This window comes from Phymastichus coffea, unplaced genomic scaffold (assembly GCF_024137745.1).
Source record: "Phymastichus coffea isolate CEN01 unplaced genomic scaffold, Cenicafe_Pcof_1.1 PCOF00031, whole genome shotgun sequence".
NCBI lineage: Eukaryota > Metazoa > Arthropoda > Insecta > Hymenoptera > Eulophidae > Phymastichus > Phymastichus coffea.
In genome coordinates, this window is record NW_026706842.1 from 3,282 (window position 1) to 290,686 (window position 287,405).

At 41.5% G+C, this 287,405-nt stretch overlaps 16 protein-coding genes and 1 long non-coding RNA gene across 50 annotated transcripts in view; 8 read left to right on the top strand and 9 right to left on the bottom strand.

The window, feature by feature from the left end:
* The first annotated feature begins 15,462 nt into the window (after window positions 1–15,462).
* LOC131663084 (integrator complex subunit 12-like) lies at window positions 15,463–19,832 on the top strand. 4 transcript variants are annotated; one of them, XM_058933175.1, is made up of 4 exons: window positions 15,463–15,594; window positions 17,351–17,505; window positions 17,975–18,483; window positions 19,476–19,832. In XM_058933175.1, exons 3-4 carry the CDS (start codon window positions 18,061–18,063, stop codon window positions 19,647–19,649), a joined length of 597 nt encoding a protein of 198 aa, XP_058789158.1. In that variant the 5' UTR covers window positions 15,463–15,594; window positions 17,351–17,505; window positions 17,975–18,060; the 3' UTR covers window positions 19,650–19,832. The 4 variants fall into 4 exon arrangements, with proteins under 4 accessions (XP_058789158.1, XP_058789157.1, XP_058789160.1 ...); XM_058933174.1 differs by having other exon boundaries at window positions 18,041–18,483; window positions 19,476–19,831; XM_058933177.1 differs by having other exon boundaries at window positions 15,464–15,594; window positions 17,286–17,505; window positions 18,041–18,483; window positions 19,476–19,831.
* Window positions 19,833–19,884: 52 nt separating this feature from the next.
* On the bottom strand, window positions 19,885–26,003 carry LOC131663082 (post-GPI attachment to proteins factor 2-like). Its single transcript, XM_058933173.1, has 5 exons — window positions 25,628–26,003; window positions 23,207–23,541; window positions 22,851–23,118; window positions 22,574–22,771; window positions 19,885–22,470 (listed from the first exon to the last, which is right to left on the bottom strand). Exons 2-5 carry the CDS (start codon window positions 23,369–23,371, stop codon window positions 22,337–22,339), a joined length of 765 nt encoding a protein of 254 aa, XP_058789156.1. The 5' UTR covers window positions 23,372–23,541; window positions 25,628–26,003; the 3' UTR covers window positions 19,885–22,336.
* Window positions 26,004–26,752: 749 nt separating this feature from the next.
* On the top strand, window positions 26,753–148,099 carry LOC131663141 (uncharacterized). Of its 15 annotated transcripts, XR_009301828.1 has the most exons (29): window positions 38,867–40,307; window positions 65,150–65,377; window positions 77,847–77,895; window positions 84,431–84,722; window positions 85,945–86,155; window positions 87,625–88,505; window positions 88,852–89,077; window positions 89,410–89,688; window positions 90,074–90,377; window positions 91,877–92,222; window positions 123,327–123,717; window positions 124,294–124,442; window positions 125,801–125,922; window positions 131,917–132,093; window positions 134,296–134,388; window positions 136,008–136,259; window positions 137,229–137,309; window positions 137,718–137,870; window positions 138,332–138,352; window positions 139,160–139,430; window positions 139,749–140,195; window positions 141,295–141,438; window positions 141,543–141,733; window positions 141,828–142,058; window positions 144,011–144,193; window positions 144,267–144,372; window positions 144,443–144,577; window positions 145,144–145,219; window positions 145,528–145,647. XR_009301828.1 is itself a non-coding variant. In XM_058933293.1 (28 exons), the coding sequence occupies exons 1-28, from the start codon at window positions 40,075–40,077 to the stop codon at window positions 145,638–145,640; spliced, it is 6,309 nt and encodes a 2,102-aa protein (XP_058789276.1). In that variant the 5' UTR covers window positions 38,867–40,074; the 3' UTR covers window positions 145,641–148,099. The 15 variants fall into 15 exon arrangements, 13 of the variants coding, with proteins under 13 accessions (XP_058789271.1, XP_058789276.1, XP_058789278.1 ...); XM_058933293.1 differs by lacking the exon at window positions 145,144–145,219 and having other exon boundaries at window positions 145,528–148,099; XM_058933295.1 differs by lacking the exon at window positions 145,144–145,219 and having other exon boundaries at window positions 144,267–144,360; window positions 144,446–144,577; window positions 145,528–148,099.
* Window positions 143,990–148,216, bottom strand: LOC131663144 (uncharacterized). Its single transcript, XR_009301830.1, has 3 exons — window positions 148,093–148,216; window positions 145,066–145,182; window positions 143,990–144,109 (listed from the first exon to the last, which is right to left on the bottom strand). It is a non-coding gene; the product is annotated as an uncharacterized LOC131663144 (long non-coding RNA).
* Window positions 148,217–152,320: 4,104 nt separating this feature from the next.
* On the top strand, window positions 152,321–160,109 carry LOC131663143 (endochitinase). Of its 3 annotated transcripts, none has more exons than XM_058933301.1 (10): window positions 152,321–152,345; window positions 156,268–156,350; window positions 156,641–156,976; window positions 157,154–157,376; window positions 157,446–157,569; window positions 157,631–157,828; window positions 157,911–157,992; window positions 158,589–158,800; window positions 158,892–159,137; window positions 159,640–160,109. In XM_058933301.1, exons 2-10 carry the CDS (start codon window positions 156,278–156,280, stop codon window positions 159,757–159,759), a joined length of 1,614 nt encoding a protein of 537 aa, XP_058789284.1. In that variant the 5' UTR covers window positions 152,321–152,345; window positions 156,268–156,277; the 3' UTR covers window positions 159,760–160,109. The 3 variants fall into 3 exon arrangements, with proteins under 3 accessions (XP_058789284.1, XP_058789285.1, XP_058789283.1); XM_058933302.1 differs by lacking the exon at window positions 152,321–152,345 and adding an exon at window positions 155,914–155,932; XM_058933300.1 differs by lacking the exon at window positions 152,321–152,345 and adding an exon at window positions 156,072–156,190.
* Window positions 160,110–162,273: 2,164 nt separating this feature from the next.
* On the top strand, window positions 162,274–167,345 carry LOC131663130 (uncharacterized). The gene is made up of 6 exons (XM_058933257.1): window positions 162,274–162,574; window positions 163,525–163,797; window positions 164,221–164,462; window positions 164,638–164,853; window positions 164,928–165,112; window positions 165,190–167,345. The coding sequence occupies exons 2-6, from the start codon at window positions 163,571–163,573 to the stop codon at window positions 165,586–165,588; spliced, it is 1,269 nt and encodes a 422-aa protein (XP_058789240.1). The 5' UTR covers window positions 162,274–162,574; window positions 163,525–163,570; the 3' UTR covers window positions 165,589–167,345.
* Window positions 167,346–173,745: 6,400 nt separating this feature from the next.
* LOC131663062 (branched-chain-amino-acid aminotransferase, cytosolic) lies at window positions 173,746–180,341 on the top strand. Its single transcript, XM_058933139.1, has 7 exons — window positions 173,746–174,307; window positions 175,397–175,504; window positions 175,577–175,786; window positions 176,141–176,371; window positions 178,087–178,396; window positions 178,477–178,631; window positions 179,132–180,341. The coding sequence occupies exons 1-7, from the start codon at window positions 174,287–174,289 to the stop codon at window positions 179,318–179,320; spliced, it is 1,224 nt and encodes a 407-aa protein (XP_058789122.1). The 5' UTR covers window positions 173,746–174,286; the 3' UTR covers window positions 179,321–180,341.
* Window positions 180,342–180,941: 600 nt separating this feature from the next.
* LOC131663245 (dihydrolipoyllysine-residue acetyltransferase component of pyruvate dehydrogenase complex, mitochondrial-like) lies at window positions 180,942–185,056 on the top strand. The gene is made up of 11 exons (XM_058933537.1): window positions 180,942–181,298; window positions 181,738–181,919; window positions 182,015–182,199; window positions 182,274–182,657; window positions 182,756–182,907; window positions 182,989–183,140; window positions 183,225–183,401; window positions 183,473–183,657; window positions 183,856–183,956; window positions 184,034–184,224; window positions 184,461–185,056. Exons 1-10 carry the CDS (start codon window positions 181,172–181,174, stop codon window positions 184,201–184,203), a joined length of 1,815 nt encoding a protein of 604 aa, XP_058789520.1. The 5' UTR covers window positions 180,942–181,171; the 3' UTR covers window positions 184,204–184,224; window positions 184,461–185,056.
* Window positions 185,057–185,194: 138 nt separating this feature from the next.
* LOC131663246 (serine/threonine-protein kinase PAK 1) lies at window positions 185,195–188,124 on the bottom strand. The gene is made up of 2 exons (XM_058933538.1): window positions 187,945–188,124; window positions 185,195–187,799 (listed from the first exon to the last, which is right to left on the bottom strand). Exon 2 carries the CDS (start codon window positions 187,456–187,458, stop codon window positions 185,902–185,904), a length of 1,557 nt encoding a protein of 518 aa, XP_058789521.1. The 5' UTR covers window positions 187,459–187,799; window positions 187,945–188,124; the 3' UTR covers window positions 185,195–185,901.
* A 262-nt stretch (window positions 188,125–188,386) lies between these two features.
* On the bottom strand, window positions 188,387–197,748 carry LOC131663133 (proton-coupled zinc antiporter SLC30A1). 6 transcript variants are annotated; one of them, XM_058933265.1, is made up of 8 exons: window positions 197,180–197,748; window positions 192,656–192,984; window positions 191,661–191,771; window positions 191,275–191,573; window positions 190,186–190,424; window positions 189,925–190,103; window positions 189,741–189,827; window positions 188,387–189,666 (listed from the first exon to the last, which is right to left on the bottom strand). In XM_058933265.1, exons 2-8 carry the CDS (start codon window positions 192,842–192,844, stop codon window positions 189,265–189,267), a joined length of 1,506 nt encoding a protein of 501 aa, XP_058789248.1. In that variant the 5' UTR covers window positions 192,845–192,984; window positions 197,180–197,748; the 3' UTR covers window positions 188,387–189,264. The 6 variants fall into 6 exon arrangements, with proteins under 6 accessions (XP_058789248.1, XP_058789247.1, XP_058789246.1 ...); XM_058933264.1 differs by having other exon boundaries at window positions 192,656–192,987; XM_058933263.1 differs by lacking the exon at window positions 197,180–197,748 and adding an exon at window positions 194,372–194,435 and having other exon boundaries at window positions 192,656–192,987.
* A 1,754-nt stretch (window positions 197,749–199,502) lies between these two features.
* LOC131663110 (protein SPT2 homolog) lies at window positions 199,503–204,273 on the top strand. Of its 2 annotated transcripts, none has more exons than XM_058933214.1 (7): window positions 199,503–199,590; window positions 199,666–200,522; window positions 200,591–200,720; window positions 201,417–201,574; window positions 201,652–202,753; window positions 202,824–203,042; window positions 203,109–204,273. In XM_058933214.1, exons 2-7 carry the CDS (start codon window positions 200,322–200,324, stop codon window positions 203,195–203,197), a joined length of 1,899 nt encoding a protein of 632 aa, XP_058789197.1. In that variant the 5' UTR covers window positions 199,503–199,590; window positions 199,666–200,321; the 3' UTR covers window positions 203,198–204,273. The 2 variants fall into 2 exon arrangements, with proteins under 2 accessions (XP_058789197.1, XP_058789198.1); XM_058933215.1 differs by having other exon boundaries at window positions 199,504–199,830; window positions 200,048–200,522.
* Window positions 204,274–214,511: 10,238 nt separating this feature from the next.
* Window positions 214,512–219,495, bottom strand: LOC131663097 (glutamate receptor ionotropic, kainate 2). Of its 2 annotated transcripts, XM_058933192.1 has the most exons (9): window positions 219,383–219,495; window positions 219,136–219,315; window positions 218,474–218,700; window positions 217,347–217,456; window positions 217,066–217,259; window positions 216,079–216,181; window positions 215,813–216,005; window positions 215,496–215,690; window positions 214,512–215,421 (listed from the first exon to the last, which is right to left on the bottom strand). In XM_058933192.1, the coding sequence occupies exons 1-9, from the start codon at window positions 219,434–219,436 to the stop codon at window positions 215,139–215,141; spliced, it is 1,539 nt and encodes a 512-aa protein (XP_058789175.1). In that variant the 5' UTR covers window positions 219,437–219,495; the 3' UTR covers window positions 214,512–215,138. The 2 variants fall into 2 exon arrangements, with proteins under 2 accessions (XP_058789175.1, XP_058789176.1); XM_058933193.1 differs by lacking the exon at window positions 214,512–215,421 and having other exon boundaries at window positions 215,569–215,690; window positions 215,848–216,005.
* A 9,943-nt stretch (window positions 219,496–229,438) lies between these two features.
* On the bottom strand, window positions 229,439–248,070 carry LOC131663238 (LIRP-like). 6 transcript variants are annotated; one of them, XM_058933517.1, is made up of 3 exons: window positions 247,902–248,070; window positions 231,623–231,830; window positions 229,439–231,053 (listed from the first exon to the last, which is right to left on the bottom strand). In XM_058933517.1, exons 2-3 carry the CDS (start codon window positions 231,828–231,830, stop codon window positions 230,860–230,862), a joined length of 402 nt encoding a protein of 133 aa, XP_058789500.1. In that variant the 5' UTR covers window positions 247,902–248,070; the 3' UTR covers window positions 229,439–230,859. The 6 variants fall into 6 exon arrangements, with proteins under 6 accessions (XP_058789500.1, XP_058789502.1, XP_058789505.1 ...); XM_058933519.1 differs by lacking the exon at window positions 247,902–248,070 and adding an exon at window positions 242,510–242,670; XM_058933522.1 differs by lacking the exon at window positions 247,902–248,070 and adding an exon at window positions 239,296–239,319.
* On the top strand, window positions 236,923–261,637 carry LOC131663236 (NADH dehydrogenase [ubiquinone] 1 alpha subcomplex subunit 9, mitochondrial). Its single transcript, XM_058933512.1, has 8 exons — window positions 236,923–237,043; window positions 259,498–259,632; window positions 259,791–259,996; window positions 260,203–260,496; window positions 260,588–260,754; window positions 260,819–260,950; window positions 261,028–261,217; window positions 261,295–261,637. Exons 2-8 carry the CDS (start codon window positions 259,593–259,595, stop codon window positions 261,484–261,486), a joined length of 1,221 nt encoding a protein of 406 aa, XP_058789495.1. The 5' UTR covers window positions 236,923–237,043; window positions 259,498–259,592; the 3' UTR covers window positions 261,487–261,637.
* On the bottom strand, window positions 249,995–259,001 carry LOC131663235 (protein O-mannosyl-transferase Tmtc3-like). Its single transcript, XM_058933511.1, has 14 exons — window positions 258,450–259,001; window positions 256,326–256,462; window positions 255,272–255,353; window positions 255,076–255,175; window positions 254,845–254,960; window positions 254,577–254,749; window positions 254,248–254,503; window positions 254,022–254,170; window positions 253,643–253,952; window positions 253,065–253,355; window positions 252,762–252,944; window positions 252,270–252,554; window positions 250,800–251,196; window positions 249,995–250,432 (listed from the first exon to the last, which is right to left on the bottom strand). The coding sequence occupies exons 1-14, from the start codon at window positions 258,639–258,641 to the stop codon at window positions 250,215–250,217; spliced, it is 2,889 nt and encodes a 962-aa protein (XP_058789494.1). The 5' UTR covers window positions 258,642–259,001; the 3' UTR covers window positions 249,995–250,214.
* Window positions 261,638–261,806: 169 nt separating the features above from the next.
* On the bottom strand, window positions 261,807–273,270 carry LOC131663237 (leucine-rich repeat-containing protein 70-like). Of its 2 annotated transcripts, none has more exons than XM_058933514.1 (4): window positions 273,117–273,270; window positions 269,910–270,044; window positions 267,160–267,638; window positions 261,807–265,770 (listed from the first exon to the last, which is right to left on the bottom strand). In XM_058933514.1, the coding sequence occupies exons 1-4, from the start codon at window positions 273,132–273,134 to the stop codon at window positions 265,260–265,262; spliced, it is 1,143 nt and encodes a 380-aa protein (XP_058789497.1). In that variant the 5' UTR covers window positions 273,135–273,270; the 3' UTR covers window positions 261,807–265,259. The 2 variants fall into 2 exon arrangements, with proteins under 2 accessions (XP_058789497.1, XP_058789496.1); XM_058933513.1 differs by having other exon boundaries at window positions 267,088–267,638.
* A 12,178-nt stretch (window positions 273,271–285,448) lies between these two features.
* Window positions 285,449–287,405, bottom strand: part of LOC131663248 (protein tramtrack, beta isoform-like) — a 39,866-nt gene continuing 37,909 nt past the window's right edge. For both annotated transcript variants that reach the window (XM_058933539.1, XM_058933540.1), the window contains exon 4: window positions 285,449–287,405. This exon is cut by the window's right edge and continues 749 nt beyond it. The gene's annotated coding sequence lies outside the window, so the exon portion shown is untranslated.

The following is a 287,405-nucleotide window of genomic DNA, read 5'->3' on the forward strand; positions in this document are numbered from 1 at the left end:
ACGCGCGCTTGCGCTCGTAAAGCAAATAAGAAGCCGAGGCAGAGGGCGCGACGGAAATAAAGTCGCAGTCTCTCTCTCGCTCTCGGCCCGGCGAGCTTTGCGGATTCCAAGAGGGCCTATATTTGCGTGGCATAAGCGTCGCTCGCGCTCGGGCGTGCGCCAACGGAGAGAAAGAGCTCTTAATGAGCCTAGCGCAGCGCGGCACGATCGGAACTCCAATCGCGAACGAAAGCAATGTGTCCTGCCGCGCTCTCTCGCTTCTTTTCATCGGCCTCGCGAGCCTCGACGGCTTTAGCACGGCCGGCAGCGGCAGCGTCGGCAGAGTGCTTTTATTAATAGACGCGTGATTAACGGATTAGCTTGGGCTTGATGCGCGCGGTCGAGCTGGCGTGATTTACAGTCGGCCGGCGCGCGCGCGCGCGAGAGAGAGAGAGCAGAGAGAGAGACGCGCTGCTCTTGCAGTCTCCTGCTCGACTAACCGTTGCTGCCTGCAGGCCTGCCATTCGTCGCGGATATTTTGCGGCAGCCACCGACGACGCTCCACGCACTCGCCGAAAGCCAAGGCGAACGCCGCGCACGGGCGGCTCGCGCCGAAGGTGAGGCGACGACACGTCGGCAGCGTGGGAAACGGACGATCGCGACTTGGCAACGGGCGAGCGAACCGAACGCAACAAGGATCGGCCAGCCCCACCCACGTCGGGCCACGAGACTTTGAAAAGCTCCGCGCGCGAGCCTTATCGTGAGAATTGGCAAAAGCCACACACGCGGCGGTTGGCAGCGCCGCTCGGACTTTATCTCGAGCGCGCATCTCGCGCACTAAATCCATCAAGGGCGTGCCGCGTGGGGCTGTTGGGCGCGCGACAATCGCGGCGAGGGCTCGCGCGCAAAAGAGCCAGCCAGGAGCGAACGGCGGACGAGCGCAACGAGGCGCGCTCCTTTCCGTCCAATCTCGAGCCAATAATTCCCGAGGGCGCGCGCAGCATAAATCTCGGCCGGCAATTCCAGGCGGCTGCGTGGGCGCGCGCCGATAATCGACCAAACGCGCCGCATCATAACGGACGCAAATTTAGCGCGGGGGCCGCGCAAGAAATTTCGCCCCTTTTGTGTGACGCGTGACAAACGAGGGCGCTCGGAATTTTCCTCCCGCCCTCCCGGCCCCTCGCCCGGCGAAAACTTTGGCGGCAACTGCCGCGTGAACTTGGATAAGCCCTCGCTCGTGAAAAGCTCGCGGTCTCGTCTCTTATCGCTTTCTTTGCGAGTCGTGGGCACACCTGCGAAACAAACGGCGCGCGCGGCGCGCGCGGCGCGGCTACCGGTAAATCATCGCGAGCACGCGGGAGAGAGAAAAACCGGCGCGGAAACTTATCGCCGGTCGATCGCGCGCCTCGTGCGTCGAGCCTCCACCACTACTCTCCTTTTCAGCTAAAGCGCCGATTACATTTACGTAACGCCGTCTGCTGCCCCGGCACACGCGCGCTCGCCAGATATCGGCTGGCCGCAGAGCACAATTATTTTTCGATAAAGCCGATGCGCGCGCGATCGTCGCAACTTTCTTTGTCCTCTCTGGACGTGCATCGATCGCGAGAGATGCGCGTTATCCGTATCGACGCCGCGCTACCTTTTTATCGACCACGGACAGACTGAAAATTAAAGGGAATTTACGACTGCTAAATCATTCATTTTCGCCGATGGCTTCTTTTTTTCATCATACTCGACGATACGCTCGTTCGATTGATTAGTTGGATTAATCCTTGCCGGCTTATTGACCTTATCGCCACTCCGATAAGTCGCGTTCGCTTGCGCGCGCTTACGCCGGCTATTACCATGTTTATCAATTATTAATTGTCTCGTGGACTGATTATCTTTGGCGTTCTGAGAAATTAAAAAAAGAAAAAGAAATGCGATTAAAAAAGCAATCGCTGATATCTTAATAACATAGCTCGGAGATCGCGTGTCGAATTGAACATTCGTTTCGTCCAGATGCTCAAACGCGACGGTGAAAAGAGCGCTAGCGAGACGGAGCCCGCGGTAGATGTCGACGGCGAAAACCAAACTAGCGAGCAGCTGACGATCACAGCCTGCACTTGTGAGCGAGCGCTAATTCCGCGATGCACGTAGAACGAGAGCGAGAGCGAAATTTTCCAGAGCGCAAAGCTCATAGAGTCAATAATAACGCGCGCACGGACGAGCAGCCAAATCTCTGTCGGCGGCGTGCGTCACGAGGCAACGAAGAAAGGCTCTGATCGGCGATTGAGCGCGTGCCGCTCGCCGAGTGTTATATAGAGCACGCGGGTTAGGAACATCTGTTGCGCGAAAAAGTCACGCGCGCCGCGCTGCCGAACGTGAGATTTTTGGCCAGACGCAATCGACTCGCGTGACACTTTCTCTCTCTCTTCTTCGCCTTGTTCCGCACCTGTGCGCCGAGAGGCACGCGCACTCGGCAAAGGGACGCAATATAAGAGGCAGGCCAAACTCACTCCAGAAATAATGCACGGTATCCATCCAAGTCGTGGTGGGCCGGGGTCGACTGCCGATCGAATAGCCAGTCCCTTCGACGACGATGCTCACTCGCGCACCTCTGCCTCGCGAGCAAGCACCCTTCTCCCTCTTTCGTCCGGATGACAAGCGAATCCGCTGTTTCTCGGTCACAACTAGGCCCCGATCACTTGGCGCACTGAGTGCACTTGCTTGTCAGTTGATATTATCCGCAGCCGTGCATGGCTGCTCAACGATCGCGAGAGGCGCAACACTAACACCACAACAACAACAACAGCAGCAGCAGCAGCAGCAGCAGCAGCAACAGCAGCAACTCAACAATTAAACTTGGCCAACAGCAGCAAATAAACAACACCGCACGTAACAACGGCAACACACGGAAATCCGCACAAACTCACTCCCTCGTTCGTCGGCTGATCGTGCGAGAGTGCGTGTATTCGTGTGTTATTAAATGCGGACGAGAGTGAGAAACGACGACGGCGACAACGACGGCAACGACGGCGAACGGCAGCGGCAGTCGGAAGTGCGGCTGCACACGAGAGCGCGCCGAGTTCTGAGCGCGCGAGCCAGCGAGCGAGCGAGCAAGCGAGCGAACGAGCGCGAGAGAGAGAATCGAGTCTCTACTCGAAGGCTAGCAGCCGCCGTCGACGTCGAGGAGGGCGCGACGGCGCAGTAGCGCCGGTGGAGGCGGCGACGCTGCTCTTTCTCTCTCACTCGCATGTGTATACGTGCGCGCCTTCTTTGCCGTCGTGCGGCTTGGCAAATGCTGCCGATGATGATGATGGCAGTGGTGGTGGGAGCACAACTCGAGCCACCGGCCGGTTTTTTGCTGCTGCGCTTTCTCTCTCTCTCTCTCTCTCTCTCTCTCTCTCTCTCTCTCTCTCTCTCTCTCTCCTCTCTCTCTCTCTCTCTCTCTCTCTCTCTCTCTCTGCAACTATATCCTTTTGTTTGCCGCTCGCACGATCGCGTGGCTCCTGGCGGTTTTCTCTGTTTGCCGATTGATCATGCCAACTCGCGAATTGCTTGTTGCTTCCTTTATCTTTCTCTTTTTTCTTCGTCGTCGTTTTTCGCGATTATTATACATTAATACATACACGCACGCACTTTCTAGGTCAGCTGCTGCTGATACGTTTCGGTTTTTTATGTCATCTTTTTCTTATGCTCTTTTTTTTAACCATTCTATTACGCTTGACTGACTCACGCGACAGTTTTATGAGAGAATATAGGTACTAGTTAGAGTGAAGTTGCGACTTGGATGGAAAAAGATGAGAGCACTCGATGAAATTTTGCTCGTAAAATTAAAGCATCACTTTCCACGACCATTAATCACAATATCAAATAATTGTTCTAACGTGTCGAAAACATAAACGTACCAACTTTAGTAAATGCTTAACTAGGATTTTTCTAAATCTAAGTAATTTTCATATGTAGTTTTCCTATGGAGTAGTAGAAGTATATAGTAAGCAACGGAAACTGATAAGTCTACTGGATCCGGATGAATTGCAAGAAACAATCATTGTCGGAATGTAATGCAAATAGAATCCCCGCGTACGTACGCGTAGCAGTTTATATACACACATACATACATACATACATACACACACACACACACACACACACATATATATATATATATATATATACATATATATATATTCCAAACGGCTTAAACCTATAACCAATAAAAAATGAATTAAGTAGTTTGAGCCAATACATTGGTTTTAAAAAAGAAACGTGAATGAATCACTCGTAACAAGCAATTCTCGAACGTTCTCTCCTTGCTTCGACTCTCGAAAATAACCCTCGTGCGGAATATAAACACGGCTAAAAAGTCATCGTACCAAGCAAGACACGGCGAAGTCAAGAGGTCACGCTCTTTCCGCCTCTCTGTTTCGGAAGAAAAAAATCCACCTGTTAAAAAACGAGGTCTAGCATCAGTAGCACCACAAAGACACACGTTACAGTCGTCACGGCGTCGCCAGCTGAAACAGCAGCAAACGGCGGCGGAGCTTCAACCTGTTCCTCGACTCTCTTTGGTGTGTATCTGTCTGTCCCCCTTCGCGCTCCTCCTCTCCTCGCGCTCTTTCCACTCGCAAGCGCAACATCTCGCTCGCACCAATTACGTCTCTGGGGGCCTCGACGCGATCAGCTCCCCGGGACGCGAGTCTCTCGCTTTGCACACAAACACGGCCGGGCGTACACACATACTAGGCGCTGGTTTGCCGCCACGAGAATGAGCGAGCGAGAGAGACAGAGTGAGAACCGCTGTCGCGCGAGAAAATAAAAGCGCGCGGCGGTGCAGAATTGGCCGTCGGGCGTCGGCGCCTAGAGTGCTTGCTCTCTCATTCGCACGCGAGTTGTTGCGATTCTCGGAAGAAAGAGCAAAAAATAAAAAAAAAACAGAAAATACAAACACGAGGAGAGTATCAGAGGCAGGTGTACTTACCACAGGTCGAAAGCTGAGGTATATGGGGGGCCTCGGAGTGCCGCTGTTCGTGATCGCGAGCAGCTAGCTCAGCTGCAGGCTGTTCCAACTCGCGGCGAGCGACATACACTGCTGCTGCTACTCTTCTTTACTCCACCGGTATCAGTTGCACACTCTCTGCTCCGCAGATCGCCACGACAACGACGTCAAGGAGCACGGGGCTCACGGGGCTCGAGCAATAGCAGCAGCACACACTTGCACGATTCCGCGACGACGACGAAGACGACGAGGTCTTCCCCGCGACGATCACGACGGTCACGACAGAGAGCGGCACGCACAGACAGCAGTGAAACAGAAAAGCGCGAGTACGCGACGGACAGAGATAGAGATAGGCGGAGATACACAGAGAGAGAGACAGAGAGAGTTGCCTGGCTGCGCTCTGTTTTTGGTATGCCAGGAATGGCACAAAGAATCTGGACAACGCACACGCCTGCTGCGCAGCCCGGTCTGCGCACACGCTGCTCGCTCCGTGCTGCTGACACCGCTCGCTCGCTCGCGCCGCCACCGCCAAACCGACCGAGAGAGAGGAGAACTGGCTGCCGAACGCTCGCGAGCACGCGCGGAAACACACGATACCGGCGAAGGGCTTCGCCCCACCACCTCCTCTCTCTCTCTCTCTCTCCTCTCGGCTTCGTGTGTACACCGCGAGCGGAGAGCCGCTTTTACGTGTATCCCGTTCTCACTCGCACTGCCTACGAGCGCGCGCTTGATTTTCTACCTATATAGGTGAGCCCGAGTTCTGCTCTCCGATTTAACCGTCCGCTGTTTCTTTCCTTTTCCTCTCTCTCTCTCTCTCTCGCGCGCGCTCTCTCTGCTCCAAACGCGAACCAGAGAGCAAAAGAGAGAAAACCAACCGAGCTACACGTATACATATACACACAACTAGAGAATTATAACCGTACGTCTATTTCGCGATATCCAATATATTTTCAACTTAACTTTATTTCCATGTACCTACTCCACACCTCCTTTTGTGTTCATTTCACTAAAGAACGAACAGTATATACCCATGAGTGATATTGATATTTATCAAAAATGCATTTTTACTTCGAAAACTTTAAACAGGAGTTGAAGTAAATACTGAAGTTAAAATTTGTTTTCGCTTCAAAAAAAATAATAACATTTGTGTACTGGAACACAGGGATTTGTAATTTCAATTTTAATTTTAAAAAATGGAACAGAGAATATAGCATATTGAAATGAATTTTGGAGCAAATAAAATTTATTTTTAAAATAAGAAGAATTTTAAGTCTGCCAAAGATGAAAAAAAAAAGTTTATTTACGATACATAAATTTAAACTGCACTGAAAACCTTCGATTCATTTTCCTCAATTGCCAAAACGGCATAGGAAAATTCTCGATATAGTAAAAATTTGATTCGTTTTTAAATGAATTCATTACGTAGATTCAGATATATACACTACAAAAGCAAAATCAATGCGACAGAGTGCACTGATGCGTCGGGCAAAGAGACTTTGGAGTGTTTCCCACGAGGTAGGAAAATATAAAAAGCAACGTATTTTAAATAAATTAATCCAGTGGAAAAAAAATAGAACGAGAGAGAGAGAGAGAGAGAGAGAGAGAGAGAGAGAGAGAGAAAGGTGAGCAGAGCAACAGAACCGATAGATTAAAACAAATAAAATTGATGCGAGGAAGGAAAAATGAAAGCAATTAGCGGAAAAGAAGCAGATTGATAGCGCGAGCCTTTTGAAATATATAGGGAAAGAAGAAGAGGCGGCGGAGAGCGTCTGCGAGAGAGCTCGCCGGGAGAAAAGTAAAGAGTAAAAAAAGACAAGGTAGCAGGCGGTGGCGTCGGCGAGCGAGAAGAGGAGGCAGGCAGGCAGGCAGCGAGACGGCAAAACAAGAAGAGTAAAGAAGCAGCACACGAGAGAAAGAGCGATGAGACGCGGACGACGAAGAGCAAACGGAGAGCGCGCGTAGGCTGCACGCAACCGATTATGAGAGGCAGAGGAGAGGGAAAGATGCTGCCTCTTCGAGCATCTCGCCCCCCTCCCCACCCACCCCCCTGTCCCACGTTCACACAGATATCTACGCGTACGTGCATGCACACCTGGCCGATATATCATTGCACGTGTGTACCTCTACCTCGATTCGTTAGCCGTTCGCCGAGCGGCGCTCGAGCTTGCGCTCGAAAAGCTGGTGTGCTGAACGCTCCGCTAGGGTGCGCTTTGCACCAGCCGCCAGATCAATTTGAAATCTTTTTCATGCTCGTCGTTGTCGTCGATCAGCCAGCGTGAATTCGAGTGCAATGATGCAACGTTACCTCGCTTTTTACGAATAATAACACAGAAAATGTTTCGGACCAGATTGTCTGAAATGCGTCAATTGCAGAATTTCTAATAAAAGCTCTTCTATTTTTACATGTTACTACTGATCTTGGTGAAACGTAAAATTGAGTATTTTGCTTGTGTTGCTCTTAACTTTATAAAATAATGAAAATACAATCGTTAATTGAGTGAATAGATGTGACAAAAACGAAGTTGCTTCAATCATGGAAAACAAAGCAATTTATTTGATGGCTTTGGTCAGCTAGGAGCTGCCGACCATTTCTGATTTGCTCGGCGAAAATAGAAGAATCCATCGTAAATTCTAAAAACAATTGATTTGCTTGGCAAAAAATAAGGCGTGACGAACTTCATTCGCATGACCTTTATTCTTTAACCCGATAAAGGAAACCCCCAATGAAAAGAAGGAATTTGATTGTCAGCTCATCAGCGATCGACACGTCAGCCACAAAAGAAAGTACAGCAGCGTGCAATTTCATTAATCGCAACCCTCAACTCATGCAACCCACTTAATCGAGTCTGAATGCAGTGGCTCCGCACCGCGCGCGATCTCTATACACTTGAAAGACGAGTAGGAAAAAAGAGCATTCAAAGAGCAACGAGAAAAAAAAGGGAGAAGAAAAGAAAAGCATCGGAAGGTAAACAAAGACGGGCGCTTAAGGGGTTGCTCGCTGGATATGTACAAGCTAAGTCCTTTGTGGCACCTGTCAGCGAGTGGCCTTGGGCAACCTGCTGCCGTCGGTATACACGTCCGAAAATCTCTTTGAATGCAAAGCTACACGAGGAGGAATACGGGGGTCGATAGAGTTAAAGAGGTCGAGTCGGCGACAAACCGCGAGTCGAATCAGATTACTCGGCTTTGGGCTAAACTTTGCCGGCGCTGCCTGCTGCCACTGCTGCTGTTCGATGTGCTTTATGCATGCTACACGCCACTCGCTTGTCGCATTCAAGCATTCGAGATTCACTCTATGATCCTATTTTTCGTTTTGTTTTTTTTTTTACCTAACGCGCATCGTAACGCGTGACGTACGGTTTGCGTCATTTTTTTCGAAGCTACCGGAACCATTATCACAGTCCTTGCAAACAGTTTTCTTTTAATGCCCCGTTTAAACCGAATCTAACTTTTTTTATTCAATCTCATCTACTTTACTTTCACTCCTAGCCGCAACTGAATTGCGAGTCCATGAAAAGAGCGAAGAAAGAATCTTCGCTCTTCTTCCACAGAAACTAAAACTCGAAGAAAAAGGTTTCATATTGAATCGGAACAGATTGGTTTTCACGGATAAAAGGGTCAACGGTGGGAAGGGCCAACGTCGTTGCGGTTGAATTAGTACCGAAGCCTATTGGACATGAAGCCTTTTCCGTGTGCAGAAAAGTAGAAATGTAGTTCTAGAGTAATCCTCAGGTGCGAAAGTCGAAGAGACGGTCGAGAAATTTTCGAAAAAGGCTCGAATTGTCGACGAAACTCAATAAAGTGATAGAGTTGTATTAAAAAAATATATGACATTGAGATAAAAACAAGAGCCACGATAATTTAATCCGTGTCGATGACAACAAGATTCATCGAAAGCCAGTTATTTCCATTTTTGAGTAATTGTAAAGCTCGATTGAAAAAAAAAGAAAGCGAGAAAGAGAGAGAGAGAGAGAGAGAGAGAGAGAGAGAGGGAGAGAGAGAAAATCAGGGCAAAGCTTCAGCCAGTTCGTTTTTGTCTTTGATCGGAAGCAGAGACCAATGTGAACTCCAAAATCCAATTACCCGTGCGCGCAAAGAGCTTTGTATCTTGCGCAGCGCGCGAGTTGTTAGACTAATTGCAATTTCGAATGCGCGCTCGAGTGCATTGCTGTACGATAGTCGAGTTTATCGGTTTACATCAAAACGATTGGTAACACAGGGCTCGCACACGATCGGCTCAACGATACAATGGGTTATATGGCTTCATAAAAGCTCATTCATTACTTCAACTATGTTTGAATGCTAAAGCTGCTTTGGCAGTCGTTTTGGCTTTTTTGTCAGCCTGGTAGCGGACTTCTCAAATATTTATTTCTGAGAGGTGGAAAAGCTCAAATTTTAAATATCACACTCATTTAAAAATTCCTCTGCCTTTTCACGACTTTTATTTCACACGAAATTAGATACTTGACCGTTGTCAGTACAATTCACGATATAGTAAATTAGTGTAGGTATTTCTAATTGTACTGAAACTTTTTTTTAAATGGGAAAAAATCGTGAAATACACAATTGTGATTGTTCAATTGAAAAGGATTATTTTCACGCGTCATCCATGCGCATCATTCAAATTATTTATCAATTAATTTTTACTCAACAAATTTAAGCACATAAGCAGTGCATAATCTAAGATTGTCTTGCGAATCGAACGATGATTCTAGATCGTCGGCGAATAATGCCGGTATACTAAATAAAACATCAACTCGCAGGCGATAAATTAAAGACAAAGGTGAGATTGCGATTTGTCGAAAAAGAATAGAAGCCGAACAATGAAGGCAAACGAATTGGCCGTTGCATCATGGGTTTTAAATATCGAGGAAGCGCGACGATCGCAAAGGCAAATGAGCCACTCCGCGGACAATAAAAAGCAGGCGCGCGCGAGCGATAATTGCGCTCCGCTCGCGGACTCTTTCACTCGCATATTGTTCGTTTGCCCGCGCGGGCAAGTTTCCTCTGCTCTCCTATTCAACGCTCTCCGTCTCGTCGGCCTGGCGCGAATTATACAACGAGGCATTTCGCTTAGCATTCAATGCGCGGCTCGCATATACCGGGAAGCGCATGCATAAAATCAGGTTCATCGACACGACGCGCACTGCTCGGGGCCGCCCGTGACGTTACGACAGCTTGCACGAAAAATCTCGATCGGCCTCGTTTTTCCTTCTTCTCCCATTATGTCGTGCTGCGCGACCTTATGCATCCGATTAAACAGCCGAATCGACGAGACGAAAATATCCGAATACGAATTGAGAGTGTGAAAGAAATATGGATTGGGTGTGTGTGTGTGTGCGCGCGCAGCTTACAGTCTAGCGCGACACAAAGGCTCTTGGCGTGTTGCGCGAATCGTTTCAATTGAATCGATCACCGACGAAATTGAAACGAAACGCTCTCTCCTCTCTCTCTCTCTCTCTCTCTCTGGCTCTGTATAGACTTTGCACTATTACGCTTGCCAATGTACTCTCGCGGTTATTCTAGTTTTGCCATGCTGACCCTTCGAATGTACCAATTTTAACTATTTTGCGCGAGCTTGCATACCACATAGTTTCATGTTTTTGCATCGTCGCTTTTATTTCCCATTTCTGACTAATACTATATCAGATTCTGTACGTAAATCGTTTGATTTTTGTTAGCACGAGAAAGCAAGTTCTTCGTTCATATATTCCAACAATTGTTTTGAACGACTTCAATTTCGTATATACAATGAGCACAGAACAATGAACGTAGCGCGCTTGGGAAAAGGTAAACGACGAGGCGACAAAGAGAAGAAAATACGAACAAGCTCGTCCGCCTCACCCTCCGTCCTCCTCTCTCGCTAGTCGAAGAAAGCTCGTTTGAAGCTCGAGATTCCTAGAACTCGCAAGATTCACTGCAGCGAGTGCGCGCGCGTCGGTATTGAAATATCGCGCCCCGGGAACGTTTGAAAATTCTTGCTCGGCGCGCGGCGAAGACGAATAACTAAGAGATAAAAAGAGCGCGCTCGCGCGCGTGATGGGGGGGGGGGGGGATGAGTTGGTACAGCGGAAAAAAAGGAGGAGAGAAAAGTGCGAGAATGCCGAAGGTGAGGTCGAAAGATTTTCCTCACCTGGAATGTCTTAAGGAGGATCGCAGCCTGACACATTTTCATCGGATTCTTTCGGTGCCCCGGTACGATGAGAATTTCACGGAATCCCGGATCTGCGCCGATCCACCCTCCGGCAAGATATTATTACATATTTAAGGTATTATGAATTCGCCAGCTTCCTCTTAATGTACTCTTTCCGGCCGCTTTTCTTTCTTCCTCGATCCTCCGCACCTCCGAGCTTTTCAATGAACTGCAAGAATTCATTTATCCCGTAAAATGTGACGTGCGCTCATGCAATATCGACATTTCAATGAATTAACTGAACGCACAATATCGAATGGACAATCGACATTTTTGATTGCCGCCGCACCTGCGTTACAAACGAATGGTCACTTCAGCCGCTGCAATTCATTGACGTTGTCGTTTCTAGAAAACAAGACTCGGCGAAAAATAATGTTGCTTGTACATATGGAATAACGAATTGTACACATGGAATTCCAAAGTAATAATCAAAGCGAAACATCCGAGACACTGATGCGGCATAGCACATACACCAAGAGACAAAGTTCGCTCCCCGCCGCGCCAGTCGTGTCTCGCGTGTCATCGCAAGCTACATAGATTGGAGAACGCCTGAGCTTGCAATCTCGAGCTGTCCTTTGAGACACACGGGGAGAAGGAGAGAGTCGGCGCGTCAACACGTGCGGACATAGAAATGGATAGCCGTCGTCGGCGCGGAAAGACGCGAATCGCGCATATCGAGGATGCGAGCGAGTCTTACTCATGGGTGAGATTCCACGGGCAGAGGCGGCATACCGAAAGATGACTAGCGATTGGTCCACTTTCGGGACGTACGTACGTACCGTTGCCGTTGCTGACGCTCGCGTCGTCGCCGTGCGTTAGTCGGATCGGAGCACGCGCGCGCGCGTGTGTGTGTGTGGGTCGACAGGATCGCGCACTGCCTCGTGCATTCTCCAACCGTATTTCCCCGCGGATCGCCCGGATAACTCATCGATTCCAGCGATATGCGTCGTCGCCGCTTCTACGGCGCTCTCTCTCCCTCCCTCTCTATCGGATGGCGGCCGGTCGCTTGTCGCATTTTTGCATTTCACGTCGCATCGATCTGATTGAGATAAAGCACATCCTGTAAATAAGTACGCATCTAGACGTTTAGTTGTCGGGAAGCTCCGATTCTAATTAATGTTTCGGATACACTCGTTTTAATGCTGTTCAGCTCAGTTGAAAAAACAATTGTGATCGAGCCCTTTCTTCGCTCTCTGCACGGCTCTAGTCCATAAAAATCATTTCCGCATAGATGAATCGAAGTGCAACATAGTTTTAATCCCCCTATTTTCGCTTATTATTCAAATCAATCCGCAAAATACGTCAATTTGCATTAATACTTTCATACGTTATTCGTCGATGATTAAACTCTGACGCTGACTGCTACGTACAATTAACGATCAACGGGGAATATTTTTGAAACTATCACGTTGTTAAAGAAAAGAAAATATTTTGAAAATGTTGTGAAATATCGTGTGGAAACTAGCGTGAAAAAGTAATTAAATAAATTGTTAGCCATTCGTGCTGAAAGTCTAACGTAGTCCAAATATCCATCACGTTTGGACCATCTATAGTCATTTGATAATATAATACATGCCTAAATGATAATACTTATTCCAAATTTGGATTAAATATTTATTTAAAACTTTGTCAAACTAAGATTTATTTATTTATTACTAGTTATCGCCTTTCTACAAAGTTGTAAATTTTAAAAATGTTATAAGTCTAAATATTAAAGATCTTAATCATAACAAACTTTGAAATAAAAAATTTTTATTTTTTACAACTGATAGCAAATTTTATCAATGATTTACAGTTTTGTATTATATTTCTTTAATTTGTAGAAAAGGTTCGAGCAAAAACAACCCTTGACTATCTTATGAATCTATTCATGTATTAGTTCTAATAATCCTTTCTTAAAAAAGTCCTATATAAAAAAAGTGATAGCCTGGAAAGTAAAGGTAGTTTATTCGTGATCTGATTGGCTAAAAGTTATCTCATGCTCAGCTATCATCTGATAGTATATGAATTGTGTATGCTCATGAAAGATTACTACAGATTTTTGTAGACGATTTAAAATTCGAAAACTGTATCAGTATAGTTGACATGAGTTCGATATGAATTGATCGATTTAACCATTCTAATATCAAAATAAAAATCGACTGATACCTCAATAAAGAAATTAATTAAATTTTGCTCCGTGAGAAAGTTTCGAATAAACAGAGTAGGCAATAAAAGATATAAATTGATAGATTGATACATGTACAATAAAATATTGTATATTGATTTAAGCTCTATTCAGTTACGTAAAATATTAGAAAATATTTTTGAGAATGCAGAATTACAGTCGTAAACGTCTATCCAAGTCCGTTATTTACATCGTGAATGAACCGTTTTTAGAAAATTGTAATGTTTTTAGAACTTAAACTATATTTTTTATTGTGTTTTTTAAACCTTTTAGTAATTTTTCAACACATTACTTCGAATGATAAAAACAAATTTTATTGCTAAAATTCTTAAATTGTGCGTGTGAACGTAACTTCATATTTATTTACCAATAAATTATATCGTCAACTATATCTCATATAAAATCATAAGAATATTAATTGCATGTTGAATGTTTGAGTTTTAAATTTTGTCGATAAATGTTTTGATCGATATTCATGCACTGAGTGGGAAAAAAAGACGAAGAAAATTAGCGCGACGCACGCTAGATATCAGTATATTATGGTAAAATCATGATGGCAAGGAGATAATACAAATAAATAATGACAATATTGAATAAGAATATGGAATCGTTCCAAGTTAAATAGTGGCGAAATTTTATTAACATTGAATCATAAACGAGTTTTACAAAGTTTGGTAAACATTTTTTTAAACTCGCTACTTGGGACTATTATATTTGTGACTGTTAATATTTTGACAAAATATGGAATTGTCAAACTCCTAGCGATGAGATAATGGAACTGACTAGAAGATGTATATTACATGGTCGCAGATTATTAAAAGTACTTTTAAAAAGTTGCAATTATTAGTTGTGATTGAAGCTCACGAAAGCCCATCTTTCAAAAACATGGAACTTTGAACATAAGAACATTCATAACTCGTCGGCAAAAAATTGAAGCAAGACAATGATCGAAATACCATTACTGAAAATGAGATAGATCAGCTAGACTTATGAATTTCATCTCTGTATTTACAATACTTTCTCAATAATTATTTGTGTGTATAAAGTGTTATGGTCCTATACCATATGCAACAGCTTGTAAAAGTGGACTTCAATTCAACATTCTGTTAGATTGCTCTTCAAGTACACAATATATTTATATGATAAAACCGAGTTGGAACAGTATATTTTTGACTGGAGAAACTTATGAGCCAGATGTGAAAAATGTAAGCGTCTTTATCAAAACCTCAAATTCTTACGTGTTTAAATTTAAATGTTTCAAGTGTACAAATGTATGTCACCCATAAGAAATACATTGTCACTGAATTCAAATGTTTCTAAGTGTTTAAAATTGGTGACAAAGTATTTCTTATGGACGACGTCATATTAAACGTTTAAATTTAAACCTATGGGTTTACCGTGATGTAGCTGAGTAGTTTATTTTTCAGAAAGCCGTTGAAGGGATATAAAATACCAAAATATCAAAAGGAAAACAATGTTGGAAAGCGTACCGAAGCAACTGGATTTCGAAACAAGAGCGACGAATGCGCTACGCTTATTTAGGTGTACTATAAATGATCGGAATCATTCTTATACTTTTTGAATGGGATAGGTGTTAGATCGGATCACCAACTACTCAAGATTGAAAGGGCCAGTTAGCATTTATATTGCTCGACAAAAACCAAAAGAAGATGAAAACATTTGGTTTTAATTGTTTAATATCTCCATTTATACGCTATGCGAGTAGCCTCACTTTCTCTCTCTCTCTCTCTCTCTCTCTCTCTCTCTCTCTTGTGGAGCGGCAAGACGTGCCTCGAGAAGGATTAGGGTTTATGACCGCGGTTGATCAGAGTGGGGCCCGAAACCTGCCGTATTATGCCGTTGCCGTGTAGCATTGACACAATTTGAACTGCGGCTGTACCGCACTGCGTGATGTAGATGGCATGTTTACAGCGCCGTATCTTCATCCAGCCTAAGTGGGTCCGACGGCCCAATTATCGGAAAGTTGCCTCCCTCTCCCTTGACGACAAGGGAGGAGCGAGAGATTTCGAGTTAGGCAAGGCGAGCGAGGACAGTCAGTTCATGTTCGACAACAGCTCAGTTCGAGCCCTCTGACACGCCAATCAACAGTGAGTTGATCTACGGTCACCAGCCAGTCTGTACGTTCGAATGCTTTGCGCGCGCACGAATCTTCGGACACAGCCTCACAGCCGCTGTCGCGGAAGTCGTTCTAGTGCACCTTCCGGGAGTCCACCTTCTTGCGGCTACAGTGCCTCTCGTCTTAAGAGAACATGGGTAATTCTTGGCTATTTCGATTGACGTAACCCTTAGGTTATGGATTTTTTTTGATTTGGCACAATTGTTGTACACATAAAAGTGAGATTTTTCCCACATTTTGAAGACGATACATTAATTATATCAAAAGTTATTAACATTTAAAGAAAAATGATAAAAAATTTTCAAACGGCTGTATTTTAAAAACTAATAAAGATATCGAAGTCGGATTTTTTTGAAAATACTTATAATGCCTTGAAATTTCGAAATAATTACAACAATAAACAATAAAAATTTTTTTTCGAAAGTTATTAACTTTTTGTTTAAACAATTGCTAATATCTCAAACAGTATATATTTTTTTAATTCTTGCTCCTGCGTGTTCCTGAGGATTTTTGCTATCGAAATCGATGATAACATTCAAGGCCCGACATATCGGAAGGTATAGCCCTAATTAGAAGAAATCGCCTCAGCGTAAGACCACGAAGACGTCCCGCTGTCGTTGCGACGTACACCGAGGCATCTTCTTTTGATTATGGCTACCCTTCCGATATGCCGGGCTCTTGAATTTTATGATTGATTTCGATAGCAAAAATCCTCAGGAACACGCAGGAGCAAGAATTTTTCAAAAAAAATATACTTTTTGAGATATTAGCAATTGTTTAAACAAAAAGTTAATAACTTTTGAAAAAAAATTTTTATTGTTTATTATTGTAATTACTTCGAAATTTTAAGGCATTATAAGTATTTTCAAAAAAATCCGACTTCGATATCTTTATTAGTTTTTAAAATATAGCCGTTTGAAAATTTTTTATCATTTTTCTTTAATTGTTAATAACTTTTCATATAATTAATGTATCGTCTTCAAAATTTGGGAAAAATCTCACTTTTATGTGTACAACAATTGTGCCAAATTAAAAAAAATCCGTAACCTAAGTGTTACAAGTCAATCGAAATACCCACGTAAGTAAGTTAACTTCGCTCTCGCAAGGTTACCGGAGCCAAATCGATTAATACTTATTAATTGTCGTTGAGCTAACTGACATCGACTTTTTCTCTACGTACAACTAGGGTTTTTATATGCGTTTTGCTCTTTCATAAATTAATTAACCTTCACTTTATAAACACAAATCGCGGTTTTACAGTTTTATGTATTTAAATTTGAAAAAGCCTCCTTCCCGAAAGTTTTCGAGAACAACCTTGACTTTGGAGTTTGTTCAAAAGAACCCTTTGTTATTTAGAGCTATAAACATTAATTTTCAAATCCGATATTATTTCTATTCAATCTACTAAGACTTGAAACTTTTTGCGCAAGTTCGTATAACATTTGAACATAATAAACTGGTCATGCACGACAGCCATATATCAAAGTTACAATCAGGTAAAATAATTAACAACATACCATCGAACATAAGATAAATTGCATAAAATCCACAAATTGCCCGAAGCAGCGTGACCCGAAAAAAAAAACGACGCGAGATCTAAAAGATATGTCAGCTCATTTCCCTCGACACGCGGCGATGAAAAGTTTTTTTGCCGATGCCATCTTGAAAAACAAACTAAATGGTGCATCGATAGCCAGTCTATAACACCGCGCTCCGACATCAGGCAATGTCAAGCGAACTTCAGTTGGCACGCGAGTTGCGTTAGTGTGGCTCAAGTTGCTTGCGCCAAATTCAGAGATAGCGCGAGTCGCATTGAAAACGATCGTAGCCCGCAGGCGGCAGGAGGGAATCCTCTCTCGGTCTAATGCGAAGGTAATTTATTTACCGCCAAAGCGGCAGTAAGCAGCAGCAGCAGCATCTGGACCGGACGCGAGCAGCTCGTTACCCTCAGGCAGCAGGAGGATCTTGGAGAGCTTCCGCGTCTACGCCAGGCGCGCATATAATATCGCGTCCGCTGATTTACGAGGCCACGTTGACAAGACCGTTAAGTAAGATCCCCCCACCTCCTCCTTGGCGCGTATCGCAACAACATCAGACTTTTCTAATCGACCGCCGTCGGCGAATATATGCGTGTCTTTTCGCCCACTTGATTAGTCCTGAGACTCGACTGCAGCGATCATGCACTTTTCTCTCTCGCTCTCTTATAATTATATCTACGCGAACGCAGCGCAGGATTTATTTTCCTTGCCGTTCCGCATTTGCTGCACTTTCATAAGCTCTACACTCTTGTCTGTTTGCTTGCATTCGTATTTATAGACAAAGGTTATGGTACTGATTCACCTCAAATAAGATTGTTTTGTCAAGGTCTTTTATTAGATTTCCACTTTCATTTTTATCGATACATTTTTCATGAGACTTTCAAGATCGGTTTTTATAAATCTACGCGATCCGGCATTAAGATAGACTTCCTATTAGTTTGTGTTCTGAAAAACATTAATTGGTCTCTGTTGGATGCAGTTTAGCAATTTTATTGCATATCGCAACGAGCAAAAATGATGTCAACGAAACATCTATTTGCGACAGGGCGTTGAGGGACACGAATAATGGAGCGCGATCCACCCATAGTGGAAAGTAAAAAGGCCACGAAAGCGGAGCATGAGAAGAGTCTCAGCAAAGAATTCATCCGAGCGTTGAGCTTGCTCTACTCCCCTGAAGCCAACAGCGCAGAAGAGCTTCGGCTGATGCTGGAAATTGAAATCGCCAAACAAAAAAAACTGAAGCAGACGAAATTACGAAAGTATCAGCAGCGACTCAAACGACGAAAAGCATGCGCCGCCGACATTGTGGGCAGCGAGCACTTGACGGCCGAAAAAAGCTCGAGACCGCAGACAAAACAGACGATCGCCGACAAAAAAGCACAAGTCATTGCTAATCTGGAGCCCGCTGCTGAAGACTTTGCAAACAAGGACGACATACCGATAATTTCTATACCCGACGAGGATCAGAATGACGAGGCAGTTTGTAAGGTTAGTGGGCGACACGTTTACTTTCCGTTGAACCACATCCAATTATTTTATTTAATAATTGGTAATTTCAACTGATCTCGCTCATTTCATGTATGACCACTGTCGAGAAACCATAGCGTAGAAATCATTGCGCAAATGTGGCAACTTTTGAAAACGCAAATCTACGTAGTGTAAATGACGAAAGAAACCATGAGCTCGGTCGAACCCGGGATAACTCGAACCTATAACGAGCTCGCAGCTTTAGCCAAGTCGGGCATTTATGCTCGAAACTTTGTGTACTCTCCAAATAAAAATAGAAGATTCCCACCCTCTACAAAATCTTTTTAAGTAAATAAGTTTAAAGTGCATTAAAATTTTAAATGGATGTAACTTTGAAATCAAAAATTTGTCTTAGAGAATTATACAAGCTATGGATTTTTTCCCGACTTTGTCGATGAAGGCAATTCTGCTTTTGAAGGAAATAAGAAAATAAGCTAGGAATTGCCGATTGTTTTCATAGCAACAAAAAATTGTCCGAGGAAAAAATAGAGAATTTTGAACTATCTTGAATTTAGCGCATCGAAGCTGACATAAATAGTTTACATCGGTTCGTATATGGCCGTAAACGGCAAAGGGAAAACTATTTGACGGGTAGTTTAGTGTTGCCACAGCTTTGTTAGACGGCTGCGCATTTAGAAACTCCTGTTCCTAAAGTTGTGTCAACTGTAGTTGCAATTACTGGACAGTAGCTTTATCCCACTGAAGTTATAATATAAACACAACTTCATAATTGGTGGCTAGTGAATACCTTCATTTACTGCATATATCGTAAACTACAAATATAACTTTGTATTTCACGAAATGTAAATATTAGTCGTACAATTACAATACCCGAAAAACAAATACTGGTCGAGCTTGAATTTACAATTGTGATTTGTAGCTCGTATTTTTCTGATTTTCTAGCAATTGGTTTCTAATCGCATTGTTAAGCTTTTATAAATTTTAATTTACAGGTATGTAATGTGCCAGGATTCGGTCCACTTACGCTTACACAATGCAATGCTTGCGAAAAATATTACCATCAACTTTGCCATCAACCACCAATCGTAGATGCTTGCCTTCAAGAATTTCATTCATTGTGGCATTGTGAAGAATGTAAAAACAATAAGATTACCAAAGTTAGATAAAATAAAAAACTATTAATTCAAGAGCTGCGTCACTGAAGTAATGTATGAAAGTTCATATCGGAAGAATTTTGATTTTTGGGTTATTTTATTTTAGATTATATAATGCGAGTGCTATTTTCAACAGCACACAGAATAGAGTTGCTTCTAAAAAAATTAACAAATGACATGAGTGGATTTATTAGGGATGAATGAAATAAACCAAACCTAATAATTAACAATCACACATTTTATTTTTTATCATTAAATCAGTTGTCCATTGTATTCATGTACTGAAAAGTGAGTGTCAACCTACAGTCAGATAAACTGAAAAACAACCATAGGACGAACTTTGTACCTATATTTTTTTTAAACTCCTGGAAGATCAATTACCGCAATCATTTCAAGTTTTAACGCATTCATAATGATTGTACTAACAAATCAATGATTCATTTTTCACACACTGCACAACGATTAGGAAATTATTCCTCCGATCTTTACAATTACTTTTTTTACACTTCATACACTATGCATTTGTGACTAAATTTTACAAAAGAAAAACGAATTTAAAAAATTGGTAAAATTTGAGAGCTGAACTTCGTTAAACGTGTATTCGTTAATTGGCCACGCGAAAAAAATTTTCGCTAAGAGAAAAATGGAAGCGTGCGAAAAAACTTTCTGTACTTTTTTTTAATAAGATTAGAAGTTTCGGAATGAGATTAATACTTCATCTTTAGTTGTTTCTATAAGCTGTAAATGTTGAAAGTTTTAACAAATGATCACTACAGTTTAATTTCTTAATCCTATAAGTTTAATATAAACAATGATATTGTAGAAAATTGTAAGCATCACATCTAAAAAATGCACACTCTATGAAAAAGTTCCAAGTATTGCTTGAAAAGACATTTTCAAATAAATTATCTAAAATCTAATTTGTAATATGGAAGCTACTTAGTATATAAAATTAAAAAACAAGTGGCATCAGTTCGCTTGACGTTATGTTTTTCACAACATTGATACAGCAAGTTTTATTATTCAATTAAGCGAATTGAAAATTGATTTTTATTTTATCCTTTACTACTAAAAGTCAAGCCAACAAATCAATAATTATTCTATTGATATTTATATTTTTACTGTGGAAAACAAATTATGCGTTTCTTTTTTCAATGCATCACTTGGCACCTGTTCTATATGCAACGAATTAATGTATCTGTCTAAGGTTAACTACAGCTTGATTCGGAATGAACCTATATATAATATCTTTACATTGATCAATTGACATAAAATAAATGTTTTTTTGATGATTCTCAATAGAATTCAATAGCATGACGAATAAGGATTTTAATATTTTACTAATATATTGTCATTAGGAAATAACAAAAAAATAATTTACATACCTTTCAAATCTCCAAAATATATTGTTATGATATTGCAATCAGAAATAGACATTATCTTGAACGTAATGTAATAAATCTTATTTCGTCTTAATAATATTTAATTATTTTTAGAATTCATTTTGAGAGCCATTAACATATAAAACGTAACTGCTAAAGTTATAATTCAGAGTTTGATAGTTTTTATAAAAAATAGATGCTTTTTATGAATGATATTTTATATATAAAAATGTGCAAAAAGGATTTCGCCAATTACAAGTGCCTTGAGATTTACAATTCACATCAAGCTTATTAAAATGTAAAATGATTGATCATTGACCTGTAATTATACATATAATACAATGTCTATACATACAACGATAATTCGTACCGAACTCTATAAAATGTTTTCAAAAATATATAAGCTTTAAAAAAGTACCGGCAAACTTTTAAAGGTTTTGATTGTATCTATTTGACGCAAAAACTTTTCAAGAGCTCCACACACCTCTAGAACATAGTTTCCTTATTAATAACAAAACGAATATTTGTTGTGATACTACTAAAAAAAATGATCGATGTACAATTTGGAATTTAAGTTAAAATAACTGAACTATTGTGGTAACAGAATTCATGAAAAATATAAAATTATATATCTTTTAGCAGTTTGTACAAAAAGTTATCCAGAAGCGAAAAAGTTATTGATATCTTATTGACTTCAATAATTTTATGCATTTATTATAACATAAAGTTATATGTGCGCCAGTGTAATGCTTTTTCATTCATTTATAACTTACGTTTAATTACTTTGATATGAAGGACAGTTATTTGAATTGTATTGGTTAGTAAATGAAATGTATGCATAGATTATCTAGAAAATTCTGAGATCTTTTAGTCAAAGCCTTTAATCGAACTTGTTCTAAATAGTTTTTTTATGAAATGAAACAAGTAGATAAAAGTTCTAGCGACTAGATATATTGATTGGACTAGAAACCTTATAGTTTAATTTCATTTCACTTTTCTCAGCCGTATTTTAGATTTTACGTAATACAAACCGAAAATGCTAACAAAATGAGTAACGGAACATTCAACTTATTCATTATGATTCGCTACTTACAATACAATGTTTTATAATCCACTAATAATGCTACAAATTACTGCTATCAATAACAGCAAAAATCACACTGGCGGTATCCGCTGCAAATTGAAATATTATCATTTAATACCTAAATTTTAAGTACTATTATTTATTTCAAAATTTTTATCGTGTTTTTTGCAGCAGATTTCCAGATACAGTGAAACGCATTTTAAAATTTATGACAAATCTCATTTCTCTAAATCTCAATCCACTTTCAATAAATGTAAACCATTTCCCACAACTAGCTGATCCACAGGAAAATCCAGGATGACAGTAGCATGGAATGCCATGTTGGCTGATGCTATGACATACTCACAAAGAGAAAACCAACTAAATGCTGTGAAAATAATGTTATTTCATTAATTGATTGTTGCTCAATTGAGCTACTATTTGTTGCTTAATTGAAAATCTAGATAAGTAACTAGATAAATATAACTTGCCCAGATCATGACATAATAATCTATGCTTTAGGAAAAAAATTATAAGGCCAACTGTACTGATTATACTCGTTGTGAAAAGAGCTTGTTTGTACTGCAGACTTTGTGCATTTGGTGTAACTAAGCGACCCAATCTTACTGCTACCAGCATATGTAGGAGAGAACTTATCATGAACACTATAAAGGTCTTTTCGTGCACAGCTGAAAAAAAGAATCATATTTAAATTGTGTAAAAAAAAGTAGAACTTATACTACTTGAAGTATAAAAATAAAAATGTACCATAATTTTCCTTATTAGAAATATATGTAACACCACAGAGGGCAGCCACTTCAGCAATGTTTAGCCAATAACAAATGTTTAAAAGTTTAAAACCATGCGATCTTTTAGGCACATTCTCAAAAGTCTTGAGAATTTTGTAGTAAAATGAGTAGTAAACACTGGCAATAAGAAGACGTGGTCCAATGTGCAGAGCTACACTCACACGCCACAAATAACGTTGAGGTGATACTCCAGTAATAGCTGATATTGACGGAAGAACATTATAGACCTGCAAATAAAATAGTTGCATTTCAACTTGACTGCTTTCCATTTAAAATTAATGTTTTTTAAGATTTCTGATGAGATAGAAATTTTACCCGACAGTGCGTTTCATGGATGTCATCTTGTTGGTATATGTAAGCTGTTACAAAACAGAATAACAGAGTAACAAGAGGTATCGACACTGTGATAACACACAACTTTCGAAATGGGACCATCAAATATATAGAACTTTGGCTGCTCGCAATATTATTGACCTCCATAATGCAGTCCTCTTATGGAACTCAGCAACCAGTTATACAGGAACTTAAGTTATCACCCAATAAGCAAGACATGAAACCATGACTGGCTAATCAAGAGGTAAAACTTTTGCATTTTAATCTCATCTCTTAGATACTTGTCTCAATAATTGATGCCTTCATATTGAAAATACCTTAAATCAAAATTACATTTATATTAATCTACTGATTACACCTACCATTATAGATTTATTATACAGAAAAGATATGTAGGGCTATCCATTATACTATCAATAAGTAAATTTAGCAATTTATTTTGTCTAACTACATATCACTATCAGTAGCTTTGTCAGCCACTTCATATTGTGCAATCTATATAACTTTTTATCTTTTATTATGAAAGCAATAGCTTTATCATCAATGTAATATTGCAAATCTTGAGTTGACAGCAGAGTTATAGCTCACATAATCAGTAATAAAAGAATGTGATTTACATTGCATGGTGTCAAGAGGTTACCAAACCTATTGTAAGCAAAGTGTATTTAGATAATATGAATTGCTGAACATATTTAAATAAGTAATTAAAAATCAATAATGAGAGCAATTCCTTGAGTAATAATACAAAAATACCTAAGAGATTACTCTCATAATTGATTTTTTTATTACTTATTTGGAAAACAGAGTGAAATAAATTTTAGACTGAGAATATTTATTAATATAGCAAGGAATGGCCCTCCACATATATATAAAGATAGTAAGCTTAGATTAAGATTCAGGTGATAATTTATGGTCTTATACACATTAATAAAAATAATTATGCAAAAGTAATATACATTTTATTTGAAAATATTTTATTTGTTAATTAATGGATTCATTTTATTTCATAAACACAGTAATGTCCATAAAAGCAAAACGTTAAATTTTATGAATCTAAGAACATTTTATAATAATTTACAGATTTTATCTGAACAAAAAAGTAAATCCACTAATAATAAATGAAGACTACTCTAAATTTTTAAAAGAATCTAGAATTGTGAAAAAATTTTAATAATCTACAATGTAATTTGAGTATTATTTCAAAGTTGCCTGGCTAATAAGTAGTAAACCTTTATTGTATTGTTGAACAATGGAAAATAGTGAATTATAAAAGTTGAAGTAAACAGAAAGTATGTAAAATAAAAAAGAAGAAAAAACCTTGAAACATAAATTTATTTCTTAAAAGATAAATATGAATTAGTAAAAAGTAGGCTGTGTGCTATTATTCTTAATGTGAATATTTTTCCTTATTTTCAGATGTGGTTCGTTTATCTTGATTAGATGCTGTAGGGGATTATTAGGCTAATCAAATTTAACCCATATTAAAGCTAGTTATACAGTAATTTTGGACATCGTATAATTAGCTTAGCCATGCAGAAGATATTTTAATACATTTGGCTTTATAAACCAGTGATTTGTGTCACCTTTTTTGAAGGTAAAATCTTTCAAGAATATGCTTCAATTTTGTTTCAACTTTTGGATTTAAAATTAACTAGTTCCCTCAATGAGAATAGTAGTATTGCCTAATTATATTTCCCAGCTTTATCTGGCTATTGCTGGTTGTTTAATCAGCTGATATTTTAGATTGCATAATGTATAAGATAAATACATTATACGCCTACTTTTATGCAATCAAGCTCGACATTTACCACAAGTAAAACTTTAAGTTCTAAATATCTTCCAAGCAGATTTTTCATATCTAATTCAAATTACACAAGAGAAATAGAATTTTCTTGGACACTGATGATAGCTATTAATAACAAAACTTAGAGCCAAGGTGTACTAGGGAAACGCGAAACTTCTCTAAATAGTGTTAATTCTGTTAACTCAATACACATCGTCAAGTAATCGCTATATAGGTATGTATCAAATTTACGACTATATCCGTGAGAAGTCCGAATAGAAAAAGAACGAAAATGCTTGTTGTTTGATGAATAAACTTGGCAGATAAAGTCAACGCCGTCTTAATTTTTAAACTTGTATTTAATGATTGAATAATTGATAAACATATAACACGTGAAATTTTGTGCGCAATGCTAAAGTGATATATGTAGTATACTATCAAGTAGCGAAGGCAGTCACTGGGACGAATCAACTTTGTGAAGAAGCGAAAAATTAGATCACTGCTGCGCTGGTGTGCGAGCTATTCGACGATATAAGATCAAAGCCGCCAGCTAATTTTTTTCCCTTGTACTCATGCATTTTTACTTGTAGAACAGAGCTACTGGTTCGTGTCACACTTACTTGTCAGGCAAAGACTATTGTGGTGTGAATTTCCATGTTTGGTGGCAGTTGAAATATACAAAAGCTCTCTCCACCTTCAAAATGGATAAAAGCGCAGGGGAAAAAGAGTCAGATTTTTTCCGTCGGTATCTCACGACAACAAACTACGCCAGATAACGTTTACTAGATAGAGGTTCACTGTTTAGAATTATGCTTGATCAGATTTTCACAAAGCACGGTGTTGTATATTTCTTTATACGGATGCAGGGTTGACCCCCGATCCAACCAAGTATTTCAATAAGATTGGAACAACAATGGCTATGCAAGTGCGGTAGCGCACACTGCACAGAAGCCGAGCGATTCCTATAAGACTAGGGGCAGACTGATTGGAGCGCTGTTAGCGGTGAAAAATGGGGGCTTGGATCGCCGTCGGTAATGCGGTTGCTAGTTTCGAAATATTATGGATCTTTTGAAGTGCTACGATTTTATTTTAGTTTTCATAATATCATAAAACTTAACTCAAGAACTATCATTTTTATTCGACTAACACATTTTTTAAGTGAAATCAATTGACTGTGCGATAAATTAAAGAGAATAAAATAATATTATTCACTACATAAGGCATCAGCTCTCATGTATGGCCTAGAAATGAACTAGGTTTTTACACGTTAAAAATACATTGCAATTTAGAATATGCAATATTAACTAGTTATATAACTCTTTTTTACATCTTATTCTACAAACTCAGTTTTAACATTTTTTAAAATTATATTCACTTTTTAATTCTATTTTGTTATTTTACATTCTTATATATTCTTAAAAACCTTTTTCCTTTTTTCGTTTTACATTTTTACATTTTTACTTTTTATGTTAACTTTTATATTTTATTTGACATTTTTACATTTTTACCTTTGTACAATTTTTTATCAGTTCTTGTGATTAGTTTACAACTGTGTAATGTGTTATTACGGTAAAGTCTGATTCCAAATAGAATTGTTTTGAAAGAACCCAAACCAAAACAAATAAACAAACGCACATTGTAACTCATTGATAGCTTGCGTCCTCTCTTCCACTTCCACGATTTGTTCAGGTTCAGACGTTCATTCACCGCGCCCATGCAACCCGCCCAGCGCCACCCTGCACAGTGCTGCCCTCAAATGGACGTTCAAAATACTTTTTTCCCATTCAAAAAGCAAATATCGTAAAATGATCTTGTTTGTTTAGGATTCTTTTATACCCAATTCCAACAGAATTAGCCTAGCAGAGATAAAACTCAAACTCTAGTTCATTCATAAAACTCTGTCACAATGTAGAATCTCTTGAAAATTAATAATTGTTATACACAGGCTGAGAGCCTCGTAAAGATGCAGAGATTGCAGCAGTATGAGAGTTGGTCCGTGAGAAAAGATCAGCGCTCCCTGTTGGGGTAGGTAGAGTGAGAGAAAATAGCTCGTCGTAAAATGTTAAAGAGCGGCAAGGTCGATGCGTGTACGCACATTGTTTTGTCGAGGCGCGGAGCGCAAGCAACCTGTTGCTGCGTGCATAGCCCAAGCAAACGCGCGACTGGATGCTGCTTTCCATCATGGCCGACCGATTTACCTGGGCTGTGTGCGCGAGCAAAGAGCAGTGACGCGTCGATCCTCTGCAGCTGCGTTTCTCCCCTTCTCTGTCTGTCTCTGTTCTCTCATTCTTTTCCCTCCATTTGTGCACGCACTGCTATTTTATTCTTACGGTTTTTGCACGCCTGCCTGTCTTCGTAGTTGCGCGTGATTTTTCAATTAGTTGAGTGAATCGCCGCTTCTAAGAGTCTTTCTCACGTTATCAGATACGGTCAAAACAAGTCATCGTCTTCCCTACAGATCTTGTACGCGTGTGTGCGTGCGCGTCCTCCAGTTATTCCAATTTCTCTTTCTCTCTCTCGCTCTCGTTCATTTCTGCCCTGACTCTCCTTTATCCGGTAGGCGCAGAAACCTACCTTTCTCTCTCTCTCTCTCTTTTTCTCTGTCGTGCGGGTCCGTGGCCGGCGGCAGCGTGCTCTCCTCTCTCGGTCCGTGCGGCTGCGGTGTGTTCTGCGAGGCGGGCAAGCGGCATCAGTCTCTTTCCCCTCGTCGAGCTCGACGAACCTGTTGCCTGTGCAGGCGCGTGCAGAGAGATCCCGAGCGGCAGGTGTATATATCTGTGTGCGTGCGTGCTGCTGCTACTGCTTTTATCTTTGGAATTTGACGCGACGAGCGCGCGTCTTGATGATGATGATGATGCTGCTGCTGGCGCTTGCCGAGTCGAGCGTTGCCATGACGATTTGACGCGGAACGCACGCGCGCGCGCGCGAGTGATGTTCGAAGTGTGCGGGTGCAGTTGATTTTGCATGTTTGTGGAGAGAAAGCTTCAGGCTGCAGTGATATTACCGAGCAGCGTACGAGTCAACAACAACAACAGCAGCGAAGGCCACGTACCGAAGAGGTGAGTGTTATATTTGCACGCGGAGAGAAAATTCCTTTGCTAGTCCCTCTCGGTGATCCTTTTCTTTCGAGTGTACAGTTATAGTCCGTGACTGTGCGCGCTCACTCGTGTAAGTGTACCTTGGTACGTGTACTTTGAGACACCTGGTCGATCGCCCAGATCTCTCTCTCTCTCTCTCTCTCTCTCTCTCTCTCTCTCTCTCTCTCTCTCTCTCTCTCTCTCTCTCTCTCTCTCGCTCGCTCGCTCGCTCTCTCTCTCTCTTTCTCGCTCTCTCCATCTGCTGCGGCTCTTTCTTTTAACACATTATACACCTCTTGCCAAGGCTTTTATCTCTAATCTATCGATGGAATATGAGAACTCGGAGCGCGCGCGAAGCAGGAAGTGAAAGTATATATGCACAAAACATGGCTGTATCACTAAATTGCTAAATTTTTGGGCTCTTTTGTGCATAGCTTTATATTATTTTAAATGGGCTCTGATGCAACAATCTGCATTCTCGTGTTTGAAATGAATTACTCCATTCCGTTCTGTTTTTCATATTCACACACAAATTAATATTTGATATAAGGGTAATTTGCCTGATTGTATGAACTGATGGCGATCAAATCGGTAATATGATATACGACTACACAACGTTTTTGCAAACTAACAAGTTGTGACATAATGAGATATCAAGTTTTGCGATACAGAAAGCTGTATTATCTATTGATTTGCGATACAAAAGAAGGTAGACATGACAAGATAATGTCTTGCTGATAATGAAAGAATAAAATCGTCCCCATAAGTTATATTTCACGAACAAGTATATACTATACGCTAATCTCGTAAATCGACTGAAAGGTCAATGGCGCGTAAAAAAGCTCGATTCTTGGTGGAAGCGGTCTTTGCAAATCTATATTTCCTAGCGCGGAGAGATGACTCACGAATCTCACGATAAATTCTTATGGAAATAAAAATAGTTAAAGTAAATCGCAAAAGAAAGCAGCGTTATATAATTGTTCAAGCTTCTTCCCGAGCTTTTTTTGCAGGCGTATGTACAGTAAGATCATTAAATCTACGTCTATCCGTCAAGAATTTTACATAATTTATCCATGTTTTTCGCCAACAAAAATATACTTGGACGTAACGGCTTGAAATTGAAAGCTGCGTGGAGGCGATGTATCGACCGAATCGGTTACATCTAAATTTTCGCCGATGACAGACAGCTTGAAAGAGAGAAAGAAAGAGAGAGCGAATGAGAGACAATGTAATCGTGAAATTGCGCAGCTATGCGAAGATACTACGACGTTACGTAATCTCCTCTGCACGAGGAGTAAATAATAAGACGGCGCGGCAAAGCAGACTTTTCCCATCGATTGCAAACGAAATAAACAAGCTCCCGTGGCCCGAAAAAAAATTCGTACGTGCAAAGCAACTTGGGGGAGAAAAAATCGTGAAAACTAATAACAATTTATCAGAGGCGACCGACTCCATTGTTTACAAGGCACTCGGTGTATACAGAGAACTGCGCACGCGAGTAATTTCTCTTTCCATACCAATTTCGCATGGAGCCCAGTCGAAGGACATAGGCGAGAGAAGAGAGTCGATGCGCATCGGTCGGTCGGATGAATATTCAAGTGGTCTACGCCGCGCGCGGCACCGATGCACTGAGATGTATATCTGTTATACCAAGCGCGTGGGTATATAACGTTCGCGATCCTCTCTCTCTCTCTCTCTCTCTCTCTGCACGTGATCAACCTGACAAAAATGCCTCGCACACGCCTGTGACGGCGTATACGCTCGGGATTATTTCTCTCTGCGCGCACATTCCCCGGGCTGTTTTTCACTTGGCGAATAGTCCTGTTTTTGCGCGCGTCTGGCGCTTGCCGCTGCGTTGTCTGCTCCAGTTTTCTTATTTATTTGTCGCTTTCCTCGGCCGAAATGCGCCGACCTTCGACATCTCTTCGCGTGCTCTTCGGAATACTTGGTGATCGTCAAGGCCGCAGACGGAGAGTTCAGTTTCCCGCGAGTATCTTTTACGAAATGGATGGCGCTGAGACTTGGCGACTCGCACGTTGCGGGAAACAGTTGCGGCGGCACGTAAATCGGCGCGCTCTTCGAAGTCCGCGTCCAGCGCGGACACACGCATGCTCGGCCGACTTTTTTTTTGTCGCTCCGATTCGGGAAACGACCCCGCCCACGCGCAGATTAGCCAACGTCGCGCGCTCGCCGCGTGGCGACTCCGGCCTGATTTTGAAAAGTGACAAGCGTCACGATATACCGTGGCGGCTCGTGCGCTCGCGGCAGAGGGCGTCGTTCGTAAACGTGCACCTACAGAGTTTCACGCCAGTCAAGGCTGTAACGAAGGAAAAGGAAGAACCACCTTCAAACGAATGGAAATATATGAGTCATAGGAGAAAATGACGGAGACTCACTGGCCTGTGAAGCGCACTGTTGTTTTGTCGCGCCGCGTCTCTCCTCCTTTCTCGTGGGGACACGACTATATAAGAAGCTTTTAACAGTATGCATGGCTAACCCCGAGAAAGGTATATCGTGCGGCCGTCGCCTGTTTTATATAGCAGCGTGGGCGGATTTCTCGCATTCCATTGGGGCCATGAATAATTCGGCGAAAGCATTATAACGAGCCAACCAAAAAATTATATGCTTCCATATCGTCAGCTTCGCCTCTTTGTTGCTTGCCTGTCATGCGCATTTTTTACGAGTCGCACGATTCCGATTCAACTTCTACCTATGTCGACGTCTCCCCTTTCCTTTCTTACAACGCAGATTTTCACCTATCGATGCTTTATTGTCGTGGCCGATTGTTTCACGCTGATCGTTCGGCGAAGCGTCATTTGCGTGTGTTTTCTATTTCAAATTATTTTGAAAGATTGACGTCTGCTGAACTCGATTGAGCTTCTCATCACAGCGAGCAAACGGAAATTACGTTTTTTTTTTTTCAATGGCGATTCTGTACGTTTCGCGAGGGTATGCGTAATTATCGAGATAATTGCGACTCGACGCGCTCGATGTTTGTCGAATCACGACCACGATTGTTTCGAACAAAAATCGGCTCCCGGAAGTTTGGCGAGTAATCGATTTTTTGTCCCGCGTACTTATATAGGAAAAATACATTTTGACGTAGCAGGAGAGCTCTGATATAAAAAAGGAACAATGTTAAAATCTGAAACAAGCATTAGTTTTGCGTTATTAGACATTTTAATTGGAAAAGGTTGATTGAGATGACGGTTAGCTGGGAATTTTCGATGACACAATCGGATGAAAAAGAAATAACGAAAGCTCCGATCAATGAAATAATCTGGTGTACGTCGACAGGCTTGGCATATAAAGAGGATCAGGAAAGAGAGAGAGAGAGAGAGAGAGAGAGGAGAGAGAGAGAGAGCGAGAGAGAGAGAGAGAGCAGAGAGAGAGAGAGAGAGAGAGACAGAGAGAGAGAGAGAGAGAGAGAGAGAAGAGAGAGAGAGAGAGAGAGAGAGAGAGAAGAGAGAGAGAGAGATGAAGAGAGAGAGAGAGAGAGAGAGAGAGAGAGAGAGAGAGAGAGAATGAGAGAGAGACAGAGAGAGAGAGAGAGAGAGAGAGAGAGAGAGAGAGAGAGAGAAAGAGACGCGGTAGAACGGAACGCGAAAACTAGAAGCGAGCAAAACTTCATTGGGTCACACAGATCGTTCATGCTCGATAGAGTTCTCTCTCTCTCTCTCTCTCTCAGTCGAATTCCATAGCCGTTCACCGCTGTAAAAGTCACACACAAGCGGAGTCTCGACTATGAGCGAACGTGTGTGTATGTGTGTGCACAGGCAATCGATTATTACCGATGGCCCTGGGTAATCGGCACACGTAGCTGACGGTGATCAGTCGACGTTTGCTGCTGCAGCTTCCTCGAGTTCGAGCGCCACTGCCAGTGGCTCTCAATGGCTTGTGCCGGAGCAAACGGTAGCAGAGGTGAGTGGCCGCTCTCTCCTTGGAATGTTTCTACGCTGCGTTCGCTCTCGGTACGCGCGGCTCTCCTTCCATGTGTGCATGCGTTATATGCGTGAGATATCTTCGCTCTGTTCATCTCCTCTTCTTCTTTTCTCTATCAGCTAATCCTCTTTTGACCAGTCGTCGACGTTCTTTTTACACCTCGAGCGAGCCAATTGTTTCCAATAGATTTTCTGACGAGTGTGCATCGTTCTCCTTCGGCGACACTCTATATCGGAAAGCGAATACTATACAGATCTGAAGGATGCGACCGATCATTTTTTGTTCCCAAGTGACGACCAAGTCAATTAATTATTAGTTAGTAGTCGAATAATATTGCGATTACGTATCGTTCTTTTCCTCCACACATCCGCGAGCTAGGACATTTTTGTCGTACTTTTTTCTTTCGTTTTGCAATGTTGTGTACTTTTCGATCGTTATGTACAGTCCAATACGATACAACTCTACAAAATGCCCAATAGGTATCGTAAGAGATAGAGCGAAAAATCGTGCCTTCTTAGGATGCTCCGATAGTAATACACTATCCTCTGACCTCTCTTGTACGAAATAAAGCCATGACTGAGCATCACAGTGGTGGTTACATAACCACGGGGAAAGCGTTAGCGTCCTAAGTTTCCAATCCTTGCGCTGGCTTCTAAAACACGAAAAACAAATTAAAGCCTATACAGAGCTACACCTACTTCGTTTCATAAAGCAGGCGGATCCCCGCTGAGAAAAGGCAAAAAATAATCGGCAACCACCTGCCTGAGCGTGAGTTATACAAGCTCCCATTATCCGCAATTACAAAACTTGCGATTCCCTCTGTCGTCGCGCTGCGCGCAACCGATTATTGCCTCTCGACGTTGGTGGTCCATGCTGATCCTTGTGCACACGTGCCATTAGCTTTAGCCCCCCCCCCCCTCATCGCCATTTTCCTTTGCCAGCAGCAATTCGATACGTGATGTCTTTTGTATCCGCGAGTTGATATTCCCTCGGAGACCTTGTTCGACAATCAAATCGAGAGGACATATTATTCCCATGGGTGTGTGCGTAAACGTCCTGATGGAATTTTCGCGGCATTGTTGCCTATACGCACACAACGACGAGACGTTAAACGAGGGGAACTTCGCACGGCAATTATTCGGGATAGTTTATTAGAATTGATCTTGGTTGTCGATGCAGCGCAATTGCCGTCCGCCAGTTTTTCTCGGTTCTCGAAGGCGCAGACAGGAAATCAGCGTGGTAGAAGGAGGGAAGGATGCCTCTCTGTCAAAGCCGTGTCGAGGTTCCGTAGTCGTGATGTAAAGCGAGAAAGCCAAGCGCGCTGGTTGCACGAGATCGTCGCGTCCGACATCCGCGGCGCGAATCACAGCGCCGACTAACATCCACTGCAGGAGTGCAATCCGTCATAATTCGCGCCTTGTGCGCACAGCTTCGACGGAAAAAGGTGATGAAGATAAAAGCACGCACGCGCAGAAAAAGACTTTCGCTCTCCTCCCTCTCTCTCTCTCTCTCTCTCTGTTTTTTTTTCTCACGACGTAATGACGGCAATACATCGACTAGCACCGGGCAGCTACAGTCGTCTTTTTATTCTTCCCTGGCAGAGTGAAGCTTTTCCCTTCTCGAATTGTATAAGCAAGCGAGCAGTTCTCTCTGTTTCGCGAGAAACACGCATTGTGTAAACAGCCTAACTTTTTCCAACGCCCGCTGCCAAGGTCTTATCGCGTGTGTTAACTTTTGCTTGCACTCTTGCGTCGACGCTGGCTCTTTTTGCGAGGGGATTGGGGGGGGGGGGGAGATAAGTGCGTGATTTTTACGCTCTCGGGGCATTTTTAATTAGAAAAGCGTGTACGTGCAATGCGACTCACCTTCCCGTGCCAGAAACAAAAAATCGTAAGTATATTTTTTTTAGAGAAAGCAGCTTGAATTGCCTCGGTAAATCAGGCTTTATCGTCCGTGATAAATTTTAGACAGTATAACGTTTTATGGTAATTTTATTTTTCAAATAAAACGCCGTGCCCAAGATACTGGAATTAAACCTCTTCATGTCGCGTATATAAGTATCTCGGTCAACAAGGTGTAATGCCAGAATTCACTAGGGCGCTGACATAATACAGCTCCGCTATGTAACTAATTTCCTTGTGCTTGCTAGTCGAGCCGCATTGTACGAATAAGCTATCGAAACTGTTGAGTCGAAAATGGGGCATTGGAAAGAGGACGCTAAAAGCCAAGATACTTGTATTTATGAAACGAAGTAGCTTCCGCGAAAAGATCCTTGCCTCTCGAATACAGGGAGTTCCCTTGCCGACGAATCCGGATGCGCGACGACGGAAGTGAAGGATCGTTAGAAGGAAGGCTTCACGCTCGGTTGCAAAGCCAATAAAAGAAGGCAAAAAACAGTTGCGAGGAGCTCCGCAGCGCGAAGTAGACCCGAAGGACGAGTCGCAACCTCGAGAGGCTCATCCGTCGTCCATGCGCTTGTGCACCAGTCTATTTCGAGCGCCCGGGTGGTCCCGTGATTGCATACTCGCGCTGTACTCTCCTGCTCTTCATCGTCTTTTTTTTCTCTTTCTGCTCGCGAGCTTTTGTACTTTTGCTTTCGTTTTCATGACGCTAAACGACAGATGTGTGCTGCGTCACTGCCACCACAGGCATTTGTCTGCCGATTGGTCTTGCGATTGTTTTCTCGCTCTAAAAATTTAATATTTATTTGCGTGCGAAGGACAGTGAACGGATCGTCAATTGAAAATCAAATGTCGATCAATTTCGTTATGGAAGCGATTATCTGTTAATTGGATTTTCTCAATGGACAACTTGCTCTTGTCAATCGTAGTTTGAAAAAATTGAATTACTAGTGTGTCGAGTACTTCGCTAATAGTTAGCAAATGATGTATACTTGTTATCTCCTTTTACACTTTGATCCGAGCCAACGAATGGAAAAAAAAAGAAGTTAGACAATTTCTGGGCGCGTTCTTTTTGCCTTTCTCCAAATTTGCGTATCGGATTTATGACCATACACACTTTTTCTATTTTACACGCTACAAGATACAATTTTCATTGTTCGCTTCTCGACGCGTGAGTAGTACAAAAGAAAGTGCACTTGCCGCATGCAAAAACCGCAAAGCGGAAAGTTCTTCAAAAAAAATCCGAAAAAACCGGTTTCTCATCCCGACATTAAATGAATATTTTTTGTTGGTTTGTTCATGCAAACGCAAACGCCCGTGCGATTTGACTATTTCGTGACGTTCGTTGTCCAATGTCACTATTTTATGTCATTTATGCACTATGTTATTTATGAAATTAACTGTGACTTCTTTGCAAATGCTCATTCACGCGTGAATCGTCGCTCCATCCATAGAAAATATTTCTCGAGCGATCTCCTTACTTCCATCACTTAAATATGAGAAATCGTCAGGAAGTGCTTTGAGGCAGCATCATTTTTGTTGTACGACCCGCGACATCCGTTGGAAGTTTATTTTGCAGTTTCGAGTCCAACGAAGATCCGCAAACATTTCCGCAAGCAGTCGCAAAATCAAGCGTCGATTGCACTCGCAACCGGAATAAATTACATTTCGAAGATATCCCCCCTCCACCTGTCTCGAGTGTAAATACGCGTGACAGCTCTGCGTTCGCATCGGTGGCGCGGAGCGTAAGCCGCTTTTTTCGCGCGCACTATTTGTTCACTTATTTATTTATTAATTTTTTTCATTTGCGAGAGCAGGTTGTGCAGCGCCAGGACGTATTATGAATGTGGAATGCCACGCGGCGCGCGAATCCTTTCGAGACCTTCGGGCGGTCTTTTGCAAGTACCCCGAAACCATCCATCAACGTGACTAGATCTCTCGCGTCGTGTACGTATATACCATTTCGCACTGTTTGCGAGTCACGTTTTTCTTTTGCGTCGACAAAGTTGTTTGCGAGCGAAATGAAAAATAAAAAGGAAAAAAAAATTGCAATGCAAACAGCGTGCTCGTGGAAATTGTCGGGTTTACGACATCTCTCCCGCGGGTGGTATTTCAATATCCAACGTGGACAGCGCAAATATTATTTCATTGGTTTTCAAGGTATATATATATATATATCTCCCCGGTTTTTCATGGAACTTGCGTAGATATTGCGACACGCTCATTGAGTGATAATTAGAGCAATTAAAAAATAACAACAACAACAAGTATTGCCACGCAAAAGTGTGCTTAAAGCGCAATTCATTTGTCAAGATAGCCGGATGGCATCAGTTGTGATAAGCTCGTTAGAAGCGCGAGCCTCAGTCGTCACCGGGCGTACGAAGAAGCAACGCAGCAACGGCAAGTTTTCCGAAGGCGCGCTGTGTATACGTATGCGCGGTCGCGCGAACAGCAGAGAGAAACGAGAGGAGAGAGACGCCGGGCGCCGCCGGCACGACATCCGCCGTCGCGTTTCCGGCGACGCGGAGATGAAAGAGGAAAAAGAAAAAGAGAACACGAAGGCTCAAAGTCGCTCATAATCGCTCGAAGAAGCGAAGTGAACCGGCGCGTCGGGGCGGGAAAAAAAAAAACAAACTCGGCGCGCGCACTCTCGCGCATTATAAATATAAATTGAGGCGAATTAATGCAGCGCGGCTAATTTTAGCGCTTTGCGCGCGCTAACTAACGAGCTCCTGCCGTGCGAGCTACATTGTACGCACGAGAATGTGGCTGCGATTACAGATTATCCTTAGCGGGGGCGGTTCGGAGCTGAACTAAGTGGAAAATTTGCTAAAAGGGCATCTTGATTATTGAACGAGTGACTCGAAAGTGTTGCGAGCGAGGCTATTGGCTTGTTTCACATAAGAATCTTATCGGCCTCGAATGATCGCACACAAGCTTTGGCACTGTTTGAGCATCAATGGTGTACCTACCGAGAAGTGTCTTGGATGTCCTCGTCGAAATGTACATCGCGTTACGTAGCCAATACGAAGTGTTGCGACGAAAGTTGAAGAGCTGAAAATAGTTACGGAAGTAAGGTACTTTACGAAGAACATCGGCCATATATTTGATGAAGGAACGCTTTGTGACGGGCTTTATCCTATTAAGATAGGGAATATCTGAGTAACGCACACAAGATAAGGGAGAGACGAGCGATGGTACGCCCACCCTTTGAACGGAAATAAAGCGGGCATTTTTTACGACTTTCTCCACGGCGTTTGTCCAAATATAGAGACTTCATAAGCGAAGCCGGCCGTTTGAGAAACATCGTTTGGCGCGAGTGCGCACGAGCGAATAAAAAGGCGTCAGCATGGGAAGGCCGCTCACCGTGCTTGCCGCGCGACAGGTACAAATCAGGTCTTACTCTCCCTGTCATTACCTAATGAAACTAATGAAAATTCGATCGATATCCGCGAGAACTCGTTCAATTACGCTACAACGGGAAAAACAGCCTCGGTCGAGATCGTGATGCCGGCTATTGCTTGATCCATGGGAAAATGACCGGAGCAGATGCCTTCTTCCTTCATTGCCATTTCTACGCATTCGCTTCCGTAGCTGGGAATCTCGTACGAGTCCACGTAGTCTCCCTGTCTCCTGTCTATACAGCGAGTCGACTCGTACAAATAAATAAACAAAAGAGCCTCGCCGTCGCTGCTCACTACCTACCGGTGATAAAGGCCTGCCGCCGTCGACGCTGATAAGCCGCGACGAGCGTCATCGACGCCTGTAAATAAAAGGGGAAGCATATGCTGGCTGTCGACTATACGCGTTTATCGTGTGCTCGTTTGTTCGTGTAGTCTGCTGCGTGAAACTCGATTCTATGGGCAATTATTGTTTAATTATCGCTTGCCGTACTTTTATGTTAAATTTTAGTACTCGATGAATTTTATCGTGCAGAATCGAAGAGCTTCAAAAGTGAATTTATTCACGTTTACATACGCATAGTTGCACTATACTTGCTCGCTAATAAAGTAGCTGGCTGATTAAAATTATTAACCGTATACATTCTTGTAAGGATATTTAGCAAAAGTTACATGAATCTCACTGTTTCACGAAAGTTGTGGTAATACTAAGGTTTTTGAAGCAGTACAAAGTAGTGTAATAGAGTATAGATATCATAATAAATTTCTAGGGATTAGGAAAATATGAAAAAATCGGAATGCCTTGTTGACTTTGTTTGTAAATCAACGCTTCATTGGAACACAAATATTCAAAGACTAATATTAATTTGTTTGCAACGAATTCGAAACGACATATTTAATAACGCGATTTCTAAGAAGCAAAAAAGTTTAATACTGCGCCTTGAATATTCACTTTGCCACGAGGATGAGGTCACATTACGATAAATGTCTACTCGTGCAAAATATACGATCCCGTCTCGACTTGAAAACTTGCGATGCTCGCTACTTGTGCCTCGAAAGAAAATAAACTTTCTGATCAATGGCTGCAGTGCAATTAATAAATTGCCACGCCACATACCAAATTGAACTCTCTCCGGCGTGACATTTTCACGTATCAAACAGACGATGGCGACGAAACGATATCGAAGTGTTATCGGTCGCATTGCGATTGCGAACCTTCGCGAAACACCGGTTTCGCAAAACGAACACGGAGACGTAGCGCCGCGACGACAATTCCTAAAAGAGGTATCGACGACCTCTGAGAGAGAATTTGTGTGACGTCGTCGTTAGGAATGACCATCAAGAAGAAAAGGAAAAAGTCGTCCGCTATGGAAGAATCGATGAAGACCGGATTCTGAGTCAGAGAAACGAGACTCGAGCGCTACGGAGCGTTACGGCGCGCTACGGAGCGCTACGGAGCGCTCGGGCGGCAGGCAGCTCTCTGCCTCTAACGCGCCGTGGGGCTTTTTACTCGTCTGCCGCGCCAGTCGTCGAGAGCATGTGTTGCGCTGCGCAGCGCACGCATCAGTAGCCTCTCAGCAGTACTCGCACGCGCAGCGGGCGTTCGCGCAAAAATTGGCCGGTAGCTCGGCTGGCGAAAGCGACGATATTCGCCGATCGGTTGGCAAGGCGGGAACAACCTACGTGTACCGCTCCGAGCGATCTGCCTGTCGCTGGACAGTTTGTGCGCTTGTGCTCGTGGCCAATTACTTGCAATTAGAGTGAATCGTTACCGACACCTTCTCCTTTTCCCGGAACAAGCAGAAGGAACGAGGCGCGAGCGCTGATGCAATTCACTGACTCGTCACTTGCTTAGCGCTTTGTACAGCGTAGCAAAAGCTGTCGATCGCCTAGCAAAATAAAGAGCCGCGAACGCTCGCTGCTATTTAAAAAAATATGACAACCAAGCGGATTCCTGATGGGGCAATTTTTCTTCGTTGCCGGACGTCATCGCGTCGAGCAACAGCTCGACGGTGTAGAGTGGCGGGAGGGAGAATGTAATCGCTGGCAACACTCTGCGATCTGGCAGCGAGTGTGTGCCGCTACTGTTCGCGCGTAGGAAGAAAGGGAGGAGGTCGCATGTACAGTTCAGCGGAAACGATGAAAGAGTATACACACGTGCGGAAAAAAGAGAGTGAAAAGTGAGAGGCTCGCGCCTCGCCTCGAATATCCCCCGCGCAGCTGCACCCGACGTTGCTTTTTTTACATGGTGCTATAAGCATTCAAGGCCACGTATACGCGTATATACCATCGTCCAAAACTACGGCGCACGCCGTCAGTGCCAAGGGGACGACGAAGAGACGCTCGGCTTGTGTAATGTTTTACGAGCACGGGATCGCGATGCGAGTTTCGACGTGTGTGCGTGTGTGTCCGCGTGTGAAGTGATTCGATTTTAGTGCCTCGCTCGTGATGCGACTTCCAAGGACGGCCTTATCGACGACGACTACTTCCACGGCTCGAGGCGCAATTTCAGTTTCGACGACGCAGCAGCAGCGCGCGCGCGCCATTTCAAAGCAGCTCCGAAAATAAACGGCGACGAGCAGCGAAGGTGGCGATCCGTCGAGAGACGCTAATCCTGCGACGACAACGGGGAATAGAAACACAGCAGATATCTCCGACCAATTCGTCGGGCTGTCCGCGCGCGAGCGGCAATGTGGGGGCCGTAGGTCGCCCGCGGTCGCGCCAAGTAGTCGTGGGAAAGAGGACCATGCCGTTGGCCAAGTGCTGTGGAGTCGCCGATGCCTGCGCAGGTAATAAGCCCGAAGCGGCTTATCAGCCGTTGCACCAGCAACTAACGCTACCGCCGCCGACCAGGACCATGGCTTACTACGGCTCCAGCAGTCTTCGAATGTCAAGGGAGGGTCATCCTCGTACGCCGCGCGACCACGTGCGAAAATTGAGTGCCAGATACGATGTCGTCAGACCGGCTGGCAGGGAAAGGTGCTTGCGACTTGCTTATTTTATTTTATTTTTGTTTCTTTCTTTCTCCACGATGGATGGCTTCTTCTTTTTTTTTTTTTTTTTTGAGCAGAGAAACCTTGTTGTTGGAACAGTATACAGACTACCTTTCGAGATTGCTTACGCGATTTTTTCATAAAATATTTTACGGTTGTTGATCTTTGGAATAGCTATTTTTAACAATAAAGATTTTTTTGTTATGGAAGCAATTTTTCGTTTTTATTTTGATTTCATTTTACCCGTCGCTACTTAAAAAAGTTTTCTTTCTAGTTTACGTATAACAATTTGCACAATGAATACGCGTATAAGTTTTTCTTAATACACTCGTCACCGTTTTCATTGAGCAATCACTCAAGGCTTCAGCATTCCTTTAATTATTGAAACTTTTGCTATTTACTTTTTTAAGGCATTCTACGGCTGTAAATCTCTCAAAGTCAGTCAACTATATCAGTGCGCCATATTTCTTTGCGATCTATGATATTTTACGTTTATTGAATGTTGACATACATTTCAAAATAGATTCGAGTTTCTGCGTACAGATGCATCATCTTTTAGTTGCGATTTGACCTTATTCGCTTTACATGTATATTTTATAGCGTTTAAAGTAAGAAGCAATCGATTTCCGATGTAAAGGTTACGGAAATATAACTCGAGTGTAGGATTTACTGTAGTGTAGTAGTTTATGCAAAGAGACTACATGAAATGTACCAAATGATTGCACATGAATATTCAGGAAATTTTCATGGAAACATTGTTTTTCTTTTTTTCAGGTGAGTCGTCGGACCGACGAATTGAATCGTCATTATTTTGTCGGCGTAAAAAGTAGCAGATAGATGGTAAGAATTTCGATGAGCTTACGGTTAAACGTCCGCGAGATACGTTAACAGGCTGGCAAAAGGATAGAATAAGTAGAAATGACTAAAACCACAGGTACACGTGTACTCGCGAGCGCTTGCGCGCGCGGCCACAGCAAAGAAACACCAAATGCGAATGCAGTTTTCGTGCAAGTGCACTTGCAACCCACAACTCGTTAATCGGACTAAGCGCCCTTCCACCCTGTTTCTCCTTGTAATTACCATTTCTGATGCCTGGGAAGCTTTAATCGCACTCGGGCGGCGGGCAAATTACGGTTGCTGTCACTATATTCGAGGAAGGCGAGCTGAACCGGGCCAACAGAAAGAATAAAAGGAAACGTTCGAGAACAGCCAGCAGTCTGTTTGACCAGCTGCCACTCGCGGTCTTTGTTTTTCTCTTTTTTCATTCGATGGGCTATTTATTCAGAACTCTGCGTCCGCTCAATTACGTCTTCAAAGTTGAGGCGTAAACTATTACGGTCAATGGAGCTTTTTCACTCTCCGCACTTGAGATGTATAGTCCCAAAGGGTAACTCGGTACATTGGCGAAACTGTTTTTCAGCTGGTCGCTTTCATTGCAAACTCAGCTTTTAAATCAGCTTCCAAGTGGCTATTCCGGCCTTTTAATTAATTGGAAATTTGACGCGTACACGCGGAAGCCTTCACGAGTACGCACTTTGTCGTGCGTTTTTACTTTTTAGCGGTTTCAGTTGACAGATCAAAGGAAGCTTCAATACATTAATTCACCGTTGAGCGTTATACGCCGAGACAGTGTTGAGCAACTTGCCTAATAAATAACTAACGTGACGTTCGTTCTGATTCAATCAAAACTTTAGCACGCATATTTTTCGAATAATGCAATCATCCGCACGAGAAACTCCGCGTGACTTTCTCTTCGGCGATTCCTCCATTAATGAGCCTCGTGCGCGCACTGCTCATCTTGAATTAACAAGCAATCGGTATAATCGCACGCTAATTATTATTCAAATCGCAAATGCATAATCCATTTCCATTACTCACTGCGACTCCGTCGTAAGCTTAACCTTTGTCGCGCAGGTTAAATCCTCGCCAGCATAGTTTGACCCGCATATAAAACGTCACTGCGGAATCGGAAACCAACGGCAATATAACTAATAGCCGTGTGAAGCACAAGGAAAAGTTGGAAAATGATTAGCTAGTATTTAACGAGCGGAGCTTGATCGATAGAATCTTCGACGTGATTTCCAACAGCCACATCCTGCTGTTAAAAAGACAAGAGCGAAGAGAAAGGTGAAAAATGTCGCTAGTTCGGTGAACTTGCAAAAGAGAGAGAGAGAGAGAGAGAGAGAGAGAGAGAGAGAGTGGAGAATCTGGCCGCTCTTAAAATTCCGTGTTCCTTAGCGTTAAAAGCGAAATTGAACTTTCCGCACATTAGCAAGCTCGTAAGCGTTGGCTCCGTACTTTCTCCCAATTGATTCGTTAGAATCCACAATTGGAATTGAACCTTATCATCGCACGGCCAGAGTCGTCAGTCCAATTACCGCGTTCGCTCTGATAATCGTCCATCATTAATTCACATTGACTGGCAGTAACAAAAGCCACTCTCGTCGAACAGCCCGACGGGAATGCGCAAGGATAGCAGTTTGGTTCGCGTACACCCGAGGAAGGGAGACTGCACGGATGACCGCAATTTTTTTCGGCGCCACCGACGTCACTTTGACAATCGTTTACCTCTCCCGGGGGAGCGCAAATAATTGCACGACAACCGTGCGCCCAAATCGAGGCTATACGCGTGCGGAGCTCTGTTTACCGTGTTTCACCGTCCGGATTCCATCGTGTGGGACGCTTTAAAAATCAACTTTCGTTATTTGACCCGACGCAACGGCGCACTTGACTTCCACCAGCTGTCTAGCAAGGCTCGATAAAAGCCCGGAAATCGCCTGGAACCTTCCCAATTTAGGCTCTAACTAGGTTTCCCTACTGAGCCAACATCATTATTTCCGGATGAACCTCTGAACGGCTAACCGAATTGGTCCAATTAAAATTAACGAATATTTGCATGTTAAGCGCCCTCGCCGGGGCCGAGCAGCCAAATAAAATGCGATCAGCTTGCGAACACGCGGAGTTTGAGATCGAGGATGAATTTCCGCCGGCGAAAAGAGAAAGAGTGCGCACATGCGCAAAAGCTGCACTCCGCTCGAGCTGCTTCTTCGCTGCGAGTCGTCGGCCGACGCGACCTTCAGTTGCGGCGAGACTGCCGCATCGCGAATTTCGAGGAGCGATTATACGAACCGTGCTGCATACGTCCTGTTCCAAAGTTCAAGCCCAAGATTTGCTGACCACGAACCGTGAACATTTAGTTTAACATTAGAAATCGTCGGCAAACGCGTGAGAGTTGCCGTGGAACGCTAGCATACGATGACGATGCCACTGAAGAGCTTCAATTCCACGTCAATTGGATTTTAATCTTTTATGCATGAATTCGTGGTAAACTATGTAACTATACAATCATGATAATTACAACTAGTTTGAATTTATTACAAATTCTGAAAGTACGGGAATAAATTTAGTTTATGCATGATCTCACTTCGTGAAATTCTTTTCCTTATTACAATACTGTGAAAGGCATTTTCATTTCGGCCGTGAAACGAGTATACGATTTTTTTTTTAATAATTAATAGTATGTTCAAAATTGTAAAAGATCATTTTCAACAGGCCTACGATTAAATTCGTGATTGCACATTTGATTCATCTGCGACAGCATATTATTGGCTGATCCAACGAAAAAAAGAAAGATAAAGAATGAACCTTTTCGGCTTGTAAGTTGTCATTACGGCAAAGTAACGAGCGTCTGCTCTACTTGAATCGCGCGACTCGAGATACCCAATGACCCTCAGAGCCCATGAATAATTACAATATAATAATGGCCTCCTTCCCGTCGCGGTCGCCGGCAACAAGGAAGTATCCCGCTACACGAGAGGCGCACATGGTGCAATCCCGTGCGCGCGAACGGTGAAAGTGAAAAAATAATTGCTGCGGCAGTAGCGTGCGACTTTGCATCTCCCACGCGCGCGCAACCGACGTATCCGGGCCTTCGCTCGTACATCCACCGATCGCTCGCTAAACAATTAATCCGCGCGCGCGCTATCGGGTTACACCTGCGCGTGTGAGATTTTCTTTTTCTTTTTTTCGTCGTTTTGTTCTTTTCGCGCGAATTTTGATGATGATCGCACCTTTCTGTGGCAATTCAGACGCGAGACGTCGTGAAGTTGCAAATTAAGTAGTTTTAGTGTGATGGCGATCCAGACAGTACTACAAGTAATTAACTGTAGTGTGCGACTGGATCGTATGTTTCAATTTTTGGGAAAATTTCAGTGGTCGAGAAATCGACGTGTTTTAGAAATTTCGTAAAATAATTTTGAATTGAATAGTGACTACGTCTCACAAAACAAGGAAAGTAAACCAATAAACCGTGTTCTAAAATGTAACTGCGTGAAAAGTCTTCTCATTTTCATTTTCTGATTTCTATTGTTTCCGTCTCAACTTGTAAGTCTAATTGAGAAAGTTTTTGACAACCGTCACGTCAAGAAAAGTCTGAAGCTGACTTCGTGTCATAAATATCAGAACGAGCGTTCTATAACAGTACAAAGTTGGGTGAACTATAAGATAAGTCACTTGCAAGACCACATCATTAATTCTAATGGCTCGTCTGATGGCTAGAAAACATTGATAACGATTAAAACTTTCAATACTTTTAAGATAATTACTTTTCTTGGTCTCGCCTCGCGCTGATCACTAATATGTTGATAAAGACGCGCCAAGTTATGGAAAAGAGCATAAATAATTCATGTCCTTTTCCATTCGAGTACTCACATTAATTATATCCGAAAGCCTCAAACTTTGTCCAATTATCGCTTCGACAACCCCCCTCCCCGTCGGAGTTTGAGAGATTACATTATTATCCAACTGTGTCGATTCAAAAGCGATTGAACTTGCGTTATCGGGTTTCTAACAATCGTCAACGCTTTCCAAAGACAACTTGAAAAACAGTTAGAGTGCAGAAAGCAAAGGAAAAATATTATGATTGCGGAAAAATTATTGCTTTCTCTTAGATCAATCATTTATTTGATTATCGAAAGGAACCGATGACTTCTAATAAATTACCGTCTTATTGCCACACAAAGGTATATTATAGCAATAATAAGACGTATGAAAAGGTATTACGAAAAGCCGAAAGCAGACGACGTATCAATAAAATTAAAAAAATCAAATGCTGGCATGAATGTTCAAGAGAGTAACTGTATATTACTTTCATCAAAAAAAGGCTGAAATTTACGTAAGAGAATTCAATCTTCTCTTATGAAGGTGAAAAAGCTGAAAGGCAATCGATCCTTTCCAATCTGATTAGTATATCCTTTCAGACGAGCGACGCCATGGATTTAAGGCATTATTGAATTACATTGAACCTATCGCGATGTTCAGATTCTAGCGTTGTATTTGCATTTTTTTTGTCAAGCAAAAAAATTCAGTGTGTTTAATTAATATTCTTAGGCAAAAATTTGAATCTCATCTGAAGTTCTGAAGAACGAACAAGATTGTAACTCCAACAACGTACAGTTCTGTATATAGCTCGATTCTTGATACAATTGCGTTCAAAAGTGTCCAGCTAAAGAGAATTTTATGTTTTAATAATGTATGAAGAATGCAAAGTGAAGATAAAAATATACCTTCGTAAAGTACTTTTATTATACTATCAAACCATATGATTCAAACACTTATTTTTATTGACAAAATTTGATATCTAAATTAACATATTTTGCTTATTCATAAGTATCCAGCCAAACACTGAGTAAATACAATTCGCTTCTCATTCTTAACGTTATCGGTCGCAAAGGTATGTAAGCACTGGGACTGTGTTTCTGTTATACTCTGTAATTAGTATCAATCAGTAAACATACCAAAACGCACGTCTTTAGACGTCCAAAAAGTCGTGATTAAATTATACAACGAAGGAAAAGTTTCACGTAAAATAGCTAAAGATTTTGGCAATAGAAAAATGGACTGTGAACGATATCATAAATAAATTCAAGAATACTCACACTCTACAAAATACAAAATATCCTTGGAGACAAAGAAAAACCATTAATTGTGCTGATAAAGTGATTAAAAGAAAGGATATTGCAGATGTGAAAAAGAATGTTGCCATCATTGCACGAGAATACACAAAAAAAATTTAACAGACATAAGTCAAAGTACTGTTTCATGCAAACTGAGAGTAGTGAGATTTCTTGGGCTTGGTGGTGTGGAAAAGCCATTCATTATTCAGAAAAATAAGAAAACCAAATTAGAATTTACAAAAGCACATCCAAGCCGAACTGTTGAGAACTGAAAAAAGGTGCTGTTTTCAGACGAAATTGAAATTAATTTGTTTGGAAATGATGGTACAAGGCATATACGGTGACCAGAAGATAGTAGATATGATGTCCGATATCAAATACTGACACACGGTGAAACACGGTAGACGTAGTATTATGCTAGAGGGGTGCATTTTCTTGGAAAGACATAGGTCTAATATTTAAAATAGAAGAACTCTATGAACAACGCCATGTACAGGAATTTTATATCGCAGCAAATGCCACTTTATACTCGTCATAACATGCCAAGAGGATGAATATTCCAGCAGGATAATGATCCAAAGCATCGATCACAGCTCCTTCAGCAAGTCTTTATCAAGAACAAAATTCGAGTTTTCAAGTGGCCAAGTTGTCCGGAATTGAATCCCATAAAACATTCATAGCATAAGATGAAATTACAATTAGGGACTCAAAAGTATGCTAATAATGACATGTCTGTGAAATATTAATGAGTATATTACATTTAACACTATTGTCAGTTTTTTTTCCTGTTATTATATTTTTTCTACGTATAAGTACCAAATTCGTAGTTGGCCAGATAGCTATAAAAAAGGAAAAATTATTATTTTCGAATTACAATTTTGTTAATAGTTAAAATAAATATTTGGATCACATCGTTTGATAGTACAATAAAAGTACTTTACGAAAGTATATTTGTGTTTCCACTTTGCATTCTTTATACGTACATTATTAAAACATAAAATTATCTTTGGCCAGATACTTTCGCACGTAGTTATACGAGGAATTTGAGGCTCTACTTTGCAATCAAGATGTAAAATGGATCATTCGGGAATCGCGACGCGCGAAACAAGGTTCAAGGTCCGCATAGGATCCGCTGGTGGATAAAAATGTCCCAATTACGCGATTACATCTGCTTAATTTGGTTCATGAGCGGCTAAATTCACACGATTGTTACTCATGAGGTATTCATGTGGCGTTTGAATAACAGATTGCCGATTTTTGGTTTTCTTCATTAAAGATTTTATTATGCAGATGGAATTATTGCCGTTTATGATATTGTGATTCGTTCAAAAGTTTTCATTTGTATTTTGTTTTATAAAATTTGATAAAGTTCTGATATTGCTTTTCTACTTTAGAATGAAAATTTTTCAAGAGGAAAATGACATTGACAAATATTTCCTATTAAATTTTCACGTTAAAAAGTACGAAGAATCTGCACATTGAGCTTCTATATTGAGAATTGAAGTCGACGAACGATCGATTTGAGGCAGGATCAGAAAATAATTCTCTAAAGAGACTCAACAGTGTGTTAAGTTTTATGCTTCTTTCCCTACTTTACTTTGTATAACGTTCACGTTAACGACCTAGTTATTATTCCATTGTTGTTTCGCGAAAAAGTTGAGTCAGCTTTCTTTTCGAGTATTTTAAATTGAAGCAAATAAGTGTTTCCAGCTCTGAAATATATCAAATAGTTAGATCAGCTTTCAAAGCAGAATAGTAAAGTTGTCTACCGATTATTAATTTACCTATAAAACGATGCACGCTAACGAATTGCAATCATCCACATATATATTTTCACACGAAGCGATAAATATTCGAGATAATATGCAAATTTATAATCGTTTTATGCGTACATACAATGAATGTAAACGTTAAATAAAATGCACGCATTTCGGAAGCCTACTATGCGCGACAATAAAACTAGGTTAAATAATAAATTAAGCTAAGAAAGCAAAGAAACAGGCAGGCGAAATTGAATGCGTGAAAAGCAGCAGAAATATTTCGAGGTTAATAAGGAGTAGGTACTAGGATGGAATGAAAGAGAACTCGCTGAGACTTTCCTATGTCCGAGATAAAGCGAAAAAAAGCCAGTTCCTGCATGTCCCTTGTGCCTTGCTTTTGTGCCCGATGGAAGGCGCGCGCGCGTGAAATGGCCGTGAGCCAGTTGAAAATTTGCACGGCGGTTCGTTTCCGTAAACGCTTTCCTCCGGTGAAAAGGAACGAAAGCGAGAGCGGCGAGGGACGAAGGAACAAAATACGAGTAGTCGTCGCAGTGCGCACAGCTACGGATGTGTATATTAGCTGGATTATTTTTGAAGCGTACGCGCGCGTCCCGTGTCTTTCAGCTGCTTCAACGGCGACAGGGATAGTTGGTCCTGCGCGTCTCACGCATGCTCTCGCCTATTTATACACACTTTCACTTTATTTTATTTTCGAATCGGAGGACATGTCATCCGTACGTGTCGATTGTTTGCTCATTTAATAGTCGCAAGTCGCTTCGGCCAAGTATTTGACGTCCGCCAAGTGAAAAGACTGGGGACAGAATTGATTGTGCAAGAGTCATCCGAACGGGACTGCAGAAACCAATAATCGGATTTCTAATTTCGCGATGCACCAGCGGCTGAGTGAAAAACTTTCTACCGACTAGCGACCAATTGAATAAAAGTTTCCTTAATCACGGCCTACCGCCAAGCTCCGCGAGCATCTTATTTTTTCCGCTTGCTTTGCTCCTATTCTCGCAACTTCTATTCGCTTTCGCAAACGATGAGATTGACGCGAAAGGTTAGCAAGTCGCTCGAACGAGAACAAAAAAAAAAGTTAGTTGAATAATAATGTCGCAACGATGCACTCCGACGGCTGACCTTGCGTCACCTTAACCCACGAAGCAAAGTTGCACTCGGACTCGGGGAGGTGTGTACGCGGAATAGCGGGGCCCCGGTGGAATAGCGCTGTGCCAGTGGCCTTCTTACGCGCGTTTAACCGGGCGACTTTCCTCTTGATCTTTGCATCTGCATTAAGAAAAGAAGAAAAAGCCCCTCGGGAGGTGCGCGCGCGCGCGAACAAGGTGTACTTGCCCTCGAAAGCGAGCGCGCGCGGCCTTTTTTCCCCGCGAGCGTTTGTTCGCGCTTTGGGCTGCGAGCCGCAGCCGCGGAAAACGACGATTGACTCGCTTGGAAATTCATGAGCTCGGCCACTCATCTTTCATTAGACGGCGCGCGCGCACCCCCCCGAGAGAGCCTGGCGCACGGAGAACTGCGCTCTCGCGCGCCCGGTTTTACATTATTTATAGACGCCGTGCCAGCGGCGTCTTCGCGGCGCGGCGAGTTTTGTTTCGTTCGCGCGAGATAGTGTACAAGTAGAGAGAAGTGTGCGGTCTTTTGGCAATTTATTTACTTTCTATTTCGCGCGGGCGCGAATGCGCGACGAAGAGCGGGGCAGCAGCAGTTCTAATTGTTTTTGCGCGGAGAAGAAATGGTTTTACTTCGCGAATGGTTAATGGTGCATTTTATCGATCGCCAATTCTGTTCGTCGATGTAGCTTCTAATAACACTGAGCTCTCGAAATCAATGCCTCGGCGTTTCCTCATTTCTCCGAAAATGCAATAAATTGACCATAGGAAATCCGTCCAAGTATTTTTTTTCTCTGTTTGAAATACTCATAAAATCATCAAGCGAAATAGCGAAATGTAATTTGGAACAGTTGTTTTCGAATGTGGCATTGCTTTCTACGAAATGTACATTTATTCTGTCAAATTACGCTTTCTCATGTGGGAACTTTTTCATTTCGCGAGTCCCTTAGTGACACGGACAGTTTAATTTCCCGAGCTGCTCGCACCCAGAACGAAATTTCTAGTGTACGCGGAAATATTTGCTGGAACGCAACCTTACAACACTATTTTTTGACTAGCTCCAGCGCGAGGGTTTCTTTTTCCGGAATAGTACTGCTTCGTCAGCTTACCCGTAATGTATTGGGAAACGACAGGAAATCAACGTGTACAAAAGTGCCAACTGATTTTTCTTTTTGCTTTTACAAAAACGCCGAAAGCCACGCTTAAAGCTTCCGCTGTACAAAGCCATACGTAATGAAGATTTCGTAATCCGATTTTCACTCGCGATTGTGATGTCTTGATACGGATTGGAAGCTGCTTACGACCAAGAATAACCCATTTGCGGAATACTATATTCTACGAGGATTGTTTTTTCGTTAAAAAGAGGAAAAATATAATTCTCCGTTGATCTACTTCATCAGTTAAACAAGACGTTAAAAGAGCTTTAGTACGTACGTTTCATTTATGGTAAAAAGGTTGAGTTGCTCGAATGCATTTGAATATCAAGTATGCATAGAGTACAATAATTTACATATATGATTGTAGTCAGAAAAAGTATGCTTAAAAATTTGGGCGAAAAAATAGAAAGAGAGGAAATTATATCAAGGGAAGTACATCTTTGCAATTGGAATAAAAATGAAAAGCCTTTGCTAGGGAAAAAGTCAAATTATAGAGATGGGCGAAAAAATGGCGCGAGATTAAAGGAAAAGGCTAACTTAAGTCTCTTAACGAAAGGAAATGAACAAACTTACGGGATTTCCTCTTGCGAGCTGCAGTTTACACTCGAATGAAGAAAAAATCTTTAAAATTTTAGACATGCAATTAAGAAGTCGGAACTTAGCGAATTCACGGTTTTCATAAAGATTACCTCTAAAATGCACGTCTGTGCAAGGAAATTCATGGTTTCCGGACAACGATGACTTAATCTGTATGTGACCAAGTTAAAATGAATGATGATTCGAGGAAGACGGTCGAAATGTCGGCGAAGGAAGACCACTCTATTCGCACGAACTGGCCACTCCTTAATTACATGGCGAGTCCCACAAGCTCGTTCATACCAATTAAGCGTTGCACATTACTCGTCCGTCCTCTGAACGTGTTGAGCATTGACAATAAAAGAAGCAGCTTTGCATACGCACAAAAGCATCGTTTAATCGGCCAATAAAAGGTATAAGCGACAATTTGATCTCCGTTGGAGTTTCGATGAAATAGCGCATCCGACCTCTACGCGCGAAGCCTGACGATAGGCGAGCATGGCGGAATTCGAGTACCATGGCTTTGAAGCCCTATACTCTTATAATACGTTCACGAGCGGATAGCTTCTTCTACCCTAGGGGGGTTTGCGGCTTGTTGAGCGAATTGTCGGTTGCTGACTCTTGTGCGATCGTGAGCTCGACGTGAAAATCCGACATGGGAGTTCCCCTTCTCTCTCTCTCTCTCTCTCTCTCTCTTCTGTTTAATCCTTGTTGATGACATTTTTGTAAAAAGTTGTCTGAATTAACATTCAGAAGAATGGGAATTTCGTTTTTAACGTTTTGTTTTAGCAGAACATTGTGAAAGTTCAAAGTGACATGGGCACATTCGAACAAAAGAGTTTTAGATCGTATTTGTACTTTTTTGGGTGTTACGAATGTTTAAGGTTTCTCGTTTGAAGTTATTTTCAAATATTAAAAGATCGCGAATTTATAAGAGGCACTAAATTATAAAAATGAATGTTGTAAGTTTAATATCGAAGAAAAACAGTCGAAACACGTTACAGTAATGAAGTTGCACTCCATAATTACGATCAAATAAACGAAAGTACTTTTATGACAATCGGAGCAGGAGCAGTGCGTGTAGTAACTAAAATATTTGGTCGATTGCCACTTGTCGCGAATCAGCTATCGAAAATCGAGTTGTCGTAAGGCTCGGCGATCGTCGGCCTCGGTAAATCCTGCCGAGCACGATGAATTCTGGATCAACTCAATGCAAATGGAATGTCCGTCGATCGGAAAGCAAGTGCATAGGAAAGGAAGGCGCCAGGTAACGAGAAACAAAGGCAGATATTGCCGCGAAGGCAACTCTAACGGTGCACGAAATAATAGGTTTGCCGACGACGACGACGACGACAACGACGAGGTCGCGCTCTGGCAAGATTCATCGAGATTCCGCTCATCTAGCGAAGCATTGTCGCGTAACTAATAGCAATAACTGCGATTCCGAGTGGCAGACGGCACTTTTCACGAGCGAGAGCGCCAAGTGGCACCATTGTGCAGCGTGACAATTTGTTTTTAGAGCGGCAAATTGCCAGGACTCATGCGAAGACGATAAGCGAGTTATATTCAACAATCCCTTCTTCTTCACTTCTATATTGGATTATCCTTTCGACTTGATCCCTGGAGGGCAGGCCATCTTTAAGTCCTATAGAAGCATTCCCGGCATCGATGCGATCGAACGATAATCAATTCACTTCTTATATACGCTCGCAGATTTATTATTTCTCTCCTTTCCTATTACCATTGCAATATAGTCAATAATGTAGCTCCATAGTTATCCACAGTTTTATATGTTTCGGGTGAGTTCAAATGATGAACAGAGTCGTACGCTGGTGCTCTATGTAATTAATGCAAATGTATGCGAAATCAAGCTTTTGGTCATATACAAATTGCTCCACTCTTAATTTTTGACGTAGACATTTAAATAAAAAAAATACAGCTGTGAACAGCTAACAACGAAAATGAATAAACTCTCGGTTAATTAATCTGCTTTGCAATTAATTATGTAAATTATTAATAACATCATCCAGTAGTGTCTTTAAATTGTCTATCGTATAAAAAACTTAGTAATGCAGTAATTTCCAGAAGCATCCCCTCAAGACGAATAAATAGTATATCATTCGAAGCTAGGGGTGCGCGATGAACTATCAATGTACACAGTAAGTTGCACGTCAATTAAGTTGTAAAAGTTACTCGATAAAAGTTGCCGCGAGAAAAGTATTTATTGACTCGTTCGAATCCGTATGAAGAAGTCACTTGAATTCAATAATTAATTGATGAAAATAAATAACCAGCTACTTGATTTGAGTAACGATTACTGAAAATGACTGAAAATCAAATTACGTAGGAGTAGACTCACTCAGTAGCGCAGTAGTGCTAAAGAAAAGTAGAGGGTAAAGAAAGAAAGAAAGAAAGACCATGAAAAACTGTAAAACTTTGACTGTGCGCAGGATGCCAATAACGTCCGGTTTGTATAACTGATGACATCGGCAAATATTTGTAGCATGTCCTGCAATATAACGCGCTAACGCATTTGCCACGAGTAAATTGACCGAGCGAGAGCGACTGGTAATTATTCGGTGGTGAATCGGACCTTTCCGCTGCCATAACGGAAATGGCCAAATATCCGAGCGGATATTGCGTGCATAAATTGAGGTCGTACAAAAGATCCACGAAGAAAGCCCCTCAGCGAGATAATTTATTAGCCTTTAAAAGCCCCTCACTATGATTAAACGTCACCATCATAAATGCCACGCGAGCTTTTGTTAACGTGCGCAGCACGCATACGTCATTGGCTCTCTTGGGGATGTTTTATTCCGCGCCTAATTGCAACTCCTCGCGAATTGATATCTCATTCGAAACGACGCGCACGGATGCGCGTGAAATTCCATTCCTTTTTTTCGTCATTATTAAAAACGCGAGATGATTTACACCGAATCGCGATTGGCGGCTTTATTAGCTACTGTGGCCGCGTGTCAAATTGGCGAGGACGATGACTTCGGAGGGTCTCGTGGCATTGAAAAGAGAGCGAGAGAGAGAGAGAGAGAGATGGCACGATCAGAGTGTTGCGATATTAAATTGTCCTGGCAACTTGCCAAGCCTCGCAAGCCTCTCTCTCGTGTAATTATCCTTTGCTTCCCCGCCCCATCCTCGCTTTTTTCTTGTCGTTTGTCGCGCGCTGCCTCCCTTTTTGGAATCTCGTGCAGCAGAAGATTCATTGGCCCAAAGAAACCCTCACCCTTTCGTGCGCGCGCTCTAACGGTCTCTCTCTCTCTCTCTCTCTCTCTCTTTCAACATGGAAACTGCGTCTTGCGGAGCGCGTGGAGGAGAAAAATGAAAATAAAGACAGCGGGCGCAATGATACAAAGGATACGAGATTTCTGTAAGCCGGCTAATTGGCGCTTTAGCTAATTAACAGCCGAACTCGCGCCGCCCCCGGACTTTCGTGCGCAAGCACGCCGATTACACCATCCAATTAGCGGCATTTTATCCGGATCTATATTCCAAAACAATGGACTCTCGTCAATTCTGCTAGATAAATTTCGTATCTTGGATGATTTATGGATTGACGCGGCTTTGCCACGCTAAGTCGTCACATCAACATCGACGTTAACTGTGAGTTACGATTGACCGACTCCTCTGTATAACTGCACCATCGATCACTGATCGTCTCAAACAATTTGCTTTACTGTCGTTACACGAATCTTTCAATTCTCGCGTGCCTCGGATCTTGCTCAGCATTTGTGCTTCGCAAACAGTTTAATTTATGCGCCGAACGCATTAGGAAGTCCAAACTGTCTATACCGCAACAGCGCAGCGGCAGTAGTCTTAATCTTATAGCGTGTAACGAGCATTCGACATTTGACTCGTCGTCTTTGGTACCTCATGCTAATTGCAGATCAGTCGCTTTCTCGGCGGCGAGATTTGCAAGTCACCTCGGCAATTCGCAAACTGGGACAATGCTGTCCTAGTGTCTCCGCGATGCGCGTGGGGTCTTCGTAAGTTTCCCTCTCTCCCTCTCTCGCTCGTTGTTTGCTTTCGAAGGAGGGCGAAGAAAAATCGTTCGATCGACTGGATAAATATATTTCGGGGCGGACCGGTGAAAAGCATCTCGCGTGAAGATCAAAAGCGCCTCGCTCGACAGGAGATACGGCACTGGCATCAATTTCAAGCCCATTTCCTAATAGCTTCTCGAGCAGAGCGGTCGATGTAACGTATAAGAGAGTCTTGGCCGCTCGTCGACTCGTCGCGTATATACCTATGCTTGATCCCCCGCCGCAGCCCTCGCTCCATCGCTTGCACCTTCGGCCAAGCGTTCAGACCGAGAGCTTGCAGCGGGGATATAGCTATATCGTACTATCGCTGCCGCACCGTCCGCTGCATACGTAATGCGCGGAAATACATTCGTCTTGGGCTGCGGCTCCGAGTTCTCGTGTCGGCAAGAGGCAGAACGAGACCTCCTTGCGTAGGAACCGTGCGAGTCTTTGCCAGGTAGAGAGAGAGAGAGAGAGGAGAATCGCTGAGAGAGGATCGAGGCAAATGAAGGGGAAAGAGAGAGAGAGAGAGAGAGAGAGGAACGGCCATTGGGAATGCGCAACGGAATTGAGCGCCTAGCCGCTGTAAACCTGCAGCGCCTTACTTCCAATAAAGACATTCATTCTTCTCATCACTACCGGAATAAGTCGGCTGCTTCGAGATTTCATTAAATCATTGTCAGAGCGCGTGACGTACAACGTCCTTTCTTTATTCGCCTTTTGATGACAGCTCCACGTTGTTCGCGTATTCTTAGCCATTACGGATCCAAATAGAGCCAAAAAAGAAAGATCGATGGTAGCGACGGGCAAAGAGCCACAGGGATTTTTTAAGAGCTCGAAGCTCACATTTTTAAACATTTTTTCAACTGCATTTAAAGGCAATTCAAGAGAAATAATGGCGCAGGCCTATCATTTCTGCAATGCGGGTTAGCCAATGCCACAAGGATCAAGAGCATGCCGAAAACAGTCCGAAGACAGAGAATGGATGGTATATAAAATGCAGAGAAATGGAAGCAAGGGAAAGATAGTCATGAAAGGCAGCGAGCGCGACGAGAAAATCTTTAATGGACAAAGTTTATGCCTTCAATAAATTTTCTCGAGGCTCAAGTTCGGCGGGAACGTTCCCTAGACAGAGCCGAGCGCAGAGAAAAAGCAGCAGGGGCCGCGAGAAAGAGCAAAAAGATATGGCGTAATTGTTGAAGCGCTCGCAAGCGACGAAATACACGTAAAAGTAGCCGTCGAGCGCAAGGCCAATAAATAATAATTCGGACGAATGGCTTTCAGCCAAAGAGACTACACTGTTCCGTAGATTGCTTGCACTTGCCGGACCTCGGGAATTCAATTTCGCGCTGATACGAGCCCCTCTGTGCGTCCGCCGCCGTCGCCGCGGGGGCCTATCGTGCCGTCGACGCGAAGCGCCTTCCAGAGATTATCCTTAGCTCACGAGAGCTTTTATTATGATTTAATAAATCTCCAGTGCCGCTCGGCGCCTGCGGAAGAGAGTTACACTTATCGCCGTCAAACGGGAAAATCATGAATTTCGTATGCGATACTCCAACTGATATTCTTTTCAAAGTGGATTTACCTTTGACGAAGGCGGAACTTTCTCTGACGGGGCAAAATTTCGCCCGCGGCGAGCGATAATCTAACGATCTGCGCGTGCGAGAAAAATTACCATGGTGAGGGCGAAGATTTTTCAATTTCAAATGCACGCAGTAAATTTCCCGCGCAACATTCTTCATGCGCGCCAGGGAGGAAAGTATTCCGGAGCCCCCTTCGCGAATTTTCGCAACTTCTCTCTCTCTCTCTCTCTCTCTCTCTCTGGCACTATGTGTATCTCGTAATCGGCTTTTCCTACGAGAGATAAGCTCTCCCCCCGTACCTCCCTCGCCCTCGCTATCAATCGACGGTGCGCCTTTTGCTTATGTGCCTTTTCGCCGTAGCGACTAGGATGCGCCGCTCTTCTATACTTCTTTTCCAGCACTTTATCTCGAAAGCCTTCTCTTCGTAGAGTTTAGGAACAAAGGAGGCTTTTAACGATGGCAAAACAAAGAAACTTTACCCTCATGTGCGATTTACAACATTTTTTGCAGCTCCCTCCACTCCCCATGACGCATGCTACCAGGTGACAAAAATAATTCTTCGACAAAGTTTCGGAGAGAAAAAAAAGAAGCACCTAACTGCGCTTGTTTTTATGTTCGCGCTATGCCGATCGAAAGTTTCTCATCTCGCGCTTATATAAGTTTCATGTCTGCCGCGCGAGCATCGGAAATTCTCTTGCGCGTGTATGTGTATATTGCCGTACGCGATTTTTCCTCAAAGGCTTCTCTTTCCCTCCTCGGAGAGCAGTCATGTAAAACACTTTTCTAAAACTTGGCTTCTGCACAGCAAAATGAATGAATCCATCCCCGTAGCCTCTTTTGAGACTTTGAAATGTGGAGGAAAAAAAAGGGAGCCGATTTAACTTTTTAATTAGGTTCCCGCGAGTTCGCGTCAAAAAATATTACATCGCGCTAGAAGCGGCCCGAGCCGACCGACGTTATCTCGATGCTTTCGAAGCCGAGAGGAGCCGATTGATTCTCAGCCACGAGTCAAAGAAGAATGAGCGACGATAAAAATTTTCTCGGGGGCAGGGATCGTCGGTGAAAAAAATTGCGCGCGCGTCAAAGCAAATCCCTTTTGCGTGCGCGCGAACACGCGAAGACGAACTCTTGCCACTTTTCATCGAGGCGTATATCAGGCCACCTGTTCAGCTCGTAAATCAAGGCTTGATAATGGGGCGCGTGAAAAACCGTTTTCTCCATATTTTCTCTCCAACTCTTTCGCTTTTGCCGTGCACACATCTATACATCCGATTATTTTACGCGTTTCGCCCAGCCGCCCCCCTGTACCAACTTTACGAGCTCACTGCTTCACCCCCTTTTACGTTCAATTTGTTCCTTTAGTGCAAATGTACTCTTTATGGGACTACGGAGAATATTGCAGTGTTTGCATTGTCCGTTATTTTGGCCGTGTCTCGGGGTAGCTCTGTTTCTCAGCAGTTTTCATCACATCCATTTTGTCAAAGGCACATTAATTTCTCGCTTCTCCGGGTTCGCATAGACGAACAACGACGAACAACGCCAGTCTCGTATTTTTCTCTTCTTTCGTAACGCGATGGGCGACAAGGCAATCTCGTTAAATTAGAATGGATATTACCATCCGAATCACTTACAAGTTTTTTTTTATTTTTTCTTCTCGTGAATATTTATGCCCGTACTCCAAGGCAACGCTACCATATGAGAATAATTGATTATAATGTTGCAAAGCATCGATGACGACAACGAAGAGGAAACTTGATTTAATGACGTGGCTCTATGCAGAATGATCATCATCGAAAAAAAAGGCGCCCGAGACTCCAATCATAACGACGTTCGTGTGTATGCCCACTCGACATCTTTTCTACCAAGAAGTGTACATGCATTCTCAGCTGCTTCGTAATTAAAACAAGGTGCTAATGACCGCATCACTCGTGCGAACACATCGCCATCAGCCGCACATCTTTCAGATCTTGCACATTTTTTTTCATCGCTAGATATTATGCCAAGCTCTTCTAGGAATTAGAAAAATCCCGAGTGTCAAATTGTTTCTGTGAGTCATACGATGTCGTCGTGTGAAAGGGTGTACTTGTTAATGTTCAAAATGGAAGTTATCAAGTACAAATTAAAAAGAGAAAAACAATACCCTCGTCTTGTCTCCACAAAACTTTGGCATCGTCTAAAGTTTAGCCCGTAACAGCAAGCCAACGAAAGTCCGGGTTGTCTCAAAAACATTTCCCTTAATCCTTTGCAAACCCGTCCGCATTACGAGTATGTTCCCAGAGCTGTAATGCAGAGTTGGCGGGCGTATATATAAGTATCGCTGATAAGGCGTGACGCATAATGGGATGTGCTTGGCAGAATTAAAAGACGAATAAAGAGAGTCGCATGTGCAAGTTAAAAGGCGGACAAGGGCCTGGCATAATCTTCAATTACTTGCGTCGTCAGGACTGCTGCTTTTGCCGCAGTGCTCTCTCGGCTCGTCGCCTTAATAAGAGGAGCATCTCCAGTTTTAAGAGGCTTTAAGCTTTCTGTCTCCCCTCCCTCTGTCCCTCTCTCTCTCTCTCTCTCTCTCTCTCTCTCTCGCGTGTAGCACACTAGCCCGCTGACTCAGTTTTTTTTTCAAGCTTACGAGCAAAAATTTGTCAAGCTTTCTGCACTCGCGCTTGTTTGTGTACGAATCTCGTTACCCGCGCGATCCGGCTTTCGATTAATTTATTCAAACGAATTCTCGCTGCAGTCTGAAAATATATGTAACATTACTTCGTTCGTACGACTGCACGTAAAAATCGAACTGGCCTATTCTCACGCTCGGCGTTTTCGTCACCATACACGTACACGTGCGCGGCGATGCCTCGGTAGATTTCCTGCATACCGTTGATTCTTTCGCAAAGCCAGCGACAAAATTACTACCCTTTTTCTCACGGTTACGTCTCCCTCTTGCTCCACCATTTTTCTCCTCCTCTCCTTCATTCTCTAGCTCGTTTAAAGTTCTCTCTTCGCCGTGTCAACTGGGGAATATGCTGTACATAGTTTCTAAACGAAAAGTGCATTTTTAACTTTTATACGCCAGCGAACTTTTCAAAACGGATCGAAAAGTTTTTAATAGAAAGCTCTCTAATCTCGTCAAGAGACTTTCGTTTCTTTCTAATTACATAAGGGGGGGAGCCAGCGTTTTTTCTTCTTTTGACAAACGATATGTAAATGCCCACGAGGCGCGAAGTTTGACAAAAAACAAAGGCGAAGGAAACGGTCGACGCGAGGAAAAAGGGAGAAAAGAAGAAACCAACACTTGTATCGATAAGATAAATGTGAGATTAGAAGCGGCAACTAATGACAGAGCGAGCGCGCGCGATCGTTGAAAATTAAAGAGACGAATACGTCGGGGCCGTCCTAAACAACTTGAAAGAAGAAAGAAACGACACAACGGCACATGTATGGGTATTGAGCGTCGACCAAAGCCGCGCGTACGCTCGACGGCGTCCCACGGACCTTTTGTGCGTCTGTTGCCTCTCTCTTTTCCGGCTTTGGCGGGGAAAAGAGAGCGAGAAGAGGCTTCGTTCGGCCAAACTCCCCGGGCCCTTCGACTTTCCGAGAAAAGCTCCTCTCCCACGACAGCGCGCGTCACGTGTGTGTTTCAGGATTCGTTTTCGTTGCCCAACCACTTTCCCCACGCCGAGATCAACTTATTAAACCGTTCGGTTTCACGTTCAAAAGCAACTTTTATAAGCGCAAACTTTGGACGCAGGCTGAAACGAAAATTTCAAAAATTTCTCTCCCAGGTTAACGAATTGAGGTCTCGGCGAACGCGAAAATCGAAGAATAGGCGAGTAAAAGAGACATTGTTTTCGGGGGCTAGGGGCTACTGGCGACACGAGGGATTTACGACGATTCGTCCCGTAGGGACGGGCAAATGCACGTCTCGGGTGCACCTACCTGAACGTCGCAGATCCCAAAATGTTTAAGAGAGGGCTCGAAGCGCAGTAGCTGTCCTCTATATACCGTGAGCATCAGAATTAGCTAGTCGAACAACTTGGACAACCTAGCTTCTTTGCTAAAGACTATCTCTCGGCCATCAAACTCATTAATTCGACCAAACTATTCCTCTTCGATTTTGATTATCGATAACTTCTGGACTCGATGTAACCATCGAGAAATAACGTGAAATAACTGTGTCGAGAAGTACTGCAGCATTTATTAGCCAGCATAAAAATGCGACACCGAGGGACGTCGTTGAGAAGGACTTTCCACAAAATAAATAGACACTCGAAAAAAAAAAAAAAAAGTCGTGGGGCACGTTGTATTGTGTACCTGGGCCCTCTCTTTCTCCGCTCACCTGTTCTCCCTCGCAGTGTCAAGCATCAGGTGCGTCCTGCGCAAAGTCCCTTCCGCCCCCTCCCCCTCCGCGCCTCTCGGGAGTATGCACTCGGCTTAGACACGCCACACCGGTGTGCGTCGGAAACGAGGCTAACGGCTACACAAATCGCGTTCAATTCAAATGTAATGCGCTCCCTCATCGGAACAGGGCTCTCCTACGGCGATGATTACCAAATATGACGATTCAGGATTTCGGATAAAATTGAATCGCCACAGTGGGGCGGGCATTTCTTTTTCGCCTCGCGATCTCCAGAGTCAGATTAGAAGCTTGCTGGAGGAATGGCATAGGGATGCCGCAACGCTACGTGACCGTTAACATTAGGCGCACGCACGTAGGATACCCATTCAATGGCAGAGATATAGCGCTGATTGTGGAATATTCATTGTGCCCTGAAAAATTAAATAATACCGCCGGGGATATGCAGGAAGGATAAGCGCAGCCGTGTCTTTTTTTTCCTTTCTCACGGCGTCGCGAGCTCGAGCCAGGGCTCTGAGCGAACACGCCGGTCGACGAATCGTCGGAGCGCGCTTTAAATTGCTCGACGGCCCGACGCGACGACGACGCGCCGCGAGAAGCGATCCATCGACGAATGGAGAAGGCGGTAGCCACTTATCAAAGCTAGGCGCGCGCCACGCGTGCGTTTTATAGACTGTGCGCGCGTCCGAAAAAAAGGAAGGCTCGTTGGAGGACAGAGAGAGAGAGAGGATTTCCCGGCTTTGGCGTGGCCATGCCAGTTGGCTGGTCGGTCGCCGCGTGGTGGGGCACGAAGCCGCCGCGGCGCGCTCGCCGCGCTGCTTCTCTCGTTCCTCAGTCGCCGCGGGAACACGCGATCGCCCGGACGAGTCCTCGGCGCAGCTCGCCTCGAGCTTTTTTCCGTTGTGCGCTGCGCGCGTGCTCTCGTCGCTTCTCTGGCGTGCGCCACGGATAATATGTGACGGATCGCTGGCCCTCGCGAGGGAGATGGTCAGTTTCAAGAGCAACAATGTGCCGAGGTATCTGACGATATTTGTTGCGGATGCTATTGAATAGCAATGGTGCATTCGAGGGGAATGTGAGTTCCGTGAATGTTTGTAATATCGGATTATTCTGCACTGCCAGCAGCGATCGAGCGACTTTAGCTCTACTCGTACCCCGTCAGCCGCGAGTCCGCGTTGCGTAACACTGCATCGTATTCAATTTTGAGTCGTCCACCTGCTTCGCGAACAACTTCACTGCTGATCGGCGCTCCCACTGCAAGCGTTCACTGCGACAATTCCACTATGATCAGCCCGATCGGGTAGTTTTCCAGCTGAAATAACAGACAAATTAGCGGCGCTCCCCATTGGCACAGCTGCGAGCGCGCAACGACCAATTCGCGAGTCTCTCGACGCGCGAGCGGCTCCGTTCGGGCGGACTACAGAGCAGCGAGAAGAGAGGAACGCGACCGAGGTCGAAATTAGCCCGCAGAGTGCGCGCGGTGGCGCGTAATCGGAGGCAAAACGAGGCCCGAAATCGGCGAGCAAAACAACTGGGCGGCACACCGCCGTCGGCTATTCCGCGCGACACAAGCCAGAAGCCAACACGTGTCCAACTTCCTCTTCTGTGCGCGCGGACACGGTGCCGCCGCGGCTAATGCCCTCCGCGACCTTTTGCTCCACGAGTGCAATGATGCGCCTCTCCCTCGCTTCTTTTCTCGCGGGGATGCCCCTTTGTCAAACGCTATTGTCGGCTGGAGAGCGGCGCGCCTGTCTTTTTTTCTCTCTTCGCCCTGGCGCGTTCACGGCCAAGAACAACCAAGCCACGAGGATATAATTAATCAGACCGGCGGAGGAGGGGAGCGGGATCCTCTTGTTTCCCGACAGATTTCGCGCAAGAAATAAAAATTTCAATGCTTTACGAGGTTCGCGACACGTGTTCGTGCTCAGCGTGAAATTTCCATTCAGTTGGAGCGCGCGCGCGCGCGTAAACATGTAAGTGTCGCGCTCGCGGGCCGCTTATACGCTACTCCAAACGATTTCAACGATCTACGAGATTAAAATTAAAACGCATCGCTTTGTTTTAATACGCGCGGCTGAATACGTTTGAAAAAACTGAAATGAGCAGGCCGGCTGCTCGTCAAAGCGCGGTTGCGTACGCTTCGCTTTCGTTTCGCTACGCGTCCAGCGAGCCGCGCGTTCCGCGTGGATTTTCGTAGTTTTTTTTTTTCTTTTTTCTAGAACTCGACGTTCGCGTCTTCGCGAGGCGCCGAGGCCTTCGACGGACCTTGCGGTTCATCGCAATTATCGCGTCGAATCGTAACGGGACAATCGCTCGGACGCGCCGAACCCAAGCTTGATGATTACATTGACCAAATGATCGGCAAGTCGAGAGAGACTGGTGCAATCCGTCGTCGACGCCTGTGTTCCCCGTATAAACAATCGGACGCGGGAGAGCGCGGCTCGCGTGACACGGTGAACGCGCTCAAGGCCGTGGGACGCCGGAAGCGCGGCGCTCGCCCAAGCACGTCCGATTCCGCGTGTCCGTTAAAAGCGTAGAGGCAAGCGATAGGGCGCTTCGATCCCGGTGCATTGTCGGCTCGCCCTCGGGCATAACCGACGCGCGTGGTCCTTCCTCTCCCTTGCCCTGGTGAATGACCGTTATCGCGGCCTCGCGATTGAGACGTCGCCGCGCGGCGCGATAAGTCCATTGTTTACCGACGGCCAATCTTAAATTTTACGCTTGCCTCGTTTGTGGAAACACCATTGGCGCGCTTATCTATCGGCGCGACTGCTCGGATTAATGGCATTTTACGCGCCGAGCGAAAGCAGCCGGCGTAGATACGGCAGCGCGGTCGGATCTCCCGTCGTCGCGCTCGACGGATCGATAGGCCGCGGCGCGTCGACGGAAGTCGCTCGGTCCCGTCGAAAGCCATCGCGTCAGGCCTACGACGGGTCGCGCGCGGCTTTTCCTCCGCGTACCGCCGCGCCGGTGGATCACTCGACTAGCGGCCGCGCGTACAGCGCACGCGAGAGGAGCAATTTTCATTTGGCCGTCCGATGTGCGTGGTGCGCCGCTGCCACCGCCGCCGACTGCTGCACGCGCGCCAGAGTTCATCGCACCCTGCGCTTGGGCTCGCGGCCTTTGTTGTCCTTCTAGTCCTTTACTGGGCTTGCCGTTTTTCCGCCGTGCGGGCCGCTTAGCATCTCGTTAATTACGGATCCTCCTTTTTCTTTTGGCCGCGGGGCTCCAATCACGTGGAAACGAGGCGCGCATGCTAACGAGACGCACCGATTCACTTCGCCCGCCGCCCCGCACGCCGCCATCAATTTCTAACGATGCGATCGCAAGGAATCCAGTTGGTTTTCCGCTTTGCGAGGAGAGACCGGACGCGCTTCATTTCCATTTCTTTTCTCTCGCTTGTCCGGAACCTTCATTTATTTTTCATTCGAACGAGCAGTTCTGGCTTTTCAAACGCCGTCATTCTCATGTTAATTAACGAGCCGACGCTCGGTGGCCTATTATAAGAATTCGTCTGATTTCTTCGAGTGCATTGAAGTTGCGCGGTATTGCCTGTCCAGTCTTATCCTGCGTTTCTCTTCTTTTGCCTATCAAATATCCTTGACACCCATTCAAGTTGCAACCGTGGGTTTTTTTGAGGAAGGAGCAATCGATCCTTTGACGAGACCGCGAAGCATTGGACTTGAGCGCGCTAGGAGGCGTTACGCGTTCGACGAGCTCGTAAAAATAATGCCAAGTGCAAAAAGGCGCGACGGACGCGAGAGAAAAACGAAGGAAAAAGGCGTTTTTCATGGCAGCTGCAAGACCGGAAGGTCGTACACTCCCCCTAGCTCTAGGTGATAATTGCCGGACGGCAGGTGATGAGGCATGGAAAAAGAGCGTCTATCCGAGTTTTAAGGGGAGAGAGCGAGGCTGTCGATCGGGTTCACCGACGGAGCGAGTTTGCTTGCGTGATGAAATTACCAGGAGGCCAAAAAAGCCAAATTTTTTCTTTCGATTCTTTCCCTCTAATTACATGCTGTCTTACAATCTGACTGCAAGAGCTCGCCTACGTTCTATAGCTCAACTACGAGCCGTAATAAAGTTAGATGCATATAGCAATATCTTCCTATCAGAAATGAAAAATCTTCAACGACCTTTGACAATGTTAAAAATCAATGCTTTCCCGTATGATCGAACAGACCGCCGCAGGATAGGCATTCATATACTTTGCTACTTGTACTAATCCCCTTTGAGCGTGAGAACAAAGGAACGATATAAATAACGTGCGCTGTGTTTTGATTTTCCAGCGAGCAGCTGCAGTCGCATCGCCATCTGCCGGTGAGCCTGCGCAACTCAGTGCAGTTCAGCACTCAGCAGCACCAGCAGACGCAGCACCAGCAGCAGCAGCAGCAGCAGCAGCAGCAGCACAATCACCCCCACAGACATGAACCGGCGGTGGTCTTGTGCTATTGCCAGCCACCCCCGACCATCAACAACTGCCAGACTGTGTCGCGCGGCTGCGCCCTGCATCCACGGTCAGTAAAGTCGCTGCCCTCTCTTACCGCCCCCTTGGTTTCGTTTCCCGCTGGATAACGCGGGAGCCGTGCCAATGACGAGCTTTCAATTGCCAGCTTTGCTCGACGATAAAACCAGACGCGGTGCGATTTATCAAATTCATTCGCGCGCGCAGAGTAGCCAGCAAAGTAGTGCGCATCCGTTTTCACGATCGGATGCACCCAAATGATAGGCGCCGCTCCAGCAACGGAACAATTCAATATACTTTCGGATGTATTCGTAGCGGCGAGAACAAAGCTGCAAACTCATTTTATCGCGGGTTCAATTACTTCGCGAGCAGCAAAATTAACTAATAACCACGCAGAGTTTGTGCAAAGCCAGCTAAAGATGGCCGAAAAAACGTTTCTCCTTTTTTTTTTGCTCCCCTTTCCATTTCCTCCAAAAATAACTTGGTAATTACTTACGCTGAGCATAGTGCTGTCTCAATTTCCGTTATTGCTTTGCAGCGCACTGCAGGCCCACCGCCGCCTCAAATAAACTGCAGAAAGAATGTACGGCTAGCAATTTTCAATAGCCGAGTGCTGCTGGTTTGCCGCCGCGGTTCGCTCGTGGAAGCCACGTGACAGGGGGCAGGGGAAACGCGCGAGCAGCGCAATTTGCACGCGACCGAGGGCGAATTTTAACACCCATCTCTGCTTTTCTTCGTCTTCTCCCCCCCCCCCCCCCCCCCCCCCCCCACGTACAGTGCTGGCACACGCTATGTCGAATTCCTCGCGCCCCTTTCATCTGACTCATAAACTGCTATACTTTAAAAACTTGACTGTTTCTTCCTGGACAAGGGATATAAAATTAAAGAAGTACGTAACTCCATATTAAGTGTCTAATGAAATCTCGATTCCGCGAGCGAGGGAGAGTATCGTATTATTTTCCTAGCTGTCGGCGGACTTTAGCCAGCCGAGGAGACCCAGGTATAAAGTGATTAATAGTGCGGCTATTTCATCGTCTCGAGGATTTGCACTTCTCTCACTCTGCTTTTTCTCGTTAACTCCGTGAGTTTTTCATTCCCTAACCTAACCCCTTCTCCCCTCTTTCGACTTATCCGATTATCTTCTTTCGGTTTTTTTTATCTCGGAATTTTATCACTTCTCTCGAGATATAGATTCGCAGAAAGAAATTCAGTCTGGCATTAAGGGAATGCTAATCAAGCTTCAACAGTGTCTAATTAACAGCCAGAGTTCATATAGTTTGGAAAAAATCCTCTTTCAGTTCGTAAATTTCAACACTCTCGAAGCATGTCTGCCAGTAACAACAAGAAACTTCAGAACCGGAACGCAATTAGGCTACGTATACGCCAACTTTCGTCAAACTTTGGCTGCCATGTGGAGAGATAGGAAGAAAGAATAAAAAAAAAAGAAAAAATTAAAGCCAGACACTGCACATAATCAGAGAGTAGTTGCCGAGCGCAGTTTGCTCTTAATCAGCCACGCGCGCGGTTAACTTTTCGTTTCCTTTCGCATCGACAATCGTCGGCTGAAAATAAAACGGGGCTTACTTTCCGCTTACGTTCCCTCATAGTTCCAAAATGCCACCGAGCGTGACGCGTCACTTTTCATCGCAATATATAGAAGACATCCGGACAACGTGGATACCTAAGGATTATTCTGCGATGATTTCGTTTAAACAATTCAAATTCTGACGAAGGATTATTTTTTTTCTTGAAGAATTATATCCAAATATGTCTTCTGAAAATTTTATAATGTCGAAAATTCACTCTCAGAGCCTTCAATCAGAAGTCAACTTTCGGATTTTCAAAAAATGCTGGGCAATGCGTCGGTAACTTCTTTCGGATGCATGCGAACAAAATTCTGACGACTGAGTCTTTTTCCTCTTTCAAAAATCTATCGGTAATCCTCGCTTAAATTTGTTCAATATGAATAATCACGTTGTTAGAGCCGATTAATAAAAGAAAAAATATGGATTTCGAAAAAATTTTTTTTTCGATCAAATTGCTATTTGAATTATAAGAAAAATAGATTATGCACTAATAAATGAACACATATATTGAAAATATAATACTGTTTATTTTTCAAATTCAATGTTGTTTCAAAAAATTAAACGTCTGTTTAATTATAAATGGATAGTAATTTCAATTAAGAAAAGTATAGTAGGTGTTGTGTAAAATACTTGTAATTGAGATCAGATTAAGTTAACTTATCAGTTTGATTATCAATAATTGCTTAAAAAACTAACTCTTTATCAATTGGTACACGCGATTAGATACCCATAAAAGCTTGTTAAAGCGTTTAAATGTGCATCACAATCGAAATTATTAGAAAAAAGATTTGAAACCGCTCTTCAGCTACCATCCTCTCTCTCTCTCTCTTTCTCTCTCTCTCTCTCTCTCTCTCTCTCTCTCTCTCTCTCTCTCTCTCTCTCTCTCTCTCTCTCTCTATGTACGCTGACGTCAACTTGCGGATATTTCTCGTAGCTTAGTGATATGATTATACTCCACTAATCATTCAAAAATAAGTTTAAAACTACAGCTAAATGTATATTAATTTATGTATTTAATTCACTTAAATTGAGATTGAAACAATATTGATATTTTCTAACATTTTATATTAAAGTGAGTAGAGTTGATAGAAATGAAAATCTAATAAGTATTTTAGAAAGCTCAAAACGCGTATTAAACGATGGTACGATTAGATTTTGTCGATACTATATATGTTTATATATATATCTGGTTAGAGAATCCAGAGTCGGTGCACTACTACTAATGCTGCTGCTGCTGGTCCCAGCCCTATAAATAACTCGCTCGCTAGCCATAGATCCTTTAACCCGGACTTCCTTCCAGGCCTGTAAAGCCCTGTTTAAGCCATGTAAAAACCTTGGCCCACGAGAGTTAGGGGGTCGCCGTGCCTGCTGCTGCACCCAGAGAAAAAGAGCCGAGAGCTTACTCCTTACTTACGATCTAGACGACAGATATTGGGAGCGACTTTTGTCCAGTTCTAAATGCATCCGTGCTCGTTTATTAGGTTTTTTAGAGGATGCCCTACCAGGGTTTTTCGTAAATAATTGCTGACTTGTGCGATGCAGTAACTGTTGGAGCAATGAAACTTTATTGAAATATATTTCGAGGAGAATGACGCGCAAGGATTTGACCAATTTACGATGACAAAAAGGTGTAGGAAATGTTGCTTACTCGAAAGCTTTGCGAAGCGTTCGATCTGCGCCAGATTCATCGTACAGTACGCTTTGAACTCGGCAAGTTTCACTGTCACGTTGATACGCCAATAGTTGGCTGAAATTGTGTATCTTGCCGCGGCGTCGTGTAACCAACTTGCCGATGCGCGTGCGAAACTTGGGAACGCACAATATTAGGAGGCTATCCGTTAGTGCGCGATGCAACCGCGTCAAATCGTCGGGCAGCAAGCGAGGATCGATGCCGCGGTGTTTACCAGAGCCTTTATTAACGCGGTGCGGGGATCGGTCTCGCCGTTAACCAAACAGCTTCGGATAAATCAGGAGCGCAACTGCCCAAGGGAGTCCGGACGCTTGCCCGTATTTCACCACGGATAAAACGTTACGTGTAATGTCGCCGCGACAGCCACGAGGCTAATTTTTTAATTATACGTAAGCTGGAAGCCAGTACTATGCACTTTGCACTAGGAATTTCCACATTACGCGCGAAATAAGAGTTTCTTATTGCGCGATACGCGTGATGAGATCGTTCGCCTGAAAATGCAAGTTTATGCTGTTAATAATAAGCCCTCGTTTTCATCGAATCCTCATTCTACACAATCGTATTCTCAGCAACGGCAAAGCGCATAAGGTCGACTTGCGTATACGCGGAGAGCGAAAATTATTGAGCCTCAGCAAATACTAAATCCTGCGTAATGCTGACCGGCAAACTTGAGCTTTTGGGCATGACAGCTTAACGTATACGCACGCGGCTACAACCTCGTCTCCCCCCCCCCCCCCCTTTCCTATCCGCAATTTTTCATTTTGTTCGTCCTTCACGGTATACACTCGTACGGCTGGTTGTAATCTATACGGATGCTGTTTCGCAAGCGTGACGAGTTTCGCTTCAGACTTTAATTAAGCTGCTATCGATGTATACTGAGAACTTCAAGCCCCAGACGACTAGACGCGTTATTTCCGAGTACCTCTACGAAGTAGCAGGTAGAGGTGACCTCCACCATCAAATAGCGTTAGGCTTATGGATAATGACTTAATATTGATTAATGAGTTTATAAACAGAGTAACAATTGTATCGCGATTTTTAGATCTTGAAATAGTAATAATAACAATTTTGTAACGATATAGGATCCAAATTTAAGCAACACTTGATGTAACAAAAATACCAAAGTTTCTAACACAATTTAACTCGGTGACTCAACACCATTCTTTTGAATATTCATTCTTTAGTTAGGCGCTGCTTAAGAAACCTCCAAGACTCGATATCTGCCAAATTTAACGAGATAGTGAACGGCTGGGAATAAAAATAAATTGACGGATAGGTCACTGTAGGAAACTAGAGCATTGTCCTGAAAAGAGAAAGAAAAAAAAACAGGAGCACCGGATTGCACCGCGTCAATGTAATTTAACTCGCGGGTGCGAACTTCCCGCCCTGACCCTCGAGAAAATAAGAAATTAACTGAGAGATAGATGTTGCTAAATGTGGGTCGTGGAGAAATCTCGCGGGTAACAAATTGCGCTGGCGAACGGAGCGCAGCGAAGCAGGCAAAATAAAAGAGAGGAGTCGAAGTTGGAAGCACACCAAATGTAAAAGCTTCTTAGCCCTGCGCGTATGGTGACCTCCTTCTCTCCGCGTTGGATATGCCGGGTTTCCTCGTTTTTCCTGATTTTCTCCTCGGTGGTTGTAAACTCGCGACGCGCGCGCCGGCTCAGCTGGACTTGCCTCTCGGCTTTCCTTTTCCTTCGCCCGTGAAAAATCGAAGCCACCGAGGGTGCGGTAGGATGAAGAAATAGACTCAACAGGCAACGAGCGGATGTTTCTTTCTCACCTTTTTACGAAAACAAATCCGCAGCCGTATCTGTCAGATGAGACGTTCCGTTTGCAGATCAAATAATTTGAAATATTATTTCTACGCGTCGAGATTGACGTTCCTTCGTCTGGACACTTGACCCACTCTTCCAGCTTCTGCCAAAGCCCTGATGGCGATAATCAGAAGAGCTTTTGTGGTTCGGTCGCCGCGTTAAAAATTTGCTTCGTGAGATTCTTAGCGACTCGAGGTTTTTGCGCACCAAGCGCGAGTGCTAGAATCAATTTTCGGAGCGCGCAATACACAAGGCCATTGCGTGTGCGTCGGCTTCGAGCCCTGCCACATTAGCATCGGGGGAGAGAGATGGAACTCGTGGCGGGCAAACGGTCGTCGGCGCGCGAACGCACGCGAGGAAGATAAAAACAGCGAGCGCACCGCGAGCGTTTTGGAAAATCAACGCTCGTCGTGCGAGAGAACCGGTTAACGAGCTTCGTCGACAGCCGGTCGACACTTTTGCTCCGACAACGTTTTTTCCGGCAATATCTTTTCCGCTTGCCCTGTTACTCCCTCGTTCTCCACCGCCTGCTACCCCTTAGCCGGCGTGTGCGTGTTCGTCGTCGTCGTTGTCGTCGTCGTTGCATCACCGTTGCGGGAATGGATGGAGATGGAAAGGCACAGCCAAATTAGAGGGGGGATTTATGGACGGAAAGTCACTTGAAATTGTTTTTCCGCGGATCGATCGCTCCTGGGCACGATGAACGCGCAATGCTTTCAAACGCAAGCTTGTGCGTGTTCGTTGTTTTTCGAAAAAGGAAGCAGTATTATTATAAATGAAATGGTTATGTTTTACGTAAGACAAACGGTAAATGACACTCGCTGTCAGGGAATGCTTCGTATTATAATTTCTTTTGTCGACTTGATGCGGCCGACAGCGAGACGCTACGTAACAGTTAAAAAGCCTCTGCGGGACAGTGAAAAAAACAATAAAGCTTTTGTTGAATTGTACCAACGAACGTTATTACCATTGAGTTTCCCGAATAAATGATGTATGCTCAGCGGTGGTGCCTCGCGCGGGACAATGGCTTGATAACTAACCCAGTAAATTAAATAAAATGAAAAGGCGTTTATCTAGCACACATCGCGAGACAGTCTTTACACAGGCGCATTCTCAAGAAAATAAGTCGGGACGCGGCGCGAATGAACATAACGGCCTGGTTTCTTTATTTTAGCCGCGAGTTGAAAAGGGGAAACGAGCAAAAATTACATAGACTTACAATGGGGATTTGCCTCGTAGCAGCGGGGCAAAAAATACAGGAAGGAAGCGGCGAAAAAATATGCGAATAATAGGTGCAACGCGGATGGGAGAGAAGGGGGAAAAAAGGCAGCTAGTACAGTGCGGCGCAGCTCGGCCTCTGAAGGGGCCGCTTTGGCGGTGCACGCGTTGCGCATTTGGCTTATGAGCTCGTGTGGTAATTGCTCGTTCATGTCATTGCAATACGAAGATCCTCCCTGAACGAAAGAAGTCTACGAGCCGATCTGCAAATCAGTCCGAACGGAAGGATCGGGCACGTACAACACATAGAAGATGGGCGGGCGAAGGAGCGGCGGGGGAGCCGAGCGGAGAAAGAGAGAGCGAGGCGCTTGCACGAGGGGGCGCGCGCTTGCAGAGAGTCCGGGAGCTTGCCGGGCGGCAGACGTTCCGCTAGCAGCAGTCGATTCCCCGCCGTGCTCCAGGCTAGCCAACGCCAAGCTAGCGTCCAAGTACATTCCACGTGCTGCTCTGCGTGTGGGTGTTTGTTACGCCCGGCGTCATCGACCCGAACGCGCGGCCGCTTCCTCGTTTCGTGTATATATATACATACACACACACACACACACACACACACGCACACACAATACGTTCTCGCAGTGCATCGGTATATTCTCTTTCGCTCGATCGACGTCCCACCGTAATTGCGCTCTTATCCTCGTAGATAATGCAGCGTTCGCTACGGGTGTTTGTCTTAGTGCATGGGACAAGCGGCAATCGATACGTATAGCTCTCCGGTGTAAAAATACGCCAAGTACTGCGACTTGTCCGCATTGATTATCGAGATTTTCACGCAAAGTAGCTATAAGTTTATGCATACGTTCAGAAAACAGATAGGATCCGCTGCGACCGTCGCACAACTTTTCAGTCCGCGTGCAAAAAAGAACAAGTTGTTTCATTTGATTAGCGCTTCCAAAAGCGGCTTTAGTTTGCCCAGTAGTGCGGAATTCAATGTTTCAGAAATGTAACGTGGAAATTTGGCAGATCCAATTGTGCCGCCTGCGCCCAATTCAGTTATAATCTCCGGGCCAAGAAAAGATCAAACGCTATCCAGCTGGAGCGAACGACGAGCAGATTTCGCCGCAGTCACGACGTAATTCTCGAGTGAAAACTTTGAATCTACTGTCCGCGCGAGACACGTATGTCATTTTTCACCTTGAGGGAACCGCGAGAAACCACGTCGACCGAAGAAGCACTCGGACGTCGGGGATAAGTCAAGCGAAGACGACGTTGAACTGGATTAGTCGCGCGAAATACTTTGACGTTATGTAGAATTTGCGCGGCGAGGTGAATCGCAAGGAAAAAGTTATTGCGCGTACGGCCGGCAGCGATCAATGCCGATGCTTTTTCGGCTGCTGTATAAGGCAACAATTCTAATTAGTTTCGCGACCCCCCGCAGCGGATTAGAGTCTCTCCATATTTTTTTTCCAGAGATAGCATTTCGCGCAGAGGATATAGGTTTCATTGTCGAACGGGAAAATTCGTTTATCACTGCACGTGCGAATAAATTGAAACGAAAAGTGCGATAGCCAACCACACGGCGGTAGACGGCAATAACGTGCTTTCCAATTAGACCGAGGGCAAAAATTTTTTTTCCCCGGCGCTCGTTATTCAAGCATTTGACGCGTCGCATCACGGCATTCGCATGCGCCGATGTTTACGCGCGGCCGCGCACGCACGCACGACGGCCAGGGGGACCGAAATTTCCTGCGCTCGCGAAATGCCTTTCGCCACTGCGTGTGTTCGCGCACCCGTAAGCCGCGCTCGATTATCTCTCTTCTTTTTGTTTTGCCGTCCGGAATATAACGACTATTCGGACGTTGATCGAGCAAAAACAAAAAGACAAAAAAAAAAAGAAAAATTGACGAACGCTGTTTACGTGTTCGCAGAAGCTGTCGCAGTGAAAATGACAAGTTCGATCCCGTTATTAACTCGTGCACATGACATATGGATGCCGACAGTTTGTGTAAAATGAATCAACCGCGCGATCGCGCGTTTGCTTGCACAAACGTTGAATAATTCAGCGAGTGATTGGCCCATTGATCGATTATGAAAACGTCAGTGCCGCGAGCACAATGAGAATAGCAGTGACGGACGTCGGAGAGCGAGACTGAAATAAAAGTGCGCGTGTGATAATTTAATGATAACATTGAAAGAGCCGGTGGCGGGTAGGAGCCGCCGCGGAGCAATCGGCACGAAATAGAGGCAAGAAAGGGAAGGAAGGGATTGTGAGCCGCTGCTACTGGCGCATTGATCGCTCGTGCCTGCGCTCGCCGCTCTCTGGTGGACTGTAATTTTCGGCCGGTCGCGAATTTCCAAGGCGTTTGTTTCGCTGCGAACGCGCCACAAATGTGCTCGATAGCCGGCCGCACTGCTGCTGCTGCCTCCTCTACCATGTTCACCTGCTTGTGGAACTTCCTCGACTGGTGAGATCATGCACGGGTCCTCTTTTTCTTTGGGTTCTATTCGTGTAAGGGTACCTTTTATGCTTGACATTGCAAATATTTCATAAGCGTGACTATCTACACAATTGTGAGAGTGCAGCTGCGTGTCGATTTGTTTATTTGCTTTTCTTTCTTTCTTTTTTTTTCACATATAAAATAAATAAAATTGTATTTGAGTTGATAGGGGTTGCCTATGAAATTTGTATATTTGCATCGCAGAGTTAAAAATTATAGCAGTTTGAACAAACCTTTTATCAGGCATAGAATCCGAGTAACTCGATGCAAAATTTTCTCAAAAAGCGAATGTTATATGCAGCTTGCAAAATTTTTAAAATAAATTGCAAAAACATTTCTGGAAAAGCGAGTGCAACTTGCAGTTTGAAATATCTACGCAAATGAAAACAAAAGAGCTCGTGAAATTCCAAACAGCTTCTACAAAAATAATCCAACCCACGAAAATCTATAAAAAGCTTTTCTGAAGAAGGGATATTCATTTCGCAGCTTGTAAAATTTACTCAAATGAAAGAAAAGACAGCTGATGATAAGCCCGAACATTTTTCAAAAGAAAAAAATCTCACTCTGGAATCATAAAAGTCTGATCAGAAAAGCTTAGCGTGGATGAACATCGAACAATACGTATATGCTACAACTATATATACATAGTATGGGTGCAGTCGATGCTCGCGAAGCCTATAAAAGCTGCTAGATATCCTCATACCCCGTGATCTGCCCAGCGAAAAGCTTTTAAGCAGACCGTAATTTTTTTTTTCGCCGCGTGTGCAAAAAGAGAAAAAGAAAAAATGCACGGTCGCACTGAAGACGTGGAGTGCGAAGGAAGGGAGAGCGGCTCATTTTTACTGCTGGGGAGTAAAAAATTAAAGGCTTAACTCCGCTAGCAAATGAACAGTGGCGCTGAATTTCTATGCTCCGTTTATAAGTTGCGGCGCGTGTTTATTGTACCGACTGTTGAAGGGAAGTAAATTGCTCTACAGGATTGATTTCCATGCTTTACACTACATTCAAATGGTTGCAGTCAACAAAATCTCACGAGTGCCTCATTTCAGAGGATTTTCGTATAACTTTCAGTCGAAAGAATTGAAATGCCACGATAATTGCTGTCGATGAAAGGTGCATCCGAACGATGTTTAAAGCCGGCAAACGGGAAGCAAGGGGGTATAGGAAGGAAGCCGAGCGATGTTTAAACCGCGGAAAAGCTATTAGTCTTGAGAAGCTCGTCGACCCTAATACCATAATTAGCTTTCTTCATTCTGCAGACACATGCACACACGCATACTTCATCGCTTGCGTCGCGTTCATTAACCGAGGCGCTGAAGGCATAATACAGTTCTCTCTCGCTCGCTCGCGCCCAGCACACACATCGAGATAACGAGCGCAAACCACTTTGTGCTCTACATTTCACTCGCGCGCCATTAGAGAGGAGCAGCTCTTTAACGGTCGTCGACCAAACCTAACCCCCTGCAAGTGTCGTGCCATCAAGAGCCTTTCAGTTTTTTTCTTTGTTTTTTTCTTTATCATCGCTCTTTCCGCGTTCGATTGCGCGATTTTTCGGATACGACTGATGTGTCAAAACCGGCTACCACTCTCTGGAAATCGAAAAGTGATAAGGCAAATGTCGGTCACGCGCCCCCTTTCAGAAGCTTTTCAAAAGAGTTGCCAGAAGCATTGATGCTGATTTTCATTATCTGTGCGCGTTGCGTTTGATGTATCGGTGCGCGCGTGCATATTTTCAAAAGACCATTCAATACCACAGTACCTTTTTGCGTAGCTACCATTGACTGCGCCGGGATACCTGTCTGACCATGCCTGCAGATCGACTACTGAAGACGAGAATTATTTTCGTTTAAAGAACGCAACGCTGTCATTTGTCGCGCACCTGATGGAAACGCCACTTGTTATTACGTTCGATCCGACAGCCGTCGACGTTTTGGCTCCCTTCAAACTTTTCGATTCGTGACGTTTTCGGGCAGGCGACATCGCGCGTCGGTCGGCTTTTACATATAAAAATAATAACTATTGTTCGATCAAAGATGCTTACTATATTGGATATTTGAAAATCGAATCATAGCAATGACAAAGAAACAAAGTGAGAAACGAGCTCTTCGCTGATCTATTATCCAATCAAATATACCACTGCGATTTTTTTTAATTACATCTATAACGGTGGAAGCAAAAGCGCGTCCCGTTGTGGCTGATACTCGAGGTAATTCATTAGGCGGATGAATGATCGCGGCTCCCTAAGCGCAGCCCCACGCGCCGACCATTAAGCGCATATATCAGCCGGAAAGAACGCTTTTATCTCGCGAGCAAAAAATAACACACGCTAACTTATAGATTACGGAAAATCCGTTCGGCTGAGTTACGTAACTGCAAATCCGTTTTTAACGCTATATTTGTCGCAGTCGTCAATGGAAATGAGACGTTTAATATTTTACTCTATAACGGTTCGCGCACAACTCAGATGCTGACTACTCGTATTTTCATGTTTTTGAATAATTTATTGAGTTAAATTGAGTTATTATTTATACTCGATGAACTTTAATTTCAATAAGCAGGTCTTGCTAGGTGAAATTGATATTCAACTTTATGAACGGACCAATGAAAAAGGGAAATCTTATCCTGCCAATATTCCAAATTTTATTTCGAGCGTCTTAAAAGAGGCGTCTTCGAGCTCTCGTTCCCATTGTTCACTGATAACCAGGTCGATTCGTTCGGCTCCAAACTCCTCTCGAGCACGCAGCAAAGATCGTGGCAGCGCTGAAAAAACAAACAGACAAAAAAAATCAACTTTTATCCGAGAGGATTCCGAATCCCGGGCTTTGATCAAGCTGACTGCCAAGCGAAATCGAACTCTCTTTTCTGTTAGCCGATATTTCTCTCTATATACGTATATACTTAAGAGTACAAGTTAGTTGGCGTCAGCGGCAAGTTTAGCGCTCCGCGCTCCCGTAAAATCTATGCAAATTAACTGCCTGTCGCTCGGCTCCTTATTTTCTTCATTTTCTTATTCCGCTACGCGGCACGTAGCTCGTCTTCGCTCTTTGCGAGCTGACGCGTCCGTCGTTGCCCCGGCATCCCGACATTAGCAATTTTATGGGTCTTTGCGGAAGCACTCCGACACGACGTGGATGTACCTGTAGGTCGGCTGCTTCTCGTCAAATTTAATTTTTAATCTTGTTTCGCGGATAGTCGTAAAAATCCGCGTCAACGCGATTTGGATTGCGAGAAAAGGCAGGCCTCTTTGAGTCGCAATCCACAAGTTCGATCACTCGAGATTCCACTAGCTTGATCGTAAGATGCTTGTTAGAACGGAAGTGAGAGATGCGACGTGACCACTCGCGTTTATTTTCAATATCCGCTCTCTCTCTCTCTCTCTCTCTAAAGAATCTCTAGAGAGAGAGAGAGAGAGAGAGAGAGCAAGCAAGAGGCATATCTAGGATATTTGTCTCCTTACACAAGCTGCGATGTGCTTGGTATTTGCGCGCACAAGTCTGACTCCACCCGGGGAGGTCGCTGCTTGTCTTCGGAGAGCAACAACTGCTACGATTTATTTGCTCTGGGTGTCGAGCAAATATTTACTTTTGGCGCCAGGCCTTTCAAAGCTCGTCTGGTTCCTTTGTCGTTCTTTCGAGATATATTTCATTCGATATATTACGGTAGGCGGTGTGTTTGATGTGCAAGTGATCAAGTATTTTGTCGTTTGTTATTGCAGGCTTGACCAGCCGGTGACCAATTCAACCTCTTCAATGGACAGTAAAAAGGTAAGTTCATACTTTGGCAAAATATGACTTTTGCTAATTATTACGCACCGAATGATCGATTCGAAAACACTCCGGTAACACCAGGAGCGTAAGCTCGCGCACATCGAGAATCGGGCGCGAGGTGCATGACACGTATTGCAGACACTTTGTGCTCCGGGATCCCCGAAGGATGATTTTCGCGCAGGGACATCGAGAACAGAGCCACGCCCGCACGCGCCAAGAGATGTTATCGAGACAAGGTGGTGAAACGAGTGCTGTTCCATCCCGAACCCCGACGTGTCTCTTTTGTTTTTCGACTCCTTTCTTCCTTAGCCGCGAAAGACGCGCGCGCGTGTGTCAGTCCAGGTGTAACTGGGTCGCGTGCTTTTTCGCCTTTCTCTCGGCCGCCTGAATATTTTAAAGGCTCTTTCTCTCTTTCGCTCGCACTTGAGTGAATGCGCGCTTTCTTACTCCGAGAAAAATGCATCAGGGAATACGTCGGTATAGCGCTGCATCTTTTTTATTAGCAAATTTAAAGCGGCTTTTGCGCTCGTGTACCCACGGGATTACGTTGAGATTCGCTCGCGCGCGTGTACACAAACGGATCCGCGTCCGATCGAAATGAAAATTCTCGTATATCAAATCGGAGCGCGTGGATTATTTATTTGTTGGCGTACGATCGAAATCCGATTTATTTGAAACTCAATGTCAATTGCAATGGCGCCGACGCGTTGGGCAAACGCGCGCGTCCGAGAGCAGGTTAGGCATGGTGTAGTGCTTGAATTACAAGGGCAGTTCGTCGTGTCCCAGGAGATCTATACTCCAGGACAGTTACAAGTGCGCGCGAGATTGCGCGCTAATGCGATTCCTCGCGGTGGCAAGAGAGTATGCGGCAGCAGAGGATTTCGGCCCAGCTGCTGGCGCCGCGGCATGCGAAATTAGTTGGCCGTCTCTTGCAACTTGCACGTAATTCTCAGCTCTCTCTCTCTCTCTTTCTCTCTGTCTGCGAGAGCCAACTATTACTTGTTTTGCAGAGACAAGTCGTCCTGCATTTGTCGTGGTGGCGTCCAGAGGACCTCGTGACTGTTTTTCTCTTTCAATTGAACAATGCAGTCTTGCGTGAGCTCGTTTTGACGCTTTAGCTCCAACGTCGAATGAATAAAACATTCGGTTTGGAGGATCGCGCGGATGGCTTTTTGGAAGATTGGGCGTTGGCTGTGAGTGCAGTCAACAGGATGGTACATGACATACGATATAGCTAAAATTTGATTCGGCCGTAAGGATATGACATGAATTTTTAGTTAATGTAAATGCTAGATCGGCATTTTATTTAAAAAAGGAAAGCGTCCTTGAGAACAAACTGAGAACAAACAAAGCCTAGCTTCAATCAAGTAAAAGTTATAAAAGCGTTCTTATAATACGTTAAAAGCGTGTTAGTTAAATTAAAAAAGAAAAATGTTTGTTTTCCGCGATATCATAGCAAGGTGTCGCGTAATTTTCTGCCATTATCGAGCTATGCAAACTACCAGCCGCGTTTCGCTCGAGATTAACTGTTAAGATATAGTGAACTTTGAGTTTTTGGCTTGAATACTATATAAAAGAGAAATAGACAGAAAGAGCCCTCGGAGCAAAGAAAAGAAAAAAAGAAAAAGATTAAGACGGAGTAATCCCAGCGCGGATATTGCGCGCGGCGCGGCGGTGGGGCAAACTCGCTACCGAACTAAGAAGGATCTTGCATAATTCCGGACGGGTATTATGTTTCGAGTTGCGGAAGAGAGATTCGCGAGTTCGTTCGCCCGACTCTCTCGACAGCCTGCTGCTGAGCTTGCCTTGGTACTTTTTTAATATCGCCAACTCCGACCATCCTCACCGCTTGTGCATTCTAATTGTTCGGCAATTTGGCGACGCCACGCCACTTCTTCGCGGACGAGTGCCGCTCGTGACGGATTCAATTGAAGAGAGTGGCGATGGGAAAATCAAGGAAACGAATTGGCCGAGTATTAGCAATGAAAAAATTCCGGTTGGCACAAAGTTTCATGACGTTTTCGGTATATTCCAAAGTCTATTGTTCTCAACTTTTCTCCGAATAATTAAGTTTGGAAGTTGGGAAGAAACGTTTTCTAAGAAACGTACTGCTGCGAATGAAATGTTAATGTCACTTCGAACAGAGTACAGGTTGAGGATATTCTTAAATTTTTCATGGTCAACCTGCGAGCAAACAAATCTCACTTGCACTCCGTAGCAATGCTGAAGCATTTTAATAAATCAAATGATCTTTGTTTTCAAGTAGCTATCATTCTCCTTTTCCATTTGCATACCTTAGAGCTTCACCGCACAGAAATAAACGAGTCTTTATTCACGACAAACTTCAAGGCAAACTGTTTTTCAGAAAATACATTTGTGCTTGCGAAAAGCTCTCAAGGCAGAGTTTCAGGATCAAAGTCGAATATTCTCGTTTAACATGGAAACAAGGTTCTGTCGTTATGCTTGTAAGAGCTTCAAGTAGGTACGTTATGTTTCATTTGTCGGTCGTTAATACTGACGAAAAACAACTGTCCTTCGCTTGAAGTAAATACTTTAATAACTATATAGACGTTAATCGAAGAACAGGACACACGGCGGCAATAATCCGGATAATTATTGGATGGATCGACGCTCAATAGAACGTATTCACGCTCGGGGAGAATTTGGTGACAACAACATTGCCGACGAGAGACGCTTGCGCTTGTCGCGTGGCACACAAACCGGCGCTGTCTGCTTGCACCACTAGCCCGTAGCCAATTGATGTGCGCGGACCAGCCGCGACGACGGCTCGCTTCGCGTAAACAATATCCACGAGAAGAATAGCAGCGGCAACTGTGCTGATCGGTCAGCTTCGTGTCCAAATGATTTATGACTGTTAATCGCCGTACGTCGGATTGACAGTTTTCTAAAAGAAAACAAGAGATAGCCGTGCGCAGCTGCTGACACGCGCTGCCGGCAATTTGACCCATTTACGCCGTCGTGTCCTCTTCCAAATACATATAGCGACCAGCGAGCCGAGCGTCGCTTCTCGAAGATAGCGCTCGCGTAAACGCACGTACGCGGATGATACTCGCGGCACGTATAATCATACTTATGCAGGTGTGCGGAGCGCCCGGCACGGCCGAGTCGTCGAGGATTGAGGAGGCGATAGGAGGATGGGAGAGGAGCCGGACTCTGTCCATCGATATTCCGCGAACAATGGCACGAGCGGCGCTACGTGCACATACAGCCGTCGGGCGCGGTCCGAACGTCGCTGCTCTCTGCTCCCTCGCCGGGATAATTAACGAGCTGTTTTATGGGACTGACCTATCGGTATTAGATGATCTTTGCAGCTGTTCGTTTTTAAAGTTGTCAATTAAACGGGAATTCATTAACTCCTCGTTAGACGGCAAGCACGCGGCGGCTTATTGAAAGAATTCATCCACGCGAGCCACGCGCAAAGAGCTTGTTGGTCTGTAATTAGTCCGAGAGAGAGGATCGTCGCCTTTTCCCTTTTGAAAGCTTTTTTGAGAGCTGAGCTCCGTTTATTTTTTCAGCGGAACGCGCGCATCATTAATTAAGAGTCGCGCGCGCGCGATTATTTCTTTTCATCCAAGAGCTTTTAAGCTTGCACATATCATGCTCGGTCAAGGGAGTGTAAGCTTGACGCGATACCAATGAGAGAGGAATTTCTGGCTCGAGATCAAATGAAAAGACAATCGCGACAGCTACCGGTGCACTTTCCAAATTCACGTGTTTCGCTGACGTTTCACGACTTTGATGAATCATGAACATTACGGTATCGATGTCGATCGAGCTAATTGCATTAACTGTCAAGAATTTTACGTAAATGGCTCGCTGGCTTCCCGTCACGAGGTACTTATCTCGACGCTAGCGTGCTACGACACGCCGACCGGCCCGTCGCCCAGGGCTGTTGTCGCTGCGCTTAGACCACGGCGATACACGATGGATCCTTGGTTACGACGCCTCTTTGTCAAAAGTCCACTAGCCGTCGATCAGTTTTTGCGATGACTCGGCATCAAAACGGTCCGAGGAGCGACGATAGCACAGCAACGAAGACAGTACGATTGTTGTGCCTTCGGCTGCCGACTGGCCTATCCTGCATACCAATTTATTTCGAAACTCTCGTATCTGCCAATGGACTACATACACACGAACGCGGACGCGGCGTCACGGATTCAAAATGCTAACTTCTCCACGTTGTACGAGAAATTTAAAAAAGGTGTTTCGGCGGCGCGGCAACTTTGATGTTTATGAACGCGGGAAAAAGCAGGACCAATTTTTTTTTTGTTCGTCGAAAATGTCGAGAGCGCGGAAATCCGTGAGTGTGTCAATCCGCTCTTAGACCCGATTCTCCGAACCGCGAAACCGCAGCTGACAGTCAACGACCCTATATGCCTGCAAAAGCTTCGCTCGCAAGCTCTCCCCCCCCCTTCTTTTCTTTGCTTCGGAGCTGCTTTTAGAGAGGGTTCATTACTGTGTGTGACGTGTAGCGGGATGTCGTTACGTGCTTTCAGTTGACGTACGATGCGGCAGCATTGATTTTTCAGACCGAGAGGTTTGTCGAACCCTTGTCGCCGTAATTCCATTATCGTGCTCTGCATCCGGCAACAGGCGCGATTCGCGAATTCACGCCCAACTGCAAAGACGTCAAGGGGTCAACTATCTTGAGCGCGCGTTCATCGTGAATTTTACCACCTTGAATTTGTGGCTTTCGCCCCGCACAAATTCACGTCACGGCGTCCATAGCATCCTTTGCAACTGCGCTCAAAGCCTTTTATTGCCAGATTAATTTTGCTTATCAAGCGCAATCTCGGAAAGCTTGCTGCACCGCGCCGCTAGCAATTGATTCAGTCGGAGATTTAATCACCATTGCCGTGACTAGCGACGATTTATCAGATGCGCTTGTCAGGCGGTTTTTCCTTTCTAGCCGAAAATTTTCGACGAAAATCTCGCAAGCGCTCCCGTTTGGTTTTAATTCTCGCGCGTGCTCTCGAAGGCTCGCTGCTTTTTATCGCGACTCTCATTGCTATCGTGAACGTTTCCGGCAGGGTTATAAATTCAGCGTCGCGGCCGAGGGCACATCAACTTTCGAAGCGACGCAAGCACAGTTCTGGCGGCGACGGCTCAAGCGACTTTGCAGTGTTAACGGGCGAACAGCGGAACGTCACAGTATGCGGCGTGCGTGCACGCGTATATATCCTACACCCACGGCGATCGCGCGCACCTCCGCCGCCGGTGCATTGATGTAGATGAACAGCCAAGAGAGAGAGAGAGAGAGAGAGAGAGAGAGCGACGTTATAGCCATCGCGGTAGAATATCGATTTTGCAATAGACGAGCCCCCCCACGACCCATGCGGTTTCTACGCTGCACACGGCTGACCCATTATGAGTGAAGAAAACGTCTGGAGAGCGAGAGAAAGAGAGAGAGAGAGAGAATGTTTTAACGAGACCGATAGAGAAAATGATTTATTAGGGGTGTGGCGCAATTCTTTTCTTTCTCATGGCGAGTGAGAAATTGACGTGTCGATTTTTAGGTGTTTAATGACTTCTGGGAAGCACGATCGAACACAGGATTCTATAGTTTCAGCAAGCGCGTTGTTATTTTTTTTATCTCGATTTTTCGCTGTGCACGCTGCTGTATCTCGATATCCATTGCAACACTGCAGAGGAACGCGAATATATTAAAGTCGATCGATAAGTCACGAAGTATAACGAGGGGTATACAATCGATCATTGGATGTTCTTTGATCGGTCGCCGTTAATCGATTCGTATCCATCAATATTCAATTGCGCTGCTGCCTCAAGTGTTTATTGAGAGCAATGCGAATATTATGTAGCTGTGGGCCGCGGGACGATTATATCGAGTCGCTAATGTTTCAGCGAGGTAATTAATTAAAATGCACATGGGTATTCTTTTGTTTCCTCCAAGTAACGGAAATAACAAGAAAATTGGAAAAGTCATCGATTCGTGGAATCGATGAGAGGTGGATTTGTAAAAGTTGATGTAAAAGTTGAGTCCCATACTTGTCGGCTCTCGCTTGTTTTCACTGGCGATGTACGACAGCTGCGCACGGGCAACACCGAGGGCTTTTATTATTAAGAGCACGCGTCCTCTAATTCATCCTCTAGTCAGCTTCGAGCACCGCGAGAATTTAATATAAATCGATCGTGCGCGTGTACCAAAAGTGGAACGCGAGAGCGAGATCCGTCACTTGCCCGCGCCCCGTTGTTTACAACGATAAACGTGTTCCTGCATTTTTTGCAGCTACGCATGCAGTTTGTCAGTTTCTTGGCTGTAGTTCAATCTGTTGAGGTTTATGAGGTCGCGGGCAAGAGTTGATAATCTATGTTCTAGAGCGAAACTGCTTAGCTAGCCGACCGAGAAAATAATTACTTGGCGTCTCCCTCGAGGCTGAAAGGGATCCCCCCTTTCCGCAACCTCCGTCACCTGTCAATTTTTAGCCGAGACGCCATGCGATCGACATAACGATTTTTCCATTAGCAAGCTCAGACTCATCCATCGTTGCAGATTGTCCAAATGTCGGGGCCGATAACGACAACGGCGGCCCCGCAGCAGCCGCAACACCAGCAAGTGTCGCAGCAACCAGCGGCGAAAACTAAAGAGTCGGGAACCCCATCGATATCGGGGGTTCGACGACGCAGCGCCCCGACTCAAGGCTTGAGATCGCCCGCAGCCAAGAGGCCCGTGTCCGCACCCGTTGCCCTTCAAGGATGGCTGCACAAGCAAGGCTCCGAAGGACTTATGCTCTGGAAGAAACGATGGTTCGTTCTGTCCGAGTACTGCCTCTTCTACTACAAAGGTTGGTTTCGTTTTGGTTTTGGTTCCATCGACAGCACGCCGCGTGCAAGAGCCGTGCGAATGACAACTTGGATCAATTTTTTCGAATACATCCCGGTCGCCAAGCTTCGGCATCGTGTCCCTTTTGTTTATGTTCGCACGAGTGATTTTATCCTGCGTTCTTTCAAAAGATATCGTACTGGGATAGCGAAGCGTATAGTTGATTGAAAGTCGCCACTTTGACGCTCAATTCGAAAGATCGCAAGAGCCTTGTATCCAGCTCACGGTAGACGCTACCAACCCAACCTCGAAAGTACGCTACGCGTTAAAGGTATATAAAAGGCTGAAAGAGGGAGCGAGCCGCGGCATTAAAGGAAAATCAAGCTGCGCGGGAATTTAAATTAAGAGAGAGAAAGCGCAGAAGGATGCTGCGAAGGTATAAGGCAGGGGATTCACCTATGGAGAAACGAGTTTGGCGAGTAGTGCGCACAGGCGCGCACTCACGTGCGAATTCCACGCACGCACTTTTCTACCCTTGACTTGTCGCGCGCCCGCGCACCCTCGCATTACTCGCATTCTGACGCGAGAGGCCTTTTCGCGACTTTGATCGAGATGAAAAAATACGGCGGTCGAACGAGGCCTCTTTCTCTTTTTTTTACTCGGCGAATGTCGCCGCGACAACTTTCTTTGCGGCAGCCCTTTTGCGCCACTTGGCGGGATTCCGTCGGAATTGTTCCGCGCGCGAGCGGGAAAAACGAAGGCGACGCGAAGCACCGTGGCGCAGTTTTAACCTAGGCACTCGCGCGCGTCGGCGTCTCGACATTTGTCGGGATAGTCGCGCGTCGACGCGTAGCCGAGCCAAAGCATCGTCTCCTTCGGCACATCCGCTTATTGGCGTTAAAGAGGTACGGAGTGTGCTCGATGAGCGGCGCTTTCGACGCTGATTAGAGGGCGAGCAGCCGATCGCACTCCACTCGAGAAGCCATCGGTGGTGCTTTCGAAGCACGCCGTCTTTGCGGCTCGATAAGCGCGTCGGCCCGCGGACTCGGTGCTAAAACGAGCACCGATTCGCCTCGGTGATCGAACTCTCGCGCAGTTTGCCGGACAAACACGCGGTCGGCAGTGCCGACTGCTGCCGCGCACCATTTGTATCTGGACGAAGCGACGCTCGACGACAAGGGACGCCTGCAAGCGACTCGGGGGCCGATCGAGAGCTAATTTGTCTCGTGCCTGTCCGTTCGCAGGTCCGGAGGAGGAGAAGCTTCTGGGCTCGATCCTGCTCCCGTCGTACCGCATCACGGTGTGCAGGCCCGAGGACAAGATCAACAAGAAGTTCGCCTTCAAAGCCGAGCACGCCAACATGCGGACGTACCACTTTGCCGCCGACACTCGCGAGGCTATGAACCAGTGGGTGAACGCCTTGACGCTCGCCTCGCTATTGCAGGACCCCAATCCGTGAGTACACGCCGCTCGTTCGACTGCGTCGACGAGTTTTCTTGCGGAAAATCATTCGACTCGCTGGCCTGCTGCCCTGGGCGTCGCCGATGCGAACGTCATCGAACGGCTTTCAGCGACTCGCAAACGCGCAGCGAGTCGCGCGTCGATGGAGATTAACGCGTTTCGCGCGGAGTCGCGCGATCAGCGAAATTCGGAGGCGCGCGCCAGTCGCTCGCTCGCAACGCTATCGGCGGCGCAAAGCCGTCGCGCGCATTCGCGTCGCGGACACTGCAACGTCGGCTCGAAACGTTATTACTTCGGTTGAATTTTACGCCGAGCCCGTGACTGCCGGAGAGTTCTCGTGATCGTTTACCGAAGTGCACGCGTAATTTACAGACGGTGAGAGACCGATCGCGCTTTTACGCACGCGTACGGCAAATTTCTTTCGTTGTTTTTTTCGCCCGACCAATCGATACGGCAAAACCAAGCGACGATACAGACTTACTTTTAACCGCGACAGCCGGTCCTTTTCATTTAACCGAAGCAGCAGTAAGACCCGAACGCCTGCTAATTTTTTAAATATCGTGAAACACAGCGAGCTAAATATTGGGATGAGCGCGTAAAACCGCATAATTTTTACTTATTTCAGCTTCCGGTCCGTTTCTTCGCTTGTTTCCCCTTTATCACTTGGCCTCTAGTCTTCTCTCTAAAGTTACTTCCGGCATTTGCGTACGCGACAGCTCGCCAGCGCGAACTATATATTCATTTAAACCGTCGAAATGTATTTGGACGCTGTGCGGGGCGCGCAACTTTGTAATCCAAGTGCAACTGTACCAACTCGTTAGTTAGTTAGTTTTGATCCTCCAGGAGCGGCCGGAAAAAAAATTTTTTTTTTTTTTCAATTAAAGCCCTCCTGGGATCTCGGATTTATACCGGTGCAAGTCCGATGCTCGAACTAATCAATTAATAAGACCGCGCATCGACGAGTTCGTGCGCGCGTTTCAACTTATTCATGAAAATACGGGGGAAAAGTTGTAGCAGCGAACTGCCTGCAAATTGAATTTTGAAATACTTGTAAATCACGGTTTGCAAAGTTGCGAGTCTAGTTCCTGCGCGGCGCCGCCGGGAGACAACGAAATAATACAGATGGATTTGATTCGATTTCCTTGTACCGAGAAATATTTTCATCTGCTGGTCAATTTATCCGATCGACAGTCTCTAACCGGAAGTTCGTCGAGATAAAGTGTATTGTAAAAGAATGAGTTGCAGAAAAAATGTAATTGTGAATTATCGTTAAAAAAACGATGACGTTGATGACGTTACCGAATCCAGCTCCAGACCTAAATAACATTTGTTTGACGTCCAATTATAAACCGTTATTCGAGATATCTAAATAGCTGAGATTTTGAAAAAGACCGACAGATATTGTTATCCTTGAGTGTATTTAAGTTGAATAAGAAGTTCTAAAGATTGTATTTTCTGAACAGGGGAGGAGGAGAAATAGTGCTAGCAGGAGAAGGCGAAAACGGCGAACGAAGCGCACGACCGAGCGTCTCGTCGATCTCGTCGACGATGAACCAGAGCGCGGACGACAGCGACTCGGGTTTCCACGGTTTCCAATCGCGCGACGAGCCATCGAACAACAACTCCAGCCCGAACAGCGTGAACACAGGCTCGTTTCCCGGCAGCAGCGGCAACAGCAACAACAACAACGGCAACAACAATGACACACAGCCGCAGCCCATGGTCAACGGCTGGATGCAGCACCACCAGCAACATCAGCAGCCGCAGCCGCAACAGCAACAACCGTACAACCCGCAACAACAACCGGTCTTCTACCCACAACGACCGCGCAACTACGGCCAGCCGGTTTACGCCAATGCGCCGCCCAAACCGCGAAGGATGAGCGACAATCCTTCGCCGTCGCCGGACGGGCGCTTGTCGAGCAAGAGTCCTCTGTCGATGGAGTACGTGGACGCGAGAACGCCGAATCCCGTTTACGGCGTGCAACGACTCACGTCCGCGCAGCAGCAGAATCTCCGCACCGACAAATCGGGCCTGAACTACGGATTCGCGCAGCCGTCCGAAAGACGAACTCCCGACACTTACGGCAGGAGTAGCGCCAAGCCAAACGCCAGAAGGCAGGTGAACGGGGCCGACTACGAGGATGTCTACGCCGCACCACCGCCGCAATTGTATCAGAGGCCAGCCGGTCCAGTCGGCTACACGAAAGGATCCGCGCCCACGCCAATTACCGTTCCCGTATATGCGCAGCAGCAGCAGCAGCAGCAACAGCCGCCACCGCCGCCAACAGCGGCAGCACAGGTGCACCCGCAGTACTACGTCGTTACGGGGCCTGTGACTAATGGTACGTTCAACGGCACGTTTTATAGCCGCTTATTTGTCTTGCGATGGGAGGCTTAATCCGTTATGAAAGCGCTTAGCAGCTGCTCTACTCCCCCCCCTCTCTCTCTCTGAATGTACGGATTTAACGATGAGTAAACGGAGTGATTTTGCAAGAGAATTAGATTCTTCCGTGAATGTTGGTAAAACGGTTCTTGTCGACCAACAGAATTTTGTTCTGTTTCACCTCGAAACTTATTCTTTATCAAGAGTTTAATTATAAAGTACGATTGCACCACGGGTAGCTTTTTACTTTTTTTTAATCCACTGTTGTGCAATACTAAGTAGATATGTTTATATTTTCGTTGCAGCTGTAACGGTGATGAGGCAACAGCAACAGCCGAAGTCACAGCAACCGCCAAGGCCCCACAGCGCTGACTTTTTAGAATACGAGGCGACTCGGAGTCCACAAACGCTCACGCAGCCTGGCAATATACCCAACCAGACGAGATGTCCGCAGCGACCAAAATCTAGTCTGGATATCATTAATCCGTCGGACGTTGCCGTTGGTGACAATTACTTCTACTCGGAAGAGAGGTAGATTTTCAAAGGATGCACTTTTTTAGATTATTAAAAAGCCCTGCATTTGTGACGCCACGTCGATTAATTTATCGTCCCTACTACGAATGTAATTTAATTAATTTTCTTGCACATTTTCGACGTCGCAGTAGCAAAGTATTCTCTGCGCAAAAGCAGCGATCGTTACGTCGAGCTTACGATAAAACCAATGTTTAGACGGTAAAATGAATCATTGGTGAAATCCAAAATTACGTGATAAAGTAAACACGTGACATCGACAGTCTTCGAAGCGATAAGACACGAATAGTTGAACGTGATAAGGCATAAGCAACATGTTTCCGTGTACACAGGTATGCTGCTCAAATGCGCCAGAGCGCCGTCTATTTCCATCAAGCGCCACCTCATCTTCAGCAAACTCAGCCTTCGCAGCAGCAACACCAGCAACAACTGCAACAGCAACAGCAACTAAGAAACCCGTCACTCTCGAGGGCTACCACGCCATCCAAATCGTCTGTGTCGCGCGATACCGAATCCGGCATCGGTACGCTCTCGGAAATGTCCTGCACATCCGTACGAAGATCGCAAAGGGAACATCCGCATCAGCCTCACTCGTTGCAGAGGCACACCGAGTAAGCTTTCTATATTTTTTTAGAGAGTTTCGCAAATTATATTGGATCCGAATACAATCGCAAAATTTTTCAAACTAACAAGAAATTATCTATCAGTTTGTTAAAATCTATAACAACAACTTATAACGTATCAAATACAACTGGAAGTGGATTCAACGGCTTATTTTAATCTGATCGTATGAAGCTATCAATCATAAAAATGAATAATACGACGATATATTAAGAAACTCAATGACTCATTGTTTTTTCCGTATATACTGTCACATTCTACGGCAACAGATAATTTGTCGCAAACCGAGCATTTTTATCACTACAAATTATCGAAAGTATCGTCAACACGTTAATTTGTTGGCCTAAATCGAGACATCGAATTGTCGCTTCGCAGGCGAACGACAGCAAGCGAAGCGGCCCACATACGACGCTCGCTGCGCGAATCTCGTAATCCAGCGCTGATTCACGGCGGCGGTGATCAGTCGCCGGGCCGATCACTTTCGCGCGAATGCCAGCGCCGTTGGCCCGAGCAACAGCAGCAGCAACAGCAGCAACAGTTCGCCAGGTCTGCCAGTGCTCGGTTACCACGTAATCGGCCGATCATCGATTACGACGACGACGACGACGAGGACGACGATGATTACGCTGAGAAATCATCTGGACAAGATTCGCGAGACGGCGAGCGCAAGATTCAACAGGTGAGCAGCAGCTTTTCGTAATGAGTAACACGGAAGTGAGCATCGTTGTTTGTTTTTCGATTGCGTTTCTTTATTTTTTGCTTCGTTGACGAGCTTATTCGTGCGAATGCGGTTCCGGAAACGAGGTGATTTTTATATAACGCGCTAGTTTTTTGGGGTCGGTGGGGGCAGTGTTTGAAAATGTCGTTATTGTCAGGCTGAGAAATTGTTGTACATTCGCGTCAGCAGCGTCTTCATTTTGAGAATTTATTTCGAAACTGCACGGAAAGAAAAATGTCAACCGAAAAATATTTACCGTAAACGTATGCTTTGTCAGTGGCGACAAAGAGCTAAGAAAAGATCGTGATCGATAGACACGTCGACGTACTCTTAGCTCTGCTTAAGAGAAAGGAGATGGCTCAAACGGAGAGGCAGCGGTGTGCGTTGATGGAGCACCGCGACATTCTTAGCCGTGCAAACGCGTTTCCTGGCCGCAGCAGCGTGTCAGTGGAAAACCCGCCGAGGGCACGCACGAGCGTGTGCGTGGCATGGACGCGCGCGCTCGCCAAGAAAAACTCCGGTCGTCGCTGCTGGCCTTTCGGCATGAATCACACGCTCGCTCGCTCGCTCGCTCGCTCAACAAGTGCAGTGTCTTCGCGGCGTTGGTCGCGCGCGCACCTACAATACCTGCTCACGGCGACACCGTCGGCTTTCACCTCCGCTCGCACGAACGCCAGCCTCTTACACACGTGACTCATCGCTATTTCGACGCTCACCAGCGACGGCGGCAAACATGTCTCGTCCTCGGCGCTGCTTCGTTTGTCTCATCTGAGACAGAACCTTTGTGCGCGAGCGCACCTCAAGCGCGTTTGTCATGCTCCGGAAAAAAGTCGAACGATGGGTGAGAGAGAATGAGGATACGCTCGCTTAACATCGATGTTGGACGTCTTAGGGACTCCGACTTTACTTGCGCGCGTGACTCCAAGTGCTCTTTACTTTACGTCGAACCTTGTTGATAACGAATACCCATTCGTCTGTTATCGCTACTAGATGCAGTTAGTTTTTGTTAAAGGCCAAATGAAGATTATTAAACCAACAACCGATGAGTGCTTTTCTATATCAATTTGATTAATTTACCTGAAAATGACGCTACGAGTCGATAAATATACGAAAATTTGCAACCCCCGATACGTAATACACCAATGCAATCGTCCATTTTTGATTACTTGCTTTACTTATTCGCTGATCTAACAAGTGCATCATCGATAACACTGTCGAATGTTTATGCGTCTCTGCGTACACATTTTGATTTTCAAACAACTTGATGAATTCGTTCGGGAGTGGCCGTTTTAAAGCTGTTTACGTTCAGTTTGGTCCGATGAAATATTGAAAAAATTCTGTGTCGGTTAACCGCAGCGCCGATTTGTCTTTGCTTTTGTTCGGTCTGCCGAGATAAATATAGAACCGAGGGAAACATCATCAGGAGAAAGGCGACGAATGTGACGCGCGTATATTTTCAGCGCGAGGAGTCGATGAAGCGGCTGCTGGAGTGGAAGCAGCGCATGCTGCAGTCGCCGTTGACCCGCAAGCCCACGGCCGGCGCGTCGTCGAGCTCCTCGTCTCAGCGCACCAGCCAGCAGCAGCAGCACAATGCCGAGCTGGCCAACTGCTACAAGCAGCAGGCACTCCTCGAGTTGGCCGCTCACGAAGCGGCCCTCGCCGAGCAAGTCCATCGGCATCGCAGACGCGAGGACGCTCATCACCGGCCCCACCATCCGCGCAGCAAGAGCACCGACGCCCGCAGGACCGGCAGCAGTGGCGTCGCCGCTCTGCCGCGTTACAACAGCTACAGCAGCGACGACGAAGGTAGGCACAGCGAATCGCCCGAGCTCGTCATCTGACACGCTAACCTCGCGCGCGATCCCGTCGGCTTCTCTTTCGGCTCTCGCGCTATTCGTTTGCCCTGCGCGCCAGATTTTACTATCCGCCGTTAACAGCTACTCTCGCCTCCAGCACTGTTTCGCGTTAACAAAGCTTCCCCGTGTGTGCGTCGTACGACTCTTTATTTACCATGGGATCCCTGATGGTTCACACGATTTTCTGTATATTAACATTATACTTCATTGATTTCCATTAATTTAGAACTAATCATAATACAAAACACGCATGCTCTTGCCAAAGCAACACGACAATTGATCTTTTACGTACGAATCTTGTTTTCTCATAGACTAAGATAGACGACTAATGAACAATATTGTGAATTTGAGAAAGTCTCTCTTCCGTAGGCCAGGTACTTAAGGTAAACCAAGTACGTGTCCTCCCGTCTGAATTTATTCGACTAATACTAATAGCTATAACATTAGTGTGGCATCTGTAAATTGCGCCCCATTAACCGTCCAAAAAATCGGCTGACTAACCGAGGGCAAGGCGGTAAGAGAGATGTGCGACTGTGTAAATAAATGTGAAAGAGAACGTTGATGGCCACCGCGACGTCGCAAAAAGGTGCACCTGACAAGTGTGTTTGTGTTATAACGTGATGTCTGTCGTGGCGCAAATAAGTGTGTGCGAGATGCAGCGCAACAAAGCGAAACGTGAAATAATAAGTGCTGGGCGTCGAGGGGATTCTCTTGCGCCTCTGTTATTGCTGGCCTGGGCTCTGGGCTTTCTGGTGACTGGAAACATGTATTTATTAACACTTTGGTACTTAACAGTGTAACTTATCGTACTTAACAGAAATTCCGCTTTTATCCCATCCGCTTTAGTCTCTCAATCTTAAGCTCCCATTAAGTTTCCTTCAAATTAAATAGTATTCTGTTTTATGCCATTACTGCTTCGTACTTCTCTCAAACACTCTTTCGTTATTTAATCTTTGCCGAGTCTTTCTTTAACAAAACTTGTAAAAAGATTCGATTCATTTTCTATCGGACATTTCCCGAGGTAGTGAACAATTATTTTCACGCAATTCCGAGAAAACAAACAAGTCCAAGGTTGCACTTTTCTTTTCGATCTCGGTATCAAAACTTAGTTCGAAACGAGACGAAATTCTTGCTTTTGCATGACGCACGTCTGTCTGGAGAGGAACTAATAAAACCGCCAAGTCGTTTTCTTCCAAACACACGCGCGTCCGCGCCTTGCTTATTGTTACGGTATACTAATTGCGATGTGCCTCACGTGTGTAACAACGTGAGGGACGAAAAAATTCATTACACTCTCATGTTTTCCTCTCTCTCTCTCTCTCTCTCTCTCTCTCTCTCTCTCTCTCTCTCTCTCTCTCTCTCTCTCTCTCTCTATCTGCTTTCTTTCTTCTTCTTTGTCTTGATCCCTCTTTTACTCTGTGGCTTGTGGTCTTTCACACATTTAATCCTTGCGTCGCAGGGGTTTCACTTTTAATGGTATACTCTTCGCCTGTACAAACAGGTTGTTACCCCTCCAACGAGACCTTGAAGTTTGGAAGTAATAAAATAAAAGCAAAAATACGTTTGACCACACTGTCGATAATATAAAGTTACACCGCGTATACATATGTATATTCTCTTTTTTGCTGGATTTCGCTGAGAGTCAGAGTGCGAATTCTTTTGAAACGTCTCACCACTGAATAATAATATTCAGTTTGCATATCTGTTTTTTATCGTTATATTAAATTGATACAGGGAAACCTCAAGGTCTCATTTATCCCTCTGCACGTATACCTTTGAAAACAAGACAAAGAACATGATGTGAAAAGTACTAAAGTGTAACTAAAAACATGTCTCTCTGTTTGCCAAAACTCGGAATCTTCCAGAGCTGAGTGATGTGAGGCGGAAGCGTACGCGCAGACCGACGGGCAGGAGTCCGCGGAGTTTCGAGAAGGAGCCACTTCCAGCAGCAACCTTACCGCCCGCAGGCATCCTCAAGCAGCGAAGCGATTTCGAAGCTCACGGTTACGAGGAGATGAGCTTTCCACGACCTGCTTCCAAGATGGAAGTCAAACCAACAATTCAAGCGCAGCCGAAAAGCACAGCGCCGAAGAAACCCTCGGGAATCTTGAAGACTCCCGGAGTGTACGCGACGAATCATCCAAGTACGAGAAACGAGGCCGGCAGGCTGAGCACGCTGGCCGGCTACATACCTAGGGAAACGTGGCCGGTACAGAAAAACGTGCAATGGGACTCGGTGAAAGACGACGAGCAGGAGGAGGAGGAATGGGAGGAGAACATCGACGAGAGCAAAGTTATCAAGGAGTTCTCTTATCAATACATCAAGCAAGAGGAACCGAAAGACGAACCGAAAACTAACGACCAAGTGAATTTGGTGCAGAGTAGAATCAGATCGTTCGAGACCAGCAATCCAAGTCCCGAGAAGGAAGCAACGATCATGCAAGAGCCCTTAAAGGTTTCTCTACCTCAGCCCGCTCCCGAAGCCTATGTCTCTCGCATTGCCGACTCGCCGAGGAAGGCGACGGCCACCGTGATTCGCGAGTTCGCTCTGGGCGACCCGAAAGGTAGCAAGACCAGTAGCGAAGAGCAAAAGGAGGAGCTCGAGGATGAAATCGTAAAGCCCTCGGCCGACAGAAATAAGTCGGTGAAAGATCTGTTGGCGGACTTTGAGCGCAAGTCGCAACAGGTGCATCGGCAGGAGCAAGAGAAGCAGCAGCAGTCGAAGCCAGCGCAGCGCGCCGTTTTCAGCGACACGGAAACGTTGCTCTATGAGACAGGCAGCGATCGAGACGAGGACACCCGCATCGTGCCCAAATACAAGGAACAAGACAAGAGCCAGAGTAACATCGACAAGTCCATCGAGGACTCGGTTAATCCAGCTTTCGCGAGGCTCAGCGTTGCCGAGTCACTGGTCACCCACGGAGATAGGCTCTCCGGCGATAGCGACAACGCCAGTCCCACGAGAACCGAAGATCCGAACGTGGAGGAGCATTACTTGCCAATGACCCCGAGGAAGTCCATTCTCGACCCAAGCGCCGACGAGAGACCCATGCCTAAGATGATGGAAAGTCTGTTTGCCGGCTTGAGAGAGGAGAGTTCTTACGTGGAAATGACGCAGAATGGTTTGACAAGGTCGCTCCTGGCGCCGGAAAATTCCGATTACTCGACCCTCGAGAATCAGCACTATGAATTCGTGTGCGTGTCTGACAATAAAATGGAGCCCGTGTACATGGAAGTCAGTCAACTGGCTGACAAGGAAGAGAACAGTCAGGCACTGATGAGGAGTACCACTGCCAACAACAATAACAACAACAACAACGAGGCTGCAGGAGAACCACCGCTGCTCAACTCTCGAGGCGACCTACCCGATATCCTCACTGCATTGAAGTCCGACAGTTCGGATGCAGACGACGAATCTTCCAAAGATCTTGATTCGATTGATGCACCGCGGCACCCACGCTTCAGTTTGTCCGACACTTTCAGGCCTGCATCGTATTACTTAGGCACCAGTCAAACTCTCATAGCTGAGTTACACGACTCGTCGGACAGCGAGCTCGTCTCTCCGCCACCGATACCCACGTCGCCACCACCACTGGACGACCTAGACTCGTTGGAAATGCACGACTCACTAGAAATAAAGAAGCCTGACGCCCAGACTCGCGATTCGCCGAAGACTTGGAACAAGCCTGCTGCTCAGGTGGAAGTACGTCGCTCACCTCTGAGCTTCCACGACAGTCGAATGTCACTGGACAGCAGCGACTCGGTCGAGCTGCGCTCTCACGACGATCAAGCGGTCAGGCAGTTAAAACGACGCCCGGTTAGCGACGACATGTGCGAAGTACTCGACAGTTTGGACGAGTTAGAGTCACTTGGTAGTCGATTTGACGGTGCCAGCATCGACTTGGATCAGTATCTCGAAGAATTGCAAGCGCGAGACGCGTTCAACGTCGAGATGTATGCCAAGGATCTCAGCTACAACAGCATCTACGGGCTCAATGAAAACTTGCTCAACGTCGCCGACAAATTGCAAAAATCAGCCTACGCCGAGACGAATAAAGCTGCGGGAATGGTGGTCAACGAAACAACGTCGAGTAGAACTTCCCTCGATCAGCCGTATCGGTACGGATCGAAGAGTAAAACAAGCTCCGCCAGCAGCTTGCCATCGATGCGAGTGAGCGAGATACCACCGACGGCAAATCACCAGCACTCGCAGTCGTTTACCGGCGACGCTCACTACGAAAATATATCCAGGTTCTCGCCGGCGATCGCGACTACAAGATCCGATATCGAGATAGCTCACCATCATCACGAGCACGGTTATAGAATGCCGAAGAGCGTGTCTTCTCCGCTCGCCAATACCGTGGCCACGCACAGTCGAGACTCGAGTTACTCGTTCGTCTCTGGCACCGCCTCGGTAGCCAACTACTCGGCACAGAGGCCAGCGAGTGCTCAGTCGTCGCTAGTGCATTCGCCGGTCGTCGCTACGGAGCAGCCGACGAGTACATACATCGAGCAGCGAACGCAGCAGCAGCAGCCACAGTATCACTCGAGGTCCGCCAGTCAAGATTCCGCGCGTTACTCACTCTCGCCCAATCACCGATCATCCTCGAGTCAAGACTCCAGCCAGTATCCAGTTTCAACGTCTGCTGTTGCACGTGCCAATCCTCAGAGCGACCAGAGCGGCGCCCCTTACTATTACTCGGATCTCCCAGCGGCCAATACAATATCGATCGAAACTCGTCCCGAGCATCATCATCAACACGCGAGGCCGATAATTGCACACACCTCGCGACTGCCGCAGTTGAACAACCAGCGCGGTGATACTGCTGCCCTGAACAAGCGCAACGACATCGGGAGAATGGTTAATCCGATCGCTCGACAAATGCCAAGGCAGATTCAGGTGGACGACATCGACGAAGCGAGAAAGATTGCCGCCGAGTTGAGGAAAACGACGTGCCAGTTGCTGGCCGAGGACAAGGCAGGACTAGTCGACCGAAGAAATTTCTACGAAGCGGACACGTTGAGGAGGGTCAAGTCGACCGAGCCATTTGTCGAGCCTGCACCGATCACGCCGAACGACCTCGCCGCGCGAAACCTATACCCCCATGGGTTGAGAGACAAGTCGGGTAGCCAAACGCAGCTTCAGTCGGACAACGCGTCGGGCGGCGAGTTTGCCAGCACTGCGACCACTTCTCACAGGAGATCGAGGTCGCTGGAAGGTTTGCTCGACGACGCCGGTCTCCAAACTCTGGTGGAACAGAGAAATCGAGCAAACAGACAACAAGCCGTGGTGGCCGCACAGCAAGCTCGACCGCAGCAGGAGCCGCCGATCGTTAATTCCGAACCCGCGGCAAACGCGACCAATGAGTCGAACAATGCTTTCGGAGGCGAGGATCCCTGGGAGCAAGATAGCCTGTGGCGCGAGAGCCTCAGAAGGGTGAGCCTGCGCCACGCGAGGTCGCTCGACAACCTCGACAGTCCGTCGAGCAGTCCAAGAACCACACCGACGACCGAGTCGTGTCGCGCCCGAACGAAGATAACTCGCGGAGTGACGTACGTGAACGACAGCGTGGCGAACTCGGCGGAGAGGCCGAGGGTAAAGCGGCGCAGTGACGAGACGACGATGAGCAACGGCACCATCGCGCCAAGCGACGGCAACGGTAAGGACGGCTCGGCGATGAGAGCGCAAGACAACGAGGACGACGCCTACGAGAGCTTGGCTATGGACCGCATAGGTGCGGGCGGCTACATCTGGGACCCGGAGAACGAGGCGTACCGTAAGCCCGAGCATTTTTTAGCGGAAGGCAACCCTGCCCCGGCAGCGGCAGCGACGGCAGTGGCGGCAGCAACGGCGACAAGCAGCAACAGCTTCGAGCTGGATCGCGAGAAGCTGCGCCAGTGGGATCTGCTGTCGAGCGCCTGCTTGCTGCAGGAGCAGCCGGGGCGAGGGTTGCCAGCTACTACAGCTGCGGCGCCGCCGGTGGCATCACTCGCAACAGCTTCGTCAGCAGCAGCTACAGGCTGCGCGAGCGCCGTAGGCGCTTCACACAGGGCAAAGACGATGACGACGACGCAGCAGCAGCAGCAGCCGCCGCCGCCGCCGCAGCCGCTGGAAGCCAAGCTCGCGCGCGCTAGCAATGGCCCAGGTGAGTGGCTCTACCACTGCGCTACTACTGGTGCTGGCCTCGCGTACAGGAAGTGAGAGATTCGGCAGACGCCCAGATACAAAGAACGTCCAACGTCTTTCCGACTGTGCATATCGCTATTCCGCGCTGCTGCGGCATTGCTTCTTCTTACCCACCTCTCGATCCTCCTTCCTGGGCCAAAGGTTGGCTTTTGTTTTTCGACGCCCACAAGAAGACACACAGCTATAAGAGAGACACTACCAAAGTACCTGCCAGCGAATCGGAGCTTTCGTTGCCTTTATTCTTCTCTTCTTCTAGTTAGTACGTACTCTCGAACAGTTTTTGTGCACGCATGTGTGCGGACGTGTGATCATTGTTTGTAAATAATTAAGCAGTAATGAGACGTTCGTTATCTCATTGAAACGTATTCTATTGATACTTATGTACGCGGAAAGCAATATAATACTCGTCCAAGCACGAATATTAAATGTGTATAATTAATTTTTTGATATACTAACATTTATTAGGTCCTAGAAATTGATTTAATTTTTCATTCGTTTAGTTTACAATTTAAATTAAAGTGCTGTGTGGTTATGAAAAAAACTGTTGTACGACTCGTCATATAATCTCGCGCACAAACAACCTTCTGTACCAGTTCGTCATTTGATGATTTGTTTACGGCGATTAATACGACCAATCTACTAACAAGGCTATAAACGTTTCTGTTTTATCTTTTTTGTTATTACAGATAACGCGTATTTTCCAACTTGCAACGAGTCTGTTATTTTATATACAATATCTTGAATAATGTCTCTCATTCTATTCCTTCCTAAATTTAATATCCCGTAGTTGTTACTCCTCTTTATCGCTTTTTCTGTATCTGTTCATTTATAACAATTGCCGACATAAATAAAATAAACAAAAGAAAACAGTGTTGCGAGTTGGAAAGACGATGATGATCTGAGTATCGTATATTGGTGTGATCGTATGTGTGCGTGAAGCGTAAATCTACGAGATTTCTCTCGTAACTGTATTTAATAGATGAAATTATTGACAGAGAAAATCTCACAATAGTTATCCCACTTGTACAACAAAAAAAAACCAGTTAGTTCTATTAGTTACAGCAAATTAAAATCATGCCTTGCTTATTACAAACAGTTATAAAAAGCGCCAGCAAGCCAATAATTATAATTACACGAGAACAGATTTTTTCTGTGTTTACTTTTGCCTAACGACGACTGATTACATCAAGATGCAAGCGGAAGCAATAAAGCTCTTTTCCGGTGAGGCGAGCGCGGTTACTACACGCACCACCTTGAAGAATTTTAAACTGACTGACACGCGGCAAAGCGATAACAATTGAATCCCCGTCTACTTTATTTAATCGTACTGATAATGGAAAACCACGCGCAATAACCGTCAGATGGTTTAGACATTTGAAAAGCCGAAAAGCGTAGTGCGATTTCTCCTTGGCGGTTCAATGGTTTTGTGCCTTGACTGTTACTGAATCGTTCTGTGGACAAAATCGATTTATAAAAGCATTTATTAGAATGGAAAGTTTGAAGACACAAATTATGTGTATTCAACATTTCATGAGATGCTGTTATTGTACTTATGATTATGTGTAACATTGGTAAGAAAGCAGTTATTTTATATTTAAATTTATAAAAGAAAAGTATACGAGTAGAGGAGACTTATAGAAATATACCTATGTTAGAACTGAAACGAGGATATAAAATTTATCGAGTTATCGTTTATGGAAGTTTGTTGGAATGATGTTGTACCGAAATAGTTTTGCAATGATTAAATTTGCTTTTTGTACAGTTTGACATGTAGAGATTGTATAGTAGTATCAGTTCCTAATTTAATGCACTCTAAACTAGACTAGACAATACGTACTTTCTTGCACTTTGCGTCCTCTCTTATTTCTTATCTTAACACTGTCGAACAAAACTGTATGAAGATATAAACAAGATTCTGTACTTGATGCATTGCTCGTACTGCAAAAATAATTTTTTTTATATTGTACATAGAAAACAGTATTAATTTGTTACTTAATTTAAACGCAATTATTCTTTTCGTTTAGTCTCGCGATTCGGAGGCTACGATGATACTACATAAAAAATTTTTTGTTGAGAGCATAAATTTTAATGCGCCATTTAAAAAATGAATAGTTTATCAGAAGTAATCGGTAACCTATTCGAAAAATAGCAACCCTCGTCTAACAAATATTGGCGCATGAAAATTTTGTTTCTCGACCTTTCAACTGTGAATATACGTTTATATAAAAAATTTCAGATTAGTACTTAAACACGAAAAAGAAAAAACATGTATGAAAAAAACCCTGTGACTGTATTGTAAGACAATACATAAACGAAAATTTTCTAATGGAAAAAAACCACGTTATATTTTATTTTCCTTATGTTGCTCATTGCTTTCACTGCACAAGAAGCCTCATTTGCACAATTGATCAATCGCACATCCAAAACGACATCCTAACGAAAAACAACGAGAAGTCATCAAAGAGGAGACGGGCGCAACGTAACACTATCGTCTTGTGCCTGAAGGCATTGCGCGGTACCGCAAGGCACACGTGCGCGCACTCGTAAAACGAAAGAGAAGAGAAAGAAAATGTGTTGGGCGCGTTATCACGCGACATGCTCAGCAAACACGTCGGCTTTATCATCTTTCTCCGGTTCTTGATCGAGACCGCCCATCTCTCGCTCGAAATACCTAGTTTCCCCTGCCGAAAGAAGATACGCGGGATCCGGTATTATGACATTATAGCGTCTCACGGGCAGTCCGGGGCGAGATGCATCGGTACGTGTTTACTATCGCGAAAACCAGTTCTCGCCCACGAGTGGCTCGCTCGACCGTTTTTTCCGCGTCGCTGCGTGTTCGTTTACCTCCCGAGAGCTGCATATTAGAGCCTCCGTGCCGCGAGGAAAAACGCTCAGACCCGGCGGCTCCGTTTTAACGGCCGCGAGCGCTTGTCGCGCCAAATTACACGAGCGTCATTTGGAACACAGATACGCGCAGATGCGGCCCGGTTATCTTTCGTAATCTCGATACCGCAAATAGGATTAATCGCGGACGCGAAAATAGCGAAGGAAGAGCCGATCGACTTTTGGTTTGACGAAACTGTGTCGCGATAAATCTAGTTATTCACCGAGAACCAATGGATTATTCATTCTATACCGCAAATAACTTTGCAGAATGATCTGGAAAATTACTCAGCGAGCTCTTGCAATCAAATAATAGTCGTATTTCGCTTCGCGCGCGGTGCGCCCGCACGTTAGACCGCAGATATAACCTTTTCCGAGGAACATTAAATAATAGATGTCGCCTACTTGCTTACATCGCCGGTATCCACGCCAATAACTAGCGTCAGCTTGCGTAACATTTTAATCAACTCGTCGAGAAGAAAAAAAGCGGACGTATAGCGCGCGCGACTTGATAATCCACATCGCTCTAAAGCTGCGAATTCATTGGCATTACGCGGTGTAGAGCGAGCGATTGAATATTTATGGAACTAAAAGAAATGGTAATTGCGCGTGCATCCCTTCTGTTCGCTATCTCTCTCTCTCTCTCGCGCGCGCACACTTTCATTATAGCCGCGAAATGAATTTTTACGCGAGTTCAACGGCACAGCGGGCGCAGGCGCATCCAGACGCAGACGGACACGCTCGCAGACCATCTCCCGGGCCGCGCGCGTACGCGTGCACGGCAGCAGCGGATACTAGGTCGCCGACGTGCGGCGAACCGCTTCGATCGCCAGCCCGTCGCGCCGCGCAAAGAGCATCGACACTTTGCCGGAAGGACAGCTGTTGCCAGCACGCGCACGCCACTTCCCTTGGCGCGGCGGAATACGACGCTGCTTCTGCCCGGTTACGACTCGGAGTGTGCAGTCAGGACCGGTCCAGCCGCGCGACACCTACAGTTTCGCGAAGCGAGCCTGCTGCGAAAGAGAAAGTCGAGGATATCTGTAATGGCAACGCGGACACCGGCGGGCCGATCCGGAGTGCGTTAATCGATCGCGAAAGCCAAACAGGCATTCGTCGACGCTGCACGCTGCTACGCGAATCGACTTCCTTACTGCCCGCGTCGGCTCGCGTATAAGCCAATCGACGCTCGCGCGCAAATCAGTCGGGATGGGAAAGGACGTTTGATCGTCACGGCTGCGCCGGTATAGCGTCTGCTACTTTGATGCTCCGGTGCGATTGATCGACGGCGACGGAGAGTCACTCGACTTGCCCGGGTCGAGCGGCGGCAATTCGCTGTGAGTTTGTTCGATCGAGCTTGTGGTCTTGCAGCACAGAACTCGTAAACGACTTACGATTCGCTCGGGAATGACGAACCGAAGTTAGGCTGCCGAGCGCAGCATTCGTTGGCTGTCCACCGAGTACGACGAAAGCCGCTTTCAGGGCCAAGATAAGCCTATCAATCAGTTAATACAATCACCGCTAACAGCGAACGACCTATTTCACCTTGGCGCACGCTGCGCCTTGTTAATTATGCAAAGATCGCGATGAATAATAGCGAGGATCGAAGCACTCGGATGACGAAGAACGCGAACGAAGGAAATTGAATAAAGTCACTTGCAGTTAAGGGAACGTCCAGTTAGCAACCAAACTAACCGAAATAACCTTTCACCTTTCAACCTAGAAAACGAAAATAGCAAGTTTAATAAAAAAGCTGTCTCCACGGTGACAAAGAGCACGCCGAGATGAATAACCTTTGGAGCCGCCGGGAAAAATGTACGTCCGCGCAGACAGATATTTCCCAAGGAATTTGAATGTGAACGGGGGACGCCGAGCACCGATACCAAAGAACGATAGTGCCAAGCGCAGTGGCGGAGAACTGGAATACCTTCGATTGCGATTAACAAAAGCTCTCTCGAGCGAGTTGCGAGCGAGAAGTCGCTCGCGCCGAGGGATCCCCGCGCGAATCGGGAGAGGAGGGAAAGGAGCCGAGCGCGAGCTGGATGAAATAGGCTCGTCGCGAAGTCGCGGCGCCCTTCCACGAGCGCGCACGTGACCGTTCGACGAGCAGGGTGCGAATCGGTGCAGCTAACGAGCGCGCGCGCGCGCGCGCACAAGCTCGATATCGCCGCTCGGCAAAGCGCTGAAAGGGATAGAGGGGGACGAGAAAAAAACGCAGCCTTTGCCTCTCGAGGAGCGCCAGCGGGCTGGCGCGCGCCTGCGGAGCTGGCAACGTCGCCAACGTCTGCGGGGCGACAGTGCACGCGGACCGAGCGAGCGAGCGAGAGAGAGAGAGAGAGAGAGAGAGCGAGAGAGCGAGCGCGCGCGAGCACGGCGTCACGGAGAAGAGAAAGAGAGGCGCGCCAGTCACCCGGTGGCTCTCGCCGCTCGTGCATGCGCCGCTCTCCTTCTGCACCGCCGGGTCGTCTGCAGTCTGCCGCCGCGGCGACGGACCACGTCGGCGCAAGGCGCGAGGCCGATCGCTGCTGTGCGCGAGTGAAGCACGTGCGCCGCGCGCCCGTCGCGCGCAATCGCGGGACCCGAGGGAACGCGCCGCCGTTATGGCTGGTCGTCTGCTGCGAGCACGCTCCGCTGGCCGATCGGGCTGTCGGCAAGCTCTGCGCGCCAGCGACTAGCGGGACGCCCGTCCGACGAGCGACGAGGCCGCACGCGCACCGACGCAAGGATCAACGGACGACGATGGGTGGCAAAGTCGGTCTCATTTGCGGCAGCTGCTGGTCCACCAAGTACAGTACGTATAGCGACGACGACTTGTGGATTCGGACGACCTGATTCCCCGCGCACTCGGAATTATTTTCGGCGGGACCCGACACTGACTTTGCGCTCTCGCTCCCGTTCGTGCGAATTTCGATCGCTGTCGATTGCCCTGTGCTTGCTCGCACCGCAGCGAGATGGGCTCGACTCGAAGATTTCGCGATTTGAGAATGTTCGTTTTCCAGGATCGCCATTGTTACCGCAAGCTCCCACGACGAAAGTCCAGAGTGTCTTTTTCTTTCTAAAACCGTTACGCTAGTATAGTCTTCAAGGCCGGGGAAACTAATTTCGTGAAGTAAGAAAGAGGGACGTCACCCGCGGTACGATGCTGTAAAGCGTTCCGCGTCGCAGCACACACAGCAAACATAATACCTATCTCGCGAGAGAGTCAATACGAAGAGATGCGCGGTCGACGATTTGCTTGCCGGTAAAACCGCCAGACGAGCGCTTTGATCTTCCTTGGACTTTTTCCGCAGACAATTGATTCTTTTGTCTACAGAACGACTTTCTACAGTTTTTCTATGTACGCCAAATAAATTGCGTTGTCGAAGTGTACTCTCGTGGAAAAAGAGGTTTACTCCCCGCCGATCTTTTTTGCGTCTCAAGCTGTCAAAAGTGAAACTGAGTAATTTCACTCCGAGTCATTACAGGCTCGCTTCTTTCCAACTCGACTCGCGCACGAGATTGTTACGGTTGATCTTGTGTCCGATTAAAACATCCTGACGTCAGGCTATCTCCTGCTTTGCATCCGACGCGTCGCCGAAAGAAGGGCAAGAAAACAAAAAATAATAAAGCGCTAAACATAAAAGAGTCGTAAATGCCACACACGCGTACGAAGGAATTCGTACGGTAGGAAAAGCCGATTTGGAAAGGAAAAAGCGTTTACACCTGTCCGCGGAGCGAGGGAGAAGGATGCGACGCGAGAGTGTACACGGCAGTCCCTCTTTCTCTCGCTCCGGCAAGAGATACCGTTGCGGAGCGGCGGCGGCGGCGGCGGCCCACGTGCTCGCGCTACGCTCTCCGCGCGCCTCGCCAGAGACGCTTTAACCTCGTCTCCGTTGCAGCGCGAGAGAGGAGGCTGCGTTTCTTCGACCTCCTTAGCGGCGACGCGCCGATATCTTTCGCTCGCGCGAGAGTAGCCCGAGCGCGACCGAGAAAAAAGCGCTGTTGATTCACGGGCGCGTGCACGCGCGCTGGCTTACTTCCACGTTTTTTCTTTGTTTTCGGGGCATGCCCCGAAATCACATCCTCGTGTACTTTCTCGGTGGGACGATTTCGTTGGCCCTGGCGCGTCGGCCAATTTGTCACTGCTCTCGCCCTGGGCATTTCATTCATCCGGCTTTGACGCTCGTTCTGAAGAAAAGTGGGACGCGCATTGCGATTACACCGTCAAATCTCCGAAGCCCACCGTGGGCGCAGCCGTTCACGCGACCGTCTACTCTGCAATGATCGATATGTTGTAACGGAACGATATATTTGCGCTCGACGCGCTTACACTGATAATAAGACGTGATTCCATGGAAGACGTAATCCCACGGAAAAAAAGGGGAGTTTGAAGGTCTATGCGCTTTCGAATGCACGATCGCACCTATAGAAAGATTGGCAAGAAAAAACAAACTCTTATAGCATGCCACGTGTGTACCGTAAGAACAGCCGACAGTGGCTATAGTATCAGCGTATCTCTCTAATAAAATATTGAATCGCCGCGAGTAGTGAAATCGATTACGAATAGAGCAGTGCGGCATAACTGCTCGAGCAAAGTGTCTATCTGCAGCCCATCTCCTCTCCCTCTCTCTCTCTCTCTCTCTCTCTCTCTCTCTCTCTCTCATGCCTACAATAGCAATTTCGACACGAAGTCTCCATAAAACACTGCATTCCGCGCCAAGCGACAAGTGGCACAAAAGAATCGCCGCGATGCAATCGTCCTCTGTTCTCGACACTGCAATGGTTTCATCAGTATCCCTTTCTACTGTTTCTATAGACGTATATTTATACGTACACGAGAGAAAGATCGATTAATCCGCTGAATTTCAGAGGACGATCAAGGACACCACTCGCAAGGCCGCAATCCAAAAACTACATTGGCTTTCGCGCGCGTCGAATCGAGTCGCTCACAAGCGTAGTAATTAATTAATTTGCTCGCCGATGTCTCGCCGTGCGCGCGTTACACCGACGCGAGTACGCGGCTTGCTCCACTCATAATGCGCGGCGCCGCCGCCGCGCGTCCATTATAACAGTATCTAATCACGCTGGCGGCTTTTTTTCTCTCTCTCTTTCTCCTTTCCTTTCTTTTTTCAGAGCTTTCGCGAAAATTGTTACGCGCCGCGGCAATCTGCGTTGAAAATTCGTATACATTATTGCGCGAGGGGAGAAAACAATGGAGCGAGCCGAAGTTGCATATACTACGCGCACCGCGGTTAGAAAGCACGTGCTATATAAATACATATTATACATTTTTTTCATGCGATTTTCATATAATCATACGCTTGGTAACTAGTGTCTTATGGAGCTAGAAACACTACGAGACAAACGAGCCTTGGCTTTGTACTTTTTTTTTTTTTATAACGTGGGTCGTATAATTGGTACTCAAGTAGATACTAATGCCGAAGTTAATTCCATCGGCAACCGCACGTATATCCATTCGGTACTCGCGCTCGTCAACTTCACGACTCGCAGCATCTCCAGCCGGCCATTTAGAAATTAATTTGGCGGACGAGTGTCCAATCGTATCCGAAAGCATTTTAATTGGCGAGTCGCTACTGCGCTGCTTATCCACGCGCGACCCAAACAAATTGAAAAAAATCTCGCCAAAATAAAAGCCGATCGTCGCCGGTCCGTTAGAATCCGCCGTCTTAATCGAAAAACTAGACTGTGAGAGACAAAAAGTTGACGAGCTTAAGTAGGATTTATATCGAGAACTGTTTCGCACAAACGAGTTGGCGATGGTCGCACCTCTAATCAGCCGGGAATGAACGCGCGCGAAGAGAGGCGAGCTTGCGCAAAAACATTGCGAAAGAACAACTTTGAGGACAAATCGCTTGGACTGCTTGCAATTTGCGTTTCGGCGACATCGGAATTACTCTGCAGCGACGATCGCGTTGGCGAGAGTCAACGCGGAAGGCGAATAAAAATTCCTCCGGTCGAGCTTCGCGAACTTGGTCGATTTCCGTAACGAAAGATCTCGCGAGAGAGGAGCGGAGAAAGAGAGAAGAGTCAACCGCGCGCGCGCGCGGAGAGGAAACGTCTCGAGAGGTCGTCGATCGCTGCGCGTCGCGTCGTTTCTGCGAAACCGTCCGCGCGGGCTCGCGCGCGCGTGTGTGCCTTTTCGATTCTTTTCTTCTCTCTCTCTCTCTCTCTCTCTCTCTCTCTCTTTCTGCCGGCTGGAGCCGTAACTGGACTCGCGTAATATAACGTGTCTCGGCGAGTGAAAGAGAAAGAAACATGTACATGGGATTTGCTGCGGTTTCATATGTGCGACGCGCGTCTTCTTTTGCATAAGAGCCTTCGAGCCTCTCGCTGCCTGCCTGTCAGCGTTGATTATTAATTCGTATTTATCGCTTCGTTTAGGCTCATTGTACGGCGACGTAATGGATTTCACGCTCTGGGATGTACAGTCACTTTCGAACGATACCGCACGTCAAGGATTTACAGCTTCTAGGGAAACTTGTTTTTGCGGATGGTCTATATAAACGTTTATTTATTTAGCTACGTTTTCGATTCGACGGTGGAAAGGCAACGTCGGACATTGGATACCGATAGTTCGGCAATGTTCTCCTTGATAAGTGTGCACGGAGTGTATTTTGCCGTGACAAGTGACGAATGAACGATGTAAAACAGGAAATAGATCGTCCAATGGAATGCACGCGGCATCGCCCCGTCGAGTTTTCTTAAAAGCGGCTACTATCGGAAAATCGATATGAAGCCTCGACTCTCGAAGCACGAGTGGTTGAGCTTCATCTGAGATTCCACTCCCCCGGATATGACGCTGATATTTCAACCGTACTTTGATTCTCGAAACAACAGAAAATAGGTTGTATGCGAGCGGAATCGATAATGAACTATAGCTTCGCGCCGTTTCGATAAAGCCGATTTATTGCAAATACTTCCGTTAAAATCTATCCGCTTTTGTTAGGCAGCAATTCGCAATGCTCTCCAATTATCTCCACTGCACAGGATTCGCGAAAAATGCAGCATCGCGTGGCATTGCGACGAATATTTACCGAAAAGCACCAAGTCAAAGACCTTGTTAGCGATCGAGGAATGAAACGAGTCGTCGTGAAAGAAAATATCCGAGAGAGAGAGATCGACTGGTTGTACGGCTGATCGAGGAAAAGGGGGTCGTCGATGGAGCGACTCTCTAAGTCACTGGACTACTAATAGTACCGTTAGGCGGCGACGGCATTTCGCCGCTGCCGTTGCTGCTGCATGGCAGTCGATATAATCCATTGCGTACGCGTGAGTTTTCGCGAACTTTCGCGATGGAATAGAAGAAAAAAGCGAGGCGAGCGCGCCGTTGTTATTAGAACGCAATCTCGCTTTCGCGTCGCGATTACCAATTCTCTCTCAGATTTTCTGGGAAAATGGGTTTCGTTGCGCGTCGCGTTTGTCCCTATTGTGAGCCTTCTTCTTTTTCGCGTGACGCACTCGTGCCGTAATCGAGGATTGGATAACGAGAAAGTTTCGCGAGATCAAGCTGAGAAAATTGGCAGGTTTCAATTTACGGTTTAACAGAATATTTAAGCGCTATTGGCGCTTTCTCGGTGATAAATTATAATGGTATTTTATATCGGGGAACTCAAGTTTTTTTTCAGAGTATATCTGCCAGACGGGTAGGAAGAAAGTATCGCGGGAGGATGCGGATGAATTATGAAATGACTAGAAACTTATAGATTTCCCACGATCGAATAACGCTCATGCTGGCTACAGATGAGAAAGAGCTTTTGCGTTTTACGAGCCGAAATGAAATATATGTTTTGCTCTACAGCGGAGAAGCACGGTTTTTGGGCAAATATCGGTCTTTCTTCCGTATTAACCCCGAGGCTCCGACCAGTCATGTTCAATTTCAATTCCAAAGGTAAATTCAAGTCTGCCGCGATTACAGGCTCTAATGACAAACTAATAGACATTATTTCCTAGTAGCTCACTTGAAAATCTCCGAGCATCGTTCTGCACATCCAAGTGCCATTGTAAAGCGCACCACTTTAGAGCTTTGAAACAATCCGGAAGCGCCTCTTGAAACTACATAACCCCTCCCCTCCGCACCGTAATAAACCAAGAAAGCTGAAATGTGGCAAAGAAAAGGCTCCGCCTGGGGAATTTTCAGGCACAAAATTGTTGGCGCGCCAGCTGCACTTGCAATTAACTAGTTTTCGGATTCCACAAGCCAGACAGACGGAACAATTAGAGACAAGTATGCGCTAAGCAGCGCTTGACGATTCCTATCGTTCACCCCAACTTTTCGACAACTTCGAGCTTGTTTTTCTTTTTCCAATTAAACGCGCGCTTCCAAAAGTCTGTAAGCACAAGCTAGCATCGTTAAAGCCCGCAAACGCTCGTAAATTTTTCCGATTCAGTGCCGAGTGTAGGACAGGTGCGATGGCGCGTGTGATTGGTGTGGCCTCGCGCCCACCGTCGAGTCATTGATTGCAGCCGACAAGCTTCTGTCCTCCAACGAAAATACAAAAAAAAAAAAGGAATACTTTCGTATGGAAAACCTTCTGCGATGCGAGCGCGCGCGGAGGCCTCTCAATTGTCGTTATATATGGATCGAAAAATTGGAGCTCGGCGAGCGGAAACCAAGTTTCGCTTGGATGCTGCGATCAAAGGCTAAGCGCTCGATCGTAAGTTTTCTAATTAAAGGAAGCGATGGATGTAATCGCGCGAGGCGCAGATATTGGATAAGATCTGGTCTCTTCGTTCGGGCAACTCCCGCGCGAGTTCCGCCGCGAGTTATCGATTTCGCTATTTCGCGATGAAGCTTCAACGCGGAGTAAACGCGCTGCTCGTGCGGGAGAATTACTTTCGTTTAATGCTTAATTCCGGCTCTCGCGAACGAGCTACACGGGGGCGTGCTTAGCAATGTTCCTCGGTCGTTTTGCTCATCTCCGCTTCGGTTCGTCGGTACGCGAATTTATCCGAGTTTAAAAGGTCCCTGCGCGTTGGCTAATTGCACGGGCGTCTACGTCGTTTCCACCGAGTCGATTTAGCATTGCAGGGCGCAAACGACGAGCTCGGATTGAACGGCACATCGGAATAAAGTTGCATTCTTCAGCGTCGTGGCACAGTCTGAACTGATTTGACCCCGCGAGGCGTGTATATCGATTGAAAAGCTTATAAACTCTCGTCGCAGCGGCGGCAGCGACGGCGGCGTCCCGGAAATAAAAAATAAGTCGGCGAATCGCAGGCACTTTTGCGTGTCAGCTGCCAAATGGAGCGGCTATACTTATACCAAAGCGAATATTCGCGCGCCGCACATATTTCAATTTCACGTTCGCGCTCTGATTTTCGTTTTGCCGCCGCTGGTTTTCTGCTTTGTCTCGGGCGCCAATTGAAACGTTTTTGTTATTGAAACGAGCTTCCGAGACGTTTAGTGGACTATTGGGTCGGCTATTCTCGGCGTTTTGGGGAAACGCTCGCCGAGTTCGACTTTTGCCGGCTGATTGCAACTACAGTGACGTGCGTTTTACGAGTTGAACGCGCTCATCTGCGTAGCTTAGTAATAGGCGAGGGGATATATTCTAAGATATCAAACTTTATAGATCATCAAATTTTATTATTGCTCGCGCGAATTTCCTCTCCAATTGCTTGCCACTTATCGTTACTCTTCAAAGTGTAACATGAAAGGAGTTTTCTCTTGAAACGCTGCCGCGATTTACGCAACTTTTTTCTCCGAAAAATCCGAAGCGTAATCGTCTTTTCAGTTTTGATATTTCGCCACCTCGTCATTTTGTAATCGATCCCGAAGTGCACGCGCCGCGCGCGTTCAATTTTTAATGATGCATTACTCAACAAAGTTTCAAGTTTCCTCGCGATTGGTATAAAAGCTCCAAATGATGAATTCGCCGAGAGAAGGAATTCTCAATGAATCGAAATTTCTATGAACGTTTAGCCCACCGTATGCGCGAAGATGCAAAGGCATGATATACGTATAGAGCTTCTAAAAGTGTAGGAACGCTCGGGAGCTTGATAAATCCATCAACATCACTTTCACATTACGTACTTGGCGTATGCCTTTTTTTCCCAGGCTTCTCGTAACATTAATTCCCACCTCCCACACTTGTCGCGCACAGCGCGGCGACCCCAATAGTCGTGGTTTAATTAAACGTTCGCTCATCGTCCTTTCCGCTCACGAAAATTAGGTGGTTCCTGCCGGCTAACTCATAATACATGCGTGAAACGAGTCAACGTTCTCCCCCTTCCCATTCGCGACCGATGGTCGACGGATTCTCAGATCCTCCCTTCGGGCTTGTCGTCAGCCATTGCCGCTTTCTTTTCGTCCGTGTATGCGTAACCGCGGCGCAAGTGGACGTTCGAGATTTATGCGCGCTTGCGATTCGACCGACACACAACGTTGCCGTTCTTTCATACGCCGTGGTCTGCATTACTATCCATTGCACGTTCATAATCAGCATGAGCTGCATAAAGCTTTCTCATTTGTAACAATAAACGCAAGGCCTTCCGTAGCATGACAATATGTAATTACGTTATTCCAGTTGGACACACACTGCAGGACAGACCGATTAATAATGATATTTTCATCCAATAATGGTAATAATTGCACGCTTGTCGTGATTCTCGCCGGCAAAAGGAAAAAAGAGACTGCGACTCGAATGAAATCGCAGAGCACGCGTTCTAGCGTCCCTGCGCGCTTCAAGTGGGCGTCAATTGGAAAATTGGGCGAATAAAGCGGCAGTGGCGATTGTTAATTCTCGACCCCTCCAGCGAGTGTAAAATGCATAATCAACATTAACGCGGAACGGTGAGTGGGTCGACATAATACAAGTGCCTGACCCAGACAGGCGGACAGAACGCAATCGGCGATTGTCTTTGTTGGTAGCGCGCCAAATATTCCGCGGATGTATACTTTCGAATTCCGCGCGAGAGCACGCGCGCTTAGGTATCCTGACTGGCTGTATAATGAATTCAGCGTGTAATGTTCAGTGCGAGGCCCTTACATATGCACCAAGCAGTCCTCTCGCGTTACTGTCCCCTCACTTTCTCGCGGTTTTTAGTCAACCCGGAAAACCGGACTATCCGCAAGTTGTTGTTTTTTGTCTCCAAGAAAGTTGCTTGGACACCTGCTAGCATATAGCTGTGACACTACCACTGCCTATAACCGTGGCACGCGGCATATCCTGTGTTTTCTTTTTTTTTTTTTTTAATAATTCCACCGAGGTTTCAGCACCTGAATACAGTTTGAGAGCAGATCAAGCTCTTCGTTCATAGCGACCTGTTGTACAAGAATCGATGTATACACGCGAGATAATGTAAATTTTCATCGCTTCTTTCCAATGAGAAGTTCTGGGCTTACGAAAAATCAATTATGTCGAATACAAAGGCTACTATAGGGGTCACGTTCCATTATTATCATTCCCTTTATTCCGTAAAACGTCAATACTTATATAGGCTGCTGTCTTACGCGCGCTCTGTGCACTGTCAATCCAATTCGCAGCCTAACCACTCTTCGGTGCAAACATCGAAGCAGGTCAAAGCTAGGAGCGCCGTCGTCCCATTGTAAGGCACAAATCCCTGGGCGTCGTCGGTAACTTTCTCGACGACACGAGCGTCTCGTGAAACCGCGTGAGACGAGCCGATGATGCGCGGTCGGACCCTCCTATCCGTGCGGCTAAAACCTCTTGGTCGCGCGCGCGCGATTAGATAACTTTTTTTTCTCCAGTCATTCCAGCAGCGCGTACGCGCGGCTGAGATTTTTCTTCGAGCCTCTGTGCCGATTGAATTGTCATTTGGCCAGGCGCGACGTCCGCGTGCGAGCTCCCGAAACTTTGATCGACGGATCGCATATCCACTACGTCTATCGCTTATTTATTTGGTTCTTTCTTTCGTTAGAGAAGATCGATGGCCGAAACTCTCCGTGGAAAAATAGCATAAATAAATAAATAAATAAAGAGCTCGCGCTCGACTGTCGATTGGTTTTTACTTGGCGCGCAATGCTGTCGAGCGTCGAATGCGTCGCTCCAGCGACGGGTCACGAAACGTAAGCTGCTCCGCGAGAAAATAATAGAGGAACGTTACGGGAACGCGCGAGACTCGGACGAAAAGATCTCTGGAATTAAGAGATTGGGGCTTGCTCGACTTCCTGAAAGTCCGAGCGCTGTGCAATTAAAGTCGTCTAACCCAACTGGAGCGAGTGCCAGTTTCCTTCGCCTACCTTTAGCACCCAGCTGCTAATCGCACGAGGCGCGCGGCCTTGCGCAACCGCTGCTCTCTTGTATGCACACCGAGACAGTCGATCCACTGGACTCGTACGTACGCGTACGACGGAGTCTCGCGGGTAAGACAATTAGCTTGCCCCCGCCAGTGCCGAATTGGCGTATCTCGAGTGACGCATACGCGGGCGAGCTTCCGCTCTCACGCGCCTACTTGGTAAGCCCTCCGGTGTCATTGTTTTCCCCGTCGCGCAATTCGTGCAATTTGCGAAACGACGCGTTTCTGCAGCCAGTGTACGTCCAGTAGTCGAGCGCGCTTCCGGTGCGCAAAGCTGCCCCGGCCGTATCCAGTGGCCGACCGCGCGCCGCGCCTGCTCGCATGCCGACCAGCGCGTTATTTTCAGCGGCAACTCTTGTCCACGGCTATCGTCGGCGGGCGCGCGCTTTTCTGTGTTCCCGGGCTTTTCCGGCGGAAGATCGGTCTGCAGGCTCGGGTCGGTCGACCGTGGATTCCACGGCCGAGAGAGTATTTGCCAAGTTCAAAGCTGCTTTATGGGTCCAGAGTCGATTTCGGTTCTGCACTGTTGGCTCGGCCACGCGCGCGTCTAATTTTTGCGAATTTACGCGCGCGCTGAGCTTCAAACCCGTCCTTCCCATATGGTTCGGGTGCACTCGCGCGGAATCGGTGCGCGTTCTCCGTGAAGCGAAAAGATCAAGGCACCGCGTTGCTGTCGATCCAATGATGACGACGATCGTAGGTCGATGAACTTGTCGTAGATCGCAGACTCGAGTCAGGAGTAAGCTATGATAAAGAGGTGCATTCGACAATTACCGCAATCGATTCACAATGACCGTTCATTCGAAAACCAACTGACCGATTCGAACAGTAGCGAGAAGTACAGAAATATTTCAGACCGAGTCGATAACCATATTTAAAGATACGGCTGGCGCGCGCGGAACTCTTCTCAAGGAAATCAAATGATTATACTCCCATAATGATTATTTGCCAAGCCCCTCGCTTCCTTCATTACCTCATCGGAGATACGCATATTTCTACGAGCGTTCGAGATACACTCCGTGATTGATCGTTCGAGGCGGAAAACAAAACCAGTTTCTGAAAATACTCTTTTCCCCATCAGAGCATCAGGTCTTGTTCCGAAAACAAATCATCGTGTTTACGCAAACAAAGGCCACGGCTCCCAGAATCTAATCGTACGCATTGCGCAGAGAGGGAGAGAGAGAGAGAGAAAGAAAACGGTCGCAACGCGGAGAAACAAAAGACCGATTCGAGAGGAAAAGAAGAAAAAAAAAAGCGAGCGAGGAGAAGCGGGATTTGAACAAATTGCGTCCCTGGAAAAGAAAGCCGCGGAGCTCGGGAACAATGGTCGGCCTAAAGCGAGAGGAGAACTTCATCGGCGTCGATCTGCGCGTTTGTTTCGGAGCAGCTCGACGCGGCCGGCAAAACGGTCGAGGCTACCGAATAGCTGAAATCGCTCGCCGCGGGATGCTCGCGTGCAATCGTCCCGAGGCTGATGCTCGCCAACGCTGATGTATTTGAAACTACCGGCTTTTTTCAACTATCTCTCTGAACGTTTTGAATTATTCAAAGCGACGCCGCGGCGACCATGTGACGCGCGCTAAAGATCGGTGGACGCGCTAGGTGTGTTTTTGAAATAAAAGAAAAACAAAAAAACAAAAGGTTGGCGCTCTCTGTGGAATCGATGAGTGGTGGTCAGCTGCGACATGAAAAAGTGCGAGCGTACGTGCCGCGCGTGATTCACTCTCCGGAGAAAAATGGTTGTATCGCTGCGATTTCAGCTTCTCCCCTGCACCGCGCCTGTGGACTTGTGGACTTGAAATCGTAGTTTCGATCAACTTTCGAAAGGGAAAGAAAAAGCTCGATTATCCGCGCGTAGACGAAATAGCTCGAATTGGACGATTCAGTTGGACAAGTCCGTAATCGCGGCGACGATTTCAGTGACCGACGCCGAAGACTCGTCTGCATTCTGGTTTGTTTTGACGGCTTGCACGTGCGTTTGTTTACGACTGCGCTTCGCTATACAAGCATCGTTACGTCGCAACGGTCATCCGTTTCTGTTTGCGTTCAACGAATCATGGCAAATACATATTTAGCTCGCAAGGCTAGGGTATGGTGCTAGTTCTATGCAAGAAAAAGTAATAAATAAATACATAAAATATCTCATCTAAATGAACATCCAACCTATAGCCATCGATAAAAGAAAGAGTATGTGCACATCAGGAGGCAAGCAAATAATCTATATCTAAAAATAAAACTTTCATGGACACACACACAGATAGGCCGTCGCAAGATAGAGAAAAAAAGAGAAAAGACGCAGGGAAACATGCTCTCATAATGGAATTCTGGCGCGCTCGGTCAGGTCGATCATGAAGGAGGGGCGATGCGTCTCGCGCCTTGACCATCTATGCGCGCGCGCGTGTGTGTCTCGATCAAAGGCAGTCGCGAGAGTCCGCGGCGTCTATTTTTCACGCCCGATGCAGATGCGTCCTCGCCAGCGTCCGCTGTGCATTCGGCCGATTAGCTCGCTTCCGGCTCTTTCACGCGTGTCCCGCTCGCGCATCTACGTCGAGCCCTTTGACGAGGCCGTTGGCGCGACGGGCACGCGTGCGCATCACGGACAAACGGCTACTCGCCTCTTCTTATATCCCTTCGCCTGTTCTGTAACACTTTGCCTTTCGCTCTCGCACGCGACGCGACGCGACGCGCAGTTTACTGGACCGCGCGATCGTCGCACTCTCGTGATCTACGTTCCGAATCGACGAGCAGCCCGTGCGAGTCTACTCCGCGATCAAATTTGTAATCAATCTCGAAATCCACTCTGCTGGGTGGCCTTAGAGCCGCGCGAGGACGGCCTACGATGCGTCGATCTGGCAAACGTCGAAATTAAATTGAGGCTGCGAATAACGATGACTAAGTAGGAACGGCAGAACAAGCGACGATTAGAGCCGCGCTAACGAAGCGTGTAACCATTTGATTAATGACGAAGAGGTTGGAGCTGACGAATCAGCGCGCATGCGAGAATCCTTCGCGTTCGCTTTATTTGTTTTTTTTTTTATCCTTGCGGCTCTAGTACGTCCTACCGGAATTTCCATGTAGCGGCAGCGTCGTTAGCAAAAAGATTGCGAGAGACGGGGGACGATTTGAAAAGACGGAAACTCGTCGAGTCGTTACTCCTTTCTCGGCCTCGGATTGCTGCTCCGCGAGTTATGAAATGGCGCGTGCGCTGCTGTACACGTTGCCGACCTAGCTGATGGCCTCTTTTCTCTCTCTTCCTCACTTTTCTCGCCGTTGTTCAATTGCTATGCACCTTCCGGGTGTGAATTTTGCTGTTGCCTTTTCTCCTCTCTCTCTCTCTTACTCTCTTGCTTTCCTCGCGTAAGGAAGAACGGCTCTTCTGTTTTTACAGGTTCACTCTCGAAACTATTTCGAAAAACCAACAGTCGCACGTAGGAAAAAATATCCACACCGCGTAGAGTAGTAAAAGTGAAGACGCTGAACAATAATCGGATAGATGCATCGGGAACTCTAAAGTCGCATGGCGCAGCTTTGCTTAATCTGTATTTTCAGAATAAGCCAGCTCGCAAGAGCCGAGCAATTTACGTGTTTCCAAAGGAAGAGAGATTAAGAAAAAATCTCGATAAACAAAGCAGACAAGGTATGCGGGTCTGCTCGGTATTAGAAGTCGCGCGGGCACTCGGTTTTGACGGCGTGGCGTACGAGGTTGTAGGCTAATCGCCGGGGCATCGCACAACGGCTGTCGCTACAAGGGAGGCGAAACCAACTCGGCCGCTGGCCGAGCAGCACCACCCGCTGATGGCGTCGCCTACTCTCTCCTACTCTCTTCCTCTGCGCTTCCTCGTAATTTATGCGAGACAACGTCGCGTGTGCCAGAGCAAAAAGCTCACACGAGATGCATCTAAGGTCTTGGTATGACGCACGACGAAGCGCATCCTTTTGCACTTACTTACAGCGAGGGTCTTTGACGCCGGGAGTCAGGCGTTTGGCCGCGGGCAGAAATTGCCGCAGTGATGATTCACGCCGGGAACGCGCGATCGACAATTCGTAATACCGCGCGCGCGCGACCATCGGACGGGTCCTTCGATCGGGATTCGCACTCGAGGCCGATTTCACCTCGGATCGCCGATGCCGAACGAAACTAGATCGCCGAGAATCCAATTCCAGATAAAAGAAATGAATTACGGCGCAATTAAGTGGATGAACGAGGCGCATCGGATGCCGCGACGCTCGCGACGCGCGGCCAAACAAAACGGAACGAAAGTCCCGCTAATGACACAGCGCTAATCGCGCAGACGTACTTCTCCCGGTATCTCCCGCGTACGCGAGCGATTCAGTTCTATTTTTCGTTTTTTCTTTCCGACTGACCCACGGCAACGGCGGCGGCGCACCTGCGGCACATACCGCGCCGAAGCTTATAATTGGCGCACGCTTGGCTAAGTCGGTCACCACGCGGATACCTCTGGCCGACAATTACGCTTGCACACGCGGACACGTGCGATTTAAGATTCTAATGGAATTATGCGCTCGGAGCCGCAGTCCCTCTCGCCTGCCCTGCCATTGATTTCCGCAGGAGCGGACGATCACTGTAGCCGACGTCTGTGCTCTTCCTCGTGCTTTGGAAAGTTTTAGCATTCTATCGGGAAATCCGAAGGCCGATTGCCGTTTCCCGGTGCGATGCGTGCTTCGATCTTCCTCTCACATTCGGAATGTCCGATTGTTCGCAAAAAGTAACCGCGTGCGAAGCGTAAAACCAGTTTGTTTCAGCTTCATTTCCAGTAGGCGAGAGGAAGTGTGCATGCTGCTCCGAGACTAGGGCCACACCCATGCGCCGGATGTAATTGCGGAGTCGAATTCGCGCGCGTACAACGCGCAAAAAGAAGGCAAATTATAAGTAAACGCTACTCGCACGGGCTGATGTTTTTCTTTTCTTTGCAAAAGCACTTCCCACTTCGCGAGTTACGCGTCAATCAAGAGAAATCTCGCACTCACTTTAAATTCAATTTGAATCCCGTCGCTCTCATGGATAATTCAATCTAGACACGCGCACAGACGAAAAATGAAAGAGCGAGAAAGGGAGAGAGAGAAGACAAAAAGACGGCTCTCGATTTAATTTCCCGTTCGCGATAATCTCGTTCTCCTCGCGCGAGCGCGCGACAAATGAAAGCCCCGAATCACGATGAAAGCTCATTCATAATCCTTGGCACTCGAACAAACGGCCGCATTCATCCAAGTCGATCTCGCGGCTATCGAACAATCGGTCGGATTCAGGCGCCGCCGCTCGCTTGCTCTCTCGCTTCTGTAAAGAAAAAAAAACAAAGAGGCTCTGAACCGCTTTCAATCGCGCCGGCGGATGGGCGTAAGTCGCATTTGCATAGAGGATATTTCTTCGGCTGCTCCGAAGAATTGTCATGAGAAAGCCGCAATCGCGTTGTCGCTGCACTGTCGCCGGATATACTTTAAGCAATGAATCGCGCAGGTGGCAACTGCTTCGCACCGGGACGACGAGGGGCCTCTTGCGCGACTTGGAGAATTTCACTGTTGGCCAGACCGACGAATTGATTTTTCAATATTTTACAATTGCTTTGTGCATCACATTTAATTGTGTCGCACGATTACCTCCTTTTTGTTGCGATTTACAAACCGTAATCAAAAGAAAAACTGTTATTAATTGGATTATTAGCTACGTTGCTACTTTTCCACTCTAAATTGCTAAGATTGAAATTAATTTAACCTTATATGTCGAACAATGAGGTTATATACTATAAACGTCGTTGATTCGTACGAACGAGGCTTATTTGTGCCGATGATTTTACAGCTATACATGTACTAATTAATTGTATTAGAGTATTCGCGAAAAAACCAGTTCTCAATGCTCAACGATTTCACAAAAGTTAAAATTTCGTGAAAAAGTTCAATGCAGTGCAGAAATTTCTCCTCGCACGAAGCTCAAAACCCAATGAATCGGCAAAACTTTTAATAAGCTAAATAGGTAGGAAAAAAAGTCGTGTAGCAAACGATAAACAAGGCACAATGTGTGGAAGAAAAATTATGTCGCGTGACTTTGTAACAATAAAAATGCGAGTTGAGCGTCGAAACCACGCGCGAAAGTTTGATTAAAGGCTCAAACTTTAGGAGGTAGATAGGTGCCCAGCCGCCATAATATTCCGTTCGAGGTGCCGTGGGAAATCCGAAAATTTCCAATTACCCGTGTGCGACGTCGCTTTAGGCTTAACTTGTAGATCCTGGCAGCAATTTACGTTAACGAGAGCTGTTGAATTTTTCGAAAAAACATTGCATTGCTCGTGCACACTAATCGGTTCGCGAGCGAGGATTATACTTTTTTTCTGTGAAAGCGGCATTCGACTTGAACATTTAAAATTTTGCACGGTGATAGATTAATACTTTTTTTAATAAAATACTTTTTGTTGCCGTTTTTTCTTGTTTTACATATGAAAATCTATAAATACAGCCAAGTTAATTTGCCTTGTAAACTGCACTAATGCTCATCTCGAAAAATCGTTACAATTTGGATACAATTGTCGTTAATGAAATGAAAGATCTACGCGAGCAGTTGAATTTCCTCTGAAATTAATGAGAATGAGGAGGGGTTAAGAGGATCGTAAAAACTCGTTAGGTTAGTATGAAAATAGAAAGAAAAAGAGAGCATAATGGAAGGTAAGGACGCTCGATATTCGCGGCGCAGGCGACGTCCGAAACTCGCGGCTTTGAATTAAACGATTCGCGCGGATTTTGCGATTCGAGGAGCTATTGCCCGCGTTGCAATTAACAGCTGGACGCCGGAGAAAATGATTTCGCCCGTGCCCTCCCCAAGGGAAGAAAACGACCTTCAATCCGCAGTCCCGGGGATATTACTGCGCTCGTTCGTTCGTTCGTTCTTGCGCCGGGCAAGTCTTTTCGAATTTAGAGTGAGCTTTTTTTTCCGAAGCTCGCAGTCGTGCCGCGGTGCGTTTGCGTCGCGAGCATTTGATTTATGTGCGAACGCCGATCGATTCATTTTCAAGAGCTGAAAGATAGATCGTGTGCTTTGTCATTTGTCAAATGGAAAGATGCGTAGGTATAGCCATTGTTGAGTTCTGTTGAAGCAATACGCACAGCCATTTCTTCCCACAAACTCTTGTACCTCGCTACTCATCGCACCTAATGAGTTCAAAGCCCTCGATTCTTCAAAACTCATTTGCGCCCCTTCCCGCGCAACGAAAAAAGGCCATTTAATTGTGTTGAAATTCACGTAATCCTCGAGATTATTAAGCGAGCATTAAGTAGCACGAGCGCGCTGACACAAGAATGTTGGGCCGGGGTCTCCGGTATAATTATCGTGCATCTCGCAGCAGATATTAATTTTGCGCACGTGTGCGAGTGAGAGGGCGCTTTAGTAGTAATACCGTATCTATGCAAATGTACTTAGAGGACGGTACCACTACATAGCCGCGGTTGCATCTGCAAAGCATCTACCTCGAATTAGTTTAGCGGGCCAATGTACTGCGGTTGCACTCGATCCAATTTTCTCTCATATGTTTTATCACTTTTGTAACAGCGCGTGTATACACGTGCTCGTATATAGCCTCGTAATACTCCATATTGCTGTGTAATTTCTCGAAAGCCTTTTGACGCGCAACGCAAATATATCGAAGAGCAAGACAAACTGTGCTCGCGGCAGGCTCCGGCACTTTCATTAAGCCGCAACATGGGCGAAAGAAGAACATCGTCAAAGCGATTGTAATGCTCATTTTGCCCTTTCACCGAGCAACCTACTGCCACATCGATTAGCGAAATTGCGAGCTTTCGGATGATCTACCTATCGGCCGCAATATTCGTCATGTATGCTTAGCCGCGAGCGGCGTGTATGTACACTGCATAATTAACGGGAAAGCCATCGAGCAATTAAGCTCATTTACGGTGGCCAATCGCTCAAGATTATAACGATTTAATCTCGCTTCGTAAAATTACGAGTCGCTCCTTGTAAACTTCTTCAAATTTGTACGATTAGATCGTTGGAACAACGATTAATTGCTGGCCAATGTACCAATATACCGAGCGATCGTGGTGCGCAGGGTGAGGTGTTCCGCTGGGATGTAATCGATATGCAAACGCCCAACTCGACACGGAAACTCACTTATGGTAAAGAAATGCGGCGATGCGCTTCCGGAACGGAACACAAATGCATTGCGATCGCGACGGCGGCGGCGTCGGCGCGCGCAGGTGAAAAATGGCATTGCGCTGTGACTTCTCTTCTTTTTTTTTTCTTTTTTGCGCCTTTACCTTCCGACTTCCGTCGCATCTGAAATGATATATGGTTCGCATTGAATATGCAGAAGAATAATACAATCGATACCTTTCTAATAAAGTTTAACTGACACGAATAGACGAAAAGCAGCATCAACCGCGATGCCATTTGAAATTCACGAGATTAGGCTTATCGCTATAGCAGCAAACGCGAGGGATCCGGGACCTTGTTCTCGACGCCATTTCACACGTGGTGATTTTTTTTCTACTCTGCGCTCGACAAGAAAAGCTCGGATTTCTTTAAGCTCACCGACCAATTGTTACGGCGATTTTGCACGCCGTGCTCCGTCGTGTCGCAAGCTATAGGATTTCGTTCGAGAACTGTTATTTGGATTACTGCAAGTTCTGCTTTGGTGAATTGAATTTTTGAGGTTTGAAGTAAACAATTGTAGAAATGAAAAGAGATGATAAACCTGTGCTCGGTAAGCGTGAAAGAAGAGGTTAGGAATCTTGGAAAAGGATAGAGAGAGAGAGAGTAAATTTCATAGCGTTTTATTGCATGGCATTATCAGAAAGACGGGAAACCTCCATCAGCGGAGATCCGCGCGTTTCCCTTTGTCGAGAGCTCGGGCACACTTAATTTCTGCTATTTCTTATTGTTGTCTTACGAGCTCCATTATAAAATAATAATAGAAGTGGCAAAACTGAAAGAATTACAGTTAAGGCAGAGTGCATTTGCCTTGCAATTTATAATAGAAAGCTACTTGGCGCACATAATATAGAGAAAAACAAAGGAAAGACAAGCGCTAAACTTCCAATAACAGCTTCCTCGCTCCGCGCAGCGCCGATTTACAATTTCTCTCGTTGCTTCGCCGTTTCCGTATTGCGCGGTTTGCGGTTCTCGATGCTCGACCGCGCTAAATAATACACGTCGAACGCGCGCCGATGGACGTTCAAGATATCGCCCGAGCAAAAATATGTGCAGCCCCCTTTTACTACTTCTTAGCAATATACACCTCTTTGCGCGCCGTTTACGTCGCGCTCGACATTCCTCGATAACTGCGCCCGCGTCGGCCATTCGACTCTTACGCTTTCCACCGATGGACGATTCGGAATTAACTGCGAAGCGTTCCGATGTCGAAAATGGGAATTCCAATCTTTCGCTCAGCCTCGCTTCCGGAACGGCCCGGTGACAAAAGCAGCCTGCGTATTTCAAATGTTATTCCGACAAAATTTCGCGTTTCGATGCACGCTCTACCTGCTGAATAAGCCTCCTTTTAGCTCCATTCCGATCGCCGTACGACAGGCACTGCTTCCCGATGCGAAGGTCCACCGTGATACGCCCAGCAACTCGAACCAACGGATGCGCGCTTCGAAAAAAACAAATCTCTAAGCCAAATGCTGCGCGTGCGCGCGAGAGTCCCAAAGGCGTTCCTGGTAAAAAGAGCTGTGCTAATCGTTGCGCTGTGCTTTTGTGTGTTGCAGCTTCGGGCTCGGGCTCGGTGATCGGCCGGGATCCGCTACCGCCGCGCGCGGTCAGCACTTCGCAGTTGGCTCGCCAGCAGCAGCAGCAGCAGCAGCAGCAGCACCCGCAGCAGCCGGCAGTCGTGCAGCAAACGACCAATTCAACCAGTCAGTTCGCATCGTCGTCAACGCTTCCGCGATCCACTGCAGGTGGCGGTGGTAATGGCATAGTCAACCAGCAGCAGCAGCATCATCATCATCAGCAGCTGCTGCAGAGGAATGGCACGCTCCCGGTGCATCAGCAACCGGCTCTTAGTTCGGCATCGATGATGTCGGTGCTTGGCGCGGAGAACGCAGAGTCCGACTACGCCACGCACATCTTGAAGGCGGCCAGTAGTGGCGACGTCAGGATGTGAGTGCTTCGTTACTTGTGATCGGCGTACGCGGATATATTCGTTACGATCGCCGTGAGTAACGACTTCGCGCCGCGAATGCACGCTGAAATTAACGTTTCTCGCGGCCCCGAATTCCGACGCGAAATACGACGCGACGATTCCAGTAGATAGCACGTGGACCAGCAAGCACGGAGTAATTTTGCACGCGGTCGCGCGTATTCGGCCGGCTCCGGTGCGCGACAGCGAGCTCTCGAGGCTTCGCTTCTCTACATCGGCGCCAATGGCCTGGCAATGCCCGATGGCGGAGGCTTTGCGCGTTCGCGTCACCGCGATCTTTCGGGACACGCCGAGCGCGCCTGTACATTCGCCCTCTTTCGCCCGACTGACTCGTCGAGCGGTACGCGCAACAATACACGAGTGTCGTCGCGAGGCTTCCCGGATTCAAAATCACGTCATACGGACGGCCCACCCGAAGCTACATCTGCTTTTATCTTTTTATTGCCGGCTCTATCTGAAATGGCTCCATTGATATCGTCCAACTGATAAGGTCCAACAAACTTTTGTCTGTATTTTCGTGCGTTGCGTGCTCGCAGGCTCAACAGCGACTTGAGAGATCCAAGAATAGCATCGCCGATCTCTGGTCAACGTCTCGTCAGCCCGACCAACCACTTAAGAGTCATTTCGCCGGCCGACCACAGGGTTTCCAGTCCAAGCGATAGCGAGAGACACGCGCACAGTCAGAGTGAGTATACAATGTTGATTCCAGCGGTTGATCGAGCGAAGTGCGTTTGGAATGAATCGCAACAACATTCGCCAAAGGGTATATCAAAACAAAAAAAAACGCGTCACTTCATTATACCTATGATAAAGCACTCGAGGGATGGTTGGTGATAATATAATCTCGTAAGCCGGATCTCGAGTGGGAGATATTTATTTGACGAGGTACTTTGAAAACAATGGGGGAGACTGGCTTGCGTGCAGAGAAGGGTAAAGTATAGTGCGATGCCATCTAAATGTAATTACTGATTAACCGGTGGCACGCGCGTATTGGCAATCTATCGTAATTTACGGTTTCAGTCGACGAACTAGTGGATTCGTTATGGGGCGATTTGCTCGTTCAAATATCTGCGTACGTTTGTCAAGTGCGCACTCAGCGTATGCCGCAAATCATTATGCTCGACGTAACTGAACGCTTGCGTCGATTTAGCATGCATGCATGTTTTTTTTTTTTAATTTGCCCGTGTAGTAGATTCATTTCTGCCCTGTGAACGGCTATTTTCACTGCAAATATTGATTAGCCAAGAATATTTAATGAAGGCTTAATGTAGCTCGATTCAGTGAAAATTATCGAAGTAGAAGAAAAGGAGCGCCGTTGAAGATTTAAGCCTCGAGTGTTTCGGAGGAAAGTTTTCGCGTGAGATATAGAAAAGTCCCGAGGCGCGCAGACAAGATATGAAAGCGTCCATCGAGAAGTGGAATGAGCGTGCAAAGAAGAAAGAAAAGGGAAAACGTTGGTAGTTCGATCGTAGCGGTGGCAGTGACGAGTGACTGAGGTGGGGGGGGGGGGTCGAAAGTGGTCCGAAAAGCCAGCGGTACAGGGTTGACGGAGCAAGTGCAGAAGCTCATAAAGTCGTCGCTCAGAAATGCCAATGAATAATTCACGGGGAGAGCGGTGGCTCGAGCTCCTTCTGCCGCTGACTCCCGTGCGCTGATTGAAACCGCGCCGCGACGGACATATTTCTCTTGCTGTCGGATCTGCGCACCCGTGAACGTGCACGCGAGTTGTTTTTCTCGGGGAGCTCGCTAACCACTTTATCATTCATTGCTGTTGTTTCGACCCCGCAGTATTGACGGAAGTGTATCTCCGTTGTTGATGTACTATCTTTATCTCGGTTTTTACGGAAATATCGCTGCACCGAAATATGCTGCTACTGTCGTACTTTTAGAATTACCGAGGGCACGTCGAAAACAGTTTTTAAACGTCTAAGAGCCAAGCGATAACCCAATAACCCAGCGACATTACAGAAAGCTACGCTGGCGTTGCGATCCAAACACTCGACCTTGAACGAGCTAAAGGTATACGAATTGTGAAAATTGCAGGCGACCGAGGCATGTCAAGTCCGATGGGGCGCGGCGAGCCAGAGTACGGCAGCAACCCGACGCTGAGGCAGATCCAGCGTGGCGGCAGATCACGCCAGTCCGAAGAGCTTTTGCACAAGAGGGTAAGTCCGCATGATGTGCCTTCGCGAGAAGCGCTACAAGAGTTTACTCGCCAAATTGTTTGCAGAGGCGCTACGCGCAGCTGCTTTTTGTATTGGCAATCTATCGTACAGCCTTATGGTCTTCATCGCGCGGATGTTTCATAAGTTTGCGCCCCCCCCCCCCCCCCACACACACACACACATACACGTGCTGTCGGAGCGTTCTGCCGATGCATTACTTCATTGTTTGCGTGTACTACATTGATTATTAGCCATCGACGGAAGTCGTTCAATACGATGCGTCATCCCTTTATTAATGAGAATTTTATGAGAGAGCAAAAAACTCGGCCGGCGGTAAAAGTGCGCCCTTATCGACGGCGAGTCTCGACCTCTCGACCGGTTTCCAGCTTTGACTGTCGTGCTCTTCAGCTCTTGCTCCTTAAGAATAGAATAACAAGCCGAGTAAGAGAGAGAGAGAGAGAGAGAGAGAGAGAGAGAGAGAGAGAGAACACAGAGAGAACCGGGCGACAGTGAAGAAAAATAAAATTCCGACCAAGAGCAAGAAAAAGGAATACGAGGCAAAGTAGATAAGACTGAAACTCCATCCGACGAGCTCAGCAGCGGTCAGCGTTGGGCTGGTTGCCAGCTTGCAAAAGATATTTATTCTAGAGCTTCTTCGTCGCTTTTGTTTTCTCCGCCTCTTTTTATTTATTTTTTTTTTTATTTCAAAGGGGCCGCCTGCAATGCTGGTATTTCGCGAGAAGCTCCCATAACGATCGAATTCTGCAAGTTTCAGGCAACGAATTCGGAATATCGACGGGAGGTGGCGCGCAGTCGAGCCTCCCTTCTTTTCGCGGAAACTTGCGCGGCGGTGTTGTACGCTCGCGCCGGCTCGTAGAAAACTAGTTGGACCGTGCGTGCACGGCCTTGCCTTCTCGAGCTGCGACTTCTCCCTCGTAAAGCCCTGAGTCCGCCGCCGCCGCCGCCGCCGCTGCTCCGAGAGGTGTGTCGTTATTTCGACTTCGCAAGATCGTGTGCACGTGGCGCGGCTCGCGTGCTCGTCACGCGGTAAAAGGAGAGAAACTCATTGGCGGCGGCCTTGGTGCTTGTTTCGAAGGAAGGGCCTCCCCCATATACAATGCTTTGGCTTGAACGGATGGTCAGCTCTTTCTCTCTCTTTCCGTGCGCGCGTGCGTGTGCGCGTGTCGTAGTCCATAGCCGTAACTACGGCCTGTTCGCGCCCCTGCGGCAAATTGATATGGCGACGCCGTCGTCACGGTCTTCGTTTGTTTTCGGCAGGCTTTTTTTTTTCGAGTGTCCTAAATTTCGTTGTAAATTTACGATCGTCGTGCGCCTAGATTAACCTACAGAGAATCGGACGCAAACGAGGCGAAAATACATCGCCGGGCTTGTTTCGTATCACCAACGGATCGAAGCGTAACAACTTATTCAGAACGCCACGAATCGATCGGCTACGTAGAATGCGCGATCAACAGGTCGACGTAGTTGCACCCTCGTACTTTTTACGGTTCCATGATCTTTGCTCTGGATCGATCGAAATCATTCTATATTCGTAGCGCGTTCGCCGTTCCCCTTTTATTTTTTACTTCTACGCGAAACTTCTCCGCTGAAATCGCCTCATTCCAAAGTGGACGCTTACGTCGCCCATGCTCCTGTTTCGCATGACGATCGCGCGAGATGACGGCTTACCAACCGTACATTCCGAACACACTCTATAGACGATTTTGTAAGGCAGACTCGCGGTAGGACAAACCTGCAAATGAGCGAAGCTGAAAACGCTCCAGGAAACGGTTTAGCCGACGTGCGCGCGACAAATAAGCTCCCGCCTGTCAAGCCGAGCGCGATATCTCGCAGAGGGAGCGAGCGAAGCAAAGAAAAAGCAGTAAAATTGAGTAATTGCACGGTGGACACTCGATCGCGGTAATCGATCGTTTGGCTTTATAAACCGCTATCCACGCACGTGCCCTTTGCTCTAGCTGGCAACGGTATAATCAACTTTTTCATTTGCGCAAAGCCAGGTCGTAGCCGCAGCAGTAGCAGCGGCGGCGGCGGCAAAAATCATATCGAGCGCGTGCGCGCATATCCGCATGTATTTTGAGCTCGGCGCTCATTCGATTACTGCTTAGCCATAGAGAGTGCGAAACACCGTTATGTGTTTTTTTTTTGTCCTATTACGTATCATTAGACATACGCGCGCGATAAGGTGTATATGTTGCGTGACCGCAGTTCCGCTCTCGAGCGACCGTTTCGTGTTATTCTCCCCTTTATGCAAATCGGAATACACGCTCGGTGGACGATGACGACGACGACGATGATGCTCGGCGAAAGCGACAACCGCAAAAGAAAAGACCAACGATCGACGATGGGCGCGTCGATCCAATGTTATCGGGCAAAAATAAAGAATAAACGGGAGAAGCGAACTGTGTATAACGGGCGCGCGCGTCGTCGCGGGGAGGACAAAAACGTATAAAACGATATGCGGGCAGCTCTGCTCTCGCAAGTGGAAGAAGGATGACGGGACAAAGGCGCGACGAGAACAACAGGAGATACGAAGAGCGCGCGACGAAGCTCGACGGGCCTCTTTCCGCGCGTAGCCACGATTCCGACTGCCCTTGGTTGCCCAGCGCCGACGACTTTCGTGCGAAAATTCGGTATTTTTCTCGGTTGGAGAATTCTCGCGAGCGAATCTGGTTGCGAGTTGGGGGCAATGGCGAAAGGTTCGCCGAGGAAACACGAGAGAGCGAAGCTGGGCAAGGGGCCAGTTGGCCGATAGGTCCGGTCCTGCAGCCAAAGCAGAGAGTGCAGCGAAAGAGAACGAGAAGAGAAGAGAGAGCGAGAGAGAGAGAGAGAGAGAGAGAGAGACGCGGCGAGAGCTGCTGCGATAGCGTCCGTGATCCGCAGTGCGCGTCTTGCCGGCCGCCCCCGACGACCGCCAATGCGCTCTCGTCTTTATATCACGAGTTTCGTTCGCCCCGCGAAGTCTTCTGTAATAACGCTCGCGTGCGCGAGGCAAAGTGTGCTCTCCCCGCGCGCGCAGCAGCAGCCGGAGTTTTCGTTCGAGCGAGATGCTGCTGGCAACGCGCTGAAAGTGGCTGCTTCTCATGAGCACCTTGAGAACTTAGCCCGCCATGCCGCCGTGACTGCAGGCTTTCAGGTTCGATTTACGTCTCCTGCTTTACTCTTCTCGCTTGCTTCTTTATCGCGAGTCTTTTCGTTCTTTATTTTCATTCTTTTTTTATTTATTGTTCAATATTGCTCGCGAAAATCAGTGTGCTAAACGAGTATCACATGTTTATTAATGCAATTGCGTCATGGACAATTTTTAAAATGTCAATCGCAAAATAACTTTAAGCAAGTAGCAATAGGAATTGCCGAAAAATGAGGCATTGGAAAAGCAGATTTGGTTGAACAAAAGAGGTGAAGAACAAAAGAAAAAGAAAGACTCGGGATTTCCTTCAAAAGACATAACAAACTTGAGAGCGCAGTGAACTATACGCGTCGAGCTCCTCGTGCCAATACATACTAACGTTTTCGACCAATACCCTTCACAATCCATTCACGCCAGGTATACGCAGCCCCACGGTCGGAAGTGCCCTTGCGAGACTCGCAGGTCCATTTTTGTCTAGCGCGTCTCTGATAATTCGCGCGCAGCAGGGGACACGGACAACTTCATTGATTTATGACGGGAAAAACTCCTTTCGTCGACAATCTCAAAGGGAAGCTCACTGCCGAAAGGTCTGCCTACCTTGTGCGAAATGAATTTCACGGGGCTGTCCGAGATGAGATTCTTTGAAAAGGCGCGAGACGCGGTATTCGATCAAATGTATCCATGCATTGGAACCAAAGCGAGCCATAGTAGCGCGTACCTTAGAATTTATACGATGCGTTGGCGTACAGCCGGGAAACTAGAGCGAAGCTCATTCCTCCGAAGAAGCAAGAGTCTCAGATGCCCGCGCGGGAGGCATCTTGCGCCAAGTAGAATAGCAAACGACGTCGATAAATCTACAATTAGGTCGGATGTATGTGCGAGCGTAATGTGTACTTTTCGCGCGTGGGACACGGAGAGAAAACTCGGGAGACTCGCGTTCGTCGCACGTATTTACGAGCTGTATCGCTACAGCGGCAGATGCTCTTCCCTTGGCTTCCTCGGTCGCGAGCCTTTTGGCATCGCGTGAGGCTCGTAAGCTTCGCGCGCCTCGCCGCCCGTGGTATCGCAGTTCCTTGATGGCTCTTTCCTCGCCGCTTTAAACTATCGGTCGTGGATGTGATACTAGAGACTAACGCGATTTGGCATTCTGTTTTACGGTGTACGGCTGTGCCTGCTAGATTTTATGAGACGAACATTTCAATGGTTTGGAAAATTCAGCCGTCGTTTCGTTCAATTTCACGGCATTTGAGTTTCTTCCACTTGACGATACTGCGAACGCTGAAAATTAATCCAACCAATCGAGTGCCGGCCAAGCTTGATTTCGAGAGACGGATCATGACAGAGCGAGGTACTCCGGAGGGCGGGGGAGGAAGACAAGAACAAACGACGCGGAGATGTCTAGACAGTAAGACACGCATACGTGAAAAGTCAGGCGATGGGAGGTGCGAGCGAAAAATTCGATATCGCGATTGAACCGGTCACGCTCCGTCTCCGTCTTGGACGCCCTTGCGCGCCTCGAATTTACTACGTGCGCGAAGCTCGAGGCTTATCTTGGCAGATCGTAGGCTCCTTCTTCCGGTTACGATGTGCTTCCGCCATCTATATCGCCTGTATAAACTTAACCGACGTTCAAGCTTTGGCAACGTTGCGATAGTTACCGCGAGTATTGAATACTGTTTGCTCTATCCGAGTGCCATCGTCGCCAGGGAGGGCTACGTATATTGTCAGAACGAATCGAGCAATTCGAGCCTAAACTCGCCTACGACAGACTCATTTAACTCGATTATCCACTCGAATGTTGAATCGATAACGTCGTTCAGAAATAATTGCGCAAGACGCGCGCGTCATCGTCAATTTTCATTTTCCAATTAAATTCTGCCGGTGATCAGTTAACGGCGCCTAAAATGAAATCTAAAGCAGCCGGAAAAATAACGACCCTCAAAGCTCGTTTTAGTCGTACGCTGTAGCGGAGTGACGAGTGACGTGACGCTTTTACACTGAAAAGAAAAGGAGAGAGGGGATACTATTTCTCTCTTTCGCTTGCATACGTTTTTAATAGATCAACTCGACGATAGACAAGACTCATTACAGCGAGAAATCGTTGCGTACCGACACACTTTCTTTATCGCCGGCGAGGTTTTGTCGCGCGCAGGGACGGAAAAAAAAAGCCGTCGCGAGCATTATCCAGACCGAGAGTTTTCTAAACTCGACCGAGAGCGAGCTTTCGCTAAATTATGAATGGAGTATATGGTTCGTGGTCTGGTTGTTTTTACTTTTTTTTAATCGTTTTTAATTTTGAACGGAAAGTAGATTAAGCGAGATCCGGTTAAAACCGATTTGCATGAAATGCTCTCGCTCTGTGTTGAGATATTCACAGCCGACGCGACGTCGGTCTGCGTCTAACCAGAATCAAGGCTTTAAAATAGTACGCCGACATTTCTGCTCGATCGAATTGGCATTAATTCGTTGGTGCAGATCGATCGAGATAACGCGAAAAGAATGCGTATATCTCTTGAGACGTCACGCAACGTTCCTCGTGCTCCATCCGTGGAGCGTTTACCTCGATCAAGTCTCAAGTCATTTTGTAGACTCTGCGATGTCGCAATGATATGTTGCTATACGTTTGCGGAAAAGAAATTAAGATTTTACTTTATCCTTGCAAGTTTTCGAATCTTTCGCGCAGCAAAAAGCGACGAGAAAATAATTTAAACGAGTTCGACGCAAACTTATGAAACGTCCACGTAGATATATGTCCCCAATCCGTCTCTCCATCCAAGAGTACACGTACGAGCGCAAGAACAAAATATCGATCCAGCTTAAAAACGTAACTTGCATGAATTAAACAGGGCCAGTCGAGCAGTCGGCGAAGCCTGAGGCCGACAAGTGGCTTGGTTCAGGTGTCCGCCGGCGAATTGCTGGGCCGAACTCACGAGGAACTTGTACTTCTGTTGATTCAGCTACGTCGACAGAGTGCTACGTTGTGCAAAGCCATGGAAACCTGCCATATGGAGATCGAGGCTCAGGTCCTTATATTTTTTCACGTGAAAGCTCTCATCTTTCGTAGCTCTCTGCCGAAACAACTACTGCGATCTCTCTCGTTTATCTAATTTGGCTTCTGCTGCGACGTATCGCATCAGTGTAAAAAAAAAGAATGCACTCCTCGTGCGAATTTTACACCGGTGCGATGGGGACAAAGACAGTTTGCTTATGGTGCTATTTTGCTACCAATATGTATGAATAATTTTATGAGAAATTTTATAGCGCTTGGTCTGCATACTACGCTGGTTATATTTCGCAAAAGGTGATAAATAGATAAAAAGGTATACGCTTTGGTGAAGGTTCCAGTCACGCTTGCCTCTAATACATATCACGCGCAATCATTAATGAACATTTGAACCCTAATCTATTATCAATTACAGCTATCATTTTTTAACAATTTTTTTTCATTTAACAGGTTCTATAGATTATCTATTGTGTATAGTCATGTGCCAAATAAGATATACAATTTATAGTTGCTGGTTAATTACAATGAATAAAAATAATTGCATGTTACGATTAATCTTACCTTCGTAGATCATTAGAAATTCATAACATATACTTTATTACTATACATTTTGCAAGCAATTATTTTTATTACTTTGGTGCTTAATCTTTACCATAGTATATTTATTTCGTACTGATCTAACGATTCTAATGTATGAAATATTCTATAGTACGGACATTCGACTACTTTACGAAACTTAGCTCTATACAGCGGCTGTCACACTGATAAATAAACACACTCGAATAAAAGCGTCGTGCTGTGTTACTACGCAAAACATCAAGTTGTCGCGTCGGGCAAAATAACGAGAGAAGAAGGCAGTCACTTAACGAGTGCGTATCAAGAGCAGCGCTTCGCGTCGTCGTATCATCACTCGCAATTATTCTCTCCTCCCTTTTCTAGTGTATGTTTTTCTTTTTCTTCCCGGCGCTCGCGCGTGCAATATAACGAGGAGAGTGCTCAGAGGGTGGAACAAAAGGCTTGATTAATTCGCCGCCGTACACTTGGCCAAAGCGCCAACTCAACTCTCTCTATACTCGAGTCTCTCTCGCTGCGCATAGCAGTTCGAATTGCCGCCGCAAACTTATTAAACCCCCTTTCTCTCTTTGGCAAGTGCGCTTTGCTCTTCCGACTTTTATTTTTTCACGCGTATATAGAGCGTGGAGCGAGCGTCGCCGTGGCTTACCCCACGTTCACATTTTCAAGTCACAGTCGCGACTACGATGTCGCGCACTTTATCGATGCTGTTTCACTTGAATAATCTAATGATAAAGAAATACTACTGGATTTCATTTGACCGTCATTTCTCATAATAATCATTGTTCCGATTCATCGTTACAGTTTTCATTAACAAAGTGAAAAACTTCAAACTATACTGGAATTAATTGAATTTGTGTTTGAAACAAAGTAATACTACAATTGTTATTCTGATTATTGTGTAATAAAGCGTTTATTATTATGAAGATATTTTGTAATATTGATGGCATGATATAGATAGATGATTTGTTCCTTTTTCCATCTATCGATGAAATTGTGAACCTAAGTATCAAACGAGTTCTTATCAATTTGTAGAACAATCAGATGAGCTGACGCGACAGTACGCGATTAAAATGCGACGCCATGAAGTAAAGTTGTAGAAGGAGAAACGAATCGTTGAGGCGTAAGTGTCGTTAAGATCAGAACTAAGTAAGAAGCTGTATCGAATTTGCGCGAAGGAGAGCGTCAACGGGCAGGAAAGAGAGAGAGAGAGGAGCACCTCAATACCTCGAGCACAACTAACTCGCGCTCTCGTTTCACGTGCACACAATCTCGACAGGCTTTTGCGGTGCTGCACTACTTAATACGCCGGAGCTTGACATGCGACGTACACAGCACACGCGTAGTCTTTGCGCCGCGCTCGCGCCAAGTGGACATCTCTCTGCTGCTGTCGCCGCTGCCCCGCCTAGCCACAACTTGTTCGCTGATCGTTACGCGCGGCTCCCCGAATTTCCGCCTCGCGAGCCTATTCGCGGCGCGCACATCAGTTGGCGCGCGAAACTTCGATCACTCGTATCGCGATCAATCGCCGAGGAAACTGCGAAAGCTGCGCGAACGGGGCTGAAGTTTGGTGAAGCTAGTCGTTGTCCGTCGGAGCGTTCGACTTAACGTTCTACGTCACATCAATTTGGGATTCTTTGCTTCGCAGGCTCGACTGGTAGAGTTGGATACGCCGAGGCGCCTGGAAAACTTGCAGAAACTCGAGGAACTCAAGAAGCACCTCATGGATCTCGAGAAGCAGGTGAGATTGTCCTCTGCAAAATCTTATCAGAGCGCACTTTGCACAAGTTGCGCGCTCGCTCGCAAACAAGATCCACGTCGCAAAAGTGCGCTCGCCCTTTGTAATCGAAACGCGTTCTCGCTGTTTCGAGTTTGCACTTTATTTTACACAACGGTCGACTTTGCATTTTTTTGACAATAATCAGACTACGGAATCCACGGATTATTTCGGTCAAAAGTAATTATTTCGTCGTACGAGTACCGATGTACAAAGGCTAATTACGCAAGTAAACGAATAATTAGGGCCTCCGCTTAATCAAGCTGTTGTGGCATGCTTCCCCTTGATAAAGCTTGCTGTGTGCGTTAATAACGGCATTCATAAGTGAATATTAGCCGAGCTTTCAACCAATCTATGTACACGCACGCACACACATATATAGACACAAATTTACTGATCGAAATAATTGTTCATTCTGGCCTGGATAAACAGATTAAAGTGTCGCTGTAAGCTTTATGGAAGGAACCTTCGGATTAGCCTTAACTGCGCCGATCGTCATTAGCAAATGCATTAGAAATTCGGTAAAACACAAGCTGATGGCTATAGTTGTCGAAAGCTCGGCAAACTTTACCCGAATATCGCGAAAAATTTTGATAACGGAGCGTGTATATACACGAGTGGAAGCTCGTTTGCAAATCGATTCTCTGCGTATTATCGAGAATTGCCAGTCGGCGCGTGAATTACGAATGCGCAAGCGCCAGCAGCTTTAATTTGCGCCCGTTTACGCCTGAGTACCCATTGCGGATTTAACTTCTCGCGCAAAAACTTGCGAGGATCCGAAAAAAAGTGATAAATAAATGAAAAATAAAGTTTCGGCGAATTAAAAGTTTTACCGAGGGCGCGAGCGAGCGATAGGCATCGTCTTCTCTGGCCTTTTATTATTAAGTTTTTTTTTTTTTTTTTTTTCGTAATGGAAAGTTTCTTGGTTGGGCGTGAATAGGGAGCCAGGAAAAGTTGTGTACGTAAATTAGAAACTTCACTGCCAAGCTATTGAATTACATTGTTTTATTTTTTTTTTATTTTTATATTTGACCAAAGTATGGTAAGTTTCTCTCATTTGAGCATCTCATTGGACAATCACCGAGAAACTATTAACGAAGTTCAATTAAATTTGATTTAAGATTGATATTTTTTCAAAATTGAATAAGGCAAAACTGTATTAGAAATTTGATATTTTCCTGCACTCTCTTCCGCTCTTATCGACTTTCAGAGCTAAGTACAGGACAAGAATAGTATTAATGACACCCGTTCTTTCATTTTTATTAAATTAATATGATAAATCTACTGAGATTTTGGCGTACGTAACAATGCCTGCTCGTCATAGTCATGCTGACTACACCGACTAGCAATTAGTGTTAAAATTTACTTGGTATTGGTGAATTCGTAGTTGTAAGTACGCGAATAAGTTGCCTGTTAATTTTCAGCCTGCATCGTAAATTTTCAGTTCTTCACAATTTTCCCCTTTTCCACGTTGCAATATTGATCGGTTTCCATCTTCGATTCTTTTGAGGAGCAGTCAACAATTTATCTTATGTTCGCTTCAACCACGCAACGGAATTAAAGAAGAATCAATGTATTTTCAGTACGAGAAAGGCAAGCCCTTGGTCAACCTGGTGGACAACATGGTGAAGCTTGGCTCGCTGTACAACTGCAACAAGACGAACGGGATAAGCAGCAGCGCGAGTCTGTCGGGCTCTCAGTACGATATCCTGCCTGGAACAGCCAGGGACCATCGCGATAGGCTCGAGTTTAATCAGCGAATTCAGGAGCAGCGGCTTCTTGCAGAGGAGCGCCGCGACTGGGATCGACTCAGTCCTGATCATGGACAGCTTCAAGTCAGTATATGTCTCAATTTAATTTATCCATTTGCGCTTGTAGGGATGCATCATTCAATTCAGAACGTGTTATAATTGCGTAGATAACATTCGAATTTCAAGCGTAAATGGAAACCCAATAATAAATACATAAATACAGCAGCGTCGCGATTAATGGTTTGTTTGTCGATGCTTACCAAAAAAACTACTCGTAAATTAGTTCTCGTAATCTCATCAACGGAGTCCTGAACAAACGTCCACCAGTGATTGAATTTCGTATTATCGAAACTTGGAATCAAAGTCAATAGTCAAGGCATTTATCCGTTAATAACAATAAGACACTAAGTTTAGAAGCAATAGCAAGTTTTAAATTCGAAAGCTATTCATTCTCACGAGAGTGAATTTTGATCGCTTGAAATGTCACCTGCAGCTTCTCTTATCCGTTGTCTAGCTCATCTCCCCGACATCCGGCGATAAGCTGCGGTATGTCGCGCGTTTATTGCCGAGAAACGCGTAAAACGCGCGCGCGATTGTTCCGACCCGTTGAGCTGGGGTATTCGCGCGCAAGCGTCTTAAATCGCATAGGGAGCGGGTTCTCGTGACTCAGCCTACGGTACAAGATGTAGGACTGTGTCTTTCCCGACGCTATTATTGCTGTGAAAGGACGCGAGAGGCTGAAAAGAAGCACAACTAGGAATGATCCCGCGCTTGAGGTTGCGTTTATCGCGCGGCGAACGGAGCAAACAGGACCACCTGTTTTTCATGGGCGTCGCGTCTGCTTGGGTCGCTGCACTTTTCGAAAGGGCGCGCGTCGCGCAGCCGTCCGTCTGCATTGCGCCGAAGAAGCTGCCGGCGCGCCTCGGTCGAGCGATTAGTCGCGCGCATGATTAATTTGGAAGTAAGCGGACGCGCGAATAACGAGGTTGCGCCCGACGCTTCTGGCGACGATTTCAGCCTCCGAAAATGAGATTTTCTCGACGATCGTTACAGGCGAAAGTGCAGCAGCTCTACAAGTTAGATCAATTACTGCAGGAGGAGTCCGGAACGCTGCACAGTCTCCAGCAGAACAAGGTTTGTCATGTGCAACTCGAAACTGGCGGCGACGGCATGTCGCGATAGCGGCCCTGTCGCGGACCTCTCGCCCTCTTTTCGCTTCCTCTCCTGCCGACTTTGGCCCACATAGTTGCGCGGGCGTGTCGCTCGGCGCTTTTATTGCAGCGCTATCGGCCCTGTGCGCGATGAAAAGCGTTTCACGTTGGCTCTCATTCTCGCGCTGCGCCAAAACTATCGTCTTCCCGTGAAAAATAGATATCGCTCGATTTCTTTTTGTATTATTGCCGGGTCACCTCGCGCGTTGTTTTGGCTACTCGGCTAAACAACCGTTTGCTTTCGTCGTCGAATTTCGCTCGGCGAGCGCGCGCAAGTTAATTTTTTACCGCTGGAATCCAACCGTCCCGCAATATGCATATCGTCCCGTAGGAACTGCTGGAAAAAGCGCTGGGAGGGCTGAGGCACAAGATGCAAGACTGCAGCCGCAACAATCCCGCGGAGGCGGAACGTTACCGGGAGCAGCAGCTACTCCTCGAGCGCGAGCTCAGCCGAGTTCGCTTGTTACTTGCTCACAATTCCAAGGTACGTTCAGGGATTTCACCTCGAACTTGTAAACGATTGTTACTCTTTTTTTTTTTTTTTATTTCAATATCGACTTCGAACCGATTGGATCAATTCTTTTTCTTCAAATCGTACGATTTTAGTTTTCAATTTAAACGAATTGCAGTAATATTCATGTGTGTGTACTGTATAAATGTCGTTTGCACAGTGTCGTACTCATTCGAGTCATTTCAAGCCAAATATCGTCCTTTCATTTTACTCTCATCGACATTTTCGTGAAATAATCCGCAATGAATGATTTGCGTTCTTTGCACCTGTAAATTCCGTTATTTACATATTTCGTGGAGGGTCGTGCAATTTAAAAATAATTAATCTGGCAAAAAATAAATGTGAATATTACCGAGCAAGGGTAGCGGTATTAAATTAGGTCGGATCAGTTAGCAACAAGCGCGATTGATAATTCTGGCTTCATTATTTTCCAGGTGAAGCCCGTGTTCTTTCAGGTAAAATGTCGCTCTTGAAAGCTGTTAGATGTTTGTCGTTTATATTAATTATTTGTTTCTTACATGCGTTGATATTCTTTCTGTTGCGACATAATTCTTTGTTAATCTTTCAGCGTTTTTTTTACTTGCATGGAATAGCAAAATTATTTATATTATAAAAGGTCAATAGATATAGATGTCTGATAGGCATTAGAGGACTAGACCGTTATTCTTATTACTCAAAATCATTTTCAATGATATATTCATGGGTCATGGTACATGTCGATGTGCGAATTACGAGTTGTGATCGAACCTGAAAACTCATATGTTATATTATGCATGAATTGAATTTGAAAAATCATTTTAATTCGAAGAGAAAGAAAAAGGAAATGCAAATGGAAAAACGCGTTGAAAAACTCTAGTACGTTCGCTTGATTGAAACGAAAAAAAAAAAAACGTTGAATATGTTCCGCACTCGTATTAGCAATTTCATATGTACGGCTGCGTCGAAGCACATTATTCATTTTGAATCACTTCATTATTCCACATAATTGAGTTTCATTTGTTTGAATTTGTCATTTCACGTTCATTCCGCACGATTTAGTCTCGTCACTCGAGAGATTCAATATCTCTCTTATCGATATAATGGGTCGCCAACCTCAATTCAGGGCACAAATGCATCAGTCGTCTTCATTCGCATAATGCAATTGTCAGTAAATCGAGAAGTAGTTGAATCTTTGATGAATTTAGGTTCGCGACGAGACAAAGAAATTGTGCTAGGCATCTCTGCGGAGCGGAGTGAACTGATAATTGAGTAATTGTTTGCAGAAATTGGAAGAGACGGTGGCGGAGAACGCGCGCTTGGAGCAGGACCTAGTGGTGTTACGACAAAAGTTGCAAGCGTCGCGTCGTTACGCGGGCAACATGCAAGCTCGCGATTCAACGGGGACGAGTGCCGCATTGGAGAAGGAGCTGAGGCGCGTGCAGCAGCTTGTCGGCGACTTGCAACGTCAGCGCCAGGAGCTCAGCGTACAAGTTAGACAGCTCACCGAGAAGTCGCATAGCCTCGTGCAGCAAATTAAGCCACAAGCCAGTTCCAGTGAGTTGCGCCGTTTCAACTTTCGCCCGTAATAAATTTCGATGCTAATATGCAGCGACCGCGTGGTAATCTTATTGGCGACAATTTGCCGGGAATATGACAAGGTCATTCGGAAGCTTAATAAAACTCTCATGGACGCGCGTGCGCTGAATACTAATTGGGGGGGGGGGGGGGCTTCGAAAACAGTCCACCTCGCGATTCATTCAACCTCAACGTGTTATTTGGGTCTTCGCGTCTCGCTCAAGAGAATGCTCTGCTTGGTACATTTGTACGCAAATAAATATCCACGTGACTGATGGCAATTGTCGTTGTTCGCAGCTCCGCAAGTGCACCAACCGAAAAAACGCACGCCGAGTTCATGGCTGGAGACGGATTTGGATTCCGGAATAACGCAAGAACACGGCTCCACGCACCCGTCAAGTCCCGCGTCTTGCGTCTCGCCACACGCCAAACTCAACGGCAGTCCGTATCAGCATCAGAACCATTATTCGAATCAGCACTCGCCCCAATACGCGGCTCGTTCGCCGAACTCGACGTCGTCGTCCGCCTCGTCGTATTGCACGCGTCAGGTCCAGGGCCAGCCGTCGTCGCCTCAAAATTGCAGCATGTCCACTCTGTCGCCTCAACTTAGAGAGCAGATACAGCAGCATCAGCTGAAGCAACAATTACTCAAGGATCAGATGCAAGGCAAAGCTGCCAGTCCCGTTCAACAGAACAGCGTACCGCTCTACGCCAATGCCATGGTACCAGATCCCAGGAGAGTCGGTATGTTCGTTTTAATCATTCCGCTAGTTACACAAGTTTTTGCTATTCAGTTCCCACGCACCCATTGTTCTTATTTGTTTTGAGTTGTCGACGCGTTTCAGTTCGATTACCAACATTTTTTTGGTGATAATTCGAGGACACAGTCACTTTTGCATCACTTTTTTTATCGCAGTACTCGTAGAACGGCTCCTACTTGGCTTTCACGGGCAATCTTTTCACTGTCACAAATCACCATTGCCGAAAAATACAAGAGTGATTTGAAATATCTTTGAAAAAATTATCACTCCGATATGTGTTCTCAAATTATTATATTCGATGTTCACACTCTCATACTTATCAAGTTCACCAATTACTGCTGTTCACTGACAAATAATCACGATATCACTTCAATGCATAAAATTCACCGGTCACTATTGCAGCCAAAAATATCATTCAAATGAAATACTATTCCGTTCAATTTTTTCAAAACTACTGTTATACTGTCTATTCAATAAACACCAGTTCATTCCTCAATGTTTCATCATCAAATATAACTCGAAATCGTCACATCTCCATCGGCTCCATTAAGTCATTTTTATTTAATTGATCATTAGATGATAAAAATCAAAATGTCTAACCCTTGTATTAAAGACCTGCTTTCATTATTTGAAACATAGAATTTGGTGACTATCACGCAGTAGGCACCACGGTGTAGTTACCTTACAAAAAGGGAATCGCGTTAGGTAAGAATTGAATTCTACTGGGTGTAAAAGCAAAAATAGTTACGTAGCGTTAATCCATAGATTTTGTACAGATAGTAACTTACCAATTTACAATGCCATACACAAGGGGCTTAACGCTACCTAATTATTATTCACTTTGCGTCCAGTAAAACGAACAATTTATTCTCCGACTATACTTGCAACGTTATATTTGGATTTTATATAGCGACATGTTTGCGCATGTATTTGTAGCAATTTTATATTCTATTTTTATGAATTTATTATATTATGATGCATATACTCTTGTGAGTTTGTTGACAAACTGATAATGTTCTTTTTAATTTGACTACATAGATCTTTGTAAAGATTTTTAATACGTTATAAACGATGGTCCACAGAAAATATAAGACACTGCGAGCACATAATTAATGGCGGTCCTATGCTTCCTCCGGAATACATTCCACCTCCTCCTCCACCACCCCCTGTTGAAGAAGCAGTCATGATGAATGGCGGTTACGGAAACGAAGATGATAAATATTCTGGTAAGTACAATAATTTATTCGCATTCGACAACGTTCAACGAAAAATGAAATGCTCGCAATCAGCGCTCGATCTATTATTCATGGAATAACTTTTTATTCGACAGTTTTCATGCAAAATCGCGAGAAACAGGAGATCAAAACGGTGCGCATAGTGAAGCGCGAGTCGGAGAGACGTCAAAGGGACCGTGGAGATAGAACTGGTAACCTCGGCATCCCCTTGACGAATGGATTCCAAACCCCAGGGGGAGCCAAAAGACTCGGCGATGATGATTACGGCGAGCCTCATCAATACGAGGTTCGTTGCTTATAAATTACTTGATCAAATTTTTCGTCACTTTGCATTCTTTCTCCAAATCTCATTTGCTCGTGTATCTTGTCTTTTTAATTAGGTTCAACTGGATCGAGTGATCGAAGAGACAGCAACGCCAATGATGCACGCGCAGAGTAGCGTTCAATTGTCGGAACTCGGCGACATGCAATTCCAGCGTAGTATGTCTCTACCTCGAGGCTTTGGTGGTCAACGTTCGTATCCAGGTGTCCACCAGAATCCCGTCGTACCACCGCCTCGAAGCGACAGCGTCACTGCCCTCAGGAATATGATGGCTAGACATCGCGTTAGGGTAAGCTTGTGCAACGAAATCGAGCATTCCCTTTGCTCTCTTTCTCTCCTTGCACCATTCGATTTTTTGATGGCTAGATTATCGATTTACTAGATATGCTGCTTTGAGAATGAAACATCTTTTTTTTACATTTTTTATAAACCATATTGCGTGTACATAAGGAAGACGTTGCAAGTAATGGCATATTTTATGCGTTGATTAACCATTTTTACCATTTTTTTTACTTCTCACGTTTTCCAATATTTACTTATTTACTAAACTTTGTACTAGCGGGAAAATGCGGCAATGTTGAATTGAATTAGCACGATTTTCTCGACGTCGAATTGTTATTGGCATGAATTGCGAGATAAAACGTGACATTGCCGCAATTTACCAAATCATATAACAATATTAAATCTCTGTATATATATATATATATATATATATATATATACACGCATCCATGCATTTTGACGTTAGAAAGGAAAAAAGAAAATCTGTACAGAAACACTAGTCTAAACAAACAATCCATCAAAGAAATCAGCTACAGCTAGCGTGGTATAAAGCGCAGCTTGGTAAAGCTTAAAGCTCACTCACTCATTCATCTATTCATTTTGTTTTCTCTCATCGTCTTTATCCTTCCTTTCTCGATCCAGATACCCTATAAACAATCAAAAAACAATGCAATATCGAACAACAACACGCAACGACAGATCGAGATCCAAGACACGGGCATGAGTTCGGACAGCACCTTATCACCGTACGCGACCGACAGTCCGACCTTCTCGTCTCCCCAGGGTCAGAGCGTCACAAGCGTATCCTCTCCCTATTACTATTCCTCGACGAGTCCGCCCTATCAGCATCCACCGCAGCCACATTATCCCATGAGCCCAACAGGCAGCACGGAGATTCTGTCCTCGGAGTCGCCGACTCTGTCGCCGATCTTCAAGAGCGAAGCCGCGCGGCAAATCATCAAAGAGATGAGCGAGAAGAAACCCAACGACAGGCCTAGGAGGCGTCAGGTGCCGCGGGAAAAGAGACGACACTATACCGTATCCAGTAGCAAGCCGCTTTTCGATCTCGAAGACGCTCTCACGAAGATGGTACACTTTGGATTTTACTTTTCGTTTGGGTTTTCTCTTTCCTATCACTTTTTTATGTCTCTTTTGGGTGGCCGCCTGCCTATACATATCGCAGGATTATCAAAGTTTACTTGTTCACTGCTGCCACTGCTCCTAATTTCATTAATGCGTGTATTCTGTTGTTGTCGTCTTTTCTGTACCTTGTTGCATTATCTGCCAAAAGACATTTTACTCCTCACTTACATTTATTTACAACTTGTTTATTTCTGTATAATGTATACCATGTACTGAATCTTGAAAAAATTTAGCATTTATGTTGCTATGCGTATGATTCACAGTCGTTGTAACATTTTTTTTGCGTGCTCGCTTCGATGTTTTAATTATATTCATGGCTGCCTTCATTATTACAGCACTTCAACGTTTTGGTAATAAATGGGGTTCAATCGTGACATTAAACATTGAAAAGTCAAATTATTCTGCCAAATTTCTTTGCGATTCTTCTTGCACTTTTCACTTTCATAAATCAGTTACATAAAATCAGTGTTGCTTGTTGATTATACGTGCTTATACTAATTGCGGCTGCTAAATATTCATACGGATGTCGCATTGAAAGTAACAATAATTAATGTTTTCATATTTAACTTAGCTAACCAATCACAATTCGCTAATAACTTAATTTATGTGCCTCTCTGATAAAGTAAGTAGTAAATATTTAAGCAACTAAATTACATAGCATAAAGTATAATTTATTTAAACGTCAATATATTTAAATTAAATTATTGTTCTTTTTTCGTCACTTACGTATTCACATATCCATATAAAGCTACTTGACAAAATTTTCATTACAAAATGAAACTAATTATTAATGTACTGCAATGTTACTCTTTGTAGGGTATGGGAAGAGCAAGAGATGACTTGGACATGGAGAGAGCGCTGCGACCAAGGATCAACGCTCCCGACGTCGTCAGGTCGACGTTAAGTCATAAGGAGCTGAAATACAACGAGAGCACTATTGATCAACTTTTAGGCACTCCTAACAAAATTATCATTCCTGAGCGTTACGTGCCGGAAAAGGTAGATATCAATGCGCGTCTTCTATCTTCAAGATTATCGAAAGTGCTCATTGAAATCGTTTATTTTCTAATAGACACCGGAATTGACTGCTGAAGAGAAAGAGCAGCGTTTGAAGAAAGCTGAGTCAATTAGAAAAATGCTCTCGGAAACTACAGTAACTGGAAGTGGTGAAGGAACAGGTTTGCATTTCTATTGTGCATTTTTTAAATCGATATATGCAAAGTTAACGTTTCATCAATAATTTTTCAGAAGATGATCCAAACATCGAAAAGTCAGATACTCTAAAAAAGAAAGTAGCCGAAGAGAAGAGACAGCGAGAACACATACTACAACTGAATCAAATTTTGGCAAAGCAAGTGATGGAGAAAAGTAAAATGGTTGCCGGTACGAATTATAAAAATCTTAATATTTGAATGTTATACTTAGTTCACATTTTTCGGAGTTTCGCTCGTCATGCATGACAAAATGAGTGTTCTAATAAGTTAGCGTTTTTAGATTTAGATGTGTTTTCAAAAGCATGCTTTTTATAATAATATCTATTTTTATATTTTTACTCTGGTCATTCTTTTTTGCATATACTTAATTTATTAAATCGTAAGCAACTCATTTTTTTAACAGCTCTTTAATTTCATTACATCTCATAGCGTCATCTCGAGTGTTTGCTCTGAAAGACTTTAGATGTCTCTGGCAAAATTTGTTTCATAGTCAACGTTTGAGCTAAAATTATAACGAAAAAGAACTAAATATGCTTTACAAAGCAATTGTTTAAATTGCCATCTCAATTTTAGCTAAATATATACATATATATTTCGATAAATAAAAAACAATGGATTCTCTAATATTTAAAGTTAATCAATAACTTGATTACATACAGCTTCCCGGCATTGATTATGAATCCAATATTTTGCCGACTAGTAGAGTGTTGTCTGGAACGTTTGTGCTGTGTGTAGGTAACCAGGCACATTGACTGACATGTTTCCTCCATCCTTCTATATAGGAAAAGCACATCATATTACTGTTTGTCAGGTTTGTTTTCTTTATTAGTTATCATATTTACATTTTATTTCTCCTTTTACACGTTTTCTTTTTATATCCGAATTTTTCATTAATATTTATTAATTACTGTGTGTAACTCAACAACTAGAGCTAGCTAGACGTCCTTTAATATTTTGAATCGTTTTATATATTAACGTAAAAAAATGTTACATTTGCATACATTTTATAAGAATAATATTGACAGCAAATGTAAAAATACTTTTTTGTGATCAATTTTCTAATATACGGTAAAAATTTTGTAGACATGCATATATTCACTAATTAATGTTCTGATATAGCCAATGCTCTTGCTACTCTACCACTCAACCACGATCCCAGCTTCGATGACGACGATCTCTCCCCAATGACTCCTCTGCCTCTGTACCAGCAAAGGGATAATTACTATTCATAGATTTAAGAATCTAACACCTGTTTCTTGATAAACAACTTTTGCCATAAAGCGAGGAGGAAGCATGCGACTATGCAATTTGTAAATATTTTAAGGATTGATTGAAAGCGTCCTTTGTCAACTGCCTAATCAATACATTTTTATCGACATCAAATTACATACGATTTTTTACATTTGTAAGGGATTAAAGTGCAATAACATATAAGAATAATATAAATGCAATAAATTATCGTCGATTCGATAGCATACATTTGTAATTTTTACCAGTATATTGGATCAAATAATGAAAATTTATTATCTTTACACAGTTTTAATATTCATTAAATTAACTTTTTATGAGGAAAAGTGCCAATTTTTCGATAATAATTTCAATTTTCGATAAGAACAACTTTATATGTGTAAAGTGTCCATTATGCATTTTTATGAAACTTTCATAAAACGATTGGTCAATGCCATTTAAGACCATCGATAAAAATGTCTAAAATTAGAATACGAAACAAGCTATAGACGTATAATATGCAAATTATACAAAGCCATCAACTAAAAAGTTTATTAAAAAATTGATGCAACTTAAAATTTTGCTCTGATTTCGAATACATATATCAAATTGTGCCAAACGGAGAAAAAAACGTTCAACAAATACAGTAATGTCAATTACTAACATTAAAACTCACTACATTGCATACATTTCTCCTTGAAATTTTTAGGGTTTATGAAGTATTGAAATTTTAGTTTAGATTTCATATTAATTAAGTGATTAATATTTGTATGTTATATATTGATTTATTTCTTTACTTTTTATTCTGATTCACCCATTGATAATTAAATATCAATAACTTCGGTAAAGCTTTAAAGTTACAAAAGACGATTCTTAGAATAGTGTCTATGTACATTAATTTAATTGTGTATAGATCAAGTAATATAAGCTAATCCTGCATGTGTAGGGTAATAATTTTATAGTTGGCGACAAAGCGAGAACTGTAATATGAAAATGAATTAGGTAAGATTTGTAATCGCAAACATTGATTGTTGAATTATGAAGTTTATTCAATAATATTGTTATTGCTGATTTTTCTTTATGAATAAACGGCGACAATAGAGTTTAATGAAAAAAGTTCATTTAACATAGCATTTAGTCGTCCAAAGTGACGTTAAATAAAATTACGAAAGTATGTTATAAATTGTACAAATATTTATTGTATAGATCTAAATTAGTATTACTATGTATAGACTATATCCGAACTTTATAATCTCAAAGTAAATCTTCGGGTTTCGTCAATACCTTGTGTATGCACATTTATCGTAGACAATAAATAATCGTTGCAAGGCTATCACGAAATATGAAAATGATATTAGACTGCATGAACTCAATATAAAAATTCTGTAAAGACTCGTTAAATATTATCATACCTATTTGTAAGCCCAAGAAAATAAGATCTTCCACAGTTTTTTACTAGGATGTATAAATAAAATTAACTCTTATAATTTGAAGCGTTGTTCATAATTTTTCAAGTGAAATTATATCATTAAAAAAAGCGCACTTATGAGTTAAACCTACAACACTTACGTGGCCGAGTTAGTCTGTTTTATGAAAATATCATCACGTAATTATTGTACGTAAATGTTAAGCTGACACGTTTTTTTAAATGTTATTAGAAATATATGGTATACTTTTGATATCAATTATAAACTATATGAAAAAATTTTTTTATTGATTTTAATTTGATCTAAAATGGTGCTTTAAAAACATTATTAAATATGAAAATAAAGCATTTGTTATTGCATAAACTATTTGTAATACAGAACCTTTGATATCTTAATTCTTAATTTTATCTGAATAGTTAATATTCAAATTAAATTAAAATCAAGATTTTAATGGAAGCACCTATTTTATTGTAATCTGCGCATGATTTATTTTACGAAACAACGTTTTACTATATGTAATTTATGATCAGATATTTTAGAATTACTTTTAAAATGACTCCATTTGTAAGGTGTGATCGATATACATATTAATGCAAAAAAAATAATACAATATTAATAATATTGGAATCCATGTGGACACACAAACCATACTAGAAAAATGCTTAAATTTGTATTGTTTTTTTTTCACATTGCGTACAGGTGTTTCCTACTTCTTACATACAAATATAGAAGTTAGTCTCTTTAAGTATAAAAATTATGTAATCATGTTATTGTGTGATCACGTTTTTTTCTATTTTCTAACATAAAATAAAAAAGTTTGTAATAAATTCTAAATTAAGTTACTATGCGTTATAATAAGTTTTTACAAAGCGGCACAAATAATTCATCAGCAAAGTCATAAAAAACTTTATTTATAAGAAAATACATATAATTTATTATTTTCGACTTTAGAAAGTTTGCATGTGAAGTAGATTCAAACGCACTGTATGTCAACTTGTTGATTATTGCATAGTTGTATATTATAACTCACCATTATTGAAGATGCACTCAACAATAACGTATAATATGAATAGATCAATAGGTGTTCCAACACTATATAACAATATGTATAAATCTATTACTATTTATAGTCTACGTATAATGTATTATCTGTCATAATGGAACCACATTGTGTATTAGAGTATATTTCACTAGTTTTTATAGATGCCGAAATAATAAAAGATATGCAATTAAGCAGATAAAGACACAGTTACTTAAAATTATCAATACTTTTAAATTTGTTTTCGTGTTTTTATCAAAGTTCCTTGTTTGCAAATTATAAAGAAACAACTGACATGAAAATAACCTTATGAAAACTATATGCAAACTAGATAACATTTTTTTCAATAAGAAAAGATCGTATACGTTATTGTGAGAAAGATAGCTAAACACAAAGGAAATTTATTTTTCATAAACTATCGTAGTGACTGATTCTTTTGTATAAATTCAAAACTTTGTTTAGTAATCATTAATAGAGTGAGAACTCTAATTATTTTATTAATTTTTGTAATTAAAAATACACAAGCTTCTCAGCTGTAAACTGTAAAAAGATAATTCTTTTTTAATAAAGTAGTTAAATTTTGATTGTAAGTAACATATTCTTAAGGGTTGCTAGTCTTTATCAAACAAAAGTTTTCGCAACCATCGATATCATCATAAAGAAAGCTTTTGTGAGTTATGAAAAATCGAATCTTAAATGACTACGTATTAAAGAAGAGTTTTATTGAAGTAACCAGGCAAAGAAAACTGTTACAAGCGTAAACTTCTATACATATTTAATTTAATGTTAAAATATTTCATAAAAAAAATAAATAACAAACTGGTTTTGATATCGTCTTTTTGTTTTACGTTCCAGCCCTTTTATCCGTAATATCATGACAAATTATAAATTGAAGTAGAATATAAAATTCATCAAGTATTTCAAATGCAACGTTTATCTTACTGCCAATTTTTTCCAAGTCTTTGTGTAGAGATCGAACTCTAAAATTTTATATATTTGTGATATTTGGACTGCAGACATATTAAAAAAAATAGAGTATTGCTATATATCTTGAAAACTATTAATAATCTTTCGAGGAAAAACATTGTAGTAATTTTCTTGCAATATTTGTATGGCTTAATTTACACGGACATATAAATATTTTTGGAATGTGTAAAAAAATATTTTCCAAATTTTTTAAGAAAGATATCAGTAACTCTTTCTTATAAGATAATTTATTATAACAAGATAAATAACATTCTATATGTTTCTGTTCTAATTCAAAATATTTCATTAATAGAAGCTTCTCTAACTGTTGATGTTTCGAGAAATATTAAGAATAATTTATAAAAAGTTCCTGAAATATTCTTGAGATTCCTTTTAAGAAATGTTTTAATAAAATTTTGAGAAATAATTTATATTTGAAAAATCATGGCAATTCTTTGGAAGCATTTTTAAGAAATATTATACACGTCATTTCTCTAAAATTGTTAGAATGTTTTCAAACATTATTCCTATAAACATATGTATAAATTATTATAAATTATTTCTGAAATATTTCTACAAAATTTATGTCAGGTTTTTATGCCGCACGAATTATTGTAAATTTCCAGGAGGTGAAACACTTTTTTTACTCCGTGCAGGACAGAATTATATGAAAAGTTTCCTGCTATTACTATATGTAGTTGAAAAATAAATAGACTTGAATAAGTGTGCAATAAAAAGTTGAAGAAGCATTAAAATAAATAAAAATTATGGAACTAACAATTAGAAAAATTACCTAAACAAAATAGCAATGAAAGAAAAAGAAACGTTACGTTCTTAGTTCGTATTTATATTAATTTAATATTTATAAAAATTAAAAAGTCGCTTTACCTAAAAATCAGTTGGTAAATTGGTTCGAAAGAGTTAGTCAGTTTGCTTTTACGACCGACGTGGTGCCTCCAAACCTGAGATAATCGCGAAATTACGCTCTGAATCTTATTATTGACGTGTATCAATAAAGTATACTTTTTATTTCTGGAATTAAACGGGAAAAAAACATTTGCATTGAAACTACTGTAGTTAAGAATTGATAAGATACAAGAGTCAATGAAAACGTAAAAAAAAATTAATTATACAAAGTGGAAAAAAAACGTTGAATTTTTTTCAAAATATTACAACAATATAATATTTATGCATTTTTTCATAAAAAATATTATAAAAATATTAAAATTTACGTTGAAAAAGTTAACCTCTAAACAAATTAATTTAAAAATGTATCCCTGATTTGTTATTTCGTAAATTTTGTGGTACGTTATGCCTGCACAATGTTCTTTCATTAATAATAATAAAAGTCTCTATTAATATTGATTTATAAAAATTTGATAACGGTGATATTTAATATAAATCAAATATCAAAATTTATGTTTAGTGTCAACCGCCACAATTGACTTATATTTTTTATTTTATTTAATTGTAAATTTATTTAATTTTAAATTCATTTAAATAAGATAAAAACACAAATAAAAACAAATAATATTTGTGACTGAAATTAATATTGTAATTAAGTTGAGAGTGTTTTGATATGTACAATCAAAGAAAACAGTTCAATAATTACCTCAAAGTAGATTAGAAGGCATAGTAGCCTAGATTTTTTGCTACATAGTAGCTTAGATTGTAACACTACAACTTTCAAGAATAATGTTGTTTGAAAGTCGGTACATCTCCACAGAAAAAGTTTTCGTCATAAGGAAATAAAGTACTCCAATTAGTTACTCAAATTAAGTAAGAGAATTTTCAGGAAAAAGTAAATAGAAAAAAAAAGATGTAGAAAAAGTAACATTTTTTATTGTATCATTTATTACGCTAGAAACACAAAAAAAATAAAAGATTCCGAAAAGTAATTGAGATGGATTAATAAACTGAATCTGTAAAATTTATAAAAATTACCCGTGCATTACAAAACAATACGATTTGCAAAATTGATGTGGTTAGCTCTGCAAAAATGATCGAGTTGATCCCGCAAGTAACTGAACGAAAAAGCACACGAGATTCGCAATAGAATTACATCTACGTGGGATAATCCTCTTATTTAATAACGAATCTAAGGAAATTTGATCCGCTTGATCGGATGCGCACAGCAAGCTACTGCTGCAGAAGAAGAGGGAGAGCAAAAGAGAAAAAACTGACAACCGAAGAGAGAGAGAAAGAGAGAGAGAGAGAGAGACAGAGAGAGAGAGAGAGAGAGAAGAGGAGTTGAGTGCTATACACACTGTTGCGGCGCGTTGCGGGTCGACGAACCAGCCAATCGCGGCCCCGGTCCCTGCACCTGAATTCTAATGAGGCCCATCGGGCTATATAGTCGCTAACACTTCGACTCGCGCCATGATATTTCCACCCGCCTGTCACGCTAGAAGGTGAGTCTTTTGCTTCTTTCCAACTTCATTTATTTCTCTCTTCTTCAGTTTTGCCAAGCTTAGAATTTCAAAGTCATTCGTTTGTTGTGAAGTTTTTCGAAATTGGAAAACTATACGTGAGTGAGTTTATGATAAAAATTTTTTTACGTCAACTTTATTGGCTTCGAATTAAATTATCGTCGATCATTTTCTGTAGCCGTTTTATTGCATGTTACCATTACTTTAAAGTGCTTTGTATGTGCTTTTATAAATTCTCATCTAATACTTTTAAAAAGATCTTCAATCTGTTGTCTCGCGAAAAACGTTCTTTGTCAGCGGCGAAAAATTCTGTTCTTTTAAAAAAGTTGAACGATAAGTCATCGTTCACTTGGGAAAAAAACAATTGGTATTCGTTACAATATAAAAATTCAAGTGTGCCGGACAGTCATCCGACCATCGTCTAATTATTAATCTAAATATTAATCTTTTGTGCGGATATTGTGAAATGTATGCGCTCAGTATATATTCATACATTAGGTTTTGAGAAAAGTTAACAGATCATAGAACAGCAAAAAGCGAATCGAAATGCATGGCACAACGCCATTAAAGTACGCGGTATGATTGACGTATGAAAATTAAACGTTCGGAAATTGTAAATGAAGAAAACGCCGGAAGCATTCGTCATCGAAAACTTATAAAATAAAAATTAAGGCAAGCGCGATATCTTTTCTTTGTTTCGTGACGTCGTGCCTGTGAGTGAGAGTAGACTTTGAAAATTTCGCATTCGCAAGCCACATGGAATAGAGATGACGAAGGCTGCTCACCCGCACGGATGCACTACGAATTTCAATTAGGCTACTATACCATTAGGGTGCCGTCTTTGTCGGGGTAAGATATTTATACCTATTGTGCGTGTGTCTCGTACGGTTGTTTCATGCTTGCGAAGTATTTATGGATTGTCAACGATACGTTCACGTTTTTTCAAATGAGCTCGGATCACGCATTCTTTCCTTTTACTTTTGTACTTAGTGTTCGTGATTTGAAATTCTCTTTAAAAGAAAACGCTCAACGATGTCGTTATATTAAAGTTTTCACAAGAATAGTTTCACCATAGACGATTCTTTGTGCACTGTTTCTTCGTGTAATACCTTTCGCTCTTCATTTAGCGGTTGAAATTACTATTCGTATTAGGCAGCACTCACAGAAGAAATGTTGCTTCCATTAAAGTCCGCAGCATTCAAAAGAGATAAGTAAAAACTTCAAGATAAATGTAGGCGGCGCGCGTTTTAAATGAAAAATCTTGCAAACAGAGCGCGTTTAATTATTTCGACTAACGAAACGTAATTTTGGTATATTTAAGAGCTTCAACATAAAAATTGCAAGTAGGGAGTTAGGGCAAGGTTTGCTTGCCCGAGAACATTTGCATTCACCGCTGGAGTTTAGCGATGAGTACATTCATGTGATATTATACGAGCAAGACGTGCACGGAAGAAGCAGAATATATCACGAATAATGAATCCTCCGCTTATAATCATTCTTTTATTCATTTGGTTCAATTGAAGGGATGAATCGAATAATCATTTCCGCATTAACTCCATAATATAAGCACTTACCCGACTTTCCGTATTAAAAACACACTAATAAATATAGTAATTGTGAAAAACTGTCAGTAAAGAATGTACGTGTCTAGAAATTTTGGGAAATTTATGTATAATATTTTTGGAGTTCTGAAAGTTTAAACTGCACTGTATTATATGAAAAACTCGTTTTTTGTTATGGTAAATTTTTACAGTTTGAAAGAACAAAAGCCAAATGGGAAATTGTGACATCGGATTCATAATTAGCTTTAAAAATGGATATAAATATACGTACAAGGTGTTTACAACCGATTAAAAAATAATTGTTTAATAATTTTCACTCATAACTGCCCATTTTGAACTTTTTATTTTTTCTTTATAGAATTTGATATATTTTTACAAAGAGTTTATCCATAAAGAAAAAATTGAAATATATATTTTTATCCATTTCTACAGTTAAACACAAATTCTAAATCAAATGAGCTTTTGAATTTTTCAAACTATAAAAATTCACCATGACAAAAAATAGGCTATATTTCATGTTGCCATTAAAAAAAAATGTAAGTCGGTAGAGACATTTTAACGCTGAACTCGTGTTTAACAGGCCAAAATACATGAGAATACACATGTGGTATGTCTTAGTCATATACTTCTTTCTTTTCAAGTGCCTATGTAAAATCATAATAGCACGATGTCTGGCCAGTTGAGCCCACTATATAGTACAAAACCCAATTTAACCTGTCATATTTCCAACAATATTACGTGTCATTTCTCAAAATTTCTAGACCCGTACTTCGAACAATTATGAATAACTTGTTCACTGCCAGTTTTTTACAAATACAATATTTGTTGATGTATTTTTGATTCGAGAAATCAATTCCACCTTCAACGGATGTATATACTTTACATACTTTCAGAGGCTAGCCGGTTTGGTCCGAGAGCAGAAGTAGTTATTTGATTCGGTCCTTATCAATTTCGAAAAAAGTCATCTGCCCGCATTTGTATCGACTGCGTTTCATAAAATGTCAGTGATATTGAAAATCGAAGAAATATTTACGAATGGATGTGCGTTATGAAATAAAGATACGTTAATGAAATTGGATCGAATTCAAATGATATTGCGAATCAATAAAGATAAATACCGAAGCAGAATAATTCACTGAATAATTTATTATATACCCTTGTACAATTATTCAATTAGCTTTTCCTCTTACATAATACCATTATAGTATTGACACGATCGACAAAACAAGAAAATTACGTAAAGAAAATCCCAACGACTATCATTAACGACACCTCAGCTAGTAAAGAAGCAGAAGTTTGAGGAAATTATCTAATCAGACGTATAAAATGCGAGTATCAAAACAACTGCACAGACAAGTAGGTTAAGGTGTATGTACTTTTCATCCTTCGGTAGTCACGAGATTCGTAATGACCGTCGAATGATTGGTATCCGCGAGGAAGAAGCCAAAGCAAAAAATTGCCACCCGCAGCCTGACACAGCCACGATTGCGAGAGAGGTACGAACGAAAATCGTTACGAAATGACTCTGCAGTGGTTGTCTGTCGCACTCGCACTACCGTCGACCGATTATGTCGAACCGAAGACTCGGAAATGCTTGTCGCTCGATTGCGCTCACGCGATGTCTTTCACACTCGTGGCTTCCTTTTTTTTTCTCGAACTGGATGGGCAATTGTGGTTATTCGTTTTCGCGAGCGATAGGGAGATAATTAACAATATACATTGTCGAATGCAAAAAGAGGATCTTGCAACTCCAGGCTTCGTGCTTGCGTGCGTTCTTTTTAAAATTTCCAGTTATTTGCTGAGATTAGGCTGAATCGTATTACGAACTGCACAAAGCTGCTAAGTTATTGAAACTATTGAATACTTCGTCTTCCATCGGACATACTAAAAAGCAATCGCGACATATAAAATTAAAACCGTACTTTGCTTTATATTGCATGAATAAATCTCAAATATATCCTCGTCGCAAACAGCCGCTGAATTTTAGATTAACGCGCGCTACATAGCTTTTATTAGAATTGTCATATATCAAGTGGAATCGATCAAGAGTCAATAACCTAATTAGCTCGATGAAATGCACGCGTGTATAGCTACAAGGATGGACAGATCCCTTGGCCTTGAGCTCAAATTCAAGCCGATGAACGATAAATTGAAAAGAATATTTAAAAAATCAAATTACAAAAAACATGTTTCTTTTTTTTTTTGACCGAGTAAATTTTAACGGATTATTTTTCTCCCCGGTCAAAGACATATAAATACGTAAAGCGATTGCCGAATTACGAGGTCTTTTCTCTCTCGTGGATCTGCCGACATTGTAAATTATTTTAAAAAAGAGAATGAAACGGAATATCTAGCACTCGAAGTTTATCAACAAAGACACACAAATAAATGCAATCTCTCCGTATATGGAACTCACGTTGATCGGCCTAATAAAAAGGGATATACACGATGGTTCGGAAGCTTTATCCAAGCTCTCCGTGGCGGGGGAACGACGTTCGCGGAATGATGAAGGCGATAAAAAGCGAAAAACCCGTCGTGATTGCGGCGCGCAGCTAATCAACGACAAGAGCTGCGAGATTACCATTTGGCTGGGTGCGATTCGGAATAACGGCGGTATCATCGATCATGCCTGCTTTTTAATGCTCTCAAGAAAAACCGGTCTATAGGTGTGTGCGTGTACGTATAGATCATTCCTCCTTTGCCTACTTCGTCAGCCCCCATAAAAATGACCGCCTCTGCCCCGGCAGTTCTTATAGCTCGGACTTCCTCTCGCGAGGATGCGAGCTACAAGCTTCAGAGTTGTCTCGAGCGCGCCGACGGGCACTGCCACGCGCTCGCTCGACCCCTTTGCTGCTAAATCCATTCCAACAAAAGGTTCGCGCTCCGTGTCTTTTGTCCGAACCCTTTCAATTTATCATATCTGTCTTGCTTGCATCACTTATCGCACCTTCTTCGTATAATTGCTAATTTCCGATAAAAGCTATAGATAAGAGCACGATGAAGTCACGGTAAGGTGTCATCGCGATTCATCATTTTTGTCGTCATTAATATCGCGCAGTTGATTACATTCGCGGCCACTCCGTAGTTGACGGCTCTACTCGCCCAACTTGCATTTGCATTTAGTCTTTACAAGTATTGATTTATCGTTTGGGCTTTAGCTGTTCTTTTGGCATTGAAATTTTAATGTATTCATCCTTCGTGTGTTTCAGAGTCTGAACAATGAACTCCCAAGTGGGAAAGCTTCTGGTCTCCCTGAGTGCTACTTTAGCACTGTTTGCCAGCACCTCAGTAGGTAAGCGTTTCGGAAATTGTTTCTGTTTTTTTTCTCCAAGATAAGAAAACTTGCGTAGAGTTCATAATGACTTCGAACCAGAAAGACTCGTGCCAACGTTTGTACGTGACCAATCGATCAAACCAATAGAAAAGTTACTTAAAATATTAATATAACAGCGTCATATTTAATTTTATCGGTCAAAAAATGAATATCGAGATAAATCACGTCCACCTAAGCAAAATAATAACCAGTAAAAGTTGAAATTCAAAGCCAAACAATAAATAAGTTGTTGACTTGTCGAAAAATAGGAGAGCAGCCCGCAAGAATAGTGTGCTATTTCAGCAATTGGGCTATCTACCGTCCAGGCATCGGCAAATATGGAATCGATGATGTGCCAGCAAATCTTTGCACTCACGTCATTTACTCGTTCATCGGTGTGAGCAATGTCACTTGGGAAGTTCTGATTCTTGATCCGGAGCTCGATGTCGATCAAGGTGGATTTGCCAAGTTCACTCGCTTGAAACGCAAGTATCCTAACTTGAAGACTGAAGTTGCCGTTGGCGGATGGGGCGAGGGCGGTCGTAAGTACAGTGCTCTCGTTGCTGTCAAGGAACGTAGGAAAACTTTCATCAGAAGCGTTGTTGGTAAGTATGGAAGTTTGATTCCGTTTGTATTGCATAGCATCGATAATAGGTCAGAAATAGCTGATGCTCGATTTGATAAATAATTTTTTAACAATATGCACAGTTTTTTTAACGATCAATCTCTCGTCTTTGTCACAAAACAATTGAATGCCCTCGTTCATCCAAACCAACTTTCAGAATTCATGAAGAAATATGACTTCGACGGATTCGACCTAGACTGGGAGTATCCAGGAGCTACCGATCGCGGTGGCAAATTTTCCGACAAGGACGTGTTCTTCTACTTCGCGGAGGAATTGAGAAGAGCATTCGATCGCGAAGGTCGCGGCTGGGAAATCACAATGGCCGTGCCGATGGCGAAATTCCGTCTCGACGAGGGCTATCACGTACCCGAGCTCTGCGAGTGAGTCATAAATGCTCGCGAATAAAATGGCCTTATCGTTGCGTCAAATGGCACATGAAAAAATTCCAGGAATGTCGATGCCATTCACGTCATGTCGTACGATCTTCGCGGTAATTGGGCAGGTTTCGCCGACGTGCACAGCCCCTTGTACAAGAGGCCTCACGACCAGTGGGCTTACGAAAAACTCAACGTGGTACGTAAGCACGCAGCGGCAATCGAATACTCTTGCGACGGCTCGTTTATTCGCTTTGCAGAACGATGGCCTTCAGTTGTGGGAGAATTACGGTTGTCCAGCCAACAAACTCGTCGTCGGCATACCGTTTTACGGTAGGAGCTTCACCCTGAGCCAGAGCAACAACAACTATAATCCAGGAACTTACATCAACAAAGAGGCTGGCGGTGGGGCTCCTGGTAAATACACCGGTGCCAAAGGATTCTTAGCTTACTACGAGGTATGCGATCTTGCTGCTAAATTTATGCCGACAGCGCCTCAAACGTGAACTCGAGGATGCACTTTTCTTTCGTTCGTTTTAGATCTGCGCCGAAGTGAACGACCCAGACTCCGGTTGGACCAAGAAGTGGGATGATCAGGGAAAAGTTCCTTACGCCTACAAGGGTGAGCGCCGATGTCATTGTATACAGTTGCACTTATCGAACTCGCGTCTGAATGGAATTGCGAACCGGACAAAAACGGTACATACCTATCCCGCGAACGAGACGAATAAAAAATACTCTGCCCACGCGGAGAGCTATCTCCGAATGCAAATTTTCATGCGGACGAAACTCTCGAGAAATTTGAATAAGCGAGAACTCACGAAAGCAGGAAAAGAAGAACGCGAGGAAGATACCTCTCGAGGAGCGCGCGCGCAAAGTGAGTTTTAAAAGCGGGAAGATTGCATTCCGCGCGGAGGGAGGAAATGTAAACGAAAACGGGCTAGTCAGGCTTTTGGAATGCTATTTTCTGTCTCGCTGCTCCTCTCGCTGGCTCTTCTTATTGACAGAAACTTCTTGTATTCTCTTTGACTTGTGTCGACACGCGGTCCATTGGTGGAGGTTCAAAGTTTGAACCCAAGCGTGCGCGATTCGGCGTACATTGGCCGCGCAGAGGAACGGAAAGTGAAAGGACGCGCGTTGCAGAACAATTCATATGCATTTATGCGACATTCTTCCGACTCCTCGGCGCTCATTTGTCTTTCGGTCCTCGATACGCAGGCACGCAGTGGGTAGGCTACGAAGACCCGGAGAGCGTGCAAATCAAGATGGATTGGATCAAGTCTAAAGGGTACGCTGGCGCCATGACCTGGGCGATCGATATGGACGACTTCCGCGGCATTTGCGGCAGGAAGAACGACCTGTCTCTCATTCTCTACGAGAACATGCGCGATTACAGCGTCCCCGAGCCGCAGCGCAGCACCACCCCGAGGGTGAGTCTCGCGCCTCTGAACGATATACGCGCGTCCGCGAAAACCCGGCGCGGATCGATAATGACGTTGTTTCGCTGTTGCATTCACGCAGCCCGAGTGGTCGCGACCAAAGAGTACGACACCCGACTCGTCGGAGGCTATCTACACGACGCCGACTCGCGAAACCGAGGAGACCACTCGGCCAACTCGACCGCACCGGCCGACCCAGCCAGTACCGCGTCCAACTTACAGGCCGACGACGCCGGCCCCGGCGAAGCCAACCGAAGAGATCGACGAGAGCGACAACGAGATCAAGTGCGCCGACCAGGACTTCATGCCTGCCAAGGATTGCGCTGTGGTACGATGACGTTTTCCTCTCTTCTCCACTCTTGCTTGTGCTGCAAAATCTGACTGACTTTTAATCGGCTGGAACGTAAGCGTGACAAACTTATCGCGCATTTTCATTTCGAGGACGTTTCGCTCTCTTATCGATTGTCCTTAGCATTCAAATGCAATTTCTTGTCGTGCGCAAGCTCTCGGATCAATCGATCGATTCAAGAGAGCTGTCGGCTCTTTTTATCTACCTTCTCCGGTAATCGAGTCAACGTAATTGACTTGTAGCACGTGTTATTTCCGACGAAAGGCTTGGATTTTTTGGTCTACATACGGCGACGCAGTGCAGCTGAAAGCCTATTAAAATATTTATCTTTCGAACGCTGTCCTTGCAAACTCGCGCAAAATAAATATTAAACAGGCGTACAAAGCTCATAGCTCTTGAAACAATAAACTACACGGCCGTTACAATTTATAATGCAGGCAACGTCATTGTAAATAATGATTTTGCTTCCGCTTTGTTGCAGTATTACAGATGCGTATACGGAAAGCCATTGAAGTTCCAGTGCCGCGACGGTCTTGTCTATAGCCCCGAGAAATTCATTTGCGACTGGCCACAGAACGTCGACCGTCCAGAATGTCACTAGACGCTAACGAACCTTGAACATTCGTTCGTTCGCATCGATACGACGAGCTATTATACCCATTTATGATCTATTATATCGCTCGTCAACCGTGAGACGACGGTAAAAAACGATGTCCGTGTGATTTGTGACTTGAACATAAATTAGCGTAATTATACATTGTAATTTCAATCAAATAATCTATATCTATTGATATATTCAAATTCAAATAACTTATACTTTCATATAAGGTATCCATTATATAGTTAGTCTCAAATATCTATACCTATGTACTGATTGTAAGTTGCTATTACTGTCATAACATTTTTTTAAGAATAAATAAGTTAAGTTTAATTGTAAAGTATAGAATGTAAAAAGAGTATCGAATAATGCTTTTTTATTTCTTTCATTCTTGTTAGTCAAATCTCAAAGTAATTACAAAACCAGCCACGCACGAGTTCATCGTTTGAATGTGAATAAGATATCGACAGAATGAAAAATATTGTACAGTTTAGCTCGAGGCTATACACGACGATCGTCTAGCAACAAGTACTTTGCAATTTTATGAAACAAACGTATAATTGATGGCTAAGTAATGACGGGCAATATAACGATAAAGCGATGTCATCAGTTGTCAAAGTTAGGAAAAAATATCGTTCAGATATACAATAGCCTAGGTTTTGCAGGTTGCACGTTGCCAACGAAATCTCATTGCTGTACTCAAAGTTCAAAAAATCGTTGACTATTTCTTTTCTTTGTAACTATGAATAACAGTTGCATAGATTTTCGCATAACGAGATTTAAAAAACAGCATTTCCGTGAGTTCGTAGTAATAGGATAAAAAAATGTCTCGTGTACGTTCATTATAAATAGCCAATCGAATCATCTTATCGCTGCATATCGCGTGTGCCTCAATGTGCACTGCATACATGTAGGACAATATGTTCCAATCGATAAATTATCATTCATTGAAATTTCAGCTATTAGAGAAAGTCCCCATTGCACTATACTTGACTTGAAAGCGCTTTTCACCGAAACAGTCTCGAGAGAGAAAAAAAAAAGAACTTTCTAAATAGTTTGAAATTGCGTTCCTAGATGTTGGCACGATAAAATTCGATTTTCAGCTTTTACGCGTGAGCAAAATAGAATCGTTTCCACGTGTAACACGAGTTCCCAGTGAAAAGGAATAAAAAAAGAAACGTCGATGAAATCGCGAAAGAGCTTGGAAAAACACAGGTGATCGTGGCCGATTCGCGGACAATATAGTTATTACGGATAGCGTAGCCTATATAAATACAAAGCAATCTAAAAAAAGATTAACAAGTCTATTTCGAGCCAAGGAATCAAGCCTCGCGGTAAAAGCACGTGTATATGCGCGCTTGACAATTTGACCGATTATTATGCCCTACGGAAATAGCCGTCGGCGTCCCCGTGAGTTCATTAAATTTTCAGAGCTTGTACAGCCGACGTCAGCTCATGCTAGTTCCAATGGCGCGCAGTATACGTATGTACGCATACGAGCGTCGCGATACTTATTCAGTTTATCGATGCTGCCTACCATTGTCATCCTCGTTCATGTATCTACCTTCCGATAGATTAAAGTCTCTTCCTTCCATTAAAGTCAGTCCTTTAAAATTGCAATCGATCGTTTCTATATCGCTATTTGTTCCGTATTGCTCTTTAACGTTACCGGCTCTACTCAACTACATGGCTGTCGCTTTATTCAACTTCAGTCTCAATATATTCACGGCATATTTTTCATTGAATCCGTTTGACGGAATAATAATTTTTTTTAGAAACATCGAATTTTTAGTAGAATGTAATTTTATTATTCATCAATGAATGCCAAGAATAGATTATGTTTAAAGTTAAACTTTGGCTGCACTACAATCTTAAATTTTGGCTTCAAAATTCGAAACAAAATATCAGAGGTACCGAAGTTACGAAATTTAGATATAACGACCAGAAGGCGTTACGCAATATACATACAAGAGTATATTTATGCGTCTCTTGTGTACATTCTTAGAACTCACGTTGTCTGCGTCTTTGATAAAAACCGTTTAAATATTCATTGTAACAGGAAAATCATAATACCCAGATTTCTCTTTAGTTTCACTTTCCTAATGATTCAATTAATTTCAAATCTTGTGTAACCTAGCATAATTTTAACGTGAAAAGGTATCTAATAAGTTAAACAGTTAAATTTTTTTCTCTCTGAAAAAAAGTCAAATTCGAATTTCCCGCTAGCCTTGTGATAACTGAGAACCACATATTCTTTTGTTAAACTTTACAATGCACTTGCGCGAAGGCCAAGGTTGCAGACGTGAGAATGATCTAAATTACATAAGCACGTCAGTTCATCTTTCGGCGTTGCGTATTTTTGTGAGAAAATTGCGAAAAGCGCTGTGAATGCTACTGCATTATATTCACTCGAGCTGGAGCGCGAAGCTTCGTGCAGTTCCGCCAGTGTTCGGCTGACGTCACTCGGGCTGTGTCGTCCCCCTCGTTTCGAAGCAGCGAACAAGCGAACGAGAGCGAGAGAGTCAGTCGGTGCGCTGCGGCGTGAGGTTGCATTGTCGAGGCGTTCCCTCCCTTTTCTCTTATACTCTGCCGCGGCAGCATTGGCAGCAGTGAGTAGCAGCAGCAGAAGAAAAAAAAACGGAGTCAGGCTTAGTAAAAGCGTATATAAGCTATACGCGTCTACGTCTTGAAGTGCGCGTTGTTGTTTGTGCGTTCCTGGAGAAAATGCGCCGACGACGATAGTGAGCGTCGCAGAGAATGCGTAGCAGCTTATCGGCGGCGAGCAGCAGCTTCGCCGCTCCCCCAGCCAAAGAAGAAGGTGAGCCAAGCCCTTACGATATGCATATGCGTATGCGTGCGTGTAGCCCGCACTCTTCTGGATCTGTGCGTCTCGTTTGTATACAAAGAAAGCTAAGTTGCTTTCTGTTTTAGTAATTATAGTTCTCGCGTTTCACAATGATCTATACATCACGCGTGCATTCTCGGTAATTAAATGACTGGACCGAGCCGTACTGTTATACTTTTGGTCGAGTTGATTCAGTGGGTAGGCGCGTGAAAGGTTATTGGCCCTCCCGTTTTGTTTCTTTTTCTTCTCTCGCGTTAACGCTCTTTATGCGAGATACGCGAGGCCTTGTGCATGTAATAATTTCTGATCTCTCGCTCTTATGTATACATGTAGGGCCGATAAATATAGCTTGAGTGCCTTTCACACTTTTTAAGTTAGTACCTGGATAGGATCGTAGGAAATGGGCGTGTGAGGTCGCAGGTGCGCCCTTTGTCGGTATGAGCGTTGCTTCGCATTGCGGCAATTCTTGAAGAATAGGTGCTCTTATATTTGTTTGAACATGACTTTGTTGACTTTATTTTGAAAGCTTCTAACAAATAACAATTTGGTTTGATTCTGCAGGAGATAAATGTAGTCGCATTTGATAATTATTATATGGCAACATTATACCTCATTTAAAAAAAGTCTTATGTTATTTATTTACGTTGATTTGAAATATTCCTTGACTTATCACGCGTAATCATTACGACATTAATTTTTAATTACAATAAATACCATTATAAAATTAGAACAGCCATTACAATATCATTAAATTTTGTTTTTGAAGCTTATCAAATGTTAGTTATCATTGAAAAATATTGTTGTACTCGATTCTAAATTGATATTGAATTACGTAGTTTAGTAGTTAGTTATTCATAGTTAATTATTTACTTCTATTTACAATATAACATACATTTTCATTTAATGATATTCCACTTTTTCAGATAATTAGAAGATCAAACTTACTAGAAATAAAAGAAAACTAGAAAGATGGGTTGGAATCGGAGATTTGACAATCACACACTGGATGCTCTAAATAAAGGATGTTTGGATTTATATGACGGAATAGCATGTGGTCGAATCAGCCTATTAGTTATACTCAGTGTCATAACACTGTTTTTTGTAGTTGTCAAGATAATCAAGTATCACAGTTACAAACACTCGCAGATGCATCACTATGCCATATTTTACATTTCTGCTGTTCAATGTATCGTAAGGTATGTTTTTACAATCATTTATATTACACACATTATTTTTTAATTCTACTATTTTTTGCAAGAGTATTGATTGTAGTCTACTAAGTGCTATTATTGCAAGTTCTCTAAAGTGTCTTGTAACAAAGAAATGATTATATTTAAATATTAAATTAAATTAGTGGAAAATGTAGAGTTCTGAAATATGTGTGCTAGATACATTGAAGCCATACATACACTAGTTCTATGACACTTGAAATTGTTTTTTTTTCTAAGCTCATTAGAATCACCTGATATCAATTTAGTTCACTTTAGCTATAAGACTTTAAGTGTGGATTTCCAGTATATTGTCCTGCTTACCTAATTATATTATTTATTTATAGTATGTTATATATTGTTAGAATTTCATATAAATCATTTAAAACTAACTATTTTTTCTATTTACAGTGGAGCTAGTTTTATATTTGGAGTTCGATATCCACAACTGCATTTTGCCACAAATTTCTTCAAACTTTACCAATTCATTTTAATTTGCCATCTACATTGGTCAACAGCTGCACGATCTCGACACAGAGATGACATTGTACAACATGTGATCAATCCAATTCTTTGTTTATATACTCTCTACTACATAACAGTAGTTTTGATGGGTATGGTTGACATCAGTGGAACTTGGACAGAATGTTTTAGTATGTAGTGCATAACTATTTCAAATAAATTAATCTTAATTTTGATTGTGTAATGTAATTTAATTTTAAATGAAACTTATCAATAGAATCTTTACAAACAGTTTATTCAAAAAGTAAATTATATAGTTTATTAAAGTTATTTAAAAAATATACTATATACTTATTTGTTTTGTAGAACCTTACTGGCTGATGCTGTCGAGTGCAGATTTCATTGCAGTCCAACTGTTTGCAATTATTGCTCTATATGTTACACATAGCAATAGACAGTTAGTTATATCAGCTCTGATGATGCCTGCAACTTCATCTCAAACGAGAGATTTATGGCTTGTAACTGCAGTCTACGAAATTTCGGCTGCAGTTTCGGTGGTATTTGATGCAGTTATGGTCCTAAGTAAATGACAATAACTTATATAGACAGTTATTGTAATTTTGTTTATTCATTAATAATTTGATTCATTTATACAGTCGGAAAAGACGAAAGCGGTTGCAGTGGAATTTACAATCATGCAGAATTGTACTACAGCTCAATATTAGCGATCCTCGTGATTCTAAAATATTTTGTGCCAACTTGGATACTTCTTTGCGTCTTTCAGCCAAGTAGAGTAAAATCAAGGCCATCTGAGGTAGCTCTTACTTCTCATTATAACATGGTATGTTGGATAAATTAATTTAACATTAACAAATACTATCTGAAATCCGCCATTTAATATTGGAAACTGTGCTTTAGGATGGCTCGTGTTATAATCAGTATCACAAGATGTTTTTGCCAAATTTTGGTTCGTCTGGGTCGATCACGTATCCAGCATTATCATACCCAACTAATTCTCCAATGTTTGGAGCACTAGGGGACTTCTCTGATAGCTCACCGGATGCATCCCCAACAATTGGTCGATATTGGAATGGGTTGGATAAGGATTTGTATGGCGGATATGAAAAACATTTTATCAATGCTGATCAACACAAAGATATACTTGAAAATCGCCAGAGAATGGAGCAGGCCCGACAAAATCTTGAAAGGAGCCTTGGATTAGATTTGAATAACGACCAAGACTCCCAGGACAATAACCGATATTTAACAACTATCAGTGAAGAAAGTGCAAATATTACAGAGAATCCACCAGAATAAATCTTGTGCATGTAATCGAAGGCAAGACACGTTGAACCTAGTCGGAATAGGTACCTAATCAAAAAATTCATTTTCCAAGATACTCATTTTATAATTCGAAAATTTGTTCTGTTATAAGTTGTTGAAAACAAAATGTTTAGAGAACATTCCGTTTGCCAACGAAGAAAAAAAATTTTAAAGGCGTATCGGTGCGAATAATAATAGAAAGGATTTCAGAGCGGTATTCGCAATTATCCTTCCAAATGCTGTGATTTATTGATGCTCAAGGTCGTCTAACCATTTAAAAAATCATAATTTCTTACCATCATCTCAGTGAGATACGTTTCGATTTACAATCGTGACGGTTTATCATATTATTAACAAATATCGAATTTTAATGATATTATTGCATTTTGATCATTACACTAGGCTAGGAGAAAAAACTAACACCATAGACTTACATTTTTTAAATTTAATAGATGAGTCACGATGATGTTGCAAGTGCATGAATGACTTATATATGAATAATTATCAAATCATACTATGATAATAATAAAACAAATGTATAGCCAGGAAGCTCGTTATTCTAGACTTACGAAGTAATGAGATAATTATGTAATAAGTCATTATGTATGATGAACAATGAATTTACATTTTGAGCACATTGTTACTGTAACCGAGTTATCACATCTTTTTATATTGTTATTGGTACTTGCCATTAATGAATCAATTTGCGGTGCCAAGATAATGGTTCTTTTCTATATTGAACAAATACTCAACTATGGATTAAAATCTCTCTTTCTCAACATTCAAAATTATGCATATACACATTTTTTTTATAAGAAATCTGATATACTTAGTTTTTTTGTGATTTGCTAATTTGTATTATAAACTTCGAAATATTCACCTACTTATACTTTTATGAAAGTATTCATGGTTATTAAAAACAACAGAAATAACAACATAAAACTTTTGTAATTTATTAATATCATTTCAACAAAATAGAAAATAGTATTGTATACTTTGTGCAAGTTCTACGACAAGTGCAAATACACGACATCGTTATAGCTTGCATGATTCAAAATATCCAAATTATAGATTGCATGAACTATGTATACTCTATGAGCGTAATCTCAACTCGTATTAAACATATAAGCATGATTGAATTTGAATACTCGGTTATGCGAGTAATTTTATAAACCATGAAAATGTATATAAACTAATTTATCCTTAAATATATGTGCGTAGTTAAGTGATATCGATCGCTAAATATTATAGATATTTATGATTCACGTAAAGTATGTTATGAGTAAGATGCGAGTTTGATCAGTCAAAGTCGGATCATACTGACAAATTTAATACAATCTTGCAAGGCCTCTTTTGTGTATTTATAAAAGCGTTATGTGTATTGACTATTTTTTTTAAATGCAGTCAGTTTACTACTCATGAGAGTAACTCCAATATTTAATGATTGAAAAATGAATGCTTAGATAAGATCTTCTTACGTTTACACTCATATTTAAATGTAAGATGTATGTAATGTGTGGATTATCTTTAAATGCATGTTATATAATCATCAGTTTTCATTATTCTTTCAATCAAATTTATGAAAATGTACATAAGTATATATTATTTTAAAACAAATTTCAAATTATATATTTTATTGTTTAAAAATTTTTTTTACTCAAATGAATTCATTTATACAGATTCTACGTTGTAAATGGTTTATCAGCGGCATGTTTTATTAATTATAATTTTATAATTTTATATTAAACCAATAAAAGATGTCTACAGTAATCATACAAATGTTTTAGATTATTTAAATTCGTCAACCTTGTGAACAGCTCAAGAATATGATAATACTTTATCAATGAAAAACAAAGGTTTTCAAATCTTTACTTAAAAATACGAGATAAGAAATACTGATTTTGCATTAGAAAAACTGACAAAAGTAAACTTTTTATCCAGAATAAAATCATTCAGGATTTTATAAATTTCACAATGACATGACTTATTTCACAATGAAATGATTATGCATGTGTTATTTTCCAAGCCGATTTCTGCAGCTTTTGTATTTTTATTAGTTTCATACAGTTTGATTAATAGAAAAATAATGGGTATTGATTGAATTGGTAAAATGAAAGTGTGGAAGTATAGCCACATAAAGTAATGGATTACCTTGTACTGAGTGCATAAAATTTGATTTTGAAAACATTCGAAGATCAAGGTATTTTGTTTAATTTTCCATTATTCCTTTTTCAAATGAATTCTCCACGCAATAAACAATAATCATATTTTTTAAATTCAAACCAGAACTACTGAAATTTTCCAAATATAAAAGAGCCAATAGTCATCGAATACATATCTTATTTTATCTCATTTTATGAAATTTATTTTAACTGTTTTTAATGTACTTATATTTAATGTTACCGGCAATGATTATTTTCAGGTAAACTTTAAGGCACGTTTCACGATTTAAGCTTTTAATTTGCAACTAATACTGTTTTTAATGCATAACTGAGAAATATAAAGGCTTAAATTAAAGATACAAGATGTTTCATACAAAATATTTTATTGGAAATCTAATAAATTAGATTCGGATTAAAGAATTGTAATAAGAAAGTAAATGAAACACTTATGTTAAGTCCTGTTATTCACGTTTATAAGTATATAATCAATGAAGATACTGTTGTAACTTGCTACTAATGACAAAACTTAAAATTAGTTGCTTAAAACGATCACTATCTATAATGTTTGCTTTCAGAAGTACGACTAGTTTTGGAAGCGTTCAGTCGGGCCGTTTCTTCAGAAAAAAATTAAAAACCCGACTATGATGTCTGACTGGGATTAATTTTTATATTTTTATATTGGCAAGTGCTAATAATTATTTAACAATTGTACACAATTGTAACACTGACCACGACCACCTCCCAATTTGAAAACAAGTGTCTTACCAGCGAGTGGCTCTCTCACACGAAGGAGAGCAAAAATGATCTCATCATGACTTATTTCATTACTTTGGACTTTACGCAATACATCAAAAAAATTATGAGCATTGTAATTTTCATAAATTTTTGAATATACTGCTTGAATATTTAAATGCCAGTGTCTTATAGTTTAACATTGCGTTCAAACGAAGACAGATTTTTTCATTTCGATCGTGAAATCGCAATGTACGGCGGCTCGAGTATAATGTTCGGTGTGCGATTTGTCGAGGACTTTATTCCCTTGATTTCATCCAGAGATACTGAGACTTGTGTTACACACCATCGACTCAAACTGGAACGGTTTTCCATGGTGAATCGCAAAAATGTCGGTCTAACAGCTTTACTTGACTTTGTCAAGTAAGTCCTCGAAGTCCGAGGGAAAATAACGCGAGCGTATTGTCCGAGAATAACTTAATTGATCAGTTATGGTCGTTTGGCGTTTTGCACGCCGTGATGCGAGAAGAACAAACGAGAGGGCTGTGCTGGTTGCATTCGCAACATTGGGTAGATCGACGTCAGCACTCGAGTGAGATTCGTCGGCTCCGTCTCTCCCGAACCTCGGGAGATATAGTTGTATGCACGATTGTTTTATACAGTGCACACCATGCATATGTATGTACGTCTTCGCACGACATAACTTCGCGTGAGCCACAAGCACGGCACTCGACGATATGCTCCGGCGATAATGTTAAGGGAAAGGATAACGCTATTTTGACTTGTTTGGCAATTACGGTCTTCGAGAAACTTGACATAAGTAACATTACTTGCCTATTTCCTATATACCAGCGATCCATGCACTACCTCTGTGACACCTTTGAGACGAATTCAGACCAGTCCAGATGCAGAGATACAGTGCCGTTTGAAAAGAGTTCCACGCCTGCTACCTATAATAATCAAACATTTCAGTCACATGGCGGAAGGCCGCGGTTATACCATTTACACCGAGTAAAATAATGGCGCCATTTTTGTAAATTCTTCGTTCGTATCTTCCAAATTAGTATTAAGCTTCGACTTGGAAAATGATTGAATGTTCTTTTAAATTTTTGCGTGTCCGCTTAATGCCACTTTTGAATTCTCGTTTCGCAGTCGGAACGAAGAAAATGAACCAGTGCATTGCGACAACCTCGATGTTTATCATTAACAAGAAAATGAAAAATGAACGTTAACGTCACGATGGCAATTCAATGAAACGTACTTTTTTAAGCGCAAAATATTCAACGGTCGATTCGTAGTCGAACGTTTGCGTCACTCTATCTCGTACATGGCGCGCCAAGAAGCCGCGAACACGCGTGCGCATGCAAGCCGACCAATCGCGTGCGAGCACCCGCGCGATCAGATCTCACGGAGGGAATAGAAAACGCTTGAAATAATAAAAAAGAAGAAAAGAGAGATGAACAACGGCTTCGACGTTGCGCGATGAAAATATACTCGCTGCGCACCTCAACGCGAGACCTGTTCTTTCGTCATTCTCCGTTCTCTTTCGACGATCTCGCACAATGAATTTTTATCAGCACGTTGGTACTTGCCTGCCGTAGCGCGGATGTTCCACAATTACCGGTACGTCGCCTTTTTACGCTGTTATTCCGATCTGTTCTTTGGAAGCAGCCTCGTTCTCGCGCTTTACCGCGTTATTTTAATGACTCAATAACACGCAACCACCGTTTTATTAGTGTTTTTTCTTGCCTGTTATCTGCATAAAATAGTCGCTGCGTATTTTTTAAAAATTGCGAAAATTCGTATTAGATTTGAAGTCCATCGCGCGACTCGTCGCCTTTCTAAGAAAAATTACGGATTTGAAAGTCGTTTGCCGTTCGGAAAGAAGTAAACTGAATAAATGTGTTTTTAGAGCAGCGCGTCGATAACCTTGGATATGCACTTCGGTGCGAAAAAAAAAAACTATAATAGTATTGTGACCCAAGTCTTAAACTTGCAAATGCTATTTTGATTGGCAATCCGAGCTTGGCTTTTATTCTCCTCCGACTCCGCGACACCGAATTTCATTTTACGATGTTCCGACATCAGAGCATTGTTTACGCATTTTTATGCGTATTGTTTTACCAAATTTTCTGAGTTTCTTTTACGAAACCGTAGGTGATTTTTGAATGTGCGTCACTGTTCACTCTTCATAATTCCCTTCCTGTGTATTTCATTCAGAAGCAGAAACATTCATATAGTAGAAAAGTAAAAACTGTCAACTGACAGTCTTCGAATGTAATTTATTAGAGAATTTAACACGTGGAATATTTTTATAAATCGATCAAAGAATCTCATGGCGAAGATTCGTTGCTATGCTTGCCACATCAGTTGATTTTAATCATACGATAGCCATGTTCTGGAACTTGCGCACGCTCAATCGTGGCAACTATTGTAAACGCTAACTAACATATCCAGCGTAATTCTTATCAGCGAAAACATCGTAGATGTAAGCAACGAAAAAATCCTCCCCGACAAAAGCACTTGATTTTTAAAAAATGTCTGACGTATGATATGTCTACGAACGTCCAATACATCAGTTCCCGCAATAAATTAAGACTTATTGCGAAAATTCGTTTCATCTGGCTGGCATTAAGTTTGCAATGGCTCAACAACGAGAAAGAGACGCGCCAAGTCCGTTGTATTTTAAAGGGCACGTCTGCGCGAAAAACAGCTGCTGACCTCGCGGGCGGTCAAGACGCCGTCCAATTTACGAGCGCGGACGCCGGTTTTCACTGCGCAAAATGCTGCGGCACGTGCGACACAGCTGACGAATTATACGACGCGGCAACGAAATACCTACGTCAGGATGCGCCAAACAATGGCACTTAAATACCTGAAATTCACGGCAAGCCAAAACAGCCGGGATTTTCGTCGAGGGGGATCGTATCATCGTGACGAAATATTCCGAGCGGTTGCTTTTCGCTCAGGGCGCTCTAAAGGGCGTCGTTCCAAACGAAAACGCCAGTGCGGTTTAGACCGTGGTTCTGCTTGCATCGCACTCACAGTTCCCGCACACTTTACCTGCGATTTCGACATTTCATCTGGCTTCTCGTTTCTCATTGTAAACCCCCTTTGTAATCGTCCAGTAAATATATTAACTTTAAAAGAATCACGTATAGCGATTTCATTACTAACGTGAGAAAGAAAAGGTAATCGAAGCGTTGAGCAAAATATTCTAGTTGGTTAAAGTCTTCCTGCTGAATCAAAATGACGCACAAGCGGCGCCAAAGCGTAGATAATAATTGCATCGATTGCACTTCACCTCGGCCTCTGCACCCCTTAAAGTCACGGACAAAATCAAACCTCTAGGACGGTGAAGAGAACGTGAAATGCTCCAAAGGATTGAATTGGAAGAGAATTTTGTCCGTAATCATGGTGAATGTTTTGAGGGCGATCACCGGATCGTGGCTTTCAACAAATTGAAGCGAATAAATCAAAGAGAAATAGCGATTCAGTTGGCTGCAGTCAAAGACAAGAATCGAAAAGGTTGCAGTCTGCGAAGAAGAATTTCGTTTCGAAAAATCAAGCAGATAAGCCCGACGTAGGTGCTCGAAAATGTAAGAAACCGGTCGAACCGGCACCGAAAAACAAGGACGGTCGGGTGCCGAGCCTCCGTGCCGATACCGGAAGCCTGGACCAGGCGAGATTTTTCAATGCTCAAATAAACGACTGATTAGCGATTGGCCAGCGAATGCGTGACCTTACGGCGCCGCGAAGCTGAAATTCTCAAACTCGAGATTAAGAAGACAGATCGGAATTTGTACGGCTACGGAAGCTTGCGCGTCACGACGATCGGCACGTGTATCGTCAAATTGAAACGTAGTGGACGATAGCAAGCAAAGCGCGCCGATGATCGCGAGCCAATCCTTCGTCAATCGACCCTATATCACCGTGCTACAGCGCAACGGTAAGCTGCGGATTTTCGAGTTGTAGATCTTGGATCTTGTCCGGTTGCCGTCGAGCAATCATGACGAAGAGGTAAGAATACGCGCACGATAAGACAATCCCCGAGCGAAAAAATCTCGGACGCGATTCGACGCGCGCAATCGTTCGCTGCAAACTTTCGTCGCGCGCAAATGCGTCAATGAACGAAAGAAAACTAATAGGCTCGACTGACAGTCGCAATCGTGCGATCTGAAAACACGTCTATTTTCGAAAACAAATACATCGTATGATACTGCCGCTCGAACTTTAGATAATATCTTCGGTGCGTTTATCAAAAAATCGTGCACGAGCGCAAAGTTTTTCTTCGCTCCATTTTGAATCAATAATTTTGATCCGCGTGCAAAACTGTGCTCGGGTGTATTATTTGTCGGTAAGTCAAATTATTGTTCCTTCAGTTCGAATGAAACAATCTACGAGCTTAAATTTTGCAAGAATACTTTGATATTTCGTATCGAAAGGCAGCTCGCAGATGACCCTCTCGCACACGCTCGCATATCAGCTGCTCCGAAATCGTACGTAATTCAATTGTTTTTTTGACATGCATTAGCTTATCTAATCTAAATATTGCCGATCGCATATTCCGATAGGACCACCACAGAGACTGGATTAACCGATAACGATTTTGGAGGCTCGTTCGTTGCCACATATTTCATCTTCACGTGGGATTTATTTTTCACGCAGCGAAACCAAAAGTCGCGTGATGTATTACGTACGAGAAAGAAGATTGGTGGAATCGACTACCTGTCCAATATAAGTCGGTTTTTAGAACTCGGTTATACAATGGCATTTCGGCGGTCAAATAACCGTTTGTTTATCGAGCAACTGCTGCAAGTGATACCAGCCCTCTGATAATAAAAGACGTCCGTCCGCATGTGAAAAAAAAAACCGATCGAGATTAAATTCTAGTGTTTTTTGGATATCAGTTCGGTTTTCTTCCCCTTATCGCGTCTTTCTTCGCTGTCTCTCTTTATCAAACGCGCACTCGGCCAGAAAAGTGCAGCAACGCGAGAGAGGGAGCACTCTGACGTGGTCACGTCGATAACAGAAGGAGCAAGGGGTCGAGCGCGAGGTCGCGATTCTCTTCCTCCCCTATGCGCGCGGTCTCTTTCCCGCTCGAGCCGCGAGCTCGCCATTCGCCAAATACTGTGCGACGCGATTTTTTTCGAGAGTGAAAGGAAGAGGGGGACGTGCCTCCAACATCCCCTCCCTCGGAAGCAGTCTGCCGTACGAGCGGCGGCGGCTTCAAGCTGATAAATAAAATATTAGCCGCCGATGCCTCCATTCAAATTCATTATTCGCGGAGTACCCGAGCAGCGCGATTGACACAAGTGTAGCGACGGCTCGCGCGTATCACGCTTCTTTTTTTCTTGTTCTTTCGAGATCCCGGCTTTTATCTCTCGTGGCACCCACCGCAACTAATCTTCTCTGTTTTTGCCGATTGTTGCGCAACGCCTCTTCGACGATTACAGTGATATCAGTCGTCCATCAGTTGTGCTGCGCACGAACGATTCTTGTTGCTTGATGAGTGGTTTCGCGGATAAGTTCATTGACCCGATGATTCCAAGGATTTTTCATTTGTGACTGATTTTGAATAACCGCGAATAAAAATTCAGGAAGAGAAAATAGTGCGCGGATTCGTTAGCCGGACGAAGAAAAAGAAGAAAAAAAGAAGAAGCGACGGTGCGGTAGTTCAGGTGAAGAGATATAGCCTTGTGTGTGAAAATCGTCTCGCTTTACGAAGCTGCTCGTATATTGCTCAAAAACTGTTTGGTCGGCGGTTTTTCAGAGAACAAGTGCTCAACTAATTCGTAATGGTTCAGCTAAGACGCAAGGTAGGTCATTGCTGTCTGCTGCATCGTTCGTTTTTTCGTATTTTTTAAATGCCTTATCCTGTTCGCGCGCGCGCGCGCACACATGTTACCTAACCTCACTCGACGTTATCTTATATACTAGCTTGAGCACCGCACGTGCGCGCATGTGTCAGCAGCGCGAATGCATCGAATTCGTAAACAAAGTCGTATTTATTGTTGTATTGCTACTATTTTATCGGTTATTTTATTCTATTTTTTTTTTGTTTTGAACAGCACAATCGTATCAATTCAGAGTGTCAAGACATCGGGATCGTTGTTTTGTTCAGTTGGCTCAAGAAACAAATAGAAAATAGTGAAACGGAAATATTTAGGCGTAGAACAAAAGGCTTTCACTTACGCAACAACGCTCACGATGAAAAATTCACATGAAAAAAAAACCAAATTGCCTTTTTAACAAAGTTGCATTTTCCCCACTATTTCCATTTGGTATTTTAATGACGACCGAGTCTTGATTAATTCAGTGTGCAAATTTGTGAAAACGAAAAAATATTATGGATTTTCGAAGCATTTTTAAAATGAATGTTCATGATGTGTCGAGACGCTATTTAAATAGAAACTTCTAGGCTAGACTCAAATTCTATTTGATTATCTTCTCTTTTCTTTATATTGGAGTCTGTCATTGATAACAGATGGATTTTTTGAAATGAAAGTGCGTACATAGAATGTACCAGCACAAATCTTAATTTATACAAACAAGTGTTGACTTTTATGTTTGTGTAACAAGTTACCTTAATTTTATTCTATCGAAAGTAAAAAAGGTATTAGTCATGTGTGCTGACTTCTATTGATTTTGAAAAACAAGTATTTAGATTGCTTGAGTCACTGTTGGCTCCCTAGATTAATTTTTGTACGTATTTATATATTTGACCAAATGAATTTTCTGTTATTCAATCAAATACCTATGAAAAATTTTCTTTGTAGAGACTTTAAAAATGGTATATCATAGACAAAAGGTGCGTTTATTTATGATGAGTCTAGTTTATTAGTTTGTCTAAAAATCCAACTAGTTTGAATGAACTGAATCAACAAATTATTTTATTTCATTTACAGCTTTTATCTCTCAGTAGCCTCTTGAATCAATTACAGCCTAATGTACGATGGAATTCTTCCTTGAAAATTCAAGATAAGGAAATTTTACAACCAGAAAGGACATTCAAAGTATAAGTGATAACAATCATAAAGTCTAAAGTATTTGACAATTTATATAAAATTGTAATTATTGTATTCCAGTATGCAGACTTATCAGTCAGGTTGGCTGCCCCAGGTCAAGTCCAGCCTAAACCAAATGTCAGTGACTTGGCATTTGGTAAATATTTTACTGATCACATGTTGAAAATATACTACCATGAGGCTCTTGGTGGATGGCAAATTCCTGAAATCACTCCACTGGAAAATCTTGTTCTACATCCAGCAGCTAAAGTTCTTCATTATGCTATAGAGGTGCGTTCAGGGTCACATTATTGAACTTGATCATTTTGATTACTTACTTTTGCACTTCAAATAAATTGATTTTAAAACACCTGTAAAAACATATTGCAAGAAGGACCGCATGTGTGAGCTTTTTAAACAAAGTTATCTCTATTGCTGACGCAAATTTTAAATTTATCGAAAAAAAATGAAGGAAAAAAATTAGATCGCGCTTAAGCAAAAAAATTTTATCGCGAAAGTTTTGTAAGAATGGTTACTTTCTAAGTTCTTAGGATGATAAATACACATTGGAAATTCGCATCAACCACAGTAACAAATTGCGATACAATTGCCAAATATCTGATATGACATGTAATAATTTTTCAGCTGTTCGAGGGCATGAAAGCTTATAGAGGTGTAGATGGAAAAATACGATTATTCAGGCCTGAAATGAATATGGAAAGAATGAATGCTTCGGCAGTGAGGTCTGGCCTGCCGACTTTCAATGGGAACGAGCTGATCAAATGCATCAACAGGCTAATTAGTATAGATAAAGAATGGGTTCCACATTCGGAAGCCTCGAGTTTATACATAAGACCGACGTTGATAGGCATCGATGTAAGTACTCTAAATAGAGAAAAAAAACTATTCTAAGGTGAACACAAATTAATAAAGGCGCGCACGCGAACGTGATTTCATAATTATCGATCGGCTACAACACCCGGACGCCGCGCGCTTATATCAGCGCCATTGGCTCCGCGCATCAATTTTAGCTACCGCCGCTTAATCAGCCAATTTCTCAATATTGATAAGACAATATGCGAGAATTCGTGGCGTGATATTTCATTTGCCAGGGGCGGAGCTCCGAACGCGCGCTACATTCGTAATATAGTGTGCACAATCAGACGCATGTGTGTTATTTCATTTTTATCATTATCGTTTCGTTTATATTAGAGAATCGATTGATTATTGAAGTACATCGATCGAAATGAAAGATTGAACTTTTTTTTTCAATTGTCAAAAACATCCACGATTGCGCTGCTATCAATTGCGAGTATCTATATGCTGTGAAACTTGGAATTGAAAACATCATTGAAAAAGTCAGTCTCAGTGAGATAACTCGTGTATCTTTGTCAGAAGAAACTATAACCTTTGATTGTAACTACTAGTGCAAAATAGCATTATCGATTTCTTTTGCCGCAGCACAAAGAAGCACCGAGAGTGTTGTTGTTCGACAATTGCTTTTCCTCTGCAGTCATCATTCCGTTACGACTTATCGGCGTCGACGCATTTATGCAAATGAAATGTATTTATAACAAACAATTATGATTTATTTCACGGCATTGTGGAGTGCAACACCAAAAACGCTTGTTAATCAATATCGTACTACACCAATACATTTCGCATTATGGGAGTTGGCTGATACAAAGACTAATAGACTAAATTACATGCCCATCATATATATAATGATTCAATCAAATTGTGCTGTACGCAGACGAGCAGTGCAGCGGTTGGATGGATGACTCGCGCGTCACAATTCAAAGACAATGGCAACGAGTGAGGAGTCGACATTACTTTCTAGCCGAATCGTTGCAACTAACCGACTGCTGATGCTAGTACCTTTTCTCAATTTTTTTCTTTCTTTTCGAGAGGATATTTTACCCAAATCTGCGTTGATGGAGTAAAAGGAAAAACAGGCGTGGGACTGTCAACGCGATAATTTCGCTGCAATTTTTGGCTATTTCGCTGCGCTGATTACTCTTCCGGGACTCGCTGATTAATCTTCCGGGACTCGCTTAATTTTTCTCTCTCGCTTCATCTGAACCCTAGAGCTAGCAAAAAGAAAAAATTAAAACGAGAAAGTCGTCGCTTATCTCGTGAGGTTTGAGGGACACTTAAGGCGCAGACTTTAAAGCACTTGCGAGCCTATAATATGATCAATATATACTTTTTATTGTTTATTCCGTTCCATTGGACTTTTATTTCATTTTACAAAGTCTTCTCATTACTTTACATGAGACAGAAAATAATTTGATGCCGTGCTTATTTCGAAATCGAATTTGCGTGTATTATATCTATGCTGGTTTTCTTCTTTTTACGAGAAAAATAGTTTGTCCCAAGAAGATAAGTTTATATATAGACGAACTTGACAATCACATTTTCTTACCCCTAAAATATTTTACAACATAAAACAAGTTTCTCTGCAAATGAACGTTACATGATGTGGTATTTAAAAAATTGTGTTAATGTTATCTCTTCCTTGACATATTAATTAAAGGGCAAACGAAGTTTTCCGCTAGTATCGATTGTAACCAATTACATAAAAATTTCAGCCTTCTTTGGGTGTGGCAGCATCGGAATCAGCTCTGTTATATGTAATTCTAAGTCCATCCGGATCCTACTTTACCAAGAGCAGTTCCAGTCGGGGAGTTTCTCTACTCGCTGACCCTCGATATACGAGAGCTTGGCCAGGTGGCTGCGGTGACCGTAAAATGGGAAGTAATTACGGACCAACGCTTCATGTACAAAAAGAAGCAATCGAAAAGGGTTGTCAACAAGTTTTGTGGCTCTATGGAGACGATCACCAATTGACCGAGGTTGGCGCTATGAATATATTCCTGTTCTGCATCAATGATCAAGGAGGTAAGTTTTGTCGCGTGAAAAAAGTATTGAAAGTATTTAAGATGTGAAAATATAGTTTTTATATTCTTAATTTTTCTCAGAAAAAGAATTGATTACACCTCCATTGAGTGGTCTTATTCTACCTGGAATAACAAGGAATTCTATGTTGGCGTTGGCAAAAGAATGGAACCAGTTCAAAGTCACCGAAAGAGTTATTACAATGCCTGAAATTATCCGGCTATTATCGGAAAATAGGGTAAGTTCAAAAGTTACGCAACGTTCTTCTTTGTATGACAATCGCGTTCACGGAATACTAAAAATTGATTCAAGTTATCAGCTAGAAACCGATAAATTTCATGTCACGGATAAATCAAATGAATGTATCGAATACTAAAGCGGATCGTCAGAATTATACCTTAGAATACACCGGATTCAACAATGTTATTTTCCTAATTTACGTATTCATTTATAACGGAATGCAAAATTGAACTATTACTTGTTTTTCTTACCGACTATACTTTGATTTTAATAATTTTAATTAACATAAAAAAATATTATCGAGTATCAAAGTTTAGACATATTTTTAAAAATTATTGTAAATTTACATAGGAATCATAGATATCTTTCTCTATTCGATATTTTTCAATTTAAAATGATATATGAGGAAACTGCAAAAGCAATAAATGACATATTTTTTCAAATTTCGAATTGATGCACTGTTGTAAATACTTGCTCAAATAGAATAATTTTTTTTAGATGTTAGAGTTGTTCGGCGCAGGTACAGCGGTAGTAGTGAGTCCAATATCTCACATTCTTTACATGGATCAAGATTTATATCTACCAACACTTGACCAAGCTGAGCCAATACATCGAGTTTTCCATAAACATTTGTCTGACATACAATACGGCTACGTCGAACACCCATGGGCTTTTACTATTGACTGATTGGTGCCATTAATGTTCAATAGCAATTATTAATTATTACAAGGTCTTTTGATGCGTTTACTTAATATCATCTTATTAGATTTTCAACATTTATAAACAGAAAATGTGAGAAGTGCGAAATGCATTTGAAGTTGAAATTTGTAAAATAATCCTTTCTTAGTTGTATCGAGTCTTATATCGAGTCCAATACATAATTTGCAAAAATTATGAACAGATGAGTAGATATAACAACTCAGAACAACTCAGTGTATTACATTATGTGTTTCAAGTGAATAAGCTATCAGCAAGAAAATTTAAATGGTTTGAATTATTCAAATCATTTGAATTATGGAAGTAAGATTTTATTGTTTTGTAGTTAACTAAGGTTCCTAAATAGTCAGTTTAATTTATTGAACTGTGCTTTGGTACAGCAAAAATTATACATACAGAGATCATACCAAAAGTAGACAATAATCATGTTTAGAAATCATCGAACTTTTATAAAACATTTGTAAATATTTATCATAAGGTGCTACTTGTACATATAATTGAATTATTGTCTGTTCGATTTCATACAAAACGCTCGCAATTTATATTTTAGTTAAGGCTTATACTGTTCCGGTTTACATAATGATGACTTCCGTAAATGCGCAAGTCGAGACTCACTGTGATTTTAGATCCCCTACTATTTTTGATAGTATAATTGTTAAAATAGTAACAATATCTGACGACTACCTCCAGTGATAGAACTTTTAAACATTAAAATATAAATTGAAACTCCAATTGATATAAGAGTCTAAGCCTTGAGCTTAATTTTTATACAAAATTTTAAGTATAAATTTGACGAACGTTATTTTCACAAAATATTGTATATAGATACGAATGAACTTAGACAAAAACTGTTATTGTATAAATAATCTATTTACATGTAAAAAACACTGCAATCTAAGTTTGTCAAATAAATTATTTTGTTTTACATATAAAAATAAACGTTTTCGTTTTTTTCATAAAATACTATTACATGAATGCATTTAAAGACTGTTTTCATGAAATTAAGCCAATGGGCAGTTAAAAAAAATACACACAAATGGACGTGAGTCTTTTTTCTGTGAATATAGAGAAAGTTTATATCTAAAAAAATTGTAGATATTTATTCAACAACTAAATTTATATTCATAATTTTATGTAAAATAACTGCAATGTCTGTCTAAGTAATTTTATACAAACATGATAATACAAATTATTAAAAGCATGCTGTGATTAATTCTTCAAATTAATAGCATTTATGCAAAAACGGTAATGTTCATCAATAATCAATAAAAAAATATTCATTAACGATATTGAACGAACACTTGATCGTTTAATAAATAAATATTACTAAAACCTGCTTGTATCAAGTTTTAGAACAACGATCTCATAAAACTAGAAAGTCATTATTTACTGCATCATGTTTCTCTTTTTCGTCTATAATTAATCAACTGCCAAAAAGCATTAAAATGTAGTTTCTTCTCAATTAATCAAATCGTAGCATTTTGTTCAATAAAATTCTTTACGCCTAGACTCTCGCAAAAATCTTTTGGAGAACCGATATAATAACAAGAAATGTTCGCCCGCGTTAATATGAAGTAGTTTCGACGAGAAATTATGTGCGAAGCAAATCTACAAAACGTTGAAAGAGCAGAAAGAAAAAGAAGAGGTCGCTTGATAGTTTAATTTAGTTTAGATTACTAGATAGCGGCTCGCGTGATGAGTCTCGGCACATGCGCGAATGCATAGAGAATCGTCTGCTGCACAAGTGCCTCGTCGTCTGATTTTTCCCTCCGAGCTGAAGCTGGGCTTTCGTCCTTCGCGTACATCGCCGATGTCTGAAAAATGGCGAACATGATGAAATGCGGGATCAAGCTTTTTACTGTAAAACACGCTAAACGTGTAGTGCCACGCGTTTTTCTGCCCGCAAGGTATCAGCGACAATGTTTTCACACCAGCTGGATCCTCGATGGTAAGTTATTGTTCTTATCTTTAACGATTTGTTTTCAATTTCTTTACGGTAAGAGGTTATGTTTCACTGATAAATTTGTCCTTAAATGTCACGTTATTCTAATTTTGTATCTGATTTTTCTATATTTATTAGATCACTCTAATTTTATATTTATTTTATTCGGATAAGTTAAATTCATTTTTTCGTTTTATTTGTTGAAAATGGTTATAGTTTAAGTTATGCAATCATAGTTTGAAAACAGACAAACTGTCAACATAATTTCACTGATATTTTGTATTTATAAGATTGTTAAAATCTTATCACTTTTGTTAAAGTCTTTTTATTTATAAGCAAATAAAGATTAATATATGTCTGATAATTAAAATCTTTATGAAATTTCCAAGTTTATTATTCAATAGGTTTATTTACAAATGGTTTACCAACAAAATTTATGTTTTAGTAAAAGGGAAAGAGCTGCTGATGCCATCTCTTTCACCTACTATGGAAAATGGAACAATTGTAAAGTGGTTAAAGAAAGAAGGTGATCCTATAGCTCCTGGAGATGCAATTGCAGATATTCAAACCGACAAAGCTGTCATGACTTTGGAATTCGACGATGAAAGTGTACTTGCAAAAATTATTGTAAGTAGAACACTAATTTTAAAATAACCATTTTATATTTTATAATGCATTTTTCTAATGTTTGCAGTATATATCATTGAATTTGTTTATTATAGGTGGCTGAAGGAAAAAGTGTCAAAGTTGGAGAGCTTATTGCACTCACAGTTGAAACTGATGAAGATTGGAAGTCAGTTGAAATGCCTTCTGAAGCTTCTGCAGCAGCTGCTGGTGCACCAGCAGCATCTTCACCTCCATCTGCAGCAGCTACAGCTGGACCACCTGAAGCACCACCACCTGGACAGTATGCTCAATTTTCATATTAATACTTTAGATACTAACATAATAATGCTAATATAATAATGCACTTATTTTCAGAACAAATGTATCAATGCCATCTTTGTCTCCAACAATGACAACTGGAACAATTGTCAAATGGCTGAAAAAAGAAGGTGACAGCATTGAAGCTGGTGATGCTATTGCAGATATTCAAACAGATAAAGCTGTCATGACTTTTGAAATGGAAGAGGAGGCAGTATTTGCTAAAATTTTAGCTCCTGAAGGATCACAAGCCGAAGTTGGAGATCTTATTGCCATCATTGTAGAAAAGGATTTTGATCTTTCTAAAATAGTTGTTCCTTCATCGTTGAAACAAGGATCTGGTGCCCCTACTACTACTGATGCTGAATCTCCAGCAGCAGCAGTTGCAGCTGCTCCAGCAGCAAGTGCAACAAAAAAAGATCAACCACCACCAAGTGGACAGTAAGACTTTTATAAATTACAATTATAATTTTTTTTATCAAATTTTTTGTTGGTAAAACTTTCAATAATTCACTTCTACTTATTCATTTTATTTAAAGGGTATATGGATTAGCAGTAAAAAGATTACTTGAAGAATATGGTTTGAGCTCTGGTTCTGTCCAGGGAACTGGTCGTCCTAATCGTCTGTTAAAAGAAGATGTTCTAGCTTACATCAAATCAAATAACGTTCAAAAAGTTGGACCTAAGAGTCGTGAGTTCCAGAATGAAATTTCATAAATTTCAATGTTCGCAACGCTATTTGATATTTCTAAAAAATTTCATTTTTGGTCAGTATCCGCTCCATCTGAAGCAGCACCAACATCTGCTGCAAAAGGTTCTACAGCTGGACCTAAACCAAGGTGGTCAGGGGGTCCTTCGACATTCACAGATGGTCCTGTATCGAACATTCGAGCTGTTATCGCTAAAAGACTTGGTGAATCCAAGGTTAATATAAACAATTATCTAAATTATAAAAAAATATTTGTGATAACTGCAATATGTTGTAACAATGTTTTATAACGTTTTTAGAGTGGTATTCCTCATTCCTATGCCAGTATCGATATCAATATTGACAAACTTAATGAAGTGCGTAGTAAATTACGTATGGAAAATGTAAAAGTATCGGTAAACGACTTCATTACAAAAGCTGCAGCACATGCTCTTCTAGAATGTCCAGATGTTAATACATTGTATCAAAATGGGCAGGTAAATTACAAACCGTAGAATAAATCTCATTTTATCAAGAAGTTAATTAAATTTTTTGATATCTTTTATAGGTGATACCGCAACAAAAAGTGGATATCTCTGTTGCTGTGTCAACGCCAACGGGTCTCATTACGCCAATTGTTTTCAATGCAGCATTTAAAGGATTAGCTGATATTTCCAATGACGTTAAAGCACTAGCTGGTAAAGCGAGAGAAGGAAAATTACAACCACAAGAATTTCAAGGAGGAACATTCACGTGTGTTGATATTTTAATAAATTTTATTATTTGTAACTTCCTTACTGCAATATTGAAAATATTAATATCCATAAATATTTTCATTGATGCTTGAGTCTAGAAGAATTCAAGAATACGTTGTTTATTTTATTCTATAAATAATTTTCACATTTTGTCAGTTCTAAATTAATTAATTTTATGATCATCAATTTATTTTAGAATTTCAAATCTCGGAATGTTTGGTATCAGAGATTTTTGTGCCATCATTAATCCACCTCAGACCGCAATTCTCGCTGTTGGAACCGGTCGTGAAATTCTCGGTAATAAATTGAAATTGCATTAGCCTATTCCATATTTATATGATTTAATATTACAAAACTTTATTTCACTTTTTTAGATGTTTCGTTGAAGAAGTCTACCGTCATGACTGTAACGTTATCATATGACAGGAGAGCAATTGATGAAGATCAAGCTGCTGATTTTCTTGCGGTGCTACAAGCTATGTTGCAAGATCCAACTTTCCTTACTATAGGAAGGTCTCAGACACTTAGACATCGACGCGAATGAATCACCATTTGGCGAATCGAAGTAAGAACCACTATCATAATTATTCTTACGAAAGTTTTACAGGAGAACGTGATTTCATATCGGGTTATTAATATATTCCACAATATGATTTATAAATGAGTCATGTTTTTCAAATTTAAATTAAGAAAAATACTCGTCAAATTGATGTAATGTTAATTTAACTATTTATGAACTTAGCTTTATAAATTAAATAATTTTGTAATATATGTCTTAATAGATAACTATTTTTATTTCAGCGACGGAAACAATGTCTAAACTGCCTCGAAATACAATCGACTGTACAGAATTCATGAAACTTATTTAGAAAATGTCACAACGATGGTGTATGAAAGCTTGTTATTGTTATAAAAAATAATGCATCGGAGCGAATGTGATTTGGTTTTGCCGTACAATACAAAAAAATTAACTTCTTTTGCTCGAATAATAGAAAGGGTCATGTTTACGAGTGATCTTGGACATTAAAAAAAAATAAATCGCGTTCAAGTGATAATTAGGACATGGTTATTGGAATGCCGTTAGCTGAAATTAAGTTCTATGGGACAGATGTCTATATTTATTGATGATCGTAAAATATCAATACTTAGACATATTATAGAATATTTGTTAATAATAATGATCTTTACTTACAAAAAATGTACTTCAAAACTGTTATTTTAAATAAATTAAAGCGTAGTAATCGCTTTTATTGCACGTTTTAACAATGAAATCAGATCCAATTTGACAATTTATATTGTGTAAATGCCATATTATCTGGAGAACTGAATAAAGAAGTAATTAATATACAATGTTAATTACCAAGGCGCTGTAGTGTTGAATCACGAAATCACCTTGTAAATAAAGTATTTATTGTTCATATCTGGTTTATTGTTGTTGATAATGTGTTATAAAATTAAGAAAGTAATTTGTAATTGGTTAAAGTTGTTTGATATTTTTATTAAATAATATACATTCATATATACATCTTACTATTTAGCTTATAGTAATATGGTTGAATATCATTGAGCAATTATATGCTCTTTAGGCACATGACAATTTATAATTCACACAAATGACATACACATGCGTACATTTTTACAAAAGTTTGGTAAATTCATATGAAAGTTCATTATAAAATATATAAAATTGAGCACTTTAATGCTTAGTCTTCTGTACCACGTATAATACTTCCTGTAATACATCTCTTCAATGGTTAAAGCTTTTAAATCTCGCACATTGTATACTCTTTTTTTTTTATAAAAATTTAAATTTTGATTTAAAATTTTAAAAATAAGTACGGTACTTTACATTTATAAGACTACATAAGCTTGATTTCTGATATTTGTGAACTTAAAAATTACTAATGAAGTATTGGATCCTACAAAATTACACTCTTTCAGACTTTTCCAGGAATGTTACATCATTTAATATATTGCTTTCATGAGTGATATTGTCTAAAATTATTAATATACAATTCATAAAATCACTCATATCATTGATAACCTTTTTGTAAAATTTAGAAATCTTAATTAAATAGCAGAGTTTTAAATAATAGTTTTAAAACTGTCAATCCTAGTTCAACAAAGAATGATGGGTTAGAATCAAAACATTTGTTCACAATATAGTATATACTGTTCTAGGCTATTATAAACCTGTTCAAAATTCAGAATAAAGTTGATAAATTGAAGCATATCATAAAATTTAATAAACTTTGTGCAAAATCTTTTGTGCAGCACGAATTAATGGACTTAAAGTAATAAGCTCTGCACAATTATCGAGGAAAGGATGTACTAATAACTCATCTGCTGTTGCTCTCTCATCAACTTCAACAGCCAGACACCTTTCCAGAAAGTTTTGAAAGTTTGGACTAAGAGTATCCCAACTCGGTATTTGAGGTTTACCAACAGCTGCTATCAAATATAATGCTCTTAATGGGGTTTCTTTCATATAAGGTGGTTCACCTTCAATCATTTCAATAGCCATAATTCCTAAAGACCAAATATCAACTTTTTTTCCATACTGTTTTCTTGTAACTACTTCAGGAGCCATCCAATAAGGCGTTCCTACCATTGTTTGTCGCTTCTCATCTCCAACAATATTAGCACAAAATCCAAAGTCTGTTACTTTTACAGCTCCATTCATCCCTAATAGAACATTGTCTGATTTAATATCTCTATGAATTATTCCTTTAGAGTGCAAAAAACTTATTGCTTTGAGAACTTCACGACAAACAGCAGCTATTTGAGCTTCTTTCATCACAGTTTCTGTTACAACGTCTGTTAGTGGACCACCTTCTAATAATTCCATTACCACCCATAGATGATCATCGACTAGATATGAGTTTAAAAAGTTTACCAAATTTGGGTGTCTGAAGCCTTTTAAAATTTTGATTTCTGTCAGCATTAATTCTTTTTTAGGCTGTTTTGCTAAATCAATATCCTTAATAGCTACTCTTTGATTATTCGACAAATCTGTAGCTATGAATACTGTGCCAGAAGAACCAGCTCCAACCTCTTTGCTTCTTTCAAATCTTAATTGTGGATCATCAGGTTGACATATATTTCGAAGCTCTTCATAAATTTCTTCGTCACTCATTGAAGGAGCTGAGCTATTGGTTTTTCTTCTAAGTACTGGACTTTCTTCGTGCAAAACCACATTGTTTTCCACTGGTCTACTATTTCCATTGCTGTCTTGCGGTAACTGATCATAATCTTCTATTTGACAGTTGTCAAGATCCTCAAGAATCTCTGTAAATGTTTTCTCTTTGCGCTCCACGAAAGTTCTAGGAGCTGGTTTTGGTGGCTTCTTGATTTTAGGAGGAAGATCAGGTGGTAGCCTATGCAATTGACTATCTGTGGAACTGGCAGATGTTGATCCATCCGAATCTCTAGATGCTTTGCATTTCTTAGCTAAAATTTTATCAATTTCTATGGATTCTTCTTCAATGACATCTTCTGTAACAAAAGGCTTAAATACTTCTTCCTGTGGTGTCGGTTTTTTCTTAATGGAATAATTATAAAATTTAATGGCTTGTAGAGCTGCCGCAGGATGTTCATTCTGTTCAGACTTTGTAATTTGTGTGTTAAGCAGACGAATCCAAGAATCTGGTAAGCCCTCCAATTGACCTGTCTGGGCGTTTTTACTCACATGAAATTGATGAGAAACATTAGTGGGCAAGCCAATCTCTCCCACTGTGTCGTTCGTTTGCGAGCTATGATGTTTCTTTTTGGAGAAAAACTTAACAAGATTCAGACTCATTTTTCACACAAGTAAAAGCTTCACCACGACAAAAGGATCGTAAAAAAATATATACAAAGCAGGCACAATATTTACATATACATGTGCAAGACGTTACCAATACTATTGGCACAGATTAACGGGGATGGAACTCAGGATTCGTTATTTTGCTAAAAGCATCACACCCATCCTTCCAATGAGTTCCTTGCCAAGGTGATGTCGCCGCTTGTTCCTTTACGCCAAGATGCCATTTGCAAACAAGGCTCTCATTGTTTTCTTGCGAGCGCGCACACACATCGACTCAATGGAGTCTCCCGCAGAGAGAGAGAGAGAGAGAGAGAGAGAGGAAGAAAGAGAGATACCTAGAAAGAAATATATACATCATACGCTAATTGAATCATACGCGCGACAAATCATTCTTTAAGGTTAGACGAACGTGAGAAAAATGTAGCAGATGAAAGACAGAGAGGAAGTAAATGTTCTTTTATGTAGTGTTTTAACTCTTACCTTCTATTATAGATGCTCATCGACATCAAGTCTTGAGAGATTTCATACTCTTAACAGCGCACACGATTAAAAGGAAGTAGAAAGAATGCAGCAACAAACTTTTTATAGTGTGCGGGTGTAAAACATGTGTGTGTATGTGTACAATCATGGAACCGAGGACGGACATCGGAATGATGACGAGGGTTAGGTTATAAGCTGTGTCTTTCACGTATGCCAACATGACAGGCATTACGTATATATTCACACACAGACGTTCGTTTCAAGACATTATTTGAATTACGATTGGTTGTTGCGAATGGCTGTACAAAAAAAAACAGAGACCTTATCGTCTTGTTAGAAAATGACTTTTTATCTTTGTTTCCTTGTCAATCTAACCGCTGATATGCTATTATACTTTATCGCACTTCAACAATTAGTTCTAAATTGTGAAATATAATTATTGTTTCCTAGTAGATAATCTAAACTAAATTTATTGTAAATACAAATTCTTGAAATTTCAATTAAATTAAGAAAATATTAATCAATTTAGAATTAAAAAGTATAAGTTGTAATAAAAACATTTTTATTGGAGATATTCCAATTCAATGTAGAATCCATAGGTATATAAAATGAGTGTAAAAAATTCAAGGTAAACTTTCAAAGCACGAAAAATTTTATCTTATTTCGATGGTTGCAATCGATATACATGTCCAAAAGATAAGATTATAGCAATTTAATCCATCTATTTGTTTCTTTTTGCAATGTCCTAATTTTCAAGTGTCTTACGCATTTCAGAGTATTCCACGAAGACACTAAAGCGAGCGTAATCAATTATTTTACAAGTGTGAAACATCATTATTTTATTGTCTTCGACAAATTAATTGCAAGATTCTCAGAAATTGGCATAGCGCAAAACATTTTTATTTTTATTTATAAAAAATATTCAATCTGAATTTTTGGGTTTCAAATAAGATTGTTAAAATCAGAATGCTCTGAAGCGACAGTTGTAACAAGTTTCCATTTGTAAATATGAACAAATTGTAGTATTGTCTTACAAAAAGTTAGATAGTCGATCGTGCAAAGACATTGTCTTGTACAAATAGATATTGTATTATATTAAAAATTACTGCATTGAACATTTCAATCTCAGTTTTACTTTTAAAAATTCGACTATCATTGACACTAAACGTTGTCTCGAATACAATAATATAACCAACGACCGTGCGCGGCATTTTGTACAAAAGAAAAAAAAACACTCTCGACTGCTACTTATGAACTAATACTAGCATCCAGTCTTCTTGGTATGTATAAAAAAAGATAACCTATATTTACAATTCGCACTCATGATCGTTCATGGCTTCCTTTCTTCTGGCATTCCGTTATTGTCAGCTCCTCGTTGGACTTTGCGCTTATCACAATATCATCGATCTGTCGCAGAGCCTTACTCGTCACTTCGACCGTCAAGTCACTTGTACTGAGTTGCTTGAGGTTCGTCACCGATTGAGCTCGGCAAATCGACGTCTCGTTGACTTCGGTGATATTAAGACTGAATCTCTTCAAATTCACACTTGAGGCTGTCGGTAAAACCTCCTTAGAACCGAACTTTTTACTGACTATTGGTCGGTGGTGATGATGGTGATGGTGATCGTCAAGCTCGTCTCGAGAGCAACAGGTTGAGGCGCTACAGTGTTTGCTTTGGCATCGGATCAAGCAGTTTGTGTTTGGACCCACGTGCGGTGCAATCTGCGCCAAATGCCAAAAATCATCAGTGGATTGTACATGTGAGAAGATCGTTTCATAGCAACCTATTGGCTTACCGTGCAGAATTCTGGCTGAATGGTCACGTGCGTTATACCCATTTCGATGAAAAAGGCAGTTATTTCGTCAGTAATTCTCGCGCATACCTGCAAAAGAAAAAAAAAGAAACAATGTATTCTCCGTTCACCGCTATGCGCTGTTGATTTTTTTATGTCCCACTCGGGCATTGTTTTGATGACATACCGTAGCATCGGCGTAAATGATATGGACAGTCGATACGACTTTCTCCCCATTGAGCTGCCATACGTGCAAGTCATGCACATTCATGATATCGGGAAAAGCCGCGAGGAGCTCTTTTTGCAGGGAGTCGATGTTTATGTGATTAGGTATGGTCTGCAGAAGTATCATGCCTGATTCCTTCACTGCGAAACAAAATCTTCATTTTTTCAAGAGCTTTCAATCGAATTGTAATATTTTTTCTTTTTCGGTCAACGTCACACTTACTGTACGGGTAACTGAGAACAAATAGCGAAATAGCCGAGATCATGGCGAATATGGGATCGACGTACTTGGCTATCTGCCTGTCTGTGAAATAGACGACGCAAGACGCGATCATCACCAGAAAACAACCGAGAACGTCACGGCACATCTCGCGCACTCCTTGACTCCTTGGCAATGTGATGGGGCTTCGTCGTGTTTGATCGCTATTGTTACCCTCTTTCGACGTCTGTAAGCTGAGTGTTCTGAAAAGTATCATTCGTTGCAATCGTTTTCAAACCTGGTATTACTTTATTTATGCTATTTAAATTCATTTAGTTAGAATTAAGCAGACGTGAAAAAAGAAAAACAAGTTACAGATAAGTCTCCAGAACTGGTTGTGATGTTCATTGATAATTCGTATTCAACAACAAAAAATAGCTAGCTTTTTAAGTCACGGAAAAGCTGTAGCAGTTTGTTTTCAAGAACTGAATGTGAAAAGATTTTAATAAGACGTATGGCTTTAATTCGATTGACGGAAATTGACTTATAAATTAGTATGAGAATGTTATTGATAAAAATAGTAAAAAAAACTTGGAAATTACTTTGAATTAACAAAGCTGTTCGTTTTCAGGAGGTAACCGGTTATATACAGAGTAGGTATTTCTATACTATTAGTTATGCCAGTCGAGAATGGCTCAGATATATCTACTACATTTAAGCCAGCTATTCGAGCATTTTGTACGAGCATTAGAAACGATTTAATTTTCTAAAAATAACGCTATTTTTTCTTATAATTTGAATTTACTTCCAAAATTTTTTATGGATACAGACTTAAAAAAAAAGAAACTACGTTTCTAATACCACGTTTGAAAAGCATATAATGTAATCTTTCGATAAAGCAATGAAATAAAGACAATGGTCAGGTCTACAATAACAGCAACGATAAAGCGATGACGCTATAAAAATAAAGCTGTGCGATTCCGCTGCATTCGGCGAAAAAAATCAACAGGAAATTATTCATATTTTTTAGGACTAGCAACGAATTATCGGGCCCATTTTTCATTATGAATTGAGCAATGTCGTCTTTTGCTGAAAAACCCGAGGCGAGCTTACCTTTTGAGAACGATCTCGCCGTTCTTCGTGAAGTGCAGAAAGACTCCTTGGTTAAAGGTATAACCGCCGATGAGGAAGTAACAAAAGGCATTGAGCAATATGCCAGAAGCGCCGATCGTCATGATCGGCAGCGGGTGGTGCATTTCGTCCAGGTGATCGATGTGCACCAAAGTTTGAAGCGCCTCGACCATCAGTGAGAAGCAGAACGAGGCGAGAAGCACGCAGCATATCAGCATCGTAACGATGTCGATTCGCGCCCAGCCGAACGTGTTTTTCATGCGCTTCTCCGAGCTCGTTTGCTGCGAATCGAACGGATTGCATTGTAAGCCGATTGGCATCCGTGGTACCAGACCGCTGGCGTACAGACATGCTGGAAAATCGTCTACCTTTGACTTTTTCGCGGTCTGCTGGATGACAGCGCTTTCCTCCGGAGCGTTGGACGATGCTTTCAGCGAGTTCGACGAGCTCTCGCGGCTTTGAGCTTGCTGTCTCTCGTACTGAAAAATCATGGGAAATGTGCTCTTTATCGTAACGCCTCGGCTCGAAATTGCTGCAAACGGTCTGGCACTTGGCTATGGGCTCAAGCTTGAGTTTCAAAAGTTGCGCTGCGTTGCGATTTGCAACAAGGAAGCGAGAGCTTCAATTCATTACGCACGGCAATTGTCTTAACGGCTGTGAAAAATTAATGCGACTCTAAAATAACGCATCGCGCAAAATGAAATCCCGCGAGATACTATGACGTTTTCTAGAAAGATCCGCAGAAAGATTACTGTTACGAGTGCCCACTTGGAAAATTACTTTATAAAATAGAAAGGGCGTAATAACGGGCTAGTCGCGGTTAACAATTCCCTCGGTAGTGAAAGTACGCCGAACGTGAGAAAGAGAGAGAGAGAGAGAGAGAGAGAGAGACGCATACGTGCGAATCGCGAATCATGTCATATTTTTCGATGATGGTTACAAGACTGACAGTCCACTACCGAGCCACGCTAAATGTGCTACATTCTTTTAGCTTTTTAATTAATTTCAAAATGAAAAATGTTTAACGACAAATTGGTGATACACTGTTATTTGAAATTGCTGTAGGCAATATCCTTACGAATAATTTATTATCAGGTTTAGTGCGACATTATTAGCCGATAAAATAAAAGATTTTCTATTCTCATTAGGTCAACCGAGTCGTCGCAATAAGAAAGGTATGTATCGCGCACGAGACGAATTAGAATTGATAAATAAGATTAAAAGTTCCTCGTATTCTTTTTTTCTTTGAGTTCCAATGATCATCAATGGAATCGTTCTCAATTAATCAACTTGCATATGTGTGCCGCGAATCGAAATAGCTTGAGCTGTTCATGTAACAGAATCCGCGGAAGTTGTAACTCACCTTAATCGTGGCAATGCAGCCAACGAGGGCGACGATGTTGCAGAGCATGTGATAAGCGTTCATGAGTAGGGTGAGCGCGTGGGTGACATAACTGGCGATCAGCTCCACGGCGAAAAATGCGATGGTGAAGAAGAGCACGATGTACAGCTGGACCGGTTGCAGCCTCCTAAACCACTCTTTCACGGCCATCTCGCCCGCCTCTTTCTTTCAGCTGCGCCTCTGCTTATGCACACACACGCGCGCGCGCGCGCGCGCACACACGCGCGGAGTTTACCGTTCTTTCGGCCTATCACCGCTCTGCTACCAGCATCTATCTCTTGAGCAGATACCTGCTGCGAACAAAAATACATGTCGTATGCTTAGGTAATTTAGAATTGAATCCGAACTTTGTCCGATCGGTGCGTTTCGCATTTCTTGCGCGCAAAATTTATCTAGCTGAATCCGCGCGTACGTTGGGAATAAATGAGAGCGAGCGCGTGAAACAAATGACGATTACAAGCACTGTCTAGGATGAATCGCGCCCGGCATAGCGTATAATGCAAAAAAAGTCAAGATGACAGCGTATAATATAGCATAGCGTATAATGCAAAGAAATGAAGTCAAGATGAAGCTCTGATTCGAGTGTGATTTGCTTGAGCTTGTGAAATTCAGGTGTATATTAAAGGTGGTGTCGAATCACATCGCAATGCATCGTTTTATTTGCGCGTTTACGATTATTACGATATCAAGAGAAATAAAATTAATCGAATTACCGCTGGGAATCCGAAACGTAAAATATTTAACGACAGGCTAAATCAACTTGTCGGTCGTTGAATATATTATATTCACGAGAAATCCAAATTAAATTACACATGTTAAAAAAATAATGTTCAATTTGCATTACATAAAATTCCTTACGCAACACGTTGAACTATTAGAATTACAGTGTAGCATGGCGTTCAACGGAACATTGACATTGACTTTGGAGGTATTTACATGCGTTGCATTCTCGCAGTCGTTCCATTCACGATTCGCCGATGAGTATTCGTACATGAAACCGTTTTCCAATTAATCTGCCTAATTTAATGATGGGCAACTCTTAAATAGATTTTTAACCGAGTCACTCGCGATTCAATCACAACGTATAATACCGGCGAAAATAAGGTTTTATTTCAATTGTAGACTAAATTTCTCTCGTTCATTTTAATCTACGGACGATCAAGACAGCCAATAAATTTCCGATGTTGATACATGTGGCTAATATACACCGTAGAGTTTTGTAAAATAAATAAAACGTGCAGCGAAATGATAATTCACCAGCGTTTTACACTGCCTACAATCGTCGGCATGAGTGTCAATGGAATCAGTGTCACTTATTCTATTAAGAAGCATTAACGGCCACCATCGCACGGTATATACCATAATTAAACATTATTTATATCTGTCACTAACTCTAATCATTATTCGTCGCTGAAAAGCTCAGCTTTGTAACGCAACGGTCTTCTTGAATCTTTTTCTTTCTTTTTTTATATTGACCGCACGTGTGGACGCGATATAAACCACATATTTCGAAAATACACTGTCCGAAACTACACCAAGCCTCAGCCACGGCGATAATTGCTCAAGCTATACATATCGTATTATTGAGATGAGAACTTTTGCATTGCTGCCGCGGTACAGCAGCTATAGCGCGAAGCCGACGAACGACAAACGACGAGAATGATGAATCCAACGAACCTCGCGTTAAGCATGGCTCGCGTGGACGCCGGCGATGTGATAATATCAATGCGGTTCTGCCGCCGACGGCCTACTGAAACGTACAAACATCGCAAAGTCGAGCGAGCTGAGCGCGCCGCGGCGACCGAACGGTATATATATATATATATATATATATGTACATAACGCGCTTAGATCGCGCTGACTGTTTTTTCGAAAATTTTCGCGCCAGACCAGCCGGACTCGATTCCTACGGCTTCGCTCATTTCAATGGGCGCGGACGCGGACAATCTAGCATGAAGCGCGAACGATCTCAATGCTCTACGAAGATATGTCAATACGCTTTAAATGACGGAAGATTTTGGAAAACGAAGATAAGGGACAAAAGACTCTAGAGCTGTTGAGTCAGTTGTTTTCTTTTGTGCAGCTATATTTTTCCGACTATTCCATTGAACACTACTGACTGAATTGATAAAGTCGCGTATTTACAGCGTTCAAATAAAAAAAAACTCAATAATTTATTAGCGATCGAGCAATTACGTTTTTATACTAGCTTGCATTTGAAATTCGTTGTATTTGCATACATTTAAATATTAATGAATTACGGCATTGTTACCTTGGCTACGCGAAAAATTATCTTAACGACAAAATGAAAAAAAAACATAACATCAACTGCACTTATTGCACCATTATAACAAATTGACCTACGTCTAACAGCAAAACTTAAGCAACAGGAAAATCGATTATGAAATATATAAACATTTAATTCACATTTATATTTCAAAACTTCGGCTTTATTCTCAAACTGTACATTAATATTATTTCCGAACATTTTGAACATAAATTTCAGTCTTCCTTGTATGGTTACAATTAATTTGCCATTACTAATTGATTAGGATCGTTTTGTTCTACATAAATCACGCTTAACGATATAGTCGTATGTGCATATCACGAAGTCGTATCAAATCTGTGCGATAATGACGCAATGCCACTAACGATTGCTATTGTTACGTTTATTGATCAGAGGATTTTTCAAATTCTTTCTTCCTACTCGCTACAATGATATTCGAAAGGATAAGCTATGAAATTGATTTCAAATTACAATATTCTAGAACTTGCATTTCCGTCGAATATTTATAATGTAATCTTTTGGTATTCAACTTTGCAAATTTTTGGTCATTGCTGAATTCATTTGACGGCATATATATTGAGCGTATTTGCTATACATTCCTATGACTGATAAATTCAATATTTTTTTCGAATATGTGTGTACCATTGTGTATACAATACAATTTTTCAAGTTCATTATATACTCTAATATCAAACAGAGATTGAAATAGTAGTGAATGTAGCTTTAAAATCAATTTAGCTATTTTTCAGATGTTCACGACGTATTAAAGCTAAATTCTGAAATTTCCAAATATTCTTTTGCGTAGATTCTAACCGCCGATAAATGAAATATATACAATGCTTCTTGAATCTCAAAAAATCTCATCATGAAAATCAGCATCAAATAAGCTAAAATACGACACTCAGTAAGTAATCGTCAATTGCAATCGAGATGAAATCATGACAAAGCCCATATACGACCATTGGAAAAGGCGTAGATCATCTACCTGACTAAGTGATAGAAAAATAGAAGGAAAGAAGAGTTTCGAGTTGTAATTGCGTGTGGACAGCATAGAAGCGTCGTGGGTCCTTGCACGGGATGACTATCAAAGCACTCGTTACGAGCATCCGGAGCTAGGCACCATTCGTATAATGGGCCCTCATAGCCTCGTACACGATGTACATATACCTATACACTCATTCGTGTTACGTGTGCGTTATTCTCGTGTGAGTATATAGCATTTCGTTTCTAATAAGATTCAATAAAATAAAAAAGCGCTGTGAACGTCAAAGATCATTTGAATTAACGATGAGATTTTTCTTTTTATTTTGATAGGTTGCGGCGATTCGCTATTATTACTTTGATATCCCTATTTATTTTTTTTTTTAATTTTTAACCATTATCGAAAGTTCCAATAAATTTACTATTTTTAGATACTCGCAACAGCTTCTGACGTATTCTTTCTTTCGAAGAAGTTATTTGTATGGAAATAACGAAAAAGCTACTGTAATTTTTGTCGTTCCTCCTCTTTCCTAGAGTATAAAGAAAAGTGAAAATTGGAAGATAATGTTGTTGAAAAGTTTAATGTAGCTACAAGAAAACAGCAGATAATGAAAACATAATATTTTCTTTTTTTTACAAAACTATATAATTAAAATCTATAAATTAAAAGGTTGTATAGGATAAAACTCTTTTTTCTTATTTTTTATATCGATTTTCAAACACACACGAATAAATCGTAAATCATTCGTTGGTCAACATGCGGTAGATTAAAATTATTTTAACACGGAGACATCATATCACTTGTTTTTAGTTGGAGTTGAATGTTTTAGCCGCAAGCAAGCATTAATAAATAATAACCTGTTTTCCTTATGACATTTAACGATCATTGTGAATTGAGTTGTAATTAAATAAAATATATTTTACATTTTTCACTAATTTTACTTCTGACGTATGTGCTTTTAATTGCGATAAGCTATCTTTTAAAATACTTTAATATGTTCATCAAAGAAATAACAACGTTGGGGAATTGTTGTGAGACAATTGAAGAAATGTGTTGTGAACGTGAAAAATAATGCATTGTCAGTGACTTTCACAATGGTCAAGATTAGAAGCGGACAGTTCCTAGTCATGAAAGCAGTCCCCACCAATCAAAGGTACAATAAATCAAGTAATCAGTAGAAACAGATTACGAATGGAAGAAACGATAATCAACAGACCTGCAAGCAGAGGTACACGCAACCCACTCGGTAGCAAATGAAGAAGCACCGCGACCGGAAGAGCGCACTCCTTCGGCGAGACACTATAACCTGGACGATCGATCTGTGTGTGCCGAGCGCTTGATCGGGCGCCGAATAACGAGTCGCGCGTAATCACCTATACACTTATGTACATCCCTCCACGTGCGTATACGCGCGCTATCCTACTGACCGTACACCTTATCACCGCGCTGCCGCTCTCCTCTCGCCGCTCTTCTCTTCGATCTCCGCGATACGGGAATCTGCCTCTAGCGTGGCTAAGCTACTTCGAGCAGATAGCGACCGAATAGAGTTGTCCGTCATTTTTTTCTATTTTAGTCTTGTGCGATGATATTCAACGCAGACATCTTGGCGTTTTTCCGATTGGTCCGCTGATAACGCTCAAAGCTTCATATTTTTAAATGTGTTTCAACTACTGGTCTACGTTTTCCTATATACGAATTCGTTCATTTGTGAAAAATGAAACAATGAAACAATCAGTCAGGGTTTTATGGTTTTATACTTTCGAATGGTTTTGTTCACATTTATTGGGCGGTTTACTCTCTCTTTTTGTTCGTGTTCCTTGCGTCACTGAAAGTTTAAGCTTGGTGGGAAAAGTTATTTCACAAACTAATGATTGATCGGTGTATGAAGAAAGGGAAAAAATGCACGATTGAAAGAGCGTTACTTTGTAGAGGCATAGAAGCTAATCGTATAATTGGTGCACAAGAGATGATTCACGAGTTTTTCTCTTTCTTTCTCAGTATCGCTGCCATTGTTTTATTCAGGAAACATCTTGTTAATATAGTTGAGCTTGTGGACTTCTGGTCATTGTCAACTCAAGTACTATTAGAAATATCAAGAATACGAAAAACTTAAAAGCTCACACACAACTGATAACGCGCGCAGAAGCAATGTCCCCAAAAATGTCCTTATGTTCAATGGAAAGAGCGGCGTTATTCCGTACCATTCGTCAATAAAATCATGGTCATGGTAAATGAGGTCAATGTTAATGAAACGTCTCAATAGTGAAATCCGTATGTATCGTGATTTGCTATACGTGCATGTTGTCTTAACGAAAGAACAGACGATTTCGAAGGTAGCGCGACCACGCATTACGTATGCCACTCGTACGTTAGAACTACTACATATGCTACACTAAACCGTATTCGATTAAACTGTTATAGGCTAATTGATCATGCTGTACTAATTTTCATTTCCAAACAACATTTTTAATATTATTGCAACAAAAGCAAGCATTGTTTAAATATATTCGAAATATTTATTTTATTTATATTGACATTTACAATTATCTTTCATTAATCCTATGATAGCAGTTTATATTTGATCTACTTTATATGCGTGATAAATAAATAATTAAAATACGCTACTATTTTCTTTTTCATATTCCATTTTACGCATGAGCTACCGATGAGAATGATAAGGAAAAGTTTTATTTGTTGTCCTTCCGGATATATTGGAGCAACAGACGTGAACTTAATTTATACGTTATCGGTTAACACGATATGGATGATCTGAATCTCGATAAAACGAAAGGTCCGTGTGCAATGTGCTTTTTCCAGAGACGAACAATCAGGGTAACGTTAGTAAAAATGGAAAATCATGTTCTAGATACTAAAATATCCATTTGATGAACATATCCACGTAACACGTGTGGGTGTGTGACAGTTTAAAGTACCTACGTGCTATGCGCAATAACGACAATTACTAGCGTAATATTCTGAAATACAAATAAATATTATTTTATTTTTTATTTCCACTTGCAATCAAAATTCATAAAGCAATGATGAATATTTTGTCAATATATGAATATTTCTTTTTGAAATTTGGCAAATAAATAAAATTATAGCTTTCATTTCTTGTAACGAGTATAGTTTTTTTCCTAATCAATCATCAAATTCACATTTAGAAGATAAAGTAAACAGCAATCAATGAAATAATTGTTTGTAAACTTGCTAAAGCATAAATATAAAAACGATTTTACTACTAGACTTATTACACACACACACACACACACACACACGCGCACACACACACACACACACACACACACACACGCGCGCGCGCGCGTACAATCACACAGACGAAACGCCTTTACGTAATACCCTGCCTGGAATGTATATATTTATGTACTTCAAAATTAAATTTGCCGCCAAAAATTGAAAATTTATTTCCTTAAATTGCCTACACTGTTGATAGCGTTATCAGCTCAGTTCAAACTGAGGATAGTTGTATTTGCATTTGATATCATGGAGACTACGTTCAGTATGGTCTCTTTCGTCTCATTAGAACGTAATACGTTTAATACCACGATTTGGACATGAAAGATAAACAAAAAGCACACCAGTGACCAAACTAAGTAATCGATTTCGGTTTGTTATTTATATATTCTAGAAGTCAATAAGCGCGCTTTGCACTCAACGTTTATATGCTTCAATCAATCATAGGTTAACATTTATTTCAAATCGACTAATCAGAATCGATAGAGACTTCACTTTTCAAAAATCTCTTTTATTAAAGATTTATGTGTCTATAGAATTTAGATGTGATTCGAAAAAGCGAGAAGAAAATACCAGACGTTATGGTAGTGTGACTTATAGTAAAGGACAAAGGTAACATTTCCTAAAGTATATGGAAGTCGTGAATGTTAGACAAAGATAGGTTATATACGACACTAAAGTTGTATACTCTACACCTATAAACACCGCTCAGTCGCTTCCAGAAAATAATCATAACCTGTTTTTCGTGTCTTGAACCTAGCGATTTTTGCGTAATTTATCATGCCAGTCTGAACTAGCATAGTTTTTGTTTGTTAATTGTTTCCATAAGTTTCATCGCTTTTAAAAGGCATGCCGAAAAACGCCACGCGTGCAGCAGAGCAGACGCCAAAGTTTGTGAATCGAGAACCATCCTTTTTGTCTGCTATATTCTAAAAATTCTCTTGGAGTATACAGATGGAATAGTTGAGAGCTTCAACAAGTAACAATATTGATGTCTCCTGAGAATAACATTACGAAGAATAAACCTCGTGTTTTGTAGCTTTATTCGTAGTAGGTAAACAGCAAACGTAAACAGAGATTTGCAAAGTGCTATTGTTTGAAACATGGATTTTGATACACTACTAAGTGTTGCTCAGAAAAATGAGCAAAGACCAGCTGCCAAAGCATACTATCAAACAAAGTTTGCACCCCCCAAAAAAGAATCCAAGCAATCAAAAGTGCTTTCGAACAATATTAAAAAGTTTTTGGCCAGAAAAGAGGAAGAAGAGCGACAAAAAAATGTAGAAGAGCAAAGAAAAAAAGAGGTTAGTTTATTATCTTATTTTGATATACTTTTTAACTTTATGTAAAATTTATATATACTTTTCTTCAGCATCTCTTAGCCTTACGAGATCAGAAAACACAAAACCGTATCAATAAGCATTTAAAAGTTTGTAAAGCAGCTAACAAAGCTGCTATTGCTGATGCTGTTGATCATGAAAATACAGCAGTTACTCTTGCAGGTTTGTTGATTGGTTTCTTAAACATTTATATAATAGAAAAAATATTACTTTGGACATTCCTTTGACTATTTAAAGAAAAAAAATTTACGTCAAATAAAACTTATTGTAAGTAACCATATTATTACTCTTAATTATATTAAATCTTGCAAAATTATAGAGCAAAGAAACAAGAGAATGCCAAATACTATAAACAAAAACTATCTTAACTCAATTTATTTTTGACAGTGTTTCTCTGGTTTGTCTTCCAGCCTCATCAAGTCTAACGCAACTGAAGAATTTTTGAAGATTACATTATTATATGACCTGATGAGCTGGAAGACAAACCAACGAATCATCAAAAATAAATTAAGTTGTGATAGTTTTTGTTTTTAGTATTTGGGTGTCACTCTCTTATTTCTTTGCTCTATAATTTTGCAAGATTTTATTAAGAGTATATTTTTCTATTATCGTTACAAGATTATTAGCTTATTGTTTTAAATAAATAAAGATTATATTTAGTAAATCAATTTATATAATTATTTAATACATTGTATAAAAATTTTTATTTGTCAACCAATTTTTTATTTTTTTTTTATCATAATAGTTATTTATAAAATAAGTAAATTTAAAAATAATTTTTCTGTTTCCCATAATTCATTACTAATGATTAGTAAATAGTTTTTATTGCACTATTGTACAATTTTTTGTGATCCACAGGTCCAGCACAGTGTGATGAAGATGATTATGGATATGTTTCCCAGGAAGCATCTGCATATTATAATAAATTAATGAGTAAATACAATAGTCTACCTCCTGAAAAACCTTTATTTAGTAAAGATGGAAAAAAGACTGTCAAAGATATAGCTTCTACAAAAGTAAGAGTCATTAGATTCATATAACATTTTACATGACTGTAGTTAAATATTAATAAATTATTTCTTCATAAATACAGGACAGAGTTAAGCAAGCATTGAAACAACAAGAATTAGAAGAATCTCTTCCTCATCGGAGAAAAAGAAAACATAAAGATTTGGAACAAGAGAAAAATGTTAGAGAATCAGAAGATTCAAATGATTATAAAGACAAAGACAAAAGTAAGGATAAAGAAAAAGATTATGATAAAGACAGGGATACAGAGCGAGAAGAAAAACCAAAAATCAAGAAAAAATTTATTCCTCCACCAATGGATTTTACAGCATTACTTAAACTTGCAGAGAAAAAACAGTATGAACCAATCAAAATTGAACCAAAACCTAAGCCAAAAGAGGAGCCTGAAAGGTTGATGACAAAGAGACAAATGAAAGAATATGCAAAAGAAAAAGAATGGCGGGAAAAAAAAGAGCAACGAATGCGAGAACAACAGAATCCAAAATCATTAGAGAACTCATCTGCTGATAGTGGCAAGTTCCTGAAGACTACTTTAACACAATCTGTGACGTCAAATGGCCACAAAATTTCAAGTGATATTGAAAAGACTGCAACTAAAACGCTGCCAAGTATTTCTAAAAAATCAGCTGACAAAATTACAGAAAGAAGTTATAGTACGAATAAACCTGTAAATAAAAGTAATGGGGAACATAGACTACCAGAAAGAGGTCAAAATCTATCTAAGACAGTAGATAGAATCAATACTGCAAATAGATCTATAGAAAAAAGTAATGGTGTGAACAAAAATTCGTTATCAAAAGCATCAACGGCTGAAAAAGATGCTATAGCTGAGGAACGGAGAATACTAGAAGAAGAAAAAAGAAAATTGGAGAAATTACGTCGAACCATTGAAGAAGAAAAGAAGAAATTGATGATCAGCAAGAATAAAAAAATTGATGATAGACAACCTGGCAATTGGACGATACAAAAAACATCTGGAACTAAAATCAGAGATTCAATCAATCAAAATTCGAATTTAAAAAACACTTCGTCCAAACCCATTCCACCAAATAATGTAAAATCGAGGCCTTTCCCACCATCGGATATTAAACCACGACAATTTCCTCCTCCTGACGTAAGATCATCAAAATCAAAAGCTGGTTCTTCGAAATTGAAAGTCAACAAGCGTAAGTTTTATTTTTAGTTAATTCTATGTTTAATAAACACATTAATTATTTTAAATAATCAAATTTACAGGACGTATCTACGATGAAGATGATGAAGAATACGATTCCGAATTAGATGATTTCATTGACGATGGGCCAGAAGATGAAAGTGCAGACTATAGTAAATATATTAGTGAAATATTTGGTTATGATAAGAATAAATATAGACATTTAGATGATGAAGATGATACTGCTATGGAAAGTAACTTTGCTCAACAATTGAGGGAAGAATTTGTTTCAACTAAAATAGGTAAACTAAATATGACTTACATGAATAATATTTTATTTCATCTCTTAATTAAAACTTCTTTTTTAGGAATAATGGAGGATCTCGAAGATATTCGCCAAGAAGCCTTAGAAAAGAAAAAGAAAAAAGAATTTATGAAGAAAAAAATGAAACGATGAATCTAATCGTTGTGTAATCGTTATTAATTTACTTCATGTTAAAAGCTATTTAACAAGTACATGATAAGATTATACATTTTTTTTAATGAAATACTTGTTATTTTTGAGAAACTGTTTATTTTTGTGAATAAATATAAAATAACTACGTGTGATATAAAATATAACTTCATTGTAAAAAATACTTTTGTATAATAACTATCTAATAGTAAAATTACAACTGATGTTTAACTCTAAGTGTAATATTTTTTACTAGTCTTATACTAGTAATATTACAAATTCTAGTAAATTTACAATTCGTTTTATAAAGACTATTTTTGTAAAGATTATGTATTAGACTAGGTTCGTTTTGTGTCCAACTCTGAAACTAGTAATTTTTCGATAGCCTAAATCTTGGCTTTCGTTGTAAAAATACTATCTCGTAATAGTACATTACGATACAAGTGCCGAAAAGTAGATTCTTGTCTCGTGTGGCGTTTACACGCGAGCAAAGCGAAGGTGGAAAGGTACACGAGACGAGAAACTCTTTCCCGAACATGTGCCGTACCGTATTTTTTGATACGACGTGTGGAAAGTGTGATTTTCAACGCACGTTTTATACCGAGCGTGCAGGAAAGATGCACTTTGCGCATGGAGTATCGAAAAAGTATTTCTACACAACACTAGGAAATTTACTAGCTGCTGGCGATTTCACTATTCTCAGAATAGGTCCGTTTCGTGTTCATCTCTCAGAATAGTGATTTTACAAAAGTATGTTTTACAAAGTTGTATTATATTATGTACAAATACAGTCATCAGTACTTTTGAAATCAAAAGATGCCATTGACATGTTGATATATTTTTAAACATATTGTCTTGAGAATTTTTAATGCAGGACTTATAATAGAATCATATTAATTCTATTCAATCACTACTAAATAGGAAATTGTGTATAATATAAGTTTTATATGTAATTATGACAACTTTTCTGTTTTTAAGCATAAAAGAAAAATTTCATTAAGTTTATTGTTAACAATTTAATTAATTATGATAATTATTGAGAATAATTAGTTGGACAATGTACTATTAAGAAAGGTAAAAATCCAAAAAACTTTCATAATAAATGATACACATAAAAACTTGTGTAATATTAAAGTTAAAACATACTGATTTGTTTTGTAAAAGTAATTACATTTTCTTAAACTAAAAAATATATCATTTCATGTCTTTTTATAACATTTGATCCAATTTATTGGATATAACTTAACCGTAATGTGTTACTTTAATTAATTTCTATGAAATAAATTTAATTTTTGGAATGTTATATGTATAAGTTATGGTCATTATGGCTTGTAAATTTTTGCATAGTAAACATTTTATAAATAAAAGTCAACCACAATAAATTTTATATACAAATAAGTAACAAGACATTGTAGATTTCTTTATAAATTATTTATTTAATATTATGATAAAAAGATAAAAATCGATGTACACAGATCAGATACTAATAACTCGATATCAATAGCATTGCCTTAAAAAACCACGTTAATATTGTTATGACGAAGAATAAAAATGTTACTAGGTAGTTTGTTCGTTTTTCGTTAATTAGTTGAGATCCAAGCCGAGATGCCATACCGCTGTGTTGCCGACTATTTCTTTGGGTCATACTTTCTCCTAAAATACACATCAGAGAATGTTTATACTTCACCTAATAATTGATTACTAGATAATAAAACGAAGTATGGTCTACTCGTTGATGAAATCAATAAAAATTATTTATTTTCATATTCATGGCGACTGCTTATTTAAAATTGTTAATCTAATTTTGTTTTAGAAATATATAATTTTTCTTAATTTCATCAAAAAGTCGATCATACATCACTTTATTATCTAATAATCAATTATTACCCGCAGTATGAACGTCTTCCGATGCATATTTTGGGAGAAAATATGCCCCAAAGAAAAAGTCGGCAAAACAGAGGTATGACATCCCCTTAACGTTAAATAGCTAATATTTTTGGTGTGGTTGATTTTTTCATTTAATAAACACAGTTTTTTCTTATTTAAATAGTTGCGTTATTAATAATTATTAAATACTTTTACTTGTATAAGTAAATACTGACTTAATTAAAATGACAAAATAAATTATTTATTCGTAAGAGTAATACTGATATTGAAGAATAAATTGATACTGCTGTTGAAAGCATCCATAAGCTACGGAAAAAGCAACATAGAAAAAAAAATAAAAGTTTCACTGTTGAAAATTCAAGTGAAGATGAAGATTTGTATGTTGATTCTAATTACTAAAAGAAGATGATTTAAAAAAATAGTTTCAAGCTTGAAGCCAGCTGCTTAAGAAGTAATCAAGCACAAAATAAAAAATAAAAAACGAAAAAAACTGTTTAAAGAAGAACAAAGAAAATGTAATAAAATTTTAATAATCTGACATAATATTTTTGTCATAATGAATTTTTATGTATATTAGTAGGGCCAAATCTGATTCTGCATCTCCGTGATTCATTTAGATGATGCGATGGCAATCTCCACTGTCATCGAAAGAAACTGCTGCCTCCAATGATATAGGTCTTCTCTCGCTTCTCTCTCCTCTCTCTCGTCTCTGTCTCTGTCTCTTTCTTCTCTTTCTAATTTTTCTCTTTCCTCTCTACCTATTTTTAATTTATAATTTTTCTCTTCTCTCTATAATCTCTCTCTCTCCTTCTGAATCCCTGCAGCCGTTGTTTAAATCGGCGCTGATACAATACTTGATGTTGTTGTGTCTGTTGGTGATGTTCTCAATATTAATAAACAGTATTCTAATAAACATTCGGATTTTCTCTAAAAATCTATTAATCATGGATCCATGATCTATTTCTTTAAGACTACTTAATAGCTTTTCTAAACTCTGACTATTGCTTAATTTATGTGTAACATAAATTAATTTATAAGTTTATACTTGTCTCAGCACCCCTACGTGCAGCAGCAGGTTGTTCAACGGTTGAGGTCTGCAGTTGCGTCTCCCCAACAATTTCGAAATTTAATATCTAAACTAACAAAATAATTTTACAAAATATTATCTCTCGGAATTTAACAAAATATTATCAAATATTTTTATCTAATTTTGTGATTATCGTATATTTTCTTTACGAGATTCACCAGATACTTCTGATGAAACCAATCCAAGAACGACAGATACTTTTCAAGTCAATCAGCATTCTTCTCGTGTACCTTTTCTTTCAGATAACTATACTCAATGCAACTTAATAAGATGGGGCAATCGCTCATGTTTGCAATAAAGGATCAAAAATCGAAGTAAATGTCAAAGTCTTTGAGGTGCTGACCAAATTTAGCGGCAACAACCTCGACTTTAGGGAGTTCAGTATTTTTATTTTTATTTAGTTTAATTTATTTGTTTAATCCTTTGTTTATTTATTTATTTATTTATCTCAAAGTAGAATATTTCTCTAATTTCTAATATATTCTCTACAGTGTAAAATATTCTTTTCCTCTATTCACAGAGTATTTGAATTATTAAATTACATGTACGTATGTAGATAAATTTGTGTATATATATATATATATATATGTGTGTGTGTGTGCATGTGTGTGTGTGTATTCATCTAATTTAAATTTACTTTCTACATTTTATATTATATAGATATGTCTGCATGCAAGCGCTCAGAACAGAACAGGTGGTTTCTCCTCTAAGCTCGATCCGGGTTTTATTTACGCTCTCTTTCTATTACTTGCGTACTCTGTCGCTATCTCTTTCTAATACATTCGATTTGCGCACTCTATTCGCGTATTCTATTTGTCTCTTTCGACTATGCTTACCACGTGCACTCTACTCGTTCACTCTATCTGTCTCTATCTGTGACGTTTGCCATGCGCACTCTGTTCGCGCATGCTATCTCTCTCTAATATGTTTCTTTTTCGTACTCTAGCTACAGATCGGTGCTTATTTAAGATCGCGGACTCACGTGTTTTTGCCGGGTGTCATGGCGCTCCTTTGTTTAAGTGTCATCCGTGACGCGGTGCTATTTTATATACTAACAATTTATTTATATCGTGTCATACTCTAAAACACTCGCGTTCGCCTTTTCTCTTATATTAATACTCCTCTAGTATCACCGGCTCAAATTTTCCTTGTTTATTTCGCTTTGAATTTATGACTAGAAAGTCAGCACTCTTACCCTTTATTTTGCAAACACTGAATATCTATTCTCAAAAAAATTGGCACAATGATTTAACACTTATGCCCTCGTTCTCTAATTTTATTTTCCGCACCGTACTCAAAACTCACTCAAGCTTTCATGGTAAAAACGCTACGCCTTTGATGCACGATCTGGCACCAAGTCTTCTTTCTCTAAAATTTATTTACTTACTCTTGTTATTAATGGCTCTTCTGACCTGGCACGGTGTAAGCGTGTCCTAATCCGATAACCTATTGGACGCAAGGGCATGGTGACAGCAAGAAATAAAAAGATGGGCCTTCGTTTCTAAATAATTTATTCAATTTAGCGATCAAACCAGAAGTGCCGCGCAGGTACACGTACGCCAGCGCATGCGCACACTGTACACTTTATGTATATGCCAGTTATTCTAATAAATTGTGAAAACATTGCATGTAGTTCACTTACGCAATTGTTTTATTTAATTTTTAACAATAAATAATTTGTATTTAATTTTGTATGTATAGTATTCTTAATTTATTGATTTGAATTTTAGAAAATGGTTAATTTTTAGATATGCTGAATATATCAATCCAGTATCAACCGTTTCATCTGTATAAAGCATAGTGATGACAGTGAAGACGAAGTAGCTTAGAAAAAATAAAAGAAGAGAAAAGTTACTTCAACTAAACTGTTAAATAAATTGGTCAAAGCAAAAGAAAAAAGTAAGTCGTTAAAACAAGCGAATTTAGAAATAAAACTGCAGTTGTCAAATAATTTTTTTAAATAAGTTTCTATCGTCTCTTCAACTCCTACAGATGTCTCCTTAACCCAAAGAATGAACTACGCAAAAACTACAAAAAACGATGTATTATCAACGTTAACAAACAATAACACCTATTTACACCCGTCTTTCAATGATCTTTTAGACTTTCCGATTCAGCTAAATGAAATTATCTTAACTCTCAATCACTGCAAAAATTCGGCTCCTGGTCCAGATGAAATTCCCAATATTATGTTAAAAAATCTTCCTTTAATAACCTTAAAGTATATTAAAAAAAACTACTGATGAATTTTATTCTGCTAGAAAACGTTTTCCCCTATCAACGGAACCTAACTACTATTTTCCAATCTGTAAACACGATAAGAAAAAATCATCTCTAAAAAACTTCAGACCAATATCGCTCACTAACAACTTATGCAAATTGATGGAGAAAATTCTTAATAAAAAACTAAAAAATTTTCTGGAAATAAAACAAGTATTTATTCTTAGAAAAATGGATTGAGAGAGAACCGCTCTACTTATGATCACCTCATTATGCTTGAAGATGCAATATGTGACGCATTTTGTAAGAAACATCATCTTATTACTGTAACTCTGGATATTGAAAAAGCCTTCGAAATGATTTGTCACGAAAGAGTCGCGAAAGAGTTTTATATATACTGAAAGAACTAGGAATCGACGGACATGCGTATAATTTTATAAAAAATTTAATAAAAAAACTTATTAGAGTCAAAGCCAATAGCTCTGTATCCAAGCCTTTTATACTAAACAACGGAGTCTTACTTTTCCTGTTAACTATAAACGATATAACCAATAATCTGGATCTGCCCGCTTTAGGAAAACTATTCGTCGATGACTTCACGTTTTATAACAGAGGAAAAAGTTACCAAATGACTCGACAAATACTGGTTTCATTTGCTCTGGATAAAAAAATTCATTATATTTACTAAAAGTATAATAAACATAAAGATCAGATTACACTTAAATTAATGAATAAAGAAATTCAAGAGGTAAAAATACTAGGACTAACTTTTAATAGAAGACTCAATTGGAATAGAGATCTACAAATTTTAAAAAGCCTTAGTAAACAAAAAATTGAAATTTTGAAATAAAAACTGTCAGCAAAAAATTAGGACGCTGATAAACAAATTCTACTAAACACTTACAAAGCTACAGTTCTCTCTCAATTAGATTATGGTTGCATTCTATGATTCAGCACCGACAGTTAATATACTAAATCCAATTTACAATACTGAAATAAGAATCGCTTTAGATGTACTTGATACCTGCTCTATAACCAACTTACTAGCAGAAACAAACATAATGCCCTAAGTTTTCGTAGAATTATTTTGGTATGCAAATATGCATGCAAACTATCGTCTACTCCACGCAACCTGGCTTACAAGACTATATTTATTAACGAAAATGATCTCTCACTCAGTAAAAAAGATTCCCCTTACCCTTTGATATGAGACTAAAAAAATATTTGAAAACATTAAGTAAGATTTACCAAACATTTTTTTTAAATTCCTCTAATATTTCCTGCAATAACCCTCAACATTAACTTTTAGAAAACTTTTAGAAAAATCAGAATCTGAAGAAAACGAATTCATGCATGTATATACCAAAGGAATTTCAGCCAACTCAAACTCTGGACTAGCGGACCTCCTACCTGACAGAATACTAAAATGGCCTCTTTATAAAGTTCTTTCAACAACCAATACCCAACTCTATGCTACCCTGGAATCAATTGCAGTCATTAAAAAAACAACCTTTACTAACTTAATTATTTTTTACTCCAACGATAACCTTACAATACATACAACACAAACTTTCAAATCTAGATAAAAAAATGTTTAATTATCCTGAGCGAATTCTTTAAAAACCGCCTATATATCAAATAAGATGAAAATAATAGTTACTGAAGCCTCAAAAATACCATCATAGATAAGGAAGCTCCTCTCCCCCTAGATAAAGTATATAAAATTCTAGCAACAGCCATATGCAACCTTTGGAATAACAATTGAATTACCTCAAAAAAAATTTTTTTCTATACTCAATAAAAAGTAGCACGTACGAAAACCCAAACTTTAATCTTTCGAAAGGAAAACAAGTTATTATTACTAAAATTAGAACTGGACATATGACACTAACACACTCTTGTATATTTAAGAAACAACATAAACCAACATGTTTGCAGTGTAATATTCCAATTTCAATCAGACATATTCTTCATGATTTCACCTTGTACAATGTAACTAGCCAAAAAATTAACGTAACAGATGATATAAAAATCAACGTAAGTACAGCGAACGAAGTTTCAAAGACTCATATTTCCTGATCAAATCAACCTTACTCGTTTATTGTGATAACTGTAATTTACACCATATCATTCATGAAATATATGTACATATGTATATATATATATATATATATATATATATATATATATATATAATGTAACTTCTATATACGTATTTGTTATGTACTATATATCTGCAATATTTATGTGCAATAAACTTCTGTAATGTATTCACTAATGTAATTCACTAATGTATACAGTATTCACTAATAACCTTGATATTGATGCGATTTGAAATAAAAAAATAAATAATAAATAATAATAAGTTGAGTTAGAATTTTCAATTCGGAAATATCATTTATTTTAATATATTTATTTTTTAGTACATAGGTTATATATTTATTCATTTGAAAATGGTTGAAGTTGAAGTTGTAATATAAAAACTTTACTATATAAGATAATTGATAATATATACCGCAAAGTGCGTGTCTCTTAAACAGTAAATATTGAATATAAGACGTGATGTGCAACGAATGAAACTAGTTAAGTGGTTGTTATATTTAAAAATGTAAAAATTTCGAGTTATAGTTAATCTAACTATTTCTGTAAGGCCAATACTACCGATATTACTGTACGCATTATATTTGAATAAAATAAATAAAAATTTATAAAAACGCTGTCTCTGCAATTACATTTTACACATATTATCCATATTTTATTAACTAAACCAGTAGTTTAACGTAATGGCAGTTCATTTATAATTGAATTTCTCTTCTCAACACCACGAATTCAACTTTCGTCAAATTGACGAAGTGACGAAGATTTTTGATTGTAAAAGTCATTCAAAAAATGCAAATATTGTGCAAAATGTAAGCTGCCATTATAAAACTTGGTATTAACTCAATACAGATTATAGATAATTTTCTCAGAAGCCGACGCCAACGTCCCTTTAAAATTCCTAATGCTCGCTCAACTACCATTCTCGTTTTAGAATGAACTTTATTGTACCTTATCTATCTTTAGTTTAAATGTCTATTATCATGAAAAGGAATATCAGTACGCGTTGTTGCAAAGTGCAAGCCTGATCGCCTAATAAGTGAGTGTCGTTTGGAAAATATTACAGATATCTTGTAATCCACATAAACGAAAAACTCGCTGGTCATGTACAGAACATACTTGTCCTGTATAACAGTTTATAAATGACATTGTATGATCTACAACAACTTGCAGTAAAATAGGTGCATTTTTATCCGATTTATGTAAGACCGACCGTCTTTGTAAAGAGGAATATTATAGTGAGTCGTCTACGATACTGACTACACAAGAAAACCGTATTGGAATTTCCCACATGGGATACCACATGGGGTCCCACATGGGAGCCTACATGGGATCTTATGCGGGATCCCGCATGGGATCCCATGTGGGATCCTTTCCGGGAATTTGATAGGATTTCCCACATTGGATCCCACATGGGATTCCGCATGCGGTACCAAAAAAAAATTATTGATATAAGCGTATTTTCATTGATAATACCTCGAATAAATATTTTCAACATGCAATAATACTAATAATCACAATTTTAACTCATTACATTTTATTTTCTTAATGAAAAATCGAATTACAAATTTATTATTCAATAGTATTAAGTTGGAACTTATATCACTTTTAATATTCATAAGCTTTAATACAGAAACCAAATAAATTGTTTTTCTTTTCATCTTCGTGCGTCTTATATGGCGTAGCCGATATGTCGCTTGTATAATCCTTTCCAAGTCGCTGCCATAGCTCCAGTAGGATCGATGGCGTTGCAGCGTTTCATTAAGAGAACTGTAAGAAGAATAATATTAATTGGAAGCAACTATTAACATAGTTAACTTTAGTAGAATAACAATCTTTTTATAACCTTTGATAATGCGTAATTCTCGACGGAAAATACATTTATTTGCCAATTCATGTGGTTGAAATAAACAACGAAAATCTGCGTCGAAATATTTGAGGTTCTTGTTGAAGCGTTTATTTCAAACACATGAATTGGCAAATAAATGTATTTTCGAGATAAAAACAACGGTAGTAGTTAATGACAAAGAAAGACTAGAAATGTCCCGTCGAGAATTACGCATTATCAAAGGTTATAAAAATATTGTTATTCTACTAAAGTTAACTATGTTAATTGTTACTTCCAATTAATATTATTCTTCTTACAGTTCTCTTAATGAAACGCTGCAACGCCATCGATCCTACTAGAGCTATGGCAGCGACTTAGAAAGGATTATACAAGCGACATATCGGCTACGCCATACAAGACGCACGAAGATGAAAATAGAAAAACAATTTATTTGGTTTCTGCATTAAAGCTTATGAATATTAAAAGTGATATAAGTTCCAACTTAATACTATTGAATAATAAATTTGTAATTCAATTTTTCATTAAGAAAATAAAATGTAATGAGTTAAAATTGTGATTATTAGTATTATTGCATGTTGAAAATATTTATTCGAGGTATTATCAATGAAAATACGCTTATATCAATAATTTTTTTTTGGTACCGCATGCGGAATCCCATGTGGGATACAATGTGGGAAATCCTATCAAATTCCCGGAAAGGATCCCACATGGGATCCCATGCGGGATCCCGCATAAGATCCCATGTAGGTTCCCATGTGGGATCCCATGTGGTATCCCATGTGGGAAATTCCAATAGGGAATCCCCATAATAGATGAAAACTTTCTGCATTATCAGCAAGATCTTCTGGCCAATGAATATAATGATGAAGTATTCTTTTATCTTATTATCCTCTTGTAAAAAAGAGAATCTGACAATCCTCTTATAAAAAAAAGAACTTGACAAAGTGAAGCCAGTTTATTCGTGACCCGATTTTCTCAAAGATAGTCACGTGATCAATTTTTATGTGATAGTATACGTTGTATACGCTTATGAAAAATTACTGCAGAATTTTGTAGACGATTAAATGTTTGAAAAGTGTATCAGTATAGTTGTCATGAGTTTAATATGAATTGATTGATTTAATCATACTAACCTCAAGACAATGACCAACTGACACCTTGATCGATAGATATTAATTGAACTTTGCTCTATACAAAAATTTATCTTCAAATGAACGAAGTAGGTAATAAAAAATATAAATTAATAGATTATTACGATAAAATATTGTACAGTGATTTTAGCTTTATTAAGTTACGTAAAATATTTAAAAAATAATTTGAAAAGGCACTAATTATACAACTATGAACGTTCTATAGCCAAGTATGTTATTTATATCGTGAAAGATATGATTATAGAAAACTAAAATGTTTTTATAACTTATAATCTATTTCTTATCGTGTTTTTCAAACTTTTAAATAATGATTTTTCAACATAAAACTTCAGGTGATAAAAACGTAAAACTTCATCGATAACATTTTTAAATCATGATTGTCAATATAACTGTATATTTATTCAACAATAAATAATATCGTCGGCTGTATCTCATATTAAATCACAGAAATGTTCAATACATGTTGAATTTTTGAATTATCAATTTCGCTAATAAAAGTTTTGATCTATATATTCGTTATGAATGCAAAAAAAGATGAAAAAGACGAGCCTTCGAAGCGATATAAACAGCACTAGTTTTATGAAATTCTAAAACAACTCTTACGACGCATCTCAGAGCTATTGCCTCAGAAACTCCAAGTCGATTTGCAATGTCACTATAAGAAAAGAAACAATCGGATTTATAACGGTGTTAAACATTTAATGCATTTTAATTAAAGTATGTTTGAAGGTGTTTCATAGTTCAGAAGATTTTTACCTATATGAAGACGTGTGCAAAATACCACAACGCTACTGCTAATTGTTTATCAGCAGAAGTTAATTTTTTATCGAAATCAAATCTATTTACTAAATGAACCTTTATTGCATCTAGCATGAAATTAAAATTCATTTTGTTCAACCTGAAGAATTTTCTGAAATACTTATTATCACATCCGTTTAATACATCCACGAAGTTGGAACTGGATCCCTTTATCATTTTACGCTTTTGTTTAATAAATAATTGTATAATAATTAATAACACGATGAGTCACTTGATGATTCAAAAATCATTTCATTTAGCAGTACTAAGCCATGCATCCATTAATAGCTGTTTATTCGTATTTGGAATATTCATTCTGTAGGATTGGAGGCTTATACAGTATAAATTTTAGATTAAAGAAATTCGCTTTGTTTGCGTTTCAGCCCACCGCGTCGCTTCAAACTCAGCTCTTTTTGAAATGCCTTTTAGGGTTATATTTTGAAACGGTTAGCTTTGTTTGCCGTTAGAGAATAATGCAATATTTTGAATGTTGGATTTCGAAAAGTCTGGGAAAAACCACAACGTACATCGACGCACATGCTGTTCCAAGAGAAAAAATTAATCAGATTCAACATTTGGTTTTTGTTAGTCAAGCTTGTATTCAATTAACTAAAACAAACGAACAAAGTCCCTAGCAACGCTTTTTTATCTTTGAACGTAATACATAACGATGTTATTATTTGTTATTTTTAAATAAAAATTGAAGATGAAATATTTAGAGTTGAATAATATAAAAAATTATTCTCGAACAGTTTATGGCAAATATCCATGCCGTCTTAAACCACAACAAGCGGTTAGTTGAAATCCGTCTGACAAGTACTCGTAGAAATTCAGCAGAGGGAAAGCTACGGTACTTTAATTGAGATAATATTGAAATAAATGAGCTGATGGCGCTCTTATTGGTATGAGACGTCGGTCGCCTCCTTCCTCGGTAATAACGTAATAATCACGACCGTTGATCGAGTAGGTTTTGCGGGTCCATTCCTGACTGAATTGATAAACCGGTGGTGGAGTTCTTGTCCAATCGCTCGAACCCATTTTCCTCGTGTACCAGGAATCGTCTAGTGAACTGGTGGCACCGATCTGAGCCTTGCAACAACAATGGAACCATTCTGAGTACATGCACTTGCGGATGAACCTTAGGCAAAACGAAAACAAGTACGTTATTCCAAGCTCACTTCTCTATCGATCAAGTTTGGATAATTCACATACCTTGAAAACAGTTCTAATATAAATATCATGAAACCAACACCCATACCGGAAAACACAACTTTGTATGTCATCCAAAGGTCCGAAACTTTTAATCGTCGCTCTTTGGATCTTAAATTTAGCGGGCAATATTGAGCCTCCGTTAAGTTTTTCATTTTAATCTGTTTTATTAAACCACATTCGACTGCTTTAATAAACCTGCGGAGTAGAAATAATAGCGACGAGTATTATTTTCAATTTTACGCATTTTCAGTAAAGTGCAATATCTCGTTTCCATTGAAGTTGAAAATGTATCAGCTTAAAAGTGAAAGGGAGCCTACTCTTTATCCAAAGAAGCTTTGATGCTCGAGTTTACTTGAAATCCAAAAGCTCGTACGATTGGTAGCACGTTCTTTTCACTTGTAACAAAAGTACACCGCTGGTCTTCGTGCATTCCAAGTCTAGTTTTATTTCGATAGTCTTCGAAAATTGCCATTTTCGCGAGTACACGATCGGTGACGAATACTTTACCATCTGAAAAAAGTTATCATCTTAATCATGTACATTTCAGATTTTATATTGAGTAGAGATTACATATTTTACTGACAAGTAGCTTCTTTCAATATAGTTGCATACGGCATGTCATAGTTCTTGTAAACGAATCCATAATATCGTCTAGTTTCTGACAATCTTTTAGTTTGAATGAAATTCTGTAATAATAAAAAATGTCGATTATTTAATTTTCACAACGTGATTGTGCATTTCTAATTGATAATGTATACAACATATACGTATACATATTTTTATTTATAATAAATTTTCTAAAGTTACAGGAAAATCGGTGATTTAACGAGGTGTGTTTTATTTTCAAATCGATTGAATTCTTCTGAGCTTTCAATCATAATTCAGATTAAAAAACGCTGCCAGCTGCTCTGGCGGTGTGCTTCCTTGGATGTGTTTTTTATAAAATTTTTGAAAATAGGTTTCTTCTAAGTACTATATCTTTTGATATACATCGATTATTCAATCATGCAATGATTCATTTAAAAGCTACTTGTAAAAGCTTTAAAACAAGCTTTCATATGACGAAAAATACGTTCTCAATCAAAAGTTATAGCAATTTTACAGAAAAATCACTTTTTAAAAATTGACAACTTTTTCCTAAAAATGGGAACTTTTTCCTAAAAATGGGGTATAAAATATTTTTTAAGTCGGTTATTTGCCTTAAAAAATATTTTCCCACCTACCTTCCACCATAACAAAACATATGAAAAAAGTCTCATCAAAATCTATCGACTGGAATAGTCATGGCGATTGACAGAACACATACACACATACACTCATACATCCCCACCGACAGACGTCATCAAAATATGACTTTGACGATGATTCTGAGCTTCTGACAATAATTCTATGGTAAAATATCAATTTACACAGTTTCAGGACGTGTAGATCTATCAAAAAAAAAAAACAAGAATGGAACCGCGAACGATAAAATTTAAAAAATTACAGCGAAAAAGGAACAATTATTGAAAAAGCCGAAAACAAAGCTTCCTTTCCAAGGAAGCAAAATTGTAGGATCAATTTTACTTACGTAAGCCATCATTCTTTCTATAGAACGTCCGTCAATTATAAACCATTGGTAATGATAATCCGCTAAATCGTCCAAACTATTTAGAGCTAGTGTAAATTTAGACAACGTGAGGAAAGCTGTCAAGTTTGCTGTATAAAATGACGTTAAAACGGTGATGAATATCCACCAAGTAGCAAATACCAATCGCGTAGAATCTGTAAGAAAGATATCAATAATTAATCAATTCTCAAAAAATAATAATATGCTATTTTTTAAATCACGTAAATCTAAAAAAAATGCACCTCCAATTGGAGCTACGGTTGTTCCTTGTTTTAGCAATGCTCCATAGACAAACCACATGCAAGTCAGAAAAGTAAATTTATCAGCACGTGAATCACCTTCAAGTTTTTTCCTATAATAAAATAATGTATCAAAATAAATGTCTTACAACTCTATCCTTGTTGAAAAGGTGTCGGGAATTTATGAAATTTTCTGGAAATACATGAAAGTTTATCAGTTATCAAGTTTATATTAAATGCAACAAATCCGATACTACTTCAGCATTTAACTAACGATATTTCCACATGAAAAATTACATTCACTTGTTAAAATTTTAGCAAAGTAGAACTTTTGAACGTGTCAAAGAATGAATTATAGTTCTTATATTAGTTGACAAAAATAGCGCCACATTAAATACTTTTGAACAGTTTAACTTTTATGAACAAATTTTGTTTCTATCATAAAGGTCTGCCTGCAGATTATAGTATTGTATGAATTTGAGTATAGCTCTATTATTATTACAAGATTAAGAAAATTGGATTAAAAGTTATGGCTTCCGACATATTTTTATGCATAATAATTTTCTAAAATTTTTAAAATCGTCGATTTAACGACACGAAACTTTCTTTGTAAGTTACATATTTAAATTAATTGATATTTAAATTAGTGATGTATTTTAATATACTGTTTATATATAACTAGTAAAGATATTATATTGAAGAGAATTATAAATATCAGTTATTCTGATAATTTTGAAATTGCGCAAAGTTCTTAAAGATGATATCGAAGCGCGTACTTTTTTCACCCGAGGATTTTTTTTCCACCTTAATTTTATGAGAAATTCCAATGAGACGATGCAAAAAGAAAAAAAAATGGACACATTCTTCGAGACGTAAATTTCTGATTCGAAAAATTTGTTGTAAAAGCGATCATCCAGAGACGTCGAATATAGAAAAAAATTTAACTTGTAAAATCGATATATAAATTATATTAAATACAATCTTCTAAAATTTGCAAATCTCGTTTTTCAGTTAGTTTAAGTCAACAAATAAAGTAGATAAAGAAATCATAAATTGCAAAATTAACGATTTGATGACTATCACATATAAAATCTTCATGATAGCTCAAAATGTACTAAAGTAGTGCGTACCTCAAATGAATAAATATGTAAATAGTTGGACCCACAATTAATAAAGCTCCTAGTATGAAAAACCAAACTTTAGCGCTGAACGGTGCTAATAATCCTGATCCAGTAGATGAAACAGGTGGCCTTCTCATTAAAAAAGTTGTGTCCATTTCATCCAATGGCGTAGAGTATGCACAAAAATTTCTGAATTGACTTAAAATTGGAATAAAAGCAACAGCCATATCTACTTGCTAGGAAAAGATATGCCATAAAAAATCATTCCAATATGACGTATTTAAGAATTATTGTATAATTCAAACTATAATGAGCACCATATCCATTTGCAGAAAATCAAGAAATATTATTATTTTGTACAATTTCTCATTAAGTTACATATTAACTGCACATATGGAAAGTATTTTAATTACTATTGCGACAATTATACTTTCATTAATGAAAGTTGCGTTAAAAATGTCTTTTTTGTTACTAATAGTTTTATGTATAAGTAATTTTTCTTGATTTTCTTGTAAACTTATCACCAAAAAGTACAGGATCCGCGTTAGTCACTAATTTTAAAAGACAAATAAGATCACTTAATTATATGCTAATGTTCGATTATGCAAATATCTCTCTATAACGAAAAAATTTTAAATGGAGTTATTAATTAATGAGAAAATTAAACTTACTTTAGTATATAACTGATGTATCATGCCTTTATTTTCATCTCCAATCTGATCTACATCTGGTGGTATGATCGTATAAGTAAATTTAAATTTTTTAGCCATCAATTCCAATAATTCAAAGGCAAACCCTTCCCCGACATACGTGCCATTATCTAATTTTTTATATCTTGAATAAGGCCAATCCTTGAGAGTAAATGAAAATTAATAACAATTACTTTTTCTCGTTCTTATAAATAGTAATTTCACTCACCGAGTACGTGGTCACCGTAACATGCGACGGAAAAGTAAAATTTCCAGGCTCCATACCTTTTTTAAATAATCTTCAAATTAATTTTTTTTTTGTCGAACCATCTTCATTATTTTCTTCCATTATTGAATTGTTTACCCAATTATAGTTTCATTTTGCCGAATACCTTGAATTTAATAACGAAAAATTGTATAAAGACTATCGATAAATAAAAATGTCGCGTTCTTATTTATGCTGATAATAAACAAATAGGAAATAAAGCTGAAAATCTCTAATTAAATTGCAATATTTAGCGATAATAAACTGTAATGAAAATTGAATATCATTGCCAAAATAAGTTCATTTGATGCAAAAATCGAATTTTACTCGAGCAATCAAATTTTACTCGTTTATTGATTACAAAAAAGTCATTAACTGCATTCTATAACTACGTACAAGATTTTATTTTAGCTTACTAATTACGAATTACAGAAAAAATATACAAATGAATTATCTAACTCATAGTTATTATATAATTCTTGTTATCGATATTGATAACTAATATACGTAAAATGTAGGTTTCAAAAATTCAAAAATAAACTATTTCCAAACTGAAGAGATTAGAAGTAAGATTCTAATTTTTATCTTCCGTGATAATTGTATACCTACTTTCGATTGTACTCGATAAAAGAAATTCAATATAAACATTTAGTTATATTTCAAAAAGTGAAATAGTTTTGAAATAATTATCATTTGAAGTAAAGTGACATAGTAAATCTAAAATTGGTAGTAACTCAGTTGTTGTGTAATTGCAATTTATATATTTCATTTCAATAATCTACATATTCACTATTTTTCTGGATTTTCATTTAGTGCTTTTAAATTCAGTCTCTCTTTTTACCAATAAATCTGTAACTTATTGAATACATTTATTGAATACACTTATTGAATACAAAAATATTTTAAAAACCAATATTGAAGTCGATTAAAACCAGAATATTTATTTTAGTAGTTTAGTATTTATTAAATAAAAATGATGATATTTTAGTAAATTAACGAAACGCTATTATATGCTTATTTTATTTATACCGACTATAATTTCCCAGGATGAAATTCGAACGCTGCATTACGTTAAGATGCTTCGAAAGTCATAATATTGTTAGTTATTCAATTGTTAATTTACAATATGATGGGGAAAATAATTCGGTTGAAAAACAAAATTGAAAATTTGTTTACTTTTTTCAATTTTACTGTAGTATTATTGGAGTGTGTTGCACTTTAACTCTGGACATTATACTTTCATTTTTACGTACGATATAGAACTATTAGTTTAAACTGCACTCTACAGTCTCTATTACAAACACTAAATCTAATTCGATTTCCAAGCTTCCACAATTTTGATATAAAGTAATTCAAGCATTTAGAACTAAATAGCATCTAAATTAAACTTGAACATTAAAAAGTTACAATACTTTTTTTATTTTCGAAAAATCGTAATAGATGATATTATTTTTGCAAATACAAAAACTAATTAGTCGATGTTCTAAAGCTAAAACGATTTGAAAAGAAATGTCATGAAACGCACGACAAATTGTAACAGCTAAATTGAATACAAGTATATAAGTAGTGCGACGGAGCACGCGCAAATCAACACTGACTCTATTCGCGTATCACTCATTTGCTCACCCCACGTAGCCTTTTCGAGTTCACATACGTAAGCATATATTTTCAATAAGAGGGGCAAAAAAAAAATGGATAGACATACGCGGGTGACGTTTTAGATGTCACGCGTTGACAAACGTAGAAGAAAGACAGTGACACGGAAAAACGGGGCGTAACTTACCCTCGCTCAACACTTTAGTGGTCACGCGGAAACAAAATGTAGGGACGTCCACCACGAACACACGAGCAATAATGCAGCTCGATCGATCTCCACCGAACCCCTATGATTCCTATATTTTTCTTCTTTATCGTTTTCATCGATTTTCAATGAAGGCTTTTCTGGTTGCTGCGTTTTTGTTCTCTTTGTGTACAAATTTCGAACCTGCCCTATCAACATCAATAATCGATACGTTAAAACCACGGATACTCTTTTGTTAGCAAAAGTATATACGGAACAAAATTGTCTAGAAACTTGACAGAGTATGATTTGTAAAAACATGAATTCTACTTAATGTTATATGTATAATAGAATGTCTGTATTCGTCTACAAAAGGGAATTGATATAAGAGTTCGATGCTTACTCAAAATATTGAATTCAAAATTATTGTGCTTTTACAAGAAAGCAATTGAATTTTTTTTTCTCAAATTTATCGGTCTGTAACATACTTTACAAAACATCAAAATCTTACGAATCTTCCAACAATTTTCAGCATCTATTTCAGACAATTCTAGTGTTATTGATACGAAAGCTTTATGTCTGGATCAGCGTATTTTAGAATTAATAATGCGCATCGGCAAAGTGCAATTACTCGCGTTTTCATTTCCCTGAAAAAAGTATGAACTTCGCATGTACTATGTGTATTCACAATTATACTTTCCATATACCCACGGCTTTGAAGTATAATTAATCGATATTCGCGTGATGTTTGTGTAAATACTGGAATTATCCACGACATTGAGTGATGAAGTTCTGCATAACGTGATGAATTCATTAAAATTCATGGGGTTTCATGTTTGTACTACCACTTATTTATCATGGTAGCTTAGATATTGTAGTATTGGACATAGTCACATAGTAACTTTAAGATTTAAACAAATGAAGTTAAGAACTTGTACCAATTACTTAGTTGTAGCATTGCTAATCCTTCATTTTACCAGAAACGGATTTGCATGAACCAACCTTATCTTGACTTGAAACATTCTAAAGATATTCTTATAGATATTCTTATTCAAACACTGAAAATTGAAGTTAAAGAGTAAAACGTACTATTACAGAAAAAAATGGTATTGACGAATGTAAAATTAGATTGATTTAAATTAGTTACTTTATCCATTTTTGGATCCAAGTTTCACTGCTAACACATTAAAAAGAATTAATACTTTCGGATACCGGTCCGAGAAAGTAATTTCAGCCTCGTACAGACGTTTGCGCCCGAGTGAAGCGAAAGAGGCTGAAGAGACCACGCGAGGCTGAAATCACTTTCTCGCGCATGTATCTAACTTTATTTTTTGATACGACGCGTGTGGGCCGAGATTTGAAGTATGCTCGATTTCTCGAGCGGGAATAAAGTCAAGTTCCCGCGCACGGAGCATCGGAAAACATATTTCGACTGATACGCGGTCTTCATTTTGTAGACAGTTAAGGTTTTCATTGGAACAAGTGTTTTCTGGTAATTTGAGTAGATCAGACTTACGAAGCTTTAATTAAAACATACTTGCGTTCACTCTCAAAAATATTAATTACAATAAATTTTTATTGAATTTACTTTAAACGCATTGTTCACCGTTTTCACTTGTACATAAGATTTGAAAAAGTAGGAACATTTATTGTTTTCTGCGTAATTAAGGCAGTTTTATACGTACCCTTCGTGTATTTAGTTCAACTTCATATATCTTTCCGTGATGCCAGGTGCGCCCCTACATTGCTGTTACTGCACATAACTTGCATATGTTGCGCTAATAAAAATTTTTATTTTCATTAAAACACAGTTAAATGCTTACTACTCGTTCATAATATTAATGTTAGATCATTTATTTTCGAGCTTGCTTAATTGAGTTTGAATAATTATATAGATGAAGAAATAAATCTTTTTATATAGAATATTAATTTTTAAATATATTATTATTTTTTTGAAAATAATCAATAGTAGTTAATTAACTTAATTAATTAGTTATTTAACTTAATCAAGTTACCAAGTGGCTGGCGTAAAAGAATTGTGTATTTAACGAGGTTCGAAGGAGTCATGATATATAAGGAAGGAAGGAGTGTGGGCAGCAAGGTCGTGTATTGATTGCGTTAAGAGATAAACAAGGAAGAAAGGGTCCAGTCGCTGACAACCCCGATTAATCATCACTGCAAGGACACTACTTCATACTTGTCGTTTCACGGACGTAAATTAAATAGTTGACAATTTGGGTTTTCATGTTTTCAAAGTAAATTATAATTTCATAACACGTAATGTACGTAAAATAATAATATCTAAAATGAATAAAGCATATAATCTAGTCTTAAAAAAAGCCTTGAATTCGTGTAAAAAAGCTTCAATCGGCGAGCTTAGCCTTATCTAATTCTTCAGCCTTCAGTCCTATTATTTGTTCTTTCCGTCTTCGCGTTAGCAGTAAGAGTTCATAAAAAGGATGCGAAAGAGCTTAGGTTATCGTTACATCATTGCACGTGCTTTTTTAACTGCTCGCGTGTTTCTCGGCTTCGCGCGCGCGAGAGCGACCTTTTGCGATGTCCGCCCGAGGTTCACACACGCAGGCAGACGCACAGCGAAACGCCTCGCAAAATGACTGTCCAGGGAAAAGAAACGCGTAAAAGCCCGGTTGTACAGGTGCACATAAAAAGCTCGCGAGCTGCACGTCATTCGAGAGCTTGCGCGTCTATATGCCTACGGCTCGATGCGCAACTGGCAGCCAGAGAGCGATGTTTACAGTTACTCGCGTACACTTGGAAAGGTGAACCGTCGATCCGCGCTGCTTTTCCCGGCTGTTTTGCTCCCCCCCCCCCCCCCCCCCTCATCGCCCGTCCCCCAGAAGAAAAATAGTCGAGCGCCCCTCGCGCGTATTTGCGAGCAACGGCTCTTCAGCTGTGCCTCGCCTGCCACTTGCTCGAGCGCGGTGCGGCTCGAGTAGAAGCTAAATAACGCGCTACGAAAGCTTGGACGCGAGCAGGCCGGACTTTCTTTTTTCGCGAGTTTTAGTCGACGACGCCAAGTTACCAGGACGAGGATTATTGAAAAACTTGGCGGGCATCGGCTCCGTCGGCTCGTTACAGCGGCAGCCAGCGTTTAATGCGCACAGTCGATATAATTATACGTCTGGCGCGCGGAAGCAGCTAACAGCGTGCGCGAGCGTTTTAGCCGTATAATACAGCCGCGCGAGAAATAAAAGCGACGCGCCGTTCCTCTCTCTCTCTCTCTCTCTCTCTCGCCCGCGCGTGCACGCGCGCAGACGCGAAAACTCATCAAAATTAATTTGCCCCGACGACGCCGAGGCGCGGATACTTCGCCAACTTTTCCTCCTAGTCCCGCAAGCAAGGCGCGCGCGCGCGCGCTACGGCTACACCGAAACTTGCGTAATACTCGCGATGCGGCGCCGACCTGCTTTCCGTAACGTGTATATACGTATATATTTCGGCCTGCGAACATATGTCAGATACCCCGCTCGCCTCCTTTTCTCTCTCGCTCTTTTTTTTTTTTTTTTTTTTTCATTTTCTTTTTATGCTTCCGCCCCGCTGCCTAATGATTCGCGCGCGCCGCCTCGTTGTCTTAATTATTCTTATTGCGAGCTCCCCCGGCGGCTTTGGTTTAACGACGGCCCTCGACGACAACGACGACCGAAAAGCCACAGCAAAAGGACCGAGCGAGAGAGCCCGGGGAGAGAAATTAATCTGCCCGCGTTTAATTATAACCTGGTTCGGCTGCGAAAAACTTTCGCCGAGGGGCGGCCGACTGTAATCGGCGAGGAGACGAGTGCGAATTTGATGAATTTCCCAGTTCGATCCTGCCTGTACGCGCGTGTGGGGAGAAGCCGGTAATGGGAATGTAGCGGTTGAAAATATTCGGCATCTCACCGTCAACGATGTTATTGAAATGGAGAACGATGGGGCTAACGAAAATGGGCAGCCGGGCGAGTCTATTGAAAAAAGAAAAATGTATATCTGAAAAGCGATTGCGAGCGTAACGCTGCGTAGACGTAAATTTGGCGCTATATTGTTTTTAACGCACTTCTGGGATTATTAACTAATTCACAAAACGATTTAAGTTAAATTGACAGCTATGCTAGATATCCTCAATTGATGTTTCCTTTGCGGAAATAGATAATAAACGCGGGGCACTTTGTATGCATTGATCGTTGAATATCGCGAATGGGGATTCGAGATGGTTTGCATATTGAGGCAGCCGTATATCGGCAGTCAACGCAGGAGCCAGCGTTCCCAAAGCACTTTCCTATGCGGGCCGCCAACTCGATTGGTCATCGCGCGCACAGGATCCTCCTGGCCGCGCAAGGCCAATGTCAGCGCGCGCAGGCCGACTTCGTCGCTGGAGTCCTCCGAACGTAACGTAATTACGCGCCTATGCCGATATGATTACGATCGCGCGGGGGCGGCCAAACGAAATGGTTCCGGGTCAAGGGCTGCGCGCGTCCGCGGCCCGCGGCCTGTCCGTCCACGCCGAAGTGCCCCAACGATATTGATGCTGCTAATGAGCTGTCCGGCGCTGACGCATTGCACGTGGCGCGCGTTAAAAACAAATTGACGGGACCGCCTCGTTCACCAGCCGCTATTGATTTGATTATGCTGCGCGTTGACCCCGTCAGCCCGCGCGTGGCACTCGCGGAAAATGCAAATCGGGCAGGCTCGGCCGAATGACTCCCCGTTCGCGCTTCGTCGTTATTGCTGTCCGGCGCCGTTACAGATGCTCTTCGCGCGTTCCGATTAGTTGGACCGGCCTTCGCGATAAGGCCGTTCGCGCTGCGAAGAGCGCCTGGGCCGTAAGGCGGTTGCCGCAGCCGGGATACGCGCGTAACGTGGCTCGATGCATTAGGCGCGCTCGCCGGGTCATTAGGAGGAGCGAGAGAGAGAGAGAGAGAGAGAACGCTGGCGGGACGGTTTTTATCTGCAGGCGCCACGAAGTCCATAGGCGACTATCGCGGTAAACAACGATTTATCTTGATCAAATAATGCGACCGAGGCGTATCGTTCGGGCGCGCAAGCGCTATTCCCAGCGCGCTCGCCACGGATAAGCGTGATAAGCGCTACTGCGAGTTCGATTATTTAAAACAGACGGACGGCGGCTGCGTGGGGCGGCCCACCGAGCGCGCGGCCGGCTTTTGACGAGCTGCAAATAGCCCGCTCTAATGGACAATAACGATCGCGAGTGAGAGACCGAGGGGGACACAGGTCGCGCGCGAGTCCCGAGGCAAGTCGCGCCGGCCGAAGACGAAAAAGCCTCGGGTGTATCGGCGTATTGCTCTCGATTCGGCCTGCGAGAGAGAGAGAGAGAGAGAGAGAGTAGCGCTCAAGGGGCTAGCGTCAGGTCAGTCGGGAAATCGGTCCGAACGAGCTCGGATTTATCGAATCGACTTGATGAGAGAAAAATAGAGCTGCATGCGCGTCCCCACCGAGCAGCCTCTCTTGTTCTATTGACACGAAAATCACACGGTCAGCTGCTATAGCTGTACAGCCTCGGACAAACAACTTCACCCAATTGTTTATCTGTCAGTACGAATCGTTGAAAGTCTCAATTTTCATACCGATTTGCAGGGTTATTCGCGATTTATCTCGAAAGCGCGTTACCGTTACCTCTCAGTCTTAAACTTTTTATCTATCCTCCTTCTAATCAGCCTGAATATACTCAAACTTATGATGGAATTAAATAATTGCTAATTTTTGTTTTTCATTTGAATATGGAAAATTAAAATTTGACTCTTGTTTATGTTATTAGCGAATATTCGATTTTCCCTATAACCATTAATCTTTTGTGAGATAAATGGTTATTTTTTCAAACAACCGCAGGGTTATTTGTTAAGAGAATTATCGATGTCTGCGCGACAGCGGGTCGTAGTTTCCTTTTCGTAAATGCACAAACAATAAACAAAAAGGAAAAAATTTTAGAGAACCTCTTCCCGCCGAAAGAAAGATCAAACGCTTAAACTTCAAAAGGAAATTTCGAGTTTCTGTAAAGACTAGAAAGCCAGGCATTAAAATTTCTGTTCGCGCCACAAAAGCCAATGTATAAAAAGTTTGGAAATCCAGGCTTCTTAGAACTACGATTTCTCTGGCTGGGAAAAACCTACGCCAGGTCGCACACAGCTGGAAGACTTTCGTCTAGATAAACGAGAGAACCCTAAAATGTATCTACATCTAAACAATTAATAATAACCAACAGAAATATCTTGCGCTCTGCGATGAAACGCACAGATACCACAGAAATGCGCAAAAACCAAATTTGTAGTAATCAATAATAAAAATTATACGGCCGCTAAGTAGCGTTCCATACAATCATGTCTATGCGTGACCATGACACTAACAAAAGTGTGTCCTTCAATCGTCCTCTAGAAAATCTGTTCTTTCCAGGAAAAGCAAACGTTTGGCTCGAGTTTGAGGGAAATTTGGAGACTTCCTAGAAACACCCTGGCCTGCACAACCCAGCATGGAGCTCTCTTACCTGAGAACTAAGCACTTTAGAACAGTCACTAGTACCCTCATCAATCTCTCATCATGAAATTAAGCACGTAAGCGAAGAAACCAAGAAAACCAAGCAGCCGAGTCAAGGAATAAGTGCAGATGTGGTAGTGTGGAATAAGCTACAAGCTCTCAACCAAAAGTAAAGAGTTAAAGAATTTAAAGTCACTTTCTATTTTCCTTTTAGAGTTTGGTCCAATTCAAACTCCATTTCTTGAGTGTGTAGGTACTACTATCGTTTAGATCCATACATTTATTCTTGTAGACAAGCAGATATTGTTAAGTTGGACCTGATACTCTTTACAGAGAGGCTGCTATTCTTTGCAGCTAAATTTCAACCGTGGAATAAAATTAAATCGTAAGAGTATAGAAAAGTGTCACTCTATCTCTTTTAAATCAACAATAATCAAACAAATGAAATAACTTAGACGGGAAGTCACAGTTAAAGCGAATAAGAAACCCCGAGGATGTGTCAGCCCCAGACGCATTTCAAACTGTGACGCAGCCACAACGGCACATCTCTGTACATTGATACTTTTTGAAAAATGTTGTAACAAATATGGAGGGTATATTATAAATAGTTTACGCAACTTATAGCGATGCCAGACCATTGGTTGAATAGAGTCTGTATATTTTTTCCAAAAAATACAAAGTTTATAAATTTTGATTGGAAATGAAGTACATTTATAAATATATAAATGTACAATTTATAAATCAACTATTTACGTTATAAGTTCGTCAAGGGTAACAGTACTCGTTAAATGTAGCGCAGAAAATATGAATAAAGAATTTTTTAAATAATGTAAAATTCTCAACTTGACCGAATTAAGCACCACCCTCGATTACTTCTTCCAACAGACAAATTTTGCCCTCTTAGATCAATTTTTAAAAGTAACCTTTGCAACGTTTTAAAATAACCTTTTACTTTATACACATATGTCTAACGTACTACTGATTTTTAAACGGTATCATTTTCAAATAACAGCAATTTCAACGACGTCGGTTAATTTGAAAAATAAAATGAACGTACAGACGTTATTTAATACGTGAAAAACAATTAATCAAATTTGAGAAAGGCTGCGATATAAACAAGCAAAAGAAACGAACGAATAGAATATTTACAAAAAATTGACGCAATGCTAAGTAACATACCCAATGAAGCGAGATTATTATACTTCGATGCATTTGTCTCAATCTGTTTCATTTGATTGCAATAATTGAGAACTCCATTATTATTTTTAAACTGATTAAAAATATATGGAATTAAAAATTATTGTATTAATCTAAAAGATTCAAGTTGATCATTTAAACTGTCAATAAGTAATGCTTTCCGAATTACCGAATACTTTTCCGAATTACCGAAAGATTGATGTTGCTATTACTTTATACAATGTTAACTTTTCATGTGAGTCACAAGTTGCTCATCGTTCTTCAGTATTTTCTATACTACGCGCTTTTAAAAAATATATGTGTGTGTCAGAGAGTGCTATTGACATTTCTCTATTGATTTTTCCTTTTTCTATTATTTTAATAGTTCTACCGTTATCCTTACAGTTTTCCAGACAGACACTGAAATATTTTTATGTTATTTTACATACTTTGTAAACTTCACTTCAATTATGTCAACTCCTGAACTGAAATTAAAATTTGATAAAAAGGACAATGGGTTGAAAATCATAAAAAATGAGAAAGATAACAACGGAACATAAGAATATAGAATATTTATTTTTTACCATTTTTACAGAGAAATTAGAATAACTGTATAATTACTTTATAAAAAAAATTCTACATTTTATGCCTTCTACTGCGCACAACGTTAATAATAATTCATAACACTTTATCAAAGCCTCTTTCATTTTGTCACAGCCTCTAGAAAAAATAAACATAAATTCAAAGTGCGTATACTTAACGAATCTTAAGTTTAGACCGACGCTGGTTAAATGACGCTTTTTCACTTAATCTAATGTTACATATATATGAATCGATAGTGAAACAAAAGTTTTGTAATACAGGATTAACACAGGGCTTTGAAGGTCAAACGTGAACAGCAATTGTGTTTTTCTTTCTACGAATAGGCGAGAAAAGAACAGTATTGTCAAGCAGGATATATATTTTTATAACTGAGCAAATATATGGTACTTTTAATAGGATTATACTTTATCGTAATCTATAGTATTTGAAAATTAAACTTTCAAAAATAAAATGCATATAGTAAGATATGTATATCTAAGAAAATATAACAATTTCACAATGTAAGATTCACGTTGATTGTTTTTAAATTTACGTAGTTTTTCACAAATATATTTATTTTCAAGGTACATGAAATCCAATTTCAGATCGGTGCATATAATTTATAACCAATGCGCTATTGATATGCGTATATATGTATATATCACAATAGCGCTCACATATATTATATAGCATGCAAAGGTGTTTGAAAGTGCTCAAAATAAAAAAATAATGAGACGTACTAAAAGAAAAAAAAAAAAAAAAAATTAATTTATTTGAAGATATCATAAAATAAATAATAAACCTCACTGATCGTCCAGATATAAAAAAACGAAGCGGTTAAGATACATGATTTAACATATCCGGTTGGTCGCATAACTTACAAACGCTACAAATTTAAATAACACACATTAGCTCTACGCAAGAGCAACGTCGAGGCCAATAATAAATATCAATGAAATTTCGATAAGATGAAGTGAATTCGACCAGTCCAGAGCCCGTTGTCTAAGCAGTCTATATAATCTCGTGTATATCGAAAAAAATCTTGCTCATTCCACATTAGCGACACCAAAAGAAACGATCGATCTCGAAAAGATAAAAAAAAAGAAAACAAAGAACAAATAAAAAAACACGACCTAGCAAAACGGAAACAAAGTACAAAATACCAACTCAATAAGAAATCGTTCATTTCTCCATAGTTTTATATCACTTTGTCTGACGTAAAATTTGCACAGATTAAAACACACACTCTATCACATCTCTTTTATTCGTATAACAGCGGGCAAGCAGGGTGTACAGTCGAAGTGTCGTAGTTGAACTGAGTCGAGGAAGGAATAATGAATAAATTAGGCGTTCAAATGTTTCGCTGCCGATATTACGCGCCTAGCCCTCGTCGAGAGGTGAGTCGAGGAGGCGCTTACGTTTAAGAAGGGCTGGCGCAGTAGCTGACCAGTTCGGCGACTGAGCAAGACTTGACGCAACACTCGTCGTGGACGCCGCGCGACTGGCGCCGGTATCGACTGCCGCCGAAGCGGCCCATCATCATCGCCCTGGCCCTGGCCCGCGACCTGAATGGATATGAGTCGTCGTACGAGGGGTAATCGTCCAGGTCCATTTCTGTAACAGACAACAATTCCCAGGTAAGGGCCTTGACAAATACCGATTTGACAAATGCCTGCCACTGCGGATTTACCTCCATTACGTCATCTGTCATTTTGCCCCGCGCTCCTTTTGACTCGCGTATAAATTTATGGGCCGATTTATTCGCGACGTCTTTCCTATTCCTAGTCGAGCGTATTTCCGTTTCAAGGGGTACAGACCTTCGAACTTCAGGGAGGATGTTTTCCAAGGAATCGTGGCTTTTTTAATAGGAACGGTCATTTTCACGTGGCGGCGGCCTGCAACGCTCGATGGCCACGACAAAAACCGTCCGAATGATCGAAACTAAAATAACTCTGTCGCCAAGTGATATTTCCACAATAACGTACGTACTGAACTGATCACTAACCCGTAGCGTGGATAAAAAATACGAAGCGATATTTGTGGTATCTAAGCAAGAATAATCAATGAAATTCATCGTTTTTTTATAAAAGTACGCTCAGCGCGATAACAGCCAAGGTTTTATAACTTTTCATCGTTATGATTGGACGTCCAAAAACGAAATCGAATGATATAGTAGCACGTACCTTGATCTCTCTTGAACATCGTGTTGTACAGTCCATGGCAAATGAGCTGCAATGTATTTACAAGATGCTTGCCACAGTATTTGCTCATTCCCTGACGTTTAACTATCAATTCATAATCGTTTAGTGGCAGCTCTGCACTAGACGATTGCACCATGATCAGACTCACCAGCGTGAGCATCAAGAGTGCTGCTAACCGATATGTGGACATCTGCAACAATTGACAATTCCAATCCAAACATCAGAATTATTTTTCGACGATCGCTTAATCACGCGCGTAAACATTTACGAACGTTTATTAGTAGGCAACGCTCGAATCAGAATTATCGCGAAATTCAATATCAGTCGGACGTGTCGTTTCGATGTCATCGACATGATCGATCGGCAAAAGAGCATTATGCATAACAACAAACGACTCGTTCGTTAAGGCAAAACAGACAAAAAGAAGAACAGGAGATTTACGAAGATCTCCACGTGAATTTATATATCCCCATCGAAAAAAGAAATGCTTGTCTTGACTCTCACCGCAAAATAATGTATCGCACGTCTCTCTCTTCCTACATATATGAATATATTGTATAGATTCATCCGGATAAGCGAGGGGAAAAAAATGCGATGCCCGATGGCCCAGCGGCAGGTCACGTGTCAGATAATAATTGTGCCGGAGCGCGGGGCGATCAGCTGTTGCCAGCCAAAGCCCTCGTGTGATTTACAGCAAGAAATCGCCAGTAAATTAGCACGACAGATGCGACAAGCGTTTCGATCGCTGGTTCCGCGCGCGGTCAACGCGCGGTCAACGCGCGCATTCTTCTTCTTCGTTTTTTCGTTTTTTTTTTTTTCCTCCCGTCTCTCCACCGCCGGATTGCGATCTCGTTACGTTTCCGATTCCGGACAATTCGCTTGCATGGGAAAAGGGGGGGGGGGCTCCGGCATGATTGGCCGAATAGATATTGGGAATTGGAGGTTTTGCATAGTCCGAGCAAATGCTTGGCGTTCGTGGAAAACGAGTCGATCGGGCGGTGCGCCGGCAGACAGAATTGTTAGTTGAAAAATGGGCTTACGCGCTCTTGGTCGATTTTCGGCGGCCGCGCGCGCTAACTGCATCCATCCTCTCGAGAGGACGAAGCGACGAGAGAGCCCATCTCGGCGGGAAAGAAAAAAGAAATTCAATCCTTTCGCAAACAGTCGATATCACGGGCGCCCATATAAGCGTCGCGCGCGATAATCCCGCTGGCATTATCGGCCTTCAACTTGTTTCGTTTGATTAATTTCAGAATTCTTGGTGTATTGACTTTACGAATAATCTATAAGCATTGATCCCTCGCCTTTCCTATCTTTCGATGCGCGCATATGTTGTCTCTGCCTATCGAGTTAATTGATTACATAACGCGCGGCGTTACGCCGATCGAGGATTGAGAAGAGACGAAAAACAAAAAAATACAAAAAACGAAGCACGTGGTTCAGATTGAACATTGCGCTAACGAAGAGCAGTCGCTGCGTGATCGTTCGTTCGATCCGGCGTATTTGAGGCGCGAGCGGCGCGCGTGTTTCCTCTTACGATAATCGCGTCGCGGGGTCCTCCGAACGAATCCCGCGAAGACGAGTTGCGCGCTCCCTTAACGCGCTCGGCACACATCAGTCTGGTATCTCGTCCGCTCCAGCAGAGGCGCGCATCAAGCAAAGTGATATTTAATACTTGAATTGCAGTTAGACGAGGAGTTGCGCGTGTAATAGCTCGCGAAACTCGTGAATAATGCAGCTGCCCTCGGCGCGTACGTGCGAGCTTGCGGTTACGTGTACGCGCGTATGTGCGAACGACAGGCTTCGAATGGCCGCGGCGGTAATCGAGTTACCGTTATGAGTATTGATCGGTGAAAATGGCTCGCGCGATCAAGCCGTCGCGCGCGGACGACAGCTACCGTATACCGGTGGCGATCGGCTTGTCTTTCTTTCTCCGTGGCCCCGCTTATCGTTTCTTTCCTACTCTCGCCTCTTTGTTTTCCCACTCTATGACGAACGATCGCGAGGCAGGTGAAACGAGCCCGTCCGTACACTGTGCCATCAGGCAGGTCTGTCGCCATCCCGGATGTGCCGCGGAAAGTCCCTGACGCTTCGCGAACGCGAATGGAAACAAAGACAAAATGCACATTACCTTGAGGTTGCAAAGCTCCCCAGCGAAGGAGTCACAGCCGACAGCGATGATAATCAACGAAATCTCTCACTGATGCGACAGCGTACATCGAAGAAGGAATCATCGTGCGAGTTACATAATGCGAGAATTCAGCGGAACTCAACGAGAAAAGAAAGAATCGCGGCATACAGTGAATCGGACTGCAGAGGAGAATCAGATCGGAGATCATTTCCCGTCCATCGTCCATCACTATATGAGCTGTGGCCGGTCGCGCGCTCGCAGGGTCGTTGCGTTTTCTCTCTCGCTCGGCTCCTTCTTATCTCCGAGGCGAGGGACAGACACAAATCGCACCGTGGAGCGCGGGTACGCGCAGACTAACGCACAAACCGCAAGGGATTTTGGGTTATATATAGTCACTCGGCCATGCTTTCTGGACGTGTTTTCCCGAGACAAGAATGTGTCAGATAGCGCGCGTACGGCCCAACGATAGCGCGCCTCCCTATCTGCTGCCCAGACATCATGATGCTGCGACGAGGTCCGGCAAAATAGAGCGCGCATTATCGCTCGCTCGCTGCTAATTATTCTCGTACTTTATGTAACGCCCCGGCTCCTTACGAATTCCGGATGTTGTTCGCCGATAGCTTTGCGCGCGTGCGGCCAGCCTCGCTTCGCCGTTCAATTACTTCAAAACAATATTTCTCCAGATAAGCCGCCTTTTTTTATTATCTATCCCGATGCTCGTTTTCGCCGTCGCGCTCGGCGTCTCGCTCGATTCGATCCGTGATTCTTTCGCGCCAGCACGACTGTGCACACGGCCACGCGGAGCGCGCCGCTGTGCGAGTCCTTTTCGCGCGTCGTCGCCTGGCAGCGATTCGTAAAAACAAGCGCCTCCGAAGAAATTCGAGAGAAACAAAGCGAGAATCCAAAGTACCTGGCATTCGATAAAAGGAGATACGCCTAATCCGAGAGAGTTGCTCGACAGTAAATTATTTGGCGAACGGTTCGTCCGCGCGTACACGGTATAAGGAGCGCGAACAATGTAAAAAGTCGGGAAAGAGCAAAAAGGAAAGCGAGGAGTGAGGCCGCGATCGGCCGAGGAAAAAAATAAGAGAAAAGGAAGACAAGACGCTCTCGTGGAATTCCGGTCGTGCAAGGACGGCGGACGGAAAGCTCAGGGAATTCGTCGCCCGTTCGACTTATCGATAGGTAAAAGTGAGCGACGTAAGCGTACGCACGCCGCTGCCGACACACGCCAGTGCACTTGGCAGAAGAAAAAAAGAAATGCAACAAAGAAAACGGGGGGAGGGGGAAGAGGAAAGACTTATCCGGCACCGTGTCGACGAGTTTTATTTATAGAGGGGTTCTCGCGCTCGGAAATAAGCTTGTTGTTGCGTCCTTATACGCGTTGTATACTTCGGGAAGCGCGCCCACGCAAAGCTCAGCGTCGCCGTGTATTTTTACGCGATGCGTGTATCGGCGAGAAAGAGAGAAGAAAAAAAGCGAAACCGCGCGTTCTCGGCGCGCCAGAGCTCGGGGAAAATCGCGTTGCGCGACCGGTCTTTCTTGGTACGCCACCTCGCACTTTTAGTACGTGTATGCATATATATCGGATTGCTGATTTATAAATAGCCCATCGTAAGACCAGTTCCAGAACCCACGGCGCGTTATTTTTAATTCATTGGGGGGGAGGGGGAGGCGTCCAAGCGCCACGGATTCATATACACTCGCACACGCACGCGCACACGCACGCGCACACGCACGCGCACGCACACACACACGCACATACACATGGTCATTCAACGGAATTTCACTCACTGTAAACAAGCCCAAGTATGTAGCTGTTGTTTCCTTTTGTCGATCGCGCGTAATCGTTTCGCAAAGAAGACAGGCTTATTTATATCTTTTTATTAGTTCGGATGGCATTCAACTGCTTGTTGTGAAAATCTCAACGGAGCTTAGACGTGTATTCAAAAAATATAACGTCAGCCAGAGTTTTTATCGCATTCCTCAGATTCTCGATTATTTATAGAATGCTCTCTGTTGTCTGTTTGCGTTATTTTTCATCGGTATCTATTCATATTACATTACTCAAATAATGCAGAATCAATCCGTTACCGCATTGCAAATGTAAACCCGTTCAATATCTACGGAGTGTGAGAATGAAAAATCAAATTTTGCTTGCTGCAACGCGATGATAATTAGTCACCGATGTCGTCGTTCAAATTCAAAAAAGCTCATGATAACTTACATCGCTCGACAAGTTCAATAAACAAATCGCCAATGCGAATTTTCAGCCTGCGCGCTTCTTCTATAAGCAATGTTTGGTAAATCAAGCCAAACGAGTCTGAATCGACACAGTGATATGATCGCAATAAACCGCTAGCCAGTGATTAATATTGGAAAACAAGTTATATAAATAGGCGCATTGTGCCATTGATAGAGCAATTCGATCGAGTCAATGAGTCGATTTCGCGTACGAACGACCTCAACGCACAGACTAAACATTTTCGAAAACCGCCGAGTTTTCTAGATATCAAAGCCGCTGCTTGCGTTTTTCCTTAGTGTGCCAAAGTAAGCATCCGATGCCCGAACGAACGTGAATTCAAAAGGCAAGAAGCAACTAGCAACGATAACAAAAGCAAAATAGCACAAAAAGAAAAAAGAAAAAAAGCGAAATAAAGTAATTACATAAATGGGGTCACGCGCGATACGCAAGCTTTCAGGTTTAGGTCAATGTTCCGCTGGCAAGTTATCTTGCACAAGTACAAAATAATGAATGTGACAAGCGCGCGAAACACCAATTGTTAAGAAGTAATGTGGACGACGAAAAACACGCCGAACACGAGCTGGATAACCTTTCGGCTAAGGCTGGCAACGCGAGCAAAAGCTATCTTGCGTGGCAAGTGACGAGAGCTATCTCGAAAGTGGAAGCGCGTTGAGAATCTTTGCTACGCGCAAATATAGCCGATGCTCTTTCGAGGCTGCGACGGATGCCAAGCCAATTGGAATTTCAAGGCCGAATTGAAGGAAACGAACGATCCAAAGCTCGCGACGTCCGAGTCCGCACGGAGGCCAGTTGCTCGTGTTGACTCGGCTCAAATCGGCTGAATCGCGGCGTTGCGGAAGAAAGTAAAAGTGCAAAAACTTACTTAGTATCATTGAGTGAAATCCTTGCTGACGGAAAGAAGAGGGATCGAGCACGTATCCCCTTAGAGCGACGGTTGTTGACGTAGCCGAACGACAACAAACGAATTACAAAAAAAGAGAAGGAGAGCAAGCGAGAGAGAGAGAGAGTACGTTATCACTTGTAAATATCACAGTTTGGCGCGGGGTGTTGGAAGATAGCAGTGTGCGGAAAGGGCAGGGGGATGAGAGTTGCGGCAAGGGTGTGCGAGGGTGCGTGGAGTGCGTGGCGTGGGTGAGAGAGAGGAGACGAGTCGATCAGCTCTCCCTGGCTGGCAAGTATCACTCGCGTATCATGAGTGCGTTACGGCAGAGACTGTTGGCGCTGGACGACAACAAGGATGCAGCTCGCGTAAAGTCGTGTAAGAGGCGGCGTCAGCTGACGTGCTGGACCCTTTGCTAGCTGCATTTATTCGCCCGAACGAGGTGCCCTTTACCGATTAGCGTCTCTCTGCACCCCCGCAGTCGCACTGCACCTCTCTCTCTCTCTCCCTCTCTCTCTCTCTCTCTCTCGTCTGTGCGTGCACTTTCCGCGACGGACTCGCTCGGCGCTTAGTCCGCCAGTGCCGTCAGGAACGAGCAGCCGAGCCAAATAAATAAGCCGTATTCTCTCTTTCTCTCTTTCTCTCTCTCGCTCTCTCTCTCTCTTGCTGCCCGCACCACGGCGATGAGAGAGTGCGTGAAGTACGAATGGCGGTGGAGAGGGAAGAGCAACGCTAATAAAACGATAGAGAGTGAGAGAGAGAGAGAGAGAGAGAGAGAGAGAGAGAGAGAGAGAGAGAGAGAGACGGCCTGTCGAGCGACTCGCTCTCGGCATTCGCTTGTCTCTCTCTCTCTCTCGTGGACTTTGATTCGGCAACCGCTGTCATCGTGCATGCGAGCGAGCGCGCCTGCATTATATACGCACCGCGCTAAACGCCGTCGATCCATTTCCCACGAGCGTTCCGCTGACTTTTCTGCCGGTCCCGAGCCCGCTCGGCGGCTTCTTTCCCAAACGCGCTGCGGTAACTCGTCGCTCCGCGCGCATCCTCACGACTGCTCCCTCGTCCTCCGCGATCCGATTAAGACTAATGCCCCCAACTCGCGACAAGTCCTTTGGTCGCGGAATTGCCATATCCCGTCAACATTCAGCCGTCGCTCGAATCGTTTAAGCCTGCTTTATTTGAACACTTCTTTCAAGGGCAATGCGATGTCAGTGAGGATTGGCGGCATTCAAACTCTGTAAATGTTTTTGTTTTGTAATGCGTCAGCACTGCCGGTGTATTCCATTTTACATAATCGGTACATAAGCTTGTCACCCTATCGCATCGCGTTGTAGGGTCTTGGCACTAGCGATAAAAGTCTCGGAGCGCGAGGGCTCCGCGAAGCTCCGTGCAACGGCGAGACTCACTGCGGATGCGAAAGCGCAACGCGTCAGGGCTATTTGGGAGTAGCCAGCGGCGCAGCGCCACCGAGCGTTCGAGCCGTCGCTTATCAACGATCTCCGATGTAGGCAGGGCGGCGCGCGTCATTCGCCAGCGGCGTACGCGCGCGGACCCGACGCCGAAGCGAGAGCTAATCGCCGGCTAAAATAAACAGCCCTCCGCGCGCGGAGTGAGCGACGGCGCGAAATTGCAAGTGCGAGATTGCGAAAGTTGCGAAGAGGGAGCGAGCGCGATTGGGGCAGCGCGCGCCGCAACTCGTAATTCATGTTCCTGCCGAGGCTCGCCCATTGTAAAATTCGCGCGGAAGATAGCGATCCCGCGCGCGGCACGCCAGCCGAGAAAGACAGAGACGTTTCTATCAGCGGCGAAGCTCTCGCAATTAACGTCGCTCTTATCGCGGACGATCGGCGCCGCCGCCGGCCGACCGAGCGCGCAATCGATCCGTAACTTGGCGCGAGCGACCCGACGCCGCTCTAACCCTGTTTCCAACTTTCGCGCCGCGCTTGCCTTCCTAGCCGGGCTCGCATCGATTGCCGATCGTGCTGCGCCCCGACCTCGCGGACTCGCCAACCGGCGCGAACCTCCAGTCGTGTCATAAAGACTCAGCTTCGTCGAATGCAAACACTCGGCGTAATAAAGCCCACCGTTTACCGGAAGATACAGCCTCGATGGCGCGAATCGACGCGTTACGCAATAAAGCGCGCCGTTTAGCGGCAAGTTTGACTTTCAAAGTGCGAGCAAACAAATCAGTCACGCACTTAACCGAAAATCACCTTGCAAATTGCCAAATTGCCGAAAAAATAATACGGGCATTAGTTTGCAATAGCGACCTCGGCTGAGTGCAAAAGCGAAACGGGGCAATTACTCGGGCCTTAGTCTGGCAAGATCTACGCTCCCAGATTTGGGCACGTTATATGTATATATATAGGTAGCAGTACCAGAGTGAACCTCTTTAATACATTCCCTCGTTTTTTATCTTTCGTTCCTCTTTATCTGACTTATTTGTCATTGTCTCCCTCCCTCCCCCCCCCCCCTCTCTCTCTCTCTCTCTCTGTCACTTCTCACCTATTAGTCTCCATTATTATTGTCAGCGCCGAGTGCGAAGTTACATCAGCACGATTGGTTTACTCCGTGAGCTACGCGAGCATTGTTCTGTCCGAAGCTTTCATTCATTCATTAGTTATTATACCTCCGCTCGAATAACTCGGAGGATTGAAATTTTAATCGTTCAGAAAATAACGTTCGGCTAATCTACGGCGCTATATAAAGAAGAATCACTTTGATTATCTTATTTAATCGAAGAATTAACATATGAATCTCTAATGGGTGCATCAAAGATTCACCATCCGATCTGCTTTAATAGATACAAAATAGTACTCTATTCGAAATACTCATATGAAAATTTATATAACATTTTATTTTACTTATATGAATTTATATGAATTTATATGAATTTTCAATTTTATATAACTGTTAGATAACAAAATTCGTAAAGATTGAGACATTTCATTGAATTTTTAAAACTTATAAATATAATGCGATTCCAATAAGACAACATTATACTGTGTAACCAACGAAATTCAGATGAAAATTACGATATTGTGGAGTTTACAACATTTGCAAATAAAAAGTTTAATTAATGTTTAAAATAACTATTCACATCCTTTAACTTTCAATTTTACGCGAAAGAACCATGCTTGTAATGTACATAATTATTCGGAAAAGTGGATGCTATCTATGAAAATTGAGATACATCGTCGAACTTGCAAGTAATGTTCATATAATGTATTAAATAATTTTCCATGTAATATTTCAATAATATTAGTTCAATGATCTATAGTAAATAAGTTCGTAAACACATAACAAATTGTATTCAAGTACAAATTCAAAGTTGAAATTAGTAAACAAACTATAAGTAGATTGATAACCATCAAAACCATCACGATTCTTGAAGAAAATTATTATTTTATCGTAGAACATTGCCTAAACTGAATGTAACTTTGATTACAAAGCATTCTATAAAATTAATTTGTTGCTCTGTTTAAAATAGCAGCTAATACTTTGTTACTATATGAATTTGTACGTTTTTCAGCATTTTATCGGTTCCTATTCATCCAAACCCTTAAAATTAATATTAAATTAATGTCCACGTTAATAACTTATCCGATAGAAATGTAAGTAACTTTATTCTCAATGCTATGCATGCTATGTATATTAGTGCACCTTTGAATGAATTCGAGTGTTCTTTAATATCCAAAAATGTACTTCAATAAAAAAGTAATGAAAATTCCTATTAAAATATCTCTACAGTGGATGGGTATAATATCATTAAGTACAAAAACTGCCTTAATTTGTCTGTCAAAGTAAGAATATCGTTTCCGCAATAGTTACGTTACAATTTGAAAATTATTATGTTTGTCTTGTCGTAAACATTTCATATACGAATACTGTTAAATCAAACAGAATGCTAATAATGCTGATTTTATGCGCGGCAGTGAATCTTCAATACATTGTTTCACTTTACCAGTTATCAACTGCAGATTGATAAGTGCATTGAATAGAAATTCATACAAAAACACATAAAATTAGTTTCATATCCTAAAAAAATGAAACTTCAGTCACCAATGCACAAAAAGTGTATGCATTTTCATGACATTCTTAACCGTGTATTCGCATTCGACGTTCTAACACTACAATTATATAATTGGAAAATACAACTGTACATTTTGTTCTCGCGATATTAATTACTAACTGTTTCACGTTGTAATGCGCGGCGCTTCGCTATCGTGACAAGCTATTCCCGTTGCCGCACTTTACAGATTAGTTCATTTAATTAATAGACTGTTGTTGTTATTATTCAAGCAGATATTCTAAATGAGTAAAACGTCAAAGTCGAAAACGCATTGGAAAACCACTTGATCGTAAGATGTTATGTGAATTCTGTCAATTTCTATCATAAAACCTAAATAAAGAGAGTTCAGGCGTGAAACTCGAACGCGCGCGAATCATTGAAAGAAAAACCATGAAAATGGAAGTGAACGAAACATCTCTCGGAGAAAAAGCGTACAGAGACAAGCGCATCCTCGCGCTGGGTATCCCTCGGCGACTATCTCCGCGGCGCGCGCTTGCTCTCGGCGTGCAACATCTTGCAAAATTGATTTCGTTGCGCGTCTCCGGTCGCCGCTCGTCGCCGCAACTCCCACTTGCACTACATACGGAGTGCGCGCCACTGCACGCTCGCAAAGTCATTCATTTGTAACAACAATGGAGCCGTTTACGCGTGCCCCGCGCGCCATCGGCCGGAGCCTACGCTCGCGTAGCCCCGTTTTTCTCGCTCTCCTCTGGTTCTCTTCGATTTCGTCTGGTGCCGAATGCAAAAGCACCAAGAGCACGAGCAGAGGAGGAACGAAACGCGCGCGCCGCCGAGATTAACGTGGACGAAAGTGCGGCCGCAGGCCCGCCATTGCTCTCGCCGGTCTGGAATCGCAGTTTGCGCAAAACACGCGCCGCGCGTTCCTCTCACCTTCGCGCTCCAATTACCACGGCGCCGATCGAAACTCCTCCAGCGAAATTGCAAAGCACGAACTGCGCGCATACACTCGATGCCCGGCTCAAATAATTATGACTTTAATGAGTTGCAATAACGCGCCGTGAAGGGGGGGGGGCGCCGATTAATCAAAGCGAGCGTACAGCTGAAATTGACGACGGCGCGCGTCAAATTACGCAACGTTAATTAAATGCGATAACGAGTAAGAGCGCGACCGCCAAAAACAGGCGTATTGTAACGTTATTGTAGAAGCGTGTGACGAGCGCATGCAACGAAACATAATACACGGGCGCGAGTTGCGTGTATGCGAGTGGCAAATCTGTGGCTCTATAAATAGCCATAGGAAGAGTGCGTGTACTACGTGGCTCTCTTATTACATGCTATAACTGGGACATTCCGCGCGCGCGCGCGCGCGGAATCCAATTATTTTCGAGACTTTTTTTTCTGTTTTCTTTTGTTTTTGTTTGTTTTTTTTTTTTTTTTGTTTTTCTGTCAATGTCGACGTAACGTTTCTCGTCGATCATTGATGCGTTGAAAACTGGATTTAACAAGCGCAAGCGTCGACAACTGGAGTTGGAATTCCGCGTAAATACGTAGGGCATTACCTGCGAGGCGGAATATTCATCGTGAAAGAGACAACGTTGATGGAATACAGTATGCCGCTTTGTTGGAGGCACGTTGAATCCAAATCCCGAGACTCGATTGTAAGACACGATAACTCTCCGGCTCGTCGGGCACAAGCGTTCGCGCACATCTCTCGCGAACAACCGCCTTCAGTGCGGCACTTTGCGCTTGTGCGAATTCCGCGCGTCCAAGATTCTCCTCTTTATTACAACGTTGCCGCGTCTGCCAATTTATCAGCTGAATTTGCCACCTATTCGGATGCTACAGCAGCGAATTCGGTAGCTCGATATGCCTCTCCGCGGCTAAACTCTACGAGTGGCCGTCAGCGCGAAGATCGTGGTAGTGAAAAAAAAAAAAAAAAAAAAAGATGACGAGAAGAAAGTCGTTCTCGGGGAGCGAGAGTGTTCTTCTGAATTTTAATATTTGTACGCCCGAAAAGTGCAGCCAGGCATACGGGATTACTTTGTAATATTGGGTCATAAATCCGAACCTTATTCTTTCTGATACCCCCTTCTCGGGCTCTCTCTTTCTCTCTTTCCTCAATTCGATCCTTATATATGGCAAGTGGTATGTGCTTTGAAGCAAAAATTCATATGCATATTTCCTCCGCTTGCGTCTGTATTGATACATAAAAGTCGAAAGCTCCTCGACAATTTGCCACGTATCCAACGCGATTGTACGGAGCCGAAAGAAAAGAACGCGCGGACTTGGCGTAGTAGTGACAGCTGGTGACGCTCGTTAAAAGCAGTTCTCTCTCTCTAACTGGTATTGATCGCGACGCGTTCGTCGCTATTAAGTGGAATAATATAATGAAAATCGATGCACTCGAACGACCGAAGTCGAAGTGAAAAGCCGCGCGTGTCAATGGTCGCGTGTCCACCGACGCTTCTTTTTTTTTTTCATCAGATCGGAGAATCTGCGACGAATGTAATGCGCGCGGAGAGGAGAGTTGAACGATGCCTCCCTCTCGCTCGTCATCGAAGGTGGTCGGTCGTACGTGCCTCGCTGACAAGGGAGATCGTGTCCCAGTTCCATTAGGCACAGCGAGAGAGAGAGAGAGAGAGAGAAAGAGGGAGAGGGGACGTCGTTGCTGAAGCTACTATAACGCTTGGAGCCAGTCTTCATTATTAATAATTTAATGCGCCACCAGGCGCCTACACGTCGGCCCCGTGCCGACTTATCGCTCCACATACGTCCCCTCGTTTACGGCTAATTAGTACGAGCAAAGCCAAGCAAGCGCCCGACGCACGTGCCTCACTGATTCTTTCCCGTATATTTTCGCGCTGATTTATTACTACCCGTTGTACAGATAGACCGACCATCCAGAACTTGAAGTTTTCGTCTTTCGGGCTTTTCAATAGCGAGCTTTCCGTTGAAAATCTCAACGAAGCTTTGCAAGTTTTTATATTCATCGAGTGATCTCGAAACCAATCCTTTTCTCATGCGAATGATTCGTCTTATGTCAGAAAGAAATTCTCTCTGTTACCTCTAAGCATTCTACTGTGGTTTATTTTTAGGTGAATAATGAATAGAAGCAGATGCGGAGAAATCTTGTTACAAGAGATATTTCCCGAGCATTTTTTAGTTATTTTGACATAAAGTTGGACTGGATTGCACAATACACATATTATTCGTAAGGCGGCCGTACAAAAAGAATCTAGGGATAGACGAGATATTTTTAGTCCAGAAAACTTTAGACTAAAAATATCTCGTCATTTGTAATTTATCATACGCGATGCGAAGAGACGATATGAAATCGATGTCCCGATTAATCACGCCAGTCATTTCCGTATGTAGATAAGCTGATAATTGATAAGTTGGACATTTGTTTTGGCGCGCTGCTCACTGCATAACAGCAGCCCTCGGAAACTAATTAACTATGAAATCGCGGTATCCATCGAATTTCGGATGTGAGTCACATTATTACCGAGGCTATTGATTGCCGCAATCGACGTTGCTTGTCATTAAATAAATTAAAATAAATGAAGTTGGGCGATCGACCGACGAGAGCGAACGGCGCGCACGGGCTGTCGACGAGCACACGAAAAGTATCGTCGGCGCAGAAGTGACTGCGCATCGAAGCGAATCGATGGAAAAGTGTGATGAGTCTTGGCGACTTTCACTTCGGCGAGGTTTTGAATCAAATCAAACGGCGCGTTCGTGCCGCGATCTCTCTCGGCAATTGATTTGTTTATGCAGGATGAGCAGCGCCTCATCGATTACACGTCGTTTGCTAAAGTGCTGCGAGCGTACGGTATCGGCCTGGTGCTCACGCTGGCCAATTAAAAAAGGGGAATACAAACTTTTTTTATATGCCAATGCTTCGATTCGATCAATTATTCGAATATCGTTTGCCTTCTCTCGGTCGTCCGCAAATTTATGTTGTTTACACTACTCAACGTTTTGCGTTTGTATCTACCAGGTCATCCTTGTTTATATATTATCTGATATTTTGATGTTTTCCACTTTCCTCGCAGTCGATGTCATATCGGCACATTTATCGCGAGCGCTACCTTTCTCATGCGGATGCCCCAGAGCATTTTTTTTTTCAAATAGCTTCACTCTAAAAATCGACACCTGTGCAAAACGATTACTCGCGTGGAGGATGCGTAGCTGTATCGCAGTTGCAAAAAGACCATTATTTCCTTTTCACGATCAGCTTGCACGCTAACCTGCGTTCTAGCTGAAATTCTATAATAATTGATGATGCGTAGTTTGCCGTAACAATTGCACGTAATTCACTCTGCTCACTTTGCTCTAGATAATATTTGAAGAGTCATTTGCATGCCGGTATATGAAGTGAAAAGCTATATTCTCGGTATGTTATGTATATCGAGCATATTTTGCGAGAATAATTCATTAATGCAATATAAGCTACACATTATAGTATCAATTTACATGATAATTTGTCCTTATTTGTATGTTAATTTAACGCGCGGGCATAGGTAATCTGTAACGACGGAACGCGACCGGTGCTTTTTTCATTAAAAAAAAATGTTTTCTTAGCGCACTTGAAATTAATAGTTATAATGCTGTCTCGATGGCCGGAAATTCGAAACTACGCGATAAAATTATTCAATAAAGTTACTCTACGAGCTATGCCTGGCTGATTTTATCAAAGCCAACTTGGATATAATTTGAAGTATAAGTACTTCAACTTTCAACGGATCTGGTAAATGTTGTAAAAATATTCTCGCTTGAAATTCATCCGGGTGATCAATTTTAATGTAAGCCTCGTAAACAGAAAAAAAGAAAAAAAAAGTCCGAGATTTTTACAGAAGTTGCGTTTGAAAAAAACAGCGGAAGAGTGCTGAAAGCTCTCTGGAGGCATTAGCGGCGAGGTCGAAAGCAATAAAAGAGCGAGGATTGGTCGGAGCGCAACTAGACAATCCTTTGAGCCGGGCGCTTGCAGCCAGAGCTCACGTGATGTGTGTATTGAAATGATTGTCTAGGTGACAATTGGTCGCGGTTTTTTCTCGAGCGATTCTAAGAATAAATTTAGAGAATGCTCGCAGCCGAGGATCAGTTCAATTGTGCGTTAGCGGAGCTCGAGCGTGAAAGTGGCTGATGGGACGAGAGATCAGCTGGCGGCAGCGACGGCGGCGGCGGCGGCGGCGGCGGCGGCGGCGGCGGCAGCGGCGGCGACGGTAGCGAATGATTTGGAACTTAAAGCGGCCGTCACTTGAGCACGACTACGTGGTCTGCAGCTGATTACGGCGACGACGACAGCGACTACGACGACGACGACGACTACGTGTGCGTATAATAACGACCCAGTAACGCAAGCAACGACTTAACGAGCGCGCTTGTGCATCGCAGCCAGTACTACGCTCGATTCAACAGCCTCGCTGTATATTGCCATCGTGCAAGCCTGTAACGCACGTGTACGCGACTCCCCCGCGCGAGTTCAAGTGCTAACGTACCGACGATCATTGTTTTCGCACCTCCACGTATTCCCAGCCGGCCGCTCGTCGCTTTCTTCTCCCTCTCTCTCTCTCTCTCTCTCTCTCTCTCTCTCTCTCTCTCTCTCTCTCTCTTTCGCTCTCTCGCTCACTCTCGACCGAATTGACTTCTATTTTTAGAAAAACGGGCCCAGAGGTGATAGCCCAACTATGTTCACACGCGCGATATCACGAGCGCTTGTTTTTCTCTCCCTCACTATTTCGAGATTTTGGATATCGCTGTATGAAAGCTTTTTTTTAAGCCTTGTGTTATTGGTCGAGAGAGAAAAAAACAGATAAAATTTCAAGTGTCCATCGAGCAATCGTCCCGTTACAGAGATAGAGAGAGAAAGAGAGAGCGAATACGTACGACGGAGAAAATAGAAAAATAAAGTGAAGGAAAACAAGAGAAAGAACAAGGAGTAAAGACAAAGGTTTTTGCTCATTTAGATAGGCCAAATCTAACGATAGCTTTAAGCGCTTCTCTCCGAATACTCAACGCTGTCGGCGTGTTATTCGCGTGTAACATTGCGAATTGTAACCCAGTGACTCGTGCGCTCGTCTTCCAAGCGAGTACATTTTCCACAGCGCCCGTATTTCTTTTTTTCTCGCGCGAGTCGCGATAAATAAATTGGCCATCCGCTCGAGCTTGAAACTTGAAAGTTTTTGAGAACCGCGTAAGAGCTGCTCTAGCGATAAACTTTCTTTAATGATAATCGCGCCCAAGAGCATTCCCTTTCAGACATTTGCACTTTGAAGAAGAATTAAGTTCGCCCTTCCATTTAGCTGTCGCGAAGAAATTATCGGATACTTTGCTCTTCGTCTTCTCCCTCGCACATTTTTACATTACGATCTCAACTCCATCGTTTTATAAGCGTGCTCAACAGTCGGATTCTCTTTTCAACTTTTCTTTCGTAATTATTATTCGACAAACTCCAGTGTTAGATTGTTATATATTCGGTGCACCTCTATGGGTTAATGGTATCACTAATTAACAGTGATAATTTTAACAATAATCGGCAACGTTAGTGCAAACATTGATTTTAATTTTAATCGGTTAACACCATTCAACTAAAATGTTTATATATTAATATTGTCTGTGAATGTGGCATGCATATCGTAATAGCTGCGCGCGAATTGACGCGACTGATCATTAACGTTGAATAAAAGCTGCGTTATGACAACCAGACAAAACAAAACTTACTGTAAATTAGAAAAATGCCAAGGGCGGTTGTGAACATTAGGCCGCGTTGATTTTTTATTATCATTAGACGATGTGTCAGCGGATGCGGCGCGCATGAGTGCGCGTATGAACGAGTCAAGCCCGAAAAAGGCGACTGTCGCGGGCCGCTCGTAAGCGGATGACGCGCGAACGATCAGTCGAACGCATCAGGCGAGACGACGGCCGGCAAAAACACATGTGCAGACTTACGGCTTCGGAGAGTAGCGGCAGGAGGCAGCGGAGTCTCAACGGGAAAGCAGGACGCAAATGTGTACGTGCGAGAGAGTGGTAGCGTGCAAGCTCGGGCGACGAGAGAGACAGAGGGAGCAAGAGAGAGCGAGAGAGAGAGAGAGCGAGGCACGGAGAGCTGCGTCGCCAGTACTTGCGAGTAAAAGTGCGAGTTGGTGGCCGGCAGGCAGCTCCTTTTATAAAACAACGCGGACTGCTCGTCCTGCGACAACGCCTGAGCGGGCGAGACGTGCTCATTAAGCAGTTTAGCGAGGGTGTCAGCCGCGGTTTATCGGCTCGTGTGTTACGAGCTGCTGCGCGGCCAGCAGACCATGCAATTGCCCCCAGGCGCCTACGATTGCTTTTCCACCAAGATGCCCCCTGTTATTTTTCCTTCCTCGCTGCCCTCACCCTTGTGCCATTTTTGTTTTTCTCTTTTTTCATCTTTATTTTTCGCGTTCATTTTCGCGCACCGTCTGCTCTCCCAGTCGCGACCCGACCTCGCCATACTTTCGGCGTGCCACGCGCCAGATCTATCTCCCGCGGCGGCTGTCATTGTTTGTGACACTCGTTCACGCGCGGCACAGCGAGAGAGAGAGAGAAAGAGCGCCGAAATGTATTCGACCAACGCGGCGCCTTCGCCGCGTGACGAAACATCCTTCAAAGGCTATTGTGATTTTCACGCTCACCGCTAATCGCTCTTGCGCACTCCGCCCACCAAACCGTCTGTTTTTTCAACTTGGCTCGCTCGAAGGTTGCCTCTTTTACGTCCTTCCTCGGAGGACTCCAATAATTCCTGTCGACCTTTTCTCGATAAATCAATGGCTGTATATAGCTTTATAAAGCCCGCGCATTGCAAATGAGCGCTTCTAACGAACCACCTCGACTTGACGTCTCTTTTCACGCCTTTCCTTGCTTTATTGAAAATCTGTCAATGGTAAAATTTTAAAATATTGACAACACAACAAATTCGTAGTCGGTGTCTGCAAAGCTAAACATTAACTGTCGATGTAGTTGCCATACGGTTCCTCGCAATCAACTACCAATCGGAATATCGATATCCAATGCTTCTCCTTATATTTTTTTTGCGAAAACAACATTGACAAGAGAGCTTATCACGGCTTCGAAAAGTTTAAATAATGAACGAATCAAGGAATAGCTTCGTTTAATTAACACATGCCAGGCACTTCTAATTATATTAGGGTAACAAAGCCAAAAGATCCGTTCGATAGTTGGATTAAGACAAAAGTTGAGACGTGGAAATTATGCTGCCGCATAAGAACATTGATTATCGTAGAAAGAACGATAAAAACCTTTATACGTACGGTGCGACGACGAAGACACGTAAACTAGCACGTGTTCTACTACTGACGTTGTTCTCGTAAAAGTCTCTCGCTTGATTCAGGACTTTTGTTACTTTGCTAAAACTGCGTACTTGCGAAAATTACGAGGAGCTGAGTGCACCTAGCAGTTAAAATCGAATACGCCACCGCGTGATTTATCAGTCAGCCGGGAATATATGCATGAACCTCGCGGTCATTAAACACCGTCACGAGACATTCTACTAATCTCCTTCGTAATTATCAACTCTCCATATTATGTTTCAATCTACTTTTCATCCGAAAATCCGAGCGTTTCTTCAGACTCACTTTGTTAAAATACGATAGCTAGTAAAAATAAATCTTTATATCATCAATATAAATTACTCGAACGTCAGACTTTAAAGTATAAATATAAGAATCAAAATTGTACGAATTATAAAGTAGGGATATTGGATGTTTGCTTGAGGTCGAACAATTTATACTTACTAAAAAGAGAGCCTGTTAAAGCTTAAAAATAAATTCATTATCCAGTCATTGTATCAGCAAAAAAAATTTTTCAAAGTATCTTATTTCATCAGAACTTATTTGAAAATAAGAAGATATTTTTTAAAGAAAAAATAAAACGTTTTCATTATCGTGATTATTTTAAAACTTTATTTTGAGTAAACTCAGATTGTTAATGAAACGAAAAAAACACAATGAGGCTCGCTGAGGAAGCTAGGGATGAAAGTAAAAGACACTAGTATACGAATTCATTAAATATATTTTATAAAATTTCCTATTTATACAGCATATAAAACAATACTCTGTCATTTCATTTAATATTCACACCATTAGCGCTATACGACTACACCATCGGTCATAACCCTCATTAATATGTATATAATAACTTTACATTATTCGGCGGGTTAACTCTCATCACTCGCATTCGCACATAAAATTTTCCAATCCGTCGCTATTTAACGGTTGACATTTAGACTTTGCTCCTTGTCGTAGCGCCAGCAGCATTGGCTGTCGTTGCGCCGCTTCTGTTAACGAGCTTCTGCTCGGCAATCTTCGCTCGCACGGCCCGCTTATGACGTTGCGACGACGACTCAAACTTACTCGTGCCAGTGCTCAGCGTGTGGTGCTCGAACACTGGCTGCGACTCCACAATGCCGCTCAGATCGTCCACCATGCTTACTGCCGGACCTGCGTTGTTAACAAACAAGTCAATCAATTGTTAAGTGTGAAACAGCTTTTACTTTGATTGAGTGTAAAGTATCATAATCAAAATTAAATCAAACGTAGCTCAGACAACTTTGCTGTACTTATTAGAAATACCTTTCATAATAATATTTAAATATTTAAATGTTGATACGAGGCCGGAAATCAGTACCCAAATAGTAATGTAACGTTACTCGTATAGTTATGTACTTTGTATCCGTATCATTCCGTGATTGATTCATTGACTTCTACTTTGAATATTGAAATAAAATTGTGCAGAAAAATAATTGGTCGAAAGTCCACAGTACATCAAAGCCGATATAACTGCAAGAGACGCGGCCTGGAAGCTTACCATTGAGATTCTTGGTAAGTCTGGCGCCCAAAGTAGCCTCCCCAGGCGCTTGCTCCTTGTTCCCTAAATGATTGAAAAACTCGTCGTCGCGATTTTGCGGGCCGTGCTCTCTGCCGGTATCCTGAGGAGGCTGATGATCGTGCCAAAACGAGTCGTCGAAGATCTCCGGATTGTCGCCGAGACCCACCACTTGAAGCTCTTCTTTGGACAGGCGATTGATGCGCGCTCGCACGATCGCCAGATGACGATGAACGTAGTCCTGCTGGGGCGCCAACGCGGCTGCGCGCTGCAAGCACTGCTCCGCTAGGCCCAGCTTGTTCCGCTCCACCATTACCACGCACAGGTTGTGTAAGCCCTGGATGTTCGTTGGGTCGAGCTGTAGAATACGACGGTAGCACTGCAACGTTCAACGACATTTCCAGGATTAGCTTTTGACGCGACACAACTTACTTTTGATCGTTGCCCTTAGAAATACCGATAACAATTGCAACTTTCCATCTATTTATCGAATGTAATCGCATTAGATCAATTGATTATGCAACGAGAACTAATAATATGTAATATAACGAATGTTGATCAGAGCAGAGCATATAACATCGTTGTCGAAAAAGCTATTATCAGCATCAAATGTTACGGGGTCATTGGGTTTGGAACACAAGGTTAATAATAGCTACTATTTCGACCTCTTTATTGGTACATGACGTACTGGCGAATTCCGTTGAGAAACTCAAATATTTTTAGGTAGTTTTTTATATTGAATAACGCAATAGCCCTATAAATATACTGTACTAAATTATGACCAATTACAGATAGATGAAAATTGATTTAAAGGACATTCAACAAGCACCGAGTTTGCGAAATGTCGGTGGTATTGTTATTGTTTAAACTGCTTATCCGATATATCGTCAAGAACGTCACGTTGAAATACGATTCCGATAAGCTTTTATAAAAATGATTTGATATGTAAATGTGTACAGCAAGTTACAGAAATTTCCTATCTAAACTACATTTGTTTTGAAACAGGCCATTATTCATAAGATAGGTGTGTGCGCAATTGAAGCATCTGCGTGCAAGAGTAAACTTGTTCTAAAAGTTTTAAAAGTCACATTAACGTGATATACGATATTTTCAATGAAAACAGAGAGCCTTGCTATTTGGACGCGCTCTATGTGTTTTTAATACTGGAACGCTGTTATTTCGAATCGGCTACGTTAAAAAAGTTCCCGATGTTATTCCCGACTGCCAGCACGACTATCCGATAGGGGAACTTTCGTTAGTTCTTCAGTAGGCAAACGAATAACCTGCTATTAAAGGATGTTGAAGAAAATTCACGACGATCATAGCGAGGGAAACGTATTATGCGCTCGTTAGTTTGCCAAACCATTGAATCGTTTAATTCTCGCTCTGTAACAAGTGCTAATTTGCAAAGAAATGTAATTGAAAGTATAAAAGCACAATGTGCGAACGTACGTTTTCGGCAGCATCCAGATCCTTGATGGTGTTGATGTAGATATCGCCGAGCAGAATCAGACCTTTCACGTGATCCGGATGGAATCTGACAAGCTGATTAAGGAAGGGGGCGGCTTCTAGCGGTCGCTGCTCGTCTGCCAATAATAGCGCGAGGTTGAAAAGAGCCGACCTAAAGTCCTCTTTTAGAGCCACGGCGTTTCGGAACCATCGCTCGGCACTCTCGCTGTCGTGATCGTCCATCGCCAACATACCCAGATTAAAGTGAACTCTCTCGTTGTTCGAGTCCTACAATTGGTGACATTGGCAAATCGTTCATTTAACGCAAGAACGAACGGACTTGAGATTATTAAAGGACGAAAGCGACAATGGATATTTGAAAGTTGCGCAAGTAAACGATAATTGAGCTGTACTCGGGGAAAATGATCTGGAGAATGTAATGAGCTAAAGTGGGCGAACAAATGAGGGCAAATGTAATCTTTTCTCCGCCATTACCTTTCTTAATAGTTTTAAAAGCCTTTCCCTGGCAACTTTGCGCAGCTCCGCCCGGCCAAGCTCCTGCAGCAGTATCGCGGAATTTAAGAGTGCCTGCTCGTGCTCGGGATCGAACTCGAGCGCTTTGTCGAGATAAGCCAACGCCTGGGACGCTTTGCCTTGCTCCAAAAACACAACGCCCAACTGCGGAGAGAAAAGCGATCGGGGCACCATTATTTACCATGGCATTTAATGGGCGACTGTCATATAAAAAGCTTTACGACCAGCCAACTAGCTTGCTCTCTCGCTCACGCGAAAACTTACGTTATAATAAATGTCCGGATTATTGCTGTCGTAAAATAGGGCACGTTCGTAAACCTCCTGAGCCTCTTTCGTGCGATTGAGCTTGATTAAAACGTCACCGCGGTTGATGTAGGCCAAAGTATAATCCGCTCGCATGCTTATTGCCTGCCTATACAGTAGATCCGCTTCCTCCAGGCGCGTGGCGTTTTTCGCTATCAGATTGGCCAAATTCACAAACACATTAAGATGATTCGGCGCGATTCGCGCTTGGTATGACTCGCCTGGCTTCGCTTTCGGCAGTAATGATTTCGCCTATAAAGAACGGCATTATGAAACATCAAATGTTTTACGTTCGTGCCTCATCTTTGATAAGGTATAATGAATGTGACAGCTTTTATGGCATTTTACTGATAGATTTTCATCATAATCTCTGATCTTTTTCCACAACGTACCCATACTGACTGCAAAGTGGAATACTAATGCCTCCACTCGAGAATGATACGGATATCAATTATGACGTTCACTATCTAATTTCAAGCTATTTGTTTTCTCTCACTTTCGATATACGCATATTCAAACTCGCGGTAATATCAACTTACCCTTAAGTACGCATCCTCGGCCTCTTTGAACATTTTCAAGTGATTATAAGTTCGTCCGACATTAATATGAGCGCCAATGTCGTCGCCCTGAACCTGCACAGCCATATTAAAATAGTTCAAAGCCTCGGTGAAACGACCTTGACTCTCCAGGGCATGACCGACGTTATTGAAAAGTTTGGCGTTACGATCATTGACTTTCAACCCAGACATAAATATCTGATACTCGTCTACCCAGTCGTAATTCCTCATGTAAGTCTTTGTTGCTTGAGACGTTAGTAGCGTCAATAAAAAAACTGCCGACAATTTTTTACTGCAAAGTAAAAGTAACAAATCAATTAATACCGAGTTCTTTGTATATGCAAAAAGAGAAGGAAGTTACCTTCTCTCGGAAAGAATGTGCCAGCCGTATCCAATTAACATACAGAATCCCATGGAAGGTGCATACAATACTCGCTCGGCTACGACGAATCCAACAGGGAAAAATAGATTTGAAGCCGGTAAGAATGGAAGAATCATCATCGCCAAACTCTAAAAGACAATGCGAAATAAATTAGTCGTTGAATCGTGATGAACAAACTTACAGAGAAGCTGTGAAAGATAACAACCATGATGATAATTATTGACGTCTGTCTACTACGCGTTAAAATAGCTGCGACCAAGAGGCCTATCACCATAGAGTGGGCCGCTAAAGTGGCCAAGTTTCTAACATCCAATAAACTTTCAACTAATGGTATCGTTCCCATCGTCCAGTCACAGCACAAGTCGATTGGAAGGAATAGCAAGCGTAGATTAACAGCTGCCAGGTAATTGTACGTCAATTGCCTCGTAGGCGTCGGTGCTACGGATGCAGGATTGTCGAATCTGCGCGAGAAAAGTGTTAGGGTCAGCTCAAATGATCGTCTTATACAGCCATAGTGAAATTGATCCAATTTACCTGGTAAATACGGGTAACTTCGAACCCATTACGTGTAGTCTTAGAATTAACAAACTAAAGGTGACGACGGTAACGACCGTAAGCCGTTTGGTGCCCTCGCTCGACCACGTCGGCGAGATTTTCTTGCCGTCGAAGGCCGACTTAACAGCTAATACAATATCCAAAGCTCTAACCTGCGTACAGAAAGAGCAAGGCGAGGGGAACGTCGCGTGAGAATGACAGCTCGCTCTTTAATTGAGTCTGTGTGGACAAGCGTCGACACACTTACCCTTTGTACAACGAAGATTTCATAGAGAACGCAGACGGCGGTGGCCGTGATGCCTTGCTCCTTGCACAGCATGGCGACCAACACAAAGAACATCGACATTATTAATGATCGCCAACCTGCAATTAATAAAGAGAGCCGGCTTAGTACATATATAGAGCGTCGTCGTAGTCGTCGTTGTCGCGGCATAATAGATTGCAAAGGAGCTTTCAAGCTCGTCGCTAAAGCTCTCACCTGTGGATCTATTACTTCTACAACACTTAGTATATGTCATCAAAGCCGCCAAGTAAAATAAGGACGACAGGGTCTCTGCTCGGCCGACGACTCCCGTTACCTGCCACAGAAAAGAAATCACACGCTGTTATGAAACCTCATTGTTTTTAATCGACCTCGTTAAGACCGTCAACTTATTAAAGGCGCGGCAGCTTACCGCTTCCGTGTGTATGGGGTGAACGGCGAACAGGAACGCCGACACGAAACTCGCTATGTCTGGTAGAAACATCAAACATATCCTGCAAAATTCAATTAGTATCCGTATACTGATATAAAAATAAAAGAGACGAACCATATTTTCGCTTTTGCTATTTATTCAGTAACGTAAATCGATAGATTTATATTTATCGTTTTCAATTTGTTATCGTACGTTAATTAATTTTACCGCATACGGCTGTCATTCAAACAAAAGCAATTCCAGTTATTATATACGTTCGGATCAGTGTTGGTATCATGCGGATATTAGGCCGAATGCAAACGAATCGAAACAGTTGATAATCGTTGCAAATTGAGTTACGAATAAAACCACCGACCGCGTCAATTAGAAAAGAGTCGAACGAAAGAATGAGCTGAGCAATAATCGGCGAGTTTGTCGATCGAGGAGAGAAAGCCGAAGGCTTTTGCGGGAATATTCTTTTTTAATATGATAATATGATCGGCAAACGGAAGCGCCCGTGTCGCTGGCAACTTCAAAGCGATTTTTATTTGTTGACGAAAAAGGAACGCGAGGGCGCGGGTAGGAGCAGCGAGGTACACGGTAATAGCTTCGTTTGGCTTTGTAAAATTACGAAAGTTTCATTATTCAACAGCTGAACACTGAGCTAACTCGCGATAGCTAACGGGCAGAAATTATTTTCGCCTCGTTTTTAACAAGAACTCAAGAGCCGCGCGTACTTATTTTTCTCCGGTGGTGCTTCGCTTTTTTTCCTCTCTTTATATGTGTGTGTGTCCGTGTGTCCGTGTGTCCGTGTCCGTGTCCGTGTGTGTGTGTGTGTGTGTGTGTGTGTGTACATATATATGAATATATATTATTCTACTATTTTTTTTTCATTGCAAACGCGAGCGCGTCCTTTGCATATGCAAAGCTCCTTTCAATTGGAGAAGAGAGGCGGAAACTCGGCGGTCGGTCCCGGGGCCATGATCGATATGCATGCAGACCTCATTCAAGCCACGCTGCGTTATATGTATATAGGCTAGCAGTAGTAACCTACCTGAAGTACAAGAGGCACACTCCGACGTGCAAAACGACATTGAGAAGATGATAACCCATCGGATCCAATTGATGTATCATGTAATTCCAACGGAATGTGAGAACGCAAAGCGGCCGGTACGATTTGTGCGATTGCTCCTGTGAACACGTCAAAAACCAGCACGATATCCTTGATTATGAGCGTGCTCTCGTTGCTACTCTTTCTTTGGTGTTATCGCGCCCCGCAACCTTTGCCCGCCCTCTGCGAACTCTGCCTTGTCAATAATTATTAATTAAAAACTGTGCCCCGCCAGAACCACTGGCAAAGCGAGAACCTTTAATCGTGTCGTTATTCTCTTTACCGGTGGCAACTCGGCCGTTCGTTTCCTGCGCCCCGTCAAATAATGCTAATCTCATAGAGCTCCGACGCTTCGAGTGTCGAAACGTTTGGTTTACGTGTCATCGATGCGAGACGCATTGTGCGAACCGTTTCATCGTTGATTGAACGCATTACTCGCGATTAATTATTTATTTTGAGAGAATTCTTTGAGCCGAGTAATTTTTGATTGACGCAGAGCAATTTTTTCGAAGAATGAATTACCCCATTCGCAACGCACTCGTGCGTTCAGAGATGAGAATGTCCGTGCTCCGCACCGGGATATGGTACTTTTCAATACGCATCAGCTGCTCGGCCTTTTCACAGAGCGAAACGATAAGTTTTTTTCGTCTGAGCTTAGTCGGAAAATTTTTAGCCAGTTCTAAGCGAGCCAGATCTGATTTACGCAAATAATTAAAGCGGAAGGAATAATGGAACGATTATTAGTTGCAAGTTCGACTGATGCAAACGATCGAGAACAAAGCAATATAGTTAGATGTATAAATGAAAATTTATGTATTATTCAAGTTAGATACTGTAAGCTAAGTAAATGTCATTTCAATGTTTACCAGTGCTTTTTCTACCTCTGGAATAAACGATATTTTATCTGTTTGTTAATTAACGTAAGTGAAGTTTTTGATTATCTTGAAAACGGCTTCGAGGAATATTAAAACATATCAAATATGTACCCACTCGTCAATTTGCAGTGAAAGGTTTTTAGAATGTACGTATATATTCGAATCTTGCATCCAGCAAATAAATTAAAATACACGCTGTGTACACAAATATATATATAAATATACGTTACTGTAGTTGTATTGTTGGTAACATCTGTTCGGTACACGCTAGGATTAATAGATTTAATGGCTTTCAATATGAAAGTGCATATCATGTATGCACTTATGTCAATGTCCAATTTATTAAAAAATCTGAGAAAAAGAGAGAGAGAGAGAGAGAGAGAGAGAGAAAGAGAGAATATATTTCCAGCTTTGATGCGCTCGAAATCGACAATTTCATTAGTAGCACATCGTATTTTTATCGACAAAAATGATGTGCATTTATTTCAATGAAGCATTGCAAATGAAATCAACGTCATGTATCAAAATTATCTTCAGTAGACGCGTTAAACAATTCCAGCAGGACGAAAGCCTTGCCGTAAGCAAGTCCATCATTTATCACAGATTTCCAGATATCAAGCCGACAATGAACAGACGAAGAAGGGAGAGCAAAGTAATGCAAGAAAAAAGAGACAGGAGAGAAGAGAAACGGCATTTGCCCACAAGCAATCAGAATCAATCGGAAGCGTCGTCGCCGGAAAAAAATAGGACCCACATAACCGGCCGGCAAGTGTAAGGGCTATATACGAAGGTGACGGATGCGTGTGCGAGAGCGAGAGGGAGAGAGAATCGGAGAACGGACAGGGACGGACGTAGCTCGTCGCTAGCGCAAGAGCGGATCAATACGAGTCATAGGCGCCACCGCCGCTGCTACCGTCGTTGTCGTCGCTAATATCCTCGCGTTCTTTTCCTAAAGAACTCCTTTTTCCTTGGCGGGTCGATGCCTTAACATGAACTACGAAATATGAAATACGCGATAGACGTTATTGAATTCACATCGAAACTCTTTTATTACGCGAAGAAAGGAAGAATCGAGGGAGATGAGAGAGGGATAGGAACGTGCGTATAGCAGACAAGTTTAGTGACCCCTGCAGCGTAGGCAGCCGTCTCGGCAAAAACACAACCTGTTTATGTGCACCTACGTGTCTCTTACCTTATGCATAGGTGTACCCCAGAAGTCGTTGAAAAAGACATTCTTGAGTGGTGTGTGGGGCCTGAGATCGCGATTATCCTTGATGGCGGATATGTCGTCGAAGACGAAGCCACACGAGAGGCTGTTGAGGTAAACGAGGAACGCGGCCGCGGCCACCACAGCCGCGAGTGCTCCTCTGGCGGGCACTCCCATGTCATGCCAGCCGCGTCTCGTTCATCGTAACACCACCAAATTCGCCGCCTTCGTCACTACCAATGTGTCGCCCCTCTTGATCTACTCTAGCGCGGAACACTTTCTAACTACTACTAATGACCTGCAAAACTCGACGAGGAGCGACTGTTCCTTGAACGCTTCCTCATGCTAACCGCACTTGCCGCTGCTTCGTTCTCTCTCCTGTATGACTTGGAGTACGCTGCACCTCTACATCATACTTTACTGCGCCAAGCGGTAAATCAGCACCTGCGCCTGACGCGACCCGGACACCGTGTGTGCTGTGATGCTGCTGCTCACACTCGCGGATCCAGCTTCGGTTGCTCCACAGTTCACTGGCTTTCTCTGTCTCTCTCGCGCGCGCAGGAGTCAGCAGTGCGCCGGTCCGCAAAGCAAAACTGCCTTCTGTAGGATTTCGTTTGTGCGCTTTCACTTGCGCGCAGACTCCCTTATTTCTGAGTCGCGTGTTGCTCCAAAATGTTGTTTTGGAAATTTTCTGTTGTTTCGTAAAATTATAAAATAACCTTGGACTACATCTTAGAAAATATATATTTGCATCTTTTAGCAAACGAAAACTAACGCGTGGTGATATGAGAATTGAGTTTAAATTCAGTTAAATTAAAATCGATTTTACAACTGCCTGATTATAACTCAGGTTACACTCAAATAGGTTATGGATCAGTAAAAAGTAAAATGTACTAGTTATTTAATCTCGTTAGAGTACATAAATTGTTATAAATAAGCAATCGAAAAATGTAAATTTATTGTTACTGTTCAAATTTATGGTAAGTAAAACGCTTTATTATCGATTGCAGTAAAGTAAGTGTGTTCATTTCAGATGGCGCTAGCTAACGGGGTACTTTGTAAAATGTACAAATAGCCGATGCAGCAGACGTATCTCGCGCATCGGTACTTTTTCGCCCCAGGTTGAAAATGGCAGCGTTGATACCCAAGACTTTTTTACAAATTGCAAGTAAGTTGTTTCGTATCACATATATCTCATTTTGGATAAACTGTCTTGCTTCATCTGCTTAAAGCATATGTTATGGTTATTTATGTGTCATTTCTCATAGAAACTTAATTTATTATATAACTATCAACAATAATCATTTGTTATTGTTTTACTTTCAGAGGCACCTGGCATTGGTGCAGTAGCTTCAGTTCAAGTATGTAATTACTCGCAGAAACCCAGGATTATCAAGAACCCATCCCTTGCTAACATGAAGAGAGGAACTGGTGGACGTAGCTCATTTAATGGTATTGTGTGTACTGTTTTTGGAGGTAATGGTTTCATTGGCAAACATGTGATTGGGCGATTAGGAAGAATGGGAACTCAGGTATAAGCTTTATCTTAATATGTTTTTAACGATAAATTATTAAGTAGATTCAATAAACAATGTGCTAACTTGTAGTTTCAATAGTTTTTTAGACAATGTGTACATTCTTGTTAATAGTGAATTTATTTATTTAAATGTCATGACAATTCTGCAAAGCAAGTTTTACTCATTATTATTTTTAATGGTAAATTTATGAAATTTTTCAGATTATTATTCCTTATAGAAAGGATTTTTATGATGTCCAAAGTTTAAAATTATGTGGTGATCTTGGTCAAGTTTTATTTCATCCCTTTGACTTGAGAGATGAAGACTCAATATTAAAATGCATAAAATATTCCAATGTTGTCATCAATTGCATAGGATGTGATTGGGAAACCAAAAATTTTAAATACGATGATGTTCATGTAGACGGTGCCGCCAGGCTTGCTCGAATTTGTAAACAAAATGGAGTTGAAAGGTTCATTCATCTTTCCTGTCTTAATGCTAATCCTGAACCTGAGGTAGGAGTGCTAGGTGCAGAAATAGTAGAATATTTATAATTGTATTATTCTAAAATGAGATAACATTTATTACAATTTTACTTTTATGTAGCCAATCTTTCTAGAAGATGGATCCAAATTCTTGAAATCCAAATGGGAAGGAGAATGGGCAGTCAAAAGAGAATTTCCAGATGCCACAATCATTCGTCCATCTGATGTGTATGGAACTGAAGATCGATTCTTAGTAGCATATTCTCATCGATGGAGACTCCATATGAGGTTCATTTTTTACTTCTTTTTTAAATATTTTTTTTCTATATCATAGTATAAAATGTTTATTTAGAGGCCTGCCATTAGGCAAAAATAAAGGTGAAGATATTGAAAAACAACCTGTATGGGTTGGAGATGTTGCTGCTGGGATTGTAGCTGTTATTAAAGACTATAAGAGTGCTGGTAGAACATATCAATTTGTAGGGTGAGAAAAAATAGGCTATTATAAAAGTTTATTAATGTATGAATTAACAACAAATTTAACAAATGATAAAATTAAAGATCTAATCGCTACAAACTGTCAGACTTACTTGACTGGTTTCATGAAATGTTGAGGCGTGAATCTGTTGAATATGGATATCGGAGACTGAACATAAAGTACACCCCTCTTTTTAATTTGAAAGTTTCTCTCACGGAAATGTTAAGTACTGCATATCCTATTGGATACCTACATTGGGAAGGTTTGGAAAAGGTAATGTGTCAAGTGAACATATTTTTATTAAATAATTTACTTACATTTTGCTTTGAAGAACAATTTTTTATATACAGGACCATACAAGCGATAAAATTATAAAAGGTGTGCCGACTCTTGAAGATCTTGGTATTGTAATTACTGATATAGAGATGCAACTTCCTTGGGAAATCAAACCTCTTCGTTATGATGGCAACTATGAAATAGCAGTAGGAGAATATCAGGATATAACTCCTCCAAAACCCATAGCTAGTGCTGCTCAAAATTAAATTAATTACGAGTATCAAATCGATAAATACATATTAGCTTCAAATTATGAATATATTCATTGAAAAAACGTAGGACCGAAATTAATATATTTCATTACTATTGATGAAAACTGATATAGGAATGCAGAGTGTATGAAATTATCCATCTTTGTAAATAATAAAAATCTGTTATATTGTAAAAATACGAAAATTGCAAGTTAAAAATCATTTTTGATGTTTTATAGAAATACGATAGTTTGTTTATTGTTTAATTTAGTTGGTTTATTATATCTTCTTGAACATTTCAGAGCCACAATAACTATATGACGGAAGGATGATTTGCGTATACATTCTTTGCTGACATTAATAAAAAATACAAGCTAGGTTGGTCCTCGGTTAGTATGCTGACTGAAGGCCAAGCAAATTCTTATACAATAGTTTGCCATACAGCTTGAAAATAGGACTTGATCTTGATTGTTTTTTAGAACTTACAAATGCTGAAAAACGTTCTATTTTTCGTTTGCTTGTTCTATCTTTTTATCTCGATTTATAATCCAAGCATTGAATTACATTGTTTATCAAGGAAAATTGAAAAAATGTATATAAAAGTTTCAGTCCTTTTTTACTATTATCGTCTACTTTGGCAAAAGCCTTATAAAGTATAAATCAGCAAAGAAGAACTGTGATGAAGAAACAACCTTGCACGTTCAATTCGGTATACCATATATGACTGCATGCGTAAAACTTTCATGTGCAATACGTCGTTCTTTTCACTCTGCAAAATTTATTCATGGTCGGTGACATAAATTGGGGACATCGCAAAAATTGACATTTTAACGAACTATAAATTATTTTAGCTATCCTACTTCCTTCGACACTATAAATCTAAATTGATGTAATATTCTAGCAACTGTTAAGCGCAAGGTATACTTGGCACAACCCTCGTCAAGAGCGGAATTTTTATAACAAATTTAAGGATAAAAATAAATCGGTTTAATAGAGAATGTTTATAAAAAAGTAAATGATGTTTACTTTCTAATAATATGCAACAATCAGGTAGCTTCTTTGTTAATATAAGAACATTATCTTAATTAAAAATACTTCAGATCAATATTTTCAAACTCCATTTTAAATTTCTAATACAATTTAATGAGAATATATACCGTTTCATATCAAATTCTAAAACAGCGGCTTATCATTCAAATATATAATTTGAAATAGCCTATAGATTTATCGACAATACTTTCATGTTGCAAAATCACTATGAAAATTCGAAAGACTTAAAAATACAATACTTTCTTTTTTTGATCATACTTATAGCAGATTTTTAGAGTCTATCGCCATATGAACAAAAACCGCGGTGACCAAATGGTTTCTTTATCAAATAAGTGATATGTAATGTTCGGCAAACATATCATTTATTTGCAGTATTTTGCAAATCGTTCTTATTTGCATTTGCGAAATTACTCAATGCGATATGTATACGTTCGTATTTACTTCTACTCATTTGATGAATAACAAATTAGTAACATGTGATCAATCTTCTGCAAAGCGTATGTAGGTGTAAGTAAGTTTCGTTTAAAAGCATTATTGCCTCAATTAAATTTCGATTCAAAGATAAAATGTCATTAGCATTAGGCCAACCTACGTTAAGTAAATTTATCCTTGCGAATATGTACCGTATTTTTCATGTATAAATATCACCAACCTTTTTTTTATTGATATGTAAATTGGCTTGCCTAGAACTGGTTATTCGAAATTGTAATTTTATTTATACAAGTGGGATTCTAATGTTTTGATTAAAAAATAATCTATACAACTCGAAATCAATTTTATTTTTAGGATGTCTGGTTCGAATTTCAAGGTGACAGACTCTAATTTCACTTAAAATATATTTTTTACGCGCATAAGAATAATATAGACTTCAAAAATTCTTATAAGCTATTGTTTTACTTTCATTATACTTCGAAACCTTCAAAATCGGTTTTTGCATAAATTTGTCCACTAACGCGTTTTTGATACGCAAGTGGTTTGTTCTCAGCGTAATCATTTTCGTTCAAAGCTCATTAAGTGAATTTCGATATACTTCATGAAGTTATGCTTTACATGTGTAATTTGCATTATACAGTTTCATTATAACGATAAAGTATTATTAAACTTATGAATTACGTAATCAATATTTCGAAAGATCAAGACGCAACGAGCCTCTGATTTTTCTATTTCATTCATATTCTAGTACTTTCATTCGTTTGAATACTTTCTTCTGTGTTCAGGATATTACACACTACAAGCTATTTTATTTGAACATATTTTTATCGAAATACTTGATAAATGGCAACGGCGACATACGTCTAAGGAGAACAAATCCGCGTTTAGTCAGACATAGTATATTCCACGGCTGCAGATTGAATGAGTTAGCTAAAGGTTTTTTGCTCTTATTTATAAAAATAAATTTTTGTTTTCCATTAACAGTATCGAATTGAATATCCACAAATATAAACTAATGAATTTGTGTTACATACTGTTACATCATGCCACAAAAACAGTGTGACGGGAGCAAACTATCCTTTACCTTTCGTCGTACAATTATGCGAGATTATTTTTGTTACAAGCTAAAAGTGGCTATTTTCTGTAAGCTATATCAGATGATAAAACAAATACTTCTTATAAAACATTCGCAAGCTCAATATTACTGAACATTACATTCAAATTTAGTATAATATTGACTAGTTTAATCAGATATGATCTACAAACGCTAAAAATTTTGATTTTTTTTGATTGCTAGTAGTCGCGTTGAGCAATCAATTCCTTTCACAAACAGCATCGAAAAAGTAATATCAGGTTTTCACTACTTGCGTCAATGACATGTCGTCCCCAAAATTAACAACGATATATATTGAGCTGTCAATTTAATGCATAATGATTTCGAGCTCAAAGTAGCTTTTAGCCTCGAAACGACCGTAGTACTGTTAACATTTTGTCACCAAAATTGCGCTTATCTCGAACAACAACCTTCTAATTAGCTAATTCCGCACGCATGCACTGGGCTGTTTTACTTAACAAAAATATCTCGAGCGGCGACCGGAGCTTGACGATAAAAAGCGAAAAGTACCGCAAACGCAGTGGAGGAAAACAATTAGTCGGGTTGCCCGAGTATATATCGTGAATCGATTAACAATAACGTGACGTTTAATTAAACAATCTTACTCCAGGGCGAAATTGACGAGTAGCTATCGTGTATATACATAGCGCGCGCGTCAGACATTACTTCGGTTTTATATATATAATAATATAATATATCCGTACGTGCAAGTATTTGGCAGATGAGATTTCGGCTCTCTGATTGCACGACAAACAAGCGGACTCAACAATTTCCCCGCGAGAAATAGAACGAAATTGAATTGGAAACTGTCACGCGGTCGCGGCGTTAGTTTATTTCATTTTCAAGTAGAAATCTCAATGTACGCTCCGACCTAGCGCGCTCGCTCGCCATCATGCACAACAACTCTCGTTCAGTGATATTACTGTTTGCGTACTGCCTCGCAGAACAAAAGCAAACTGACTGCACGGGAGCGCTGGAAGCTGTTTGGCTCGAAACAAAAAAACAAAAAACTAGAAAAAACAACAAGAAGAGGAAGGAGAAGAAGAAGCGAAGAAGCCTCGTCGGCGAGCAACATTCGTCGTATAAACGAGCACAACCTTAGAGTCGAGCACGCGATCGCCCGCCGTGTTACACGCACGATATGTATATAGGCAAGCACAACCAACAGTAGGTGACGGAGAGGCGAGGAAAGTCACGTGAGAAGAAGCCTCGCCAGGTAAAAAGCAATGGGCACGACGAAGCTTATGGCACCGAAGTCAATGCTGACTCCGGAGCCGTAATTGTCCTTCATCAGTCGGTCGTGGCAGCTCGCGATGGAGTCAAGATTGACCAAGCTCATGTTCATGCCATTGATGTCCGCGGTCGCGATGCAGAAGTTGTGCTTGCGAAACTCGTCCACCGAGCCGTTTACGAAGTCGCTCTCCAGCACCAAGTGGATTTGGCAGTCGCACGGAAAGTGATTGCCGTCGGCGCTTATCGTGTTCACGTGGAACGTGGCGTCACCGTACTTGGGCGCGCGCAGCACGTGATTCTTGTGGAAACGTAGTACGTTGATGGAGAAATTGGAGGCCAAGTGGAACTCCTCGATCGCGTCGATCTTGTTGCTCAGGATATTCAGTGCCTCGATGTGTTCCAAACCGAAAAAGGCGTCTTTGTAGATGATTCCAAGGTCGCTCGTCTGGATCATTAGGTTCTTCACGTTTCTGCAAATTATTTGTTTTCATTGTTTTATCTTCCATATCGTTTCATATTGTTTCAAATATTCATTTTTTTCCGAGTTATTTTTGCATTTCTTTTTATTTATTTTACTATCGAATCTCCGCCAACAAACCACACAACTCGTTCAAAGTCCAAATTGTTCGCAATCTCAATTGAAAAGAAAATATAGTTGACAATCTTTATTTAAAAATTTATCTCAAATGAAATAAGTTTAGGCGTAACGACGTGCACATGCGTCGTTGTATAAACCTAATTTATAATCTAGCCGCAACTAATAGATGCAGCCTTTGGCGCTGGTTCAGAAGTATCCTTTTGACTCTTATTTAACTATGAAAGCGAGACTTAACAAGAGCTTTGACATGGTTAAAGTGCCTATACTTTGCTCAATTTCGAAAGCTGTGCTGTAAGAGAAATCCTCGCCTTCAGAACTCTGCTTATTACGCTTTGACAAAGTAGCACAAAGCCAAAATCAATGTTGAAGAAAAATCTATAGTTGTAATAACTAGGTTGCTTAATATATAGATAATGGCGTGCTTGAGAATTCGCAATGTATTAGACGGTCGACATTTTTTATTTTAATTGATGTGATTGAAGGGAAATTCTGCACCTCTTCGTTAATCAAATTGCATTTGTACGTCATCTCAGTAGGAGTTGAATTTATATGTCGCGTTCTCCTCGTTAACAAGCGAATAAAAACAAACGCCTTTTCACTTTGCTTCAAATTTTCCAGTTTTCAATAAAGTAAACGTGCTTAAAATTTGCGAATTTCTTTGATAACTTTTTCCGTCAACTTTAATATTTTCATTTTCAAACACGAACAAATATTTTCTTAGAAAAGAAGGCAAGGAAAGTCGAATGAATAGTCGGTAAAATCTAGTTATCCGTTGTATACCTTCATTATATTTGCTGCCATCCGTGTCACATAATATACTGACATGAAAATGTGATTTTCGAAAGGATACTTGAGTACGATATAATACGAAAGGCACAAAATGAGATGTAGCGACATACTGATTATCTTAGCTTTTGCAAAGCTGAAGATCCCATACAACGGCAGTCAGGCGCCGTTATCGCAAAACGATTCACGTACGTCAAGAAATGAAATCGAAAGGGAATGACTTGGGCGGTAGTTGAAACGATGTTCTTTTGCATGCACTCGTCAACGAGCAAAAGAACTGAGAAGCGATAAGTATCTGGGAAAAGCCGCAAGACCCGATAAACAGGACCACGGTGGTGAGCGAACAGCCACAAAATCAGAGACTTGCAAGCACAAAGTTACGCGCGGGTGGATCGCAACTCACTTGAGTCCGCGAAAAGTGTTGGGCTTGAGGCCCTCGAGGTCCATGAAGGTGAGCTTGAGTTGGCCGACGTACTCGAGTCCGTTGAAGGCGTCGGGCTCGATGCTCCTGATGCCGCCGGGCAGCAGCAGATGATCGACGTAAGTCAGCCCGGAGAAGGCGTTGCTGTAGATGGTCTTGAGCGGGTTGTGGCTGAGCACGATGTACTGGATCTGCGAGCTGCCGGCGAAGGCCTTGCCCATGATGTAGGCGATCTTGTTGTAGGCGAGGATCACGCTGCTGACGTTCTGGAGCGCGGTGAAGGAGAACTGGTCGATGTGCGCGAGCGAGGTGTGCTGTATCGAGAGGCTCTCGAGCTTGCTGAGGCCGCGGAAGGCGAACGGCTTGATGATGCCCACGAGGTTGTTGTCGAGACTGAGCTTCCTGAGGGAGCGCAGCCGCGCGAACGCGTCGCTGCGGATGATCGAGAAGTTGTTCTTAGACAGTGACAACTGCTCGAGGTCCGACGGCAGTCTGCTTGGTATGTCTGTCAGGCCACCTGTGTTGCACAGAATCTGAAACGACAACTCGGGACTAGCAATTGCTCACCTTCGCCTAACTTGCTTTACAATAGCGCTGCCCGCGTGTACCTGTGTATACACCTTAGCCGGCAAACTGTTTGCGAACTATTGATTGGGCTGCCTACGCGCCGGCACGCGGTATAATTAAACTTTCTCTCTCTCTCTCTCTCTCTCTCTCTCCATCTATCGTCGCCCCCTTACCCGACTGTTATTACTCTTTTTCAAACTATCTTGCACAATGCCGAATCACAATTACGGATAATAAAGAAACCTTCTGCATTCCGCTGTTGATTGATGGTTTTCCAACCAACTCCTTCTATCACCAGATGTTTTAATGTAGTTTCCACGCACTGAATATCGACTCAAGTTTCCAATGCACTTTGGTTTCATGACCTATAGATACACAAGTTTACTATCGTCCGTTTCATCATTCGCTACGTTGCTGTATAGTACGAAAGGCGTTTTAGTTTCGCTCAAAGTTTTGATATCTTTAAGAAGTTATCGCGATAACATTGCAGTGATCCTAACAGGCCGAAAAGTTTGATGAACAACTCGAACGAACAGACGCCAGAACAACGAACAGATGATTCCCGTGCGCTTTGGGCATTAGACGGTAAATGTTAGGCGATAAATAAAAAAATCACGGGTACATTTGGCGTCGAGCAGCAGAATAGTGTCGTACCCACGAGTCACAGATCTGGGACGCTTATTTTTCGGTCACGCATCGAATCTGCGCCTGGATTCGCCTGGCGAAGCTGCATAGTGCCAGGCAAACGGAATCGCGACAGAAAGGCATTTAAGTCTACTTATGTAAAGTGCGCGGAGAGTAGCAACAGTCCTTGTAATCTACCGCCTTACTGCGCGCTCGAGAACAATCGTCTTCGTAGTTTGAAAGTCGCGCGACTGCTGGGAAAAAGTCCGTGCGCGGATTTCGGCGCGCGAAATAGCTTTAAACTTGTCCCTCTCGGCGTCGAGCGCGCATTACGCGACCGTTGGCGAATTGTCCGTGTCGTCGAGAACTCGCCGATTGACGAATCGAGTTAAGCGGGCGCAACGAGAGAAACGGAAGGTGAAGTAAAATCGTCCGTTCTCTCTGCGCGAATGCATCGTGCGGTGCTCGAATCGGTCCCGTTGTCGTTTCAGATTTGATTAAACACAATACGACCTCGGGCGACGCACGCGTCCCGCGAAGGCAAATTGAAAAGGAGATAAAAAATAAAAGGACACGAGAAGGCGCGCTCGAATAAAAAAGCCGACGCGGTGGCGCTTTAATAGATCTGTATTTTAATTCGCTGGAGAGCAGCAGCTATAACTCAATTATCCGAGCCGAGAGGGCAAGATTTGCGGGCTGCGACCCATTATCTCTTGTTGTGCTCTTATTTGCTGCGACTATTGATCGCTCGGCTCTCTGTCTCTGTGTGCACGCGCTTTCGCGGTTTTACTCCCCGGCTTATTGAATGTTAAATACTAACTCAGTACATTGCCGATACAATCGGATTTCGCGGTTTATTCTTGGCAATTAATTTTTCATCAACTCGACATCAAATTTCCACGAACTGCAAAATGACGCCGGGCGCTAATTGGCTCTTATTGCCCCGTCGCGGACATTCTAATTTCGTCCCCGATGCCATTTGCCACCTTTCGAATCTGATTCCAGATTTTTAGTTATTCCAAGTTTGCGATCAGTCGACGGAAAGAGTTTCTCGCATTTTTTTTTACCATGTAAGGGGAAAACTTTTTACGGAAAATTTTATTTCGATTAAAACTTTTCACATCACTAGTTACTGGATTATTGTATGAATTCTCTCTGAGTAGGAATTTATTCGATGAAAATTTCAAGTAAAGCGTCGTCGGCCGTGATAATAGTTAATTACATCGGTCGTACGTTATTGAATCCACCCGATTCCCGGTAAAATTCATAATTTCTCAATCAGAGATTGTATCGTGTACTTCATATATTACATTAAATTTGCCTTTTCGTGAACCGTTAATTATATATCTCTTGCAATAATAAATTCCTGTAATGAATGCTAACAGTGAGCTCCATAACTGTCACAATAATCGTACAATTCCATTTGCACGTCTATTGTACTATTATATTTACCATCACTGCTTCCCTTGCGTCAATCAGTTTACCAGTGAAAAAAAACATGCGCTACTATTGTGCCCACTACAATATTGTCATTGTTTCACATACATCAACTGCAAATTTAGACTAGCGTGCGACTAAGTTGACACGATAAATAATGAAACAATGTGAATTACCTGCGTCTTCGAAAGACACATGCATTCTGCAATGCACCAGTCCGAGGTTTTTGTGTCGGCTGTAGTGATACTTCCCCTTACGCCAATAAGTGGAAAATATGCCAGAATTATGCATAGTAGATAAAGAAACCAGATCTGCAAGAAAACAAGCACGTGGCTTTTTAGTTATTTACCATTCCCGATTATTTTTTATGCGTCGCAAAACACCTTTATTGGTTCTAATAACGCGTTCATCGCAATACATGAGAGCATCGATTTGTAAGAAAGAAACAAGATTCATTTAAATGCATTAGATTCTCGTATCGTGAGTTTAGTAAAGAAAAAAAGGAAACCGACAACATCTACGTAGGAATCGTACGGAAAAACGAAGACCAACTGAAATAATAATGTTCATTAATGAGATGAAATAAATTGAATGCATAAAAAATACGTTTACCGCTATTGGATTATTAAAAGTCATTAAATGGTTGAATCGCTGTTCTCCGATATAAATTGATATTTTCTTTCTTCGGCTCAACTTTCACGAGCTGACAAGCGGAACAAATTGGCACATTATCCCTTGTCATACTTCTTCTTTTTCTCCAAATCACTTTATTCCCGCAAAAGTTTACTTTGAGTTACTTAGGATATTTCTTCGATATACTTTGTCCGAACAGATAGCACATGTACTATCTAGTTTGACCTATTTCTTAAGTTGTTTGCAAGAAATGTCACCTAATTGAATTTGTATGTCGTTTCAAATTAATGAAATAACAGACGACAAGGAATCGTGCACTCAACTCGAGTTCGTCATTCTCTTTATAACATGCCGTCGATTTTATCTACGCTCAAAAAAAGTTAATCATAAAATTCAATAGAATAAAGAAAAATGGGAGGTTTTTTTTATTCAAAAGAAAGTAGCACGTTATCGATTCCACGAAGCGGGGACATGATCAGAATTTTCATTCAAAGTAACTTATTCGGTTATATATGAAAGCATCGATATAAATAAAAATTTACGATGATAATATCACGTAAGTTGTACGTGCATACAACAGCACAAAGCCAGGAGTATTAAAAAAAGAATATTCGCGCTTCAGCGGTCTATAAAATTTGATAAAGCTGTAAATCAATTTTCAATGGAAAGATTGCAAAAGGAGTTGTGTATTGCGGGGTGGTAAAGCGAGACGTTCTAACCGCGTGTACCTTCCGCTAGTCCAATTCCAACGCGGTCGTTAATGAGACTCAACGCAATTAATCGCGCTCAATCTCATTGCTCCCGGATTTAAATTTAATTTTTCCCGTCAACGTCGATGAAGTGTTAATTTATTGTGCCGCGAAAGCTTCCACTATACGCGCGCTAAACGATCTGCGCGATAATCAAGTCTTTGTCTAATTACACAATACGACACGTGCCGTTTCGACCCTCCCGTTAGCCGTTAATCGCGTTGCAATATTCCAAATGCACGGTAATCAGAACTTTATCACTTTAATTACTTTTCGGCCAACCTATGGATTTCAGACCGCAAGCTAATGCTTTCTAATTATCATTTGTATCGTCATGAATCCTTTATTTACTTCACTTTTTCTGTTATCCTGTACGGTTGTACAAAGGTTTTTCAATTCTTCGTCCAAGCTAGTTTTTCATTTGAGCCACTCGTCATTTCGCAAACCAAGAAAGCTTTCACAAGAGAAAAAGTTTATCGATGCTACGCAACAGATTGTATCTTTGAACTGCAAAAATGTTTGTACGGCATCGCATTGTAGGAATGTATTGTAACAATTTTCGACCATTTATGAATAAACTAGACCACTGTACATACTAAATAAAAACAAAGAAGCTTGTCAATTTGTAATTGTTGATCTTTCTAGCTATTATTTTTTTATGAGGCGGATCAAGTAAACCATGGCGTTTTGTAATAATTCTTGCATTCCGCGCGAACGTAAACGTAAAGTTAGATAGTGCTATCGTGGACGAGGTATAGTAGCGGCAGTTTCCTTCGCGGAAAGATATTTAATTTTGCAACTTTACGAGGTCTTAAACTGTCGGCAGGAAGAAGTAAACTGTTTTTCTTCCCTAGCTCCTTCCCACTCCCCCTTCGTCCGCATGAAAAATCTCGTCACGTATATTATTCCTTCGACGCAGACGTGGCACTATAATTTCTCGATAAGAATTAGTATTCAGAGTGGTCAGATAAGGAAAAGTGTGGCACATATTTCATTGGGCGAGAAAGGGCGACAAATAAAAAACAAAGAAAAAAGCAAGGACCATTTATCGCTAAATGTCCGTGGCAGCGAAAAGAAGGTATATAGGCCGGCAACGCGCGCGCGCGCAAATAAACGACCGCGAAGAGGGCCGAGAAGAGGGAGAGCAGAAGAAAGCAAAAGAAGAGGACGAGGAGCGAGATATACATCGCCAAAGGGCAAAACTGAGCGGAGCGGGCTTGAGCGAAGTGTGCCTTTAATACATTGAGATATCCGCGTCGAGAGCCCATAAAGGAAATTAACGTTATATGCGCGCGCGAGAACTTTTGTCGGTCCTCGGGGAAATCTTAAAACAATCTTTTTCTCCCGCTCCCTTTCTCGTTAAACTGCACTTGGGGTGGATATCGAGATTGCAATAAAGAATTCAAATTGATTGCGGCGTCGCGACGTGGACGCAGTAAGGTCGCGTGATAATCGTCGGCGCGCGCCGAATTGCTCCTCCCGTAAGAGCAGCCGAGGTAGCTCGCGCGCCGTCATGCTTGATTCGCCAACGAAAATGAAGCCATTCACGCGCGTGCCATGCTAATTTCGATTTTTCACACGCGTACGCCACATAGTGCAGCGTGGCATCGCGATATGATAGGTATTCTTCGGAGCACGCGGCTGCCGAGAGTTTCTATGGAATTCCAAATCCAAGAAAGAAAGCTGAGAAAAGAAAAGATCTCTCTCTCTCTCTCTCTCTATTGAAATGCAAAGTTTAGCATAACAGATTCCCTTATCTCCTAGTAATATTCACTAGAGGCAATTCTCTCCAAGAGAAAAACAGAAAACAAGGCGGCGACGAACAAGAAAGGAAACGAAAAAAAAAAAAAACTCGCAGTCCATAAAGCGAGTAGATCTAAGAACTGGCGAAAGCTCGCTCGTAAAGTACTATCCCCCGGCAGTGCGAGGGATCAAGGTGTAAATCTCCGCACAGCCACGGCGCGGCGAGTCGTGGGCGCAGGCGAGAAAAGAGAAGGATACCTGTGCTCTGCGATACATCAATGTGCGTGTGGATTGTAGGGCGCATGCCTCACAAGTGAAACGCCTTGAGTGCGAATGACGATGCCGTATATTCGTTGGCTCGGCGGACGGCAGGAGGGAGCATCGGCGGACGCGCGATCCGTTTGCTCGCAGTAGCGCGGGCGCAGGTAGACTGAGCGTGTGGCAGGCTCGGCGGCGGCGGCGGCGGCGGCGGCGGGATGAGCTTCCTCGTGGGAGGAGGAGGAGGAGGAGGAGGAGGAGGGAGGCCGCCGTCGTCCCGGCTTTATTTCAGAGGGAACCCGGCGGGCTTGTCGCTTGTGCGCAAGCTCATAATTATTCTTGCCGTCCGCGTATCGGGAATGAACCTTATTAGCCGAGCGGAACGATCGAGCGAGCTCCTCCTTCGGTTCTCTCCCTCTCTCTTTTTCTTTGCTGTCGCAATTTCAGCCCCCTTTTTCCGCCCGTCTGTGCGCGCGCGCGCGCGCGCGTCTCCCGACTGTGTGTGCGCGCAGGCAGCCAGCTCGCCCGCGCGGGTCGAGTGGGTGGAGCAGCGCCAGCCGCCAGATAAAGACGACGAGGAGGAAAATTAAGAGCCGGGACGGCAGAGAAACGCGGCCGCAGCGTGGCGGCAGGATGTGTGCCAGCGGCAGCTCGGACGGACGGCCGGCCGCGCGATCCGACACGCGTCGGGGATACGTGCGAATTTGAATGTTTCGTCTGCGCCGCACGCTCGTTTATCTCGAGCCGCGGCCTTGATGAAAGTGCTATGGAAATTCCGAGCGCTTTTCATTATTCAGCGGGCTCGCTGCTCTCCGTTACCAGCGCCGCGACGCCTCATAAAAATGCGACTTTTTCCATTATGCCTTTTTTCAATATTATACCGTGGCGCGCTGCCTCCCCGTTTCGCTCCTTGACGATTCCTTGCCGCATTGTTAATTTCTCGCGCCATCGCTGCCACCAGGTAAAATGCTCTCGCTCTGGACGCCACCCCCCTCTCTTCCGCCTTTGGATTTCGGGAGAAAACGCCGAGTCTTCGGCTTCGTTGATTGCTGCCAAAATTGGTACCAGGCGTCGACGAAATTTCGACGCCTCGTCGTCCAACTGGCCGTTCCGTCGTCGCCTCCGGGAGAAATTATTCTCGATCGATGCCAAACCGCGATGAAGAACGTCTACAGTGAAAGGAAAGAAGCGCAACACCCGAGCGTGCGCGCTCGGTGTTCAATGTCTAGATAACGTGCAGTGCACAGAAGGAGCGCACGGTCGTCGCGCAGTTTGCTGCGAGCGAGGCGCAAGCACGGCGGCCTGTTTACGCTTTGCACGCTCGGCTAACACCGATATAACTCGCCTACACGCAGACAATGCATTTCAAAACAAACGCTTCCAGAGCACCTTCGGCCTCGACGTCGTTAATCTTGCGGTCGGAGGCAGTTAGGTTCCGTTCGCCGCGCATTTGAAGGATCCGCGATTCGGTTCACCCGAAGCGGCTTTTCGCGCGTATAAAATTTCGAAAAAAGCGGAGAATAAACTCCTCAACCGAATTCAGCTTGCGATTCAAGCTCTAAGCTTTAGCCGCAGACTGTGTTTCCAAATAAGGCTCAAGCTGCAGTCATATTTTCTTTCATAGACTCACATTTTCCTTTCGAATTTCCTCAATCCATTAAGTTTCTGTTATTTTTCAATAAACAAATTTTAATATCCGCAAATAATCTAGTTTGAAAGCTCATGCTTTCATTGAACACTCAAGAAGGCAAGCTCTTCGTTCAGAAGTACTCTTGGTTTAAAGACCACTTACAAAGGAGTGCTATATCTTTGGATGGCTTATTCCGCTATGATTTTGGACAGTATTTTCAGGCGCAATAATATTCCTCAAAGTTACGAGCGAATTGACTACCTCGATACGTACAACTCCCTTGATAGTTGGTTAAATTTTCAACTTTTTTATTCACCATTTTCCTAAACGAAGAATTTCAGATTCTTTATGTAGAGATTCAAAATTTTAATCGCTAATTCAAGTCCATAATACGAAAGTTCCGGAACTAATTTAACCTCGTTAGCGCCTTTCTGTCCTTAACGATAAGCGTGTAAGTTTGTTTAGCAATTTTCGACGCCAAATATTCTACAATATCTTCCTAATCTTCATGAGTGGACTCATTTTCTTCGTTAGCATAAGCCTTACGGAAGTAACTAAAGATCTCTTCCAAAAGTACATCTCAAACTAAATTAATCCTTAAAATGCCAGAGAAATGATGATTTTCTTTGAGGCTTTAGAGAAAGCCTTAACAAAGTACATGACTTGATAAGCTTAGCAAACAACTTGAAATCATATAAAATAGTTTAGTCTAATTTTAATTCGCTCAGCTACTTTTATTTACAAGCGCACGCCAAATATGGAGTATAAGCTTTTGCCAAAATTATCACGCAGATGCTTGAAAATCTTAAAATTTTGAGATCTTTTGAAATCAGTGATTCCACGTAACTTTCAAATTCTAGAAAAATATTCTCCTGTACGTGCAAGAATTTCATTTTGAGCAAATAAAAAATGAGGACCCACTCACTGCTAAAGGAAATCATTTCGTAAAAGTAACAATTGGAAAATACTCTTATTCCAGGAAGATACCTTTTAGGCCAACAACATTTTTTTCTGTGTAAAAATAACCGTGACACAACTTCAAAAATTATATGGTTTGATATGCGCCTTATAGTTTGAGTACTTAAGATTGCGTATTCCAAGCATTGACATGAAAAGTCAAGCGGTACTAGCATTTTAAGAACTCGAAAAAATGAAATGGCTTGCACTGCATCAAATTTTTCTTATGTTTACAATCAAACTATTAGTTGAGATAGACTTGACAACTCGAAAATTGAATATATACCACTCTCATTAATAAAGTATTAATGAAATAATCAAATAAATGTATTAAAATTTATCTAAAAAATTCATTAAACGACGAAATATGTTCTTTCGCAGACTCTTCTCGAAATTCAACCACCGTTTTTTAAAAAAATCAAGTCAGAAAAATGGAATTATCACCTAATAAAAATAAAACACTGGTAAGGCTTTCGGGAAACTTTGAGGGTTAATAAGAAAAGCTTCAGCTTCATGACACAAATTGTAAGAGCGTTCGACGTGTATGAGGTACAAAATAGCTACTAAGGGCAGAGCGTTGCCTCTCACGAAAACGTCGGCTTTTTCCAAGTTTTTGCTAGATCGTCTTTTTTTTACTATGAAAAGCTCTTCCACAGTATGTTCTTGAATTTTCATCTATAGTTGCTTATGGGGTATTCGATCGTATACTACGCGAGATGCACATTTGTTCATTTTCAATTGTTAAAATATGTAGAAGTGCTTATTTGCATAAATTAATATACAATTGGTTATACGCTCTATTACATTTTAGAGACTATTATATCTTGTTATTCGGTGAATGTGTTTTTCAAGAAAAACATGGGCCAGTTTAAAAGCCAAATCCTCGAGCTATGCCCAAAAAATTTCTCGCTACGATAATTGATTCTATGAAGAAAAAAAATTTTACGAATTCCAATTAAAACATAGTCAGTTTAGTTCGAATTCGTCTTTTTAGAAAGAAGATTGATTGACAATGTTTAATTAAGTTTGTAAATCTTTCTGTACAGTTCCTCAGTCTCAATATATTTTCTATATAATCAGTAATTTATGTGTCATCTCATTTACTGTTATGTTTAAATAAAACGCGATTTGTAGATTTACTGATAACAACTTTGTTTTCCATGCAAAAATGTCGGTTCTAAATGAATTTTGTTAATTTCTGGAAACTACAAGAAAAATATAATGTTAAATATTCACATTGTCGGTACTTTGAGTCTTGGGTACATGAAGATGTAAACAAGTGAGAAGACAATCGCACGGAAAAAATTGAAAAAATTGCCCTCTTGTATGAGATGGATAATATTAAGTAAAATCCTGTGGTTACAAAATTATATTTTCTGCAATAAAAGAATTCCTCTAGTAGTAGGTATATCGTCGTAACTTCTACCTGTGCCAGTTTGAACAAAGTCAGTAACTTGTTCCATATCCCTATATATTTGTCATCGTAACATGAGAAAAAAATGGTACTCTTATAAGAAGGGGGCAGTAATTTTGAACAAATACTCATGTAGTAATACGAAATTCTCTTATTAATAGATTTCATCTCAGGAATCCTCTTGTAACAAGAGAATATTTATATTATTTAGCCGGTTGTGAGTAAAATTCAGTTTGTGTGTACATTTGATTTATTAATCAATCGTCCATTCGATTTATAATATTCCAACCACGTGAATGAAAGTTAAATAATTATTTGGAGAATCGCATCTATCCGTAAATAAAATACCTTCAGATTTTATAATTTCAATTTTATATCAAATTTCAATTTGCGTTTTTAGAATACAGCACACCTATTTTATATAGTGAAGGTAAAATAAGTATGCATTCGGACAATCTGCATTAGTTATTATTGTTTCTTCGAAAAATATTCTAATAATAGTAGGAATTATTGATAACTCAAGAATGAATTAAACAGAAATAGTGAAAAAGAAAGTCCAGTAAAATGCATAAAAGTCATTAAACAAATACAAAGCTCAGCAGAGAATAAAGTATAAATGCCAGGACGGAATAATGAGAATATCGCGTCTCTGCAAAAATTTCAGTTTTAAGCAGTTTCCTTTTCGCTATTAAGACCTCTTATTTAGGAACGAAAAGGATAATCACGCAAATTTTTAGTCCTTTTTCTTGGAGAAAGCTATCCATTAATAAAAGTACTAATATTTTAAGAATCATATTTCTTAAGAAAATGTACATTTGACGATGATTTTTCAGTTCTACGATGAGTAATTTATCAATTCACGTGACAAAATGAAAAAAACAATATCAATAATAGACATTCAATAAAAACAAAACTCATCAAAAGTATCATGTCTTCCTTATCGCTACTTCTCGAAAGGTACATTTCAATCTAACCATCCACGCAGACAAAAAGTGCTTTTACTCTCGCGAAAAATTTTACGACAGATAGCGCGTTTCATTGAACATCGGGACCGGTTAAAAAAAATTGAAAAAAAGAAGCAGCGCACAGTAGGCGTATAAAAATGTATATGTGTGTATATGTTTATATACATATATATATATATATATATATCAGTGATCAGCGCAGCACTCGTGACTGTAACTTTGCAGTGGTGAGAATATTTTGCAGTGGAACGTTGGGCAGAAACAAAAGAGGCCAAAAGCCGCACGATAAAGCGCGAGCAAAAAAATGCCAAACCGCACGAGCCCAGGGATACGAATGGATACATGCACGTGTGTGTGTGTGTGTGTGTCGCCAGGTCGAGCTCCCGACACAGCGATCGACACCGCCGGGGATTATATGGGATTCACGCGCGCACGTCTGTGCTCCTCGGATTTTCGCTACCTCCACACGCGCGAATCTATCTATATGCATGGACAGGGAGGAGGGTCATGTGTGGAGAAAGACACCTTTTTCATCTTTACCCTCCTGCGGTGACTCTCTTTTTTTCTCTCTTCTTTCCCTTTCGCTTTTTCCTTTGCTCTCTATATATGATATTTGTTCGGATTTTATATCGAGGTTTAACCACCGCGTTTTCTGTCCAACTAAAAACACACACACACACACACCTACAAAGTGTACTAAGCCTATGGGAGAAAAATTGCCAGCCGGAGATTAACTTTTTCCGAGGTGAATATTTATTTGTTTGAGCCCTAGCTTTTCATGCGTGTTTGTGTATTTCCACATTCTCTCTCTCTCTCTATCTCGCGCTTTATTTTTTTTTCTAGCCAGCGGCATTTTGTCGTGTAAACTACGCAAACAACAAAAATAATTTCGATCCCGATGAAGTTTTGATCGGAATTTTCATTTTTTTCATGTTAACAGAACTTTTCATTTTAATATACTCTATTTGCTATTAGATGTATTGGTGATTTTTTCCAACATTTATTTGTTGAGAACAAAGTCCAATATTTATTTTACTTAGTGCAGAGGTTCTGCTAGTAAAACTATAATCGAAGATTTTAATGTTACGTCTGATGCAAACATATGGGTAATTCTTGGCTATTTCGATTGACTTGTAACCCTAAGGTTGTAACCCTAAGGATTAGGGCTACACCTTCCGATATATCAGGCCCTTGAATTTTATGATTGATTTCGATAGCAAAAATCCTCAGGAACACGCAGGAGCAAGAATTTTAAAAAATATATATACTTTTTGAGATATTAGCAATTTTTTTAACAAAAAGTTAATAACTTTCGAAAAAAATCTTTTATTGTTTATTGTTGTACTTATTTCGAAATTTTAAGGCATTATAAGTATTTTCAAAAAAATCCGACTTCGATATCTTTATTAGTTTTTAAAATACAGCCGTTTGAAAATTTTTTATCATTTTTCTTTAATTGTTAATAACTTTTGATATAATTAATGTATCGTCTTCAAAATTTAGGAAAAATCTCACTTTTATGTGTAGAACAATTGTGCCAAATTAAAAAAAAATCCGTAACCTAAGGGTTACAAGTCAATCGAAATAGCCAAGAATTACCCATATGTATGATATCTTTAAACAACAGATACATTTTATATTATACTTAAACATATATTTTTAAAGAGACGAGATGTGATTTGCTTACAAATAAATTTGATGTTCGGAATTTGAAAGGATGTAAACGTTGTAGAACGTAATTTTATATTTGAAATTCATTTTAAGAGGATTGACTAATAAACATCGAATAAAATCGTGGTAAAATTGATTGAAAAAATATAAAGCAACAAATGTAATAGTATACATACACACCAATTCTTCAAAAGTAAAGGTACTTAAATAAATACGTTTGCGATAATAATAATTTACCAAAATTATGCAACAGTTTACTCTGAAATATAAATTCGATAATTTGCAACAAAGGCAGTCGTGAGAACTGAAATATTTTACGTGTACAGGGAAGTAATGTCGATTACGGCGTCGAGAGTTGCTGCGCGATAAAATGAAGCGTTTGTTAAACAACTCATTAGAGTAGGGGGACAAGTTCGTATATATATATTTGAAGCCGCCAACAGCATTTGCACTGCTGGCAAACATTTCTCGCGTAAAACGTGCACAAACGCGAATAAAACCAGATAGAAAATTGCAGCGAAAGCCAAGTGCGCGCGCGCGCACACGTGTGTGTATGTGTAATGTTGAGGACACCCGTGCGGGGCGACCTATTCAGTGGAAAAATCGTTATATAATCCAGCCATGCAAAAGCCTACCGCTTCGACGAGGTCGTTGTTACTCGCAGTTAGGCCGATTATTCAGCCTGACAGAATCGGCGTTAATGAGACGCCCCCACGAGCTGCACATGCATTAATTTCTACCCCATTCTTTTCCATTCCGCGACACTTTTATTTTCGGCTTCGTTATGACCGTCGCCGCCGCGACCTTACGTCCCATTCATTCGATCTTGCTCGTCCTCCTTTTTCTTTTTAATCATTTCCTTTTCTCTTTCGATTCTGCGCGGAAGCGAGACCAGCTTTTCTTCTGCCCAAATCAAACTCCCTTGCCGATATTTTAATGACGTGAATGATTAAATGTCGTCACGTGTTTTTTTCTTCTTTTTCCTTTTTTTTATTTCTGCGCAGTGTGACGCGCGAAGGGATTAAAAAACTACGGAAAATCTTGTTGCTAAACCTATATGAAATTGATTTGCACATCCATATCAATAGTGCGTGAATCATTTGACAAGATATTCATGGAATTGATGCTTACAGCACGTCGCTTCAATTTGGGCTTTAAATGATTGATTTGTTTGCGTGCAATGTTATTTTCACAAGTGAAGTATTGGTTTCTTAATGTAATATTTCATTCTTCGGTTAATATGCAGTGATTTCTAGTGTATTGTGTCTATTCATCCATTTCGGTTTATTAATTACCGACACCGTGCAGTATTGCTTATTAATAATCAATCATGGCATATGGACATTACACACGAACGCAATTTCCATTTTAACTCATTGTGCCATTTGCTTAATCGACTTAGTCACATATCATAACGAGTGGATGCTTTCGTTATTTGACTCAGTTCATTAGTCACTATTGCTAGCGTTAATTGTCACTAATGTACTCCTTGACAATGATGCATACTTGGGTATAACTATCAATAATACTTTCTCGATTGTGTCAAATATCGAAATCATTTTGAGGTTTGACGTTTGAAATCAAATTTTCATGTTACGTTATCCTCAACTGTAACGAAACGTTCAACTGAAGGAACGTGCAGAATTTTTATAGGAAATGGCTTTCGGCTAATTTTTTTGAAACTTTGTAAAACGATAATCCTAAACACGTCAAAGTCGAACATTTCTACCTATATCTTTATAGCGGAAGCAGTCAAGTGATCAGTTGTGAATAACTCAATTAACAGGCGATTTTGATCAAACAAGAGGTGTTATATAATGTATTCATTCTATATTACGTAAGATTTAGAGCAAATAAGTTATCATAAGACTACGCTTTCAGGTGTAGATGAATACACTTGTTGATACATCCCTTCAATTTCTTGTTCGATGAATGAGTTAGTAAATAATTGTTTCTACTCCAAGACTCTTTCTCAAAGAGCATTTCTATTTGCAGCATCTAACGTGGTATTTAATAAGGATTCATTGGGATACTTGACACAGTAAATCTGACAATGTGAATCCAGTATATTCGTGATTTGATTATCTGAATGATAGTCACGCGATTAGCTGTTTTGTGGTGTTATATATATATATATATATATATATATATAGTCTGTTACGCTATTCTATAATTTGCAGCCTGATATTTTATATTTTGATATTCGCTTCGTTCGGGCGTAAACGCCACACAAAACAAGAATCTACTTTCCCGCACTTGTATCGTAATGTACTACTTCAACACACTGTGCGAAAAGTACGATTTTGCCTCACACTCACCGCAAAGTGTCCGCTTGAATTCGTACTTCCCACACGTTGTTTTGAACCATACCGCAAAGAGCTTCTCGACTAGTTAATGTACGATATGGTTCCGATGTTTCGACATAATCAATGACTGAACTTACATTTTGTCTGCTAAACTGATCAAAAATAATTTTCAAAGTCATAGCTCAATCTTACACAGCAAAATCAATATATCTTTCCTATGAATCTCAATTTTCCGTTTTGTACTACTAGTTCACAAAAAATTGAAAGTTCTTCAAACCATTGCTTATTGATTGATGATAAACATTTAAAATCATTATCATTTAAGTTATCGTAGTCAATTCCTTTACCCAATTCCAATACCATATTTCTCATTCAAGTTCTAGTGGGTCGATGGAAACCCTCTCATTCAAGTGATGTCTACAACTACGTACGTTCTCCGGTATAAAAATGTTTTTCTTTATAAACTCTTGACTTCTGCATTTTAAAGATAATCTGAGGATGTCATTTTGCGTATTGCAAATCCAAGATGCTGTTTGCGTAAGAACGTGTAATCGCATACAGGATGGGTCTGCATCTATATTAAAGCAATCTCAGCAACTATTAACTGTTTATAATAAACCCAGATATTTTACTCTGCTATCCTCGAAAGGACCGTAGAATAAACTACCCTGGCACAATATCAACATGAATACTAAAGTATCTTCTCTCTAATCTTAACGCATTAGTAAAAAAATGCATGCATATATGTATATCCTCAATCTAACTGTTTATATCCGGAATGAATGTTATATGCGCGTGTGAGTGTATGTGTGTACATCTATATAAATAATAAGTATACCGATATAAATAATAAGTATACCCCCCCCCCCCTCTAGACACATACGCATACCTACATATCTCCGATGAAAACATCATTCCTGTGCTTACGCTATACAGCATATGGATAAAAAAGTTCGACTTTCACAGACTGTAGTTTTTAAACTGAGATCCTTGGAGCTTTGGGCCTACGGAGACTTGTTATTCTACGTGTTAAGCACTATCATTTTAAAAAGTTTCAAAAAAATTAGTCGAAAACCATTTCCCATAAGAATTCTGTGGTATTTTTTTAATGAGAAAGTAGAATTATTCAAAAGTACATACACTTGTATTTTCTCTTTGACATAACTTTTATATCAAGATTAAAAAAAAGTTCTTCAACGTGCTAAATAATATAATACGCATCGTATGAAAATTACTCTATTATAGATATATATAAATAGAGTTATACTGCTAAAGAACTTCTTGTCATTTTTAAGAGATAAATGTTGGGTTTTATTGTAAAATAAAGTAAATCTGTTTGCAAAAATATTTTTCTGGAAAAAAAATATTTACGTTTATTTATACATGATTATATTGTAACAGGAGGAGAAACAGATTGAAAAAACAATGATTATGATTATAGATAATATATATTTCATAACAAACCTGCATAATATGATTGATCGGTATTGCGCATTATCGAGACTAAAATTTATTTAGCATGAGTCTTCGCCGACGATTGATTTTGACCACCCAAGATAATATATTGTAAATAGGCTCCCGACTGAAAACTATTAGATCATATCACAGTTAGGATCTCATCTGCGAATGTGACATGTATTATAAAATCTCTTCTGAAAAAGTGTTGTAAAATCTCTTCAGAAACCTCATTGTCCTTGGGCCCATGAAAACAATTTCCGCTGACTGAGATCTCACTAGAGATTTTATCGTTTCGTGAGTTTATAACTGAAATATCAGAGTATTTCACTCAACGTGAATGGCGCTCTAAAGTATTGTATGAAATTTCAGAATCATAAACACAAGAAATTCGGAGATGCAATCTAAATTGAGATCTCATCTGACGGTTTTCAGTAGGACTAGGCGGACAGAATCAATCGTTGGCGAATATACAAATGATATAATTCCATTTACATAATAGAAATAAAAATAAAAATTTCGCCTTTTCTCTATTGTTATTGATTATCAAAACTGTATTTTCTTCTGGAGTCACATGCGTTTTCACCTGTCGTATATATCGCTTATCCATATATATCTAATATAAAAGAAATCAGTCTTAAGAATAATACAACGGTTGTTGAATAAGGCAGCTGATCGTTCATTATTATTTACATTTTTGTGCTGATATATATATATATAATGTATTCATATAAGTTTTTTATGATGACTTGAGTGATAATGTAAAAAACTGACATGGGTATAGGCGTAATTTTATAAAGGCCACACAGTTATTTCAGACACCCTTTGATTTTTGCACGGAGTCTTCACCTTTTCTTAACTTTTTTTTATCAATTAACAATAATTTTTCTAAACAACTACTACAATCATTAAATTGATTCTATATACCGTCAATCATATCTTAAAACGCTAATTAAAATCTAAAGTGCAAATGGCTATGCCATAAAAACATTTAACTATTCTTGTCCACTGTTTTGTGTTCACATTAACAATATTGGGAAGCATTAAGTTCAAATGATATTTTCTCCCTTGAGATCAAGAACGATTTTTCACAACTAAAGCTGTGCAATCTTTAAACTAAAATTTCGTGTTTAAAGAATAAACAAAATCGTTAAATTTCCTTTTTATGCTCGTACGATCGTTATCTTGAATAAATAAAGATACGGCTACGAAAAAAAAATTATGTAAATTTTTAAACTAGTATTATTGTTATTAATTGATACATTAATTGGTATTCTTAGTCGTTGACGGAATAAGCGCAAAAAACAAGTACAGTTCGTATCTCCACGTCGTGGTTTATAACGAAAAAAATAGCAACCTTGAATCACATTACGGTGCAGGTACAACATCAACTTTACATTTCTATAATATAACATAATCTGCTTGTATATAGCTATGGTAACGATATGGAGACTTACAGTGAAATAGCATCATTTTTATGACTTTTGTACTAAGGTTCGAGGTAGCTTTGTTGCGCAATGAACGTGTGTCATGCACTCTCTTGACCTTCAATCTTATTCGTAGCGAACTTGATACATATTTTATTATATAAATATAAATATAAATATATGTTTATATATATATATATAGATATATAGATTTTAAGTGTAATATGGGTTTAGACAAACATATGTATAGCGCTGTAACCGCACTTGCGTGGAGGCTGCGTAAAAATGAACGCATGGACTCGCATAAATCTCTTCCATTAATACGTACGTTTTATCATTGGTGAGCCGTTGTACGGGCGCCTTATACCTAAACATTTATTCGCAGGTAATGTTCTGTCATTAAGATTATTCTATTCTATTATTCTTTTCTCGCTCTACTATTCAATCTTACCTAGTAGCTTATATGCTTATGAATAATTTTAATTTAGCTTCTGAATTTCTATTTGAAAGTATATATAATAAATCTGAATATAATATTAAGGTCTTCAGCATCTATCGCAGTACAATCTATTTTAATTAAAATTCTAATGATCCTAAGCCAGCCATCAAAAAGTTACTTAAGTTCTAAACTAATAAAGTCCTATAAATAACAAACACGAAATATGTTTGCTTAACAGTAAGTGGTCTCGTCGACTATCTATAGCTATTTCTTATATTATTGAGGTCCTGTCAGTCAGTCTTACTGAAATAAATGGTAACCAAGGTTTGCTAATTTCAGCGATTCACACTGTTAGAGGTAGTTTCGTTGTTGCATAGCATTATCTTATTAATATTAATTCACATAACTTTCCTTTTGCCTATCTTTTTTTTTCTTTCTTTGCGATCGTTCTGGCATTATTGCATCTATTTCCCAGAGCCGCGTTTTATATGTTTCGATCGGCACGTATCTATATATCAGGATGTGTGGCATATTATTATCACTATAACAAATTAACATTCGATAATTCAAAAAGCCTTCATATTGAAACTATTCTTAATGCTAATATAGTATGCTTATGATTAATACTAATAATAATTGGAGAAATAATAATACGAAAAGTTGTTACATATAATATGTTTACTCATGCGTCAAGAATTAAATTTTTCCACAACGTCAAATGTAATGTCATAACGTCGTGTGGAAACATTTATTAAAATGATTAGCTTGTTCCGATATTTCTATACAGAAACTTTCCTACATAATTTGTACTGTTTAGTGCCTGCTGGCGGCGACACCTATAAACTAAAAAAATAGAATGATTTTAACCTTAGAAAATAATTTCTTTTCATTTACAGATTTGCGCAAACGATCGCGAGCAAGATATCAAATGCTACGAGATGAAACGTTGAAACAATCAAAGTCGACGGGCGAAAGTCTTTTTCAGCAGTGTAGCTTGAACATTTATGAATTAAACATTTATAAATTTAGACTTCGCGGGGACATTTCGACCTTTCAACGCTTTAATTATGTGATATCTCGTATATATTCGTCTGACGATTGATTTGCGAAATCCTCAAGTACAATTGATGTTGAAAATTGCATTATTGTATCACCCAAGTGCAAAAATAAAAGCAAAACGATACTATTTTGTGCGCCCTTTAGACATAAATATTTCAAATTGAGCCTCTATCACGCAAAGACCGCCCAAAAAGAACAGAAATTAAAACCTCGAATCACAATAAAATTGGAAAATCAAAAATAATAATAATAAACTTGATGTATATAATAAGTTCGCCACCTACGACATGTGTCGGGGTACTCGTTCCGTAAAAAAAAAATGAATAAAAAAATAAAGAAAAAATTAAAAAAAATTAAAAAAAAGTTGAAACATTTGATAATATAATAAAAAGAGTATCATTCGATATCACGCGTTCAGAGGGGTCAAAAAAAGAAAAAAAAAAGAAAAAAAAAACAAACAAACAAACAAACAAACAATCAATTATAATCGAAGTTTTAAAACTTTTTGCAAGACTTTTCTCGTATAAAAACTCAAACAAATAAATATAAACTCTAAAAGTTTTCAGAAAAAAAAGAATAAGAATCGAAACGAGTTCTTGGCAACACGATGATCATCGATAGAAGGCTCAGTCTCTCGATCACTGTCGCAGCGTGTGTCTTAGTCTAGGCCGGTGTTAATTATTTGCCTCTCCGCAGCCACGGCGTCGTCGACGCTAATCGTCGACGTCGCCGATAGGTGATGGGTTAAATCGATTGTCAAGAAGCGGTACGGAGATAGATAGAGGACACACAGTCTCGCTCGATCGCAATTACAACGACAATAGGTAGATCGCGGGTCTCGAGTTTCTCTCGCCCATTCTCTTCGCGCTCGCACGGCGTGCACAGCAGAAGGCTTTTTCCAATTGAGAGCCAGTGAGGAAAGAGCGAGAGAGTGGAGGGAGGGAGGAGAGAGGGACGGAGAAACTT

Bases quoted from the DNA above. Each gene is read 5' to 3' on its own strand.
- LOC131663141 (XM_058933286.1), top strand. From the start codon at position 40,075: ATGCCGTTGGCCAAGTGCTGTGGAGTCGCCGATGCCTGCGCAGGTAAT. The intron at 84,723-85,944 runs GTTGGTTTCGTT...GTCCGTTCGCAG, and splicing joins CTGCCTCTTCTACTACAAAG to GTCCGGAGGAGGAGAAGCTT. The intron at 92,223-94,137 runs GTAGGCACAGCG...GGAATCTTCCAG, and splicing joins CTACAGCAGCGACGACGAAG to AGCTGAGTGATGTGAGGCGG.
- LOC131663236 (XM_058933512.1), top strand. From the start codon at position 259,593: ATGGCAGCGTTGATACCCAAGACTTTTTTACAAATTGCAA. The intron at 259,997-260,202 runs GTATAAGCTTTA...GAAATTTTTCAG, and splicing joins TAGGAAGAATGGGAACTCAG to ATTATTATTCCTTATAGAAA. The intron at 260,951-261,027 runs GTGAGAAAAAAT...ATAAAATTAAAG, and splicing joins AGAACATATCAATTTGTAGG to ATCTAATCGCTACAAACTGT.
- LOC131663110 (XM_058933214.1), top strand. From the start codon at position 200,322: ATGGATTTTGATACACTACTAAGTGTTGCTCAGAAAAATGAGCAAAGA. The intron at 200,523-200,590 runs GTTAGTTTATTA...ACTTTTCTTCAG, and splicing joins AAGAGCAAAGAAAAAAAGAG to CATCTCTTAGCCTTACGAGA. The intron at 202,754-202,823 runs GTAAGTTTTATT...TCAAATTTACAG, and splicing joins GAAATTGAAAGTCAACAAGC to GACGTATCTACGATGAAGAT.
- LOC131663245 (XM_058933537.1), top strand. From the start codon at position 181,172: ATGGCGAACATGATGAAATGCGGGATCAAGCTTTTTACTGTAAAACAC. The intron at 182,658-182,755 runs GTAAGACTTTTA...TTTTATTTAAAG, and splicing joins CAACCACCACCAAGTGGACA to GGTATATGGATTAGCAGTAA. The intron at 183,957-184,033 runs GTAATAAATTGA...TCACTTTTTTAG, and splicing joins AACCGGTCGTGAAATTCTCG to ATGTTTCGTTGAAGAAGTCT.
- LOC131663097 (XM_058933192.1), bottom strand. From the start codon at position 219,436: ATGGAGCCTGGAAATTTTACTTTTCCGTCGCATGTTACGGTGACCACG. The intron at 218,701-219,135 runs GTAAGTTTAATT...ATCTTTTCCTAG, and splicing joins TACATCAGTTATATACTAAA to CAAGTAGATATGGCTGTTGC. The intron at 215,422-215,495 runs GTATGTGAATTA...GTTTTGCCTAAG, and splicing joins ATATTAGAACTGTTTTCAAG to GTTCATCCGCAAGTGCATGT.
- LOC131663084 (XM_058933175.1), top strand. From the start codon at position 18,061: ATGGAGCGCGATCCACCCATAGTGGAAAGTAAAAAGGCCACGAAAGCG. The intron at 18,484-19,475 runs GTTAGTGGGCGA...TTTAATTTACAG, and splicing joins ATGACGAGGCAGTTTGTAAG to GTATGTAATGTGCCAGGATT.
- LOC131663133 (XM_058933265.1), bottom strand. From the start codon at position 192,844: ATGGCCGTGAAAGAGTGGTTTAGGAGGCTGCAACCGGTCCAGCTGTAC. The intron at 191,772-192,655 runs GTGAGTTACAAC...ATGATTTTTCAG, and splicing joins GCTGCATTGCCACGATTAAG to TACGAGAGACAGCAAGCTCA. The intron at 189,667-189,740 runs GTAAGCCAATAG...CATTTGGCGCAG, and splicing joins TTCAGCCAGAATTCTGCACG to ATTGCACCGCACGTGGGTCC.
- LOC131663082 (XM_058933173.1), bottom strand. From the start codon at position 23,371: ATGGAGGTCAATAATATTGCGAGCAGCCAAAGTTCTATATATTTGATG. The intron at 22,772-22,850 runs GTACATTTTTAT...TCTTTTTTTCAG, and splicing joins TTCTAATAAGGAAAATTATG to CTGTGCACGAAAAGACCTTT. The intron at 22,471-22,573 runs GCAAGTTATATT...TTATTTTCACAG, and splicing joins ATTATTATGTCATGATCTGG to CATTTAGTTGGTTTTCTCTT.
- LOC131663130 (XM_058933257.1), top strand. From the start codon at position 163,571: ATGGGTTGGAATCGGAGATTTGACAATCACACACTGGATGCTCTAAAT. The intron at 163,798-164,220 runs GTATGTTTTTAC...TTCTATTTACAG, and splicing joins GCTGTTCAATGTATCGTAAG to TGGAGCTAGTTTTATATTTG. The intron at 165,113-165,189 runs GTATGTTGGATA...ACTGTGCTTTAG, and splicing joins TTACTTCTCATTATAACATG to GATGGCTCGTGTTATAATCA.
- LOC131663246 (XM_058933538.1), bottom strand. From the start codon at position 187,458: ATGAGTCTGAATCTTGTTAAGTTTTTCTCCAAAAAGAAACATCATAGC.
- LOC131663062 (XM_058933139.1), top strand. From the start codon at position 174,287: ATGGTTCAGCTAAGACGCAAG. The intron at 175,505-175,576 runs GTATAAGTGATA...ATTGTATTCCAG, and splicing joins AACCAGAAAGGACATTCAAA to TATGCAGACTTATCAGTCAG. The intron at 178,632-179,131 runs GTAAGTTCAAAA...AATTTTTTTTAG, and splicing joins GGCTATTATCGGAAAATAGG to ATGTTAGAGTTGTTCGGCGC.
- LOC131663143 (XM_058933301.1), top strand. From the start codon at position 156,278: ATGAACTCCCAAGTGGGAAAGCTTCTGGTCTCCCTGAGTGCTACTTTA. The intron at 157,377-157,445 runs GTGAGTCATAAA...AAAAAATTCCAG, and splicing joins CACGTACCCGAGCTCTGCGA to GAATGTCGATGCCATTCACG. The intron at 159,138-159,639 runs GTACGATGACGT...GCTTTGTTGCAG, and splicing joins CTGCCAAGGATTGCGCTGTG to TATTACAGATGCGTATACGG.
- LOC131663238 (XM_058933516.1), bottom strand. From the start codon at position 238,047: ATGGCAATTCCGCGACCAAAGGACTTGTCGCGAGTTGGGGGCATTAGT. The intron at 231,831-237,840 runs GTGCGTATATAA...CAATTGTTGCAG, and splicing joins GATCGACGGCGTTTAGCGCG to ATGTCCACATATCGGTTAGC. The intron at 231,054-231,622 runs GTACGTGCTACT...TGTCTGTTACAG, and splicing joins GATGTTCAAGAGAGATCAAG to AAATGGACCTGGACGATTAC.
- LOC131663237 (XM_058933513.1), bottom strand. The intron at 267,639-269,909 runs GTAATTCACATT...TTGTCGTTTCAG, and splicing joins TGTGTCTTTCGAAGACGCAG to ATTCTGTGCAACACAGGTGG. The intron at 265,771-267,087 runs GTGAGTTGCGAT...AATAATTTGCAG, and splicing joins AACACTTTTCGCGGACTCAA to AAACGTGAAGAACCTAATGA.
- LOC131663235 (XM_058933511.1), bottom strand. From the start codon at position 258,641: ATGGGAGTGCCCGCCAGAGGAGCACTCGCGGCTGTGGTGGCCGCGGCC. The intron at 255,176-255,271 runs GTAAGCTGCCGC...TTTCTGTGGCAG, and splicing joins ACCCCATACACACGGAAGCG to GTAACGGGAGTCGTCGGCCG. The intron at 253,953-254,021 runs GTAACTTCCTTC...TTTACTTTGCAG, and splicing joins CACATTCTTTCCGAGAGAAG to TAAAAAATTGTCGGCAGTTT.